The sequence below is a fragment of the Gobio gobio genome (assembly GCF_949357685.1).
Source record: "Gobio gobio genome assembly, chromosome: 17".
NCBI lineage: Eukaryota > Metazoa > Chordata > Actinopteri > Cypriniformes > Gobionidae > Gobio > Gobio gobio.
In genome coordinates, this window is record NC_137110.1 from 25,230,225 (window position 1) to 25,518,582 (window position 288,358).

The following is a 288,358-nucleotide window of genomic DNA, read 5'->3' on the forward strand; positions in this document are numbered from 1 at the left end:
AGCGCAGCGGAACGCAGGGGCCCCAGGACGACATGGGAGTGGTCCGTGCAGGGGTCTGGGTCTGACACACGACCTGCATCCGCTGAGGGGACGGGCGAGCGTGGGGAGGCACTTTGTGTGCGTCCGCACAACCGACGCCCCCTGTTGGCGAGGAGAGAGGTGTCTGAGGGGTACGAGGCATGGTAGCGTCGCATACCGTCAGACGCGCTCTCTTGGCACCCAGAGATGTTAGAAACTGCTCTTTTATTGAAAATTTGGGTGCCACTGGCACTGGGGCCAGTGGCGGAACAGAAAATAAAATGGGGTTCCCCCGGCCCTCCACCGGGGGAAGGAGTGGTGCTGCAGCCATCTCCCGAAGAGCAGTTTCCTCCATCTCTGGGCGGCCCGTCTCAGGGTCTCTTCCGACGGCGCTTGCCACCTGGCTTGGCAGCGGCCTGAGCGGGCTGGACGTTCTTCCCGCGACCGGCTCCACGCCCACGACCGGTGGAAGGCTGCTGCTGGGCTGGGGCGGGAGCGGGGGCGGCCGCAGGAGGACGTCCTCGGCGACGGGCAGGCGGAGGCGCTGCAGCCGGCGGCTGGGTGGAGGCAGCAGCGGGCCGCCGGTGCAGGATATGCTTGATGGCCTCCGTCTGCTTCTGGGCGGCCGAGAATTGCTGGGCGAAATTCTCGACCGCGTCGCCGAACAACCCGGCCGACGATATGGGGGAGTCCAGGAACCGGTTCTTGTCAGTCTCCCTCATGTCGGCCAGGTTGAGCCAGAGATGCCGTTCCTGGACCACTAAGGTGGACATCGCCTGACCCACGGAACGGGCGGTAACTTTCGTCGCCCGGAGGGCGAGGTCCGTCGCCGCCCGGAGCTCCCGGAGGAGCTCTGGGTCAGACCTACCCTCGTGCATGTCCATGAGTGCTTGGGCTTGGTGCACCTGAAGCAACGCCATGGCATGCAAGGCAGACGCGGCCTGTCCGCAGGACCTGTAGGCCTTCGCAGTTAGACTGGACGAAAACCCACAGGCTTTGGACGGGAGACGAGGATCACCACGCCACTCGGAGGCGGTCGCCGGACGCAGCTGCATCGCGACGGCGCGTTCGACTGGCGGGATCCTCTCGTAACCCTTGGCCTGTCCACCGTCAAGGGTAGTGAGGAGGGAGGAGCCTCCAGGTCTGTTTCTGGCACTGAAGGGTGTCGTCCACGACCTGGAAAGCTCCTCATGCACCTCCGGGAAGAATGGCACTGGGGCGGGACGCTGAGAACCAGCGCGACCCCCCCCCAGGAACCAATCATCCAACCTAGAAGGTTCGGGACGTGGTGGAGGGTTCCACACAAGCCCGACCTTTTCGGCGGCCCGGGAAAGCATAGCCGTCAACTCAGGGTCCGACTCAGCCGTTGCCACTCTCCCAGAGGGAGGCAGTACAGCTGAATCTTCATCCTCTGAGGACTGGAACTCCCCCTCCGATGCTGCGATCGACATCTGCTCGTCCGCGGGCGCTCCGAAAGAGATGACTGGGCGCCCGTGGGCGGGACCAGCGATCTCTTCCGGTGGCGCCACCGTCAGCGGTGCTTGAGAGGGTTCAGGGACCTGCGTAGCTTGGACACTAGGCGGGTTTGGCCTGAACGTAATCCTCAGATCACCCCGGCCATCCGTCGAAGTAGGTCTATCCTGGTTAGGGATAGCTCTAGATCGAGGTATGGGGAGGGGGACTCCGCCTTCCCGGAGGTAGGTGAGTCTCGACCTAAGCACCGCAATAGTCATGTTCCCGCAGTGAGAACACGAGCTATTCACAAACGCTGCCTCAGCGTGCTGTAAGCCCAGGCACGTGATGCAGTGAGTGTGGCCGTCAGCGGGCGAGAGGGAACGACCGCATCCAGAAACGCACGGGTGGAATGACATCTTGAAAAAGACGCAGTGTCACACCCGTGTTGCTCTTTTTGTGAGGAAATCGCTCTTTTAAGAGAGTGCTGAAGCACCCAGGGAAACCGCGGCAACACACAGGAGATAGTGCAGCCTGGGTTTGCACTCAAAAGGAACGCCCACCGATACCAACAAGCTGTTTTTGCTGTGATAACAGCAGTTGTTCCTCGCAGCTTTGAGTTCGCGGTCCCGCTGGAAAGCGCCGTCACACCAACACACACGATCCTCTTCTCTGTTCTTTGTAGTAATCTTCGCTGAAATAGTCAGGAAGCAGTCTGCAAACTTCAAACGCCGGTTAGGCTCCGAAGTGAATGACGTCAGTGCGATGCTCTCGCTTCCTGTTTATACCCGCGGCGCGGGGCGGAGCGCGAGATGCAAATCTCGCACGCCAATTGTTCATTGGCCTGTTCTTAAGTTCTCGAAGCTGATAGGGGCTCTCTGAAGTGATCCCAATTCGTCGGTTATTACCGACGTACGTCGTAGTGACCGACTGAAAGGGAACCAAATCAGCATATTATAATGATTTCTGAAGGATCATGTGAAGACTGAAGTAATGGCTGCTGAAAATCACAGAAATAAATCACATTTAATATATATTAAATAGAAAACGGTTCTTTTGAATTGCAAAAAACATTTCACAATATTACTGTTTTATTGTATTTTTGTTCAAATAAATGCAGCCTTGGTGAGCATGAGACTTCTTTCTAAAAACCGTCCTCAAACTTATATTTTAACTTATATTTCAAATAAAAAGCCAGACACTCACAACATCACTGTTTAAACAGAAATGCTTTATTTGTATAAAAGTTGGCAATTAGAGACACTTGTGAAGATTACCGAAGTGGAAAAAAATTGTGGTTTTTGACGTATGGGATGTTTGGTCAGGTGCCGAGGCTGATGTGTAAATGTGTCAGGATGGGTGTAAACTATGTGCACTTAGCTCTGTCATTATGTAAGTCAACATTTCAGCACTATCAGTGCACTCATCAGGAAGGAATGTGGCACATTTCAAGCCCATTTCAATGAGGAACATGCAGAGGGTTTTTTTCTTTCGATGTCTTGAACTGACAGCAACCGCAAGATTGTGCCCTCTCGATTTTAAAATACACATAAGAGCAAACACATCTAAAATTGTAACATAATAATTGAGAACGTTCCAGTAATAAGAGTGAAAAAAAAGTAATCTAATAGCAAAAGTAAGCAATAGTTCTGACGGCTGGGATCCAAGTTTCTCATTAGGCATAGAACATCACGGTACTTGAGTGGAGCTGTGTTAAAACAGCCCATATTGCTCTAAAAGGCCTCTTTTTTTTCCGCCCCAGTCACTCTCCAGGCCGGAGCTCTTTGCGAATCGTACATGCATTTACCATTATGGCCAGCCTCATACAACTGAACTCTCTGGCTGCAATACTCCGGTATGTCCTTTTAAAAGACGTTCTCTGGAAAATATTATCTCTCCCACTCCAGCCACATACTCATATTATGGACATGAATAATTAACCCATAGGTTCAATAATTAAACACGTGTGAACATTGTCTTCTCCTCCGACCATGTTTAAACACGTAACCCTCTGCAAGGTATCGATGTCCGGTCTGTCAAAAGGTCAACACTAATCAAGGATGCCACCTTGTGAAATATTGTATCAGGTAGATGCACGGGCCAATGAGATGGCCCGCAGGTGAAACCGAGATGTGTGAAGACGTGTGAAATCTGGTTAGTAATTGTACTGTTTCAACTGCCTTTCCATGGCATCTGCAAACAACTTAAAATAGAGCAGGGGCGGAGGTGCTCAGTTACTTAGCGGGGTGTTCGATAACACGAAGAGGGACATGCAAATATTGGTAAGGCAATTAAGGCTAGTCTTGTTTGCCCTAAAGTAAAGGGGTAACCCAATCCTGGCCATTATGGGTGTGCTGCTAACGCACTTGTGAACGGCTCCAGAAGGGCATGGTTTCTCTCAGCTAAAAGGGTTAGCTCCTGACGACGAGAGGGCTCACTTTTCGTAAACGGCCTTCCTGTCCGTCATGTAAATGCTTGTGAAATGCGATGAGATTGAAAGCACCACCCTTTCGCTCTGTCCTCCTATTCCCCAGGGGCGGACAATGGACTCTCGGAAAAGCGCATTTAAAGGATACTTCATTTTTCCGTCACACAAAAAGAAGAGACTCACCTCCATTAGTAACTCTGCTCCCTTTTACTCTCAGAAAGTCTCGACTCACCTTGACGAGAGCTGCACTACACACACGGAGCTGCGCACAAACAAGCACTTGAGACACACACATACACACTATTAGGTTTTATCTTCCAAAGTGCAAAAGCATTTAACCAAAAGGTTAATGGTGTCATTTGAAAATGATTCAACCATATATTGATGGATTGAATTTCACATCTGCTGCAGTGTTATGCTGTTTCTTGATGTTTTAAAGTAATATAGTTCATTAAAATTCTCTCATTATTGCTAACACTTTACTTAAAAGTATAATGCAGTAAAACACAAACAACCAATTTCACTATCTGCAAATATTATAATGCATATTAACTTTGGTTACAATAATGGAAATAATTGAAATATATGATGAATTAGAACATACATTATTAATACCTTTATAATGCATTATACATAAGGACTTTAGGTAAAGTGTTACCTTTACTTTTTCGGTAACACTTTATTCTACTACCCCTACCCTACAGTCTACTAATACTCAACTAATACTCTAATAAAGGTGCACTGTATATACAAATATACAAAACATAGGCTAAACAAAGCAGTGCTTGCTTATCATTTTGAATATCAGTTGTTGAAAACTTCCTTCATTTTAAGTGAAATTTAAGTGAAGTCATTGTGAAAATGTTCATGTTTTTGAATGCTCAGGTAGGATAAAATAACATTAGATCATCATTCTGTCTGTGCCGTCTTGACTTGTTCTCTTTTATCACTTTCGCTTTAATTCTCGTGCACTGAATCGTTCACTAAACTGAATATATAATCAGAGTTCCCACTTCTACCGACGGCCCGACACCGATTGAACATGCTGAATCGTGCAAACTGCCCGAAGACCTGACATTAGTGTATCCTGGCCCCTCAATATTGACGTCACAGTTACTGTAGATATAATACTGTAGATATAATACTGTTTACAGCTGCTCATAGAGTTTCCGGAAATTAAACTTGATTATAGTAAGGGGTGTTACATTTCAGACACATGCTCCAATCACAACAGACTGGGCTGGCTGACCAATCATAGCAGACTGTGCTTTTCAGAACTAAAACAGAATGTATAGTATGAGAAAAAAAAAAAAAAAAAAAAGGATTAGTTTTGGTGTAGGGTTAATTATGCATCATTTATAGGGGTGTAGCGATACCCTCACGATTCGATACATATCACGATACGTTATTATTGCGATACATCAAGATCGTATGGTAAAAGGTTAACAAAAAATGTACTGTTGATTAAAATGCTAAATTTGGTATTACATTGAGGTTGGAAATGAATAGGCTTGGACCTGGTGTTGGTAACCTAAAGCACAGGACAATGGTGACACCAGAATAAAAATATTCATGATTCTGAAGCTGAAAATACTTGCTTGCACTCTGTCACTGACTAAATATTTTTAAAATAATGTAGGCCACTTTTTACTGGTAACATAAGACATTTGGCATTATCAGGACCCACAAATATTCCCTCATTGCATTATAATACTATATAGGGGAGAGCAGGGCACTGTCACAGTTCCTGTCTGTCTCTGTTGTGTTTTGTACTTCCTGGTTTCAGTTATCACATGTTTCTTTGTCTGAGTTTCCCGCCACTTGTCTGTTTCCTTAGTTACCCTCATCTGTATCACCTGTGCCCCTCGTTAGTTAGTCATCTGTGTTTGTATTTAAGTTCCTCCCATTCCTTCAGTCTCTGTCCGATCTCGTTTGTGTATACGTGTATGTATGGTGTGCTACTTTGATTTGAGTCTTCTGAAGTATTAAATGTTGTTGGAGTATTCTACTACCTGTCTTTGCCTGTTCCTGCCTGCAGACCCGTAAAAGAAGATCGAACCCAAAACTGCAAGAGGACCTCTCTGGGATGGGTATTCTCCTGGTCCCACTCTCTCCAGAATCCCCATTGGAAGGCGGTTCAGCGGAGGATCGCCATTGGGGGATTCGGCAGAACGGTCGCTCACTGGAGAGGTATGTAGAGGAATTCTCTGAGCTGGCTTATCTGGTGAACTGGCCAGATGCGCCGCTTAATGCGTTTTTTCTGATGGGCCTGGACGAGGACACTATTCGGTTCCTGGAACCTGCCTGTTACTTTTCCCTAGTCGAGACAATCAACCTGGTTTTGTCCCTAAATTGTTCCGAGTTCGAGATAACAGAAGAGGTTCCTATGATTATGTGTCTTCCTCGTCCAGTCCCCTCAGAAAAGCTCGCTGCCTGGTCAGTTCACCCGCAGCCAGTTTCCTCTGCATATCCCTCCAGTGGGCATGCCGGGAAGGTCCTGCCTGTCCCCAAGCCCAGGAGGAAGAGGAGAGCTGCCGCTAAGCGCTCGTCTCGGGGCGTGACGGCCGCTGCCACAGCAGATTCACTGGAGCGGTGGTTGATAGACTTTGGGAGCGATCCTACCGCTCCGTGTTTCCTTGACTCCCCTCCAGCAATCCTGGACTCCGCTCCAGCTCTCCTGGACTCCGCTCCAGCCCTCCTGGACTCCGCTCCAGCCCTCCTGGACTCCGCTCCAGCCCTCCTGGACTCCGCTCCAGCACTCCTGGATTCCGCTCCAGCACTCCTGGACTCCTGGACTCCGCTCCAGCACTCCTGGACTCCGCTCCAGCACTCCTGGACTCCGCTCCAGCACTCCTGGACTCCGCTCCAGCACTCCTGGACTCTGCTCCAGCCCTCCTGGACTCCGCTCCAGCCCTCCTGGACTCCGCTCCAGCCCTCCTGGACTTCGCTCCAGCACTCCTGGACTCCGCTCCAGCATTCCTGGACTCCGCTCCAGCACTCCTGGACTCTGCTCCAGCCCTCCTGGACTCCGCTCCAGCCCTCCTGGACTTCGCTCCAGCACTCCTGGACTTCGCTCCAGCACTCCTGGACTCCGCTCCAGCATTCCTGGATTCCGCTCCAGCACCCCTGAACCTCCTGGACTCCGCTCCAGCTCTCCTGGACTCCGCTCCAGCCCTCCTGGACTCCGCTCCAGCCCTCCTGGACTCCGCTCCAGCCCTCCTGGACTCCGCTCCAGCACTCCTGGATTCCGCTCCAGCACTCCTGGACTCCTGGACTCCGCTCCTGGACTCCTGGACTCCGCTCCAGCACTCCTGGACTCCGCTCCAGCACTCCTGGACTCCGCTCCAGCCCTCCTGGACTCTGCTCCAGCCCTCCTGGACTCCGCTCCAGCCCTCCTGGACTTCGCTCCAGCACTCCTGGACTTCGCTCCAGCACTCCTGGACTCCGCTCCAGCATTCCTGGACTCCGCTCCAGCACTCCTGGACTCCGCTCCAGCCCTCCTGGACTTCGCTCCAGCACTCCTGGACTTCGCTCCAGCACTCCTGGACTCCGCTCCAGCATTCCTGGATTCCGCTCCAGCACCCCTGAACCTCCTGGACTCCGCTCCAGCACTCCTGGACTCCGCTCCAACATTCCTGGATTCCGCTCCAGCACCCCTGGACTCCGCTCCAACATTCCTGGATTCCGCTCCAGCACCCTTGAACTTCCTGGACTCCGCTCCAGCACTCCTGGACTCCGCTCCAACATTCCTGGATTCCGCTCCAGCATCCCTGAACTTCCTGGACTCCGCTCCAGCACCTCTGGACTTCCTGGACTCCGTGCCAGGCTTCCACGAGCCCGCTCCAGGCTTCCACGAGGCCGCTCCGGCCTTCCACGAGGCCGGCCGCTCCGGCCTTCCACGAGGCCGCTCCACATCGCAGGACTGTCCCTTTCCACAGGCCCTCCATTCCAGCCCTTAATTCCCCAAAGAAAGTTTATACCTGTGGGTGGGGCTCTGGTCCCGCCAAGGCGCCCTAAGACTCCTGACCCGCCATGGCCGCCCACGGCTCCTGACCCGCCATGGCCGCTTGGGGTTCGAGTATTTATTTTTTCTGTCAATTGCACACATATAGTACAATTATGTGGTTTTGTTTCATTAATACAGTGTATACTTTTTTTTTTCTTGATTTAACCTGAAAGAATGGAAGTGAAATGTGACAACATGCCCCATAGGTGGGATACAATGCAACATGTGAAGGGCACATTGTAACATAACCAAATGACAGCTTAAAATGTTATCTGATATAATAAAAAAATATATAAGACAAACTAAAATATTTTGTCAATAAAATACAATTATTACCCTTTTCAATTAAAATAATGGCATTTTTTAAATCATTAAAAATAAACACATTTTTTGAGTTTGACAACAGAACTTTTGTTTGACTCTGCAAAACGCTGTACATCATAGTTAAAAACATAATAATAATTAATAACTTCTGAATGTCGATTTGTCATTATTCACCTTTTCTCATGGTTTCCCAATAGAATTCATAAAAGTATAGAATAGAAAAGCATAATTATAATAGGGGCACATTGTAATGCAGTGTGACAACATGCCCCACCTGTTCCACTGGGATTTAAACCTGGCTTCTGCTGGTTAGATCAGTATTAAGAACACTGTAAAATCCAACAGTGATTCTAACTAACTCTTTTTAGTTAACTTTACTTAATGTCTTAACTTAATTGTAAAAATTTAGTAATCTGTACTACTCAAATACTATGCCTTGTTTACTAAAAAAAAAACAAGTTAAGATTAATTGATTGGTTTGAGTGCCATTTTGTCAAGCAAAAAACAAACAAACAAACACAACTTGGAACATTCATATTTGTATAACTCTGTTCCTATTGATGCAGTGATGCAACAATAAATCAGTTATTTGGTTTCAAAGGAAGAGAAGTAATAAGTTTGTTTTTAAAAGTTGACCTAGCTTCTGACTGAATTATCTATAGTAAATGATTTAGTAAATTAAGGTCACCTTTTAAAATTAACCTATGTAATATTTCCCTTTACGTCGTATAATGATCGTTTACAATTGTATTGCTAACACTTACGTCATAAACACCTGTGAAACTTTTAATTGTGTTGATATAATCCCTCCATATTTGTAACAATATCTTGCAGTTGACCATGCTTGAGTCACACACAGACTTCAACATTCAGCATGCAAAACACAATGGTAACAACAATGGTACTAAGTCAAGAGTAAATTTAAAGTAATAGATCAAGTACTCCATTTTTCTATCCTGATTTTAGCCCTCTGGCTTGAATGCTCTATTTGAAGGGGTGTATCTGCTGTGAGACTTCAGTGTAAACGCCCACTGTTGTGATTGGCTGACATCGTTGCATTTGAATTGCGTATTACATGTGGAGTGGAACCCCTCTCAAATACTTTTACTACCTTTGCTGTCGAGATTAACGAATTGTGAAAGTGTTGATTTTAGCATTATTTTTAGATCTTTTCCCATCACACGAAAGGCTGCAGTGATGAGCATTGAGTAGACAGACAGTCTGTTTATCGCGTGAATGATCTCGTCAGTGTGATGTTATTTCTCTCCCAAAATGCTTTCACCACAACTAACAGCAAACACAATATCAATGAATACAGTAAGAGCTTCGTTGTGCAGCATAACATCGTCATTCATTATAACGGCAGTTTGGGCAAGTGTACTCGCGATGTGATTGACAGCTCCGAACATTATAAAGAGAGTGTTCTTTGATCGCTCTCTGTAGTTTAATCACAATTTAAATAACAGATTTGTTTCATGCTACTAAGAGAAACAATGTGAAGTAGATAGTTTAGTCACTGGCTTGATTCACTGATGCATAAACAGTATTAAACAATTTAGAAAGAAAGTCTGTGTGAACTTGAATAATTAGCTACACATCAAAAATCACTGATCACAGATCAGGCATTAATGAACACTGTTACTTATGGTTTGTGGCTGTGCTGTCGAATCCATATCGTAAAAGTCTGTTTGTAAAGCCTGTGCTGACATTGCGACTGAATTAATTGTTAAATATAAACGGAATCCATTTTCTCTAAATTCTCTGGGCGGGCAAAGCAGAGAAAGGGGAGGTAACCTTTCACCATATGACGACATATAGGGAAGTTCCAGATTGGCCCATCTGAGCTTTCATTTTCTCAAAGGCAGAGCAGGATACCCAGGGCTTGGGTTACACCTATCACAATTTCTAGCCACTGGGGGACCATAGGCAGGCTAGGGGAACTCATATTAATGTTAAAAAACCTCATAAAGTGAAATTTTCATGTCATGGGACCTTTAAGTAAGTCTAAATAATTAGATTTTACAATGTATCTCAACTTTTAAATAACAGATATGAGATTAAAGTAATATCAGATTTGTCTTATTTTAAATAAAAACAAAAAACAGAAATTAAAAATTAACTTAAAGGGGTGGTAAACCACGATTTCACTTTCTAACTTTAGCTAGTTTGTAATGTTGCTGTTTGAGCATAAACAACATCTGCAAAGTTACAACGTTCAAAGTTTAAAGCAAAGGGAGATATTTGCTTTTAAAGAAATCAATTTCTAAGGACTACAGCAAACGGCCGGTTGGCGACTACAGACATTCCTCCAGGGTTGCTGACATCACCAGCCCCAATATTTACATAAACCCCTCCTACGAGAATATTAAATAAGGGGGGGGCGAGACCATTTTGTTTCGCCGCGGGGAAGCTTTGTTGCGGTATAGTTAAGCTGGAGTGTTGTTGCCGCAATGCCAACGACTCGCTGTTATTTTCATCCGGATTGCTGGTCCACTTTGTTCAGCCTTCCTAGGGACGGGGGTGCGTTGCAGTGCGTTTAACATACAACATGTTATATGCATGTGTGTGTATGAGACAGCGGGGAACAGGTCGCATTTGCAGCAGATATAGGTATGCTGCCCATCATAAATCAAAGCACGAGAAAGACAGGGGTCGGAGGAGAAGACCGGAAAATGTGACATAATGGACAATATTCGTCTGTATTTGCAATACAGGAGCCGCGGTTCAGCTGCACGAGACAAACGCTGCCAGTGTGAATCCACAACGGGTACGCGGCTCCCTCTGCACATTTCACAGAGGAAAGCTTCCACAATCTTCGCGAGTTCAATGCAGGATTCACACAACGGCTTGTCCTGAAAGATGGATTTAAAAACAGAAGCTGTTTACGGGCCACAACCTGTAAGTATGATTTATTTTTCGTCGATGTGTTTTCCTGTAATAGTTCGTATTGTTAATTGTACGTTGTAGCAAGGAAGTAAACAGATGACAACGCTGTTCTGCAAACCAGTTTGTTAAATGCTCATTCATACTTAACGTTATCTGACAAACACCTAGGGCCCTATCTTGCACCCAGCGCAATTGACTTTGTACACCGACGCATGTGTCATTCCTATTTTGCACCCGCGCAAAGCGCGCTTTTCCCTCCACAGAAGCACGTCGCTAAACTAGTGAATGAACTTGCGCTACCTGGGCGGTTCAGCGCAAAAAAGGAGGCGTGTTCCGGCGCAAACAATCCCTGGTGCAAACAATCCCTGGTGCTATTTTGCTGTTCCATTAAACAATTGCGCCACTGACCAGAAAAAACCTAGTCTAAAGTCAGTGGCGCGTTGCGCGTTGTTCATTATGCTATTTTAAGGGCGCTTGACCATAATGTATAGCGTATTGTATTATGTACAATTATGGCATTATGTATAGCCATAATGTATAGCGTGCACAACGCGCATACACTTTGCTCATGTAACCTACACAGATGCAACAGTTATTTTTGCAAATCATAAATTGTTACACTAAAAAAATATTAACACATGAGATGACGGAAATCATTGTGGTGTGCCACGAAGATGTGAAAAAATAGGCATAAATCTAGCTTACAAATGATTCAGGCTAATTGTAATAATTAAGGATAAGACCTGTTTGCCCAATAGTGGCAAGACATATATGTATATAAGGACATCTGACAAATTGGTTTGTCCATCAAGAACCAGGAAAAAAAATCGACTGAAAAACTGAAAACACTGAAAGACTGAAAAAAAAAGACTGTGAAATCACCTTTACCATAATGTACAACATTACAACTTCACTTCTCTGTCTTTCACTGCTCTTACAGCACATCAGTCTCCTCGGCTGTGAACCGCTCCTGGCGTGCGCCTGGTAAATACGCCATAATAATAGCAATCCATAATGGAACTTGCGCACCTGCTTTTAAAGGGAATGTTGGATGACGCTCTGATTGGTTTATTCACGTTACGCCCAAACCACACCTATGAATAATGAAGCTACTTCAGACCAACCCATTTTAGATTTGCGCCGGGCGCAAGAGCCATTTATCCCGCCGGGAAAATAGCAACAGCGCCGAGACCCGCCCACAAAGTTACTTGCGCTTCGCGCTTTGAAACTTGCGTTTCAGATCGTTAAAATAGGGCCCCTAATGTTACAAACTTTTTTTAAATCTCAACAGCGAACTTGGCATTAGTGTAAAATATTCTTTGATTAGAGCTTTTATGTATTGTTTATCTACAGGCATGCTAAACATGGTTCTGTGTTTGATTTGGCTACTTGTAAAGCCAATGTTTACTGTTTGTTTTGGGTTAATAGTTCTTGCGACAGATCTTTGGCTATAATCATTCTAAAAATACAAAAGTAACAGTGCCATTCAGTAGTGATCACTATAGATCCGCAGTCTTTACTCTTGAGGACTGAACAGGTTGAACAGGTTCTGCTCGATCATCTTCACTAAAATTGTCTGGGTCTGATTCAGGCTCAGATTGGTATGGTTTTATTGACGCCATTGTTTCTAATACTACCCAAAGCACAGTCTACCGGTAAAGGTAAGGGGCGTGACGTTTCCGACAAACGTGCACTAGGCGGTTAGCGAATCACAACATGCACTGGGCCAGCTAACCAATCTGAGCCCATTGCGTATTTTTGAGGGACTGGCTTCATACAATCCGGAAACCATCAGACCGTTTTTACAAGGAGGGACAGAGCAGTTTAAAATAAAGGTAAAATATATGAAAAATAATGCATTTTTTTTTTTTAAACGAAGCATTAAAGGGTTAGTTCACCCAAAAATGAAAATTCTGTCATTAATTACTCACCCTCATGTCGTTCGACACCCGTAAGACCTCCGTTCATATTCGGAACACAAATGAAGATATTTTTGTTAAAAGCTGATGGCTGAGAAAGGCTTCAGATAGGCCTCCATTGGCATTCAGTACATTTACACTCCCAAGACCCATAAAAGGCACTTAAAATGTTGTTACAAAGTCCATCTCACCCCAGTGACTCTACAATAATTTTACGATGCGACGACAATAGTTTTTGTGTGCAAAAAAAATCTAAATAACACCTTTATCCAACTTGTTCTTGTCTTCCGTGTGTGCCTCCACGACGCATGTGCGAGAATATGACGCAGATCCGGCGTTCGGACACATGACCCAGAAGCGATTTATTTACAAGCAGAGGAAGACGTGCGTATCTAAGCTGTTGAATTCTACATTGATCGTGCTTTAGGTCTCGGCGTAGTGCTCAAAATCGGGCTAAAGTGTGCATTTCATGGATTCCCGAACCCCGGCGCTACGTCATATTCTCGCGCATGCGTCGTGGAGGCACACACGAAAGACAAGAACAAGTTGGATAAAGGTGTTATTTTGATTTTTTTTTGCGCACAAAAACTATTGTCGTCGCATCGTAAAATTATTGTAGAGCCACTGTGGTGAGATGGACTTTGTAACGACGTTTTAAGTGCCTTTTATGGGTCTTGGGAGTGTAAATGTACTGAATGCCAATGGAGGCCTATCTGAAGCCTTTCTCAGCCATCAGCTTTCAACAAAAATATCTTCATTTGTGTTCCGAATATGAACAGAGGTCTTACGGGTCTCAAACAACATGAGGGTGAGTAATTAATGACCGAATTTTCATTTTTGGGTGAACTAACCCTTTAACACATGTAACATTGCACCCCAAAAACACAATCAAGCCTTCGAAAGAACGTGTTTTACCACCCCTTTAAGTAAGAAATTTACTTTTGTTATGGTTCAATTAATATTCAGTGATATCTTCCAAAGATTTTTTTGTTTACATTTTGGAGTCTTTTTTTCTCTAAATAGTGTTGAAATGGCAACTAGTAAATACACTAAAGCTGTGTCCGAAAACGAATTCTTCTCTACTATATAGTATGTGAAAAACAGTACGCCAACAGAATAGTATGTCCAAATTCATAGTATTCGAATAACAGTAGGCGAAAAGACTTTTCGGAAAAGTACCCGGATGACCTACTACTTCCGGCAAGAATCGGAAGTGTGCATACGATGGACACTTTACTATCCCATTACTATCCCATAGGCCACGGGAGACGATTTATGAATGGAGGTGATGGGACGCAACTGACGCTGGTAGGTCACATGATCATGACAACATGGCGGATGTAGTACGTCCGGATTACATTCATACTACATTCATTCATACTATAGAAGGTACTTTTTTAATGGTCGTGAAGTTCGTTCAAATTCAAATGTAGTACCTACTTACATAGTACGCGATTTCGGATGCAGCCTAAGTTTCATCATCCTGGCATGTGTGGAAGGTTTTAAACCATGTGTGTTACAACTAACCCCCTGTTAGGTTGTGCCCCGCTCACCCCTACACATTCATCATTATATATAGTAGTTTAATGTAGTACTGACACTACATTTTTCCCCACATAGTAATTTTCATTTTGGGTGAACTATTCACAATACACATTGTCGCTATCCATGATACATATTGTTGAATTTTTGTATTGTGATATGTTACACAATATATTGTTACACCCCTAATCATTTATAGTTATTACTACAGTCATTATATACATGTAACAAGGACACTGTAAAATAAAGTGTTATACGAGACTTGCTTAAACAAAAAAAAAACTTTAAGACCTCAGTCTCTTTCCCAATTCAGGGGGGAATGAGCAAAAAAAAAAAAAAACTACTAGAAAAAAATTGCCATGACCAATCCATACTGAGGCCCAATTCAGCTATTTATGGCAGTGTGTTTTCTCAGACTGGGCTTCTGAAAAGCCTTTCTGAGCCTTCACTCCCTTTGGAGCATTCAGTGAGGGAATGTGGTAACAATAATAATGCATTAAGCCAGTCGTGGCTCGCGATAACACTCAGTGCGCCATCTCTTAAGTGCTGGGCTGGTCGGTCAGCCCCTGAAAGCATGGCCGACTGCAGACAGACTCCTACAGCGAGACCAAAGACACACTCACAATACGTTCACAATGAAAAGGTTTCATAACCGCCATCGCTATACAGGGACTAAACCGAAAATGCCAGTGTAAAGTGGGATCATTTGAAGTTTAAACTTCCTCTGGGTGTTTTTTCCTGTGTACGTGTTTTTGTGTGTACATGTGGGTGTGTGCATCAATCAGATCCCCACTGAGGGAAATAAATACACTGGTGTTTCTGATAGATTTTTCACTGTGCTTCGGTGGGTAACTGCATGTGTACGCCTCCCCGATGAAGTGCTAGAAAGGCCCAGGCTGAGAAGCCCTATCTAGAAACCTCAGCAGCAGGGCTGACATGCAACACATTTACCCAGGATCTCTTCATCTGCTGCTACCCACTAATTTCACAAATTAGCAAACACCACCCAGAAGCCAGAACATTTAAATATGAAGCAGCTGCGGTATCAAGTAACAGTTGTAGTAGTATTAGAGGATTACTAATTTACGTAGTGCAACAAAAGAAGGACGTAAACAAGTTGTTAAACAAATTTTATTGTTTTAAGTAGTTACTCATTAGTAACAGATATTGCAAATAACATTTAATTAATAATCTTTTTTAAATAAAAAAAGAATGTTTAGAGGAAGAAAGGTAAAAAATAAAATGACACTGAGGCTCAGTGTGCCTGACCAGGATGGAGGTCTTTCTTCTGAGAGAAGGAACGGGGCCAGAGCCCCCGAACAGAGGGCTGAACCTTCCATAAGAACAGCAAAAGGTCACCAAATGCTTTCATTAATCAGCCAGAGTCAGCTTATATGTCGAAAAGACTCCTCGTTAGAAATTCTGCAAGTCTTCTTGTCTCTCTAAGGGCACTAGAGGATTTTCTAACAGCAATTCAACTCCCAGTTCAGGACTAATGCCACAGGCTCCACATTAAGAGCAGAAGGCCCCATAAATTTATGGTTCATAGTTTTTTTTTTTTTTTTCTTGCAAATGTTTTATTTGTTACCCCTATATCTGAATCTAGTACATGCTAAATTGGTAGGAAATGCGCTATGTCTGTATAGCTCATTTCTTTTTATGAGTACACAGGTACTGTATGTAGGAATACACAATCCTTTTAAAACTGAATGGATTCCTGCAACCCAAACGTTTTACATAATCGGGCAAACATTGTTGAGAGCGAACGATTAACTCAATCTCATAAGAAAATATAACTTTTTTACATTCTTAAAAATAACGTTTCCAAAAGGGGATTTTCTCAGCTTTTTAGAGAACAGTTCTTGAAAGAATAATTGTACTTAGTGTGAAGAACATTCTTAAAATCTAAAGAACCTTCTGTTTCTATAAAGAAACGTTTGTGCAATGAAAAGGTTTCATGGATGTTAAAGGTTCTTCGTGGGACCATCAATGCCAATAAAGAACCTTTATTTTTAAGAGTGATGAGGTGGCGATTTTGTATGAAATTTGTATGATGTGATTTGAATGGAAATTATGATTTTTAGGTGGTTATTTAGGTGGTTATCAACATAACCATCGGTGGACCGTAAGCAGACTGTACAAAAATGAATGAATGAGATTGTACGAATTCATATGAATTAGCCACCAATTTGCCAAAACGCTAAATAGTTACTCATTGCCATGAGATCATGTTGGAACAGGACATGTTTGGGGAGAAAAAGAGAGAAAATGGGCTCAAGAAATGTTGCGGGCCAGACCTATATAACCCATATGAGTGTCACATCTCAACATGCTAGGAGAACAGATGCTAACTGCTACACAATGGGCTGGCTTCAATTGAGGCAAAAAGTGAAAGAAAGACCTAAAGTGAGTGAAAAGTGAGTGGAGAGAGAATGGAAGATCATATTGCAAATTAATGCTCTGCTTTAACAAGCAAATTAATGCTGTGCCTTAACAAGGCATTAATTTAGCCAGCTTTTTCAATCTTACATAAAAAGGAGGAAAGGAGAGATAAAAGGCAGGGGAAAAAAGAATAATTATCTCTTTACCTATTAATAAAGCATTTGAAATCAGTTCTTTGGGTTTCTTTCTAAAATAATGCAGCTGAGAGAATGTGTTAGCAATGACTAATGTTTCACATTGTTAAATATATCTATTAATGATTTTTCTAGGAGGCTTTGAAGTTGAGACCATTAAAGAGCTGTAAATCACCAAACTGTCTGCCCAAGAGGCTGCATGAGTTTCCTTATCTCTGCAATTACATGAAGGGGAGTGGGATCTGCTTAGGATCTATCTGTCCATTCCCATCTCATCCCACACACACACCTCTTAGTCTCCGACCTGTAACTTATATTCATTTCTCTTTGGATGCCAGAACTTGACCCTGCCTGAATTCTTTGACCCTTAATGATTTTTTCCCAGCGATTAGTGATAACATAGTGACGCAAATGATGCCCTGCAAACTACCATCTCATTCGGTTCAGTCAAGACATTACTAACGTCAAACATAGTATATTGTTTCATGCAACATTGGCAATATCAGTCAAACGTTTTGACACATCTACACGTTTTTTTGATTATTATTACTAATTTCCATTTTTATTCTTCACAAAACGTCTCGGTTACGTATGGTAACCCTCATTCCCTGAAGGAGGGAACGGAGACGTACGTCGGACGTACCGACGAATTGGGATCACTTCCGGGAGCCCCTATCAGCTTTGAGCTATATAGCACCGGCCAATGAACAATTGGCGTGCGAGATTTGCATCTCGCGCTCCGCCCCACACTGCGGGTATAAACAGGAAGCGAGAACGAATGCACGCTGTTTTTCACTGAGGAGCCTAACTTAGTGGCTCGACCTGCAGTGATGGTACAGCAACTGTGGCAACGGGATGTACGTCTCCGTTCCCTCCTTCAGGGAACGAGGGTTACCATACGTAACCGAGACGTTCCCTTTCAGTCGGTCACGTTCGACGTACGTCGGACATACCGACGAATTGGGATCCCTTTGGAAAACGCCATAGTTACTACCACTTCCAGCGCCCAGCGATGAGCCCCTCAGACCCCGATCTGATGCGGGCGGGGAAATTCACGCAGGGAGAGTCAAAGCTGCTGTTCCGCAAGACCCACTCAGCTGACTGTATTAGATAACGCTGGGAAAGCGTGCCTGTGAAGGCAGCTGCGGAAGCCACATCATGCCCAGAGGGAGTTACCATGTGGAGAATACACGTATGGGCTGGCCGTGGGCAGCACAACATATGGAAGTCCCAGGGGTGGCCTCAGCCAATTAGAGGAGGGGGACAACACCTTCCTGAGACGGCAGAGGAAACTATGCCGAGGGAAAGACACAGGCTCGCCGTAGGGAGCAGTACCGTGGAAGAATACACATATGGGACCGCCGTGAGGGTCACAACATATGGAACCCAGCCTAACACAAGTTCCACCAATGCATACGAGTGTTAGACCTGGCGTCGAACGCTCCGCCACGTCCGACTGCCGTGGGCTGCGGAGGACTCAACAGGGTTCGCCGTACTGGGGAACTCGACTGGAGCAGATAAGCGCACATATCCATCTACCATAGGGGAGGGAATGGCGCAGCAAGCTGACACTGGAACAGGCACTTCAGTGTTACTGACTATGGGAAGTGAGCACACAGGAAGATACCGGCTCTACACGGAGGCTATAGAATCTAGCGAACGTATTAGGTGTCGCCCAGCCCGCAGCTCTACAAATATCTGTCAGGGAGGCGCGTATCCAGGCCGGAGTCTCATGATCACATGAGAGTTACCGGGCCCGAATTCCAGGCATGATTCGTCGACTGTAAATGCCTGCAGGTCCCCTACCCTCTTGATGGAGGCCAACGCAGTCAGGAGGATTTTCAACTCAGCTGACTGCAAAGGCTCAAAGGGCGCTCTCTGTAGTGCAGTTAGCACCAGAGTTAAGTCCCAAGAGGGTATGGAGGGAGGGCGAGGCGGATTTAGTCTCCTCGCCCCCCTCAGGAACCTGACAATCAGATCGTGCTTACCTAGTGATTTTCCATCTACTAGCTCATGATTAGCGGCGATAGCGGCAACATAGACTTTGAGGGTGGAGGGAGACAGCCTTCGCTCCAACCCATCTTGTAGAAAGGAAAGCACAGACCTGATCGAACATCTCCGGGGGTCTTCTCGGCGAGAAGAGCACCAATCGACGAACAGGTTCCACTTCAACGCATAGAGGCGCCTCGTAGAGGGGGCTCTAGCGGAAGTGATGGTGTCAACTACCGCTTGCGGTAGGTCACCTAGAACCCCCGGAGTTTCCAGAGGTCTGGACGCGGGTGCCATAGGGTGCCCCGTCTCTGAGTCAGGAGGTCCTTCCTCAGAGGAATGGGCCAAGGAGGTGCTGTCGCGAGGGTGTCTGTACAAGAAGGCTCACTGGGGGAAACGCATACTTGCGTTCTTCTCGGGGCCAGCTGTGGGCCAGGGCATCCGACCCGAGGGTTCCCTCGGTCAAGGAATAAAACCACTTTTTATTGGCTGTAGAACCCGGACCTCATATCGGCTGGAGGGACCGGCTCTATCGCGTCCTTCGCCAGTAGGACTGCGATCTCCGCCCTGAGCATGGGGGCATGTGCCTCCACTACAGTCGTGAAGTGAACGCCCCTGAACTTGGGGGGACGCCGGGCGAACTGAATCGCATAGCCGAGTCTGATGGTATGGAGGAGCCACAGAGATGGGCTGGGAAGCGCTAGCCAGGCTCCCAGACTCCAAGCTAGGGGGATCAACGGCACCACAGACGTACCCGCAGCGGGGCAGCGAGGCGGAACGCAGGGATCCGGCTCAGACAGCATGGGAGCGGCCGGAAGCGGGATCTGAGTGTGCTGTGCAACACTTACCTGCAGCGGGCTGCAGGGGCAGGATGTGCTTGATGGCCTCCGTCTGCTTCTGGGCGACCGAGAACTGCTGGGCAAAGCTTTCGACCGCGTCGCCGAACAACCCAGCCGACGAAATGGGGGAGTCCAGGAACCGATATTTATCGGTCTCCCTCATGTCGGCCAGGTTGAGCCAGAGATGACGCTCCTGGACCACAAGCGTGGACATCGCCTGACCAATGGAACGGGCGGTGACTTTCGTCGCCAGGAGGGCGAGGTACGGCGCCGTTCGGAGCTCCCGGAGGAGCTCTGGGTCAGGCCTACACTCGTGCATGTCAAGGAGTGCTTGGGCCTGGTGAACCTGAAGCAACGCCATGCCATGCAAGGCGGACGCAGCCTGTCCGCAAGCCTTGTAAGCCTTCCCAGTCAGACTGGAGGAGAACTTACAGGCTCGGGACGGGAGACGTGGGTCACCGCGCCAGTTGGAGGCGGTCGCTGGACACAGTTGCATCGCGACGGCGCGCTCCACTGGCGGGATCCCCACATTTTTTTTTTTTTTTTAAACAGCCTATTAAGAGCCTGGGGAAAGAGTGGACCTAGTCTGGCCTAAAGTTCAGCTGATGCCTGCAGTATGGGAACACAGCCGAAAACAGAGACCAGTGCCTTACTGAGGAGAAACCTTAGATTAAAAGGACCAAAAGGGTGGACGTCCAAATTTTTTTTTCCATATCTAAATGTTTCCTCCCAATTTTATCTAAAGGTAAAGTGTGTAATTGGAAAAATTCCCTAGAATACTACCCCCCATTTTATTGGTCGACAAATAAAAAGTCCCACACCAGTCATGCCATTAGTTGAGTCAATGTTGTTGGAGGCTGCTGGAGATGTTGTACAGTAACAAGCAAGCCACATTATTCACACTTTTCAGGGAAATGAATGGCTTACTTAGAGGTGACTCTGGATATTAAAGATGTATAAGAGAAAGTTATTAAAAATAATAATAAAAAAAAATAATCACACAGGACTTTCAGGTTCTTTGAACGCTATCTCAGGCTGATTGTCTATCTGAGATACCAAGTGCTTTTAATTCTGTAGGATGCAGCAGTGGGGTGATGGATGTTAGCTGAGTGTGCACTAAAGGAAGAGACCGTCATTAGGCAGAAAACAGAGCCTTAACCACAGCCCCTCTGTCTGGCATTTCTTCCCTTTCACAACTCCTGACCTTTACATATAATTAAACATGTAGTTCAAGCAGCCTCAAATGGACCCCAAAGAGGTTTCTCTTTTGCCTGCGGCTTCTCCCCTTAGAGCTCACGCTTATATATCTATTTTCTTCTGTGAGAGTTTGCAAGCTGGCTCCTGGTAAACTAGCGGAACTGTTTCACAGAGGAGTCAGAACGACGGCGCGTGAGCTGGAAGCTGGAAAGCAGGTTTGTTTAGGTGCACAAAGGCAGACTGCAACCTCTCTTGTAATGAACGCAGTCATAAATATATGCATGCCTCTAATTAGCCACTATGTCATGGAGGGTCTGGCGATGCCGCCGGTGGTGGGAGGAGAGGAGGGGGAGGCAGAATTAGCAAGAGGCCCAGGATGGAGCTTCCATGCCGGGGTTTGAGAGGCGGCGCTGGCCCTGGGTGGAGGGAGATGGCCTTTGAGCAGATGCTACTCCTGGTGTCAACTGGCTGGGCCCTGATCGGCAGCCGTCTGTTAGTTAATCTATTAAGCTCTGTCTCGCTGGGGCCTGCTGGGCACAGGATCTACAGGGTCTATCTAAAAAATAATAATTAGCAAATTTCACAAAGAGACATGATATTATTATCTATTATCTGTTTTTGATCTGAACATGACTGACACAAACATTGATTCATTTGTTTATCTCTTATAAAGCACATTTTCAGTTCTGGTAAGTCAAATTGAGGTCAAAAGATCAATTTAAAGGCAATAGTTCAGTTTAATGGATTATGTGGGCGTTTCTTCAACTATGGGTATTTTGTATCCTTATGTAATTTTAGAACTTTCTTAAAATCATTTTTACATTCTCACAAAGGAATACTATAATATATGTCATTTTCTTTCCATCACATTTATGTATTGTGTTTGATAACATCCTGTGGTTTTTGTTTTGTTTTTATAAATGGCAGACTCTTTCATGCTGTCATACAGTCTTTACCATTATTTTGCTCATTTTTGCAGGCAAAATCAACAATTTTATTACTTGAAATAAAATAAACATTAACTGAAATAAAATAAAATGTAAACATTTCAAAGCTAACATTTTATGTAGGCCTATCCTATAAATGCACACAATTGCATAAACTATTTAGCATTATTGCATTATTTGACAAACAGCTTTTCATCATCAAATTTACTTCATCTCAAGCACTGACTAAATTATTAGTCATAGTGGACTGTATATAAATCATTTTCACACAGTAAATGGTGAAATGGTTTATTATTGTATTCTTTGTTTAGATTATCATAGCTTTGTAATGCATTTTCAGGTTTTATATGTAATATCCAGCTATTTGAAAATGAGTAGAAATGGTTTCCAGGACAGTGTTAGTGTGACCTTCATATAACAAGAAGAAAAAGTTGAACTCTGGTAGCTTTATTAAAAATCAACCCCTGGGATATAAAGTGCCTGTAGATGAAAAAACACCCATGTACTATATTAAAGAAACACCTACTTTGATATTTATATGTAAAAGGATGCTATTTAATTAATGCAGTGTTCAGTTGCACCTTGATCGTGTAACAGCTAAAATGTGACTTTGATAAAACCCAGGATAAGCGTTCGAGCATACCACCAAGCATACTGTGGTGTGGACACATATGTAGTCCCCCAGGTGTTAATTCAGCATAAATTGCCTAATACTTCCATCACAGTGAGTTCTGAGAGAGAGAGGCAGCAGAGCTGCTGGGCCTGCTTCTTCTCTCTGGCTTCATGCCAGATCACAACTCAATCTCATCCTGCCCAACTCACACCAAACTACACAGCCAACACTTACAAAGATGAGAGGCAATTACAATGATTACCAAGCATCTCATATAGGAATAACATTTCCAAATTTATGATTCAATCTGAAAATGTGCCTGATTGTGATTTTCTAGTATTGGAGGAAAAATCCCTGGTTATGGATAGGATTGAGACCATGTCTACATTAGCAACAGTCATTATCTACTTTAGCCATTAGTTGGGATCATCTGATATTGGCCGACCCAGTGAGGTCACATTTTTTTCAGATGAAATTATAAAGTGCTTCCCCTTTAATCAAATGAGACACAACACATACTGCCCATGCCTCGTGGCAACAGGGTTTATTTATAGTCCCCGAAACCCAAATGACCAGTTGGTTTAATTTAATAGCAGCCAACAGGATTATACACAGAAACAAATTACCTAAGTGGTGCTATCGGGCAACCAAAATCTTTAACAATAATGGAAACCATGGACATGATGTCTAGCTGTATTATTTCATTAGCGCACTTGGCCTCTGAATCTGTTAGGCGGTTACCAAGGGGACATGATGGGTAGCACAACATGCAGTTGTTGGCCCAGAGGGACAAATGGCTCTTCCCAGAAGCAAGCAGGCCCTCTGCCCTCCGCTTTCGCGTGAAGTTCCTCAATTAGTCAGGCAGATCCGGGACCTGATGGAGGGTGGGTGTGAGGATGGACATTCAGACCCCCCTGAGGGACTCCAGACGTCTGTCCGTTGGCAGCTTCTGCCTCACATGTTGAGGAATTTGCAGCCTCTTGGTTCTCCAGCACCAAAAGTGTCAAAGTGTCAAAGTGTCCAAATCCACACAGAGCGATTGAGGCTACATCTACACTAATCCAGATAGATTTGAAAAGGCATTTTTTTTTTATACATTTTGGCCTTCCGTCCACACTGAGGAGGCATTTTTGTCCTGCGGAAATATTGTTTTTTGAAGATGCTCTCCCAAGTGGATTACTTTAAAAACAGCATTTTCACTTTATAGTGTGAACTGTGAAAATATTTTAGATATTTGAAAACTATGATGCATGTTTTGTCATGAGACGCATATTGTACAGATAGATATCTTTATATCGGTATGTAGTATTCACTTTCAAATGTTACTTTGTACAATCTTCATATTACATTCATGCAAAGATGACAGAAAATGTACTCGCAGTTGCAGTTCTGTGGCAAAATATGAGTGCAATTGATTTAGATCATACATGCAATGGCGATTGAGTGCGACTTGGACGTGAGATATTTTGCTAACAATGTTATTGTGCCAGAAGAATAGTATGATACCTGTATTATGGCTGTTTTTTGTTTGTTTCACGCATGCGCAGTAAGATGATTTTAGTGCTTTCTTTTTTTCTTTTCTTTTCTTTTCTTTTTTCTCATTTTATTTTTATTTTCTCCACATCAACAGAATACATCAAACAATTACAGATACCATTGAAATATCCCATATATGTATTATAGTCCCTCTCTCTTGTTAATAAAAAGGACCATGGAAAAAGAAAAAGGATAGACAATTATGAATCATGAGTCATATGATGCGAATTGCGTTCAAACAGCATTCATATATGAACTACAAATAAAGGGAGAGAGAAAATAAAATAACAGCAGAAGTACATACAATATACAGAAGAACAGCAACTATAACATTTTAGTGCTTTCTGACGTTTCAGTGTGGACAAGAAACTTTAGGAAAATGCTAAAAAACGCTAATGTGGATGGAGAGTGTTTTGAAATGAAATGTATTCAGATGAATGTAGATGCAACCTGAGTCTTGAACTTCTCTTCTGTTGATATATATGACATTAATGAATGAAAAATGATGATCTACTGCATTAATCAATGAGATTGGACCACGCATGATACTTTATGAGTAAAAGCACAGAGGCGCTTTTCACATAGCTTTTTCGAGAATGCCGCCCAGACATACATGACTGAATTTAATCACGTTTAATCTTGAAACTGCGTGTGTGTCATTACCGGAGCGACCGATCGCAGGTTTGAGAGTGTGGTCAGCAGGCCGGGGGAGAGAAAGGTGCTCCTCTCACTTGAGCGATTCTGCAGCATTTAATCAGATATCGGCGAGAGGGCCTTCAACCGACACGGAATGCTAATAGACGTAGCTCTAAATTATTTTCCTCTTTAAAAGAGTTGTGCTTGTGACATGTTGTTTTTATCAAGGAATGCAATTATACTTCAGCCTTAATATCTCAGCGCTTGTCACAGCCCGGCAATGCTTGCCAACTGCAATCAGAAATAACTCTGTCCCTTCAACTTAATGAATAACAAGTACTAGGCCATAAACTTGTAGTCATCCTCTATCCAATCACATTGTCTTGAGTAATTAAAATGATTAGCTTAATTAGCTTAATTAACTAAATTTGACTACAGGACATGGCCATATGGTGGAGCAAAACAAAGATGGGAGCTAATTAAAGTTAAAATAATGCAGGTTTTAATTAACTCAACCCTTAGGCATCAACATTTTCAAATTTATCCAAGCTGATAATTAAAAAGTCCTCTTGCCCAAGCAACATTTCTTCTCTGAGCTAATTAAATCTGGAAATGAATTAGCAACATGACGCTCCAAATATTAATTCCTGCTAGAAGATGACTTCACTTTCTAATGAAATTAATTAGGTGCACTGGACTTTGAGTCCGACTCAGGCTGTGTCCATGAGCGCAGACCCCATGTAATCAAGTACTGGGCTACGGGCCCCAGGGCGGAAATTTACAATTGTAATGAACACTCTTTAACTGTGTGCCTCTCTTAATATACCAAATGAACATGTAGATCTATTTATGCCAAGGGCATCCTTGAGTTGTGCCAGAGCGGTGGTAGCAGTTAGTTAAAATAGCTTTTTAAACCCCTTTTCTTTTTCCTTTCGCATTGTGAATGTGCGTGCTGTCGAAATGGCACCAGATGTACCAGTGAGTTTGGTTCACGTATAGTCGGAATGCTAAAACACGCGACGAGGCAATAAAAACACATTTTATAAAATCTCCTTTATCTGCCTGTCGTTTCAATTTATAAACTCTGGCATATTTGTAAAACAAACTTCATTAGCTCACCAATAAAGCAGCTAATTAAACACAATGCATTGTTCTCTTGGCTCTTCCTATCCTGGAAAAAAAAAAAAAGCAGCATAGGAAGAAGCCATCAAGCTCGAGATGTCTCCTTTGGAAGGGCATCATCAAATGCAAATGCTCCTGTTTGGAAAGGGGTGACTTTTACAAGCACGGGCATGAATAAACTATTTGATGGCGCCATATTCCAGCGCAAGACATCAGCTGCTCTGTTTCTTGCCTCTTTCACAGCTTCAGACCACAGATTTACATAGATACAATCTCCAGATTCAAATTACAATTTAGACTCATTCCGGAAAGCCGTCACTGTATCTGGCATTGCTTATCTCTGCGCAGAGGCTCCGAGAGGACAAAGTGGATGTCTCTCAAGGATTCCTTTGAATTTATCACCCTTTTTTGAGTGTTGTTTTATTACATTTGCCATCAGTTGAACCGTGAATCAATTTAGCGACACAATGCGCACACCCAGCTGCTAAGCAAATAGCTAGATGACAAGACAATATTTACTTGAGATTGTTCATGATTTATGGAAGGCCTTTGTGTTTTTCACCTAAGCTTATGTCTAATAATTGTCTGCATTCTCAGCCAATTGTGAGGCACCTCATCTAGGTGTTATCCATCACTGTGGCAGACACACAATTGCGGTGTCCAACACAAAGAGCGTGACCCCCTTAATGTGCTTTGTCAAAGCAATCAGCCTCGAAATAATGGAGACCTGCTTATCCATTCTTTGAAATGTTATCTAGGGACAACCCACGGGGAGACCTTATTTTGTAGTCCCACTGACCACAGGAACTGTATGACTTTGGAACTTGCTTTGGTGTTTGTGTTTAAAAAAAGGACTACATATCTCAGAAAGAGAACACGTTTTTCCCCATCTTTTCACAACTTGCTTTTGGACCATTTGCCTCTGGTATTAATACGCGTTTTGGTCGATAGAAGTAGACAAGGGAGACACATTCCTATTTAAACCTGGTGTTTTAACCCGTAAATGCATAAATGTTTCACCAATCATTATTACATATTATTGCTGTCACGATAATATAAAACTCACCTGATATTAGAGTTACAATTACAGAAGAATAAAATAAAGCATATTTTGTTACCTTTTGGAGCTTGGAAGGGTTCAGTTTGAGCAGATGTTGTATACTATCATCACTGTCCTCGTCAGAGCTCATTTCCCAGTACATTCAGCATCTGGTTCATATTCGCAATCTCAAATATTTTCTCAAAACTTTCATTTAGTAACATATTCAAAATCAATATTTGACCATATCCACCATCAATTGACAGTGACATTAATATTTGATTGTGTTCAGTACTTTCTCCACAATAAATCGCTGAGCCATTTCAAGTTTTGCTGATGATACTTCCTACTCTTTTGTTTTCTGCTGTGGTAACTATGAGTGAAATGTAACAATAAATCTGCATTGTTTATCCTTTTGATCTTTTATTAAAAATAATTCACAAAAATCTAACCTTTCATTAAAGTAAAAAAATTGAAAGTAGGGGTAAATCACATTATGAAATAAATGCTTTTCTCCAAAACACATTGGCCATAATTATTGGCACCCTTTTATTAAATACTTTTTGCAATCTCTTTTTGCCAAGATAACAGCTCTGAGTCGTCTTCTATAATACTGATGAGTTCGGAGAACAACTGAAAAGAGACCATTCCTCCATACAGAATCTCTCCAGATCCTTCAGATTCCCAGCTCCATGTTGGTGTTTCTTCTCGTCAGTTCACCCACTCATTTTCTATAGGGTTCTATAGATCGTTGTTCTGATGGAAGATCCAACAACGGCCCATTATAATATTTAGATTTTTTATCTGTTGGTATTTGCTAGAATCCATGATACCATGTATCTGAACAAGATGCCCAGGACCTCCAGCAAAAAAACAGGCCCACAACATTAAAGATCCAGCTGTTTTTTAACCGTGGGCATGGGGTACTTTTTATCCCTGTTTGCACCAAACCCATCTGGTGGATTTGCTGCCAAAAAGCTCTTTTTATAGTTTAATGTTACCATAGAACCAGGTCCCTTTTGAATTTCAGTCGTGACTGACAACTGACTATGCTGGAGTTGGTTTCTGCATAAGAAAGAAGGATTTCTCTTGTATCCCTCCCAAACAACATGTGGTGTAGTAGAGATTGTTTGGTTTGATTATTTTTTTTTTTTTTGGCTTTCTGACCCAAAGACTCAACTAATCTCAGCAATTCTCCATCTGTGATCCTTGGAGAGTCTTTGGCCACTCAAACTCTCCTCCTCGCCGTGCATTAAGACAATATAGACACATGTCCTGTTCCAGGCAGATTTTCAATGTTTTAGCCATTTTCCTACAGCCATTTTCTATTTTGTGAAGCTCAACAATCTTTTGCTGCACATCAGCTATATTCTTTTGGTTTTACTCATTGTGATGAATGATTAAGGGAATTTGGCCTTTGTGTTTCCTCATATTTATACTCATGTGGAATAAGACGTCATAGCTAATTTCATGTTCCTAGTCACCCTGGTGTGCTAAAAAATGTAAATATTAATGGGAATATACTTCAGAAAAATTCTAGGGATGCCAATAATTTTCGCCAACGTTTTTTGGAGAAAAACATTTATTTCATTACAATTTCCCGCGACTTTCCATTATTTTACTTCAATGAAAGGTTAGGTTTTTGCAAATTGTTTGAATGATAGATCAAAATGATAAACAATGCAGATTTATTTTTACAGCCATCTTTGATCATATTTACCAGGGGTGCCAATAATTTTGACCTCAACTGTACGTCCTCCACTTTTGTTTATTGTGTCGCTTTCTTCTTCATGCGGGAATAACGTTGATCGTATACCACGCCTATCAAGTAAGAGTGCTGTTGGTTGTGGAAACGCAAGCCGGATCAGGGTTTAGCGCCCCAAATCATACTGAACTGTGCTGTACTGAACCTTACCGCTCGGTGGAAACAAGGCATTATTGTTGTGCATAAAAAAATACTTACACTGTTACACACCTCGGGTCGTTAGTGACCTTATACAATTTTTACAAAAAATTAATGGGGAAACAGGCATTCTTTTATAATTTTAAATATTTTTTCTTGTTATATTATTTATAATGAATTGATTAAGGAATACAAAGAAGGTTCATGACTAAAGGCCAAATTATACTTTGTTTGTAACAAAGCAGATAGAGCAACTATTGACTACCATAGTATTTTTTTTCCTACTATGGTATTCAATAGTTGCTTTATCTGCTTGGTTACAAACATTCTTCAAAATATCTTCTTTTGTGTTCAGCAGAACAAAGAAACTCATACAGGTTTGGAACAAATGGAGTAAATGATGACATAATTTTCATTTTTGGGTGAACTATCCCTTTAATGCATGGGATCCAGGCTTTAAAGCTGTTTTGTTGAATTATAATTTAATTACCCTACACTCTAAAAAAAAAAAAAGGTTATAGGCTATATGGCACCAAAAATGGTTCTTGACTCGTAATGATAGGGGAACCTTTTTTAGTGCTATATAGCACCAATTTTGGTGCTTCAGTGGTTCTTCAGAGGTGCTATAAAGCACCTTAGTCAAAGAACCGGTGAAGAACCGGTGAAGAACCTCTGAAGAACCACTGAAGCACCAAAATTGGTGCTATATAGCACTAAAAAAGTTCCCCTATGATTACGAGCCAAGAACCATTTTTGGTGCCATATAGAACCTTTTTTTTTTTAGAGTGTAATGACATTTTAACTGAGTTTAATGTAGGTCAGTTTCATTTAACTGTATGGGCATGGTAGTCACAGGTAAAATCATGCTCCTCATTACCATAGGTTTATGGTTTCGAAAATAAATAAATAAATAATAATAAACTATTGAATTTGGCTGTGCTAGAGTGACAAGTTTGTAGTTGTGTGTATTGCTGTTCCCATTCAGTCGGTCACGTTCAACGTACGTCGGACGTACCGACGAATTGGGATCCCTTCTGGGAGCCCCTATCAGCTTCGAGCTATCTAGAACCGGCCAATGAACAATTGGCGTGCGAGATTTGCATCTCGCGCTCCGCCCCGCACTGCGGGTATAAACAGGAAGCGAGAGCGAATGCACGCTGTCATTCACTTCGGAGCCAAACGGCAGAACGAAGACCACTCAAATTGAGTTCGCTGCTATCAGCAAGACACTACAAAAAAAAAAAGAGTTTGAAGAACCGGAGAAGAGCAGAAATGCGTGTTGGAGAGACGGCACATTCCAGCGGGACCGCGGAAAGCTCATCAGCTGCCTCTGTGCTACAGAGAAAACTGCTGTTTTCACAGCAACAAATTTCTGTTGGTCTGGTTTGGGCGTTTTCCTGTATTGAGTACAGGCACGGGCTGCACTACAATCCCGTGCGCTGTCGCGTTTCCCCCTGAGTGCTTCAGCACAGAGCGTTTCCTCACAAAAGAGTACACGGGTGACGCTGCGTCTTTTTCAAGATGGCATTCCACTCGTGCGTTTCTGGATGCGGTCGTTCCCTGGCGCCTACTGACAGTCACAATCGCTGTCTCACGTGTTTGGGCAAACAGCACGCTGAGGCGGCGTTTGTGGATGACTCATGTTCCCACTGCGGGAACATGACCATCGCGGAACTAAGATCGAGACTCTCCTACCTCCGGGCTGGGAGAGTCCCCTTACCCATCCCACGAACCAGGTCTACCCCTAACCCGGGTGGACCTGCTTCTTTGGATGGCCAGGGTGATCTGAGGATCACGTTTAGGGCAAACCCGCCGAGTGAAACTCCGCAGGCCCCTATTCCCTCGGTTCCGCAGCCGGTAGAGCTCCCGAGAGAGACCGCTGGACCCTCCCACGGGAGACCAGTGGTGTCTTTCGGAGCTCCGGTAGACGAGCAGATGTCGATCGCTGCATCGGAGGGGGAGTTTCAGTCCTCGGAGGATGAAGGGTCAGCTGTACTGCCTCCCTCTGGGAGAGTGGCAACGGCTGCCCCGGACCCCGAGATGACTGCTATGCTTGCCCGGGCCGCTGAAAGGGTTGGGCTCGTGTGGAACCCTCCACCGAGTTGAAAAACCTGTCGTTAAAGGCTATACTCCTGATTGCGTTGGCCTCCATCAAGAGGGTAGGGGACCTGCAGGCATTTTCGGTCGACGAATCGTGCCTGGAATTCGGGCCCGGTAACTCTCATGTGATCATGAGACCCCGGCCTGGATACGTGCCCAAGGTTCCCACTACTCCCTTCCGGGACCAAGTGGTGAGCCTGCAAGTGCTGCCTTCAGAGGAGGCAGACCCAGCCCTAGCTTTTCTCTGTCCCGTCCGTGCTCTCCGGACTTACGTGGACAGAACGCAAAGCTTCAGGACCTCAGAGCAGCTCTTCGTCTGTTACGGAGGACAGCAGAAGAGAAGGGAAAGGCTGTCTCCAAGCAGAGGATGGCCCACTGGATAGTGGATGCCATCGTCTTGGCTTATCAGTCCCAAGACGTGCCCTGCCCGCTCGGGTTAAGAGCCCACTCCACTAGGGGTGTTGCCTCTTCCTGGGCGCTGGCTCGTGGCGCCTCGCTGACAGATATTTGTAGAGCTGCGGGCTGGGCGACACCTAACACGTTCGCTAGATTCTATAGCCTCCGTGTAGAGCCGGTATCTTCCTGTGTGCTCACTTCCCATAGTCAGTAACACCGAAATGCCTGTTCTAGTGTTGGCTTGCTGCGCCATTCCCTCCACTATGGTAGACGGATGAGTGCGCTTATTCTGCTCCAGTCGAGTTCCCCGGAACGGCGAACCCTGTTGAGTCCTCCGCAACCCGCGGCAGTCGGACGTGGCGGAGCGTTCGACGCCAGGTCTAACACTCGTATGCATTGGTGGAACTTGTGTTAGGCTGGGTTCCATATGGTGTGACCCCCACGGCGGTCCCATATGTGTATTCTTCCACGGTACGGCTCCCTACGGCGAGCCCGTGTCTTTCCCTCGGCAGAGTGTCCTCTGCCGTTCCAGGTACGTGTTGTTCCCCCTCCACTAATTGGCCGGGGCCACCCCTGGGACTTCCGTATGTTATGCTGCCCACGGTCAGCCCATACGTGTATTCTCCACATGTTAACTCCCTCTGGGCATGATGTGGCTTCCGCAGCTGCCTTCACAGGCACACTTTCCCAGCGTTATCCAATACAGTCAGCTGAATGGGTCTTGCGGAACAGCAGCTTTGACTCTCCCTGCGTGAATTCCCGCCCGCATCAGATCAGGGTCTGAAGGGCTCATCGCTGGGCGCTGGAAGTGGTAGTAACTATGCCGTTTTCCATTAGGGATCCCAATTCGTCGGGAACGTCTCGGTTACGTATGGTAACCCTCGTTCCCTGAAGGAGGGAACGGAGACGTACGTTCCGTCGCCACAGTTGCTGTACCATCACTGCAGGTTGAGCCACTACGTTTGGCTCCTCAGTGAAAAACAGCGTGCATTCGCTCTCGCTTCCTGTTTATACCCGCAGTGCGGGGCGGAGCGCGAGATGCAAATCTCGCACGCCAATTGTTCATTGGCCGGTTCTAGATAGCTCGAAGCTGATAGGGGCTCCCAGAAGTGATCCCAATTCGTCGGTACGTCCGACGTACGTCTCCGTTCCCTCCTTCAGGGAACGAGGGTTACCATACGTAACCGAGACGTTTTCCAATTTACCTCGTGATGTATTTACATGGTCGCGGCTGTTTTCAGCTGATTCACCACAGAACCTTTAATGTTCCCATATCACATGATTGTATAAAACAACATTCGGAGTCAAAGTGCCGGTTCATCACTTCATAGAGCAGCAGAAACGCAGCGCACGTTCGTCGGCGGCAGCGCTGTTGCGCGGATATTCGCCTTTTGCAGTTTCATGCGCCCAAATTTTTAAACAGCGCCTAATATGGACACAGTCTATGGAGGAGGGAAGGTCTCTCTCGCTTTGGCCTGTCAATTAAGAAGACAAACCAATGGGCCGCTGTCCCTTCATGATGGGCCAGTCCGTGGCAAAAAAAATAAAATAAATAAATAACCTTGTATCGGCCCCAAAGTGCGTCGGCCCACCGGGAAAATGCCCGGTATGCAAGATTACCAGTCCAGCCCTGCTTCAAACCAAACTTGAGTCTTCTTTCGACAAAATTGAAGTTCTATCTAGCTAGCGCGCTTTCCATAATGTTTACACATTAGGTCTTTTGTGGCTGTTCGAACGCATTCGACCGAGCGTCTACACTAACGCCCGTTTCACACTTTACTCCGTCTGCAGTGCGTATGCGGTGCGTGTTGCGGTGTGTATGCGGTGCAGGAGCAGCACGTGCTGTTGTGCTTTCATATATGCTGCGTTTGCAGCACGCAACTGATCCGCGGTTGTATACCACAAACACAGCATTTATTCTTTATTTTTTATTTCAAATCCAAAAGTTGTTACTGAACATGGCTTGTCAGAATTGCAATTCTCTTTGTTTACACTTTCATAGATGTCACGTTTTAACGTAGTAGTAGGCTACATTTAAACAACGTTTTATTCAATTAATTATTTATATTTATAGCCTATAGATTTAGCTCACACAAGTGTCAAAACATTTAAATATAACTTATAGCCTATAAACATTTTAAATTAGAAACGTACAATAGGCTATACAAAAACAGCCGACTTTCGTCTTTTCTTTCGTTTTTAAACCCTTTTAAAAGCAGGTCATAAAGACCTTTGTTTTTCCCCCTCCAGGAACGTGTGTTCTCCATTATTTCAATTTTTTTAACCTAAATGCCAGGTAAGGTGTCGTTTCCTTGCTTTACCCGAGAAAAAAAAGCCATGTGTTGACTTTGAAACAGAGTATATTTTAAATTATATGCATCTGTGGTAAAATTACTAGATTTTCGCGTCAGTACATGTTTATTTTAAAGCGAACAATGTTCTGTCACTTTAATTCCGCAGTGCAGCACAGCAAAAAATAGACTCGGTAGGGAAACGATCGCCGGACTGCTGCAGACGCACCGCACCTGGAACGGACTGGCGGACAGCATCCGCGCGCAGTGTGAAAGCTGTAATCCGTTAACATGGGTACGGAAAAAAATACGCACCGCATACGCACTGCAAACGGAGTATGTGTGAAACGGGCGAAAGAAAGCAATCCGGTCTAATGCGTTTTCGACTACCTCTGGAAGTGGTTAAAAGTGGACGAGCTCAAAATGTTTTTAGGCTACCTGTATTTAGATTTCTCCACTTGTGATCCGATCGACCAAAACACATCTTAATACCAGGTGTAAACAGGGCCTGTTTTTATTTTATTCAAAAATAACAACTACACTCCACACTTACAATGACTTGAATAAACCTCTTTGAAGATGAGAATGTGTTTCATTTCTGTATGAAAATTAATTTTGATAAGTCATATTAAAATTAATAATATTACAAAAATATAGAAAAATAAATATTAGTATTTTAAAATTCTTTGTCCTAAAAATCATGTGGTGCAACCAAAATACAAATTATATCATAAAGTGGACTCCTGGAGATTCTCATAACAATGTCAATAAGTAAAATATCAGAAATTGTTGATATTGTTGGTGTGGCTTCTCAAAAACTTTATGAAATAACATATTATAATAATAAAAATTATATATATATATATATATATAAACCTTTTTACATTAAAATATGTAAAATGTTTTTCACTTTTTGGAACAATGATTATGATGTGTACACGTACATCCATTTAAGATAAGGGCAAATATGTTATTATTTTTAAATGATGGTTACACCACAGTCTTTACAGTTTTTTAAGATAGTGTAAAAAGATAGTGTTAACTGTTATGGTACCCACATGAATATAAAGAGTACATGGCACATGTGTTTTAGATGTAAAAAACAAACAAAAAAAAAACGAATTCCTTTTCTTTATCGTGGACACTCTTGTACGTCATTGACACTAAGACATTTACGAAATTGAAATAATTGTGTTTAGAGGATCTTCCACCACTGCTCAGTCAAGACAAACATCAAACATTTCTGCTGTTTGATTTACTGATATTTAATTTTTAATGCATTCTAGTGGTGAATTTGATCCGCTATGCAAATAATTTCAATTAGCATTATGCTGCGTGTTGACAAGCAAAGCAATAATCCTAGAACTTGTGCTCATGCTGAACACTGTGAAGCCAAAAACATGTGAGAGCAACACATCGGATGGGACTTACAACAAGCTAATAAGATCATCCTTAATGTTATCTAGTTCGAGACATTAGTGAATTTCAAATTAAAGGTACAGCTGGCTCAAACTTGCTATGTGCCCCATACAAATAGAATACTTACATCAATCAGGCTGCATGTGAAGTGCCATTGGAAGCGAGCTTGATGCTTGTTAGGCCCTGCATCAAAGACACATTGCATGCCCAAAAGCCATTTAGGTCCCAGGGAGCCAGTCCCTCTCACATCTCCTCGGCTCACTCTCATGTAGTTTCCCCTGCTTAAAAACCATTAAAATGGAAAATATCGTCTAGATTCCCTCTCTGTTCAGTTTTTTCATTATTTAAGAGACTCACACACTAAAACCAGAGAGGGGTGGTTTGCAGGTCTCAGAACTTGGTAAAGAAGAGCCCCTTTACTTGAGAAAACAAGAGTATCCAACATAATTATTGGGGCCAAATGGGGTCTGAATGTCAGCTAGGTGTTTTCAGACCTCTAGACAAAAGCCTTGGAAAAGCAAAAGGGCTTTTGATTATGTTTCTGTTTACTATGTGACATTTCCAGTGATCTTTGGTCATCACTCAGGGTATGTTTAGGCCGCTGCGGATCTGCGTCAACTCCACAAAGGCACAAAGGATTAATCAGAATGAATGAAAGTGTATGCAGGCTCCTGCTGGGAGTGAACGGCGGCTACTTGTGCATTAATGCAATGTTAGAGAAAGAAAAATAGATTAGAGGCATCACAGTCCAGCTCGTTCAATCAAATATTTAGCTTGGCTCAAGTTAAAGCGGGGTGGGGGCGAGAAACAACTCATGAAATTATGGAGTCCAAATTAAAAGCCTGATTCATATGCACTGTTTGTGTGACCGTCGGTTGTGTTGATGTTCAGATCTGAGGGTTGATCTAGCCGTTCCTTTGTGATGTTCTCTGCCCTAACACATTTAAGTATGACTAAGATCAGGTGGAATGGACCACGGCAGTGCATTTCTCCAGCGATTCCTTTTAAGACAGTTCAATAGAGCATGTGCTTGCGCTGAACTTTAAAAGGGCATTAAAAATGGCTTGGGGCTCTCCTGTGGTGAAGCCTTGTTGAATATTTCTAAGTGATGCTTTTGGAAATAGAAGAGCCATATCAGCTCTCGCTCGCTAGGCCCATGAATCCATCCTGTGCTTTAATAAGATTGGATCGCACAAGGCGCTCATGAACCGTCGTCGCATATATCTGACGGGAGAGAGGTTTCTGACGCAGCTCTTCGGAGGGTAGGCTAAATGAATATTGGCATTAGTCTTTTGGTGAAACCTTCCCACCCTCAGGCAGCAAAGGTCATTACATGACATGGTTAAATCCGCTCTCTTCCCAATCCAACCTCACACCACTATAATTACCAACGGAATGACTGCGAGAGAGTGATTCGAGGAAATATACAGCATATAAAAGTCTGTCTCAAAGCAGAAGATAAGTTCTTATCTTAATCTACTGACTCCACTTGTTTAATTTATCAGACTGAACTTGCTGAGAAAAAAACCCACAAAAAAAACAGCTCACTGATTGCCAGTGTTAATAGGGACATCTTTTAAGTCTTGGAGATGGTTCACAAGGTTTATTGTGGGGAGGAGGCCGGGTACATTGGTCCTTCGAACGATTGGCGACAACGGCAATGTGAGTTGCGTTCCTCGCAAGTGGTATTCCTGCTAAGAGCCACTAATTAGCGCCTTATCACCCGCCAAATAGCTGCGCGCCACAGACAGAACCGGCCAGTTAGAGTATTTATAGTGTGGCTCCTGTGACTGAACATTACGAGTGTTCACAAAGTGTTCAGCCTGTGCCATGTTTTGTGGGGTAATGAGAATTGTGGCACACATTGTGGTGTTTCACACCCCTGACAAATCTTAGCCCCCCTCAAAGGAATATTCCAGGTTCAATGTCTCAATCAAAAGCATTTGTGGAATAATGTTGATTATCATAAAAAACGTTGTCCTTCGTTAACTAAAATAAATGAGGATTGGCATTACATTGAAGTTAAATTGGGCTGAGTTTTGAAGAATTGAAATGCAGAAATGTGAAGCATATTATTTTTTTTAAAAAGCTAAATTATTTTATAATTTAATGACATTAAAACCTGTGTATTATTTGAGCTGTAAACATTTATTTTTCAAAGTTGTTTTAGAGTTTTAGGCATATGAACAAACAATAGAAAGAACTTAACACGTGTTGGTTAGCAATTATTTTTAAGAAGGAAAAAGTCAAAATTATTTTTTTGTGGTAATCAGATCTTGTTGCATTACTGCTTCAGGCAAGATGAGTGTCATAGTCAAACATACAAAAAACAACAAAGAAAATATCTTCACAGGAAGACAACATAATTAAAAGAAGATTTCGGTCAAGTACTAAACAAATTCAAGAATCATACTCTTCTCAATCTCTAATGAGAATCGCTGCTTTAGGAGAGAGCAGATTTGCTTTGACCTCCCTCACCTCTCAGCATTTGCTCTAAAACAGAGCCAATTAAAATCACACCAAAGACACACTTTCTCATAGCACCTTCCCCCTTAGCAACAATTACTTCCTGAAAGTAAATAATACAACTCCATTCACACCCCGAAGGATGGCCAAACAAATGTTCCACTGTCTGTCCAACTCTTGTTGTTTTTTTTTCTGAACGCGCTGACTAACTCAGCTTAAGATCGCGCACACAGTCTGTCTAATTTGCAGCACTATGAAATACATTGGTGACATAATGAGACCAGCTGCATCTCGGTCAGTTCAGAACATCTACAAACACACAGTCCGAAGCCATTGCTGGACCAGTACTGAAGAGGTAAAACATTAAATGACAAAGAACTGCGAAAGAAGAAAAAGAACTGAGAAATGTTCTGCTTCAGATAGAGGATAAAAAAAAGTGTGAGGGCAAATCTCTTAAGATTAATTTGAAGCTCACTGGATTGTGATTCAGTTTCTATAATTAATTTTAGAATTATTTTAACTGCTTTGTTAATGCATTCCTAAAGGGGTTGAGCTGCTAGCGATTTTTTTTCTTTTTTCTTCCCTTTTTTCAAGCAGTGAACAAAAGCTCTACACATCTCTCTTGACATTCACACAACTCTAAATTTGCCGGTGTCGGCGTGCAATCGTTCATGTCGGGTGAAATTTGTCTCGCTAGAACACCGTGTTACTTGGAGATGATTTCTGTGTTCGGGTGAGACAACTTGACAGAAAATCTTTGAGATTTCGGGAATAATAATGATGGAAGCAGAATTAAGTGAGGGGTGTTGGAGACTGCATCCCAGCACTTTGAGATACTTTTAACATATAAATTGCTCTTCATCCATCCACCCGCTCTGTTAAATCCATCAAAGCCGCCTGCAAAATGACACTGAGTTTGTGAAGACATAAAAAAAGAGAGAAAAAAATATATCAAAGAAACCACAATTTTACAATCACCTCCACTTTTTAAAGGATTCATCCAGAAAGTGCAGCACCCCTGCAGTGGTCCAAGTCATTGTTGTTTCAGATGTGATATTATAGCAGATGAGAAATATCGCCACTCAAAGTCAGTGTAAAAGCATTTTTCAGGGTTTAAGCCCATCATGTGTCTGTGTTAGTGACGATATAGGGGTAGAAGCCTTAGGACCAATATACGCTGATCCTCTTTCCCTCTAATGTGTTTTGAAAGGGCAGTTGAGCTCCATGCTGGAATGAGAGTGACATTTAGTTTCAGTCCCTCAGACACATGTTTTTGTCAGATGGCCCAGACAGCGAAGCTTCTGAAAAACTAGACCATGCTGCTAAAGGTACAGAAATCCAAATAAAACAGGCTGGATACTTTTAAGGTGCTTCCCTCTGGATTTACGGGGCTTGAAAATTTTAATAAAAATGCAATAATCATGAAAATGGACTAGTTGTCAGGGAATGCAGAACAGAAACAGAACGTGACTGTGAGAGACTAGTATAAAAATGTTTACATAATATGACAAATAAGACCACAACCGTGATGAGCTTTTTGAGAGAAATCACTAAACAAATAAGCAACAATATGAACCCTTATATTAATTCATTTTAATGCATGGGTTTTCATGTTTTATGGGGAAACCCCCAAAATCAGTCAGGTGGTGCATCTGTCTGAACAAATGAACAGACTATGAAAACTATTTAAAATGGTGTCTTAATAAAAAAATAAAAATAAAAAAATAAATGATATGTTTGTAGATCTCTCTCAAATACTGGTAAAAACGGCTAATTTCAAGTATGGTTAGGTTGGTAGACTCTCCACGACTTTCGGTGTTTGTACCGCCTGAATTAAAAACAGAAAAAAGTATATTATATTGTTTTTATACGTTTTCCCAAGTTTTTCCCATATATATGAATTGTAGGACACAGCTTTTACTATATTTACAAAAAAGTTTTGATGTCCTGGTCGATACATTTTGAAGAATGTCCTGATCGTTCTTTCCATTCCAGTGACAATGAATAGTGACTGAAGATGCCTTCTAAAGACTTCTAAAGACAAATGATAGCTTTGTGTCACGATATCCCTGTGTCTCTTTGTTCAAGGACTGCTATTTTGATTTTCTTTTGTCTTGTTGTTCTTATGTTCAGTTCCTGTGTATTTAAGTTCCTGTTTACTTTGTTTCCATAGTTACCCTTGTTTGCCAACTAATCACCTGCACCTGTTTCTCATTAGTCCCTTGTTATCCCTTGTGTATTAAACCCTCAGTCATCTTCTGTTCATTGTCTTGTTAACATTTTGTGCTAGTGTATATCCGCATTATTCCTAGTGTGTATAAAATAGGATTACATAGTTCATCTGTGTCAAGCATCTTGTTTTGGATTTATCAAGTCAAGCCAGTACGTGACAATTTGTGTGAGGAATAGACCTATTTTTTTGCCATGTTTTTTCACACATTACATATCTTTGCAATACGTTCTCGCTCCCAACTCTTGGCATAATTTTGGACACACAGGATTTCAGTGAGAAACCTTTGCCGTCAAACACATACGCATTGGGCATGTTATCGTCATGATTAAATAATACATTGGGCTATAATTTTGCCATTATGACATGTTGGAGTGTGATTCTCAATTTAATCAGCCAGCATAATGTTATGTAATTTTTTTTTATGTACGTTTGAACTAGTGTTGTAGTCAAGACCACCTAATCCGAGACCAATGTCGTAAACAATGAGACATAAACAAGACCAAGACGTTGAGGGGTTGAGACCAAGGCAGGGTGAGACCAGACCAGCACTCCTTAAATTTATAAAGATCCACATTACCGCCTGAGAAAAGACTTATTTTTTAATCAATAAATATAATTAGAATAAGACACTATAGAGCTGTTACCAATCAAATTAAATCATTAACAACACAATTCATCTTTGCACTGCAGCGGGGCAGAAGATGCATCTGAATTGGTAAATTATAAATGCATAAAAAAACTTTTTTTTTTATGTTTGTGTAAAATCAATCATGTTTGAAGTCATGCTCATATTTGCTACTACAACACTAGCTTGAACACGCACCCCAACCGTTGTACAATAAATCAAATCACGACATGGTCTGTAAAAATAACGTACCCATTTGCGTATTATATGATATAAAACACAGGATTTTACAGGCAGATATGACTACAAGCACAATTTATTTAAAAAGTACAAATATCCCAAGTGTTCCAAGGCCAAACCATTGATTTGTATTAAAGATCTCCATCTGCCGTACATTATATGCACACATTCAAAAATTGCCGCCCGAAAAAACGTTACGTCACCTTTGATATTGAAATTGCTTTGGCTCTCGTCTGTCTTGTGAACGATTGTGTCATTAAGTCAGCTTTGATTGTGAAATGGCATTGGTTCTTGTGTGTCTTGTGACCGATCGCGTCATGCTAAAGAGTCGGGTGTATCTTGTGAATGAGACCTGATAACTGTGCGGAGCGGCGGGATCATTTCAGCGATTAAAACATTAAGATCCACTCTGTTCTTCACATAATGATATTTTATAGCTTAAGAAGACTTGGAATGCAACATTAGTTAATACTTTATACAGTTTATGGTCAGTTTTTGCAATAAATACCTGTGACTGTACTTTTATTTGACTGTTGTGTGTTTTATATTGTTTAGAAGTTGGTAGGTTTAGGGTAGGAGTGGGGTTAGTTGCTCCAAAATGTAAAATTTGCCTATAATGCAAATAATTATGAGTCTTGATCTGATGCATAAGACAAACAATTGAAAGCAATGGGGTACCCTGCGCAATGAAAAATTAGGCTAAAGGGGTACCCTGTACGTTAAAAAATAATGCAGAGGGGTCCTGACCAAGCGTCCATATGTGAGGAGCTGGGTGTGAGAACATGTTAATCGAATTGGATTTTTTCTTTATTCGGCAGAACTTAAAAAGATGCAGTAACACTTTATTTTACAGTGTCCTTGTTACAAATCTTGCTTACTATAACAGTAATAGTAAAGCATGCATAATTAATTGCTACTAACCCTAACCCTAAACCAAACCCAAATCCTAACCCTACAATGTTGTTAATAAATGTTGCACAGTACTTAAATGTATAATTACACTGTAACAAGGACACCTTAAAATCTGGGCGTTGGCCTGCTTTGGCTATGAGTAAAAGACAAGATGTCACCTTCCATGGAGGGTAAACCAAAGAAAAAAACACGCACATGGTTTTAAAAATGGGAAAAAAAGAGCGATCTTAGAGCATCATATTACCAGCACATAGCGATTCCCCATCCAGGCCTGTCCTGCATGATGTACGTAACACGGCCGTATCTTCCCCCAGCAGAGCTCTGATTGTTTTGATACTTTTATTAACGTCTCCTCAATCATAAATCACCAGCAGGGGCTGCAGCCAAGTGCAGCTCTCTGCATCAGATTACAGGTGAAAGACAAAGTTCTCTTCACTGGCTCATGCAGCCATGCCTAACCCACAACACCCAAGAGATGACTTGGTCATATTTAATGTACAAATATACAGTGAAAAACTGTATTGAAATGTAATCCATCAAGCTTTTTATTTAGATACAAATATATAAAAATACGCTGAGCTGAGGAGGATTTTTGCGTCTGCAATGATTCAATGACATGGTTGCCCTTCCGAGCTTCATCTGTTTTTATCAAACTCGGAGACAAAACCAAGGGGACAGGCTGCAAGGACTTTCTGCTACGTCAGGCCTCAGTGTCACATTGCTTTATATGACCTCTACGGACATCAGCCCCTGTTACTGTGGATCTCCTGATGGTATCTGGGCAAGCCACACATCATTTTAGTTCTGTTTAAATCACGATGCCGCAACTATTTGCATCACAATAGAACCACATTGTGAGCTTGAGTTCATCTGGTAACCAATGGCCTTGCTCATGAGAGGTCAGGTTATTAAATGTATGATTTTTAAGCTGGGGGACCATAAAATCTGGCTACTAGTTATTGTGATAAAAGCAAGTTGAAACCCTGGTAAGAATAAAAACTAAGCTAATATATTTTATACGGAATCCTTTGATAATTAGTAATATTCATATTTAAAAATAATATAATACATTAAATATTAATAATAATTAATAAATAACTCTTTGGTAATCAGGCAATATTTGGCAATATACATTTAAAAATAAAATATATTAAAATAAAATAAAATAAAATAAAATAAATAAAATAAATAAAATAAATAAAATAAATAAAATAAAATAAAATAAAATAAAATAAAATAAAATAAAATAAAATAAAATAAAATAAATAAAATAAAATAAAATAAAATAAAATAAAATAAAATAAAATAAAATAAAATAAAATAAAATAAAATAAAATAAAATAAATAAAATAAAATAAAATAAAATAAAATAAAATAAAATAAAATAAAAAGTAAAATAAATAAAATAAAATAAATAAAATAAAATAAAATAAAATAAAATAAAATAAAATAAAATAAAATAAAATAAAATAAAATAAAATAAAATAAAATAAAATAAAATAAAATAAAATAAAATAAAATAAAATAAAATAAAATAAAATAAAATAAAATAAATAAAAAGTTTGCATACATCTAGGTATACAAGGTATATCTAACAAAAATGACAGAACTTTGATCATAAAACTAAGCATTTTAATAACCTTATTAAGATACATTATTAGGAGATATAGAGTGACAACTGATATTCATGTGCATTTTATTGCTATTTCTTAATGATTTACATCACAAGCTATCAGAATTGCAACTTACTTTTAATATAAATATCAGCAACTGGACCTAATTGCATATATTTTTGCAGTTTGGGCCTCTGAATAAAATAGATCGATTTTTTTATATCAAAATTGATTTTATTTTAAATATATTGTTAAATAATATATTTTTATATTATATTTAAATACAATATAATTTAAAAATACATTAAATTAGTTTAATATGAATAAAACATTTTACCTTTTATATTTTATTTATTTCATTTTTTTATTTTTTATTATTTATTTATTATAATTTTTATTTATTATTATTATTATTATTACAGCCATACGCAATTTCATTTTACAGCAAGTCAATCCAGGACACTAAACTGTCCACATGCCTCATAGTGCTCAGATACAATCTGTAATTCCTTTAACTCTGGGCTGTGCAGACATGCTATCATTGTAGTAATAGCATGGCCACGCAACCTCATATGCCTCTGTACTCAAACAGACCCCGGGTAATTTGTTTAATTTACTCATACTGGATAGTGGGCCGAGAACAGACTGCTGGAAATATCACATTGTCTTCCATTTGCATATATCACATAACAATATGCCATGCACGTCACAGTAAAAGGTCAATAATGATGATTTTGCAGCCACACATGCACACATTAACAGAGATAATGTTGCACATTTAACTCCATTACAGTAGTTTTCGATGGCGAGCCCAGTTATTGCAGTGATCCTTTTCAACTTTTGTAGTACTGAGCCACAAGTGGCCAAAAATGATGTGCTTGAAGTAAATTGTTTTATTTATGATAACACAATGATATATGCCAAATTGTACAGACCAAATTTTTGTCCAGGCTGTTCTACAGAGAAATTATGAACACATGCAAAAACAAGAGATATATTCACATTCTTTACACACCTATTGTGACAATGAACTCCATATAATGTGACAACATGATCCACTTTAACAAAAGGTCACTGTAAAAAAATATAGATTTGTGTATGGTCAAGGCTTTAAAATATTACAGAAATGCTTTTATAAATAAATCTACCCTGAGTAAAAAGTGTGACAACTAGCCCCAATTCTTCCCTGTAAAGATTGCATTCAAAAGATGTACATTTTTCATTTGTCAAAATACCCTTTCATCCACCATCCTGTGAAACCTAATTATCCAAACCTTTTTGGTGTGAAATGACATTGTAAACATTGAGAGCATAAACAGGCTTTCTTTATTTAACTATAAACCATTGTGTGGGTTTTATGGATACCTTAGCAGATCTTTCATCCTTTCTACTTTGTTTTTTGGGGATCTGGAGAGCTTGTCTGAGAGGATCTTCAAACATGTCAAACAGAATGATGGGATGCTCTTTAGAAAATCACTCACTTTATTTTAGTGCTGTGAGGAGGTTTTTGCTGTCAAGCCAAGCGGCAGGTCATCTGACTAAGATAGCCACAGGGTTTTACACATCAAATGCAAATGCTATCTGGCTTTTGTTTAATCCGCCTCATCAGGTAGCCGAGCACAGTGCAGATCAAAAATCCCCCACTGCCCTGGACATTTGGCACCGAGGACCCCTCTGCCAAATCTGCACTGGAGCTTCAAAGCGACCTGCTATGTCACCTGTGGCTTAAACACAGTGTGTTTGTCCACCTGGACCTCACAGGCTGTGCCGAGGTTGCCCTATCTGTTTATCACTGATAAACCCGGCTAATTAGTCTTAAAAGACTAGAATTTGCCCACTGCTAAGAGGTAAGTTACTATGAAAATTTTAGCTTTTTCTATATCATTGATCTTTTTTAAAGTAACAGATTTGGCTTCAGTTATTGTTGATGTTGTTTTATGACGCATAGCTACTGCCATGTTCCATTTGCAGATATTAAAAAGATAACATCATGAGTGACTTGTTTGAATCCTTAAAGTCATCATAAAATTGTGATCACAACTTGTTTTACATAAGATGACACATCAGTGTGAAAGATGATGGCGTGCAAGAAAAAATGTAGGCTAGGATTGACTGAACAATAAAAATGGCTGGATATTTAACACATCAAGCTCACCAAGGCTTACGGTATCTAATCAAAAATAAAATAAAAAATACAATGTAAAATTACTGTTTTCTATTCTTAATTCATTTTATTCTAATTTATTCACACATATATTTACACTCACCTAAAGGATTATTAGGAACACCATACTGATACTGTGTTTGACCCCCTTTCGCCTTCAGAACTGCCTTAATTCTACGTGGCATTGATTCAACAAGGTGCTGAAAGCATTCTTTAGAAATGTTGGCCCATATTGATAGGATAGCATCTTGCAGTTGATGGAGATTTGTGGGATGCACATCCAGGGCACGAAGCTCCCATTCCACCACATCCCAAAGATGCTCTATTGGGTTGAGATCTGGTGACTGTGGGGGCCATTTTAGTACAGTGAACTCATTGTCATGTTCAAGAAACCAATTTGAAATTATTCAAGCTTTGTGACATGGTGCATTATCCTGCTGGAAATAGCCATCAGAGGATGGGTCATAAAGGGATGGACATGACATGGTCAGAAACAATGCTCAGGTAGGCCGTGGCATTTAAACGATGCCCAATTGGCACAATGGGGCCTAAAGTGTGCCAAGAAAACATCACCCACACCATTACACCACCACCACCAGCCTGCACAGTGGTAACAAGGCATGATGGATACATGTTCTCATTCTGTTTACGCCAAATTCTGACTCTACCATCTGAATGTCTCAACAGAAATCGAGACTCATCAGACCAGGCAACATTTTTCCAGTCTTCAACTGTCCAATTTTGGTGAGCTTGTGCAAATTGTAGCCTCTTTTTCCTATTTGTAGTGGAGATGAGTGGTACCCGAAGGGGTCTTCTGCTGTTGTAGCCCATCCGCCTCAAGCTTGTTGATCGCTTAAAAAACTGCTTAAATCACCTTTCTTTCCCATTCTGACATTCAGTTTGGAGTTCAGGAGATTGTCTTGACCAGGACCACACCCCTAAATGCATTGAAGCAACTGCCATGTGATTGGTTGATTAGATAATTGCATTAATGAGAAATTGAACAGGTGTTCCTAATAATCCTTTAGGTGAGTGTATATATATATATATATATATATACTGTATATATACACCGATCAGGCATAACATTATGACCACCTTCCTAATATTGTGTTAGTCCCTCTTTTGCTGCCAAAACAGCCCTTTTTATCAGAACCAGCATTAGCTTCTTTAGCAATTTGAGCTACAGTAGCTTGTCTGTTTGATTGGACCACACAGGCCAGCCTCTGCTCCCCACGTGTATCAATGAGCCTTGGCCGCCCATTACCCTGTCGCCGGTTCACCACTGTTCCTTCCTTGGATCACTTTTGATAAATACTGACCCCTGCAGACCGGTAACACCCCACAAGAGCTGCAATTTTGGAGATGCTCTGACCCAGTCGTCTAGCCATCACAATTTGGCCCCTGTCAAAATCGCTCAAATCCTCGCTTGCCCATTGTTCCTGCTTCTAACACATTAACATAAATGTTCACTTGCTGCCTAATATATCCTACCCACTAACATGTGCCGTGATGAAGAGATATTCAGTGTTATTCATAATGTTATGCCTGATCGGTGTACATAGACCAAAATATTATTTAAATAATTATTAATTAGAACTATTGTCCTTTAAATCATTTTCAGTTTTGTATAGCTATTCATACATTGTAAACCAATATATGATCAGTATGTCATGGCAACCTATATTTTTACATTACTTTAAATCAAAAATAATTTAATCAACTCGATTTTGAAAGTCAGTTTTAATATAATTTAAGTTTAAATAATTTGTATAACCAAGTGTATTATACTTAAAAATTTAAGGCAGCAACCGAACATTAAGTGGAATTATGTGTAACATACACAGTTTTTAATGTAGTGGAATTGTTCCATGAAACAACTTAAAAGATCCAGCCCCCATTTATTGTAATTGCACGGAAAAGAGTGACTATGTCTTCAAATATTTTTATTTTGGGTTTTTACAAAAGAATGACATTCATGTTTGAGATGAAATGTGGGGGACTAAATAATGTCCTTTATAATCAGACCCTTTTAAACTCTTAATTGGAGTTGGGGAGTTGTGAAATACAAGAAAATAAAGAAGAGAGACGGAAAAACAAACGGTTCTCTGCTCATCGTGCAAGAGATTGTCATCTGTGGGTTAACAGCTAGTTATGATGTCTGAGCCCATCCAAGACCCAAGCTGATTACATATTTGACCTGCAGTTTAATGGTGAGAGCATTTTTGTTACATTTCCAAGAGGAGACTCTGCACTCCATGGAAATTGAAAAGCACTTGAGCCACATGACCAGTTTATCTCACCAGTAATGGAGGGGAATGACAATGCAGGTCATCCCACAGAATTGGCCAAGAGACAATACATATCAAGCATGCTCCATCCTGGACACAAACAAGCTGTATAGTGCATGTTCTATTTAATTATGATTCCTGCAAATCACATTATCTGTAGTAGTACACACGTCACCAGAGACAGTTTTGGCTTATTAAATTGATTGCACAAAATGTAATCATAGGGTGTATTAAAGGGAATGTACTGCATTGTTTTAGAAGACACATTGTAAGTTTTGTAATAATTTTAGAACTTTAGTGATCTTAAAGTTCTTAACTAATGGACTCCCCACAGTCTTGTCAGTAAGGCACCAAATGATAGAGCATTATATATTAAAAAGTTGGTCAGTGTTTGCCGTAGAAGTTTGCAGCACTCTTTCAGAGTTCCTCTCAAACCCTCCACCTTCCCCAGCTCCACCTTTGAATGTCCTGTCTGTGTGACACGTACACTTTTGTGTGCAGAGAAAGACGCATGCCAGTATCAAGTTTTCTTTCCCGCTTGAACAAACAATAACACAAAGAATTATGCCAAAATATTGTGAGTATCCTCATAAGAGCAGTCTTAAATGAGTTGAATAACGTCTAAATTAAATTAAAGAGTTTGGCAGTGGCAGGTCTTAAAGTCACAGCAGCCTAATTTTCTGTGATGTCTGTCATTAATGTTAATCAAAGAACAAAGTAAAAAGAGGAAATTGTAGCATTAATAAGGGTTAATATGTATTTCATTTCTAATTTATGTAGAGAGGACTGTAAAGTGTTTGATAACCTTATTCAATTTATGTATAAGCTATATTCCCACCTGTTAGACATAAACTGTAATGCTGATTGTCTATAATTAATGTTTAATTTGGAGAGTAACTGTGAAATTGTTACAATATAAAAATATTAAATACTCCAATGTTAATTACAGAATTGACAGCACTAATGTACATTACGTATATATGCAACATATATGTCAAGTTATATGGATTTAATATATTATTTCATTAATGAATAATAGTTTACTATAATAATTTAAATTATAATAATAAATATAGTACTTTGGCATCCGCTTTCTTTTCCCCCCTACCACAACTCATTTCTCTTTACGTTAAGGACTCACTGCAATGACACATCAATAAAGAAACATGTCCATAATCTCAAATGTTAACATATTACATCACAGAATCATGAAAATACTGTTCATATATCTGAGAACATCCAAGAGGTTGAAGGCTTAGTTGTTTTACTCAAAAATAGTTAGGTTAACTCTATATAAATGGCAGAGTGCTGTGGTTGTAGCGGGGACATGTGACCTTTTCATTTGGCATTTGTGCCAGTGCCCTGCTGGAGAACACGGCTGTCATATAGGCATCCTTGAAGAGGGGGTGGCAGTGCCCGCCCGCCTGCCTCTCACTCCTCCCGTAGTCTGCTGTGCCATGTGGAGACCCAGATGTAGCAGGCAGAGTAATCCACACTCACACACTCATGAAAGTGCCCATCTGGCCCTGTACGTGCACACTAAGTCCTGGGCGTACACACACGCAAAGCATGGGCGGACTGGAGACCACGATGATGTTAGTAGGGATTCTATGGCATTTACTGACCTCTGTAAGATGTAAAATGACTTTCTGATTTCTACATACAGCACACAACAACGCAGAATCACAATAGTATCTAGACAGTATGTAGACACCTCAGTAACAGACTCTTGATTTTGGAACATGGATGTGTAGATATGCTCCCATTCAGACATGAGGATCAGTGCGGTCAGGCGATGGGGTCTGACTCGCACTCAGCATTTCAATTCATCCCAAAGGTGTTTAGGTCTGGGCTTTATCTACAGCAGATGAAGTCCCATACCAGACTCTGAGGTCATGCTGGAGCAGAAAATGTTACTACAAAGCTAAAAGCACAAAATGCTCTAGAAGGTCACTACATGCAGTAGCATCAAAGTTTCTCTTTACTGGAATTAAGGGGTCTAGTCAAACCTGTTCATTGGGATGGAATGTCAGTCTTTTAAAGTATATAATTAATTAATTTGTAAATTTATATAGTGCTTTTCTAGGCACTCTCAAAGTGCTTTACATAGAATGAGGGAATCTCCTAAACCACCACCAATATGTAGAAAAGAAGTGTTATTACAGTGATTATTTGATCACTGCTTTTGTTGTGTGTATAGGTGCTTTGGCAATTCTATGTACGCTACAGTTCAAAATACTTAAGTGCCCCTATTATGCTCCCCCTTCTTTCAGACGAATACAATCGGAGTTAAAAAAAATAAAAAAAAGTGAGTGTAAAATAAAAAAAAATGTCCTGGCTAATCCAAGCATTATAATGGCAGTGAACGGCAGCCCAAAAAAGTGCATCCATCCATTATAAAAGTAATCCACACGGCTCCAGGGGTTAATAAATGCCTTCTGGAGCAAAGCGATGCGTTTCTGTAAGAAAAAAATATCCATATTTAACACGTTATAAATTTAAATATATAGCTTCCGGTGGCTTACTGGCGTGACAATGACATCAGATGTAGCATAAACGAAGAGGCGTTACACTTGAGCTGTGACAGCCGTTACACTTTCTTCATAAGGAAGGCGGAAACTAGATATTTTACTTTATAAAGTTTTAAATATGGATATTTTTCTTACACAAACCCATCGATTCGCTTCAGAAGGAATATATGAACCCTCCGGAGCCATGTGGATTACTTTTAAAATGGATGGATGAACTTTTTGGGCTTCAAATTTTGGGCATTATAATGCTTGGATTAGCCAGGACATTTTCTTATATAACTCCGATTGTATTCGTCTGAAAGAAGAATGTCATATACACCTAGGATGACTTGATGGTGAGTAAATCATGGGCTAATTTTCATTTTTGGGTGAACTTTCCCTTTAAGCTCCAGAGGCTTCCTCAGTCCTCAGTCTGGTTAGCAATATAAAACACAAAATATAAAACATAAAATATAAAACAAAAAAACGACCTATTTTGAACACCCGGTAGAAAATATATACATCCATAATTATTCATGCAGGTTGTTATTCTGAGGAGCAAGCTGGTCCAAATAAATAGAGTACAGACCCATCTTTCAAGAGTTTTGCGAATCCCGCGTTGAACTCCGAGATTTGAGAAGCAGTCATCAGTAAAATGATGTTTGACGGCGGGTCAAGTTGTTTGCAGGCAGACAACGTACAACATACATAGGTGGGCATTAAGCAAATGTCTTTTCAAGTGACTCGAATTACAGACGACTCGTTTAGGCTGTTCAGAATCGATTCTTTATTTTGGGAGAAAATAGATTTATTTATTGTGCACTCGCAACTTTATAACTTTGCAGAATGTTTACATTCACAAACAGCTATATTACACACTGCATGAAAGGGAATATTCAAAAAAACATTATAGGGGCACTTTAGCTAAATTCAGCTTTAACATCAAAGGAATAAATTACATTTTAAAATATATTAAAACAGTTATTTTAAATTGTAATAATATATATATATATATATATATATATATATATATATATATATATATATATATATATATATATATATATATATATATATATATATATATATATATATATATATATATATATATATATATTATATATATATATATATATATATATATATGTATCGAAAACATGCAGCCTTGGTAAACAGAAAGAGACTACAATTTTTTTTTTTTTTTAAATCTTACCAACCCCAAACTTTTGAATTGTAGTGCATCTTTTCAGTCATGGCATTAAAACACTTTGAAATTGAGTGAAACTGAGTACAAAAACACACACTGGAACTTTCGTGAGTCACATTATAGTGGTCTTCAGGAGCAAAGCACAGGAAGAAGCCCTGTGAGACAGGAAGTACTGAAAGATATCAAATAAAGAGTATCCATTTAGATTACGCACACTCTGTGATAAATGTACACACTCTACAGAAAAAGATAAGATATCACTGACTGCTCGCACTCAGCTCTCTGCACTTTTATTAACATGAGGGAGTACAGTAACTAAAGTACAGCACTTCACCTTTCCTTTTATTAACATGCTTAATACCGGTTACCATGGTCTCAATCCTCATTAGTCATGTCATTATAATATTGATACATTATTCAGCACTGCAAGGGTTGAGAATGCTACACTTGTTCTCAGTGCAATGACGAAGAACAGGCAAGAGAGATATACATCCTCATACATCTTTATACATTTCGTTAACATGATAGATAAATTAATATTTCATATGAGGACATAAGCACTACTCACATAGCTAATTGTTATAAGTGATCCGATTGTTTCTGGAAAGATCAAACACAGTCAAACCAAAAATTATTCAGACACCAGATATATTTTTTTACTAGTAGGTGCAGGACACTATAGTTAATTTATGTAAGTGAGGATAGCAAAATAAAGTAAACTGACATATTATACCCAAAAAATGTTTATACAGTGGACCAATTTGGGACCATTTGGTACCAAAATTATTCAGACATTTTGACCTGACCATGTTTTGCTTAAGTGCTTTTTCTTTAATTGCTAATGCGACCTTTTACACCACAGACTGAACAAAATTAAGCATTGCTTGGTCATTGGTTGACCTAAATTGGTATGATCTGATTGTGTACTTAAATCTACAGCTGACAGCTGATTTGTTTGATTGTAATCCATTACAAGATGAATTTGTTCTGACACAGTTTAACTCTAATTTCTTGTCATATTTCATTACCATTTTCTAAACTATAGCCACATTTTCTAAACTATAGCCAAATAAACTGTGATAATGTGAGAAATGTTTGAAGGTGTCTGAATACATTTTGGTTTGACTGTATATTTTTACACCTATACACTGATGGTGGAAATTAAAAAGAAATCCAAAAGAAAAGCAAGCAATGTATTTTTTTTTTTAATATACTTTTTATATTTGGATTATATCACACTGTTTCTGAAAGTCCTTGAAAAATGGTCTCAGAAGTTCTGAAAATCAGCCATTAAAAAGTGACATGTGCAATGAATGATATAAAACTATTATATGGCAAAAGTGCTTTGGGATATTGATAAAGTAAATTGAAAAAGCTTTGTACCGACTCCATTTTCAACCCAGGAAAACAGTGGCATCATTCATTTACATTTTTCTTCTGCTTACGCTTGGTTTCGTCTGCTGAAACTCTGCCATTGTCGGTCGGCAGCAGGACCTCTCCAGACATTTAAATAAGTCACTGTTCTTTTTTTTTTTTTTTGCTTCCTGCACCACAGGTCTTATTCCCTCTGGTCATATTTAATGGTGGCAGCCCTGATCCTCTCCTCTCAGAGATTACAACCAAGAGGTTCTTCTCTCCCGCCACTGCCGGTGAGTCCTAACCTTTGACCCCTGCCGTGGCGCACTGCCTCAGATTGTTGTGGACATCATGCTCTTCAGATCTGCGAGGCTGGAGGCTAAAGGAGCTTTGTGCTGCTCGCAGGAGTCGGTGGCTGAAGTAACTGCACAAGCACCTTTGGGGAAAAAAAAGAGAAACAAGAGTGTCAGCAAGTAGACGATTGTAGGATATCACTTAGTATCAGGTTAAATAGATGTCCACAAGTCTCTTATTCTCACCAAGGCTGCATTTGATCAATAATTCAGTTAAACGGTAATATTGTAAAATATTATTGCAATTAAAAAAATAAATAAATAAACGTTTCTAGTTTAATATATTTTAAAATGTCACTTCCTGTGATGGTAAAGCTGAACTTTCAGCAGCCATTACTCTAATCTTGATCTTTCAGAAATAATTCTAATATGCTGATTTGCTGCTCAAGAAACATTTCTTATTATTATCAATGCTGAAAACATTTGTGCTGCCAAATATTTTTTGAACACCACAATACATTTTTTTTTACATTTCTTTGTTGAATAAAAAGTTCAAAAGCATTTATTTAAAATGTAAGTATTTGCAACATTATAAATGTATTTACCATCACTTTTTTATCAAATTAACGTGTCCTTAATTAATAAAAGTAAGATTTCTTACTGAAAATCTTACTGAACTATCTGTGAAATCGTTTATTATGATGTTTTTCAGACTCAGAGACTCCTGCACCATTTCGTTTTAAAATTAATATTTTAAAAAATAAAATGTATTTTTATATTATTGTGGTATTTTCAGAAAAAACACAAACTGTGGTTGGTTCCTTTACATGTTGGTCCGATGATCACTTCTTGTCTAAGCAAGTTCTAGGTCAGAATAAGCTGTAATGTTGAATAGAACTTGGTCAGCTTAGTTAAAAGTCTGAATCCACAAGACTAGGGTCTTTATAACTCAACAGAGTTTACATGGGTGGATACTGAGAAGATGTAGAGATGAATATTAGTGATTATACAACACATTCTGACTCGTCACATATTTACGCTTGGTCAGGACATTTTTCGTTGTGCAGGGTAGGCTACTCCATTGATTTCTACTACCAGTAATGGTAAGGGGCGTGACGTTTCCGGAAAACGTGCACTAGGTGGTTAGCGAATCACAACTCACTGGGCCAGCTATAACCAATCTGAGCCCATTGCATATTTCTGAGGGAGGGGCTTCATAGGACCAGGAACTCAATAGACTGTTTTTACGAGAAGAGACACAGCGGTGTAGAATAAAAGTAAAATATGTGAAAAATAATGCTTTTTTTAAAAATTTTTTTTAAACAAAGCATGAACCCATGTTAGTGCACCCCATAAACACAATCAAGCCTTCGAAAAACCACCCCTTTAAAAACAGTGGTAATGAAGAGTGGTTATATCCATACATACCATAATTGGTCTTGCATGTTTAAGCAACCTTAATCTCATTATTACCCAATTTGCCTTCCCTCTCTCTTACAGTTCCCATGGGAGCCCTGAAAAATCCTCTTGAGATCCATAAATGACCAGATATGCCTTTCTACAACATTCTTTTCTCTGCTTCCTTACCTCAGGCAGATCGTAACATATTGGATTTAGGCAAGCAATCATCTTCGAAAGACATTTTGTGGACCTCTAAGTGAAATATCACCCAAACTGTCACTCTGCCACATTTATGTAGCTGTATAATTACAGAAACAGTTTAGAAAGTGTTGAATAGAGATAATAAGAAAGGTAGCAAACCTGAAAGAATCTGCTCAGAACACCCTCAAAGTGAGACACGTTTATGAGGTGATATCAAAGTGCCAATTACTATGCTTGGATGACTTCAGTTACCCTGCAAACTCAAATATTTGAAAGTGTGATTAGTGAATGGTACGTGCAAGGCTGTTTCTATCACATTATACCTATCAGATTATTATGTGATCTGATCAAGATGTTTTTTTTTTATTTAAGAAGCATATGATAATGCAATTACATCGGTTAAAAGAAGAATTTAAAGTTAGTGACTCGCCATGTCACAAATTATCTTGAAACAAGTCCCCTTGTAACCTCTGAGACTTCAAGGGTGGTGACAACTAAAAACATTGAGAGAAGCATTCTGAGATTCATTTCAACAGTCACTCAGCTCAACAATCAAGAGCCTCTTCATCTGAAGAGTAGGGCCACTCACAAGTTGCCAGGCAACCTTAAAGAAGGAGTGGAAGTGTCACAATCGAGAAGAGTCATTTAGTCATGATCACTCCCAGGTTACAGGGCACTTCAAAAGCTTTGATAAAGTGTTTACTTCATCTGACATTGTAATTAATGGAGTGTCAATTTGTTATTCGATCACTCTTGACCCTGAAAAACATCATCATTGCATCAAAAAATGTCTCTTTTTCCATACCCAGCCCCTGATTAATGAAATTCACAAGGAGATTCACAAATGGCTAACCACATTTGAATAGAATCTGCAGATGTCAGATCATAATTAGCACACATTAATTCACCCTGACAAAATGAGATAAAAAAAAACCCTGAAGCAATATGTTGACGCATTTGAACGTCCATCTGTGTATGTGGATATTTGTCCTTTAAAAGGCGACATTGAAGCTCAGGAACGGAACTTTAATTGTTTTGCACATTTCTGTTGAAAAGTACTCAGCAAACTTTGTGGCCAATAAATAATCCGAATCACAGACCAAATCAAGCGTTCTTCCAAACTCATTTTCAAGGCCAGTTATTTGAGAGTTATCAGGTCCGATCGCACAATCCCGTAATGCAGGTCTATGGGGACAAAGGAGAGCTCCATTCTCACTGAATTGAAAAACACATTTCTTGTTCTTAACGGTAACTAAGCTGTCAACAGATAAGGAAGTTCACAGTATCGCCTCCCTGGTAATCCATCTCGTGATCGCTCCCCTTGTATTTTCTTTCTAAACAGCTTGGAAATATGGTTTGAGGCCTTTGCCAAATGTCACTCCAAAATGCTTCCTCCAAATGCTCCCACAATGAAAGATTTAAAATTGTGGAATGAAAACTGGAGCACACAGAAGGAGCAAGGGAACACAGTGTTACTATATGCTAATGGCCTCCATGTCCATTTTGTCACTTTTATCCCAGTATGAAGCCAAATTTTTGTTCCTAATTGCTGAAAATAGCAAATCTCAACTGCTCCCATATAGTAAATTTGCCCCTATGTAGCACATCTCAGTTACACATTATTTTGATGGTCCCCTTTTGACGTTCTGTTGACTATAAGTAACATTGCACCTACATGTGAACTAACTCTCATTAATTGAGTATTAGTAGACTGTTAGGGGTAGGGGTCGTAGAATAAGGGATTAGGGTTAGTAGAATAAGTTGACATGCACTTGCAAAATTACTTATGGTCAGTAGAATGTCTATTGGGACCATCAAAATAAATTGCAGATATTAAGCAGACATTCTACTAATACTCTAATGAGAGTTAGTTGAGAGTTACATGTAGGTGCAATGTCATTTATAGTCAGAATGTCTAAAGGGGGCCATCAAAATAAAGTGTAACCCAAATCTAAACGTCTTGATTGTTAATATCATTGCAAAAAATACCAATTATTTTCCAGGGATATATTTAAAGTTGGATATATAGTACTGTCTAAGTTGATCTCTATACATACAGTAATGCAATATATACTATATGGCATGTCATGGCTATGTAATTGTTTTTATCATTGAAAAATGTAAACAATATTATATAAGTTTGGAACTTGATCTTCAAAATATGGTATACTCACGTATATCATCACAAAATGTAAACTTTATCGTACAGCTCTCTATGTAAAGTTGAATACATAGTACATCCACTTTTATCCACATACATACAGCACATTTGTGTAAATCAATATGTACTAATATAGCAAATCTCGGCTGCATGATTATATCGTCACAAAATGTAAACTATTTTTTCACAAAACTTTAATCTGCTAAATGCAACAAGCCATGAAGATATTACGATATTATAAACATTAACCATTATTTTTCAGTACAGCTGCATTGCTTGACTTAAAAATCTAACTTTTACTACCATAATGAAGAAAAAACTACACTTTAGGCGTATTGCTGTCCGCATGGCTTGTATGATCCATAGTTGTATACCTGGACATTCTGTATACTGTATATCAGACACCATCCTGTCAAATATAATACCTTAAAGGTCCCGTTTTTCGTGTTTTTTTGAAGCTTTGATTGTGTTTACAGTGTGCAATATAACATGTGTTCATGTTTCATGTGTAAAAAAACACAGTATTTTTCACACAATTTACTTATCTGTATACTGCTGTTTTCACTGTCCTCAAAACGGCCTGAGAATTTCCTCGTTCTATGAAGTCCCTCCTTCAGAAATACGTAACGAGTTCTGATTGTGCCAGCGATTCCCGTGTTGTGATTCGACAGCAGCTTAGCTCACGTTGCCCGGAAAGGTCACGCCTCTTACCATAACGGGGAGATGAACGCGCTCAAACTACAGCCCCTGAAGGCAAAACAAAGGTGATTTGACTCCGGGATGAAAATAACAGCGTCTGAACGACATGGCGACAAACGCAACCGAACCGAACCGAACCGAACGCAACACTTCCTCTTCTCCACGAGGGAGCAACAAGACCAAACCCCCTTTTTCGCGTATTCTTGTGGGCGGAGGTTAGTCGACAAACTGTTCTACTGACGTAATTAAAGCAGGATATACAGGGATGTAGTCCAGACCGGCCATTTTCTGTAGGCTTTGAAAGGGAACTTCTGTCAAATAAAATATCTCGCTTGGCATTGAACTTTGAGCTTTATAATTTTACAGGTATTATTTATGCTCTAACAGCAACATTACACACTAACTAAAGTTTGAAAAATGGGATCACGAAGAGCAGGACCTTTAAGAGTATTTCGTGTAATCACATAAGCAACGTCAATACCCCCATTCCCACCCCCCAAGCGCACCATTCGTGCACACACACAGATCCGACACCAACCCTCCCCCAAGTTTGTCAGCTCCCCCTTCCAAACCACAAATGCTCACCGCATTATCTGTCAATGCTGATTAAATAATGTAATTAATGACTTAATTAACATTTCTGTAATCTATTTTAATAAATCTCAGGCGGCGTAATGAGCGATTTTAACCTCCGGGCTCCGAGTATGAAAATGTGCAACGCCGTGTTGGAGCGGTCGGGGGAGTTTTCCTGCGTGACAGTGAGACGGTGGGACTGAGAGGGGGGCACATGAGCAGAGCTCAAGGCCAGTGTCATCAGACTTGCTGTCTGTGCAAGATGAGAAACCTGTGGCAGAACCCTTGTCCTCACTCATCACGGCTGACACAGAGGCCTCATGTGAAGTAAAACCTGCATCATCACATCTCAAATATCATCATTACTGTTTTGGTGTAATAGTATTTGAGCTCATCTAAACAGTTTGTGCTGAATTATCTATATTTTTCACTGCGGAGGACTGACAGCTGTCAAAAACACACCCATACATGCACAAATGCATTTGAAACTGATTTGGAGTGACTTTACTTTGAAATTAATGTAGTATGCAAACACACACACACATTTAATTATACAGTGCCCTCCACTTTCATTCAAAATATTTACAAAATAACATTTAATTCATGAAAAATTATAGAAATAATGGCAGAATAAGTCAAATAAATATTACAATTTCCCATTTATATTGTACATTTTTCAGTAAAATAATTAGAAATATGGTCACACTTTATATTAGGGTCCATTACCTAACTATTAACTACGACTTTTGCCTCAATAAACTCCTAATTACTGCTTATTAATAGTTAGTAAGGTAGTTGTTAAGTTTAAGTACTGGGTAGGTTTAAGGGATGATATGGTCATGCAGAATAGGGCAATATTGCATGCTTTATATACATGCTAAGACACTAGTTAATAGTGAGAATTGGACCCTGAAGTGAACTAAAATGTTACCAGAAATACTTACAATGTACATGCAAGTAGTAAGCCATGACTTCCTGTGAGTGCTAAGCAATGATTTTCTATACTATATCCGATGCTAAATAAAAGGTATAATGTTGCTATAAGTAATTTGCAGGATGACTTCCTGAAAAGTAGAAGTGTGTTTCTGTGGGATCACTAAATCATCTTAATGTTTTGACCGATAGCTGAGGGAGTGATTAGGGAAACCTGTTCGGAAACAGTTATGAAATGAAGAGTTGCGTTAAGTCATCATAGGCCAAATTTCACAATTCAGCTGAAGTTTTTGCAAAGTTAACTAATAATTTTTTGCTAGCATTGTTTTTTTCTTGATGGATGGAGGTTCAGAGAATGGAGAGAGGTTTGGAAAAAGCCCAGCCCCTTCAACCGGACCCTGACCATAACCCTGAGTAATTGGTTGTGATAAAGATCTGACTTTACTTGTTCACAGCCTCGGGACTCCATTGTTTATCACTGAGTGCTGCCTGAACCTAACAGACCATCAGCAAATGCATTACAATTACAGGTCCTACTCAAACAACATGTAGATACAGTGCAATGCAGTCTGTGTTTGTTCAGTTTTATGAGGTGGAATTTAATCATCCAGATCACGCTGCATTTTCTTCTGTCATACATAATGGCCTTTATTACTTGTTGGTAGATTTGAAGATCAAACAGACAGAGTGGCCTCAACCCTGGGGTGAATCTGTATCAGTTAGGACAAAAGCATCAAACAACCTTTGTTATTCGGATCCTAGACAAGAGACTACAGTAGATCATTCGGTATCTCCAAGTACCTGAACAGAAGTGCGAGGGTCAAACAATCCTGACTGTCACGTCTCCACATAACGTTTCCAAAAATGCCCTCAATTTCCAGATGTCTTTAATGTCACTGCAATTTTATTCTGCCTTAGGACAAAACGTGCATATTACCACAACAGCCCCCTATACATTAATAAGCTATTGTGATAAATAAATAAGTAGTTTCCTAAAACGAGATGAACAGTGAAAGGTCAGGAGACATGCAGAGAACAGGGTGTTTTTTCTTTCTTTTGTTTTCCTAAACGGTTGTCTCAGAGCGCTTTTCCAAAGGTTAAGATGACAGAAGCTCATATGAGACACTGAGGGTGGGTAGGAGGGGCTGGTCCCTAAGCGGGGCCTCCAGTCCCCCAAGGGTCCTCACTGACTGAGACGCACCCTGACAGTAGGCAGCAGGACACTGGCACACCACGGGCAGCATGGGCACCATGGGGCAAATCCCCTTCTCTGTGCCTCATACACACACACACACACACACACACATGCACACACCTCCCAACTGTAGACATGGTACGGAAAAAAACTAAGACTGGAAATGAGAGGATATTTGTATTGAAATGGCAAAAAGATCCGAAATGACCGAGACGGGAAGAGTGCCAATGAGTGAAAGTTAAGGAGAGAAACAGATTGTGACAGTGCATCATAACCCAATAAAAGAGTGCCATTACACAGCCATCGGGAACATTATGAGTCCTGTTCCAGTCTCTTCCTATTCCAGTGCCCATTCTGATGTCTAATTCTACTCTATTGTTTGATGATGGATTAGCTGACTGGATTTTCATTTGCATACCACTTTTGTCGTTCTTTTTAAAAGAGCAAAAAGTCACGGTGGAGTTTCTTGTAAATGGCACTGCACTAGAGCAGTGGGTTGTAATCCAAAAATGAGTCGCAGGACAGCAGAGAAAAAAAAAGCGACGATAAATGCAAATAATAAAATGCAACTAACCATATAATTGTGTATAATTAGGACCAGCTTATGAGCTTTTAAAGGATGAGACAATGCGCCCAGTATCTGTTGTTGGTGACATTGAAGGCTGTAACTCTACTGTGCAAATTGACCTGCCACTTCAACAATTTAGGTAGATGGGTCACTTATGTGATGCTCATTTTTTTGTCCTATTGAATACACCTCTTCTATGATAACGTGTTATACAACAGTCAAGGTTATATAGCTATATAGTTATACTCTGATATTATAATGATGAAAAAAGCCTCATTAAAATAATGAAACACTTGAACAGAATTAAGTAGTAAATATTAGTTATATCAACCCCCATTATTATTTGAAAAAGTTTTAACGTGATAATTTGACTATAAAATACCATGTGCTGTGAATATTTATGAATTAATAATTCACAATATTACAAAAAGTACTTTTTTACCTTGAAAAGTACATTTTAAAACTTAAAAATAAATTATGATAATAACAGGGTAGACAAGTTTTTTTCAAATTCAAACGAAGCCAATACACAGAGCACACAGAGCACATGACTAAGAATTTGGCACTAGACTTTTAAGAGATGTTTCCTAGACACTCTTATAGAGTGTGTCAATATGCCAACATGTACAAGTTGCTTGAGTTGCCCTCATTATAAAAACCATCATCAAAACTATGCAAGGTAAAAGGAAATACTGTACGACCCAGATTACATTAAATACGGGTTACATTTTTCTTAGGTGTTGGGCTGGTTCCACTTTACTAGAGCACCAACAACAGTAAACGTGAGAATAATATGTATCCGAAAAACATTGCATGCTCAGCCAGTAGAAAGATCTGTGGACATTTCAAGTTCCCAAAATAGGGGGTTCTTGCTCCACACACACCATCCTTTATGCAAGCTACACTTAATGAGATGGGATGTCAACTTGTTACACAAGGCTGATCTTACACAAGATATCAGATAGCTTTTTGGTAATAAATAACTCCCATGCAATTATTAAGAGGTGGAATTCGTTATACGAACATGGTACAATTGTCTGCTCATTTGCATAGATTGCACCTGGGGTACAATGCATCAAAATGGCACTCCCTCTGCCCTGCTGGTAATCACATACAGTATGCACATGCAGATTGGTGCACACACATACTGTATATAAATGATTGTAAGACAAACCTTTTACACTTACACATGTTGTTTCTCAAACAGAAACAAAGGTAAAAAAAAACACATTTCCTTTTGAAATGTGTCAAAGCTGACATATCAGGAAGATGAGGGAAAGCATTGGTTACACTTTATTTCAATACATTTTAAATTTCTGCAAAGTTCCTTATAGTTAGTAGAATGTCTAAAGGGGACCAGAAATAAAGTGTTTTTTTATCACTGAGAGGAGAAAAATACAGTAATGTTTAAGGTGCTGTATGACAAAATTGTCCTAGCAGTTGAGACTGCAACGCGGAGGAACATTGTTTTATACCCGTCTACCTGTAATTACAATCCTTTTATCACAGCAAATGTCACTGATTACATCAAAACTCACCCCTCCTAAAAGAAAATACATAAAAAATAAAGAGATGAATGTTCGTGAAATAATGTCTTTTAAACAGGGGGGGATTTTGTACAAAAGTTTGACATAATGACATAGACATAGTTTTGAACGATGATTTTTGACGTACTTTCCCAATAATTATTTTTCTTTTTTTTTTACATTTTGGAAAGAAGTCTCAACAAGGCTGCATTTGTAAAATTTAATATTGTCAAATATTAAAATATAATATTACAGTTATTAAAATAACGGTTCCGATTGATGAATCTGAATTTTATGTTTAACCCTTATGCATCCCTGGGGATGTTTTCATCCACTTTGGGGTGTTTTTGAGTCTTAATTTGGCCATAACTTTCTCTGTGTTTCAGCAAATGGAATGTTTTTTGGTGACAATCTTATTTCTACACACATTTTGGGAAAGTGCTTTGAAAATTTTCACAAACTCAACGATACACTGTGGGCAAATTCACTACCCTTTCGTTACCCTCGTGACTGAAAACAGCCACTAAATTAAACTGCTGTAAAAATGTATAAATATTTTTTGGGCATAAATCTATTAATCAACCTCAGTCCTGATCAAAACTACTAAATTGTTTAAAAAAAAATCTGGATTTTAACTCTTGCAGATTTCATAAAGGATGTCACTGATTTTTTTTTGGGGGGGGGGGGGGGGATGACTTATTTTCATTATTGACTTATTTCACAATGACTTATTTTCAATATAAAATGTAATTGTGGACTGGATTTTTTTACCTTAAATCCCAGTCTTGCACATGTCAAAGATCAGAAACAACATTGGCTTTGATGCATTATTATTTTTTGTGCAGCATCAGATTTTAATTTTTTCTCCCTCTTTTACTCTTCGTGGCTGTTTTTGCCCCATTGACTTCCATTACAACCACATTTTTTGATTGCAAAGCCATGACACCATATACTCATGCATTTTTGATTGTTGATGGTTTTCCCTGTTGGGAAGAGGTAAAATTTGTAATTTTTACAGTTGATAACCAGGTGGCACCATTAACCCTTTAGATAGGACATATTGACGCTTGGTCAGTTTCCTTCAACGTCACATTTTAATGCACTTTAGTGTCGTTTTCTGACACGCAGGGACCTCAATGCCCAATGCGTCAGATCAAGATAATTTTTTTGTATTTGTAAAAGTAGACATGATTTTATAAATGTTTATATGCTAATTTTATATTTTGGAGAAACTAACCCAACTCCTACCCTAAATCTACCCATCTCAATAATAGAAAACACGTAAGAGGCAAATGCAAGTACAGTCACAGGTATTTATTGCAAAAACTGACCAAAAACAGTATAAAAGTATTAACTCATGTTGCATTCCAAACCTTCTGAAGTCATACGATATCTTAATGTGAAGAACAGAGTTGATCTTAATGTTTTAATCACTGAAATGATGATCCCACCGCTCCGTGAACGCACACATTCCACTAAGTCATATCTCATTCAAATTATACACCCAACTCTTTAGCATGACGCGATCAGTCACGAGACACACGAGAGCCAATGTCATTTTACAATCAAAGCTGACGTGATGACGCAAATGGTCATTGGAGACATACGACAGCCAATGCAATTTCACTATCAAAGCTGAAGTAATGCTTCTTCGGGTGGCAATTTTTTAAATGTGTTTATGATCTTCGGCGGATGGAGACACTGATCGCTTTTGGGGATTTTCTTCACAAAAATCAATCGTTTGGCCTCAGAACATTTGGAATATTTGTACTTTTTGAATAAATTGTGCCTGCAGTCGTATCTGCCTGTTATATCCTGTTTTTTATAATACACAAATGGGTAGGTTTAGGGATGGGGTTGGGTTACGTGTTCAAACGTGTATGAATAGCGTAAATAAAAAAATAAAAAAAATTTAAATAAAATTATGCTGGCTGATTAAATTGAGAATCACACTCCATGTCATAATGGCAAAATCCTAACCCAATATATAATTTCATCATGATGATAAAATGCCCAACACGTCTGTATATGACGCCAAAGGTTTCTCATTGAAATCAATGGAGTACCCTGCGTGTCGAAAAATTACGCTAAAGGGGTACCCTGTGCGTTAAAAAGGGACGCCGAAGGGAACTGACCAAGCGTCAATATGTGACGAGTTGGCTGTGAGACAGTGTTGGTTAATATAATATTTTTCGAACTGTGATGCATTTTTAAGGACTTGATGAACAGAAAGTTCAAAACAACAGCATTTGAAATTTCTTTACTGTCACTTTTGAGCAATTTAATGGAACCTAACTGAATCAAAATCTTGCAGATCCCACACATTTGAATGGTAGTGTATGTTAAACCTTTAGTTAAAAACAATATAGATGAGTTTGACGGAGCACTGGACTCTAAATCTAAACTCTAAATCTAAAAAGAATCCAAGCCATCTGATTGGCTACTTTCACAGAACCATTATATTATATTCCACAGCTCCTTCATGCTCTTTAATTCTTCATATTTTTTCTCTGGGTTTGATTTTGCGGTCAATAATTTGCAGGCAGGATGCTGATGATCCCATTGTCGAGACGAGAAAGACACTCTACATCTCTCAGGTGTGGATTTGATTGTGTCTGGTTTCTTTTTTATAGTTATGCGTTTAACATGGGAAATAGTGTATAGAGGCACTTTAAAATCATGCAAATGGGATATTTGACAAAACAGTCTGTAGAACAGATTAGCAGTAATGTGAGCAAATGTTTTTTATTGGCCTCGCTCTTTATAGAACTAGTGGTAACTACATTCGTGATGGACTAGACAAGTGTACTTATCCAGGAAAAATGTTTGATAGGACCAACATATTTTAATACAACATTTTGTCCCTCATGGTAAACCTGGACTTAAAACAACATTGTATTATTTAAATATTTAAAAAGCCTTTTCCTGGCCAAAAATATAAGTTGAGATATGTAAAGCAATGCAGTACTTTAGCCTGATGCTTCACTCTAACAATTTAATGTGTTGTTTAAACATAAACCAATTTCCCGTTGTAAAATTACAGCTCATTACTAGTGTGGATAACGGCTGGAACAACAGTATAATGGCGTGAGAGCAAATTACCAGCCCAGCCACAATATTAATTACCAGTTCACAAGGCACATTCCTCGCTGAAAAAAAGTGTTTAATAAGAAAACCTATGAGCCCTATTTCCTTGATTACTAACAGCCCTGAACTTTCTTTCTTTTTTCCCAAACAAAGAAATGAAGATGTGTTGGAACAATTACTGTACATATCACAACATTTAATTTCCCTCATTATTCTGAAAAGACACCCGTTGTGAATTTGTATTTGCATCACCATTTTCACAAATATCATAAATGTACACCTTTCGCTCAATGACTTGACTCAATTGTGGAAGTCAAACAATGTCATTTTTTCCATTATGGATACAGAGCTGAGTTGATCATGTTTATTTCTAGAGTTTAATGCATTATTTACAAGTCGGATGCTAATAAAAGCGGACTGCTCATTTACTAATGACTTGAAGCACCCGGAGCATTTTTCCAATTACTTATATTAAAACTGAAAAACACTCTTATAAAACCTAGCAGGATAAAGAGAGAGAGAGAGAGAGAGAGAGAGAGAGAGAGAGAGAGAGAGAGAGAGAGAGAGAGAGAGAGAGAGAGAGAGAGAGAGAGAGAGAGAGAGAGCATAGATGGAGAGAAAGCATGTGTATCCTGTTTTTTTGCTTTAATTGAAACAGTTCAAAGATTATTTCTCTGTATTATATAGACAAACCTGAAGAAATAAAATACAAAAGTGATAAATGAAGGCTTGTCTTCAAATAAAGGCAAAATGAACAGTGACGCTCAGGAGAAACAGGATAAAGCTGTTTCTTTTCACAAACACCCGGCCTCTCTTTATGACCTGTTCATTTCAGATCTTTATAAAGCGATTCAGAAACAGGCAAGAGAGCAGTTGTCATAAGTTAGAAATGAATGTATTTCATGAACCTGTTCTCTGAGGAAAATAACACTTCAGATTAAATTTGTTTTCTTGTCAGTTGTTGACAGGACGAGCCCAGCAACTTATTACTGTTCGATCAGAAAATGGGCTTTGATATAAATTATAGTAATTTTTTTTTTCAGTGAAAATGAAAGACATTACAGAAATACAAATAGTGGATAGTCAGATAATCAGACATAAAAAAGCTATTCTCTATTATTGGATTATGGATTTGTCACATGTTTTTTGAATCCGAGGGGAAGCATGTGAACGGTTTTGCAACCATACTGCTCAACTGGATGAAAAAAAATGGGCATTTTTATTATTGTTACAGCTTTTACAGTAATGGATGCTGCTCTCATAGGTTTTATTGATTGTATGGATTTTTATTTTTTCTCTTTTTATTCTTCAAAAGTATAAAACATAATTTTCATATCTCTCTAGCTCTGAAGTTTTCAACAAAGAGCAACACAAAACACTCATCATTCATTCAAAGATCTCTAAGACTTTATGCAGAAGAGTGAGAACGTTAATTTCCCATCATTATTTTTAATTCAGAGTTTTTTTTAAATATGATCAGTTTACTCTCACTAGTTATGATAAATCTAAATTTTTCATTATTATTATTATTATTATTCCTTTTCTCAACATTCAAGCATAGGTATGAAAAACAATACTGTAAAGCATTATTATCAAATTGTTTGGTAATTATTCCTATTTATCATTGTATTTTTTATTTAAAAAATAAAAGCGCAATATCCACCGGGCTCAGATTTCATGAGCTGCATGTATTTCATCTAATGACTTGTCATTACTGATAATATCTAAATGAGTTACCTATTAACTTCAAATGCTCCACTCCACTTGTAAAATACAGGGAAATTAGTTAAGCTTGGCTATTGAGTTGCCATATATATATGTATAACAAATGAACGAAGGCGAAATGCGATCAATATAGCTTTTAATTTTACACCTCATTGATCATGTCAATATCTCACACACCTTCAACAATCTGTAGGAAAACTGACTTTTTCTAGACTAGATTTCCAAGCTGAGTCTATATGACTGAGTATAGGCTACTAAAAAACGCATATCTCCTTTAAAAGAAAAAAAAGATTGCATGCACTCAATGCTCACTGCTCATGCAATATGATAATTATGCTCTATAACCACTATTACATAACTTACTTACATAGGCAACATACACAAACATAGACGAAAGGAACCTCATGTGATCTCATTTCCCTACAGTTGGCTTATTGCTCTAATGATACATACAAAAGTAAATTAGAAGATGGTAAAGGGCTGATTGAAATCTACTCAAATTGATTTCAACTTTAATCAAGCATTAGTAATTACTTGAGGCAACAGCGGCGTGTACAAATATTGTACACACACATGCACACATACAGTACATGCACACATACAGTCTGAGAAGCTATCTGGTCATAATGAAATATAAAAGGCTTGTTTAATCCAACACACATGCACTTTAAACACACATACAGATAGACATGCATTGTTTGAGAAGAGCTGGAACAAATAAAACAGCGGTGATCTCGATGCCCCCTTCACCCTTAAAAATAAAGGTTTTTGGAACCTTTTTTGGAATTTTTTTGGAAGAACCAAAAAGGGGTTTTCACAGTGATACCATAGAAGAACCATTTTTGGTTCCCTGAAGAACCATTTTGTGAAAGGTTCTTAAAAGAACCATTTTTTTTCTAACCATTCTATAGTCTAAATAACCTTTCTGCACTACAAAGAACCTTTTGTGCAATGGAAAGGTTCTTTGGATATTAAAGGTTCTTCATGGAACCATACACCCTGCCAAATAACTATTTAAGAATCTTAAGAGTGTTCTCGTTCTCTGATGTCATAAGGTAGTTGGAGTTTGCAAATGGTGTCACATGGTTTATTGTCATTTCTATAATTAGACAGCCACAGATGTGCACATCTCATGCCAACCCTGAGCCTCAGTTCCTAAATTAATTTCCCTATCCATCTCTAAAACAGGTTGAACCGGAATAGGGAGGTTTTGTTATTTTATTTTATTGGGAATGTTCTCACTCAGGTGTTTAGCCACAAGACAGGTATCAACAAAGCTTAGGCGGTACTCACTTGATCAACAGGGCTTCACTAAGCAGGCCGAAGCAGATTGCAGCCGACTTGAAGAGCGAGTGTGGAGGGGGATTTTCAAAAGCAGTCATCATCCGATACACCACGTATGGCACAAGAGCCAGCAGGAGAACAGTGATGGCTAGAATGGACCAGGTCTGCCACTGAGAGGCCACGGTCCGCCAGGGTGCACATCTCTTCAGCTGATACTGAGGGAGACATGGACAGGAAATCTCATTAGTGAAGGACAAACTGAGAGGAGGCAATCAAAGGAGGAGATTATTTATTATATATATTTATTTGAAATTGGCTTTGTCATATACAGGTGAAATGTGTATTTTTTTATATTAAAATACTTTTTACTATCCCAGCTTAATATGTAGATACAGTATATAGGCTGAAAAGTGTCAATATTGTGACTTTTTCAAAACATTTCCCTCCTTGTTTGAACATCTTAGTACTTTGTTCGACACCTTCTGTGTGAATTGGATGCAGATGGGAGAATTCCTCTGTCACTGGGAACGCATGAGTGACAAACTTTCAAACATCTGGATCCAAAAAGCCTTTATCTTCATTGTTGGCAATTAAAAAAGATAGAGATAAATATTACCAACCTCCTTGGGTTACAACAATGTACTAATGTAAAATAAAACTAATGTTTTAAAGGTCAGATCAGGTCCTGATCCTTAAAGGATTAGTTCACGCAAAAATGAAAATTCTGTCAGTAATTAGGGTGCTGTTTTCCCCCAACATAACCACTAGATAAAATCAAGATATGTTTTTGTTGTTGCTATGGACTACGTTGACCAGAGTGATGTAGAAGTTTTCACCGCGAAGCTTACACTGGTGAAGTACCTGAGAGAAAATGGATTTCACATTAAGTGATATCATTTTTAACAGTAAGAAAAAAAGTGTTTTAAAGCTTGTTGTTTTGCAGAACATCACAGTTGTATATGATATGAGAAGAGCAAGGCCTGTATAGGGAGTACATGCTATTTAAGGAAAATATAATTATGCTTTCAGAATGACTATTTTTTTCTCCAAACCTACTCTGCCACTTGGGGTAAAGCGCCCCCAATATCCCACTATTCTCACTCATGTTTGTTTTTGCACACAAAAAGTATTCTTTTCACTTCATGAAATTAAGGTTGAACCACTGGAGTCACATGGACTGTTTTTACTAGCTTTCTGGGCCTTGAAAGTGTTAATTAAATTGCTGTCTATGGAGAGGTCAGAGAGCTTTTGGATTTCATCAAAAATATCTTCATTTGTTAGCCTGGATGCCAGCCGAACTTAGCCCCGCCCACAACATTTTTACTCGGGCAGTTCGGTCTGGACTTGATCGGTAGAGAAGTAATTATGCCCGAACAGAAACTTTTCTGACCAATGAAATTGTCAGGGCGGGCTTTAGACGATGATGGACAGATGATAAACAGTAACGTAAGCATCCACGTCAAAGGCGCTTGGGTTGAATTTGTTCTAATCCTAAACGGAGAACTTGTTCGTATTTACATTCACCTTTACTATTTCTCTCAGAAATGATGATCGTTGTTGGTAAGTACTCGGCAAAGATCGTTTATACTCATCTTTTTCTTCTAACGTTAGGCTACTTATTCCAGCGCGCGTGCAGACAGGGTTGCCAAGTTTTTACAACAAAACCCGCCCGATTGCTAACGTTCCTCAAAACTAGCCAAAAACAAGCCCAATAGCTTTCCGGGGGGGGGGGGGGGGGGGGGGAATTAAATATCAAAATATCAGTTATTTTGGCAGGGCTGGCAGCTAAAAATCGCATTCCTGGGTCTGTATATCACATAATTGGGGTCGCTTTAACCCGCGGACTTGGCAACACAGTGCAGTTGAGTTCTGTTGACATTTGACAACTAACGTTATGCGTCGCTCCGTTGCTCTGATTGGTTGTAGGTCTATCCAATTGAGGTCTTTCCTGGTTCGATTGAAACACGCCCCATAACCACAGCCCAACGGAGCAGTATCAGACTCATTTTCTGACTAGAATTGAGTATGACGACGTCAGGCTATTAATTTGTGGTCTTATGGGTTTGGAATGACATGAGGGTGAGTAATTAATGACAGAATATTCATTGTGGGTGAACTATCACTTTAAGAAAACAAGTGCACACATTTGCTGTTTACAGTGGGAACCTTCACTTTTTTTCAGGAAAATAAGTAGGAAAAAAACCTTCAATAGCTATTAAACAATAATAACATGCAATTTTAACTCATGAAACTTAAATCATATCAGCAATTCAAAATATTTCTAATAGAATATCAGAAAAGCTTGTATGCTGTTTTGTTTTCGTTCCGTATCCTGAGGCCTAGTCATTAGGGCTCCACAGAAAACAAACAAGTCGCCTTTGTGAGGCTAAACATCCCTCCTGACTACAGCTTGTGGCTTCACACCTGTTCTCTCTCTCTCTCTCTCTCTCTCTCTCTCTCTCTCTCGCCTTGGCTTCAGGCATGGAGAACTCTGTCATGGCCACACATTGCGTGTGTGCGTGCACTTCTGCGCCCTCAGGCACTTTGTCGCTGACATTTTGTTTTATAGCCTGTTTTATTAATATTCTTGCCACTTACCAAATTAATACCCGAGTTGGTGAGAAATTTAATAACCACAAAATATTTTACAGGAAAGTATTTACTCTGAGGAAGTAGATGAATAGATCGCCACATCCTCAATTCATCTCATAAATATATAAACCAAACAGAGGATTTTTTTGTAGGCCACACGGAATGCTCACCTACACCACATTAGAACGGGTCTTTCTTCCTTCTACAACTCCAAATATCAGTCCTCATGTGTGTTTTTGTGGATGAGGAATAACAAATTCCCCTAGAAAAAAAGAGAACTTGAGAAAAAAAAGCCTGACAAGCTAACCACTCCTGGTGTGATATCTGGAACAGCATTTAATTAGTGTCCCTGCCTCATCTGCAAATGCATACCGCCGCCTCACTTGTGTTAGAACAGCTATTCATTAATTAGATTCTTTGTGGCAAGTGCCACTGAACTATCTGCACTGTTTAAGGTTGCATCAAGCTGCAGTAAGTGCTTTCCTGATAGTGGGACGCATCCATCTTCATTTCTCAGCCTCTATGTTTGACTCTGCCCTTCAGCCAGATGGAGAAAAACAGAGAGAGAGAGAGAGAGAGAGAGAAAGCGAGAAGGAAAGAGAGCTTCAGAGGGACCTGATACGATTCATCCCAGGCAGACCCTGAACCTTCACCTGCTTTTATTTCCGCACCGAAGCTAATTAATTTACAGAGGTAAAGTGGGTGCCCACTTGTGGAGGCATACAAGAGCTGCCATGATCTGAGGCACATACGGCAACAGCTACAAACCAACATGTGGAGCTTTTCAGGATCTCTCTGGAAAAAAAAATCAACATCAAAGTCGGACAAATATAAACAGGCCAGATTCTTACAGCAAACAGATATGGGCCGTGAAAGAAGAAGCTGTACCACTAGGACACAGACACATCCTGAATGGCCTTTTCTCCCTCCCTGTGGTTCAAAACTACACAGTGTACCTACACAACCCCCATGCCAGCCTAATCTTCATTCAAACAACCCTCCTTCATCTGAATGTAAACACTAGATAGTCTTTACATCACGAGCTTTGCTCGACCTTTGCTCCTCTGGGTGTTTTGCATTGCTGTGCTCCAGGTGTAATATTAGAGTTTATTTAGTCAGGGAGGGTACATGGCATTAGTAGCACAGTTAGACTAGTTTCTATATATGGATGCATGATTGCCTGTAGTCCCACAAGAGCACTGATGGATAAATGGATTTAGGTTTGACTCGATGACAGTTTGAGCTGCTGTTTTTAATGGGGGCTGCGTGTTTTGAGTACATTTAAGGGGGTATTTACATAACCCAAGAATAGGGGGCATTGGAAAGTACGGGGCCTGTGTGGACCGTCATGCTTGCTAATACGCTCTGGAGTTTTAATTTAGCTGATTTCCTTTACCCTCATGTACCTCTTTCCCTAAGCCAAACCCAAATTCAGTTCCTACATGTCATACGCAAACGTTTAGTTTTCTTTTTAGTTAAAAAAAGCTGTATACCAGCATACTACCCAACCTAACTTGAAGTAGCTGAGATAAAACAGCTAAGACGACATTCTTACTGGGACTTATCAAGGAATTTAAAAGAAAACGCTGCCATTCGAAAGTATTAAAATAGTCCTGTTTTTTTTTTACACTTCAACTTATTGAGGTAAATTCACCTCAGTTTGAAATTGAACTTTCCAGTGATGCATAGTCTTAGGCTGCATCCGAAATTGCATACTTCCCTACTATATCTAGAAGGTGAAAAACAGTATGTGACAAAAGAAGTACTCATAAAAGAATAAGAAAAAAGTACCTTGATGACCTACTTCTTCCGGCATAATTACGAAGTGTGCATACGATGGACACTTTACCATCCCATGAGGCCACAGCATAGGATTTATGAATGGCAGTAAAGCAAAGCAAGGGGTTGTGGATAGAAGGGATACAGCAATGGCCGGAAGTGACGCAAAATCTCAATATACAATAACAATAAATATCATATTGTGTTTTATTAACATCTTCATCTACCCCAACCCTAATAATGCAAATACAGTAACTGTATGACACAATATTGATGTACGCATGCCCAGTGGCTGTAGCTGTATCCCTTCTAGTCTTCACAGCCCTACTTTGGTCTAGAATCGGTTCTTTCGAACAGTTCGAGCTTACTCAGTGATTCCAATACGTCATTGCGTTGTTCCTGCATGGCAATATGGCCACTGTTCGGTCAATATAGAGATCTGTAGGTGTAACATATGTCGGCCTACATACATTCTCTAAAATATTCCAATAAAGACATACACTCACCTAAAGGATTATTAGGAACACCATACTAATACTGTGTTTGACCACCTTTCGCCTTCAGAACTGCCTTAATTCTACGTGGCATTGATTCAACAAGGTGCTGAAAACATTCTTTAGAAATGTTGGCCCATATTGATAGGATAGCATCTTGCAGTTGATGGAGATTTGTGGAATGCACATCCAGGGCACGAAGCTCCTGTTCCACCACATCCCAAAGATGCTCTATTGGGTTGAGATCTGGTGACTGAGGGGGATATTTTAGTACAGTGAACTCATTGTCATGTTCAAGAAACCAATTTGAAATGATTCGAGCTTTGTGACATGGTGCATTATCCTGCTGTAGCCATCAGAGGATGGGTCATAAAGGGATGGACATGGTCAGAAACAATGCTCAGGTAGGCCGTGGCATTTAAACGAGGCCCAATTGGCATAATGGGGCCTAAAGTGTGCCAAGAAAACATCACCCACACCATTACACCACCACCAGCAGCCTGCACAGTGGTAACAAGGTAATCATTCTGTTTACGCCAAATTCTGACTCTACCATCTGAATGTCTCAACAGAAATCGAGACTCATCAGACCAGGCAACATTTTTCCAGTCTTCAACTGTCCAATTTTGGTGAGCTCATGCAAATTGTAGCCTCTTTTTCCTATTTGTAGTGGAGATGAGTGGTACCCGGTGGGGTCTTCTGCTGTTGTAGCCCATCCGCCTCAAGGTTGTGTGTGTTGTGGCTTCACAAATGTTTTGCTGCATACCTCGGTTGTAACGAGTGGTTATTTCAGTCAAAGTTGCTCTTCTATCAGCTTGAATCAGTCGGCCCACTCTCCTCTGACCTCTAGCATCAACAAGGCATTTTTGCCCACAGGACTGCCGCATACTGGATGTTTTTCCCTTTTCACACCATTCTTTGTAAACCCTAGAAATGGTTGTGCGTGAAAATCCCAGTAACTGAGCAGATTGTGAAATACTCAGACCGGCCTGTCTGGCACCAACAACCATGCCACGCTCAAAACTGCTTAAATCACCTTTCTTTCCCATTCTGACATTCAGTTTGGAGTTCAGGAGATTGTCTTGACCAGGACCACACCCCTAAATGCATTGAAGCAACTGCCATGTGATTGGTTGATTAGATAATTGCATTAATGAGAAATTGAACAGGTGTTCCTATAATCCTTTAGGTGAGTGTATGTAGTAAAGATGCCTTTGTGCTTGAGCTGAATAGATACAAAGAGCTGAGATGCTATTTGTTAAAAAAATAAACCGTTTTCCATCTTCTAAAGATAATGGACACAATTCCCAAGGTAACGCTTCTGAGAGCTAATATGTTGTTGAACAATGTGAGACTTCTAATGGAGGGACAGTAAAGGAAAAGGAACGCACAGGGGAAGATAAGGGTGGAGAGTATGGGTCAGTCTCTTTGTCTTAAATAATCAGAAGCAAGATGGCAGAGCCCGTTAAAAGTTTTTTTTTTTTTTAATGGGCGAGCAGTGAAATGGAGCACTACTGTGCAGCTGTTAGCCTTGCATCTCTATCCTCTCAGTATGCCCCTGGGCCCCTGTCATATTTGTATTTAAACAATGACTCTATCAAGGCTAAGAAGACTCAGTTTGGGTTAAAAGCACTGCAAAAGGGTCACAAAATACAGCAGGACAATTTGATTTCCCTGGAAGACCCAAAGATAAGAAGCAGCATTATTGAGACAAGCAGTGGAAAAGATGGGCTTGTGGGTTTCCATGTTTTTCTGTTCCTTCTGGAATAGAACTATTGGATGTAAACTGTAAAATCAAGTTGCATTAGTGGATGTTGTGTGAGTGGATGGGTGGATGGATAATGTAGTTATTAATTCATTAGTTATGAAAAATAAATAAATGATACATGCATACATTGCAAATATGTATTTATAATACAATAATATAATACAATTTACCACACAACAAAGAAAAAAATATTTAGAAAACTGAAAAAAACTTGACTGTGAGTGGAAAACCCTCACATTTACAGTCACCACACTCTCTTATATTGTTACATTAAGATTTTTAACCTTAAAGGGTTAGTTCACCCAAAAATGAAAATTCTGTCATTAATTACTCACCCTCATGTCGTTCGACACCCGTAAGACCTCCGTTCATATTCGGAACACAAATGAAGATATTTTAGTTGAAAGCTGATGGCTGAGAAAGGCTTCAGACAGGCCTCCATTGGCATTCAGTACATTGACACTTCCAAGATCCATGAAAGGCACTTAAAACGTCGTTACAAAGTCTATCTCACCACAGTGGCTCTACAATAAGTTTACGATCCGACAACAATAGTTTTTGTGCGCAAAAAAAAATCAAAATAACACCTTTAACCAACTTGTTCTCGACTTCCGTGTGTGCCTCCACGACGCATGCGCGAGAATATGACGTAGCGCCGGCGTTCGGGAATCCATGAAATACACACTTTAACCCCATTTTGAGAACTACGCCGAGACCTAAAGCACGATCAATGTAGAATCCAACAGCTTAGACACGCGCGTCTTCCTCTGCTCGTAAACAAATCGCTTCTGGGTCATATGTCCGAACGCCGGATCTGCGTCATATTCTCGCGCATGCGTCGTGGAGGCATACACGGAAGTCGAGAACAAGTTGGTTAAAGGTGTTATTTTGATTTTTTTTTGTGCACAAAAACTATTGTCGTCGCATCGTAAACTTATTGTAGAGCCACTGTGGTGAGAGACTAGATTTTCATTTTTGGGTGAACTAACCCTTTAATAAAACAATTACTTTAGATGTGCATCTCATATTAAAGTGGGATAAATTCAAGCCAGCTATAAGATGATACAGATTAGCTCTCTAATGGGTAATAAATGTGAAAATTGTTCCTGCAGCTTTTGATACATGACCTCTTTACATGTTATGAATACATATGTGCAATAAAGTGGAAGTAAAGGAAAAATGAACTGGGTCAGGCATCTGATTTGATAAAAGAGATGCTTTATATGTAATTAGGTATTCAAAATAGTGGAATATAATTAAACATCATATTATCCCAAATGGTGCAAATTTGTAACATCTTTAGAAGGTAATCCAGTATAACTACATAGTTAGTATGCTTGTTGTAATAAATTAACTCTTGCTTAACAATCACAGACAGCATTGTGTTCATCACCTCCTAATGTTTTATGAAAATGACCTTTAAGAGCCATCCCAATCAATCAATTAGGCGACACAAGGCCTATTGGGATTATTTAAAAGCCAACATCTTGGAAGTAGGACACTACACATTCTTCTATGATCCATATTAATAAGGCAACCCAAATACATTTTCTACATTTGTGCATTACGTATACATGACATCATTTTTAGAAATGCATTTCACCTGAGGGCTTAACTGCACATATATTATAAATTTGTTTCTATATTTGCAAGATGTCCTCTTTGCACTAGTGCAACAAAATAAAGCATGCACACAAAAAAGTCTTGTTTTTTTAAACTAGCTTTGCCGGCGATGTGGTACAACCAGCACAGATCAATTGTCAATCTAGGTACGCTGGGATACAGAGTCTAAGGAAAAAGTCACAATAACATTTCTCTCAGGGGAACTCATAATGACTGATCAAATCTACAAGAGGGGCACAGTTCAACTTTAACATGCTGTAAATGATGTCGGCTGAAGAAAGGAAACAAAAAGAACAAATGGTCAAGTGAAAAGAAAGATAAAAAACACCCCGGAGAGAAAGGACAGAGTTGGAAAAGAAGGGTGGAGGAAAAAAGGCATGAATATATTTTGTCCTCTCCCTCCGGCTGCTGTTTTGCATAGACATTGCTGTGTTGGCGTGGGAGTGGAGGGCTCTGTTAGACCAGCATTAGCATAAGTTGATCAGAGGGCCTGTCTGAATCTGACAGGAAAGAGGATGGGCCCTGAAGTGAACACTTTGTGACCACTATGAGATACAGAGAGACAACTTTACTACAGCATCAAAGACTCATTTCCTGTAGCTTAGTGAATACTGATGGTTTGCTGAGAGGTTCCGTTTGCTTTAGTAGTGGGCAGTATACAGAAAGCACAATAAAATGATCATAACAATATAATATAAAGTCTTCTTAAGACAAATGATGGCTTTGTGTAACAAACAGACCAAAATGTCAATGAAATACTTATTGGCTCGTTGGTTTAGGGGTATGATTCTCGCTTTGGGTGCGAGATGTCCTGGTTTCAAATCCCGGACGAGCCTGTGCTTAGGCTTTGGTTTTAATCTCTTCAGCCTCATAAGGTTCATGTGCAATCAGGATATTTCTGTGAAATTGGTCAACAAACCATTTTGGAACAAGGCCAGTTAGCTCAGTTGGTTAGAGTGTGGTGCTAATAACGCCTAGGTAGCGGGTTCGATCCCCATACGAGCCACTGTTTTGCTCTCTGGGACCTTCAGCACTGCTCGTCTCACAAGTGTCTCACAGAAATCCCTGCTGGCTAGACCGGTTAATGGTTAGCACTCTGGACTTGTACCTCTACCTGGTTCCACCCACACTGTAAAAAGGGTTGAAAATGGACTAACCCAGCGATTGGGTTGTTTTAACCCAGAAATTGGCTTGTTTTAAGCAAACATTTAACCCACCCGCTGGTTTAAAACAACCCACTTGCTGGGTTAAAACAACTCAATTGCTGGGTTAGTCCATTTTCAACCCAACTTGGGTTATTTTTAACCCAGCATTTTTTAGAGTGTAGCCTCATTGCTATCTGCATCTCAGATGGCCAGCGGTCAGGGTGTGGTGATCCCATGGTGTAATGGTTAGCCGTCTGGACTTTGAATCAAGTGATCCGAGTTCAAATCTCAGTGGAACCTTAGTAGACGTAGTAGAGGGGAAACAGACGTTTTATATATATATATATAATTATTATTTTTTTTACAAATATACAATTGACATCTGATACAGCAGTGCGGTAAAAAAATGCCACATGACAGCTTAAATAAAAATTATGCTACAATAATACAGCATAACATTTGAATGGAGCTTAATGAGGGAAAGAAGTACGTTTTTTAAGAGTCTTTCCTTTTAAGCACTAAAGTGTTACAATCATTTGTGTTTTTATTTTCCACATTTTTGGTTAAAAAAAAAGCAATTGCTTTCCATAATGATTTCACGGTTCGTTAGTCAATTTAATTTATAATTGAATCGGATGGATGTGGCTCTGCCTAACTCCCTGTCTCCCAAGGACGAGAGCATGTTTAAACTGTTTCATTAACACCAGGGGCCTATAGAAAAACGACCCCAGAGCGCACTGTGATGTTCTGAGCAAAGTTGTTCTGCAAAACATACAGCACTAATGGAACATATCCGAGCGCTGTAAAATACTACTGGGAACCAGATATGACAAGTTTCATGACAGCTTTGCCTCTTTGGCTCACTCACAAGCAGTCTCTCATAAAAAATAAAAATAAACCTTTAGTCAAATTAATTCAACAACTGGCAACGCCTTGCTAAGCCACCCAAAAGCACCCAAAATCTCCACCCTTTGCCGAAAACTTACCACAAATTACCCATAAAAGCTAATTAATACAAAAATATCCCCCAAAATGTACCACTCGCCTACAAAGGAAGCTTTATAGTAACCTTACTAATTTAAGGTTGCACATTTTCCAACAGCATTTAGAAGTTTTGCTCAGGAACAGGAGCTCGGACAGAGCCTCTGAAATGAGCTTGTGCGTTGTTTGCAGACCGACAGTCTAACGTTCTTGAAGCATGAGAGTAGAGTCCATTAACTAATAGAGATTAAAAGCCTGATGCCTCTCCCCCTCCCTCGGATTACACTTCCAAAGCACACGGCTGATTGATGAGAACCAGCAGGCTGCCTGGAATCTCCGCTTTCATTAAGGTTTCCCTCCCTCCTTCCCTCTTTCCATCCACCCATCCCACCATCCGCTTCGCTATACCTCCGTCCATCTCAGTGGGGGAAGAGGGAGGTAAACAGATGGAGAGGTCTGGAGGAGATAAGTGGCAGCACTTTAGCATGAGCACTAGAAGGGTTCCATACACCGAAGGGTCATTTCTGCCACCTGATGTGATCTATTCTGACATGAAAGAAGTCCACCTATATGTCATCATCTGCTTTGTGCAGGTTCTCTCATGAGCAAGACTGGAGTAGTCAGAGTTCCTGGATTTTGACTTTTACACTGTAAAACCGAACAGTGAAATGAAATGAAATGCGTTAATTTCACTCAAATATCATGGAAAGTTCATTGCTCTTAATAGAAAAAAAGTTGTATGAACTCAATAACTGATTTAATTAGGATGAACTTAAACGGAATGAATTTGAAGATCAATGTAAATTATACTTAATTTGTGTTCCAGGAAAAATTAGGACATCTTCATCCTGTTCAAAAGTTTTCACAAAGTATTAAGAATCAAGGGTACATAATCTTTTGAACGTGGTCATTTTTATATTTTTTTGTCTTGTGGACTATATGTAAACATCTTTATATGTAAACACACAGACACACACATATATATATTTTTTTGAGCTATGCCAACTTTAATAGGGTTAACGGTGTAGGTCTTATAAAGTGCTCAAAGAGTCCGCAAGATGGAGATTTTAGGAAATATCAGTCCGAGATGGAGATGGAGGCACCTGGGTAAGAGTGTGTTCGAGAGGGGCGGTTATGTCATTCTCAGGAGGATAAGGTGCCCTGACAAGGCAATCAGGAGTGAAGTGATTCTGTAGCCACGCGGCCTCAGTGCTCTCGTCCCTCACTCTGATGAGCTTTTGACAAATGGAGAGCAGCCGAAATTGGTTTTGTATGACTGCTTTCAGATCTGTCTCTTAGCAGGATTATTGCCACCTGTCTTCATTGGCTACGAGTCCGTCTATTCAGCTCACTCCAGGGTTTAGCGGCTGGTCGTTCTGGATAAAATGGCGAAATGGCTAAAAAAAAACTAAAAAAAACCCAACAACACTAACCTTCTGTCTCAGCCTTATAACTATTAATATTCAATCCAGCCCTCCCCTCTCCTGTATGTGCCCAGGTGACCAAATTGCAGAGGTCAACAGCGCCACTCCAAACAAATCTGTTCATGGCATATCGTCCAAATGTCAACCAGAAGCTGAAACAGGAGGCTTGTGGAAGTGCAGGACCTATTACCAAAGCCCCTGTCTCAAACCTTACAATCTGCTCATGCTCCCTATTAAATTAATGACAGATAGTGCATCGCAATCAAGTGAACCTCCATAATCGGATAAGTTAGTCAATTCAGATAATGAAAGCTGGGGGAAACTTTGTCTTGGGGACAGTGATATCTCCAGTGATCAATCAAGGAGCAGCTGCAGCACTTTAGAGATTCTGTTCTGTCTAATCATTAATACGGCAACAAAAGAGAAACTATTATTTTAAGCCTGGGAAACAGAATCAATAGTCATGATCGATAGGCAGATTCACAGACTGTGTCACATTTACAGGATGAGAGTGTTGGATTGCGGTGACTCAGCTCTGTTTTTTGTTATGTGACTATTTCCACATCAGGGACTGGAGGGAAATAGGGAGAGAGAGAAAAAAAAAACTGAGGATACAAAGGGAGGTTTGTAATGTACAACCAGGAATGGTGTCGTGACAAGTGGGCTCAACAAGTTCTGTGAAAAATGTTGTATGTAATAACAAACATTATTAAAGTGATAGTTATCTAGTTAGATCTCACGGGAAAATTTAACTGTTACGAGGTGACTATTTCATATGAATTCATACAATATGAATCATACCAAAACATATGATTATTAGAAAAAAAGTAAGCATGAAGTTCCACTCCTAACCCCGCCCCTAAACATTGGCTAAACAACACTGGGCTGTAAGCAGTGAAAATTTATTAATATTTCACATGATTTTTTTTTGCCACCAATTCACCAAAATGTAGAATAGTTACAAATGATCATGAGATTGTGTTGATTAAACTTTAACTTTGTCTGTCTTTTACGCAGCTCTACCATCTTGACACAATTTAAATTTGCAGGTAACACAAGGGAGAGGGGCACACCCATGGGCCCCGAGCGACAACCACCCAAAAACAACCGTAAGCTTCTCCCTTTGGCAAAAACGTACCAAAAATTACTCACAAAGTCTAATTTAATAATAAAAAAATGTCCTTGGAAATTTACTTTTTGCATACATAGGATGCTTTGTAGACCTTATTCAGAGCAGCGCCATGGGGTATAAAAGCGAGGCTGTGGATAGACTTACCGTGTTTTCAATGGTATCTGCTTAAAAAAACTGCATAAATCTCATAGATCACTACTTTTCCACAGCTTGTGTTGTCTGAAGTTTTTTTGTTAACTGGATTTTCTTGAAATCATATTTTTGGCAGTATTGCGTCAACAGAACGATCCAGAAAATATATTAAATAACAACACAACAGATGTGTGTCTATCTTTCATAGCCTCGCTTTCCTTCCCGTTAAAAATCAAATGGTGCTGCTGTGAATAAGGTCTACAGCTTACTCTATGCAAAATCCAGTTGACCTCAGTTGAAGTGATATGTATAAACATGTGAAGATGAAAAGGACTAGTATTCACTCAAGGTTAGTCTGACACCTGTGTCAGATTGTAAGCACGGGGATTTTTTTAATTAAAAAGGAATGCCCTCATAACAAATGGGACAGGACAGATACATCAGAGATCCATTAATTAATATGCGTCAGTATGGTATGTTTGGCACAGACTGAGCTTATCAACTGTGGTGAAATGAGAGCTATTACACAACCTTAAGCTGTGGTAAAAACATCAGTTAGTGAAATGAAAGGTGCAGAGTGAAAGAGCGATACACTGTGTGTGTGTGTGTGTGTGTGTGTGTGTGTTCACACAAAGATGAAAATTCTGCCATAATTTACTTGTGTTGTTCCACACCTGTATGACTAAACTCTGTGGAACATAAAAACATACTTTAAACTTGGATACTTTATTTCAATGAAAAAAACAAACAAAAAAAAAACATGTCCCACAGAAGAAAGAACAACATGAGGGTGAGAAAATTATGACTGAATTTTCATTTTTGGGTGAACTATTCCTTTAAATATGGGTCCGGTTGCATAAGACTGCTTAGACTAGTCTTAAAAGTTAAAGACTGGTCATAACTTTTTGAAGTAATGCTGCGTTCTAGGCAGGTTTTTGAGCCCGTAAGTTACAACTTCAAACCACGACTCACGACTTTGTAGCGTTCCAGGCAAAGTCACGCCAAACTGCCTGAGCGCAAGGAATCGTGTGGTAGCTCGATGTAAACAAAGCATGGTGGACCGTATGAGGCTTATGCTAAATTTACAATAATTTCTATCGCCAAAAGGTGCTTACTTGCTTATTTGAGGGAAACGGAGGGGAAAGAACGGCACATATGGCAAGAGAAGCTGTTATACCTTTTATTTAACGTTAATTGTATATTTGTTTCATAAACACACATCCGTATGGGGTAGTCATTATTGTTTCGTGAGCTATGTGTTTCAGATCTCGTAACTGGGAGTACATCGATCTAGTACGAGTTCACGGGTGGGAAGTTTGACTGCCCAGTTCCAGTGCACTTTCACGGGTAGAAGATTTGAAAAACACGGGTTAATGCCTGGAACGCGGCATTAGTTACATAAAAAGGTAGATTGGTCTAATTTGAACAGGAAAAGTAAGACTGATTACCTCTTAACTAACTGCTAGTTGGTCTTAACATAGAGGCTAAGTTAATGCAACTGGCCCCTGGTTTAACATATGTGACCCTGGACCACAAAACCATCATAATGGTAATGTTTTATAAGCTTTCCATAGATGTATGGTTTGTTAGGATAAGACAATATTTGGCCGAGATACAACTATTTGAAAATCTGGAATAGGGTGCAAAAAACTTAATAAATTTGTCCAAATGAAGTCCTTAGCAATGCATATCACTACTACTACTAAAAGTTTTTTTTTAATTATTTACGGTAGGAAATTTGCAAAATGTCTTCATGGAACATGATCTTTACGTAATATCCTAATGATTTTTGTTTTGGGCATAAAAGAAAAATCTATAATCTTGACCCATACAATGTATTGTTGGCTATTGCCACAAATATACCAACATAGCCATGCAACTTATGACTGATTTTGTGGTCCAGGGTCACATATACTGTTTTTAAACAACTCATGAAGCTACACATTCATGGATTTGAACTACACCTAACAACAAGGAAACTCTAAATGGGTATTATATAAATGTTGTGTTGTGGAAGGGTTTTATATGCCAATTTCAAACCAGACGGAAAGGCCTTTGTGGAGTGATCTATTGTAGGACGTTTATTGCACAATGTCATTGAATGAGATATAAACTTCTATATCCGTCACTACACAAGAGCCTACACTTTTGGCCCAAAACCTTCTCAAAAACATAAAGTCTGCAAGATTTGAATTAATTCACGTTCATAAAATAGAAGTCACATCTGACATTTACACAAGTAAGTGGGACATCAGTTATGTAAAATTAAACCAATCCCTTGTGTTTGACTTTGGATGAGTGCCTTTAAATACCTTATGGCAGTAATTTTGCAAATGATTAGGCAGATAACTCATGATGGAATGGTAATTTCAGTGATTAATACAAATAAGGAGGGATTGGGTAGAGCCATGATCTAGAAAGTCATTCTTGCATTTCTTAAAGGGGTCATATCATATCATTTTAACATTTTATTTTTACTTGTAATGTTAATCATGGTTTCTTGCCTCACAAACTGTAACAATTTACCTGACCACTGCCATTATTAGGTAAATATAAATTGGTCTCTCTTACCTTTAATATTAACGGAGTGTCTATTTACACCAAGTGCAAATAGCGTGCCTTGTTGGCAAGTGCTATTCACACTAGCTCTACTTAACAATGCCTGGTTGGGCCTAACAAGAGTAAAAAATGATATGCATTTTTAAATGACTTCAGTGGTGTAGTCAGTAGAGCATAAGGCTCATGGCACATGATTGACCCAGGTTCGAATCCACCTTTTGTCAAGCTCGCTCTTCTTCCTTTTCCCATCACATATCACATCGGAAAGGCATTTACTTTCAATAAAAAAATAAGAAAATGTTCTAAATAAATTGCCTAACAAAATGTTTAATAATAATAAAAGTATTTATTTGGTAGGGTTAGGGGTAGGTGTAGGGAGGGCTTTTAGTGACCCATTAAGGCTACATCCATTTAATAATTTTAATAAATATAATCATTTACACTATGTTATTATTGCATCCTGTTAATGTACAACAATAATGAGGTGCAAATAGTATGAATCTCTCCAAATAAAGTCTAAATAGCATCTAATTACTATTTGCACATAATTGCAAAGAACTGCTACTTTTACATGGCGAAAATAGAATATATCATTATTTTCCCTTAGTATGCTATTTCACTTAGAAAATAGCATCTACAGCTATTTACATTTATTTTAAATATCTTATACCGCTTAGAAAATGGTGTTTTTACTTAGTGTAAAATCTAGTTGCTATTTATACTGTACCTAGCACCTCATTTTAAACAGGCCCTTTTTGCTGCTGTATCTTAAAGACCTGTAAACACTATTTGTTCTGATTGGCCAACTGCTCTGCATATGTTTTCAGCCAATCACTTGAACCCATCTCCATGTGACAACTCTTGAGTGGCTGATGTTAGCATGAGTTATTAAAACGGGCGATTTCAGATCACAAAGTTCAACTGGACCAGCCAGTCATATACAGGATGCCTACATAAAATTGCAGTGCAGACAAAAATCTGAAAATTAGAATGTTTGGTAACACTTTATAATAAGTATACAGTAGTAATAAAGTACTTACAAATCATTAACAAACTATTAGTTTATAGTTTGTTCATTGTTAATGTGTAAGTCTACTGAAGTCGAGTTTTGTTTCTTTTTTTTTTTTACATAACACGAACACAATAATCAAATACCTGACTTGACTAGAAACATGACTAGAAACATGACTTGAAATATTAAATGAACATGAACTAAACAAACTCACCAACAGAGGTTACACAATCAAAGCTAGACAAGAGACCGTGGTTACATGAGGGCTATATATACACAAAGGATAATGACTTAACAAGACACACCTGAACAATGAACCAATTAACCAACAAGAATGTGACACAAGAGACTAGAGAAGCACATGACATGATCACATGATGGCAAGGAATCACATGACGGCAAGGAAGCACATGACAGACATGAACTATGACTGTGACTAAACTTCATTGGGACAGGAGCCATGGTTTCTTCCATATGACAATAGGCTTGTTCGACTTCACCCAGTGATGCGCAGACCGATCGGCGGCTGACTTGAAGCAGTGCATGCCGGTTAGAAATTTTGTCCGACTTGAGGCAGCGCCGACGCCACGTGACAGTGACGTATGTCAACAAAGTGCCGCAAGAGCGATTCGAGAGCTGCAGGGGCTCTGATGACGAAACAGCCGTTCCACGATTGGCCAGATTCACCGCATGACAGCAATCACGTGTGTGACAATACACTGTTCTACTGAAGAAGAAAAAATCCAACCTGCATCTTGGATGGCCTGAAGGTTAGTAAATTAACAGCAATTTTAAATTTTTGGGTGAACTATCCCTATTTCCATTAATAATGGAACCTGATAAGTTTCTGTCCTTCCATTGAAAGCCCATTTAACCAGAATTGAAAGACCCAAAAAGGTCATAAATGTGATGTAAAATGAATCCATATGAATCAAGCTGTTTAATCCAAGTCTTGTGAAAATATAAGATCGTTTTAAATGATGAACAGATTTAATGTATACTTATATCTAAACAATAATTAACACACATACATAGAGCACATCACATATGGTAAACACGTAAGCTAAAAAAAGTGTGCGTGAGGTACGAGAACCAATGGAGTTTGTTCTAGTGTGTGATGAATGCACAAGCTTCTGTGTTTACCATATGTGATGTGCTTTGTCATCGTTGTGATAACATATTTTTTGGGGTACACTATTCCTTTAATATACTTTGCACATTCCATCATTTGTTTGACTTTCTCATGACTAGACTATATTGCTTAACATTATTGATGGTCATTTAATGAGAAATGTCACGATTTTGCTCTTATGTTATCAGGACTCTAATGATGATGACTCATTCTGCCAGCTGGACAATCCTCCTCACTGAACATGAAGGTGCTGTGCTCTCATCTTCTCTCCATCTCAATCAAGCATAATTGAAGATCATCATTGGAGGAAGAAGTTGAAATGGACAATGTTGAAGACATGCCAAAAAGCTATGTGCATTCCGTTTGGACTTGCAAGCAGTTTCAAAGCTTATTTTTACTTGTATTTTGCTTGACAAGTTTATTACGTTGAAGTGTTGTTTGTCATCAACAATGAATAAAAAAATAAACATTGGAAGCAGAGTGAGAATCCAAATGCAGCATGAATTATTTAATAACAAACAACACAAAGTCCAAGAACAAGGGTATCAAAAAGAGCACGACAACAAGAACACATACAGGGGCCCGTTTCAGTAAGGAGGTTCAACCAACTCTGAGTTTAAACCTGAAATCTGAGTTGACTTACTCTGAGATGGGAAACTCTGAGTTTTGGGTTTCAGAAAAGCTGAATTGAGGTAGTTCAATCAACTCTGAGTAGACTGACTCTGAGTTAAGCTCATGCACTCCAGCTATGAAAAGCCACGAACAATGGAGCTATGACGACTTCAGCTTCGGAAACCCAGAAATGTGAAAAGGGACTATGCTCTTTTCACATAATGAAATGTTCTCTGATCCCACCGGTTACATTTATTAATCAGGGTAATGACATTAACATTTTACTTCTACTCAGGCCAGCCAAACTCCAGCACCACTGACAGATGAAGAGGAGATGGAGGAAGAATATTAACACCCAACAGGAAAAAGAATAAAGTATTTGTAGGAAATAAAGATGACTATAAAAAAAATGTAAATAAATGTATTTAACTGCTGTTGTGGTGGTTATGCCATATATCTCTTACTACCATCTGGCAGCATCCTTCCATTCCATACAATAATCCGTTTTCAGAAAGTGTGATGATGGGTATATGAGTGTCATCAATGCGTCCAACCACTGGAAATCCTAAAGGAAATTCAAATTATTAGGATACTTCTAGAGCAGTGGTCACCAACCTTTTCAAGCCAAAGATCCCTGACCTCAGCCTTGATGAAAGGCAAGATCTACTTATAGATTTTTCATGGCCGATTCAGAGGTTTTTTTTCTTTTTCTTTGCTTAAGCAAATTATTTTGTTGTTTATTTGCTCTATAACAGCCCAAACTAGCCTTAAGAAAATAAGCCATTTGATATGTGAGACAACCACTGCATTTTAATCACTACCCAAACAAAGGTACACACATGTAGCATGAGCAGTGTTTTTTTATTTAAATTAGATTGCATAATTTCAAGACTTTATTCAGCTTTAGCTTTGTGAAATTGATACATAAGACACACCAGCAAAAAAACAAATAAGATGGACTGAAGAAAAATGCTAATTCACTTTTTGACAGTAGATGGTGCTTATGGAAAAGAAGCGTTTCTTTGGGTACCGCTGTAAAATGTCATCAAAACTATTCTGGAGACAGTTTCGTTCAGAGATACATTCATTTAACCCCCTCTCCCCTCCCCAATTCAATATTTATATTTTTCTTCCTATATTCCTATATTTCAAGCATCCCGAACAGTTATCTTGTTGGGCCTATTTATACCTGGTCCACTTCGTGTTTTTACAGATCAGATATCTGATTTAGCAGAACGATTCCATTTACACTTGGTCACATAAATGTGGTGTCTTCAATTCCCACGTTATATGCATTTTTAATGGAGTTCACGTCACCGAAATCAACAAATATGAGCTGCAACAGCTAATTTCAAATCAAGGATTGCAATAGGAGAGAGAGAGAGTGGCATAAGCACTGATCATTTAGTTACTTTACTTTTAATGATAATGAGCGTCTGCAACTTTTACTTTCCTTGGCAGTTTGCTGAAGAGATATTCCGCTGCAGTAGCGCCGTCATAACTAAAGCATCGGTCGATTTGTGCTGTGTGAATTGAGGTTGCAGATAATACATTTTGGGAGCATAAGGAGCGATTTCGTGCCTTGATAATGTGTTTGTCCGGCTTTACACAGAGAGGCCGGATAGCTGGCCTGAATGGTTGTAACGTTAGTCAAGTGAAAGCAAAACTCACGTATCTGATATTTCACAGGGGTTTATTATCAGCGTCGTCGATCCCACACGCACACGGGGCAGTTTGCAAAACACTTCACTAACAACAGCATTACTGAACAGAAAATAAACAGTGAGAGCAACGGAAATATTACACGCATACATGCGACGTTCACAGCACGCGCTCCGTCCACGGCACGGCCTGCCTTCTGCATTAAAGGAGCGGTACATAATTCTACTTGTTACATGTTGTTAATTATTTTTCGGTTATTTATCGGGAGCTACCGGGACAGTGATAAAGATCGACCAGTCGATCGCGATCGACGGGTTGGCGACCACTGTTCTAGAGGATTATCAAGTGAACATCAGGATCCTGTATAAAAGGACATGTCATTTGTCACTTTAACAGTGTCCTCATGATGAAAATGAGCAATTAATGTTCCTACAAAGAATGCTTTTCTTACTTTGTATTTTTGTCAAGTGATAATTTTATTTGTTTTAAGTAAACTTCGCTTACTTTAGATTTAGATTACATTTATAATTTTTTGATATTTATACTTGAAATACGACCAAAATACGCAGTAAGAAAAGAATTTGTGCAGTTTGAATGAATGAATAAAGTATTTAAACACCGCTGGTGCTTTAAAAAGGGGGAGGAGAATGAAAGAAACTCTGGGTTTACCAAAGAAAACCTGCTCCACACCAGGTTAGGTTCACAGAGTAAGTTACCCTGGTAACTGACTCTGAGTATAAGTTACCTCTCTTTCAGAAACGGGCTTGACTTACCCTGCTTTCTCGGGTTTGACATACCTCCCATTCTGAAACAGAAAACCCAGAGTTTCCCTTATTTCAGGGTTAACCTACTCAGAGTTTTCACTTAACCTCCTTTCTGAAACGGGCCCCAGGAGTACATCAACCGACCAACAACAACTGAAGCACAGAGGTATAAATACACAAAGGGAAAAAAGGATAACAAGTTAACAAGGGGGAGAGGCTAATAGGCAACACCTGGGGAAAACTAATCATGATGAAAAACTACAAAGGACTACAACACATGGCACAAGGCAGGAAATAACAAAAGACTCCACAAACACACCGGGAATTTATGACAGGAAGATTGGAACATTGAAATGTATTGTTTAATGTCTTCCCTTCCAATTTATATGAAATAGTGCATTTAATACAATAAATCTAAATAGTATAATTAAATAATACATTACATATATATAACGTTTGTTTGTGTAACTTAAAATCGTTATTTTCTGCAAATTATACTATAAAAATAAAATACAATAAAGTAAACTAATGATTTGGTCCCACTTTATTTTAGGTGGCCTTAATTACTCTGTACTTATATAAAAAAATACTAATTGTACTGATTGTGCTCATATTGTAGTGCAAAACACTTCAGCCCCACTTTACAATTAATAAAGAACACTTATACTTACCTGCTTGTCTGTGCCATTCTGTTCTGTGACAGAAGACCAGACCACCAATGCAGAGTCCGGTTGAATCCAGCGAGGAACATCATCCCGCTCCCATTATGGAACCCAACAACCCTGGACGTACCGCTTCTTCTCCACCTGCCTCTGCCTGTCCCATGGCCTGACCAGCGACATTCACCGGTGAGGATTGCCGCGCATTTCTTCTCCAGTGTTCACTGTACTTCGAGATGCAACCACAGCTTTTCCCTACCGAAGGGGCTCGTATTGCTTTCATGATTTCCCTGTTATCTGGGCGAGCTCTCCATTGGGCCCAATCCATCTGGCAAGTCCGGTGGCCTGGTTACGAGCTCAATAACAACCTTCACCAGCCAGTTTTCGGCCGAACTGCATCCATCTTGTCTGTTCATGATCAATTATTCAACCTTCATCAAGGTAATTCATCTATCCACACCTATTCTCTACAGTTCCGATACGACCACCAAACCCAGGGGTGAGTACTCATCAATGTCTACCTCAAATTCAAAAACTCGGATTCCTGTCCAAATTATAACCCCTAAACATCTCCTTCCAACGCAAGCATTTATCGACTCCGGCTCCTCTGGGAATTTCATCTCACATTAACTTCTCCAAAGACTCAATCTCCAGAGGAAACGCTGTCCACAAGAGTTAACCATCCACACCATTCTTGGCAAACCGCTGGATCGTGGTCGTGTTCGTCACTTCTCAAGATTCAAGATTCAAGATTCAAGATTCAAGAGTTTTATTTGTCACATACACAGTTATATACACAATATACAACTGGCAGTGAAATGTAAACAGGTCCGCTCCATGGACAGTGCAAATAACAGTTACAAGAAATTAAAATAGAAATAGAATAAAATTAGAATAAAAAGTATTAACATAAGTAGAATTATAAATAAATCAAGTAAAAGATAAAAATAGGAAATAAGATAAAATAAAAATATAAAAAATATGTGGATATGATAAGTGAGATAAACTGTAGACTTAAAAATAAGTGGTTAACATAAAATATATATATATGTATATATAAAGAAGTATAATGTGCAAGGTTTATTACAGGTTGTTACGCAGTAACAATAGGAAAGTAAAGTGCAGTGCAATTGCAGTATGTGGATGTTAATGTTTAAACTGTATGTTTATGCGTGTGCGGGGGTGAAGTGAAGTCACGTGACTGAGTTCAGGAGTCTGATGGCCTGGGGGAAGAAACTCCTCCTGAGTCTTTCAGTCTTTGCCATCAGGCTACGGAAGCGCTTACCAGATGGCAGCAGGGTGAAGTGAGCGTTTGCAGGGTGATTAATGTCTCTGATGATTTTAGTAGCTCTACCTCTGCAGCGTTTGGTGTAGATGTCCTGCAGAGACGGGAGAGCTGAGCCTGAGATGCGCTCGGATAAGCGCACCACTCTTTGCAGGGCTTTGGAATCGTGACTGGTGCTGTTCCCGTACCACGCTGTGATGCACTGAGTCAGGACACTTTCTATCGCCCCTCGATAGAAAGTTTTCAGGATGGCTGGTGAAACCCTGAATTTCCTCAGCTGGCGCAGGTGGTACAGTCTTTGCCTGGCTTTTTTCACCTGTGTCTGGATGTGTGTAGTCCAGGTCAGATCCTCGGAGATGTTCACACCCAGGTATTTGAAGCTGCTCACTCCCCCATCGTCATGCTCCGGGTTGGCTGCCTGCATGAGGAGAAAATCTTGTTCATGGTACTGGAAGGTTCAACCGCCGACATAAACCTGGGACGCCCCTGGATGACTCAACACGAACCCACCATCAATTGGAACTTTGGAGAGATTCTACAATGTTGTGATGCCTGCTTTCGGAACTGTTTGTACCCTGTTTCCGAACCTCCTGTTCGAAAGAACTACCATCATCTCGCCAGTTCCTACTGTCTGCCGTTGAACTCCACCTCCGTTGAGATCCCTGAAACCAAAGTTAACACTGAAATCCCTTCAGAGTACCGGCGGTCCAGGATGTCTTCAGTAAGCGGTTGGCAACCGGTCTTCCACCTCATCAGCCATGGGACTGTGCTATTGATCTGCTGCCTGGGAACCGGCCCAAGTGTCTGTCCTGGAAACCTCTGGCCATCGAAGCCTTCCAACATCTCAAAGAGGCCTTCACAACTGCTCCAATCCTGGTCCATCCGAATCCTGAAATCACATTTGTGGTAGAAGTCGATGCATCCAGCGGTGTTGTCCCAGCGGCAGGGTGAGCCTTCTCGACTCCATCCATCCGCCTTCTACTCCAAGAAGCTGTCCCCAGCGGAGAAGAAAAACGACGTCGGAAATCGTGAGTTGCCTTGGAGGAATGGAAACATTTGCTGGAGGGAGCTCAGAATCACTTTGAAGTGATTACGGATCACTGGAACCTGGAGTACCTCCGAGATGCCAAGAGATTCAATCCTAGATTAGCCCGTTGGGCTCTCTTCTTCACACGGTTTGACTTCACTGTTACTTACCGACCTGGTACAAAGAACTGCAAAGCTGATGCCTTATCCCATCTGTATCATCCTGGACCTGACTCCAATCCTCCTGAACCTGTTCTCCCTCCAGCCATGGTGGTTAGTCCTATTCAGTGGTCTCTCGATGAATAAATCCTCCAGGCAACCCTCACCGAACCTGCTCAGCCGGGAGGTCCTGAGCGATGGTTATACGTACCATCCACCTGCCGTCTGTCCCTCATGGACTCAGTGCATACATCTCCGGGCTCTGAACACCCAGGCAGCCAGCAAACCCTCTCGCTCCTACAAGATCGCTACTGGTGGCCCAACATGACCCAGGAGATCTCCCGATAAGTTAAGGGGTGCTCAGTCTGTGCCATTTCCAACACTCCACGGAAAGTCCCAGAGGGTAAGCTGGTACCACTACCGATACCACCTGGGAGTTGATTTCATGACCAACCTCCCTCCATCTAACCATCATACCTGCATCTTTGTCATCGTTGACCGATTCTCGAAAGCCTGCAAGCTGATCCCTATCAAGGGCTTGCCCACCGCATTCGAAGCTGCAGAACTTCTATTCAACCAAGTATTTCACCATTACGGCTTACCAGAAGACATTGTCTCCAATAGAGGTCCCCAGTTCATATCCTGTGTCGGAGAGCCTTCTTCCAGCTTCTGGGCGTATCAGTGAGCTTATCATCCGGGTACCATCCACAAACCAATGGCCAGACTGAGTGCAAGATCCAGGAGATCAGGAGATACCTCCAGTCATACTGCCACCAGCACCAGGACGGCTGGAGCCGGTACCTTCCCTGGGCGGAGTATGTCCAGAACTCTGTATGGCAGACCACCACTGGCCTTACTCCATTCCAATGTATCCTCGGCTACCAACCTCATCTTTTCCCCTGGTCCAGAAAGCCATCAGAGGTTCCAGCCGTCAATCACCGGTTCAAGGAGAGCGAGATGATATGGGACTCAGCACACCAACGCCAGGCAGATGTCCGACGAGCTGAAGCCACCCAATATCAACCAGGACAAAAGGTGTGGCTCTCCACCCGTGACATCCGTCTTAGCCTGCCCTGTCGTAAGCTGAGTCCCCGCTACATAGGTCCTTTCACTTTGCAGAGGCAGGTCAATGAAGTCACCTACCAACTGTTCTCCATTACCTGCAAGATACCACACTCTGAGTCTGCACCAGCTAAGTCACCATTACCCTTCACCATCACTTCCATTGCCTGGTTCACTCAACTTCAACCACACTCTACAATTAATAAAGAACACTTATTCTTACCTGCTTGTCTGTGCCATTCTGTTCCGTGACAATTTTCATGCATTTCTGCTTACTATTTTGGTTTAGACCTGTTTACATAAAAGTAACTTTCAATTATGCCTGAATTGATCAGTATAATAGGTAACACTTTACAGTAAGGTTCCATTAATAAGGTCAGTTAATGCATTGATTTAAAAATGGGCAAACAATTGTAATAGTATTTATTCATCTTTATTAACATTAATTAATGGGGATATAACTGTCCAGCTCAGGTCCATTAAATAATATTAATGGATACAACGTTTGATTTTAGTAAAATATTAGTAAATGTTGAAATTAATATTAATTAATGCTTTAGTGGTATTTTGTTTTGTTAGTTCATGCTAACTAATATTAACAAATGAAACCATAATGGTATACGTGTTGCTGTATAATAATCATAGTGTACTATATTTCAGAGTGAAAGTTCCAACCAACTGTATTTACAATACATTAATATTTTCAGCAATGCTCAAGAACCACTAACAATAATAATAGTTATCGCCCTAAACACAGCATCTTCACCACAAACTACACAGATCAGTGATCACATTAATAAATAACAAAGCAAATAATGTTTAGCACAAATTTCCCTAAAGACTGTCAGCGAGCGTAATCAACTCTTTTAAGTATGTGTTGATTAAAGTAAAAATTAACTGTTTTGTCCTCAGGGATACAAGGATACGAGGCTGCCTCTTCTGTTCTCGCTCTCTTTTAACACATTCTCTTCAAACCAGAGCCCTGCATTTAGTCTAAGTATAATCATCCAGAAAATTAATAATCATTTTCGAACACCACAATGAATCATTACGCTTTGGACAATTAATAATGGAGGAATGAACCAAGATCTATAATTACAATGCTTATGATGCATATCATCAAAATTTTAATCCAACATTCCCCTGTTTAATTTAGCCCAGGTTGTTGGTCATTAGTGGCTTTTCCGGTTGACTTGAAGGTGTTTCAATCAGCAAAATCATTGCTCACCTCAAAAGCTGTATGCAGGTTGATTAATTCTGTCAAAAGAAGCCATAGGGAGTGTTTCTCTCTCTCTCTCTCTCTCTCTCTCTCTCTCTCTCTCTCTCTCTCTCTCTCTCTCTCTCTCTCTCTCTCTCTCTCTCTCTCTCTCTCTCTCTCTCTCTCTCTCTCTCTCTCTCTCTCTCTCTCTCTCTCTCTCTCTCTCTCTCTCTCTCTCTCTCTCTCTCCCAATATGAAAACTTCAACTAAAGCACTAGTTCTCATCTCAAAAACGCAAAATTATAAAATTTAGGTAGGCTACTTTTGTGTGTACACTGTGCAGCAATATTGATTATAAGATAAAAAGCAGAATATTGACTTGGATTATTGATTACAAAAAATCAGCCTTTGAATTTCTTCAAACCAGTTAAACTGTCAACCCCCACATGAAAAATGTAAATACTGAGTGAACCTTTTAACGGTTCTCTTGTTGGGTGTGTCTTAAATGTTCAGGCAAGCTTTAGGGCAGAACAGGCATCCGTCCCCCACGGCCTTGGAAGTACCACTCAGCAAATTAATTACCATTTTTTTGATGAAATATAGTTCAAGCTTGTCCTTATTTCACACAGTGAAGGGCCTTTTGCTCTTCACACAGGCAAATGGCAAGTTTCTTCATTCATGCACAAGAATGACAGGATGAAAAGTAGCGGTTGGGGTGGCACTTCTCAAGCCAACAGGTCAATGAGAAAAGGGGCCTGAGATGTTGTGTCATTTCCATAAACTCGAGAGCAAGCCCTCACATTGAGGGGATATCTGTTCACCACAACATTTCAGCACAATTGTAAGCTTAATAAACTCATTTACTCAACTAATCATAAAGAAGAAAAGCAGTTCTTCAGCCTGGTTCAGAGGAATCCAGAAGCGCTCCCTCTCAATGGACTCATTACAAATTGTTGCGCACTCTTCTACAACTCTTCATTGTTGCTCTATGGTCAATGACAAATGAGAATGGCCATGATAAAGAAAAGGAGAAATCCTTAGTTTAAAGAAGTATTTAAGTTATTGTATTGCATTTTAATTTACTTTTGAACAAGTTAATTGATATACATAGCTCAAAAATCTTAAGCAAACGTAAAGGCTTTGTGTTCGTTTTACTAATTAGATAAACTTCAGGAAAGAAGCCATACGCAGTTAGCCGGTCTAGCCATAACATATGACGTCTTTTTAAACACAGACACTCATGATCATTACACACAACCACACACACACACACACACACAAATGTTTTAATCAGTATCTGAAGATGCCGTCTGAAAACATCTCTGCATTGAAGTGGATGAGGAACGTCCTTGAGATTTTGCGGATTTAAAAAGCCTATTCTTGCAATGAGAGGAGCTTCGTTAAATGAGCTAGAAAAATGTCTTTTAACATTCTGAAAAGAGAAATTCTTTTCTCCTCAGTAAAATGGTGTGCTTTCAGAGGTCCACATATTCATTAGCACACAACGTTATCGTACCTTCTGACAAAATAGCAAGGTAATTTGGTCGCTTCTAGTGTAACAGAAAACTGATCCCCGGATTCCAACTAATGACCCCGTCTACTTTTTTTCCAGTATGGCAGCAGCAATTGGCACTCAAAAGTGCATGCTAAAACTTACTGGACCTCGATGAATGACCAATTGTAGTTACAATATCAATGATATCATTGTTAGGTTTTGAAATGTTCAGATGAAATGGACACAAGCAAAGCATTTACCAGTCCCACGAACCAGATGTTGTTTAAGAACAGGCAAACGGGACGTATATCTCCACAACCAAAGACGGTATACATGTACCTACAGAAGTGATTTTGCAGTAAGCTTTCTCATGCATTCAAGCCCATCTGTTTGGGAGGAGTGAGCAGCACAGTCTTTAGCCTGTGATAACATACTGCTTTGTAAAGGCTGACTTGTTTTACCATCGCTGAAATATCCTGACAAGGAGAAACGAATATGACAACTATCAGAACAACACTTCATTAGATCTGCCTTTGCTAAAATTAATCAACGGCAGGCGGAGGGCTGGGAACGCGCGTGAAAGGCAGGAACATCAAATAGAGCGCCGTCCCAAAGCCTGTGCCTTTGTAGAACTTGTTTACTCTCCCCAAGCCATTCAAAATGTCAAACTTATTTATTCTAACTTGAAGAGGCACTGCGGCCTTCTTTTTATATTTGTCAACACTGCAAGCCACCAAAGCGTTATTTGAGGAGAGAGGGAGAGAGAGAGAGAGGGGGGGGGCAGAAAGAAAGAAAGCATTCCAGATAAAATCCCTTTATTTCTCCATTTCTCTTTAGGGAAAAACCACCCTGACCACTTCATAGTTCTCGCTCTGCCATGTCAGGGCAGAGTGTTGTGCTGAAAGCACAAAAATACCAGCGCAAATCATGACCACACACAATGGGCATCTGATTTATTTAAACGCCCTGTGACTCACTCAAAACCACTTTTTCCCCCTGTAAGCAACTCCTCCATGCTCTTCATCAGCGCTTAAGAACCAACAATCTAATGAACGAACACACATTTAATGAGCTGACAAAATGATGACACTGTTCTCTTCTGTAGAGCCGCTTCATAACTGAATCAAATTTGTTTTATAGCTGACGAATTTTGCAACATCGACACTGTTGTTGAACTGAATTGAATCAACATTGACGCCAGCTGACTAACTACTGTCTTATGTAGAGCTGCTTTACAGTTGAAATGGATTTTTTTTTTCATAATTACTGAACTTTACACAGTTGATTGAACTGAACTGAACCAACACTAAACTGACTTGAGCCAAACAACGGCAGTATAATTTTTTTAGAGCTGCTTTACAGCAGAATTTGAAGTCGTCTAATATTTGATTAAGTTTGCATCATTGGTTCTTTTTATTACTATGAAGCTCCTTCAAAAAACATTTGAGAAATACTTTAAAGGTCCCACTTTGCGAATCAATCGTTCCAATCTTTTTTGGTTTCATTTCGCTGCATTTATTCTTTTCTGTCTTACTTTGTGTCCGTGTTGAGATTTATAGTGCTCGCATTCGCTATCTGCACTGGCCACACCTTGGCAGAGACAGCGAATGGTGAGTGTTGGAGAGAGCAGGCGGAACCAATACAACAGGCCATATGCCTCAACATATGTATGCTGAGCAGCAGGATGGATGAAGGAGAAAAGGAGAGGGAGGTGGGGAGGAGAGCTAGAGAGACTTGAGGAATTGAAGAGAATAAAAAGATAAATGTGAAATATGGGTGAATGAGAAAAGGAGAGAGAAAGAGATGGAGGGAGGGGGGCAGGTATGTCCTGACAGGTCTTAGCTTGTCACGCTTTGAGAGCTCCTCGGCCATTAGCAGCGGCAGCTTGACAAACTCCGGCTCATGATTTATTCTGCTAAGGCATGTTGCGAGGCTGTCGGAATTCGTCACGTTAAAATCCTAATTAAAACTGTTAATCACAGATTCCTGTTTGTTCAGCACACCGTGTGAAATGAAAAATGCATTCAAATTATTCACTAATGCTCTTTTTAGACAGGTAAGCCTGCATACCCTCAAGCGTCAATATGCACAGGAACTCTGCAAAGTTTTCACCGAAGCTTATGAACACCTTGGGGCTTGGCTTTTATAGTTTTTTTTTTCTCTTCCTCATCACTTTCATGTGCACATCTGCAGTTTTAAAATTACTTCAAACAAAATACCTTGTTTTTAGGTAAAACAAAAATCTATGTCAAAAATGACTAAAAGCTCACTAAACAACTTTTATTGGCATGGACGTAGCTAAACATATCATTTATTTTCAGGGTCCCTAAATTAAAATACATACAAATTACTGTAACAATTAATAGCTAGACATTAACATTTTCCTTTAATTTTTTTATGCATGAGGGCACTCGTTTTAGCTTGCCTCAGTTAGGGGCTTGCTATATTAGCAAATACGCATATTTTGGCTATATTTAAACTCTGGTTTTGGTTATATTAAACCATCTGAAGAAAATATTCTATTATTATTATTTCTTCTATCTTCTATTATTCTCCTCTCAAAAAGAAAGGGAATTTGGGAGTCATTATGATTTTTTAATGATACTTTTATTCAGAAAGGACACATTAAATGTATCAAAATTGACAGTTAAGACATTTATCATATTGTATATTATATTATATTATATTGTATTGTATTGTATTGTATTGTATTGTATTGTATTGTATTGTATTGTATTGTATTGTATTGTATTGTATTGTATTATATTATATTATAGATTAATTAAATGTTCTTTTAAACTTTCTATCATGGCATTAACAAAAATATTAAGCATCACTGTTTAAATCATTTATAATAATAAGACTATACCATAACTAAGCACAAAATGAGCATATTCTAAGCATTTCTGAAGAACAGACTAAAGAGTGAAGACAAGTAATGGCTGCTCAAAATTCAGCTTTGCGATCACAAGAATATACAACATTTTAAAATACAACCCCAAATCAGAAAATGTTGGGACAGTATGGAAAACGCAAATAAAAAAATAGTGATTTCTAAATTTACTTTGACTTGTATTTCATTGCAGACAATATGAATACAAACTATTTCATGTTTTGTCTGGTCAACTTCATGTCATTTGTAAATATGCATCCTTTCCTGTCATTCAGACCTGCAACACATTTAAAAAAAAGTTGGGACAGTAAAGAATTTACCACTTTGTAATGTTGCCATTCCTTTTCACAACTCTTAAAAGACGTTTAGGGACTGTAGACACCAAGTGATGAAGTGTTTCAGGTGTAATTTTGTCCCATTCTTAAGGTGGGCAACAGTACGGGGTCTTCGTTGTCGCATTTTGCGCTTCAAAATGCGCCACACATTCTCTATTGGAGACAGGTCGGGACTGCAGGCAGGCCAGTCAAGTACCCGTACCCTCTTCCTCCGCAGCCAGGACTTTGTAATGTGTGCAGAATGTGGTTTTGCATTGTCTTGTTGAAATATGCATGGATGTCCCTGGAAAAGATGTCTTCTTGAAGGCAGCATATTATGCTCCAAAATCTCTATGTACTTTTCAGCATTAATGGTGCCTTCACAGAAGTGCAAGTTACCTTTGTCAAGGGCACTGACACAACCCCATACCATGACAGACCCTGGCTTTTGGACTTGTTGCTGGTAACAGTCTGGATGACCCTTTTCTTCTTTGGTCCGGAGCACACAGCGTCCATTCCTCCCAAAAAATACCTGAAATACTGATTCATCTGACCACAGTACACGTTTCCACTGTGTGATGGTCCATCCCAGATGCCGCCGAGCCCAGAGAAGGTGGATGTGGATGTAACTACGTATTGTGGTACTTGACAAAGGTTTGCCAAAGTAGTCCTGAGCCCATGTGGTGATATCGCTTATAGATGAATGACGATTCTTGATCCCGCCTGAGGGATCGGAGATCACGGTTGTTCAGCTTAGGCTTGCGCCCTTGTCCTTTACGCACTGAAATTCCTCCAGATTCCTTGAATCTTTAAATTATGTTATGCACTGTTGAATGTGAAATATCCAAATCTCTTCCTATCTTTCTTTGAGGAACATTGTTTTTAAACATTTCAATAATTTTCTCACGTATTTGTTGGCAAACTGGCGATCCTCGGCCCATCTTTGCTCCTAAAGGATTAGACCTTTCTTGGATCCTGATTTTGTACCAAATCATAATTACAATCACCTGTTGACATCACCTGTTTCAAATCACATCATTATTTAACCATTTGACCTCATTACTAGCCCTAAATTGCTCCTGTCCCAACTTTTTTTGAAATGTGTTGCAGGTCTGAATGACAGGAAAGGATGCATATTTACAAATGACATGAAGTTGACCAGACAAAACATGAAATATTTTGTGTTCATATTGTCTGCAATGAAATACAATTCAAAGTAAATTTTCCATACTGTCCCAACTTTTTCTGATTTGGGGTTGTACATTAAAATATAAAACAGTTATGTTAAATTATAATAATATTTCACAAAACAATCTGTTTTTACTGTATTTAAATATATGCAGCCTTGGGGAGCATATGAGAGACTTCTTCCAAACCTTTGAAAGCTAGTGTATGTTTTTTCAGTTTCTTAAAATGTCAATGTAACCGTGATTTTGTATAGTAAAGAACTGATAATAGAAAAGCTTGTAGAAATATAATTATTGCAATCCATTTCTAAGAGCTATTTGTAAAGTCAAATTAAACTGTAAAACTGTCAACCCTGTCATCGTCAACTCAGGCATAGTAACATGTTAAAAACATTTTAATTGAACTTTACTTCTGTGGATGTTCTTTAAAAATCACCATAAAACAGAAAAAAAACAGTTTGTTTCTTCTTTTTGAAAAGGAATTATTTCCTTTGTATGTCTATTCATTCAGTTAGAATTGGTCAATGTCTTATGATAAATTCAAAACAAGTTTGTTTCTTGGTTGTTAAGGCAGCAGAATTCCTTCTCAAAATCTGATCTGACCACACAAAATTTGTAAACGAGGAAACATCTCTAGATGTTTGAGTAAGGTGTGAGGTTACCATCTTCATGAGTAACATTTTCCACCACATAAACGTAGAAGCTTTTCCACACACCAGCATCCAGAACATTCCAGACTTCTACCGAAGCATGTTCAAATAAAACAGACGAATAGAAAGAAGGACAGAAGGAAAGTTCAGGCAGGTGTTGGGGTTAGTGAGGGCCTCAAGCTGAGACAATAACATGTTAATGGCAGAATAAGAAAGAAAGTCTTTTTGTTTGTTTTTCTTTAGCTTTTTAAAGGATAAAAAAAACCATAAATGCTGAGTGAGGAGCGTAGTTTTCTTTTATATGTAAAAAAAAAAATCATAATTTGGCCTAGACATATACAAGTTATCATGTATTTATTTAGGATATATGTCTTAAAATGTAAAAAATTTGTGTGCACTTCCAAATTCTGCTTAAAGAAAAAAAAAAATATATATATATATATTTGATGTCTGCACACTGAACTTAATAAAGTTTCTTCATAAACCAGCTCAACGTCTCAACCAGTCAGGTCTTTATCAAGCATTGTTAGGGTTTACATCATAGCCATGAACCATGAATAGCTACATGCTAGTCAAATGCAGGTAATGTTTTGGTAGGGACATTGTAGAGACCATTTGTTTGGACAAAAAACAAGAAAAGTCAATGTACCATGTTAATATTAAGGACTTTTCTGTAATTATTTATTGTAGGTGTTTTACCCGTATTTTGAAATATTATGTTTAGAATTGAATGTTTTAACTTAAGTAAAGTTTAGTAAAGTCCGTTTTTATTCAGATTTTTGTTCTTACAGTGTGGAACATGCATTGTCAATATATATGAGAAACTCTGCAAATTTAGAATACATCCACTGAGAGTTAATTTAGCCAGCATTTATGAGAATGTTAGCATAAAGATTAGCCTCAAAGCTAACACACAAAGACTTAAAGCCATAAAATGTAGATTTTGTAATGTCTTTAAAGGAATGTGTTTGATATCACATTGTACCATTGAGGAAGCATTCAAAAATGCCAGTCTGAAAAACCAGACCGTGAACTGAAGTGCCAAGTAAAGATAGAGGCAGAGAATGGGAGCGCCAAAGAGGATTCTTGAGGGAGAGAGGGGGTGGGATAAAGGGAAGTAACGGGGACTGGTGAAGCACAAATGGTTCTGTGGCCGCCTGCTGTGAAGACCCCATTAAAAACAACAAGGGAAGCAGCAGGCAGTCGGTCCACACACCTCTGTGCAGCTCTATGATGTATCTGTCAGATAACCCAGCGCTACCCAATGAAGGAACATCAGAAGGAAGTTTGACTGGACAAGGAGCAAGGCAGAGGAGATTTGGAGGTGGAATTTTGGCATTTTGAGCATTCGTATCTTGCCGTCAGCCCTCTCTTTTGTTGTGAGATGTCATTTTGTGCCACCCACAGGAGAGTGTTTTTCCTTTCCTACTTCAAATGCTAATAAAGTGTTCAGGCCAGTGACTTTGCTCATATGATCAAGTCTGATTCAAAGTTCTAATAGAAATCCTAACCTTATCTCAATCCCCATATCATCTCTGCCCAAATTTATTTCCCCAAATCATTCAGGCCAAATGTCAAAGCGGCTGCACCATGACTCCTATCAAAATAGTGCCTCCATCTTCCCTCCTTCAGTCACTGTAATCCTCTCTCAGAGCAGCCCACCAATTTTATCAAGCCTTCTATGATGAGCGCATAACAGCTGAAGCTTACAACTTAAACCAGACCAGCGGGACAGAGTTAAATCTTTCAGTTCCCATCTGAATTACACAATAGGTTACGAGCCTGGTGGATTTGCATCACACAAGGAGTGTGTACAACGCTCGCTTTTAAAGTGCCCTGTAAAAATCAAGTTTTGTAGCTAAATGTTTTGTAGCTACCCTCTTAGCAGACATACGCATTTTAAATGTTGGTTACATTTTACAATATAGTTTCATTTGTCAACATTAGTTAATGTGTAAAGATACCATGAACAATGAAAATATTTACAAATTGTATATAGGTTAATGTCATTTTCTACATAAACTAATATATTTTAACATTTCAAGATGTATAAGTTAACATTAGTTCATGTATTTTGAATAACATTAACCTAGATTATTAAATGCTTACAAAGTGTTGTGCAGGCCTATTGTTAGTTCATGATAATGCATTAACTGTTGTTATTTTAACATGTTTATTTTTCTTCTCTTTTTGAGGGATGTAGAATATGGTCATGCAGACTAAGGCATTCATATGTGCTTTATAAGTACTAATAAATAGTCTATATCCTAGTAATATACATGCTAATAAGCAACCAGTTATTAGTGAAAATTTGACCGTAAACTAAAGTGCAACGATATATATGTATATCATAATCAGCAAGAAAAGTGTGCTCGGCAAGCAGTTTCATGAGATCTTGAAATGCTAACAAATAATACAGATCACCAGAGAGCAAAATGGTGGCTGATAAGTTTAAACGAGGAAGCATTTAAAAAAATTAAGCAGTTCTTATTAAAATATGAAACAATTCTGGAAAGAAGAAATTAAAATAAAAGAGACTACGGGCGGTGTTGATTTAGGCCTGTGACAGGCTTTTGCTGCACTTAATGTTGCAGAATGAAAGGAAAACACTGCTTTACAGTCAGAGCAGGTGTGAAAAAGCCTTAGCATAATTCATTTGTCTGCCTAATTACTCCAAGGACAGGCCTAGTGTTTCACCTACAGCCAACACTAATGAGCAAATGTTACCTTCCACCAAACTAATACATTCTCATTAATGCGAGGGGAACCAGCCCCTACCACAATGAACTGCCTCTCAGATGAGCCCCCTCTTTTCAGTCATTGGTGGTCACCATCCCTCTGTAATGGTCACCCTGACCCTGTGCAGTGCATTAGCCGCATCGTCCTGGCTGTGAAGCCCTTTGTTTAGCTAGATCAAGAGAACATTAATGGGGAAAGATGAAACGGAGCATGCTGCATTCAAAAAGACAGCCCTCCAGCAGGAAGTAAGAAGTCAAGACAGATACTAACTACACTGGCTTTTAGACATGAGCAAAACCCAGAAAACCACTGTAGACTGGATTCACATTAATAATTTGATACAATGCACTTATTGTGTACATACATACATGTTTATACCTAACCCTACCCTTAAACCCATCCATACCACCACACCTGTCCCTAACTTTTCCCTTATCCCACCTCAATATCAGCTCCAAAACAATATGAACACAATTAGTACACTGTACTTGCATTTTGATGTGAGTACATAGTAGTTAAGGCCACCTATAATGTGGGACCACGATAGAACATGAATTAATGAAACAAAGGCAATTAAAACTTACATCATCTCTTGAGGTGGTCAGGTGTTTCGCTTTAGATCTGCGGTGCAATAGAGTAACAGACAGTACAATGACACCAGGATGAGGAAAATTGAGGAAAATAAGAAGCAATAAAATATTACATTACAAAATATTATAAGTTAACACTGCCATTATTGCAAAAATAAACACAAAGTGTTTATTAATTTCATGACAATTGACTGCTGACAGTACACTTATCACATGGACATGAAATATTGAATATTGTGTTTATTATGTGAAGAGAAAGAGACCACATAGAGACTTGCAGAGGGTAGGAAAATTGGTTACCATTGGTTGCACAACAGTTAAATCTACAATTTCGGGATCATTAACCACCTTATCTTGCAACGTGGAAGTAAGCTATTTTCCATTAATGTGGGCGATTTCCAATTCATTAGCCGCAAGGTAAAGGACTAGAATAATTATAAAGTGAAGTAAACTGTAAACTATCTACGCTACAAAACGAAGCGTTTCTGATCATGATAATCAATGAAAACAATATGATAACAAATGCAACTTTGCAATATCAGGCAGCATAATGGACTGCTTTTGTACAGCTAAAACAACTGGATCAACAACGGAAGTCTCGCACATTCAAGTTACAAATGGCCGCACCTGCTCTTACTTTAAAAATAAAGCAGATCAGAATCAAGTTTTGGTCATTAAATGTTACCATACAAAGCTAATGTATGCTTAATAATGTAAAATCTAATTAAGTTTCTTTAGTTTCCTGTGCAAATGACTGACAATCTGGGCTGCAAAAACTCTGGTCCATGCCATCTTTTATCCCTAAAGTGTCTGTGAACAATTACAGCTGAACTTCTCATTCACATTTTTTCAATTAACAAAGACTCATGGGAAATCAACTGTTGCCCCACAACGGTTTAGAAAGTTTGTATATTCATCCTCATACTCAAAAGCTCACACATGCTGTGACAGCCCTTATAATATGAGTAATGGACTAACTGACAGAGCGAGTAATTGATTTGAAATATCAACAGGGCTGAATAACCTCTACATGTAATTCGAGCCCATGTAACTTTAAGTGGATGGCACTCGAGTTAAATGCTCTGTGCGATAGAAGAGCCATGCACTTGAATCATCTGTTGAGATGTGTAATGTTTACTGCTGAGAAGCAGGTTATATTTCATATTTACTGTAAACATACAGCCAGATCTTGATGATAGAATTTGTTTTGTATAACTGAATTAGGTCTGAAGTGAAGTATACAAGTCAGAAAATATTTCTCAGCTGAATGTTGTGTAGGATGCATAGTTATATTTTTATTTAAAAACACACACACACACACACACACACACACACACACACACACACACACACACACACACACACACACACACACACACACACACACACACACACACACACACACACACACACACACACACACACACACACACACACACACACACACACACACACACACACACACACACACACACACACACACACACACACACAATACTGTGTGTGAAGTTAATTAGTTTAAACTCTACAAATTAAAATGAACACAGTGCGATCAAATAGCCAGTTTCTGATGTGCTTGTGAAGTTGCCATGACAAGATACACTCCATGATGATTTTTCTCCAGGACTGCCCTGAAAAGGTAACTAGACGTATAGAAATATGTAACTAGAAGCATCATTCATTAAGGTGTTCATATCAGGACTTCCTCATCAGTTATCTCACACACACACACACACACACACACACACACACACACACACACACACACACACACACACACACACACACACACACACACACACACACACACACACACACACACACACACACACACACACACACACACACACACACACACACACACACACACACACACACACACACACACACACACACACACACACACACACCTGTGTACGCCAGCAGTTGCACAGTATCATCAAAACGGTTTAAACTGGCTGGATAAACTGGATGAACTAGTCGCAAATGTATTTCATGTTACATGTATGAAATAATGAGGACATGTAATAAAGAATGAGGGATTGGAGATGTTTTTCTCTGTGTGGTGATTTGACAAAAAGCGGTTTGAACGTCTCATAAGCATAAAGAACTTTTTCAATTTAAATTTAGTATTATCACAATTGTATTCACAGAAATGTTGTAATTAAATATAATGTCATTAATTATATAAGGGATATTTGATATGTTAACAATGAAAATAAACATTTTGGACACACCTCTGGTTTAAGCCCCACCCACATTCAGTTTTATATTTTATGAATTTTGAAGTATAAATTCAGTTGCCAGAAGATAAAAGCTAGACAAGGCACATCCGAATCCAAAAAGCCAGGGCTGTAACCACCATAGACATTGAGGGGGACAAGTCCACCCAAATAATTAGAACTGGCCAAATTGCCCCCCTTACTGTTACTGTACTTTAGTTATAGCAGTGAAAGAGTGCGTCGTAAGATGTAAGTAGCTAAACATTTAACAGTTTTACGATAAAAACGTTCAGCGACCAACATTAATATTGAGTCATGCAAACTACTTGCCATTCTTTAAATGAAATTTCAATTGAATTTTAATTGAAAATATGACATAATTTATGTTAATCATAACTAAATTTGACGTGACAAGAAATCTTTTGCATTTTTACATATTAGGCAGATGAAAATAAGAGTGAATGTGTGCATATTTAAAAATATATATATATATATTATTTGCAAATATTTTACTTTTAACTTATTTATTTTCTTTATTTCCTTTAAATCCCTTTGTATACTTTAATAATTGCATTCCTTTAAATAAAACAATAAGACAAATACTCTTTTTAAAGTTTTGATGTCACTTCAAGCAAGAAATTTGTGTTAATAATTAAATTGTTGCTTAGTTATCACTAAAGCGCTGTCTATTTTGTTGTGGATCATTAAACCGTTAAGCTGCCTCAGAAGTCCGAAATCGCTTTCGTGAGGTACTTTTGTGCACAAACACTGCCTGGAAAGACATTGCCTCATAGGGCATCCTTTCGGAGGCAGCCATTAGACTATAAACTAACTACACCAACCAGGGTCACATGACTGTAACATCACCACAAGTACTTATGTTGTTTGTATGATTTTTACATCATAAAATGTCATAATTTAGAAATAAAAGGCATTTTATATCCCGATGTTAGCCCTCTAGCTTGAATGCATTGTTTGAAGGGGTGTGTCTGCTGTGAGAATTCGGTGTAAACGCCCACTGTTGTGATTGGCTGACATCTTTGCATTTGAAATGTGTATTACATGTGGAACCCCTCTCGAATACTTTTACTAAGCTGTTTTACTATTACAGCTTTGGAGATTAACGGATTGTGAAAGTGTTGATTATAGCATTGTTTTTAGATATTTTCCCATCACATGAAAGGCTGCAGTGATGAGCATTGAGTAGACAGACAGTCTATTTATCGCGTGAATGCAGTGATCTCATCATTGCAGCGCAATTTCTCTCACAAAATGCTTTCACCATAACTTTTTAATACAAGTAAAAGCTTTAAAAAAGGTGTTACTGATATATTTGATGTCAATAAAGCATTGAGGCAAATAGGCAAAAACCCATTTAAAAAAAACAATAATTTCTAGGTTTTGTCCTGCAAAAATACGTCATACGTGCAGAACTCTAGTCTGTAGTTAAGTTTAGCGCTGGTGTAGTTCTGCTAGCTACACTTCTCCTTCTCAAGAAGTGCTGAAATTTCTTCAGGTAAGCATCCCGCGCTAACAGGCCCCACCAGTGCTTAGCTCTGCTCACTGACCTTTAATTCCACTCAGACCGTATACAAATGACTTCAGTCAAGCCCACTCAGAACATGCACGCACAAGCGAAGATACTCGTCGATTGTTGCCACTCCACTTTCGCCCGCTCGCTCTCTCCCTCTCTCTCCCTTTCCGCGGCATTATCTCCTCGCCTCCGCTCTAATGACTTCCCGCCGAGAGAGGCCCTGGCGAGCAGCTCCAGCTCTCGGCCCCTAAGAATAGCATTAGACACAAGGTTATCTGGGCATTACACTCACTGTAACATGCAATTAGCTCGCCTCCTCCATTTTCATTACACAATTATTCATTAATGTCAATTTAATTTTATGCATTGTTCTACATGACCGAAGGCTGATTACTGGGCCCTTGCTCTCCAATATCCCAAGTTAACCGGTGGCAGACTCACTCGCCGGACCGCTAATTGCAATTTAGCCCCAGACAGCACCTCCCCTCTTTAGTCCGGCTTTAATGGAGGAACTGATTCCGAGACAGGTAACGATTGGAAAGACAAAGTGCCTCTAGCTGAATGGAAAACAAATGCCCCGCTGCTAAGCTGTTTTCTTTGCGATAGCACATGAGGTAAAGCCTTTGTATTCAGAGGCTGAGGGATAAGAGAGTAATATGCTCGGTGTTTCTAGCTTGATACCCTATTCGTCTCTTCCCTCCTTCCGACTGTAATATGACTCAAACTGGGAAAGTGTGGCTGGAGTTAATATGATAGTCAGGTGAGGCCACACTGTGGTGTGTTGTCTACTATGGCCATAAATTAAATAGCCTAGTGCTTGGTATAACGCAAAACTGTCCACAGATTTCACAATGCAGCCAGACAAAATGAGTGAATCCACAATGTAATATGACCAAAACAAATTCTTGGTAGATTATAGAAGCAGCATGTGCTCGCAGCATGCTGACTGCCTAGTGTTGCTCAATATGTTTTAGGAGCATTAGCACACCTTCAACTTGCTGTTGTATAATGTAGAGAGATTTTTTTTTCAGGAGGTTGTAATAAATATGGTCAGCAGGAGCATTCGGTTTGTTTTGTGAGTCTTTAGGTCATTCTTGACAATATTTATGTAAAGAATGCTCTATGAAATGTAATTTTTAAGATTGGAACCAGGCTTTGTGACATTGTCAAGCATATCTGAACACAATAAAAACCTGTCAAATCATCATTGTATTTAAAAACAGCTATGGCCGTTCCCCTTTGACCTTTCTCCATGTTATGTAGATAATCATCTAAATGTATATAATGATGTAATGCCAAAAGTCAAATTCATGGTCCATCGAAAGGGCTTAGTGGAAGTTGTGCTTGAAATATATAAATTATATATGATCAATTTGATAAAACATTCAAAATTTTGTGGTTGGTAAGATTTTGTAAATATTTGTAAAAGTCTTGTATGATCATCAAAGTTGCCTGAAAACAGTTGTGATGCTTTATTTTTTTTGTGGAAATTATGAGACTTTTTTGATGAAGAGAAAGAACGTCTCGGTTACGACTGTAACCTTAGTTCCCTGATGGGAACGAGACGCTGCGTCACCGCTTTGGGAACGCCCCTGCGTGATTGCGTCGTGAAGCACGTATGTCATCAGTCCAATAGAGAGACGGAACGTCATAGGCGGGTGACGTCATAGACCCGGAAGCTATAAAGCACACCGACAAACACACGCCGTTAGCTTCTGAAGAAGGCCTGAAACAAGGCGCTTGCGGGCATGCGAGGAGTATGGCCGGGTGACGCAGCGTCTCGTTCCCATCAGGGAACTAAGGTTACAGTCGTAACCGAGACGTTCCCCTTCAAGGGAACTCGAGCTGCGTCACCGCTTTGGGAACGAGAATACCCACGTCCCCATGCGAGTCTGGATGCCCGCCTGTAACAGCTACGAGGCGAGCACCCGAGACCCCGGAGTAGCAGAAACATCTAGTTCATAGAACCTGACAAATGTATGCCGAGGACCACCCCGCCGCATCACACACTTCCTGCAGGGAGGCCCCTGCCAAGAGAGCTTGAGAAGCAGCCATACTCCTAGTGGAATGGGACCGAACAGCCAAAGGAGAGGGCTGTCCGGCCGCCACATAAGCCAGTGAGATAGCCTCGACTACCCACTTGCTCATCCTCTGCTTTGACACCGGACCCCCACGGGATGGAGGTCCGTAGCAAACAAACAACTGATCAGTTTTTCTCCACAGGGCAGCTCTGTGGATATAGGCGTCTAAGGCGCGAACTGGACAAAGCAGATTTAACTTTTCCTGGTCTGACGTCACAAAGGGAGGAGGACAGAAGGCCTGGAGCACAATAGGTCTCACAGGATTAGTGAGGACCTTAGGAATATACCCGGGCCTCGGAGAGAGAAAGGCCTTAGCCATACCCGGGGCAAACTCCAAGCACGAGGGTGCGACAGAGAGGGCTTGCAAGTCCCCAATTCTTTTAAGAGAAGAAATAGCAAGAAGAAAAATAGTTTTGAAAGTGAGAAATTTCTCAGGAACTTCCTCGAGCGGCTCGAAGGGAGCCTCGGAAAGACCTCGAAGGACGATGGATAAGTCCCAGGCCGGCACCCTGGTGCGTGTCACAGGTCTCAGCCTCAAGGTTCCACGGAGGAAACGAGTTACTAGAGGGTGTCGCCCTAATGAAACACCACTCAAAGGAGTGTGGTAAGCAGCTATGGCCGCCACGTACACCTTTAGTGTGGAGGGGGCTAACCCAGCAGAGAATCTCTCCTGCAGGAACTCCAGCACCACGCTCGCAGGGCAGTTAACTGGATCCCGTAGGCGATCTCGACACCATAAGGTGAAGAGTCTCCACTTCAGGTAGTAAAGTTTCCTCGTAGAAGGAGCTCTGGAGTGTAGAATGGTCTCAACAACCTCAGTTGAGAGACCGGAACTTATGAGCTGGGCCCCCTCAGAGGCCAAGCCCACAGTTTCCACAACTCCGGGCGGGGGTGAACAAAAACTCCGCCCGCCTGAGAGAGAAGGTCCCTCCGGAACGGAATCTCCAGGGGAGAGCCGTCGAGGAGAGACACCAGATCCGAGAACCATACCCGGCCCGGCCAGAACGGGGCTACTAGAAGGAGACGGGCCCCGTCCCGGCGCACTCTCTCTAGAACTCCCGGAAGCAGAGCGATCGGGGGGAAAGCGTACAGGGGCAGCCTCGGCCACTCCTGTACCATCGCATCCAGTCCGAGAGGAGCTGGAGGCGACAGGGAGAACCACAGATGACAATGAGAGTTCTCGTGAGTGGCGAACAGGTCCACTTGGGCCCTGCCAAACTTCTCCCAAAGGAGCTCCACCACATCGGTGTGGAGTCTCCACTCCCCGGGCCTTGGCCCCTGCCTCGACAGGATGTCTGCTTCCACGTTCAACCGCCCAGGAATGTACATAGCCCTGACTGACAGCAATTTTCCCTGAGCCCAGAGGAGGATAAGGCGCGCCAGCTTGTATAAGCGACGAGACCTCAAGCCCCCCTGATGGTTGATGTAGGAGACCACCGATGTGCTGTCCGTGCGTACAAGCACATGATGGCCCCTGAGATGCGGCAGGAAGTGCTTCAGAGCCTGAAACACCGCCAACATTTCCAGGCAATTTATATGCCATGAACGCTGGTGCTCCTGCCACAGACCCTGGGCCGAGCGACCACTCATGGTCGCCCCCCAGCCCGTCAGGGAGGCATCCGTGGTCAGAGAAGTACGCTGACACGGTGCCCCCAGCGACGGGCCCTGGGTCAGGAACCTGGGGTCCTTCCACATAACCAAGGTGCGGAGACACCGCCGCGTTGCCTTGATTACGCGAAAGGGGTTCCCCCTCGGGGAAAAACCCCTGGTCTTGAGCCACCACTGTAGCGGCCTCATGAACAGCAGGCCCGAAGGAATAACATTGGACGCGGCTGCCATCAGACCCAACAGTCTCTGAAACTGCTTTACAGTGAGCGGCTGGTCTAGCTTCACCCCTTTCACGGCTGAGAGGATTGACCCCACGCGAGGCTCCGACAGACGAGCCTGCATAGCGACCGAATCCCAACTCACCCCGAGATAAGTGATCTTCTGCACAGGAGAGAGAACACTCTTCTTGGAGTTGAGCCTCAGCCCCAACCTCCTCATATGCGCGAGAACAACATCTCGATGCTGAACCGCGAGACGCGCTGACTGTGCTAGTATCAGCCAGTCGTCGATGTAATTGAGGATGCGGATCCCCTGCAAACGCAAGGGGACCAGAGCAGCGTCCACACACTTCGTGAACGTGCGGGGTGAAAGGGCTAAACCGAAAGGAAGCACCCGATATTGGTACGCTTCTCCCCTGAAAGCGAACCTCAGGAACTTCCTGTGCTGCGGAAGGATGGAGACATGGAAATACGCATCTTTGAGATCTATCGTGACAAACCAGTCCTCGGACCTGATCTGAGACACGATCTGTTTGAGTGTCAGCATCCTGAACTTGAGCTTTGCCACGGCTCGGTTCAGGACGCGAAGATCCAAGATGGGGCGCAGCCCACCATCCTTCTTTGGCACTATGAAGTACCGGCTGTAAAAGCCTGACTCCCTGTCCGGGGGGGGAACCCTCTCTATAGCCCCCTTTTGCAGCAGAGTCTGTACTTCTTGAGTCATCACCAGAGCCTGCACCGGGTCCACCACAGTGGAGAGGACCCCGTTGAAGTTGGGGGGACGGCATCTGAACTGAATCGCGTACCCCAACTTTACACATCGCAGGACCCAACGAGATATGTGAGGCAGATTTTCCCACTCTGACACAAAATCTACTAAGGGAACCAGCCCCTCGAGGCTGGTCTCTGATGTACTCTGCACCGCGAGTGCAGCGCCCTGAAGCGGCGAACCGGCAGGGAACGACTGACTCGACGGCATAATTTCCCTCCGAAGAGGGTGCGGGCCATCCTTGAATGACCCGCGGGGCCCCTCCGCGCCCCGGCACTCGGGCGGGGTTGGCGGACTGACCCCGTGAGGGTACCGCGGACGCACGGGTACCGTGTACAGCGGTAAGCACCGTGCGCCCGCGGAGGGGACCACCCTCACTGTCCTGGGCCCAGAGGCGTCAGGACTTCTTTGACGCAGCCTTCCTCGCCACAATGACTGTCCTCAGATCAGCCCTGGGGTTAGAAGGCTGCGCCTGTGAGCGCCGCGCACCCGACGACCCTTTCTGCGGGGGTGTACGAGTGGCGACACTCACTTTTTGCTGCGCCCTGTGCGAGGAGCTTGTACTCGGCATCTGCTGCTCCCGCCCAGCAGCAGACGAGACCTGGGGCTTACGGGGAAGGAACTGCTTGAGCGCCGCTGCCTGTTTTTTCGCCTCCAGGAACCTGTCGGTAACCGTGGTGACAGCGTCACCGAACAGGCCCTCCGGAGACAACGGCGCATCAAGCAAAAAGCTCTTGTCCCTTTCCTTAATATCTGTAAGGTTTAGCCATAAATGCCTCTCCGTGGCCACTAGGGCTGCCATAGAACGGCCGACGCATCGAGCCGTCTCCTTGGTGGCACGGAGAGCGAGATCGGCAGTCGATCGAAGTTCATTAATAGTATCGACTCCGATCTCGTGGCTTTCCCCCAGGTCCCTTAGCAGATCAGCCTGATATGCCTGCACAATAGACATCGTGTGCAGACACGCGGCGGCTTGACCTGCTGCCGAGTATGCTTTGCCCACAAAAGATGATGTCACTTTAAGAGGCTTTGTGGGCAAAGACGGAGCCTTTACGGTCGACGCAGACTCGGGTGACAGATGGCTCGCAAGCGTCTGTTCAACCCGAGGCAGCTGACCATAACCGTGTCTCTTACACCCCGCGATATTACTATACACGGACGTTTGCGGGGTGAAAATGCGTGCAGACACGGGCCGCTTCCAAGACCTCGACACCTCGGTGTGGAGGTCCGGGAAAAACGGCAGACTCCTTCGGGGAGGCTGAACAGAGCGCGCGGGGAGAAAGCGCTCGTCGAGTCTGCTTTTTACAGCAGCTCGCTCATGATGTTCATGTGGCCAGTCAATGTGAAGTCTGGCCACCGCTCTGCTCAGCACCTCCATGAGCTCCTCACTTGCAGGGGAATGAAGTGACGAGTCTCCACCCCCTGCATCGATGCTACAGACATCAACCTCCTCGGAGGAAGATAGCTGCAGTATCGCGGCCGCTCCCCGGGCGGGAGAAGCCGCAGAGCGGGCTCCCGAACCCAGAGAGGCAGCGCTGGATCTGGCGGGTGAAGGAAGAGATAGGGCGGGGCCCGTCTCCATCCCCTCCGTCAGATCCTTTTGCGAACCCCACGACATGAGTCGCCGCTGAGCCTCAGCCGCAGCGGGACCCGTGCCGTGGGGAGCGTTAACCGGGACGCCCTCCTCGAAGAGCGCCCGGCGGGATCGCAGCACGCGAAGAGGCAGAGCCTCACAATGCTCGCAGCCGGCACCCTTGAGTGCCGACTGCGCGTGCTGCTCTCCCAAACAAACAACGCACATCAAGTGTGTATCCCCGCTCGGGATGTAGCGTGAGCAGGGAGGAACACACTGTCTGTAACGCTGTTCGCTCGTCATACTTTTTTTCTCTTGTATCAATGTGGTGAATAGTGCAAACGTAACAAAACAGTCTGAACTCAGACACAACACAAAGACACTTGGACAGAATAACACAGAGCGCTTGTTGAAGGCAACAGAAGCTAACGGCGTGTGTTTGTCGGTGTGCTTTATAGCTTCCGGGTCTATGACGTCACCCGCCTATGACGTTCCGTCTCTCTATTGGACTGATGACATACGTACTTCACGACGCAATCACACAGGGGCGTTCCCAAAGCGGTGACGCAGCTCGAGTTCCCTTGAAGGGGAACAGCATTTATATATATATATAAAAAAAAAAAGGTCTTTACTGTCATTTTTGATCAGTTTAATAAATCATTTCTTAATAAACATTAAGTTCCAAAAAAATAAAAAAAAATAAATATATATATATGAACACATTTTTGTTCATTTACGTTTATTTATTTTTAGCATATTTATTTTTAGCATTTAGTAATTTCTTTGTAATAAACACTTTAAGTAGGAAGTGTTATTTATATGGTAAATTATATTTTTTTAAAACATATGCGCAGAGTGTGACGTCATACTGTGACCGTTGCATTGTGCGTAGAAATAATTCGTCTGCTCTACTCCTGAGTGCAATTCCACCTTCGGTGTTGTGTAAGGTAGTCAGGTTTTTTCTGTTCAGTTTTATTTCTTGTCACTGTGCAGGTGTATATGACAGTATAAACATCTCAATAACCCTTTTATTTAAAGGCTTAATTCATGTCCCATAGACTGTTCTGTTGCATTACGATTGCAAGCAGTATCAATAATGTCAAAAATGTGATGTGCAGTGAAATGAATGTCCCGGTGTGTATGCTGTTTAAACAAGTGTTCTCACCTATAGGCTTGTTGCGCTTTGTGGAGTTTTGATGTGTTCTACAGACTATTTTGTTTCTTATTCAAATGTGTTAACTCCCTCCCAAAAAACAAACAAACAAAAACAGCACCCCTACCCTAAGGCCCAATCCCAATTCTATTTTATACCCCTTCGCCTTCCCCTACCCCTACACCTACCTGTTCCCCTTGCCCCTTGAAAGAGAGTGCCAAGGAGTAGGGGTGAAAATATTCCCCTAAGAAATGGGACACCACTACCATACCATTACACGTCATCATACCCTGTTTCTTTTATTATAAAATCCTGTGACATTTAACCAGTATGAACAGCAATGAAGTGCGTAGGCTATATCTAACAGAAATCAGGCACGAGCACGTTTAACAAATTACTCACTCCCAACATAGTTTTGCGCTGTATTTGGACTTAATAAAATGGCGCTCGTTTTCAGTTCAAAAACACATGAGCCAGAGCTTCCTAAGATGATACAGAATGATACAGAACATACAAGACTAGTGAAGCCGCTTTTCCATTGGACCAAACTGTTCTCTTTGTTTATTAATCGTTCCATTCCGTGCTGATCCGAGCCGGCCGGTACGGATATGGTTTCGTTATCCACTGTGGTGCTGCGATAATGTTCATACATTATACGTCAAGTCAGTCGTTGCCTTGGTAACGCAAGAGTTTACAGACGTTATGTATTGTAAATATCGACTGCGTTATGAAGGATGACCAGATATATGTATTTTAACTATTATTAATATGTGTTCAAATCACCCAAATAGTGAGTTTAGCAAGCTACGGAGAAACGGCAGCCAGGCGACACGCAAGTGATCGATCCCGAGTGGCAACACACACACATTCTAGCAGCATGGTAGCCGGTGGAGGGAAACTTCTCATACCCCTTCGTTCGAAGTGTGGTCCTGAAAAATCTTCGTTTGAAGGGCTATCTGGCCCTTCCCCTTACCCCTACCACTCCAGCCAAAAAAGAATCGAGACACCCCTACCCATTCACGTGAACGCGCAAAACGAAGGGGTAGGGGAAAGAGAAGGGCTAAGGGGTAGAAATGGGATTGGGCCTAAAACCTCTTCCCACACCCCTGGTCAGTAACCAAACAGTTGATGGGCCCCCACTGACTTCCATATAGTATTTTTTTCCCTATACTATGGAAGTCAATGGGGCCCATCAACTGTTTGGTTACCAATATTCTTCATAATATCTTCTTTTGTGTTCAGCAGAAGAAAGAAATTCATACAGGTTTGGACCAACTTGAGGGTGACAGCGTTTTTATATTTTGGTGAACAACCTCTTTAAATTCATGGATTTTAAAGGGTTTCATTTGACCCAAGGCCCACATGTGGCTTCTCACAAGTTTCTTAGAATTGTGGGGGAATTTCAAGAACATTAAATCAAAATTGACATTACAATAATATTCATGGATTCAAGTTGGATTGATCTTAGAGGAGGAAAAGCCTTAACAGAGTTTCATTCAAAGATCAACTAACAGACACCTTAGTGAGCTCATTTTCCTGTGGCTTTGAGACTATTTCATAATCCTCTGTTGTCTGTTATCAGAGTAATTCAGAGAAGGAGCCAGTTTCAACTGACATAAACAAGTGTCCAAAGTAGCCCCTCACCTACAAACCACTTCAGGTTGCTTTGGGTGTGGTACGAGGCGAGCAACAATCTTATCAGCAGCAAATAGATGCTCTCTACCTCTCCTTCCTGTTCCACCTCACTCTCACTATATCAGAAAAAGGGCATCATTAACCTTTTTCTTCTCTAAAGCTGATGGTAATCAGGTTCTGCCATCTTTGCCTTTAATAAAGCATTAAAACAACAAACCGTTTCGGATTTCCCCCCCACAAAGCCCCTTCAGCTCGTCTCTCTGCCTTGCGCTCGCACAAACCCACACCGGAGGGGGAGAAGGGTGTGTCGCGGCGATAATGAAATCTCCTTTCTAGAGCAAGAAATCGTTTCACACCGTTCTGTCGCAGCGAGTTAGGAGACTCCTCATCCTGGAAATGATAAACTAAACAGGGCGGTTTGCGCTTGACACACACCTGGCGGAGCAGGCGAGTGTGCGATTAAAATGTGTAAATATCAGCAAGTACCTGCGGGCCAGAGTGGACCCGTCTTTCATGAGCTAAGATCCACATCAAAGTGACTCCGGCAACAGAGCTCCAGGCCAACCTGTTCAAAGCACGAGGCCTCCTCTGAATTCTGTTTTATGCTTGTTGTGCGTATTATGTCTCTGAATAGAGCATGTATGATTCACTGCGTAAGGGAAAGGGTAAAAGGGTTTAATCCAGAGGAGAGATGTGTTATGGGAGCACAGAAACGAGATGCAGTAGAAAGAGATTCATTTGCCTGCTTTGTTGTTCCTTGAATAAGAATGATTTCGGCCTCTTTCTGCCGCAGACCTTTTGTAAGCAGTGGGGCAGTAATTACTGTCCATTTTCAGATGAAGTGTAATCAAGGCCTCAAAAAGAAAATTAGATAATAAGCATCAAATGTGAAAAGGAGGGAACAGCGAGAAAACTAGAATCTTAATTTGGAATAAAAGAAGATTTGATTAGCATGACCAAAGGTTTACAACATCTTGTTTGAATATAATAGATAGTAATTACTTTCATATTGAATCAAGTTCACTTCAGAGCAAATTATTTAAATGAGAAGATAAAATGTATCTGGATTAAAATGAGTATGACAGCTTTCAAGTCTTTCCTTTTTTCAGGGCTTGACCAAATTAGGCTAATTTACAGACTACGCACATTAGAGTGCATCGGCTTTATGTAGTTTATCTCAAAGCGCTGTGCTGAAAAGGAACGCTGGCTAAAGCAACATCCATTCTCTTATTATTATATCTAGGAGAAAGCTTTGTTTTCGCTGTAGCCGGGCAAATAGTGTCGCTTTAACGTCAGAAACTCCCCGATATGCAGTTCATGATCTTTTTTAGAAGTACAGAAAAAAGTGTGCTATCTGTTGAAAAGTTTTATTTTTATTTTTAAATAAATAAATACTTTTATTCAGCAATTTGCAATGTTGGTCAAAAGTAACAGTAAAGACACTTTTAATGTTACAAAAGATTTATAAATAAATAAATGTAGCTTTTTTAAACTTTCTATACATACAAATATAAATGTATTTAAATAGAAAACATTTATTTTAAAAGTAATAATATTTCACAATATTACTTTTTTTTCCTTCAAATAAAGCTTAAGAGCATAAGAGCTATTTAAAAAATCACAGACTTTTGAACGATAATGCACACCCCCCTCCCAACATTCATATAGCTATAAATCAAAGAGGACAAAGCAGTTTTACCTGTTTTATATTGAAGTTTAAATGAGTTGTGACTCACTTTTTAAAGGCTTTGTAAAGTGAACTCAGGTTAAACGGATTAGTCGAGCGAAAAAGATCATCATAATCCCTGACCCACCTTACCTTTCATATTTCCATAAATTATCCAATAAAAGCGCTATTATCAATGTCATAATCAGCAGTACCTAATTGACTTGCATTTAGGTCTCATGAATTATTAAGCAAGATGATATTGAAATAATGAATATTCAGGGAAAACTCACGTTGGATAAAGACATGGAGCATTAAGATGATTAGAAGGTATGAGAGAATCTTCATTATATTGTCTATGTAACCTCAAAGTCTTGTGTCATCCGAATAATTTTTGTGTGTAAGATTGAAAATAATCAAAGATATTTGAAATTGAACAAAGATATTTGCTTTACTGTTTTCAACCCCCATCTTTCTTACCAGAAGGGCCATTTGGAATTCCTAAGACAAAAAGATTTTGAAGGCCTGTAGGCCAAAATGTGTCACACCTTTAGTACAGTGAGATAAGTTGAAATTATCTAATTGGTCAGTTTGAATGTCTCACATTTGGGTTTAGTCACATGGTCAAGAAAAGGATAAAAGAAGATTGTAACGGTTGCTCTGTCTCTTGATTCTCTGGCTCTCTCTCTTCTTGGGGCCTGCTCTCTGGCTCTTCCTTTCGCTGGGGCTTCTTTGCTCTGCTTTTTCTCTCTTCTCTTTTCTAAAGCCTCTCTAACCCTCTCTCTCACTTTCTATCCCTCAGGTAACATTCTATTTACGCTGGGTACGATTAATGGTATACGTTTTCATCATCTCATACATCTATTTTGTAACTATTTTAAGTGTAACCATATATTTTATAATTCAATTCTTTCAATTACAAATTATGTGCTAACTAGTTTTGATTCAGTATTGACTTTTAAGTGCTACCTATTGCAATACAATATAGTCACATTATAGAAACGCTCTCCCACATATTTTGCTATTGTAACTGCGCTTATTTCCATCGTTGGTATAAGTTGCAGAGGGTGGTAATAGACAAGAAATGTTTTCATTTCTTTAGTCGTTCGGCAACCCTGCATCCTAAACCACTGTAGGCGACCCACCCTTACAAGTGTGTTCTGCTATGCAACTGACCAGTACGTATGTGCACCCTTACTTCACAGATTCATCAATAAATTGACAGTTAAAACTTCCAAACCTTTGCTTAAAACACGGTTCCATAAATAAGCGTCACCAGGCAAACAAGGGCTTGTGAAATTAGCAGTTTGACAGGCATAGCAGTTTGGGGAGGTTAATGTCATTAATTCATTATGTCATTATTTGCGTGCCCTGTTTACAAAACAGCGAGAAAAACACCAGAATCTTTTAAATGACTATTGTAATTGCACCTGTTGCCAATTACGGAGTGCAGAATGCATCAATCACTGCATATCATTGCCCAGCGAAGCAGCAAGTGTGTCATTCCTGTTTGCTCAAGCAGATACCTGCATGCTTATCAAAATCTCTTTTAATCAATCAAACTCCAACATGAAGAAACTTGATGGAACTTCTTGAAAATAAACTGGTATTAAGCAGCAGGTTATATTAAACTGTAGTGATGTGCATGGCTGCTACAATCCCCTAATTCAATGGAAGATGACCATAGAGAACATGTACATGAATATCAGGAGACAGACATAACTTACTTTCAGAACCTTGATAAATTCATTAGTCGATGGCCTTGTTCCGAATAATTAAATTTCCATCTCACAGAATGTTCTTAGGCTATAAAGCTGAAACAATCTTCACTGTCAGAGCTTGCCCGATGAAAGATTGAGGGGACAAGAAGAGAGCATTAAAATACTAAAGCACACAAAGTTAAAATTCTTTCACTCTCTGTTAATTTTATTATTTCTCTTTAATCAAACCTGTTAATTTAAAAAAAATAAAAAAAATACTGGAACGTTTCTGTTAACAGTTCTCACACTGTCCGTTATTGCAGACAGAACAACATAAAATATTTGTGATAGACTTTCCTGCAGTACTTATATAGCACAGCAACAACACCAATGGCTTTACAGCGCCAACCTTGTAGTCCGATTCCTGAGCCAGTTATATTTGTGAATCAAAATCATACAGTGAAAACAGTAGTTTCCATTACTTATTTGCAAACAAAACTTTTGATAGGCTATACACTATTGCCAGAAGTATTGGGACAACCCTCCAAATAATTGAATTCAGGTGTTCCAATCACTTCCATGGCCACAGGTGTATAAAATCAAGCACCTCGGCATGCAGACTGCTTCTACAAACATTTGTGAAAGAATGGGTCTCTCTCAGGAGCTCAGTGAATTCAAGCGTGGTACCAGGATAGGTTGCCACCTGTGCAATAAGTCCATTTGTAACATTTCCCCACGACTAAGTATTCCACGATCAACTGTTATTGGTATTATAACAATGTGGAAGCAATTGGGAACAACAGCAACTTAGCCACAAAGTGGTAGGCCACGTAAAATCACAGAGTGGGGTCAGTGCATGCTGAGAACTTTCTGCAAAGTCAGTAGATACAGACCTCCAAACTTTGTGTGGCCTTCAGATTAGCTCAAGAACAGTGCGTAGAGAGCTTCATGGAATGGGTTTCCATGGCCTAGCAGCTGCATCTGAGCTTTACATCACCTAGTGCAATGCAAAGCGTTGGATACAGTGGTGTGAAGCACGCCGCCACTGGACTCTTGAGCAGTGGAGACGTGTTTTCTGGAGAGACGAATTACGCTTCTCTGTCTGGCAATCTGATGGACGAGTCTGGGTTTGGTGGTTGCCAGAAGAACGGTACTTGCCTGACAGCATTGTTCCACGTGTAAAGTTTGGTGGAGGAGAGATTATGGTGTGGGGTTGTTTTCCAGGGGTCGGGCTAGGCCCCTTAGTGTTAGGAACTCTTAATGCTTCAGCATACCAAGACATTTTGGACAATTTCATGCTCCCGACTTTGTGGGAACAGTTTGGGGATGGCCTCTTCCAGTTCCAACATGACTGCGCACCAGTGCACAAACCAAGGTCCATAAAGACATGGATGAGCGAGTTTGGTGTGGAGGAAATTGACTGGCCTGCACAGAGTCCTGACCTCAACCTGATAGAACAACTTTGGGATGAATTAGAATGGAGACTGCAAGCCAGGCCTTCTCGTCCAACATCAGTGCCTGACCTCACAAATGTGCTTCTAGAAAAAAAATAATTCCCATAAACACACTCCTAAACCTTGTGGAAAGCCTTCCCAGAAGAGTTGAAGCTGTTATAGCTGCAACGTGTGGGCCAACTCCATATTAAACCCTACGGATTAAGAATGGGATGTCATTAAAGTTCATATGCATGTAAAGGCAGGCATCCCAAAAACTTTTGGCAATATAGTGTATTTTTTAAATGTCGATAAAAAACTATTGCGAAATGGCAGGGTTTACATTATCCGATGTTATGCGACTAATACGAAATTTTTTCCTCTTGCGATAAGTCATTCCAAAAAGCATGGCGGCGGATGTTGGTTTATGTATACTGTATCGCAGCCCCAGCACTAGCTATTATTTTTAATAGAAGGAGACGTAGAAGTGTTCTCCAAGCATTAATGGCAAGGAAAGTCCCCTATATACTTGGGAGCGGCCACGTAGTGTTTCTGAAAGTATATAGTACGCGATTTCACAGAGGAACTGTGGATTCAGAATTTCCGGATGAACAGGTTAACCTTTCTTGAGTTGTGCAATGCAATAGGGACTCTAATGAGTTGATTATTTTAAGTGAATCAAACAAGTGCAGCTTCAAAACAAATGAGAGGGTTAAATAAGTTGTAGTTAAGGACTTGTTGTTAAAGAAGCATGCTATATAGTTTTGTCAGTAATAAAATAAAATGCATATATATTAAACAACAATATTAAACATAAATAGTGGAAATTTATTTAATTATCCAATAATTGAATGGCATGTTTGAATAAGAAAATGAATATGAAAAGGCATGCACAAGCATGTAAAGTCAGAGTGAAAAAAACAATAGGGTTCTATCAACTTACATCTATAAACTTGGTTCTATCATTTGGTTGTTGGCAGATCTGAATGCAGGCTTGAGGTTGGAATCGAAATTGTTAATAGGAATCAGACACTGAATTACCCAGTTACAAGATGACACAAAGCATATCAAGCTTTTTTTCAGTCCTGATTGATATAAAAATAGAAATAACCAGGACATGCTCAGTGACATGGTAGGGATGACGCCTTCAGTTGGTTTTTTGTTTGTGTGAGATGATCTTCAAATCATCATTAGCTCAACTTCCTCTCCAGGCTGTTGCCGCACATGCAGTTAGCGAGCTGGACCGTGCTGGATTGTTGAGCAAAACAGCCATCCGTTTCCTTCACCGTGACCCCTATCATTGCTGCAAGGGTCAATTTAGAGAGCAAAATAAAAACAAAACATGTGGTTCATTTTCCTGACGAGGCCCAGCATTTGTGACGAGTCTAATCATTGTCATCCAAGAGATTTGAATTAATCTACCTCATCCTAGTTTAATTTCTTTCTTTTTTAATTAAAAGCTTGTTATATTTACCCCTGACTGCACAGCTTTGAGTGTAGCAGAATGAATATAGAGAAGCCCAGGGGTAAAAATCCTCAGAAGAAACTTAATAAAAAGGAATAAAAGGACAAGGTTTTTCCACATGCCTATGAAATGTAGATTCAGTCTTCATTGAACACTGCTATGCCCTCCTGCTAACAGTCTTGACATCTGAGGACAAAGTGAAATCTAATGTGCATGTCACAGATACATGTATGAAGACACCACAGGCAAAAGCAACCTAGATACTCAAAAAGCATTCAAAGTGACTTCAAATACAATGTAGCAAACAAATGACAACATTTCCACCAAGTAAAATGGTTTGACAGGACAAAAGACATACATAGGCTCCAAAGATCCTTTCATCAGCAGCCTGACACAACCAAACGGAACTTCTCCCATCTGCTGAGGGCTGGACGCAATGATCGTCCACTGAGGGTTGTTTACATTTCTTCAAAAGCCCCATTTAGTTTCCCCTGACAAGGTAGAGTAAGAGAGTGAGGCGAAGATGGATGTAGGCACCTGCCCTAATGGAGGCTCAAACTGTGCCCACTAGTGCACGTTACATTGATAAATTGACAACAGTTGGGACATGCTCTACTAGTAGGGAGAATGAGGCTACTAGGACACTGGCTTGTTCTTTCCCTTGATCCTTCTCTCTCTCTCTTCCTCTGCACCTGAGAATAATCCTTACAATGTTACTTGCGGTCTTGGCTGTACCACAACGCACCAAACCGGAACCTCCTGACCAACTGTATACCAGGAAATTGGATTCTGTTGTGGGCATGGTATAATTCATTTTTTTGAGCCCAGGCAGAAATGGCAGCAGACATATGAAGGAAAATCATTTTTGTGCGTCCTGCTGAAAAGGTTTATGCCAGCATGAATTTCCATTCCATTCCATTTATTCTGGTTTGATGCTGATATTTATGGAAGCTTGTTTCCACTTCTGAGTAAAAATATAAGAAAGGTAATTGTGTTACATTTCACATTTGCAAGTTAATTATGCAAAATAAAATATCAATTATGAGAAAGGAACTTGCAACTTAGTATTCATTTCTCATTATTGTGATTTTATTTCTTTTAATTGCAATTTATCATTTTACAATTGTGAATGACCTCCTTTAAATTCTGACTCATTTCTCACAACAGAAACTTTGTGTCTCAAAATGTGACTTCAAATATCAGAATATGATTCACAACTATTTACTGTAATTCCACCTTTATTTCTCATAATTTTTGGTAATTTGCTCAAAATATTCTCACAATTGCCACTTTACTACTTCTGATTCTGACTTTTTATCTCATAATTGTGTATTTATGTCTTACAAAGGCAACTTTGTGTGGCAAAGTTAATTCATATCTAACAATGTAACTACTCCATCATTTTGACTGTACTTGTCATAATTGGGATAATTCACAATGCAAGTTTATTTCTCATAATATCAACTTATCATAATTTCATGACATGACTAATATCTGACAATAACTTTATTTCTTGTAATTTTGACTCACAATGTGACTATAAAACATACAATATGACTTTACATTACAATAAAAAATAATTTCATATTAAAATATTTCTTTTTTGTTTTTTTACCTTTTTTGTTTTATTTGTTTCTCTGAGGCAGAAACAGATTTCCATAGGAATGACTGGAAGAATGACAAAATTAAAAACAATAAAAAAAAGAAAGAAAAGAAAAGAAAATGCTGCCCAACAGGTTTTAAGGCTCAAGATGTAAGATGAGCATATTTCAAAATTAATCAACGTTCTGAGCGCTGCCTACGGCATCTGTGAGAAATTAGTGAGGGGAAATACATTTAGTTAAAATTACATGGGACAATTTCCTCGCTCAATGCAGCAGGCTGTGAATAATAAGTGTGGTAATTTCAGAATTTAAATGGAAACCGAGTCAAGTGGCATTTCTCGATACCAAGTATGTAAAGTTCGGACAGGGGGATATCCTCACTGTATATTAAAAAAAAATATATATATATATAAGTTTATGACTAATATATATATATGGTATAAAACACCACACTGCCTCTCTTCATTTTCATTTTTAAAATATATTTAAAAAATTAAAAATATCAATGTGGTTCAGGCATTATGTGCATACTCTGATTATCTTCACTGTATGTATACACTATATTGCCAAAAGTTTGGGACCTGGTGCCATGGAAGTGTTTGGAACACCTGAATTCAATGATTTGGAGGGGTGTCCCAATACTTTTGACAATATAGTGTATATATAATCTAATTAAATACGACATAAAACACAACCCTGTCTCTTCTTGTTAAATGTCAGTTTTAATGAACAATAATAGCCATTATAAATTATAAAAAAGTATGAAGTATAAGAAGCTTATATAATAGGAAAAAAAAGGCAAGAAAACAATTCGGAAAAATGTACAAAGTCAGCGCGAGGGAAGGCTGTTCTTGGCGTGGTACATGAGCACTGAGCACCCGGTGATTGACTGGATCTCACGACTCTGAAAACATAGGTGCAACTTTTTAAATAGGCACTATCTTTTTAAATAAACCGAAGATTTGAGCTTTGAAAAACGACATTTTCGACTGACTTTTCGTGACACAAAGCGGTAGAATTTTTTTAATGATGTGGGTTTTCTCCTGCACCATTGACACTTGCTGGTTGGAGCGAGATGCATTCTGGGACACCTGGCTGTTTTAAGTTTGCACAAGTCACCTCCTGATGCATCCTTGATAAAAGGGGCGGAGCAAGAACACATCTAGTGAATTGAACTTGGGAAGCGACTGATGACGTCCACAAGAACACAAGTACAGACAAGAACGCATATTGAGAAATGGCTATTGTCAATTCCTGAAAATGTATGTATATAGGCTACATAGACACACAGCTTAAAACACTTCTCATCACTGTTCTTCAGTTAGGCTACATTTACTCAGACTGGATCTAAAGCAAGAAAATGAGACGAGAGGAGGGAGAAATAAAGGCTACGCAGGGCACATACGCACGCATTAAAGAGTTATGTGTTTGGTTTTAAGTCTTGCCCAGCACATGTTGTAACAGCTCTTTGGGCCTTGCTGTGAATCCTTTTCTAAGTTTGTACCTAATAAGCAACATTTTGCTTCCCTCCCCAGCTGAGTTGTGGTAAGTCAGCTCCTGGCTCCACTCCTCTCTCTGACGTCTGGTTTGCCTTAGTGTGCTCTGGGTTTCTAAACAATCAGCAATGGTCTAATTAGTTTTGGCACTCAAACTGCTCTCTGAAGGGAAGAGGACCAATTTAAGGACCTTAAAAATGCCTAGCCTGTTTTAAAGAGCCAATTAGTTAGAATATCCAACTATGTAGCCTGGTATTACTTGGCATCGGTGTCACTTCTCTGCAAAGCAACCAATTATTTACAATTATAGAAAATATTCTCTAACGCACATGGGTTGAATTCAACTGTCTTGGTTTCTCCTACTGGTTTTCTCACTGATCATATTGAATCTTCATCCCCTGCTGTCACATGCTGTCTGCTTTAACATGATCATAGAAAATGCTCTAAACCCCTCTCACGCTGATAGGAAGAATTCTAGGGAGAATTTGAAAAAAAAAAAGATTGATGGTGAGGCGGTAATTGTTGTATTGCAACAAATTTCATCAAAATGGCTTTTATTTTTAAAGCACCTGCTTAGATCGGTTCTGGTCTTTCTCCAGCTTCTTCCTGTCTAATTGCTTTGTGGAAGCTATCCGGGTCAAATACAAACATATAAATATATAATATTATAGTGCCCTGTACGCAATACTACGATATTCACAAGATGATTTTGCCCTTGTATTCATAACAAACAATTTAAAAACACAATACTGTATTAGTGTTGCAGACGCAGCAAGGTGTGACTGCATGCTTTACCTGGCCTGACCTATATTTCATCAGAGCCGGAATGTTCTCGAGCTGGTTGTTCTCACAACTCAATGAGCTCACGATTCAGACCTGGCACTGACAGTTGGGACAAATTATACTTGAAATCCTAGAAATTTACACTTCAGATGTCTTAGATTTTATGCACTTTGCTTTAGATTTTAATGTAAGGTTTGGCTCATGTATCCAGTATTTATACACGCGAAATAAAAAAATAAATAAAGTATTTTCCTTTTCAGGAAGTATTTCTATAACAGTGTATAGCAAACTCACAAATATAGGCACTTAAACTTTTTACTTGGTTACATAAGAAAAAGAAAAACAACAGGATGCCTGACAGGGGGGAAATACATAAAGCCCTGGTTTCACAGACAGGGCTTAGATTAAAGGGTTAGTTCACCCAAAAATGAAAATTAGCCCATGATTTACTCACCCTCAAGTAATCCTAGGAGTATATGACATTCTTCTTTCAGACGAAAACAATCGGAGTTATATTAAAAAAGTTGACGCATGCGTATTGACGAAAGCAGAAGCGCAGAGGAGAGAGCAAAACAAAAGTCGAATTTCGTACAGATTTCTGCCGGAAGTTAGTTATTTTAATCTATAAAGTTTTAAATATGGATATTTTTCTTACACAATCATGCCACTTCGCTTCAGAAGGCCTTTATTAACCCCCCGGAGTTGTGTGGAGCAGTTATATGATGAACAGATGCACTTTTATGGACTTCATCATAAACAAGGCAACAATTCACTGCCATTATAAAGCTTGGAAGAGCCAGGACTTTTTTAATATAACTCCGATTTTATTCGTCTGAACGAAGAATGTCATATACACCTAGGATGACTTGAGGGAGAGTAAATCATGGGCTAATTTTCATTTCTGGGTGAACTATCCCTTTAAGCATGCAGGATTAGGCCTTAGTTCAATTAGGACATTTAATTATATTTTTATAAATGTGCCTTAGATTATCATTACTGGTGTGCATCTTGAGACAAAACAATGGCACTGACATATTTTAAGATATGTTGGGGGGGACTGGAAAATTTACAAAAATATGGAATTTTTATATATTTTTAACATGCTAGAAGTGAAGAACTAAAGAACATGGCATATTCCAAAGTAGTGAAATTATTTAAAATTCACCCCTATGTTCACTTAATTGTGATATACTGTGATAAATTAAAACAAACTAATATGATTTTTTTTTCATGTCTAAACATGATAAGTGTATTAATGAGTGACAACATATTAATGATGGAAGCATAAAAATATATGCGAATTGTTCACTTATTTTAAAAATGGTAAAACTTTATTGGGTTCAATTCTCAATATTAAGTTACTTATTAGCATGCACATACTAGGATATTGGCTGTTTATTACTACTTATAAAGCATATATTAATGCCTTATTCTGCATGACCTTATTCTACATACCTTAACCCAAAAACGACATTACTAACTGTTAATAAGCGGTGAATTAGGAGTTTATTGAGGCAAAGTCGTAGTTAATAGTGAATATGTGTTCCACAAAATATATAGGTGTAATGTTTTTCATATTCTATAACATTGCTTAAAAATAAGTCTTGAAAAATCTTATAAATTATATGATTATATAAAGTGCTATAATCATAAAATAACACCCTGTAGACCAGCTCAGTCTTGTTTTAAGATGTCTTTTCAGCAAGGTTTTAAGACCTGAGCACATTTTAATTTCCTTCAAAGCCTCTGAAAGTTTCAACCAAAAAAAAAAGTGCAAGAAAATGAGCTCCTAAGAAAATGTTTTCCACTCTCACTTCCCTATAAGCTTCAATGTTGCAGGGGCTCGAAGGTTTGAGACTCCCCCAAATGATGTTGTTTTGAAAGGCCGCTCCTTGCAATTATCTCACATCTGTGATAGTTTACCTGAGTTACTCTAGCGATTACTGAGAGTCCTGTAGCCTTATCCAGATCAGATCCAGATGGCCTGACTCGCTCGCAGCTGAGGAAGCACAACCCTGTTTCAGCACCCGAGTCTCAGCTATCATCAGCACCTTTATTAGGTGTAATCCACTCCCTTTCCTGTGATAGATGAGCAAAACAATCCAAATACATGGGCGTGTTGCTGACTGCGTGATGAAATGAGCTTTTCAGAATGCGCCACAATCTCCTTGGGAAGTTACAAAAGACCCTCAATCATATTTTTGACGCTGTGCATGACTATATTAGTACAGAACAGATGTTGTTGCGAGGAAGATAAAATAATTAGATCAATTAAATGGCAGACCTGATCAATCTTCAGCGTCTTCGGCAGGGGGTGCTGATGAGACCCTGTCTAGAAGTGGAGCAGCGCATGTCGTCTAAGTCGAGGCTAAAGTGCTACTGATTAATCTGCTATTTAGAACAGTACAAGATGCCCAAGAACACCCTTGTAGTTTAAATTAAGGTCATTATCAAAAACTGAGGGGTCATCAAAATTAGGACATCCGTCCTCTGGGAGCACCTGCTCCCTCACTAGAAGTACGCAGCTTGTACAGAACTAACAGAAAGGCTGTTAATGGCCCCCACCTCATTTTCCATTTCCTCATCTCACAGTTCTGCACTTCTATATGACCCGCTGAAGAAATCTAAGAGCACTTTTGTCCTCCTCATTCTCTGTCTCTGCTGCCATGCAAATCTGCACCTTTTTAACCAAACAGATTAATCATGGCATGTTTGAGATTTAGACAGCTCAATTTGTGGCCAGCTTGTTCCAATTGCAGGGGCCATTTTTATCTTGGCTCAACACCTCTGGTATCTTGAAATGCTCTTGCATTGGAAATAAATCATGGGCATTATCTAGGTATTTGAAATGTAATCTAGGTCAGAATAATGGTAGCAAACTTAAATATGAAACAATTAAATACACCACATTTTGAGTTTTCAAATTGAGTAATATGTTCATCTTCAAAACCAAAACATTATAGAAGGAAAAGCGTTTACATAGATGTCTTTGTATGATATAATGTCCTTAAACAGTATGAAAAAAGTTATATATAATATATAACTTAAATAAATATGATTTCAAAGTAATCCAGTACCTCATGCTATGTTCTGTAAAACAGACAGAATTTGTGCTCAAAAGTTTACAGACCCCTTGCAGAATCTGTGAAAATGTGAATAATTTTAACAAAATAAGTGGGATCATACAAAATGTTATTTTTTAGTACTGTCCTGAATACGTTTTTTTACGTAAAAGACGTTTACATATAGTCCACAAGACAAAAAAATAGCTGAAATTATAAAAATACCCCGTTCAAAAGTTGACATACCCTTGATTCTTAATACTGTGTGTTGTTACCTGGATGATACATGTTTTTTTAGTTTTTTTTTGTGATGGTTGTTCTTGAGTTCCTTGTTTGTCCTGAGAATTTAAACTGTGCAATGTTCTTCAGAAAAATCCTTTAGGTCCTGCACATTTTTCAGGTTTCCAGAATCTTTTGCATATTTGAACTCCCTCTCCAGCAGGGACTGGATGATTTTGAGATCAATCTTTTCACACTAAGGGCAATTGAGGGACTCAAACACAACTATTAAAAAGGTTCAAACATTTACTGACAGGAAACACAATGCATTAGAGCCGGGGGTGTAAACTTTTGAACAGGAAGAAGATGTCAAAATTTGTCTTATTTTGTAATAAGAAAACTCTCTACATTTAGTACTGCCCCTTGGAAGCAACAGAAGATACTTACATGTTTCCAGATATACATTTACCTTGATATTCAAATTCAAAAAATGTTCAACCCCCGGTTCTTAGCGAAAAAGTTATCTATCTATCTATCTATCTATCTATCTATCTATCTATCTATCTATCTATCTATCTATCTATCTATCTATCTATCTATCTATCTATCTATCTATCTATCTATCTATCTATCTATCTATCTATCTATCTATCTATCTATCTATCTATCTATCTATCTATCTATCTATCTATCTATCTATCTATCTATCTATCTATCCTATCCTGTCTGTCTGTCTGTCTGTCTGTCTGTCTGTCTGTCTGTCTGTCTGTCTGTCTGTCTGTCTGTCTGTCTGTCTGTCTGTCTGTCTGTCTGTCTGTCTGTCTGTCTGTCTGTCTGTCTGTCTGTCTGTCTGTCTGTCTATCTATCTATCTATCTATCTATCTATCTATCTATCTATCTATCTATCTATCTTTTTATATATAACGAGAGCCATAATCTGGATGAAACAAGGATCCAGAGCTCTCCAAAAGTGAACAATTGTGCTTAATATGTCTTCTGGAAAAATGTAAGTATCTTCTGTTGCTTCCGAGGGGCAGTACTAAACGGAGTGTTTTCTTTTTCGCTAAGAGCCGGGGGGTGAAAACTTTTTTTGAAAACTTATAGTTTACTTTATGTCCATCTGCTAACAGAATTATTCTCAGGATGGGATAGAGATAATAAGACCTGACTTTATTACAAACCATTCGCCATCCACTATTAAACAAAAAATAATAATAAATTAAAGGCATCGAAATACAGGCCTTCATTAATGTATGCATCTATAATCTATTGTCTCCCGAAGAGAACATGAACTCAACCTGCTTGAAACAACAGCCCGTTTCCACCCCTCGCCCCTTCCACTCCCCTGCAGGGTCAGAGAGCTTGAGAGAAACATGTTGTCGAACTGTTCCTTTGCCAAGCAGTGAGCATGTTATTGGACAACAGAGACTAATCTATAGTTGACAAGCCTGACCCAACTTCATTTAAATAAACGGTGTGAGAATGCTTGCAGGCATCGTCTCAGATAATTCACTGCATTATTTAAAGAGAGTCTGCAGGCATCTCAATCACCCAGCATTCACACAAATGTGATTGAGCTGAACTTTCTCTACAGCTTGTCTTGTTGGATTGCCCACTTATCAGCTCACACTTACATGTTGCCTTTTTTTTCTTCTTTCACTCGCAAGTGAAATTACTTTTGGTCTGTTTTTCAGACTTCCAAATTCACACATGGCGCACTTGCCCTTCTTGAGCTTATTTTCCGTGCTGAACTTTGAGTGGTGCCTGCCAATCATCTCCATCAGTCAGCCTGTTTAAAACAACAGATAGCCGAGAGCCATAATCTGGATGAAACAAGGATCCAGAGCTCTCCAAGAGTGCAGGTTGTTAAGTGAAAGAAAAATATACCAAAGAATAACATTCTTGATTATTACTGTCCTTTCTTTCTGCTGAAAAAAATGGCTGATATATTTTTGAAGTGCCTTAAATTTGAGACTTAGGGCCAGATTTATTAACAGCTTTGCACCAGTGCAAACCCTCTTTTGGCATTAAAAAAACTACTGTTAGGATTTACTAAAGACATGCAGTGAAAGATTAGTGCTGAAAAGGCGTGGACACTGGCTGACCTTATTGCATATGCATTTGTAGGAGTTTCCCTTTCAGGTGCAATATTTATGGGAGGAGAGTATTTAAATGAATCATACAAGTTGATTTACTAAGTTTTTGCCATTAAAAAAATATGTCTTAAACCAGAATGCAATATAATATACATAACTATGATTTCAGTGGTGTATAAAGACCTTACATAATGAATCTTTATGTTTTTATTAGCTTAGAATGAGCCATTTCTATCTATATACACCATGGGTCTCCTTACAATGAAGTCATCATTTTGCGCCGGGATGTTTCTACAGTAGCCCTAAACGGACAAACTGCTCTATAAAGTGCTAGATACTCCCTGCTGTCTCAGACAATGACATCTTTGTCCTGTGTCAGCCACCGTAGCTTCTCTATGTGCTTTGAAAGGGAGGGGTGAGCGGTGGGTGTTTGCAATTCGCAACCTCGCAAACAAATTTACAAAAGTGGAAACTTTGAAGTCCTTATAGGAAAGGGTTGGGAGGTACAAATCAAAATGCATTAAAAATATTTTACAGTCGTTAACAGCATCCTTAACAAAAAAATCTGAAGGTGACGATGAGAAACTCATTTTTATTTGTTGATTAGTTGCCCAGAAATGTAGTTAACTAATTTGCCCCAATTACTCGACGATTTTGAAGAAATAATTCACCCAACAATTACAATAATAACAAGTTCAATTTCTGTCTGTTCATCACTGTAACATCCAGGAAAAGAAGGAAGACGAGGTGAGGTGAAGCGGATCTAATTGCAGCATAATTTTATATACAAAACAAAAGAGAACAACCCATTAACAGAATAAAAGCACCGAAACAGTTGTCAAAGCACAGACAACACCATTCATTCATGTTTATAAATAAAACACTTTACAACTGCCAATGGTGACCAAAGTGCTGTACATTCAACATAAAATACCACAAAACATACAAGCTGACCCAAAAAGGGTATCAACTAAAACACAAACACACTAGCCCAACTCCTTAAAAGCTAATGACAAGAAATATTTTTTAACACCCGTTTTAAAAGTGTTTATATATGTGATTGCTCTAATTTCATGTGGCAGACTATTCCAAAGCCTAAGATCCATGACGGCAAAGACTTGATCGCCTTTGAGCTTTAAATTGGTTTGTGGGATAGTAAAAATCAACTTGTTAGTTGATCTTAAAGGGTTAGTTCACCCAAAAACTTTAATTTTGTCATTAATTACTCACCCTCATGTTGTTTCAAACCCGTAAGACCTTTGTTCATCTTCGGAACACAAATGAAGATATTTTAGTTGAAAGCTGAGGCTGAGAAAGGCTTCAGACAGGCCTCCATTGGCTTTCAGTACATTGACACTTCCAAGATCCATGAAAGGCACTTAAAACGTCGTTACAAAGTCTATCTCACCACAGTGGCTCTACAATAAGTTTACGATGCGACGACAATAGTTTTTGTGCGCAAAAAAAAATCAAAATAACACCTTTATCCAACTTGTTCTCGACTTCCGTGTATGCCTCCACGACGCATGCGCGAGAATATGACGCAGATCCGGCATTCGGACATATGACCCAGAAGCGATTTGTTTACGAGCAGAGGAAGACGCGCGTGTCTAAGCTGTTGGATTCTACATTGATCGTGCTTTAGGTCTCGGCGTAGTTCTCAAAATGGGGTTAAAGTGTGTATTTCATGGATTCCTGAACGCCGGCGCTACGTCATATTCTCGCGCATGCGTCGTGGAGGCACACACGGAAGTCGAGAACAAGTTGGTTAAAAGTGTTATTTTGATTTTTTTTTGCGCACAAAAACTATTGTCGTCGCATCGTAAACTTATTGTAGAGCCACTGTGGTGAGATAGACTTTGTAACGACGTTTTAAGTGCCTTTCATGGATCTTGGAAGTGTCAATGTACTGAATGCCAATGGAGGCCTGTCTGAAGCATTTCTCAGCCATGCAGCTTTCAACTAAAATATCTTCATTTGTGTTCCGAATATGAACGGAGGTCTTGAGGGTGAGTAATTAATGACAGAATTTTCATTTTTGGGTGAACTAACCCTTTAAACTCCACAAAACATGACATTCATAATTGCTGTCATATGAATTCAGCAGTTCTTCAGAGGTTCTTCACTGGTTCATTGACTAAGGTGCTATATAGCACCTCTGAAGAACCGCTGAAGAACCACTGAAGCACTAAAAAAGGTTCCCCTATGATTACGAGCCAAGAACCATTTTTGGTGCCATATAGAACCTTTTTTTTTAGAGTGCTCATGAGTCATGTAGACCACTTTTGTTGTACTTTAATGGTGGTTTTTTTTGTCATTTTGGAAGAATATATTTTTCAGATATTTACCTTTCTGATTTACCTTAAACTATCACTTCTGTAAAAGAAGTCCAATCTGCCTCAAACTTCACATGTTTGATAAGTTGACATATTGCCCACCGTGCTCTGTTTTCCTAAAGCATGGGTGCGAGTGCCCTTTCATCGCTGCTTGCAGCTTTAATTATAACTAATATATTTTAAATATACTAAATTGCAACTTTATCATTCCAAATGTGTAATAACAAATAATATAATAGCAATGACATTTTAGTGTGACATTTTAGTTATGTGAAATTACACAAAGAAAAGAAAAAAACCTTTAAAGTTTAGCTTACTGTGTTTATTATAACACATTTTAATGTACATAATTGCAATTAACATACAATTAAGTGCCTGAAAACATTACAAGCAGTTCAGGGATAGTTAATCATTTACTGACCCTCAAGTTGTTCCACACCTGTATGAGTTTCTTTCTTCTGTTGAACACAAAAGAAGATATTTAGAAGAATGTTGGTAACCAAAGAGTTGACAGTAGCCATTGACAAAAAAATAAATAAAATAAAAAACTATGGAAGTCAATGGCTACTGTCAACTGTCTAGTTACCAAAATTCTTTAAAATCTTCTTTAGGGAACAACTTGAGGGTGAGTAAATGATGAAAGAATTAAAATTTTTGGGTGAACTATCCCTTTAAATATATTATTTCTGTAATGAGTATTCTTTTTTAAACTATGCTAAACTTTACTACTTCACAAGGCATTCCTTGAAGAACTACTACTAAATGGAGTTATGGTCTTTCCGTAAAAAAAAAAAAAAAAAGCTTGAAATATGGGTTATTTTTTGTCATTATTGGAATGGGAAAGCACCCTGTAAGCACCATTAGCTTGCTTAAACTACATCTTATATTATAGTGTTAAACAGTTCAGCTCGTAAATTTACTTATCTCTAACGGAGAGATTCACCTCTTACAACACAGATGGGATCATCAGGGATCAACTAATGCTTCCATGTATTTTGATCCCCCCCCCCCCCCCCTTTTTTTTTCTCCACATAAAATAGAATTTAATAAAGACTTAATTTTCTTTAGTAGATCATTATTATCTTTTGATATGGATGTGCCATCTGGCAAATGTTCAAGTGAAAGGAGATAAGAATGCATAATGAGGATGTGGATGACAGATTTGCAGAATCACAGGTGTATTGTGGTTAGTGGGATGAGGACACAGCCAAAAGAGATCGGCATATACTCAATAACAATAAAACCTGCACTTTGCTTGCAAACGTAAAACTTAGTAACATTACACACAACCATATGCTATTGTGTTGGATTAAAAAATGTGATTAACCTGCAACCTATTTTGTTTTGATGGCTGCTTCAACTGAATATGATACTTGAGTATATGAGACAAGCGTTTGGTTCTAACACCAAGCAGATGATGGCATTCTATGTTTATAAATTATTTCAAGAATGAAATAAAGTTCAAGTAGGAATCAAGTTGAAAAATATTCAAATTCTTGAAGGAATAAAAAAACGGATAGTTCGCCCAAAAATTACAAAGAAATGAAAATCTGCATGGCTTTCTGGTTGGTAACCAAACAGTTTTGGTCAACTGCATTGAAAAAATAAATAAAATAAATCCACAGAAGAATGAGTAAATAATGACAGAATTTTCATTTTTGGTGAAGCATCCATTTAAAAGGAACTGTTAAATCCTGTCACTTTAAGTCGTCCCAAACCTGAATGACTTTCTATCTGTTGTTTTGGAGAATGCTGATTGCTGCTCACTTCCATACAATGCAAGGGGATGGACCACAAGTCATCACGCTCGAAATGGGAAAAAAAATAAAAAATACAAAATGAATGAATGAATAAAAAAATTATTAATTAAAAAACAATAAATAATAAATAAAAAATATATATAAAATAATACAATAAAATAAAACAATACAAGTAGTCTGTAAAATACACCATATTCCAATTCTTTTGAAACTTTGCTTTGGGTGGGTAACAGGCTGAAACCTCAAAAATCTTGCTTGATGGTTGTGGTCACCATTCACTTGCATTGCATTGAAAAGAACAGCTTGGACATTTTGCTAGATAACTCCTTTTGTGTTTGTACAGGTTCCGAAAGACATGCGTAAATTATGACAGAAAAGGTGAACTCTTCCTTAAATGTTATATAAACAACATCATCTTCCAAAAATAATGTGTTTTACTTAAGAAAAAAAACAACAGACTGTGTGATTCCACGGTAAAAATATTTACCCAAATGTATAGCGGAAAGAAAATTAATCTTATCTTTGTGTCTCTGTGACAGTTGCTACCCTGCTAGGCCTGTCTTTGGCAGGATATTCATAGTTTTATCAGAGGAAACGCTTGCAAGACGGTGAGGGCTTTGTTCTTTCATCAACCTCCTTTAATTAAATCTACCCATCTTCAGGCATTTCCGTGATCTTAGCAAATAAAACCGAAAGTGAGCACACCTAATTAAAGAAAGTCACTGTTAAAACAACCCGTCAAGACTGTGCAAGCGTTTGCAGACAAACCGTGCTGAAAGGATGGCGGCTCCATTCCTGTCAAGCTACAGAATTTTCCCTACAAAGAATCTTTCTCTCTCTGGCAGTCAGTTCATGCTAAAATTATGTGTCATTAGCGAATTACACAGGTGCCAGAATGAGTTTATCATCTTCAGTATGTAAATCTTGCCTGTAACCGGAGGTGCTGCTTATAAAAACGTCCTATCTCTTAAGCCAAATGAGAACGCCACACTGATAGGAGATTACGCAGTTCTGGTGCAGGCTGCTGCTGCCCCCCCCGGGCTAGGAACTGAGTTATGATGTGCTCGTTTCCTTAATCTTTATGCAACCATAACGAGGATACACACAGGGCCAAACAAAGGGAGGTGGAGGGGGGTAAACAGTGCATCTGTAAGTGATGTTGCTGTTGTTGTTAAACAGACAAACTCGGCTTATTGTGCTGCATTCATGTCAGTAATGTAGCAATGATTTTCCTGAGATTGTCCTATGATGAGTTTGACAGGCTGAAAGTTTATATCTATAGGCCGAGCATGTATAAATCACGTCAGAATCCAGAGCTACTGGCAAAGCATGGAAACCATTTGGGGATGTATAGTGCTGTCCATGTGTTCTGAGTGACTATTTCATTGCATAATTGTAATCGTCAACTGGGCATTCATAGTTCAAGAAGGCCGGTTCATGGATCTGATCTTAGACTTATCTGCCATCTAATGGAGGTTGATGCTCATGGAGAAATGTTGAATGAATTTTTCCACACATGCACACATATCTGAAATTTCAAATTTTTGATGATAATTAAATCCTGCTATACAAAAACTGCTAATGACATTACTTTTGTTAAATGTCTAAATTTGCTATTAGACCTTACACAGGAAGTTTCTCTATGATTTTTTCCTAGTACTGTCAAAACTTTTAAAAACTGCGAAGGACAAACAAGCTCAGGTGCCTCATTTAGAGAGAGAGAGAGAGAGAGAGAGAGAGAGAGAGAGAGAGAGAGAGAGAGAGAGAGAGAGAGAGAGAGAGAGAGAGAGAGAGAGAGAGAGAGAGAGAGAGAGAGAGAGAGAGAAGGAAGCTAGATTTTTTTTCCCTCCCACATACATTTTAACAATTGGTAATAATATTTTTTTTTTATGACTTACAAATAACACATTTTTGGTTTGGTGTTGAAGAATCAGTATTTGAATCTTACAGTGGGGGTACATAAGATGAAACAAAAAAAGCTTTGATTTATGATCGATATGGATGATAGATAACAGTTTGGAATACTACCTTATAATAGATTATATTATAATACATACATACATACATACATAACCCGGCTCTCATGCTTGATTCTGATTGGTTAGTAGCGACTGTCTGTGGTCTGTTATTCCCAGATAATGACTGTTATCAATATCAATACTGTATAACAGACTGATCATCTGGGTATCTGAGGCTTCGTCTAGGTCACTTCACGCAAAAATTTTAATTCTGTCATTAATTATAACCCTTTAAGACCTAAACCCGTAAGACCTTCGTTCATCTTTGGAACACAAATTAAGATATTTTTGATGAAATCCGAGAGCTTTCTGAACCACCCATAGGCAGCAACGTCACTGCAACTTTCAAGGCCCAGAAAGGTAAAGACATCATTAAAAAAGTCCATGTGACTACAGTGGTTCAACCTTAATTTGATGAAGTGACAAAAATACTTTTTGTGCGCACCCCCCCCCCCAAAAAAATAACACTTCAACAATTTCTTCTCATCTGTGTCATTCGTCTGCACTGTTGACGTAGTAATAACACTTCCAAGTTCTAAGGCAGAATGACGGCTTTCCATTGACCGACCCTGTTCATGTGACACAGGAGCTAGCCAATGGTGAGCCACCGTTCTGCCTTAGAACTTGGAAGCACTGCACTGTATTTTGGGGTGAAATAACCCTTTAAATTTCTTGCATCACATTGCAGACTCGTTCTTTGTTGTTTCATACAAACACAGGTCCTTGATTGTATTGAAAAGGAAATTAGTATTAATAGTACTGTAAAATTGTTAGAGAGTTCATGTTCTTGGATGATTGTTTTGTACACTGTACTGGTATATATGATAAAAAAAAAAATTTGGATAAAAAAATATAAGATTTTAATCTCAAATTAGTATTTCATGTGTCCTCATAATTATTTGTGTTGTTGAAAACGTCCGGTTACGTATGTAACCCTCGTTCCCTGAGGAGGGAACGGAGACGTACGTTAGTGACTAACAAATGGGGGTTTCGCTTAGAAGCCAATCATCTTCATCGTATTCAACAGCGCCCAATGGCAGTGCCAATGCCATGGGCATGCGGAATTTGCATGCGTAACTCCGCCCCACCTCGTGGGTATATAAGGAAGTACGCTGCGAACATCGCATTATGTTACTGCTGCAGGAGCCAAGACTGAACTCCTCGCGTTCCAGGCAGCACAGCTGACGTGGCTAAGGAAACGTACGTCTCCGTTCCCTCCTCAGGGAACGAGGGTTACATACGTAACCGGACGTTCCCTTTCGTTCAGTCACTACGACGTACGTTAGTGACTAACGAATGGGGGAACCTGTAAAACAGCGCCACTCAGCTGTCATCCAGTGCCCTGCGTAAGTGTGAGATCCCGCCACTTAAGGCCCTAGGACTCCCACTTATCACAGGATTACCAAGGTACACTGGGAAGCATATCCCAGTGAGGGAATGCCAAGGTGCCTACCGTAGGGAGGACTTAGAGAATACACATATGACCCGCTGAGGGTTGCATATGGAAGATCTCTAGGGTACCAGCCGAAGGTGGATTTTTAACCCTAGGGGTGGCAGGGACTTGCCAAGGGAAAGACACCTGCTCACTGAGGAGGCTTACGGTGGGAATACTCGTGTGGGGGTCGCCAGAGGGGAACCATGCACACGGAGCACCTGGCCGGACATGAGGGTCTGGGCTCGAAAGGGCAGACTGAACTGATGTCGGCGTCGACAGTGCTGGAGGAGCTCAGGGCTCTCGGGGAGCTCACCTGAGGAAAATATCGCACGTATCCAGTCATGGGAGTGGAATGGCGAGCAAGCGAAGACACCTGAGCGTGGTCCATTACCGGCCCCTCGGGGGGGCGAGTACAAAGTCGGACACTGGCTCCACTCGGAGATTGTAGAATCTGGCGAATGTGTTGGGTGTCGCCCAGCCTGCAGCTCTGCAGATGTCTGTTAGCGAGGCGCCATGCGCTAGAGCCCAAGAGGAGGCCACACTCCGGGTGGAGTGTGCCCTCACACCAAGGGGACATGGTCGACCTTGCTGCTGGTAAGCCAAAACAATGGTGTCCACCACCCAGTGAGACAACCTCTGCTTTGAGAGAGCACTTCCCTTCCGCTCTCCACCATAACAGACAAAGAGCTGGTCTGAGGTCCTGAAACACTGCGTCATGTCTACGTAGGCGCGGAGAGCGCGTACTGGACAGAGCAATGCCAAGGCTGGGTCTGCCTCCTCCAAAGGCAGCGCTTGCAGGTTCACCACCTGATCTCGGAACGGAGTGGTAGGAACCTTGGGCACATATCCGGGCCGGGGTCTCAGGATCACGTGAGAGTTAGCCGGCCCGAACTCAAGGCACGCTTCGTCAACCGAAAATGCTTGCAGGTCCCCGACCCTCTTAAGCGAGGCCAATGCGGTCAGCAGAGCCGTCTTCATAGACAAGAACTTAATCTCGGCCGACCGCAAAGGCTCAAAGGGAGGCCTCTGCAGAGCACTTAAGACTACTGAGAGGTCCCAAGAGGGAACGAGAGGAGAGCGAGGAGGATTCAGTCTCCTCGCTCCCCTCAGGAACCTGATGACCAGGTCGTGCTGACTTACCTTTTTGTCTCCCAGGAGATCGTGGTAGGCAGATATTGCGGCCACGTACACTTTCAGGGTGGAGGGAGACAGCCTTCGCTCCACCCCCTCCTGGAGAAACGATAGCACGGACCCGATCGGGCATTTCCAGGGGTCTTCTTGGCGGGAAGAGCACCATGTGACGAAGAGGTTCCACTTCAACGCGTAGAGACGTCGTGTAGACTCAGCTCTAGCGGAAGTGATGGTAGCGACCACCGCAGGTGGAAGGCTACTCAAACCTGCCGTGTCCCGTCCAGAAGCCACACGTGGAGCTTCCAGAACGCTGGACGCGGGTGCCAAAAGGTGCCCCGTCTCTGAGTCAGAAGGTCTGGTCTCAGAGGGATAGGCCAGGGAGGGGCTGTCGCAAGGAGTAAGAGTTCTGGGAACCAGGTCTGGCCGTGCCAAAGCGGGGCGACCAAGACGACCTGCTCCTTGTCCTCCCTGATCTTGCACAGTACCCGTGCAAGAAGGCTCACTGGGGGAAACGCATACTTGCGTAGCCCGGACGGCCAGCTGTGCGCCAGTGCATCCGTGCCGAGGGTGCCCTCGGTCAGGGAATAATACAGGGAGCAATGGGAAGAGTCCTGGGAGGCAAACAGATCTACCTGTGCGTCGCCGAACCGTTCCCATATCAGCTGGATCGTCTGGGGGTGGAGTCTCCACTCTCCGGGGAGAGGCTGAAACCGTGACAGCTCGTCGGCTGCACAGTTCAGGTCTCCAGGGATGTGGACAGCACGAAGGGACCTCAGGCGCTTCTGACTCCACAAAACGAGATGGCGGGCGAGTTGAGACATACGGTGGGAGCGTAGACCGCCCTGGTGGTTGATGTACGCTACTACGGCCGTGTTGTCTGTCCTGACTAGCACATGTTGACCCTTCAGCAACGCTCGGAAGCGGTGCAGGGCGAACCGTACAGCCAGTAACTCGAGGCAATTGACATGCAGAAGGCGCTGGGGTCCTGTCCAGGAGCCCGCGGCTGCTTGTCCATTGCACATGGCACCCCAGCCCGTGGATGATGCATCTGTTGTCACAACAACATGCCTGGAAGCTCGTTCTAAGGACACTCCGGTCCGTAGAAACTTGAGGTTCGACCACGGGGTGAGTGTCTGTAAGCAGGCCCGGGTCACTAGTACCCGGAGCGTGCCAGACCGCCATGCCCATCTCGGGACTCGATCGCGTAGCCAGTGCTGAAGCGGTCTCATATGAAGCAATCCGAGCGGCGTTACCGCGGCTGCAGATGCCATATGCCCCAGGAGCCTCTGAAAATGTTTCAGTGGAACCGCACTCTGGCCCTCGACTTGTCGAAGGGCAGTCAGCAGAGACTGCGCGCGCTCGCTCGAAAGCTGCGCGCACATGGCGACCGAGTCGATATCCATACCGAGAAAAGAGATCCTCTGCGCGGGGCAAAGTTTGCTCTTCTCCCAGTTGACCCGAAGGCCCAGACGGGCTAGGTGATGGAGCACCAGATCTCTGTGTCCGCAAACCTGCTCTCGAGAGGGACCCAGTATGAGCCAGTCGTCGAGGTAGTTCAGGATGCGGACCCCGTGCTGCCGAAGGGGCGCAAGGGCTGCCTCGGCAATCTTCGTAAAGACGCGAGGGGACAGAGATAGCCCGAATGGTAGAACTGCGTACTGATATGCCCGCCCCTCGAAAGCAAACCGTAGGAGCGGTCTGTGTCGAGGCAAAATGGAGACATGGAAGTAGGCGTCCTTCAGGTCGATCGCTGCAAACCAATCGTGTGGACGAACGCATTCGAAAAGGCGTTTCGCTGTCAACATCTTGAACGGAAACCGGTGAAGGTAACGGTTCAGGATGCGCAGGTCCAGGATTGGCCGTAGCCCACCGGTCTTTTTGGGTACAATGAAGTACGGGCTGTAAAACCCGCAATTCATCTCGGCTGGAGGGACAGGTTCGATCGCACCCTTCGCCAGTAGGGTGGCAATCTCCGCTCGCATGACGGGGGCGTTGGCCCCGATCATGGTGGAACGGACTCCCTGGAAGCAGGGAGGAACCCGTGCGAACTGAATCGCATAGCCGCGCCTGACGGTCCGCTCGACCCAGCGGGACAGCCCTGGAAGCTGAAGCCAGACATCCAGAAACTGCACCAGCGGGGTCATACGGTGTACAGACGTACCCGGTGTGGGCTTGCAGCGATGCAGCGTCACCGGCCCGGACATGGGAGGCTGTGGGGCGTCCCGGTGCGGGGGCACGGTTGACAGCTGCGTCCTGACAGAGGAGACCAGGGAAGGACCAGCGTTCCACTGGGGTCTGCTCTGCCAGGAGGCTGGCGACAGAGTGGGATGCGAGTGGCGGGACCCGTGGGTGGCGCGCACCGTCATCACCGGACTCTGTGGGCTCAGGGATGGGAGTGTTAATTCTTTCTTTGACCAACATAGGGTGCTGCTGACCCGGGGGCCAGCAGCTGAACAAAGGATTCTCCCCCGGCCCTCCACCGGGGGAAGGAGTGGTCCTGCTACCATCTCCTCGAAAGAATTTCCCATCCCTGAGCCGTCCGTCTCAGGAGCGCCGCTTGGCCTGGCGTTTAGCGGGGCGCGGGGCGGCCTGAGGGGACTTGGACGCCTTCCTACGGCTTCCTCCGCGACCCGGCCCGGGTGAAGGCTGCTGCTTGGACCGGGTGGGAGGGGCGGGAGCCTTAGGAGGGCGTCCTCGGCGTGGAGCAGACTGAGTTGACTGCGCCGGCGGCGGGGTGGAGGCAGCAGCTGGCCGCCGGGGCAGTACGTGCTTAATAGCCTCAGTCTGCTTCTGGGCGATTGAGAACTGTTGGGCGAAGTCCTCAACCGCCCCGCCGAAGAGGCCGGCCTGGGATATGGGGGCATCGAGGAACCGGGTTCGCTCGGTGTCCCGCATATCGGCCAGGTTCAGCCACAGGTGACGCTCCTGGACCACATTTGTGGACATCACTTGACCCAGGGAGCGTGCGGTCACCTTCGTCGCCCGGAGAGCGAGGTCGGTGGCGGCACGCAGCTCATTTAAGAGCCCCGGATCAACTCCACCCTCGTGCATGTCCTTGAGGATCCTGGCCTGGTAGACCTGGAGGATCGCCATGGCATGCAGCGAAGCGGCTGCCTGCCCCGCGGCTCTGTGCGATTTCGACACCAAGGTTGATGTGAATCGACAGGCTTTGGAGGGGTGCTTAGGATCACCACGCCAGGTTGAAGCGCTCTGAGGACACAGTTGCATCGCAACAGAACGTTCAACTGGAGGGACCCCAGTGTACCCTTTAGCTGCCGCCCCATCGAGGATGGAGAAGGCGGAGGAAGTCACCGAACGGTCACGGGAAGACAACGGGGACTTCCAGGACCGCGTGAGTTCCTCATGCAGCTCGGGAAAGAAAGGTATTGAGGGCAAGGACTGACGGGTGTCAGCGCGAGCCCCCAAAAACCAATCGTCGAGCCTTGAGCGTTCGGGACAGGGTGGAGGGTTCCACTCGATCCCTAAACTCGCGGCTGCCCGAGACAACATGGCTGTCAGCTCTGGATCTGACTCGGGCAATGCTGGCACGCCCGAGGGCGGCAGCACAGCCGAGTCATCATCTCCAGAGGACTCGAGCCCACCTTGTGATGCGGTGATCGACATCGCATCCTCCTCTGGAGCGCCAAATGAGATGCGCGGGGGGGCCGGAGCCGGCCCCGCGATCTGCATCTGAACACTCGCGGGTTGCAATGTGCAAGACGGGGGTGTGGCCCGAGGCATGAGCGTCGGGGCTTTGTTCCACACCGTAACCGTCAAGTCACCCTGACCACCAGCCGAAGTACTGGGCCTCTGGGACTCAGTAGATCGGGGTGTGGTAGAGGGGACTCTCACTTCAGTACGAAGGTCATGGAGTCTTGACCGCAACATTGCGATGGTCATGTTCCCGCAGTGAGAACATGACTCATCCGCGAACGCTGTCTGAGCATGCTGAAAGCCCAAACATATCAGACAGTGTTCGTGCCCATCAGAAGAGGAAAGCAACCGACCACACCCAGAAGTACACGGACGAGACATCCTGAAAAGGACGCGTCACGTGTAAGCTCTTTTATGAGAGGAAGCCTCGCAGAGAACGCCGAAGCGCCCAGGGACCACACACCAGCTGTCTAGCGGACCACTGCGCAGATCAGCAGGCAGGCAGTATGATGATCACTGGAACGCGCCGTAACACCAACGCCTCTGGAAAGCTGCTCGTCTCGAAAGCTGTCGATGACTCAGATCAGGCTTGTAGGAGTGAAGAGATCCTCTTGGCTCCAAAGCAGAAACATAATGCGATGTTCGCAGCGTACTTCCTTATATACCCACGAGGTGGGGCGGAGTTACGCATGCAAATTCCGCATGCCCATGGCATTGGCACTGCCATTGGGCGCTGTTGAATACGATGAAGATGATTGGCTTCTAAGCGAAACCCCCATTCGTTAGTCACTAACGTACGTCGTAGTGACTGAACGAAAGGGAAGCACTTATTTTCATTAGCTTCGCAAATTTGCTAGGCAAGGATAAAGTGGAATAATGATTGGAGAAGTTTGGCATATGTCACCATAGGGAAGTTTGTTGTTTAACTGAATATTACATTATTTTTTTGAATGAAAGGAAGAATCATACAAAAATGTATCAATAAGATGGATTTAAAAAATAGATGTGATAGGGTAAATATGTTGAATTTTCATTTCATGCCGTCTTTAAAGCTGGCTGAAGGGGTCTTTAATTCTAAGGGGCCTTTATGGTCAATAGAGGAATTTAAATTGCCCCACAATTATTTAACTGAATTATGATTATGATTTAATGGTGAATTATGATTTAATGAATTAATTTGCTTACACACTGCAACTAAATAATCAAATTTGTAACCACATATACTGTCCTCAGAAATATTACTTTTTTCACTGCATTGCTCTACAGTTAAGAGGTCAGAAAACTTCTTGACACTTCATACGTATTGTAGTTTTCGCTCTAAGAGCGCATTCGCTCTATACTGTCACTCAGTTTTCAACAATAAAAAACAACATGAAGCTTCTGCCCTAAACGAGAGACCATCAGCATCGACCTTGAAAGGGGACAGCAGTCGTAGCGATACTGTGCAGGCCTGCTGTCACGTTCACATGCTAATGGAGTAGTGAGTGTCTGCTGCTCCCCTTCCTCTTGCTCCTGTAAATGCGAAGATTGTCATTACCCGTGTTTATATGCAGAGATAACACACCCAGAGCTAGATACCAATATAGAGAGTGAAAGGAGATTATGAGCAGCATTTAAAAGGGCGTCACTCACAAAAGAATACATTAGGTAAAGGTCCAGATATAATGGATGTCTGCAGAGTGCCCTTGGTAGGGTGCGCTGAATAAAAGCATGCAGATCGCCGCAACTGGTGTGCCGGACCGATCCGTGAGCCACTCTGTGATGCACAGACAGTAGCTATGAATTTTAAAACTAGATTTATACAAAATAATACAAGGGATGGACAAGCTGTGGTGAAATTAAAATTTGCATCCCGCAGATATTTGAGGTGACGATCAGAATCATTTTTCAACTTGACAGCGGCATGACCTCCTCTTTTAAGTCGCAAATGTAATATTTTCCAGTGTTTTCTACATATATACTATAAAGGACATACATTTTTTTTCACATACAAGTTTTCTGTTTTGTTATGGTTTAATCAAACTGTAATAATCAAAAAAGATGTAGAATCAAATGTTATACTTTATAAAACATTTAACAATAATAATAGTGTCCTGTGTTTTCCATTTTGTCTGTTTAAATTTTTTTTTAATGATATTTGATTTTATACAATATATTTTCAAAAACAGTGGTAATCAAATGTATGCATACAACTTTAAAAATCTAATAAATCTTTTAAAATGTAATTCATTTTAACAATTTCTTTTATTTTTTGCAAACAAAGTACTTCGCAGCAGGTTTAATGTTTGAATTAAAACATGGATGAACAATTATGATATAGTGTCATATCTTTAAAATATCTTTAATATTTTTTTCAATACATTTTATTACAATTAATTTAAGAAGTACATCTTGCTGTACAACAGCAATATATTTCTGAATATCTAATTTTTCAAATTAAACAGAATTTTTATTTTGGCTGGTTGTAGTGAAGAACATGCAGACTTCATATTTAAATAGCAGTATTTTTAAAGTTTAAAATTCATAGACACTTGTCCGTGTTGCAATTTGATTATGTGTACAGACTTACCTTTGATTTATTCATCCAATTTTTTTCAAATCTTGAAACAATCCACGTTATACAGTAAATTTAAAAATAAAAAAATGACCACTGGATTCCGCAAAATCATAGGGCCCTACATATATGTGTGTGTAAAGATGAATGTGGTGATATTGAGATTATTTGATGGTGATTGAACGCTGTTGGCTTTGGGCATATAAGCAAGAGCAGAACTCATCATTAATGATGAGGGGACGCAAATGCCGAGCTGTTCAGAGCCCCAGGGCCTGCTGGGAATTGGGTGGCCTATTAGCTAAAGCCCTAAGGCTAACAACACCAGACCAAAAGTGCTCTCCATAACCTACATGCTCTACACACTCCTCACACTCACACTCTCACACATACTCTTCACTTCCACTTTCAGACCTCCGTCGGCTAAGCGGACGAGACCGAGGGGTTAAATATTGACCAGAGTTGGACTCACTTAGTGTCAAGGTGTATTGTACTCTATATGTCAAACTCATTTGGATGATTGTGTCCTGTCCACACTACTCTTCCTAACACGGCCCGTTCCGTGTTGGGGAGAGAGCCTGAAACCCGAGCAGTGATGGAAAAAATACTTCAACCTTCCTTCCTTCTGACACATTCACAGTAAGAAAAAGTTGAGCATTAAAGCATAGTAATCCCATAATTGATGTCAGATATGTGCTGGCCCTTTGAGAGGAGCACTGCATCTCCTCGAGGGTTGAGAGACGATACTGAATGAAAGGTGGAAATGAAAGGAAAGGGGGTTGAGAAGAATCTGAGCTGTAACTGTATCCATTTGAAAGAGCATTGTGTCAGAAATTCACTATCCAACCTAGCTGACACAGACATCCTTAAGGCTATAAATGCTACAAGCCTGTGGCCTGAGTAAGAAAGCAGTACAAAACTGCTGCCCTGATAGAAATTCAGACAGGACTTTGTCCAGCTTGGCCACAAGTCAACAGCAAAAATAGCTATTTTTGGATCAACAGGCCCTACACACCATACAGCTAGTGGTTTATCAATATAGTTTTTTTTTTTTTTTTGGCCAATGCAGATATTTGGCCCATGCCACCATTGTAGACAACAGGGTGGCCAATATAAAGTCGATATATACAATATCACACTATTATGGGGGGATGAACTTGATTTAAAAGAAAAAGTAAAATAAACTTCTTGATTCTGAAAATAAAAAACATGAATAAAAATGAAGTAAACACTGTAAACAACAGTGCAATCTAGTATATCTCATATTTTCAAATAAAGACCAGGGGCCATATTCACAAAACATTTTATCTTACTAGAGTTCTCCTAAATGGCAGTAAAAGTTCTTAGTTACAAGTTTCTCTTAAAACCTATTCACAAAGCTGCTGAGACCAACGTTTACTAAGGAATAGAGAAGTCTTAAGCTAAGAGTAAGGGCGGGGTTGACCTTGTTGCTATGGATGATGTCAACACGCTTACTAACTATTACCCACAGTGATTGGCTGATAGGGGAGGAGTCTCTGTCAGTGATTTAATTATAGAAATATTTTGTTGAACAAGGTTTCATGTTGCTATATTCAAATAAAAATGTTAAAAATAAGAATATTGCCATATTCAAATAAAGATTTTAAAATAAACTTGTTGCCATATTCAAATAAAGATTTTAAAAAGTAGGCCAAGTGTCACTAATTAAACTAGTATATGTACAGCTAATTGTCAGCCTCTTACATGTCTGCATTTCAAGAGATTGTTTATAAAACATAATTTTCACTTGAGTTCTGCAAAGTTCGTGAGGAGCACGTTCAAACTGTCTATCTTATCAGCATGGGAGGAGGTATATCAGTCGAGAGCCTACCCATCTAGTTACCTCGACAGTTTTCTGTATCCCTCCGCCACCCCGTTCCTCACTCGTTGTCTGCAATGCGGGGCAGAACTCTGGGTTTGAAGTTATGCTGCGTCCCAATTTGCATACTATCCGTACTAAATAGTATTCGAAAAAAGAATTAGTATGTCCCAAATCGTAGTATGTTGAAAAGAGTATTCCAAAGATTCCCGGATGGTCTACTATTTCCGGAAGTGCAGATCGATGCGCACTCTAACGGCTGATATTGCCCACAACCCATTGCGAAATGGACGAGGATTAGAACTACAAACACTGATAAAAAGTGTTAAAAAACTACAAACATGACGGTTATGCGAGTCTGACATTTAACCTGACGAAAAGATATTTATTCAATATTATCCACATTATATTTCACCTGCAGCATTGAGAACTTTTTTAATGATACGTTTGGACAATAACTTTTAAATGCATCATTATATTTAAACTGCAAACACACGAGGAGAGTCTCTGCATTAAAGACCCACGAATGGCAGATCAACGTGCTACTACAATTCTCTCCGATACGGTAGGAAATTAAATTGAATGTGGAGGATTTTAACTGTGACGATGATTGACAGGGCAGTTTAAACGGTGACGGGATGCATGTAACTAATCGATGACAGAGTCCGTTAAAGATGACGAAGAAGTATGTCCCAAAGCTTGCATACTCTTCTGCTACACTACACACTCAAAAGTATGTACTTTTTCTTCACAAAAAGAGTACATACTTTTAGGTCGTAGTATAAGTAGGCGAATTGGGACGCAGCATTAGTTTTAAGTTTTTCGCCAGGTGTCTTTTTTAATTATATGATGTCATTATGTTGCTGTTTTGCCGCCAGCCGTGGTTTCAAGTATTGATGCATCTTCCCTCTTCTGGGAACACAGGAACGCACAGTAATCTCAGACAATTTAATCCAGATATTTTAATCCAATCGACAAATTCATTTGAAGAACCAAATTAGCCAGAGATCAGTTATCATGATTAGAAGATCTGGGATCTGTCAAATCATCTCAGATGTATTAAGTGCGGTACAAAGAACGGACCCCATGTAACACTAATTTTACAATACACAGTGAATGCTTGTACGTGTCCAGTGACAGCCGAACTGAACTCTCCACATCCAATTCACACAGACTGGATATTTCGCACAGACAGACCATTAGGAAAGAGTAGATGCGTTTTTATATAGGATACAATGTGCTCTTCATCTGGATTTTTGTCTCAAAGTTTGCAAGGTTTGTGGAATTAAACCTTTAATTGAGAATGAGGAGTTACGTCACAATGTTTTCACTCCGCGTTGCATTTCGGGAAGGCGCCGCCATATTGGGAGGGTACGCTATCAGTTGCCATGGTTATTTTGACAGTGAGACCGAGAGAGCAGCTTGAGATTTTTTGCATTTTTGCAATGCGGTGCAGTTTCTTGGGGAGAAATGGAGAAGGAGGAAGTGAAAGGAAAGGGGCTGTATCGGGAGAGACTAAATAACACCGCCAAACAGCGTTATTTAGAGAAACTGCTTGACATCAACAACATCGACTCGTATGATCTGCCAGCTACAGAATGACGCTACCACCTCTCACACACCCTGACATCGTCAAGTATCTGGTTTATAGTATCAGCGCGTATTTTTTCCGGCGCCCATGTTAACAGATTAGAGCATTCACACACCGCACGCAGAGGCGAGTCTATTTTTGCCGCGCTGCTCACGCTGAATACTAGCCACAGTGGATTGTTCTTGATCAAAACCGACCTGATTAACATGGAAAATTACAAATTTCACCATCAAATCAAATCAAATCAAATCAAATCAAATCAAATCAAATCAAATCAAATCAAATCAAATCAAATTTCACCATGAAATCATGTAGTGAAATGTCCCGTGTGGTTCACGATCACCATATGACATCCAGTGCTGTGAAAAAATAAAACACACGAAAACACAACACTGCCAGAAGTTTTTGCCCAAACTTCAAAAGCCTGTTTAAATGAACTAGAAGCATAGCTTCACTTTAATGTTACATTGATCATGTGAACTACTAATATACAACATGTTATATGCATGTGTGTATGAGACAGAGGGGAACACGGTGGGATTTGCAGCAGATATATGCTGCCCATCATAAATCAAAGCACGAGACAGACAGGGGTCGGAGGAGAACACCGGAAAATGTCACATAATGGACAATATTCATCTGTATTTGCAATACATGAGCCGCGGTTCAGCTGCGCGAGACAAACACTGCCTACGCACCGCTCCTGCCCTGCCAACTGCTTGCGCGTGCGGTGTGAAGCCGGCGTTAAAGCTTACGAACACTTGCATTGTGTAGGCACTGATACTATAAACCAGATACTTGACGATGTCAGGGTGTGTGAGAGGTGGTAGCGTCATTCTGTAACTGGGTGATCATACGAGTCGATGTTGTTGATGTCAAGCAGTTTCTCTAAATAACGCTGTTTGGCGGTGTTATTTAGTCTCTCCCGATAGAGCCCCTTTCCTTTCACTTCCTCCTTCTCCATTTCTCCTCAAGAAACTGCACCACATTGCAAAAATGCAAACAAATCTCATGCTGCTCTCTCGTCTCACTGTCGAAATAACCATGGCAACTGATAGTGTACCCTCCCAATATGGCAGTGCCTTCCCGAAATGCAATGCGGAGTTAACATCGTTACGTCACCTTCTCATTCTCAATAGGTAGGCTATTCAAAGGTGATATATAAATATTTTCAGAATGCAACAGTATATTAAAAATGTATTTTAGAGTCTGCCTTTCTATTACTATAAATAACTTTACAACAGAAGACAGTAAACTAATTAAGATGGAGAATGGGAGCTCCGGTGCCTCTATTTATGCACTTGGCTCTCATCGCTGTCAAAAGAAAAGTCCTGCTCATGACAGAAAAGCTTATTAAAAAAGTGAAACAAAAACAAATTAAATGTGCCAAATACTGGCTGATATATCGGCTTAGACAAAATATATCGGTCGACCACTACATACAACACATTAAAATATCACAGAAATGCAAACTCCAAGAAATATTAGAAGGTCAAAAGGTCAAATTTGACATAACTCAAGTTTTATTTCATCTGTTCTGTCAGGCCCCATTATATTTATGACTAAACAACACAGTATTTTTGAGGCCCTAGTAATATTACAAAGCTATAAAACCATGTAAAACATTTCAAATATTAAGGTAATTCATTGCTTTAATGGATAACTGTGACAGGAAAGTACAAGGGGAGATTGTCAGAAGATTATAGAGATGAAATGGCCTAATTCATTATCCTGACAGCTGGAGATTCAAGTTCCTTTTTAACACGGCACATGTAAATTTTCCAGAATGCAAACACATTTTAAAGAGGTTCTTGAAATCCAATTAAATCAGATACAAGATTACCAAATTACCATTTTTATTAACCTGCAGGTTAGCAGTTTTGTGATTTAAAATTCCTATTAGGAAGACTATTAAAACAGCCTCACCATGAATGTGGAGACAAGGGTCATTTAAAGAGCAGGGGAAAAAAAACATATGTAACTTCACATTTTCTTTTCAATTCATTATCCACCTCCCTCTTTTAGTTCCATGTCTCCTGGAAGCATAGCAAATGAGACGGATTAGGGTTTAATGAAAGCACTGAGACCAAGCAAAGAGCAGAAGTGAAGGAAATCAATGTGGGCCATCTTAGGGGCCAGGCTTAGAAATGGAACCTGAAATATACCCCACCGCTGAAACCCACCGACGTTACTCCTTTTCTGAATTTGAATTTAAACTGATTTTGAACATTTCAGACTTGTAAACCCCTAGGAATCCCTTTTCTCTCTGTCTGTCTGAGGAGACGGAAAGAAAATATATATCAAAAGAACATTAACCTTTACCACCCATTCAAAGATGGGACCTCAATTAGCAGAAGTAAATAATCCTTGTAATTACTCCATCGCCATACTCAGCTGGCATAAAACCTACTAAATGGACCGTTGCAACATAAAATGGGTATCTAATTGAAAAAAAAAATTAAGAGGGCATTTGAGACTGTGATGAAGAGCAATCCACACAGCTTACTGTGACCAAAGAAACATCCATTGATATTTAGGCCACACAGGGAGGCTGCTAATGATCAGATTAGGGCAAGCCATCAAATGTGTAATAACCTTTACATTTTGAATTCATTAATTCAAATCTTTAAAAAAAATCTTAACAAAATGATTGTTTTACTGTTTAGCTGTTCTATTTCATTTATAGGAACAGCTGTTCTTATAAACGAAAAGCCTGTAAACGGCAGGTTCCATTGTAACAACTTACCCCATAGAGTGTGACAGCATTCAAAAGTGTTTTGTAGCCAAAACTTTGAGGTATGTGGCCATCCGCTTGTTAAGTTTGACATTGCGTGTCACCCTTTCCAGTTCCAATCGCTCTATCAGATGCCAAGAGAAAAAAACAAACAAAAAAACTGTACTAATATACACTTACGGGTGCTGTACAACTATAGAAAAATCCTAATTCTATTCTATATTGGAGATTATATCTCCATGCTGAAATCCCAGATGGCCAGACAGTGATTTATCGTTTAGGAATCGTTAAATAATTGGTGTCTAGGATGTTGTTAGCCCAGAGACTGTAGTGTATTTAGTTTATGAACGCTTACGGTCACCTATGTTCTGTTTTGGTTTAGTTCTAGTTTCTGTACCTGTTTGTGTTGTTCCCATTTTCCTGCCACTAGTTTCCTTTGTTACTGATTGTAGCCTCCCTTGAGCATTTAAGCTTTTATTTCTCACAGTTCTTTGTTTGGTGTTGATTGTCATTTGAGTTCACGAGATTGTTTGATTTGTTTGATTGTTTGAGTGTTCTAAAATGTTGTTATTAAAGACTGCCCTTGCTGGATTCTGGAGTCATGTGATTTACTACAACCACCTGCCAGAATGTGATAGAACGTTTGGAACATGAACCGAACCAAAAGAAAAGAAAAAGTGGACATTCCTGCAGTCCGCCTTCTCCTCCTGGAACAGGAGGAGAGTTCCCTCGAGGACCACACAAGGGCTTTCATAGATCTGGCGTGCCTCACACACTTCCCTGACCACTCACTCTCCGTCTTTTATTACACCAGCCTCAACAAGCGGTCCAAAGCATGCTTGCCCTAGGAAGGTATTAGAGGGAGCTTTGCAGAATATCTTGAGTGGGTGCGGGAGAGATGAGGATACCTCTACAACAACGTCTGGGCTGCAGAGGAAGACGTTGCCAGCCCCACTCCTAACCCAGAGCCCAGCCAGCTGTCCAACATACCCATCACATCCTGCCAGAGCCTACCGGAGACACAGAGCCTGAGACTGCCTCAATGCCAGTGCCAGAGCTGACGCCTGAGAACAACATCGCCTGGGAGCCAGAGTCTAACAATGTGTCTGACCATGTGCGTGAGCCGGCAACATTGTCCATGCCATAGGGTGTCCTCTGTAATGTTGTTTCAGAATTTAAAATAAATAATTTTCCAAAGTCTCCCGTCACCACTGTTCCTGCCCAGCTCCAAGTCTTCTGTGTCTCTGCTGGTCCCTCTTAGCTCCAAGTCTCCTGTGTCTCCACTGATCCTGCCCAGCTCCAAGTCTCCTTCATCGGTGATGGTCCCACCCAGCCTCCCTCTCCCGCCTCTACTAGCTCCCTTCAGTCCCTTGTCTTCTCTTCTGTTAACTCCACTCTGCTGCACGGATCTGCCAGTCCAGTCTCCAGCTGCACCTAGTCATGTGGATCCAGCGGCTCCACCTTGGCTCCTCTCTCCCTCGGCTCCACCTGGGAACGTCACCTTTACGGATTCACTGGACTCCGCCTTCGCCTTGATCAATCATCGCTCTGCCTGCATCACAGACTTCCAGGTATTCAGTATCTCCTTGGTTCCACCTGGGTCTCCAACTCTCCTGGCTTCACCACTGGAGGGTGGACAACTGACTTCACCCTTAAAGACTGTTCTTGATAGATTCTCCTTCATGGTGCAATTTCACTACAACCACCTGCCAGAACGTGACAATTTAAATGTGTAATGTGAATAAATAATGCTTAATACCAGCTTTTGAAATAGTATTCTAATTTTTAACAAGTGGAGGCTTGGACCCTAAAATAGCAGGCCTATTCCTTACATCACGACTTAACAAGAGGAGATAAATTCATTCTCCAAAAACAAAAAAACAAAACCTACCCTGAAAAAATAGTCATTAGAGAAAAAAGTGTGGCAACTACCACTGGTCTTCCATACACTGTAAAATATTTTGTCACATAACCTAAACAATGCATGTTGTATGATAACATCTACCATAATGTGTGTCATTCAAGTCAAATATAGTATATAATATGACTATATTCACCTGCAACCAACTTTTTATATGTCAGGTCAGACAGAAAAAGCTTTGTTAACAACTTAACAATAGCACATCCACTTTTACACACACACACGCACGCACGCACGCACGCACACACACACACACACACACACACACACACACACACACACACACACACACACACACACACACACACACACACACACACACACACACACACACACACACACACACATATATATATATATATATTTATTTATTTATATACCAAAGAATACATTTTAAACTAAGTTGTATTTCTGTTATCGAAGTACAGTGAGCCCTTAAAATCACTGACTTGCAAGACAGAATAGAGTGCAATAACAGAAAAAAGGGGTGTGCCTGTTCACAATTTCTGTTCAGTTGTTGGTCTTAGTTAAGATAATCATATAATCAGCAGTACCACTTCACCACGATCAAACGATGACAATAGAGAGAGAGGCTTTGACAATTCTGTGAGCCTGAGGAGGACTCTAAATTCAAAGCTTATGCAAATATGTTTGCAGTATTCAATCGAAGACTATTTGAGCTAGGGCAATTCACATGGAGATTGAGGATAAATATGTTTTCATTGTGCTCAGACAGTAATACATCCATTTCCCTTCATTATTTGTAAGAATCACTGGCAATATCCTTCTGAAATAAGCATGACATTAAAGGCCCAGTGGAAAATCAGGATGGAACAAAAAGTCTTTAATTTAGTTGGTGCCAGAAGGCAGAGTAAGGATGAACCAAATGGAGGGATCCTAAAGTTAAAACTTGCCTCCCAAAGCTGTGCCTCTTTCCCCTGGAACGTGAACTTAATGAAGTAGATCATACCCTGCACATTCATAATATAAAAATGTAAACACAATTTTAATTTGACACAAATGCTAAAGCCTGTTGCCATACATTGAAAATTCACCAATAATTCACCAACCAATGAATGTGTCAAATTTCTGTCCAACAACCAGGAAAGACCTTCAGCCAGCTTCAAAGTTGCCGGTAACATTGGAAGTATTTCATGGACACCAAACTTCCTTTTCTTTCTGATGTTTCTCTGTTCAATCTCTCTCTATCTCCCTCTCACACTTATTTTCTGCTCTGATATTAACATTTTGCTTGTGGCAAGTGGAGCTAATGTGGATTGGTATTTTCATTATAAGTCACCCCAAAGCCATGCTCAGCTGTATCTGTGGTTTCCAAATTGAGCTGTAAATTTTGAGAGCATCTGACACCCGTGCCTCAGGCTTACATCAGAATACTAACAAGATGACGACGACATTTCCGTCTCCGTAATTCGAGTCGCACCGTATATCAGGTCAAGCCAGAACACCGTCCGCTAGAACATAGCAGAGCGTGGGACAATCCAGACATAACACTCTTTAAGTATCCCGGCCACACCGGAGAGAATAATGAATGAACCTATTTAGACTGGATTTACTGCCACTTTAAAACCTGATTGCTGCGAATTCAGAATAATTCATAAGACTTTTAGTGCCGTTTATCATGTAGCCTAGGCTGTTTCGATGTGAATGGATGCTTTCTTTGTAGTTTATCAAATAAACTCCTCCTTATCTGCCAGTGTAATATGCAATCTCAATGCATATGTATCAGTTCTGCCTTTAATTAAGGGGCATGTTACCACAGTAGCATAATGTAATCTTCACTTCGCCACAATAAGGCCTGGAACCATGTGAGAGCAACAAGAAGAAAGGAATGTTGCAAAACTCAAATTTCAAATGTACAAATTTCCTGTAGCTCAACTGCTAACACACAGTGTTAGAAATGTCAAGATTATGGCTTTGACTTCCAAGAAACACAACTGAATGTAAATTGCTTTGGATAATAATATCAGACATAATTAGACCGAGTAGGCTGATTTAAAAATAGTTTCATTTAGCAAGGACAAATTGAATTGAAAAAAGTGAGTCAAAAATTATTTCTAAGGTTATATAATAGTAAAAAATAAATACAAAAATAGAAATGTTTTTCAAGCACCAAATCAGCATAATGATTTCTGTAGGATTATGTGATACCGAGGACTGGAGTAATGGCTGCTGCAAATGTAACTTTGCCATTACAGGAATACATTACATTTTAAAACAGTTCAAACTTGATCAAAGCCTGTTTCAAGGCTCTCAGAAACACAGATGGGCAGAGCAGAAAGCAACAGTAATGGGCCCATGGACTAGCAGTCTCCACCCAAACACCACAGCCGTGGCTTCTAGGCATGGTTTAGTCAATGTCCTCTCTTAGCACATGTGAATGCCTACCAATTACACATGGTCTACATTTCAACAAGCAGAGCGTTTATTTGCAGAGCCCCACACAGCTGTGACCATGAAGGACATTAAACCCCTGTTTTTATGACTGAACTAATTTTGTGGTTTGTGCCGTTTTGTATTTTTAGAAGACGTTGGTTTGTTCAAAACAAGCAGAGAAGGACGAGTACCAAAAGACAAAAAAAGCACACAGGCCATCAACTGAATTTCGTATTGTAATGATGATGTGAAAACAATGTTAGTTAGATGAAGGATGGATACTTCTCTAAAGGCAGTCTGTATAAAAGTTTTGGACCTGTGCTGTGTGTGTAATGAGGAGTGAGAGTGCCACAATGCACCAACAACACTGTAGTGACAGACACTGGCTGGACACATAAATTCACACAACTTGCATGAAAATACCCAGCCACCCACACACACACACCTGCCTCTGATCTGTCAGGTATGGTTAGGGCTATAAAGGGCATAGACTCCTGCTGAGAGAGAATTAAGAAGAGAGGTATTAAACTTGAACTTGTGCACACTCTTTGTGTGGGAGAGGCAGGATAAAATCAGACAACATTATTGTTGTTTTGTTGTTTTTGTTTGCCAAATGCACAGATAACCCTTTAAAATATAAAAGCACACAACAAGACAGCTTAAATCAGGTTTATGTTATATTAATAATGTGAACTTACAGTATCATTGTATTACTATTGCTTTGGATAACCATGTACATACAGTAATTTTATTTTCTTTAAGTCATGAACATTTCTGCCACATCTCAAATTGCATGTTATATGACAGCAATTCCTGGTAAAAACAAAAAACAAAAAAAAAACTACAAATTATTACTAAAACAAATTAAAATGTACTTAATTCAAGGTTAATTTGACATCATTACAAAGCACCTTTTCAAAAGTGTACTTAAGTGTGTTAAACGCTGTGAAAGTTTATTCTCTTTAATTAAGTAGCCTTTTATTTCGTATTATATTATCTGCAAGCACTGTTTTTTTTAGTAACGCTTTTTAGTAAGATTTCATTTGTTAACATTATTGTATTAACTAGCATTAACAATATATGAAAATATATTGTCCAACAAAACAATATATATGAAAAATAATGAAAATATACAGCAATTATTGTTCTTTGTTAGTGTTAATACAAATACAGTTGTTTGTGTTATTTCACAATGCATTATAATGCTAATAATACATACAACTTATGAATTTAAAAATGCATTAGTAAATGTTGAAATTAACATTATTAAATGTTGTAGAAGTAATGCTCATTTTTAGTTCATGTTATGTTAACAAATAAAAACTTATTGTAAAGTGTTACTGTTTATATTTATATATACAGTATATATATATATATATATATATATATATATATATATATATATATATATATATATATATATATATATATATATATATATATATATATATATATATATATATATATATATATATATATACTTAAGTCTTTTAAATTTACTTTCAATATATGTACGCTACAAGTCCACATTCAATATGATTAAACACACTTCTTTTTCCCAATGGATACCATGGTCTGCGCATGAATATAGTAATATTGTAGTACCACCATTGTATTAACATTGATACCATCAGTGTTACATAGTACTGCATCTTTGTAAAGTATGTGTAATTATTTTGTGTATTATTTTTTGTTATTGGTATTGGGATTAATGACATGATACAGTAAAATATATACTGTAATTTTGTGTCATTTGAGAAATAAATGTTACATTGTAAATAATAATTTCAGTACTATCTGTACAAACTTAAATGTTGGCTTGAGAAGCATTCTGTGAGTTTTACCATCTGCTAGTGCAGCTTTCTAGACAGATCAAGAGGTCACCACCAGCATTTAGTAAGATTGCTTTGCTTGTAAAGGCCTCGTCTTCCTCTTACCATCATGCCTACACCACTCTTTCATCCGCAGTTGTCAAAACACGCAGTGCAATAATGGCCGCGATGAACTCAGGGCTTTTCGATGAACTGCTTTTCAGTAAACATTAGCAGCAGCTCAAAGTGCGGGACATGCCTGAACTGTCTGTTAAAACTGAGAGAAGGCCCCCCGAACACCTGTGTGTGTTCATGAGTGTGTGTTTTCATTTGTCTACATGACTGAAAGGTGGAAGGTGATGACATGGTGGAATGGACCGGAGGGCAGCATGCATACACAGACGCACACGCACGCACGCACACACACACACACACACACACACACATGCACACACAAACTCATATGGCCACTAGAAATTCCAGTCACAGTCATGTTAAAAAATCACTCTGAGGTCGCGGAAACAAAGAAGAGCCCTCGGGGTGTGTGCATGTGCGTGTGTGTTTGTGTGTTTCATGATTCTCTCAACCAAACCCACCAAAACCTGCCTGCAATTAAAAAGTGCAATGCTCTGGCACCACAACTAATTTTCCCTCGGTTTCTACAGCTACAAACCAGTAGGACAATTGTTATTAGTTCTCCATCGGTTTCAATTTGAATGCCTGAGAGCCAATTAGGGCTGCGGCTGATTGAATCCGCCCCAGGACCTTCCCATGCAGGAAACCAAATGAGTTCAGCCTGAGGTGGGGAGGAGTGGAGAGATGGAGGAAGAGGGGCACAGGGGTTAAATAAGAAGAGTTAAACTAGCAAATCCCAAGCACACTGCAATCGGGAACAATGGTTGGCTGCAGTGCTGATGCAAAGTAAATCAACTATCCCAACTTATTCATTCAGTCCAGTAGCTTCATTAGGCTCAAATTCCACCAGCAACCTCATGACCTTCTCCAGTCAGACTGCATCATACCGACAGAAGGTCTTAGCGATACAAATTGCATCAGACTGCTTAATTAGCCAGTGCAATACATTTAAATGGAAAAAAAAATACATTATTTTGCTTTCTTCTTGCACTTTAGTTCTCTTTTGATTTCTCAACCATCCAAAACTGTATCTAAAATGGTATGATTCAAACCAAATTGAACCCCCCCCCCCCCCCCCTGATTTTTCTTTGTTGACAGCTCTGTAATATAGCCTACTGGTAGCACTGTAGTTTTGCTGTAGCCTACATTATATTAAAAATATGAAAAGTAAAATAACATTTTAAGTTATTTCTGTTTTAGTGAACAAATAAAGCAGTAATGGATGTCATAAATACACAAGCCTGATTTTTTGTTTTGTTTTAATTGTACAAGACAAAAAGAAAAGAAAATCATAAACATGATGCTTAGGCTACCTAATAATGTAGGCTATAATTTAATGAATAAATCATTCAGTAATACAATAATTGTATATATGCAGTTTATTAATATGTTTTTTTTTTCTCAAACAAATTGGGAAATGAAAGGGAGTTGAATCCAAGGAGCTCTAAAATAATTTTAGAATCATTATCTGAGGCTAAAGGCGTGATCCGCAACTGAAGGCATGCCGCCCGCACTCCTGCGTTGACGGTTACCATTTAAAAATGTAAAAAAAAACAGCTTACAACTGCATCTGTCTCTGACTCACTGCAATTTGTATTGTTATTTTCAAAGATTAGCCTATTAGCACAAACTCTCATTAGGCCTATAAAGCGATATTCTGTTATTTTATTTAGCTCTGGAACCTGGCTGAACAAAAAAAAAAAAATTGTTTTTGCAAAGAATGAACTGAAATGAAAACAATTCGTTTTCATGTATTTGACAGCCTACACCCATCCACTTGCCATCTCGTAACCTATACTTCTAAGTGGGAAATTTTCCCAGGGCAGTAGCCTGCCTAGCTCAGGGCTGAGTGGGGTGGTCGACCAGAGGTGAGAGGGCACAGTGACCGAGGTGGCCGGGCCGGACCCCCTGGGGCCCCCTCGTGGCGCCGCCGCTGCATATGAGGTACCATGATGGCTGGAATGCTAAAGGCAGTTCACTAAATATTAGAACACAGCTAATTAACAAAAACAGACAGAAGTAGAAGTCCTCCTATAATGTCTGAAGTTCAGTGCATGAAATATCCTCTCGTAAGACAGTCCTTCCAGAAAAATGTGGCTTTTTTTGTGATTGTTGCGGGCAAAAATCCTTGATTATGCGGCAGGTTTTCTTAAAAAATGCGATGGGAAATGTGGGATATTTATGCAATTTTATGCAATTATATTGCAGGAAATTGCAAAAACTGCGGTTTGATGAAAAAGAGAAAAAAAGCACTACATCACAGAAAGTGCTGGGAATATTTAAGTTCTCATCTGGTTTTATTGAAATTTACAAAACATTGAGTCAAACAAGTTCTGTAGCTTTACAAAAGGAACATGCTACAACTTATGAGACATTTGAGTGCTTCCAATGCACAAAGTGCAATCTCTTAAAGGGTTAGTTCACCCAAAAATGATAATTCTGTCATTAATGACTTCCCCTCATGTCGTTGGACACCCGTAAGACCTCTGTTCATCTTTGGAACACAATGTACTGTACACTCTCAAGACCCATAAAAGGTACTAAAGACATCGTTACAAAGTCCATCTCACTACAGTGGTTCTACAATAACTTTATGAATCAACAATAATAGTTTTTGTGTGCAAAATAACCCCTAAATAACGACTTATATAGTGATGACCGATTTCAAAACATGGCATCATGAAGCTTCGAATCAGCGAGTCGATTCATCAGTCGGATCGCGTGTCAAATTGATGAAATACGTGACTTTGGCGATCCAAACCACTGAATCGACTCACTGATTCATAGCGCTTCGAAGCTTCATGATGCCGTGTTTTGAAATCGATCAACACAGTTATTTTTGTTGGCAAATGGGAATTTGTGTGCTTCATCATGGTTTCACCGATATCTATGGTTTCACCACGGTATTTGCAGCTTTTCAATGACATTCGCATCGGGTAATTACGTCACTTCAAAACGTTCCCATGGCAATATGGGGAAATGTTGGCTCTTGTGTGAAGTAAACGAACAACTTTCTTTTTTTGCAACGAAAATGCGGGGATTATGAAATCATGCTAGCCCCACATATTTTGCACACGGAAATAGGCAATTTATGCGGCGAAAGTGCGCCGTATTTGAAAAAATGCGGCCTCCGCATAAATATGCGGACTTTGGCTGGTTATTTGGCATTAAATCGTGCGATCCCATAATCACGTTTTTCTGGAGGGACTGGTAAGACATCATATTGGTCTATAAAGAGTAGCAAAGTAAGAGAAGTGTGCGGATGTATTGGACAGAATCATTGTACAAACATCACATACTGCTTTTAGCTAAATGACGAGGAAAGCAGCTACTGGTCTCCACCATCTCAGGGGATAAGCTCCTTTTCATCTGAATTCAAGTAATGATTAACATTTTTTCCCCCAAAAGTGGTGGATAGACGAGAGAAAAGCGTGCTCACTTTTAAGGAGACACTTGAGAGACAGAGGGAGGGAAAAGTTTTAAAGGGTGTCAGTGGATAAGAACTAGTGGAATTAACCCTAAAGAGAGTTTTAGAGGAAGACCTGGAGATTTATGCCTTGAGTGGAAGAGGATGAGTGTAGGTGCCAACCTTGTATTCAAAGACAGCCGCCAAGATGATAAAGACACAGTCCTGAGGAACATCAAAAGCGTGAGATCAAGCTGACAGTGAATATTATAAAGTTATAAAACGATAATCAAACAGCTGTTACTTGATAAGTGACTTCATTGTCTTTTGATGTATAAAATAATACAAGAACACTAGAAAATGCTTTCTTTATGAGAATTTGTCAGTAACCAGCAATCAATTAAACCTACACTTCATTAAAACTAGAAAAATGGCTGCTTATAAAATTAAAGGCCCGGGTATACTTCGGCCGTCCGCGTTCGTGCACCGCCCGCATGACGTAATTTTCGTCATTCAAGGGCTCGCGGCCGGCCGCACACCCCGTCCGCGCGCAGCCCAAATTTTGAGACCGCGCGGATGGTCCGCGTGCAACAGCGCATGCGCCAGCAGTACAGAAGAGTCCACTAGGTGGCAATACGCACATACGCACTGTGCGTATATATATATATATATATATGCTCATCAAGCCTGCATTTATTTAATCAAAAATACAGAAAAAACAGTAGCCTAATATTGTGAAATATTATTACATTATGTTCTTTTTAACTTTTTATTAATCCAACAATCTTGAAAAGAGTATCACAGTTTCCATCAATGACATTAAATCCTCATATTAGAATGATTTCTGAATGATCATGTGACACTGAAGAGTGGAGCAATGATGCTGAAAATCCAGCTGTGATCACAGGAATATATTATATTTTAAATTATTTTAAAATAGAAAACCATTATTTTAATAATATTTCACAATATTGCTGTTTTTTATCAAATAAATGCAGGCTTGATGAACTTAAGAGACTTCTTTCATAATGCTGCATAATATTCAAAAATGGTAACGTTAATATAATAAAGTCCTTTCACGTCACCATTTCGCCAGCCTGCACTTCACATAATAGTCCTGTAGGTGCCGGTGGCACTTGGGTTTTGTTAACTTTGATAGTTTCATGAAGTAGTAAACGGTGTATCAATATACATAAATACAAGTGAATTTAACACTACTTACCATTAACGCGACTTTTGCTGCTGAATGGTTTTGTACAGTGATTTATTTGTTGTCAGTTAAAATCCATTTTGTCAGTGATGCAATTTATAAAATGAGACAAACCGCAGGAAATCGTCCATGTAATTTTCAACCGATTTATGAATAAGAACAGAAAATTACCGCTCCACTTCACATCGCCCAATGGAATTTGAACTTGCTTTGCCAGATCACGATTGGTTGGTGTATATACATGACAAACGGGCATTGGTGAATTGTGTAATAATTTAAAATATATAATATATTGATTTGTAATTAAATCAACACATTAGCTCTGATTATGGATGAAAAAAAAAAATATTGGTTTACTTTTTTCCCGTGAGGCCACACACTCTCTGAAAGGACCATATCTGGCTCGAGAGCCGTTTCCGAGCAGTGGAAAATCAGCTGTCAATCAAAACGCACGCAACGCAACCCATAGCAACGCGTTATAGCAACGCCTCAACAGAAATTATCCGACTTTTGAGCCGTCCGTTACTATTGTATACATTGTCATGTTATAATAATCACATTTATGTAGTTTTATTGACCACAATATTATCATTGATATTTGTCAGAGAGGGGCACTTTTGATTCATTTTGAAAAAGGGCAGGGGCTCGAGCACCCAAAGCCCCCCCCCCCCCCCCCCCCCCCCCTCTCTGCACGTGCCTGATCTTCAATATATCAAATTATGAAGCTTTCCCTCATAAATCTAAGGGAGACCATTTCTGTATATAAAAAATAATACAAAGGTGACTATTTCTCAAGGTTCTATCTTGCAACTATTTCTCACAATTGTGACTTTATATCTCAAACTATGACTTTTTTCTTATTTAGACTTTATATCCACACTTATTATTACTACTGAATTATTAATATTATTTTTATTATTATTATTATTATTATTGCAAACTAATGGATCCAATTTTAAGACTTTTTTTTCTTCATATTTTTACTGCAAAACGAGACAAAAACGAATTCTACTTTTTTCCTGCTGTAAATGCATGCAGATAAACATGACAACCAACTGCTGCTGTTTATCTAGGAACTCCAAAAATGTGAATATTTTCCTCAGTCTCCATTGGCCAAAGTGCAAGGCTATGACAGTTAAGGAGAAGCGTTTCCCCTCCTCCTCGAGTGGACTCCAATCAATGGGAGCAGAGACCGTTTCAGTAGCCCCTGCCCTCCTTTCTCTTATAATTATACCCCTCTGGATTCACTGAGTACCAGCTAGCCCAGTGCTATTTGCGGTAATTAGTCCAGAATGTAAGCTGTCAACATGCAAACCAACCCAAGCCCACCACTCTTCCTCCTGCCAACTCCCTTCTCCCTTCAACACAACAACACACACCTTACCTTTAGCTGCTGGAGAACATTAACTTTCTTTCCTCCTTCTTTTTCTCTCTCTCTCTCTGTCTCTCCTTCGGCTACTCATGTCAAATCTAGGTCTCCCCGAACAAAATCTTAATAATTAACTGGCAAAATTTAACATGATTGCTTGTGACACACCTACTCTGGTAATTATTGCTTTGAGGCCATTTGCTAATGAAATTAATGCATTCGTTGCCCTAACAAATTAGCATAACTCATGCAAATGGCCCACATTTTAGACCCACTTGCTAAGATGGAAAAAGACAAGGGGGGAAATATATATATATAAGAAAAAGCAGTGTCAACAAAAGCAGTGAAATTAAATTGCACATGCTTGGAATGAAGAAATGACATTAGCAGAATTGCAAGCGGTTATTTTTTTCTGTAGCCATAATGGCTAAAAGCTCTTCATTTTAACCACCGGTGAGCACAGTAATGCAATGCTTTAAGATAGTGGCTTATGAGCATATGATTATCATTATCATCATTACAGTCATTGCTGATCTACATGCGCATCTTTCCGAGAGCAAATATTAAATGACCGCCATAATACAGACATTAAAAGGTTATTAGACTGATGTATTAAGTGATCTGAGAGCAGGCGCCGCTGAAACTCCATCAGTGAGTGAGAAGGAAGCTGTCTCCTCTGCACAGACACTGTCACAGAGATACTGTATGTCACCCCACCATGATTTTTAGCACACTGACTGGTGTTATTAATATTTGATGACATTACCCCAAACTGGACACAAAACGAGGGATGTATTTTTGAGTGTATTTTTTGTGTTTTGGTGTCTGGGTTAGGTTTTTCCTGCATTGTAGCAACCTGATGTCCTCAAAAGTATAGTACAACAATGAAATATCACGTGGGGTCCAACCTGTCATCACCTTTATACTTTATACAATACAGCAAAGCCGCTTTACAGTGATAACTTGTTCAGCTGAAGTCCGTATTAATTCAGCTCCGTTATAAAGATCATCAATTATTAAATTAGTTAATTTCATCTATGAAGCAGTTCTGCAAAAAAACAATGTCATCATCCAGTTCAGTTCTCATATACCTGGTCCTACTCGACCCACTCTAAACAGGATTTGAACCTGGGTCTACAGTGTGGGAGGTGGGAGCGCTAACAAGGGCGCTAAAGACCGCAGCGGCTAGAGTTAGTTGCTAGCGCGCCTCTTGAGGCCAGGGGAGTGAGGTTTACACACACAGCTCTTGCACTCACCCCCCTAAACCTCACTCCCATCTGGGTCACAGCACCAAATGTAACCGGTCCCACTCAACCCACTCCGAGCAAGATTCGAACCATGGTCTCCGGTGTGGGAGGTGGGCGTGCTAACAAGGGCGTGCTAACCGCTAGCGTCAGTAACTAGTGCGCCTCTTGAGGCCAGGAGAGTGAGGTTTAAACACACAGCTCTTACAAGCCTACATCCGTTACACTCAAACAACAGCGTCGGTACAATCAGATCAAGAATATTTTTTAATTTTAAGTGTCTTAAACATCTTTAATAACTAAGCAATCCAGAGGCGACAGTGACAAGGAACCCAAACTCCATCAGGTGACAGACTGGAGGGAAAAAATTGGGAGAAACCAGGCTTAGTCAGGGAGCCAGTTCTCCTCTGGCCGGCCAACGAACAAACAAGGTGTGATAAAAGTGTTAACATATATAAGCTTTATATCCGTTATCATATTGTTCCAAACTCATATCACTTTCTTTCGGTGGAACAGAAAATAAGTGTTTTTGTCCATATTATGAAGGGCATTGAGGTATGCATACCATAAAATGAATGCACACATGAACAGACTACATCACATATGGTCACACAAACCTCAAACATCATGACGTTTGGTCATATGACATTTTATGTTTTATGCAATATCTGGTGTAGTCTTTGTATGCGTGCATTTATGAATGTTTTGATTTGATTTTAAAGTGAATAAAGGATTCCATTTTGATCTGTTTATCATTAATTTCATGCATCATTTTTATGTATTTTTGAAATTTGAAAGTTTTGGGTCCCATTGACTCTTTTTTAGGATGGAGAAAAACAGCTAAACTTTCTTCAAAACAAATTGTTTTGTGTTCTGCATAAAATCGAACATCAAATTAGTTTGGGACAACACAAGGGAGTATAAATGGTGACAGAATTTTTTTGGGGGGCTGAACCATTCCTTTAGAGAAAATCTAAAGATGCAGAAAGGTTTCTGTGAGTATTTAGTTCAAACTAAAGTCTCCGCTATAGTACGTTTTGCAGTATGTTCATGTATACAGTTTTCACACACCATAAAACAAGAGCAACTGTGTACACGAGTACACAGGGCGACATATTCATAAGAGCATGTTGGTAAGGTGTGTTGTTGCATGGTAGGTAAGGAATCGTAGGGATAAGTTGCAGTTTAACAGGATTTTAAATGGGCTGGCATGGATTGGCGGGCTGGAGCTGTGCTCACTCAAGAGAGACAGAAGCACTGCTATACTTCCCTCTAAATTGTTTTGCTCAGCGTCCTCAGCTTCCCTTGGTTGCCCCGAGGCTCACTGTGGTAACAAAAGCTGAAAATGACTCCCATTTAAACGGTATTGGGTTGCATTACCATGGTCAGGTGGGAGAGTCTGGAAGCCATTATGAAGGTTTGCAGAGGCCACTTGGTGCTGCAAGGCGCAAAACTAGACAAAAATAAGGAAAGACCAGGGAGAGAGCTTGAGTCTATATGATCACTCAGCCTACATGTACTGGCCAGGAATCTACATTTACATCTGTTCTGGGAAATGGGATAGAATAGAATACTTGGATGGATCATGTTGTCCTGGGTCCGATATAAAAAGCACAAAAAAGTAACCTTTTAATGCACTCATCCTTTAATGCTGCAAAATCACAAACCGATAAAGAGGTTTAACAGTAAAATCTTGATAATCAGATGATGCCCTCAATACTAAAACATGGCAGCTGATATATCCTGCCAGGGAATATGGGAATAATCAATTTCAAAATATGCTATACTACAGTTTAGTCAGATTAGACACAGGGACTTTTAAATGCTATTGACTCAAACAGAATACCACTGATTCTTGAGACAGTTTTACCTGCCATTATTCATTATCCACATTGAAATGAATCAAAGATGTTGTTAACGGAAACATAATATTCTATTTTATTTTTTCCTTATGGTTTTTCTCACAATTATGACATACCATTATCCTTCTCTCTCCCTAAAACCACATGCTTTTTGATCGCACTACCAGAAGAAAACGTAAAAAATCACCATCATTTGGAATTTACTTTTATATATCATTCATTCATCATTCATTCTGGCGGCAGGTATTTTGGAAACTGTTTGGGATTTTTAAATAATTCTGCTTATCTTAAATATCTGTCATCTAAATGTGATTTCCTCATAGCGGAATAAAAGTCTAAAAGACAGAAAAGAGATTGGAGATGGAGGAATATGAAATGATACAGGCCTGAAAAGGCGAAGGGATTGGTGTTGCCAGTTAGCCTTGAGAGTGGGTTGCTTAGAAGTGAAAAAACTGCCCACTCCCCACTCCCCACTAAAAACTGCCTACAAAACACTTAAAAAGGAGAGGATTTCATATAAAGACCATGTTTCAAATACTAGCCTTTTAAAGGCCGATAAATCCAAGAGATTGGAGTGAAAATTATTTTTTTTAAAAAGAAGAAGATTGTTCCACAAAAGAAAAGACAAATCAGACTGTTTATTCTCTGCACGGCCATATGTAAAGTTGAGATGTATCGTTTGTATGAATACACAGCAAACACCTAAACGCAGGAGGGCGGTTGAACCGCACGTCTAAGCGGAGAACTGACCCTCTGTGTGATGCCACATCAACATCCACCATTTCACACAAATGAGCTCCCGCCGCGCCGGGCAAGATGGCCACACAGAATTAGCATTGGGAACACATCGGGGAGAAAGCGTGCTAAATTTGAGCTTGCAGACTGAATATGGATTTGGATATTATGTTGTCCGTCTCCCATGCCAAATATTATGACCGTTTATTTTTCCCACAGTGGGTGTCTTGGCATATTATTAATGTAATGAAAACAGACTTTTATATTCATCGACCAAACCAATGACATGGGGAGAGAGAGAGTGAGAGAGAGAGCGAGAGAGAGAGAGAGTGAGAGGGAGATGATTGCTCATTAGTAGTATTTGTGTTCTGGATCCTTTGGGCTTCTATCTGTTCCAGGAGCTGATGTTCTTCTAATGAGTTAAATACTATCTGCTGCAAGAGGGCATCAACCTATTACACATGCACACACACTTACACAATCATAGACATACACTAGAGGTTTAGGAGTTTATAGTGTAGAGTTTGTTCTCTGTCAGAACTGTTTTTCAGTAATGAGGTATGAAACCCGGCACTGAGAAGGAACAGTGCAGCTGCTGTCCTTTCACTATCAATATCGCCATATACTAGGTAAACAAATAGCAAACAAATCTGCATTTTAGGCTTGCCATAACAGTGAGTACTATGGAGCATAACAAAGACCACCGTAAACCAAGGGTGAGCTGCAAAAAAAAAACGATGTTTCCTTCATTTTAAACATGGTGTACACTTACAAAGTTGGATATGGTAGAGAAACAGACTGCAAACAGCTAATACTAAAACTTTTAAAATTGTTTTCATTTAAATAAAGCTGCAACATAAACATTGGACGAAAAAGTTAAAGTGGTGGTAAACCACGATTTCACTATTCTAACTTTAGCTAGCGTGTAATGTTGCTGCTTTAGCATAAACAACATCTGCAAAATTACAAAGTTCAAAGTTTAAAGCAAAGGGAGATATTTGCTTTTAAAGAAATCCATTTCTAAGAACTACAGCAAACGGCCAGTAGGCGACTAAACACATTCCTCCAGGGTTGGTGACATCACCAGGCTCAATATTTACATAAACCCCTCCTCCGAGAATATTAAATAGGGGGGGGGGGGTATAGTTATGTTGTGGTATAGTTAGGCTGGAGTGTTGTTGCCGCGATGCCGAGGAAACGCTGTTATATTCATCCGGATTGCAGGTCTGGGGTACTTGCTTTGTTCAGCCTTCATATGGACAGGGGTGCGTTGCAGAGAGTTTAACATACAACATGTTATATGCACTTGTGTATGAGACAGAAGGGAACAGGCACGTGCGGGGCTCCCGCAGCACATCTCACGGAGGGAAACTTTCACAATGTTCGCGAGTTCAACACCGGATTTGCACAACGTCAGCTGCGTGAGACAAACAAGGCCAGTGTGTGAATGCACGACGCGCGCGGGGCTCCCTCCCGCAGCACATTTCACGGAGGAAAACTTTCACAATGTTCGCGAGTTCAATACAGGATATGCACAACGGCTTGACCTGAAAGCTGGATTTACAAACAGAAGCTGTTTACGGGCCACAACCTGTAAGTCTGATTTATTTTTCATCGATGTGTTTTCCTGTAGGTTGTAGCAAGGAAGTAAACAGATGACAACGCGGTTCTGCAAACCAGTCTGTTAAATGCTTATTCATACTTAACGTTATCCGACGAACACCTATCGTTACAAACACTAACGTTAAAATCTCAACAGCGAACTTGGCATTAGTGATTAGAGCTTTTATGTATTGTTTATCTACAGGCATTCTAAACATGGTTCTGTGTGTGATTTGGCTAACTATAGTAAAGCCAGTGTTTAGTGTTTTGGGTTAATAGTTCTTGCGACAGATATTTGGCTATAATCGTTCTAAAAATACAAAAGTAACAGTGCCATTCAGTAGCGATCACTATAGATCCGCAGTCTTTACTCTTGAGGAATGAACAGGTTCTGCTCGATCATCTTCACTAAAATGTTCTGGGTCTGATTCGGGCTCAGATTGGTGTGGTTTTATTGACGCCATCGTTTCTAATACTGACCAAAGCACAGTCTACCGGTAAGGTAAGGGGCGTGACGTTTCCGACAAACGTACACTGCGGTTAGCGAATCACAACACAATGGGCCATCGAACTAATCAGAGCCCATCGCGTATTTTTGAGGGACTGGCTTCATACAACCCGGAAAGCATCAGACAGTTTTACAAGGAGGGACAGAGCAGTGTAGAATAAATGTCAAATATATGAAAAATAATGATTTTTTTTTTAAAACGAAGCATGAACACATGTTACAGTGCACCCCACAAACACAATCAAGCCTTCAAAACAATGTGTTTTACCACCCCTTTAAAAAGTTAAATGAAAATTAGAAATATTTCCAACTAACTGAAGTTGAAGTTTTACAATTAGAAATAAATATAAATATATAAAACAATAAAATGACTAAAGCACAAAACATAATAACTAAAACTAAAATTCTAATGAAACCTATATTCATAAATAGCTATTATGAATTAGAAGTTAATTCAAAATATTAATAAATACTATAATAGTGTATAAATAATACTAAAATAACAAACAAACACACACACACACACACACACATACATACACTTACCTCAGCATTGCAAATGCTACACCTCAGTCTCTCCTCTCGTCCCAGACCCTACACAAAAATGCAAAATAATTAGCTACAACTAGTGCATTACATTACATTGCAGTACTCATTTACATTAAATCATTAAACAGATGTTTTAATCCAAAGCTGATCGCCAAATAGTATTTTACCATAATATATTTACGATTACACTTGCTAACTGGATGCCAAGTGTATTTCATTGGCTTTGCACTGTAACACAAATACAATAAAGCTGAATCTAATCTATAAAGTTTTAGAAATGTTCAGAAAATAATCAAGTAGGAGCTTGTGCAGAGATGCTATTTCTACCTGATCAAATGCTTAAAACATACTTATGTTCAAACTTATGTAGTCAGGTCGATTCAGTCATATTAAAGCTGCAGTCTGTAAGTTTTGTCTATTTGTCACCATCTCTGTTTGAAACCTACAATTGCAGTTATTTGCGGAATTATCATCCTAACGTGGGTTGTGCATCAGCACGGCTCCTCAGCGCGAATGAATCTAATGTTTTGAGGAGTATGTGTGGCTGACATTCAGTCACCGCACCGGTGTTGATACTGTACTTCGGAATCACAGATTTTACGTCTTGGAAGTATGAACAAAATAAGAATTTTCAACAGAAAATACAAGTAAGTAACATGTCTACCACTTTTGTTCTGACCAACTGGCAAAAAAACCCCCCAAAAAATTACAATAAATCGTGCTACAAACTGTGATTGAATCTAACGATCGCTTAGCTCATATCGCATCAAACCATGCAAATGATTATTACTGTTATACTTTTTTCTTAAATTGGTAATGTTAACAACATCAGAATTGTGTACACTATTTAGTGTGTATTAGAGTTACCTGTAGATTTCAAATTCTTTAAAATTTAATCTTTTGCTTTCGACTACGAGTGAATCTTTAGATGACTGTCGTTTGGACCTTTCTGGATTACAATCCGCTATCAAAATTATAAATTTAATTATTCCTGCTGCTGCTAGAAAAGGGAATAAATTATCCGCCACCTGCAGCATCCTCACATGCTAAAACATACTAGCCGGGACTCCTTCTTTATGTATACAGATGTGACTTAATGACACAAAGAGGAATGGCGCCATGCTCGAATTTCCCACGGAAAGCTACCAGTGCCACTCAAAATATAACACATTATTGCAATCTTGTGAATCGGGCTAAGGTAAGGAAATAGTTTTGAACACTGGCTGGTTATGTACTTGCTCAAAAATTTATTTTGGATCATTGTTAACCGAACAAAGTTACGGACTGCAGCTTTAAATACTATTTCTGACTTAAAGGGATAGTTCATCCAAAAATGAAAATTCTGTCATCATTTACTCATCTTCATGTCATTCCACTTTCTTTTTAATGCAGAACACAGAAGAGGAAGATATTTTGAAGAAGTTTTGGTTATCATTGACTTCCATTGTATAGACATAAATAAAAGCATGGAGACAAAACAACTTTTTTATGTTAGATGATGACAGGATGTACAATTTGGGGAGATCTATCCCTTTTCTGGAAAAAAGAAATGAATACAATTGTGTTTTGTAGATTACCAAAGAATATATATATATATTTTTTTACTGTGTGTAAAATAGAATTAGTAATCATTTACTGGCTGTTAAAGATGTTTATTTAAAAAAGATGAGCACTAATGGAACAACAGATGTTCTCTACGGTGAACGGCCACTTTTCATAATCAACATGTCATGTATCACGCATCTGATATAGCTCAGCTATTCCATATATGATAATTAAGAGTGCTTGGTTGATAAAATGGGGTACAACTAGAATTAATTATCTAAATAATTAAGGAGCCCATCGTACAAATATTACACATTAGCAATTAGCCTATTTTATCCCAATGGATGCTGGTCTCCGTAATGGAAATACATAGTGGGGGAACACAGTTGCTAAATCCAGAGCTTATATGCATGACATGTGGGAGCTCATTTTGATAGATGTTAATGGCATATAATTATAGAACAGTGCTATTAAGCGATGTGATTTTACAAGAGGCCTGGTGCCCCTGGCGCTATGGCCTGATTGCTAAGAGTGTTTGGCTAATGAATGGAAATGCATGTCTGTTTGCAATGATGGGAATTATCAAACCATGAGAGAGAGGGAGAGAAATGGTATCTAAATTCAACCACTTAAAATTACTTTCACACACACAGAACCCACTTAACTGCACTCATATGTCACAAACACGCACCAAGAAACAACCAAGGCCTTAAATAGCGATGTTACACATCAACCTTATTGAATTAGACAATAAATCAGACAAAAATCTGCAACGTCCATTTATAAAATAACTTACCTAAAAATGCCGCATTTATCTCAAAATAATTTATTTCATGCTTTTAGAACAATAATAGTACATGTATTACTTAATTTTCATATTTAAATATTTCATTCTGACATTGCCTTTAAAGACTCTCTGCACACCATAATCATATCTACTTTCTCTTGTCATTTGCTCCACAACTCTGAGGGTTATTTCATATGGATTAGATTACATATTTGGAAAGCGTATTATTTTTTTTCACGTAAGATCCTTCCCATTAACTGCAATAGACTGAAACCAGATGGCAGACTTTCATAAAAAAAATGGAAAACATATTTATGTGGGTATATGGAGCGAGTAATTGCGGTGGTTTTGACATGAGCTCTGTGCGGAGCAGTAATTGATGACATTGTCCTTGATCTGTGGTATCTCAATAGCCACTTTCTTTCTCTCTCTTTCTCGTGGGGTAAGCACTGCGAGTAACGACGGGTCGTGTTCTGGTGCGGGGCAGGTCTGACGCGGTCGTTCCGATTCCTCTTACGCCCTTGTACACCACTGAGGGCCTCATCCTACCAGGAATGCCCTCTGCCTAATGAGGGTCAAAGGTCAGCGAGTGGTGTGCCTTGAGGGGGCAGGATCTCCCAGGCACACTCAGTCACTGACTCTGGCCCTATATTTAAATCAAGCCTCGGGCTCCCAGCTTCCACTCTCAAAGGCCATTCTCTTAACTAGTTCCTGCTCGCTAATTAGTTTTTGTGCCATGTTATTTGTCTCTGTGAGCTTGAACAGAGGAAGAGGGCAGTGTTAAAGATTGCTGTCCTGAAAAGCCTCTTCTCTGCCTTGTCACGGACAATAAGTGCAGCTACATTGTTATGAGCCAGACCGTATTTGAAGTATATATTAGCCAGGAAGAGAAAATGAATTATGAGCATTTTGTTTTCTTCGGCTGGTTCTTGGCCACTGCAGTTGCACTGTAACTGCTCTTCCTGAAATTAGATAAGGACCTGGAATTTGCCTTTGTTCTCTTTTCTTTCTCTTTTTTACCTAAGCTGCTTTTAAGAGTAGTATCGTTCCCAGCCGCCGAGCGTAAAGCAATCACGAGTCAAACGGTTATTGGATTACATTTTCTGGCTTCATAAAATGTGGTTAAGAGGCACTTTAGGCGTATATGCCTGACCTTCTTTCAGGGAGATGGCAATCAGACAAGAAGTGACAGGTCGATCACTGATTTCAGCTCCACTGTCAGAGGCACACCGTCTCGCCACGTCTCCTCTTTCCTTTCCTTCCATTTAAAAGAAGCGTGAGTCATTGTGTGTGTGTGTATTTTGAGAACAGGGTCTACTGTCCCACCAATCTTGGTCAGACAAAAGGCTTGTGCAACAGGATAATTGCTCTTTTTAAAAATATGATCAAACAAGAATGCAGTATTCATCATCAAATCCATCTACCAATTATATTAAAGCAAAAACACTGTCTATACAGTGGGGTCCAAAAGTCTGAGACTACATTTAAAATCTAAAATTTAAGCCTGACAATAAATTGATTTGTTTAGGATTTTGTTAAGATGTGAAATGAATAAGAAAGACCCTTTTTGGGTCACTATTCAATTAAGCAAATTTGTGGAATTGACTAAATAAACTCATTCAGACAGTCAGATGTTCTTGCTTGCATCAAAGCGAAAGATGATCTTTGTATCTTTCTCAAATCATGCTAGATAACATGATTATCAGTTTTTGCATAAATTTGTAAAGTTCATTCAGCTTGAGTGCATGTCCTGAGTGAGCTGAGTGAGCTGTCCTTAAAGCAAAAGGAAAACCAAATAGAAATGATAAATTAATGTTAATTTCAATGAAATACATTTAATACTGAATGTTAATGATAATAAATAGTTTGTTAACAAATAAAGTCCATTTATATATATTAGTGCTGTCAAAATTAAGAGCATTGACACATGCGATTGTGCCGACACACACAACACACAGAAAGACACGCCAGAATCCAGTTCTATTTCACGCTTCAACAAACAAAAACACACACAATTCGTTTTCTGATAAGAGCAATCTTAAATGAGTTCAATAACGTCTTAAATGAACTTAAAGAGTTGTGAGAAAATGAGATGCATGTGAAAGCGCATCAGATCCGCGTCATTTTCGGCAGTGGCCAGTCGTAAAGCAGCCTAATAAACCAGTTTCTGTGATGTTTGTCATTAATGTTTATCAAAGAACAAAAGGTAACAGAGAAAAAGTGTAGCTATAATTAGGATGAATCTATATTTAATTTATAATTTATGCAGTGCAGACTTTATTAAATTTCTGTATATTTCCTGTTAGACAGAAGGCCATCGGTAAATATGACATTTATAATGGGTTTATGTGAGGATTGTTTTAAGTTCACTTAAATTAAAAGTTGTTATTTTTTTAAGCCTATTAAATGTTGAAATTGATATCTTTCAATTATACTCTAATGTTGTGTCAGGGTTCTGTCACTTCCGTCTAGTTTATCCTTGGTTTTGTGACAGAGCCCTGACACTCCTGTATTTGTCTTGTCTTTGTGTAAGCACATGGTTTGTAATTTGTCTTTAGGTGTGTTCGACATCGGCTGCGGCTGGATGCAACCGATCGGCGAGAGTAGCCGCGTGCAGGTGGGGAGGAGCTGCAAATGGAGACGTGAAGTCGGACACTTTCTGCTTCCCGCTGTGACGCTCGCGCTGTTTGCATACTTTATCAGCTGAAGTGAAATTAATGCAATATTTGGCAATACACAGATGTTTCAGAGACATTATTGTCATGTATACTTTATGCACTGCTTAATACAGCGTGTATTTGTACAAGAATAAAGTTCAATATAAGCCTACACTATCAATGAAGTGGGGTCTACGTTTTTAATCAGTTTTATTTTGATAAACATGACAATATAACATCGCGACTACATGAAAAGAAAATGTTACTGTTATAAAATACAGATTTGTGCGCCTTAGTGGTGCTGAAGGTTTTAGAATAAACACGAAACACACGTGATCGCTGTCATGCGGTGAATCTGGCCAATCGTGGAACAGCTGTGTCGTCATCAGAGTCCGTGCAGCCGCTCTAGAGAAACTGCACCGGCTGTATTAGCCGTATAAGCCGACTGCTCTCGGATCGTTCTCGAGGCACTTTGTTGACATACGTCACTGTCGTGTGGCGTCGGCGCTGCCTCAAGTTGGACAAAATTTCTAACCGGCATGCACAGCTTCAAGTGAGCTGCCGATCGATCTGTGCATCGCTGGGTGAGGTCGAACAAGCCTCTCATTGGCCCTGTGCTTGTGTTTGTCATGTTTGGTGTGAGCGCATGGCTTGTCACGTGTTTCCTTGTGCCATGTGCTCTCCTTTCCATTGTCTAACCCCGCCCATCTTGTTATCTGATTATTGGTTAATTTGCCCCACATGTCTTCCCTCGTTACCCTCTTTTGTTTGCTTCCCTATTCATTCTCCTTGTGTTTTCAGTACTGTGCAGGATCGTCATCATCTGTTCCTGTTGTACGTGTCTCGTTTTTCCCTGCTCCTTGTGCCAAGCCAAGTTAAGTCAAGTCAAGTCTTGTTTTTCCCCCTCTGGGTTGTTTCTGTTTGTTTTTGTTTTATTTTAATATTAAATAAAAAGCCCATTCCTCATGCGATTGAGTCCTCGTCTCATCCCAACCTCAAAACCTGACAGAACGATCTAGCCTAAAGAGGACTCTGGAGAAAAATGGGCATCTTCCTTTTCCCATCTCCCTGCCCTTCCGCTCATCAGATAGCAGACCAACGTAGCAAACTCCTTTCTCTACGGCAAGGGGGAGCCAGCTTGAAGGAGTTTGCTTACCAGTTCGTGTTTGCAGCAGAAGGGCTCAACATCGGTGATGCAGTGCTCAAGGACATTTTTAACAGCAGCCTTAATGAGCCTGTCAGAGCCTGAGAGATGGGAATGCTGGGGATACTGTCTTTCTGGCAGTTTGTGGGATATATATACCACCGTCGAGAGGAGGGTGGCCCTCCACCTCTTGGTCCTTCCCCACTTCTTACAAATTGTCATGTCCCCAGTCCTCTGATGACCCCTTCTGAGAGGGAGGAGGAAGAGCGGGTCCACCTCATCTGCCACCTACCCAAAGGTGGTTGAGCACACTGCAGCCTTTCCCGTGGCAGTTGGGACTGCTGCACTTTTTCCTGAGGTGCCTGTGATTGCTGCAGCTCCCCCAGAGGTGGCTAAAGATGCTGCAGCTTCCCCAGAGGCAGTTGTCTCCACATCGCCTCATCCTCGTAAGTGCAGGAGAAGGAGGGCTCCTGTCGTTCACCCAATTCCGATGGGTCTCAAAGACCCGACTCCTAAGCTCCCAAGTCCGGTGGTCCAGGTAAATCCGACTTCGGTGGCCCCAAGTCTGGTGGTCCAGGAGGACCCGACTTCAGTGGTCCCAAGTCCGGTGGTCCAGGAGGACCCGACTTTGGTGGTCTCAAGTCTGGTGGTCCAGGAGAACCCGACTGCAGAGCTCCCAAGCCCAGGGGTCCCAGAGCTGCCCGCTTCCCCTGTCAAAGCCACAGAGGCTGTACCAGAGACTGCTGTCCCAGAGAACACTCTGTCCTGTGCCCACTACATTGGCCATGCTTCCCTTGGAGCATTTGTCTTTCTGAGCTTTCCCTTCCTCACCCTGATTCCAGTCTTGTCTGATCTGCCTGTCCTGCCAACCCCACTTAAATCTCCTGATCTGCTGATCCCGCTCAAGTTTACTGTGCTGCCGGTCCTGCTCAAACCTCCTGCTCAGCTGGCCCCAGTCAAGCATCCAGACCCACCCTGGCCCTCTGCTAGGACTTCTGAACCACTGGTGCCCACCTGGTCCATCCCTCCGGTCCTGCCCTGACCCTCTGCCAGGACTACAGATCTGCTGGAGCCACCCTGGTGTGTCCCTCTGGCTCCACCCTGGCCTTCTGCTGGGACTCCAGACCCGCCTGAGCCTCCCTGGCTCAACCCTTCTGTCCCTCCCTATTCCCTTCTAGAGACTTTCTGGGCTGTCCAGCTGGTTTCGGTCTCTGTATCTGTCTTGTGTTGTCATGTTCCTGTCTTGTTTTTGGTGTTCCTCGTTAGGGATGTTATGTCACTTCGGTCTAGTTTATCCTTGGTTTTGTGACAGAGCCCTGACACTCCAGTATTTTTCATGTTTGATGTGAGCACATGGTTCCTTGTGCCATGTGCTCTCCTTTCCATTGTCTAACCCCGCCCATCTTGTTACCTGATTATTGGTTCATTTGCCCCACCTATCTTCCCTCGTTATCCCCTTTTTTGTTTGCTTCCCTATTTATTCTCCTTGTGTTTGCAGTCCTGTGGTGGATCGTCTGTTCCTGTTGTACGTGTCTCGTGTTTCCCTGCTCCTTGTGTTTTTCTTGTTTTATTATTAAATAAAAAGTCAATTTCTCCTGCAATTGAGTCCTCGTCTCATCCCTACCTCAACCTGACATGTTGAATGTCTATCATAATTTTTTTTTTTTAAGTTGCAGAGAATTTTTTTATTATTATTTATTTTTTAAATTAATTATATATTGCCAAAAGTATTGGGACACCCCTCAAAATAATTGAATTCAGGTGTTCCAATCACTTCCATGTTGTCTGGCTATCACCAGACCAAGCTCAATCTTTTAAGATTACAACATTAGTCTGGGGAGTCTGCTCTGTATTTTCTACTGCACAAGAGGCGTGATCAATGGGCATAGTTCAAATGACTCTGCAATTGGATAGTCCTTCAACCAATCAGACCAGTCAATAGCTACATACCTACAAACTTTGTGTGGCTTTCAGATTAGCTCAAGAACAGTGTGTAGAGAGCTTCATAGAATGGGTTTTCATGGCCGAGCAGCTGCATCCAAGCCTTACATCACCAAGTGCAATGCAAATCGTCAGATGCAGTGGTGTAAAGCACACCACCACTGGACTCTAGAGCAGTGGAGACATGTTCTCTGACAAATAACGCTTCTCTGTCAGGCAATCCGATGTCTGGCTTTGGCGGTTGCCAGGAGGACGGAACTTGCCTGGATGCATTGTGTCAAGTGTAAAGTTTGGTGGAGGGGGGGTAATGGTGTTGTTGTTTTGTTTGTTTTTCAGGGGATGGGCTTCGCCCTTAGCTCCAGTGAAAGGACATTTTGGACAATTTCATGCTCCCAACTTTGTGGGAACAGTTTGGGGATGGCCCCTTCCTGTTCCAACATGACTGTGCACCAGTGCACAAAGCAAGGTCCATAAAGATATGGATGAGCGAGTTTGGTGTGGAGGAACTTGACTGGCCTGCACAGAGTCCTGACCTCAACCCGATACACAATTTGGCCCTTGTCAAACTCGCTCCAATCCTTACGCATGCCCAGTTTTCCTGCTTCTAACTCATCAGCTTTGAGGACAAAATGTTCACTTGCTGCCTAATCCCACCCACTAACAGGTTCCGTGATGAAGAGATAATCAGTGTTATTCACTGCTATACATGAATATGTACAAACAAACTGGCTTCTGGTGACGGATATTCGTAGTACCCTGCATAAAAAAATTATCTACTGCACCTATTGCATATTGAGTCCTGACCTCAAACCAATAGAACACCTTTGGGATGAATTAGAGCGGAGACTGTGAGCCAGTCCTTCTCATCCAACATCAGTGTCTGACCTCACAAATACGCTTCTAGAAGAATGGTAAAAAATTCCCATAAACACACTCCTAAACCTTGTGGAAAGCCTTCCCAGAAGAATTGACGCTGTTATAACTGCAAAGGGTGGGCCAACTCCATATTAAACCCTACAGATTAAGAATGTGATGTCATTGAAGTTAATGTGCATGTAAAGGCAGGCGTTCCAAAACGTTTGGCAATTTAGTGTATATCGATCAGGCATAACATTATGACCTTAATATGACCCTAATATTGTGTTGGTGCCCTTTTTGCTGCCAAAACAGACCTGACCTGTCGAGGCATGGACACTAGACCCCTGAAGGTGTGCTGTGGTATCTGGCACCAAGATGTTAGCAGCAGATCCTTTAAGTCCTGTAAGTTGCGAGGTGGGGCCTCCATGGATCGGACTTGTTTGTTCAGCTCATTCCACAGATGCTTGATTGGATTGAGATCCGGGGAATTTGGAGGCCAAGTCAACACCTCAGACACGTAGTTGTGCTCCTCAAACCATTCCTGAAACATTTTTGCTTTGTGGCAGGGCGCATTATCCTGCTGAAAACAGCCACCAGGGAATACCGTTTCCATGAAAGGGTGTACATGGTCTGCAACAATACTTAGGTAGGTGGTACGTGTCAAAGTAACATTCACATTGATGGCAGGACCCAAGGTTTCCCAGAAGAACATTGCCCAAAGCATCACTCTGCCTCCGTTGGCTTGCTTTCTTCCCACAGTGCATCCTGGTGCCATTTGTTCCCCAGGAAAGTGACGCACACGCACCCGGCCATCCACGTGGTCCAGTTCTGACGCTCACATGCCCACTGTTGGCGATTTTGGCGGTGGACAGGGGTCAGCATGGGCACCCTGACTGGTCTGCGGCTATGCAACCCCACAGACAACAGACTGCGATGCACTGTGTATTCTGACACCTTTCTATCAGAACCAGCATTAACTTCTTGAGCAGTAGCTTGTCTGTTTGATTGGACCACACGGGCCAGCCTTCACTCCCCACGTGCATCAATGAGCCCATGACCCTGTCGCTGGTTCACCACTGTTCCTTCCATGGACCACCTTTAATAGATACTGACCACTGCAGACCGGGAACACCCCACAAGAACTGCCTCTGACTCGTCTAGCCATCACAATTTGGCCCTTGTCAAACTCGCTCCAATCTTTACGCTTGCCAATTTTTCCTGCTTCTAACGCATCAACTTTGAGCACAAAATGTTCACTTGCTGCCTACTATATCCCACCCACTAACAGGTACCGTGATGATTAGATAATCAGAGTTATTCAATATATTATCCCTGAAGGATGCATTGATGTAAGATATTAACTATTTTATTTAAAATGTTTTCTCTAAATCTCTAAATACTGAATATTGTAGTACCCTGCATAAAAAAATAATCTACTGCACCTATTGCATATTTCATTAAAATACAAAATCTGTCACATAAAAAGCAATTTCTCTCATTCATGGAATTCTATTTATTCTTCATCAACTTATTCAAACGTACATGCTCTTTTAGATGTATAGGAAAATGGAGAACTAAAACAAGACACGATCAGACTTCCAACGTGGAATAAGTGAACTGTAAAATAAAGACAAATCCTTCAGCAGTCTTTGTCACATTTGAAAAATGCGTCTTTTGATCACTATAATCTCACTGTGGATTTGGACTCTATATTTTGGAATACTTTAGGCATGACGGCAGGGGAAATCTGCTGGTTTCAATTTCGTTCTGGAAAACAATAAGCTTGGCTTCTGTGAGTTTGTATGTGTGTATGTGTTTTCATGTGTATGTGCATATGTCTGTGGGCGTCTTGGTACAGAGTGCTGTTTTGGAAAAGTGTGGTGGGGTCTGTGGTGGACTCAGAGATCCAGTGTTTATGGAAAGGCCACTGAATAAACAGGGTTTAGTGGGACTTTCAGTGCATCATGCATGAGAAGACAAAAACAGCATTAACTGTCATTAACTGTTGGGGCAAGTGATCACACTGCTGGCAGATCATAGTTATAGTCTAAACAGCGCAAAACAGAGACAGGCACAGTCAGAATGAGTTTTGCTGTTGAGTTGCTTTGCCAGTGCGCTTTCATGCTGGGAGGTCTGGCTAATTACGACCATTGCTTTGAAATACAGTTAGATTTGATAGTATTTATTTGCCTAGTCATTCTTTTTTGTAAGTTTTGGCTTTTGCCACAGAAATCATAACGAGGTGACCCGGAAATTATTAGAGACACTTTACAATTTACAGACAATTTATAGACCCTCATGTTGTTCCAAAGATTTTAGGAGAGTGGTGTCCAATCCTGTTTCTGGAGGGCCACTGTCCCGCAAAGTTTAGCTCCAACCCCAATTTAACAAACCTGAACCAGCTAATTAAAGTCTCACTAAACATACTAGAAACTTCCAAGCAGGTGTATTTATTGGGTAGGGTTAGGAGTAGGGGTAGGGAGGGCTTTTATTGTCCCATTAAAGCCTTGTTTATACTTTCGCCTGGCTCCGCAGCGCGAGCCTCCGCTGACTGCGCGCGCTCCTCCCCAAACGGACGAGGCGTTTATACTTGATGCGTTTGCTGTTGTGCTATTCTTTGAAATGACAGAGGGCTACTTGGAGTAATTGTTTTATAAACCATCAGGAAAAAACGTAGAGAAGATGTGGGCTAATGAACCCAGGTGATGATATTTATTTTAGTACACTTCCCCAAAAACCACACTACAAAAGGATTGTATAAAACTCAGTAAACCTTGATATTACTTGTGACAAAATATATGCACACATGTATACAACAAAATTAACGATCTCTTAAATATTTCCTAATTTCACTAAACATTTTCATTTAGTTTTGTGATTATTTTTTTTATTAAACATGGATCGTTATTTAAAAGGCCTTATTTCTGCTTTTGTAGACTCATTTTGTAAATATAAGTACCTAATTTGTATGTGCAAACTGGGTGCCGGTGTGATGAGACGTCATGCTCGGCTAGATTCGCCTAGAACTCGTTCATCTTCGGATGCGGAGTCGTGCGCGCTGTTACAAAAAATGCGCTGCACACCGCCAGGCGAAATGGGGTCTTGCGCACCCAACGCGCACGAACGCGCACTCCGCGTTGACGTCATTTTTGCCTCGTATATATAAATATATATATTATAATATATATATTATATATATATAAACAAGGCTAAAAGCTAAAAGCAAATGAGCCTAAAAAGCAGAAATAAGCCCATTTAAATAAAGGTCCATGTTTAATAAAAATAAAAATAAATCACGAAACGTAATTAAAATGTTTAATGAAATTAGGAAACATTTAAGAGATCGTTAATTTAGTTGTATACGTGTGTGCATATATTTTGTTCTCATGACACAAGTAATATCAAGGTTTACTGAGTTTTACACAATCCTTTTGTAGTGTGGTTTTTGGTGAAGTGTACTAAAATAAATATAATCAGCACAGAGTACATTCGCCTATGAAATTAGCCCACTTCTTCTCGACGCTTTTTCCTGATGGTTTATAAAACAATTACTCTGAGTAGCCCTCTGTCGTTTCAAAGAATAGCACAGTGGCGAGCGCGTCGAGTATAAACGCCTCGTCCGTTTGGTGAGGAGCGCGCGCAGTCAGCGGAGGCTCGCGCTGCGGAGCCAGGCGAAAGTATAAACAAGGCTTAAGGCTGCATCCATTTAATAATTTTAATAAATATAATCATTTACACTCTATGTTATTATTGCATCATGTTAATGTACAACAATACTGAGGTGCAAATAGTATGTATCTGTCAAAATAAAGTATAAATAGCATGTAATTACTATTTACACATATTGTAAATAACTGCTACTTTTACATGGTGTAAATAGAATATATCACAATTTTCACTTAGTATGCTATTTCACTTAGTAAATAGCATCTACAACTATTTGTACTTAGTGTAAAATCATCTATCGCTAAGAAAATATGTTATTTTCACTTAGTGTAAATAGAATCTAGTAGGTATTTATAATGGGTGTAAATAGCATCTATAAATAGCATAATGTCTTTATGGTGTTTCATTATTTTGGAGATTCACTGTAAAAGTATTGGGGGGATTATTCCTATTATGGTGGATAACACAATCTTTAAGAATATTTCCTTTCCTCTGCTCTAGAATCCATTTGTGCTTGCACAAAGCATGGTTTAATTAAAAAGAACTAACTACAGGAAGTATCAGCTGTTATTAATCATTCCAGTGGGCTATTGATATCTGGAGTGCAGTGATGATGTACGACGAGCCGTGTGTATTTATCACTTTGCCCACTCACACTGTGCCTGCCCTGGGAGGCTGGGGTTAGGGAGGCCCCCTACCACCTCCACCTCCAGGACTTAATGTAGCGCAGAGCCAGAGGAGGGCACATACACGGTTCGGGCTACAAGACAAAAGACATCCAGCTACACCCCAACAAAAGACGGAATGCTCCCCCAACCAGGCTATCTGAAGTCTTAATTAACAAGAAAAATTGTTAGGATTCAACAAAACAACTATGTTTTCTGCAAAGTGTTACATGGCATCCACAACAGCCTGGGTGGTGATGAATATACAAGAGGAATTTTGTTTATTGATTTAAACACATCTAGGCAGGCACATGGTTTATGTTAGCTACAGGCTTTATGTCCCGATTAGTCCCAGAATGACACCTTGAAAGGGTGGCCAGTCACAGTAGTGTATGGTCGTCTAAAATGCTGATTGTACCTTTTTGATCCAGGTGAGCAGGCAGCTGTGGTGAGCCACAAGGTTCTTACAATCACAGAAGGTTCTCAGTGGATCCTCACCCACCAGGCCCACATCTCTGCAAATGAAGCACTCAGACTCATCTGCCAAAAGAAAAAAGAGAGAGTTTTAACCCTGAGTATAAGATCAGAGAGTTGATCAAGCAGGAAGAGCTACCAAAGCTTTAGAATAGACAAATATGTTCACATAGTACTTGAGTGATTAATAATGCACTCAGTATTTATTTTTTCTCTAATTAAAACATTTTACACGTTTAGCACTCCGTGCGCAGTCAAGTGGCTGGCTGACAGTGCGGGTTGTCAAGGCAACCCAGCGCGTCGCTCAGCGCTCTAGATGCACGGTCGAGACTATGAAACCTCAAATGGGGTGGAGTCCCATTGCCTATTCCCCGATCTAGCTCCAAAAAGGGCTACTTTGGCTAATAAGCTTTGTTGACCTGAGGATCACAGTGCTTCCCCGACGAGACCACCTCCTTGGGTCCCTCGCTCCTCTTTCGCATTGCAGCATTCTGAGACTGAATCATTTGTAAAATTCTGTTCTGCCACTGTTACAGCCAGTGGTACCCAAATTCTTATTAAGAGCAGTTCCAATACCTCTGGGTCTCGGGAGCTCAGGAATGGCAGCGTGTGACGCTACGAAGCCTCGCCGCTCTCGTTCCCCTCCCCACAAGAGGGCGAGAATGACAGTGCGACGCCAGGGAGCCTCGCCACTCTTGTTCCCCTCTTCTCAGCGGTGCGAGGACGACAGTGCGCAACGCTATGCCTTGCCGCGCTTGTTCCCCGCTGAGGAAGGAGGTGAGGAAGACAGTGTGCAACGCATGAAGCCTCGCCACTCTCAGCCTCTCCTTCAGTCGCCAGCGTAGAGCAGCGTACGGCTCGAGAACGCCACCATGCCTTCTCTCGTACCCTCTGTCCAACCGTGGGGGCAGGTAGATGCTGCTTTACGCACTCAGACCCCACTTCAGGACGCTATGCCTTTTGGGTTGGGTCCCTGCCCTCCACTTCGCTGCCCTACCGCCGGTTCATTTGTGGTGCGGGTGGGTTCGTTGGTACTGTATCAAGAAGCTAGATAGTGATTTCCAAGACTGTCACGCTGGCTCACCTGCACCATCAGGCTCGCCCACGCAATTCAGTTCGCACGGCATCCTCCCAAATTCAGGGAGGTCTACTTCACTTCTGTGCGGAGCTGCATTGCCCCTGTCTTGCGGAAAGAGATCAGAGTTCTACTGGCGAAAAATGCGATTGAGCCAGTCCCTCCAGCTGATATGAAAATGGGGTTCTACAGCCCCTACTTCATTGTGCCCAAGAAAGGTGGTGGGTTAGGACCAATCTTGGACCTGCGAGCCCTTCACAAGCCCCCGTTCAAGATATTGACGCAGAACCACATTTTCGTATTCATCCATCCCCAAGATTGGTTTGCAGCGATCGACCTGAAGGTCCTTCCCTTCGGCCTGTCCCTGTCGCCTCGCGTCTTTACGAAGGTCACAGAGGCAGCATTTTTCTGCTCAGAAAATGCGGCGTTCACATTCTCAACTATCTTGACGACTGGGGCTCAGTCTCGGGATCAGTTGTGGGAACACAGGGACATGGTGCTGAGGAAATCGCATTTTTGTCAAAGACTAGCCTGCGTCCAGATCGGATCCAGAATGATGATCAAAACACAGATGGAGTAAAGCTTCAGTGATTTCCTCTTCATGGGTTTGACATTGAGGCAGTTTTGATTTATATGCTGTTTAATGTTTTATGGTCGCGTTGTTTTACATTTTCGTAAACAATCTTCTAGTTTCTGCTTCTGCTTGTTTCTTCACCTGTGTTTTGATTCAGAGATTCTGTACACTCTAAAAAAAAAGGCTCGTAATCATAGGGGAACCTTTTTTAGTGCTACATAGCACCAATTTTGGTGCTTCAGTGGTTCTTCAGCGGTTCTTCAGAGGTGCTATATAGCACCTTAGTCAAAGAACCGGTGAAGAGCCTCTGAAGAACCGGTGAAGAACCTCTGAAGAACCACTGAAGCACCAAAATTGGTGCTATATAGCACTAAAAAAGGTTCCCCTATGATTACGAGCCAAGAACCATTTTTGGTGCCATATAGAACCTTTTTTTTTTTAGAGTGTACTAAGAACGCACGAGAATACCTCCTACAGTAAAACAGAGAAATTCAGTCAGTGGAGGGGAAAGAGTAAAGTAAATTTGAAGAAAATTCCTATGTACACTATCAGTGGACTAGCCTACACAAAATCATATTCTCACAATATGGAACATACCTGTTCTCTTTATAAATCCACATTTTCAAACAATGTAAGTTTATAAGACTTTGTATATGTATGTAAAACTGTAACAAAAAATATATAATAGGCTGGCTACTCACTCAAATGATTAAACACAACTAAAAGCCAAGTATAGGCTACTTAGAATATCTAATTATACTTTTAAGTATATCTCAAATCAACCTATTGAGCAGGCCTACATGGCTAGTCCAAATATATTTAGACCTTTCTGTCAGTATAAGTTAAGTATCCTTTTTTTCAGAATTTTGAAAAGTACATCAAAAGTAGACTGGAAGAGTACTTACTTATTTTTAGTTTACAAGAAGCATACTAATAGCACACTTGAATAAACTTATTTTTCATAAGGGAACCTCTACTGCACAAATTAATAAATACTTTTAATTTAAACTCAAACATACTGAAATGGTTCATTCTGACATTCATAATAAGGATACTTCGTTGTTTTTGTAGCTTTTTTTTAACTTTGGGATACACTTGAGGACTAATAAACAATCCTACGTCCAGCTACACTTTCACATACTACAATATTTGCTTTTGCATGATACTTCATCCACACCCCTAGGTGTCAGCATATGTCCAAGACGACCATCATATTGACCAGCACAACATAAAACAAATATCCAAAGTGCACCTTGACATTTGACTGGAACATAAATAGAGTCACCAACTTGAAAAAAATTAACATGAAAACATCTAGCGCTTAATGGCGTACTGCAAAACAATTTAGATATCGAGTGTATGCCCATTACTGAATTTCTGTGGGCGTAATAACAAATTTACATAACATTAGGCATGCACTGGATAATTATTTGATGGTGACAAGAGAGAAATCAAGGTGTTTGTCTTTAATGCCTCACCTAATGCTAACTGCTTATTTACTTGTCACTTTGACATTTTGTCACACCTAACAGTGATTGATGGAATTAGTTTTTGTCAAGTCATTAATGCGCTCATTCTCTCAAAGTGCTGCCGCAGGTACAATCTGAACAGAAAATGACTCACAACTTCCATAAACAACGAACAAAATGGAGACAAAACAAGCAATCATGTCAAGCAATAGTTAACCTGTAATGAAGACTTAATCAACCATTAACACCTAAGTGCTAGCAGGGAAAATAATTATCTCAGCTTAATTTGTTGTGCAAAGTATTTATTAATAAATTAATTACGAACCATAGGAAGAATAAGTCTCGGTACTTCTAAAGAAATCATCTATTCCAGACTGCCCATGAGCCATTATCTGAAGGCTAACCCCAGATATCATCAGGCTTAATTTTACTAAATATATATGTATCTCATAATGTTGTCCTCCATTATTTTTATTTTTTTGCTTTGTCTGCAGGGTGTCTGTGGGTGAAGAGAAAAGTTCCTCCAGTATCTGCCATGGAGGAGTGTGTGCCTGGATGTCTGCTTTTTGTCACGCTAACAGACACTTCTTCATCCAGTCCCCAGACTGCTTGGCTGCCCAGTATTCGCCGACATATACATCAAAGTTCTGCAAGATGCTGGAGGTTAACGTCGAAGAAAAATGCAATTAGAAGATATGTCTATAAGATCCAGCCATACTATCGAACATAGCGCAAGGTTATAGTACAGAAAGCAAATGTTTCGTTATAAAAACAACATTATTTCATTTGTTAAAATGTATTCCCCAGCCATCTGTCAAATAGGATTTAAATAGGGAAACGAAACATCCTATGGCATTCAGAGTCATTCATGAAGGGGAAAGTCATCCTGTCTCTTTTATCAGCATATCAGTAATAACCTTATCTTTACAGGGCTTGTACAGGACAGGGGAACATATGGTTGTAATCATCCGCCATTAGAAGCCAAATCTATGAGAAGGAGGAAAGTCAGATTACTGAGGCTTTAATCTTGGGTGAAGACATCGACAATTAAAGAGGAAGTTTGTTAAGTTGAGAAGTCAAAGCTATCTATGACTCCACAATGGACAATCCCAACGTACACTCGGTGTGTCTGTGTCACTCTAGTGTACAATCAAAGGTCCCTTGGAGCATAAACAATAACTTATTTTTGAGATGTTGTTAATGTATAATAGCAGCCTTTATGACATGCAATTTGTTTTTTGTTTTGTTTTTGTTAAGATATATATCAATTTATCTTAGTCAAGCCATTACGTTGATTATGGAGCAAAGTTAAATTAAAATGGTAGCTACATTTTATCTAGGCTAATTCAGATAATGCAATTCAAAGTAGGAAATCAGAATAATGCAACCAATGAGCAACATAAATGATTAGCTCACCACTTCAGCAGAAGAACAGATGCCGGAGGTGAATGAATCATTTCCGTTTCGCAGCCAACAAATGAAATGTTGCACATTTAAAGACAAAATAAACAAATCACTAAGACAACTCCTTACGGCTTAAAATGAAATCTTCATTCAACTATGTAAACAAAGTTTACGGTGCGGGGCTACATAAGGACTATACCACTGGAAAGTTTGGTAAACTGGTTCAAACAGTTCATGAACAGCATTTTAGGTCATATTTTAAAAGCTAAATGCTGCTTTTCATTGTTAGACTTTTTAAGAAAATAGCAAACATAGACATTTTAGTAGCTATTATAGTTTTCATTCATAATACACACATTCATTAACAATCTGAGGGGCGGGATAAATAGTTGTCTTTCAAATTCCCTCTGCACGCAATTGGATAGCGCCATGAGAGCCACAACCAACCAGAGCAAAGAAGAAGGTGAAGCGGAGCTAATGCTAATTGATAGACTTTCGGCGTTGACTTTAGTGCTGTTCTTTGTTCTTTTCTCAAAGAAAAGCTTAACTCAAAGTCTTCCAGAGTTGCGGACAAAGCCGATTTGAAAGATCGCTGTTTGTCATCTTCTTTGTTTACGAGTAGCATGCAGAACCTCCGCAACTCTGCCGTGACATGCCGTCATTTTGTTAAGCCCGCCCACCGACTCTATACACGATGTGATTGGCCTGACCAGAGTTTGGGTTTTCAAGCTCGCAGGTCTACCGAGAGTTGCTAGACTACACTCGCGGCAAATTAGATTTGCTGCCGCCAGGGTGCGTCTAGATTTCTAGGCTACACATTCATACTAAATAAAACATAAGGTTCATCCCAAATTGCACTACTTTTTATGCCATTTTGTAGTATGTGCAAATTCCAATCGGAATTGAGTATCCCTAGTCACTCCGAAGGGCAGAACATGACCATAAATGATGAAATTACTTTCTTGAAGTGACCATTGCATGTTCCCTTTGCTAACGGACCTGTGGAAGTGTCCTTCGTGAAGGGCTTCAGTTGTTCACTTTTGTTTAGAACGCACCTAGAAATGGTGTGCCCTTCCCAAAGTGCCCTTCAAGGGTGCAAAAACGCTGTTTGGAATTTGCCCAGTGTGAGTAGTTTATTCATGCTGAAAATTCCAAAAAGAAAAAGCACTTCGTGCACTCAACTGTCACAGCTTTAATCATGTACTGGAGATGGATGACAAAATAACCGTAGCCTATAAAATTCATACACTAGGTGGTTAAATACCTATGAGTGCACATAGTACATCATTTGGGACACAATTAAAGTAACTTTTTAAATTTTAATGGAATATTGCTATATTTACTATAAATTATTTATCTGTGCACATTATTATACAATTTTTTTTAATTCATGTGCCCTTGTAATCTTTAATCAAAATATCGTCCCCTCCTTTTTGCAATGACATCTCTTCTCTGATAATGTGTTTACTGACACGAGGACGGGACAACCTGAGACAATAGCAAACCACAATAATCCAACGATCCAATCAATTCCAGATGGAAAAAATCAAGTCCCGCCCTAAATTTTTTCTGGTTTGAGGGGCAGTTTCACTCGGATATACGTCACAATAGGGAAGGAAAGACTATCACACATTCTGTTTCATGCTGACAGTTGCAAAATAAGTTCTTATTCAAATGCAATGCCTACTCTATGCGGTTTTGGATGCATCTTCTGCATCCATCTTAGATAGCTTCATCATGTAGCTTTTTGTTAGCAGCTTGTAGTGTACTAATGATATCCCCTTTGCTTGCCAATGGTGGCACATGTATTTACGGTCGCCTATGTGTACCTGTATATTGTACTATGATTTTCATCATTCTAGGGCATGACCACTTAAAACGGTGTCCTTTGTTCAATTGGCCCAGTGTTGTTTGCCAAGCAGCAAAAATTAAGTCATGTCAAAAAAAAGTTAATGCTCCACCTTGACAGTGCAAGTGTGTGTGAGTTTGTGTGTGTAGGCGTGTGCTCACATTGCAGCGAGAGAGAGGAAGTGTGTGCCACTCAAGCTGTGCAGTAATGAGAAGACTAACACGCACGTCTCATCCCATGACTGAGAAATGACCCTTCCCTCCCTCTCTCTTCCTCTTTCTCTCTCATCAGATCCTCCCTCGCTCAGTGAGGTGTTTATTTAATGCCACTGTGACTGAAGCTTTTCTTAATTATGTTAAATACTGTCAGCCTTGATCAGACTCCACACTTAGCAATCACAGGTCCTCCCCTTACCCCCATCAGAGAGGGGCCGCGCACACACACGCTAATGAATACAGACACAGAAGTGCTAATGAAGGCACTCGTATGTTAATTGTGGAGACACACAAGCGCTGACATATTCGCTTAGTCTAACTAACCCAAAAACATTATGAACGTATAACAAAATATTTTTTTTTTTAAATAAACCTTATTATTATATGATAAAAAAAAGAGATAAGAAAATAAATACGGTCACTCACAGTATAAAGGACAGTGGATGACCTTTATACTGGCAACCGCTGCCCCTCCGACTAGAACGTCCAACAAAATATCTGAATAATCAAGAACCGGAAAAAGGTTGTCTTTTTGTGTGTTGCCTTATGTTCAGTGGTCTCTGGTAAAACTGATAAGAAAAGAATGACTACAGAACAAACAAACAAAAACAGCAAAATAATTGGAGAGCTCCACACATTCACCTTCGAAATGATTGATCAATTTCAACACAACATACTACACACATTCAGCTGGAAGGAGGTGCTTCATAGAGTCAGGAACTGAACGTTACTGACAGACTGGGAATGTTGCCATAATTTAATATGTAGAATAGTGTTGCCAAAATGTACTATGTGAAAAAAAAAGTTTTTTGAACATTCCAGCACCCTATAAACAAAATCAAGACTAAAAGGGTCCTCTATAAGTGGCTTTTATAAAATGGTGGCAAAATAACTATATTACAATGCGTAATAATGAATATACTATGTGGTCGCAGGTGTGTATTTGGTCAATTTGCAATTGCTTTGAACACAGCAAATCTGTGTTTCTTTACATATTAAATATTAGATATTTCATAAATTTTACAGGGGAAATTTTAAATATAAGTTAATTAGTAACTCTTTAAAAGCCCAAAAATCTGGGAGGATCAGAGGCCCCCAACTGTTGCTATTAGCCAATCAGCTGTGTTAAGAATGTAAAATGAAATCATCCCACCTGCTTCTGTCAGCCTTGGCTTGACATAAATGAAAATGTAAATGCAAAGAAATCTCAATTCAAGACTTATCTTTCCTCTGTATATCAGCCAAGAAACACAGTTTGTTAAAAAAAAATTACAATATCTACAACTCTGACAGACATGTGGAATGATAAAATCTCAGAATTCACCCTGGCACCCTGCATACACACCCATCTGTTACAACCCTGACTTTTTAATCAACAAATTACAGATAAAAGAAAATAAATGGAAAGTAAAAGGTAGGCTCTCACTCACTTGCACCACTATATATTTGAGCCACAAGTTCACTGTTCAATACAAAAGCCAAAAACAAGTGGAAACAGTAAATGGGACAGTATCTCAACCAATATGCCAATTTTTTGACACAAATATAAAAAAAGTATTCACATATTGTTACAGGTATTCTGGGTTTAATGTCTGTTTTGGCTGGGTTTTTCTCTTGATTTAGTTCAGTTTCCTTTGTTTTTGGTTTATTTGGTTTTACATTGATTTATTATTATCTGCACCGGTTCTATTTTGTTGATTAGTTTGACTTGTGTTATTTAAAACCAGAGTTTGTTCAGTTCATTGTCAGTTATTGTCATGATATTATTGGTTGTTCTGTTTCTAGTTCTGAGTGGTCTGAGTTTTTGCTAATAAATATTTACATGGCCATTTTTAAACAGTTTCCTAACCTGGGGTGCGTTTCCCGAAAGCATCGTTGGCCAACTATGGTCGCAAGTTCCGTCGTTATCAGCATAGTTCAACGATTTGGTGTTTCCCGAAACCATCGTTCCAACGAACGTTCACAAACTGCATCGCAAACTTGTGTGGTTGGAACGACAGCTCTTGACCTGTGGTTAGAAGTATAGTTCCTTGTTAGTTTGTCGTGTCGACGTCATTGATTTCGCAGCAGCTGGGATGTGTTCTATTCAGAGCTATCGACCCTATAGCCTATTTCTTTCGAAGGTTTCACCATCCACTTTAAGTAATTTGGATGACTTAAAGTCGAGGTGCCTAGGTTTTACACAATTTGCTTTCTTCATTACAAATTATTTGAAACGATATAATACGCGTGACGATCGCAATTATTCTCCCTTCGAAGTGCCCTCCGAAAGGATTATTTATGCTGGTTGGGACGCAGTCTTGGTTTCGTTTGTGCGAAGAAACGAGTGTGCAAGTGAGTAGCTTTGTTAAATTCCCAAAGACAAATGGTCATATAACAATATTTTACAAAAAGGGGTTTACCCTTAAATATTAAATTGTATCTGTACTGTAGCATTACACATACGCAACACATGCAGTGCTTAGCGCTAAGGAAACGTTGGCAGATTCAGATTTATTTTATTCTGACATTTAAACATTTAACAAATGATGACATGAATCAACATAAAGTCTGAAAAGGAATAGGCAGAAGCATTTATTTTTTGGGTGATTTCTGCCCAGGATTTTTTTTTTATCAGCATTTGTTACATAATTTTTCAGCTTTGAAAATAGCTGTTTTTTTTACCTCCTCCAAAAAAACTGTAACTTCATTTTTTGAAAATTGTGGTTTTCGCGTCATTTTCATATAGGTCATATGAACACATAGCTGTATGGCAAGGGGATTTAAATAGGTAGGCTAATGATCTTAAGCAAAATATGCAACAGGTGTACACAATAGTATAACAATCACAGTGATCATTGATCAACAGTAAAACCCATCATTTATTTTGCTGATCTATCAATATTCAATAAGAAATTAATAAATATGAAATTAATAGTTATAGATTTTTGGGATCAGAGAAGACAACATTGTGTTTATATATGTTTATATTTTATTGTTCAAAGAATGAATGTTGAGTTGTTAACGTAATTACTCCACATCGTCACTAAGAAAGCGCAGTCGAAAAGAGAAAAGAAACAAATTTACAGCAGGTGGCGATATGTGCTCATAGCACCAGTCCGCCATTAGATCGAAGAAGAAGAAGAAGAACGTTATAACGACAGCTCCAACCAATGTGGTTCAAACCATGGTTTTGCGACACAGGTACCATGGTTTCGGGAAACAGTAGTGACTAGCTAGTTGATTTCTTTAAAGATGCATCGTACTATGGTAGTTAAACCAGCGAGTTGCATCGTTGTACTGGAAACGCACCCCTGATTGTAACCGGTGCTGACAGAAGAACTGACCTAAACAGATGGATCTAGCAGCAGTATAAAAATGATCCTCCTCTTGCAGGGGAACAGTGCCTCGAAAGACACCCATAGGCCTTCCTGGATTTGTACAATCTAGGGCTGTCACGATAGATTTTTCACGCCACGGTTATTGTGGCCAAAATAATTCACGATATCGATATATCGCTATATCTATAGAAGCCTTCGGGGAAAAAAGTTATCAAATAAATTGTTTACTTTGTTTATTTAGACACAGGGTAATACCGTCAGACTGGCTCCGACTGGTGTTCAGAGTCCCCGCCAGCAGCAGTAGTGAGTGGAAGCTCAGCTGCAAGAGTTACAGCCTTTTTACACCTGCCCACATCATTCGTTTTCTCTGATCAGATATCTATAGTATTGTGAAGAGATCAGGAGTAAATGTCTTCCGAAATTCTTTCAAGGCGGATTTAAATCCGATCACTCAAACCAGAGCCGCCACTCCCACCACACGCATCACACGCTGCATGTAGGGCACCACACGAAAATGCAAGAAAAACACGCAAACGGCCACCAGTGAAACTGAAAGTAGCCTTAGTCTCAGATGCTCAAAAACAGAATCATCTTCATTAAAACTAATGAGACTAAATGCTATTACCAGTGCTTCGGTCGCTCTTTCTCATATTGCGGCCTTTGATCTTGAAATGAGCTGATGATAAATAAAATGCAGCTCGAATCTTTTGCTTTCGTTGACGTAAACTGAATTTGCATGGCCTATAGCGCGGGAATTGAAAATCGGATTTATATAAATTTAGCGTCGAGGTGTAATGTAAGACAACCTGCATGTTTTTTGTTTTTTATTTAATTTATTAGTTTCGATTGTATAGCCCGTTTCATTTGCCAGCGCCGATGCGAGCTGCGAGCAGCATCAGCCTGCCTCAGCTTGTCAAAAATGTGTTTTTACTGTGGTGGTAATAGTAAACATTTAAACTTACATTGGGATATGCTTGAAGTTTTTTATATCTATGGAGTTTTATTATAGGCAAGACAAGTCAAGTGTTGATTTGAGAGGCTAAATTGACCAAACATGTGGTTAACTCCCTTTCGGCCACGTGGTCGTTACTTAAAAAAAAAAAAACTTTAATTTAACAAACAAAAATTGCTCCAAACTTTTTTTTATAAATTAACTTAATAAATAAACGAAACTACTTTGACATTACAAACAAAGCTGAACTTTTTTAAGGCTGCAACAATGTGTAATAGGCAGGGAGCAAAAAAAAAAAACACGGGCTCCAGTTGGACTCGGGACAATGGAGCATTTATGTTTCATGCTATTTAAGAGTCCTATTCATTTGAAATATTGTGGTTATCGCCAATACTGGTGTATTGTCACACCCTAAATTAAGGCGAGACACGGCAGGTGAAAACATCGTTTTTTCATGCAGTGGTCAATTTTGAGATTTTGGGCCAGTTTGCTCCCTTAACATGTAAGCTTTCATGTCAAAATAAAAAAATGTCAACATTACACATTAAGGTGGTTATTTCATTATATTTTGTCACCGTGCGCCTTTAGATTTCTACCCGAAATCATCAAACGTTATTCTAGCGCGATCTCTCGTGCCGTCTCCATTCACAGAAACATGTCGTGCTTGGTATCATTATAAAGCTCTCAGTCTCACACACAGCACTGTCTAATCCAAATATGGACATTTCTAAAACTTCTTTGTAAAACTAACCAACCGCGAAAGTTTGCAGCCAAAAACCACATCTGATTGGTCGATGTAAATTTCTCACGCGCTGCAGATTGCTTGTGTATTCTCCACCTGAGAGAAAGTGCAGACAACGCTGAAATCGGCTCATAAACGCTCACAGAAAAGACCAAGTAGCAACAGCTAGTAAAAAGAAAGTAAACAACAACAGATTAGACTACGAAACCCCGTCAGAATTAGATTCAAATAGTTATAGATGGACCAATACAACAAACAGGGACAGTTCATCTGCAGTTTTTGTGACTGGCGTTTGTTAAGGTAGTTCTCTTAAGGTAGTTCTCTAATAGCTATTGCTATTAATAATTTATTCATTTATCAATTTCCACGTGTTTTAAATATTATACTCTACTGATATTAATTAACTGAATATATATTTTGTTTGTAGGTTGGGGGTTTTATAGAAATGTATGCAGTTGTAGAGTGTAAAACTTTAAAGGCTGTTTTCTCAAAATGAGTTTTTTCTCACACTCAGAGTCAGATATATCCACTTCAGTAGCACCTACAAGCACCAACTTTTCCAGTCTTATACGGAACTATATTCTGAAGGCTTTTACAGAGGGATTTGTTGATATATCATTCCTATCCTGAGTTATAGGTCCTTTAACTCCAAAAAACATGGCGAAAATTGATTTTTTAAGGCTATTGTCAGTATTCTCTAATTTACTAAAGCACAAAATAAGATATCCAGAATCCCCTCTGTAAAAGCCCTCTCATCTAACATGTCAACAAATAGAACCAAGAATTTTAAACATGGTCCTTTCCATTTTCCAGATTTTGTTTTTGGAAAAGTATGTAAATGAGCGTATATTTAAGTATATAAGGCCTCATTTGCATATTAAAACATTAATTTACACAAAACGTGTAATACATTTTTTTCTTATGTTTATGCCAGTAATAAACTGGAGAAGTTTCACAGTAATATCTTGTAATTAAAAAAAATTCCCTATTCACCTGTAGTGTCTCGCCTTAACACGATGTTGATATTCCGTGCTTTGAATATCACAGTTATCGCCAATACCAGTATTTTGCGACACCCCTAGTAAAATCTCGTCCACTATGACAATGACGGCCTGTGGGCTTTTCCGGGCAGGTCTCAAAGCGTAGACGAACCTTGAGGGACGTTCAAGGAGTATGCATACTGGGTGCTATTGCATAATGGATGATTGGTTTCTGGGTTCAGCTGTAAGTCACGCACCGCCCCAGTGTCTTCCTTTCCAGAAGTGCATGAAGAGCTGATGAAGTTGTAGAGGACACATTTCACTGCTCGGTCTCGCTTCATAAGCTCTTCCACCCTCACCATCCTTGACGGTGGGACGGCCAGTGGCTATATGGATGTATCACATTTGGAGCATGCGGTTTCAGTGCGTTCGGTGCGATTGATGCAAGAACTGTGGTCGGCAACTGACTCCGCTCAACGAGCAACAAAGATCACGGCAGGGGCTCTCTGCCAGGCGATGTCCACAATGGTGGTCCAGGAGCACCATCTCTGGCTCAACCTTGCTGAGATGAGGCGCTTTCTTGATTCCCCCATCTCGCAAGGTGGCCTCATCGGCGACATTGTCAAAAACGATTATTCCTCTAGAGCCGCTTGTGTGGAGTTTGGAGGCCTGGTTAGCACTTCCCAAACTGTTGCGCTGGCTCATCAGGACAGTCAGACTCGGCTACACAGAGTCTCGGCTAATCGGCTACACCGGGTTACATCGGCTACACTCGGCTACTTGGCTACAAAGACTCTGCTAATCGGCCCTGCAAAAGCTCCTGTTTAGGATCCTGTTTACCAACAGGATTGGTTCTCAGCGATAGACCTGAAGGATGTGTACTTCCATGTCTCGATTTTGCCTCTGCACCAACCGCTCCTTTGGTTCACTTTCGAGGGATACCAGGCATACCATGACAAGGTCCTCCCTTTTGGGTTGTCCCTGTCACCTCTCATCTTCAAGGGACCTGGTGCTCAGACACCTCAGCCATTTTGGGCTTCAGGTCAACTGTAAAAAGTGCAAATTATCCCCAGTGCAGAGCATTTATTTTCTCGAGATGGAGTTGGACTCAGTTAATATGACCGCGTCTTATGAATGACCACACTCAGTCGATGCTGAACTCCCTGAAGATATTCAGGTGAAAAGCAGCAGTTCCACTTAAACAATTTCAGAGGCTCCTGGCACAAATGACGTCTTCTGTGGAGGTTGGCAGCATTGGCTACACACTAGAGTCCCGAGATGGGCATTGCGTGCTGGCACACATCGCGTAGCTATTTCTTTGTCACTTATTCAGCCCTTGGACAGACCTTGCATTTCTACGGGCAGGGGTTTTCCTAGAACAAGTGTCCAGACGTGTTGTGAATTGAATCGAAATAGTCTCCTGGCTATTGGACCCACAGTCCGCCCGTGCCTATTGATTCCCAACCCGTACCACAAATGACAATGTATACATTATTCCACCCGTTAAATCAAATATTAGCGGTTCACCTGTCAGGAACAAGCTCGCGTGCAGGACTGAGCAGCTGAGAAGCTCTGGGGCAAAACAGAAGAGGTAGGCTGTCTCTGCTGCTGCAGAGCAAGTACGGGACTTGCTGCTACAAATGCATACACAGCATGCTGCTGTGAGCAAGTAAGACATGCAACTGCTGTACATTATAGCGTACATGAATTACCAGTAGCAGATCTATCTACAGCAAATGATAACCAAGTATTTGAAGTTTGAGTACGGGGCTGTTGAATGCTTGAATCTGATTTACAAACGTTCTAAAGTGTGCAATTATTTCAAGGACTGTGAATGCCGTACCGAACGGTTCAATATTATATTGAGAATTGTGGCATCCCTAATATATATATATATATATATCCGAATATACTGTATATACTGTATATATATATACTGTATATATATATATATATATATATATATATATATATATATATATATATATATATATATATATATATATATATATATATATATATATATATATATATATATATATATATATATATATATATATATATATATATATATATATATATAGCACACCCAAGGTGGTAATGCTAAATTGTAATAATTCAATGGACTGCAGTCAATTGTTCCACTTATTCCTGTGGTTACCACACCTCAAAACATTGTGTCCTTAAACCTATCTTGTTTGTAGGACTAATTTCTTACGCATCTCATCCCAAGCCTCTGTTGCTACTTCCAAAATGTAATTTTAGAGCTAGTAACGGAAGCTTCAGCCTCTGATAGCAGACTATTGCAGTTATTAAATCAGTTATTACAGAGAGCGAGAGAGAGCGATCAAGCATGAATTACCTCTTGTCTCTTAACAGTTTTTGGCAGCATCGTCTCTACCAATAGCGAAACTAAGTTTATCTGCTCCAAAAACACAGCCGTTCTTACGTAAAACATTTTTTTATCCTATTGTTTACCATACACTGAAAGGTGAAGTGAATAACACTGATTATCTCTACATCACGGCACCTGTTAGTGCGTGGGATATATTAGGCAGCAAGTGAACATTTTGTCCTCAAAGTTGATGTGTTAGAAGCAGGAAAAATGGGCAAGCGTACACTGTAAAAAAAAATCCAAATTTTACGGAAAATAACTCTAAATTGTTTACAGTATTTTCCTGTAATTTTGAAGTATGTTTAAAACTATGTAAAATTACAAACAATATCTGTAAATAAACAACTTGACTGTTATTTTAAGGATTATATCATTAATGACAAATTACAGTAATTCTCATTTTTATAAAGGAAAATTACTGTATTATTTATACAGTATTTTTCTGTTTTCTTAAATTACATACAAATGTATGTAAAATTACAGAACTAATCTGTAATAAAATATTTAGCTCATTATATTAAAGGTTTATGTCCATACTAACAATTTAACCTGCTCTCCAGGTTGAAACTTCCAGGCCTCTGCCCACACCACAAAACACCTCTTGACCAATTAATTAAATATAACAGCAAATAAAAATAAATATACACATTTGCTAACTGTAGTTTAAAACAAACATTATTGTTTGTAAGGTTATTTGCTGTCTTTACGTGTTCACTTGAGCGTGATTGGTCAATCTGAACGTCATCTAGAAATCTGGCCAATGACAACTGTGCGCGCCTTCTACCGATCAAATTTGAAAATACACCCGTTGTCGTTGGAGTGCTCTGCTCACGCGTGCGGCAATTCTAATCTGCAACAGGACTGCTTCGTCGGTCCATTAATGGCATCACATCATTTTACATCTGTTAAAATCTTATTTTGGACGAATTTTGATTGTGGGATGTCGACTGAGAATGAAAAACATGGATATGAACAGACATTTAAGTTAGCAATGGCGGACAACAGACGGCAGAAGGTAAATAAATCCCTTTATATTTTTTCTACTGTCACATCAACATATATAGTGTATTAAAGTCATATGCTAATCGCGAATAACTTGCATATTCTGTTTCTGTGTTTTGTAATGTTGTAATACTGTTAAGCTAGGACTGGGCACTATGACGATGATAGTGACTATCCAATATTGCACACAATTATCTCAAAATCGCTGTCATGTGAGGTATTCGCTTGATTTAAACAGTCAGTTATGTTTGAAGTAACGTTAGAGTTAAACGGTTCAAGTTAACGTGGGGAATCCCGGATGCGTGGCATTGTGCTTTTGTTCTTAAAGGGGCAGCAGCTCAATAAACTGCCGTCCATTAATTTGAATCAAACAACAAAAGACTAGAGAAGACCTACGTTTTTAAGAATCAAGTGATATTAATGCAAAGAATATCATGCAGTGAAGACTAAGCAGTATTATTCTGCAGTATTTCTTAATAAAATATCTATAAAATAACTATACTGTGATATTGTTATTGTGAAATAAATTTCTCATGTATGAAGTATAATATGGTCATAATGCCCATCCCTACTGTCAGCTATTTTTAAGATCAAGCTTGTCATAAAAGTAAAGGAGTTTTGGAATGAGTAATCGGAGATCATGTACACTCATTCTGCAGAGAGGACAGGAAAACACCATCCTTGGACTCTGAAGAATTATAGGCAAACCAGGAGTTTGGATCTACTGTCAAGTTTTTGTATGGACCTGGTGAGTACATTTTGCAAGTCCATGTCTCTGTCAGTAAGTTGATAATTAATAGTAATGTTTTATCAAATAAATTAATATTCATTTGTGTGTGTGTGTGTGTGTGTGTGTGTGTGTGTGTGTGTGTGTGTGTGTGTGTGTGTGTGTGTGTGGGCATGTTTTCGTGAAATATCAGGACACAAATCTGTATAATGACATGGGTATGACATAGGTATTACAAAAAGAGGGTGAAATATGAGGACGTTCCCCATGTCCTCACTTTTCAAAATGCTTATAAATCACACAGAATGAGGTTTTTTTCACAGAAAGTGAACTGCACTGTCTCCTGTGAGGGTTAGGTTTAGGGGCAGGGGCAGTGTAAGGGGATAGAAAATACGGTTTGTACGGTATAAAAACCATTACGCCTATGGAATGTCCTCACATTTCACAAAAACAAACGTGTGTGTGTGTGTGTGTGCGTGTGTGTGTGCGTGTGCGTGTGCGTGTGCGTGTGCGTGTGCGTGTGCGTGTGCGTGTGCGTGTGCGTGTGCGTGTGCGTGTGCGTGTGTGTGTGTGTGTGTGTGTGTGTTTCTTCCCCCCTCATAATCTTGAAGTTTTGGGAATGAAAATCTGCCACATGATCTTCAGAGGAAGTGAGTATTCATGTCATATCCAACATTAATACTGTTACGGTCCCCTTATGTGTGTGGAAATGCAACTCAGCACCAAGGCACTTGAGCTCAGGTTCAAACGTACCTTCTTGAGTTTAAAAGCATAGCTCACTCAAAATGAAAACTCCCTCATTGTTTTCTCACTCTCATATCTTATCAAACTTGTATGACTTTCTTCTGTGAAACACAATATTTTGAATATATATATATATAATGTTGGTAACCAAGCTACATTGGACCAAATTTTATGCATAATAATTACCAATAACCATCTCAAAGCTGAGCGGACTCTGTGTTCATATAGCCAGAATGTCTCAATGTCAAATGTTGTTTAAAGGAAAGGTACAAAAACAAAATCCTCCCTTTTTAAGGACTTTTCAGTGAATCAATGTCTTTTTCTTTCTTTCTTTTACAGATCCAGCTGATTATTGGAGATTCGGAAAAGGATTGCTCATTATCTGCTGTGTCTGTCCCTTCTGGTGCAGAATCATGGACCTGTTGTATGTTTTGATTTATATTTCTTATTACACTATATAGCTTGGATTCTGAATTAAAAGGTAAATGTTTGTCCACATATATCAGATCTATATGGAGCCCTCGGGGGTCAGTTGAATATAGAGGAAAAGAACATTAAACTTATTTGGAAAATACAAAGTAAATACAAAACAGTAAATGGCACAATTTGTTATTTTGTTATAAGGTGAAATCATGACCTCATCATGATATTAGTAACGCTAACTTACAAGATAAATGCAATTTTTTGTTTTTCAATTACTCCTGGGGGCTCTGAAGAATTTGTTTACATAAATTTACATCTGAATAATACAAGTTTTAGAATCAATAGTGAATCCGTGACAATCTTGTAAATGTATCAGTTTTGTACTTTTTTTTTTTCAGTTTGAAATTTTATTCAACTTCAAATTCAATTTGATGAAACTGTTCCACTGTTATCTGTATTCGAAATGTATTATGTATTGTATTGTTTACAGACTGTATTTTGTCTTCCAAAATAAAACTGTAAATTTAACACTTTATTGAATGTTTTTTTATTGTAATAATCTGTAAAATAACAGTGTTTTTCTGCAGAATTTTTAGTACTGTCACTTTATTTAAGGTGTTTGATCATAATAATCTAGGAAAAATTAGTAAAATAACAGTTTTACACTGTTAAAAAATGGTAAATGACTGGCAGCTACGGCTGCCAAACAAAAAACTTAAAATTAAAGTAAAATATCTGTAACGAATCCACAGAGTCATAGAGAGGGAGCCAGAGTATGTTCAGTTAGCCAGGAAACAGTCCAAGGTCGAGGTAGCCAGAGAGTGGTCGAAGAGTTCCAAAAACAGTCCAAGATCTAAACCAGAATAAACAGAATCAGTAGACAATGGCTCAGTATGTATGCCAGGGCAAGACAAGACTTTCCTTTGGAGCCATTCGGTGACAGCGGGAAGTTCTGTGGGTTCCCCGGACCAAGGAAATAGTGGAGGTTGGAAACCTAGTATGCACCGCAACGGAGTTAGACCAGTAGCGGGTTTGACCAGAGAGTTCTGGGCGTATTCAGCCCAGAACAGGTAACGACTCCACTCTGTTTGCTGCTGCTGACAGTATGTGCGCAGGAAGCGAATGATGTCTTGGTTTAAACGTTCGGTCTGCCCGTTGGATTGGGGGTGATATCCGGAGGTCAAACTGATGTTCACATTGAGGTGTTTGAAGAAAGCCCTCCAGACTCTGGAAGTGAACTGTGGCCCTCGGTCTGACACGATGTCATCAGGAAGGCCGCAGAATCGGAACACCTGATTGCAGAGGATTTCAGCCGTGGCGAGTGCTGTGGGCAGTTTGGGTAAGGCCACCAGTCTACATGCCTTGGAGAAGCGATCAACTATTGTCAATATGGTGGTATTTCCCTGGGATTCTGGGAGATCTGTAATGAAATCTATAGCGATGTGGGACCATGGACGCTGCGGAATGGGCAACGGAGTTAGAAGTCCGGCAGATAATTGACGAGGCGTCTTGGAAGTGTTGCAACTGGCGCAATTCTGGATGTGGTGGGTGGTGTCGGCGAGTAGAGTGGGCCACCAGAACCGGTTGCGGAGAAGGTGAACAGTGGCGGTGATACCGGGATGACCGGAACTGGGCGTTGCATGTACCTGATCAATGAGGCGGGTGCGTAAGGGAGCAGGTACATACATGCGATTAGGTGGACCATTCAAGGTAGGTGGCTCCTGGCGATTGAACTGTTCAATCTCAGTAATGATGTCCCATTGCACAGGAGCGACGAGTAGGTTCTCAGGAAGAATATTCTCGGTGATCGTGGGTTGGGGTGTCTCATCGGTCTGGCGGGAGAGAGCGTCAGCCTTAATGTTCTTGGAACCAGGACGATACATGATAGTGAACTGGAATCTTGTAAAGAATAGAGCCCACCGGGCCTGACGGGGATTCAAGCATTTGGCCGTCCGGAGAAACTCGAGGTTCTTGTGGTCGGTGAGGATGATGAAGGGTTCCTGTGCTCCTTCTAGCCAGTGCCACTAGCACTTCTAGCCCCTCCTCTAAAGCCAGTAATTCACGTTGCCCACGTCATAGTTGTGCTCAGCGGAGGTTAATTTACGAGAAAAGAAGGCACAAGGATACATTTTTTCAGGCATGCCTTGACGCTGGGACAGAACTGCACCTACTCCAGTGTTTGAAGCATCCACCTCGATGATAAACTGACGTGTGGGGTCTGGATGCCGCAGGATGGGAGCAGAGGTGAAGCGTGTTCGGAGCTCAAAGGCTTTGGTGGACTCAGGTGTCCAGCTCAAGCGATGGTGGTGACGTTTGGTCATGGTGGTCAACGGGGCAGCTACTGTACTGTAGTTTCTGATGAACCGACGATGGAAATTCGCAAACCCCAGGAACCGTTGCAACTGTTTGACTGTGTGGGGAACCGGCCAATTTAGGACCTTCTGAACCTTCTTCTCATCCATCGCCACACCCTCTGGACTGATGACGTATCCCAGGAAAGACGTTCTTGTGAGATGGAATTCACATTTCTCGAATTTGGCATAGAGCTGATATTGAATGAGTCGTCTGAGAAACGATCTGACATGTTTGACGTGTTCCTCCATGGTTGAAGAGTAAATCAGTATATCGTCGATGTAGACGATTACCCACCTCTCCAGCATGTCCCGAAAGACATCATTCATGAACCTTCTGTCTTCCAGAAGGAAGACAGAAGGACTATTGGACAACCCGAATGGCATAACGAGATACTCATAGTGCCCATTAGTGGTAGAGAAGGCCGTCTTCCACTCGTCTCCTCTGCGTATACGAATCAAGTTGTAGGCATTACGGAGATCCAACTTGGTATAATACTTGGCTTGACGGAGCTGTTCGAGAGCGGCTGGCACCAGGGGCAGTGGGTACCTGAACTTGACTGTATTCTTGTTAAGACCACGATAGTTGATGCAGGGGCGCAGTGTGCCATCCTTTTTCTTAACGAAGAAGAAGCCCGCAGCGGCGGGTGAGGTAGAGGGCCGGATGAACCCCTTGGCTAGTTCTTCCTCTATGTACTTCTTCATCGCTTCGGACTCTGGTTGAGACAGGGGAAAAATTCTGCCCTTAGGCGGTGTGGTGCCGGGTAATAGTTCGATGGCACAATCACTGGAACGGTGTTCTGGAAGTTGGGCAGCCTTGACTTTGCTGAAAACGTCAGAGAGATCAGAATACACAGCAGGCAGTCCTGAATCACTGAACTCAGACGTGGATAACTGGAGAATGTTGCGGGGAGTACGATTGATTTTAGCCAGGCATCTTCTATGGCACGAAGAATCCCACTGGATGATTTGGTTCTCCCGCCAGGAGATTTGTGGGTTGTGAGTACGCAGCCATGGAAGACCCAGGATTATGAAGTGTTTGGGGGCGTGAATAACATATACAACCTGATTGATTCAGAATGAAGTGTTCCAACGTGCAGAATTACCTCTTCGGTGAGGTGTTGAATCCTTCCCTCTCCCAAGGGCCGACCATCTAGCGCCTCGACTGTCAGAGAGAAGTCACAGGGATTAGTTTGGAGTTTATGCTGTACAGTGAATTCATGAGACATAAAATTTCCCGCGGCTCCTGAGTCTAGCAAAGCGGATGTGTCAATCATTCTGCCGGGTAGAGAGAGACGAACAGGTAGCGTGAACCCGGACCACCGATTGTTGGAGTCCGCCAGGGTACTCACCGGTTGAGCCTGAAGAGACGGACGAACTGGGCAGGAGAGTCTGCGATGACCAGACTGTCCGCAGTAGAGACAGAGATGCTGCTGCAGGCGACGCTCGCGTTCCTCAGGAGTGAGAGGAGTAAAACCCAGCTGCTTGGGCTCTGGTGCATCCGTGTCGTCGGGACGAGCACGATAGGGAGCTCGAGGTGTGCGCCGAGAACGAATAAGGTTGTCGATCTGAATGGCCAGGTTGATGTATTCGTTCAGCGTTCTCCCCTCATCACGGCAAGCTAACTCAGACTGAAGTTCATTGGTGAGACCTTTTCTGAACAGGGTTTTCAGGGTTTCCTCAACCCAATTGGTCTGTGCAGCAAGGGTGCGAAACGTGAGGGCATAATCGGCAGCGGTTCTTCTCCCCTGAGTATGACTGAGAAGGCGTTCACCGGCATCACCGAGCTCAGTGGAGTGTTCGAAAACGCTGCGGAACTGCTGGGTAAATGATGCAAATGTGGAGAAAGGAGATCCATCCCTGAATCTGTGGGATGGAGTGCTGGCTGTTGATCAAAGTAGAGGTGGCATTGGAGCAGGAAGCCTTTGCATTTAGCTGAAGCGCCATCATACTTCTCTGGAAGAGCGAGACGAGGATTGACTGAGGTGCTCGCCGAGGGTGGTGATACCCCTGAGGCCTGATCGACGGGGGCGCTGATCGCTGAGGCTTGAAGCCCTTGCAGGGCTGTTACGAGCTCCTCGGTGAGTGACGTGAGGCGATTCAACTGTAGCTGGTGTTGAGCTAGCTGGGCAGCCTGTGCAGAGATCTCAGTGGTGAGCTGTGAGACGGCTGCTGGACCTTGAGGTGGCGAAGTCTTCTGTAACGAATCCACAGAGTCATAGAGATCCATTTGCAGCTTTAATTAGTGACAAAGTCAGACAGACAGGGTATTGATAGGTAGACAGGAATGGTATGGGCAAGGCAAAGAATACTCAGGTAAGCTAGTGCTGATGATCGGGGCAGGCAGCAAGGTTTCAAACACGGGTAACAGTGCAGGGTCGTGGGAGCCAGAGTATGTTCAGTTAGCCAGGAAACAGTCCAAGGTCGAGGTAGCCAGAGAGTGGTCAAAGAGTTCCAAAAACAGTCCAAGATCTAAACCAGAATAAACAGAATCAGTAGACAATCGCTCAGTATGTATGCCAGGGCAAGACAAGACTTTGCACTGAATGGGTGTGAGAGAGGGATTCTTATACATGTGGAAATGAAGTGCAGGTGTGAGTGTAATCAATGAAGAGCAGGTGTGTGATCAGTCCAGGAGAGCAGCATTATGGGAAATGTAGTTTGCATGGCCATAGTCAATACTCTGGAGATGGATCCCTCTGTGAATGTGGAGGTGACACAGGAAACTCCTGTGTAACAATATCTTAATTTAAACAAGGAAAAATCAGTAAAATAACAGTTTAAAACTGTATAAAAAATGGTAAATGACTGGCAGCTACGGCTGCCAAACAAAAACCGTAAAATTAAAGTAAAATATCTTAATTTAAACAAGGAAAAATCAGTAAAATAACAGTTTAACACTGTATAAAAAAACAGTAAATGACTGGCAGCTACGGCTGCCAAACAAAAACCGTAAAATTAAAGTAAAATATCTTAATTTAAACAAGGAAAAAATCTGTAAAATAACAGTGTTTTTCACTAAAACTTTTAATGTAAATTTCTGTAAAATTAATGTTTTTGCACTTTATTTGAATTAAGATATTTTACCTTAATTTTATGGTTTTTGTTTGGCAGCCGTAGCTGCCAGTCATTTACCTTCTTTTTACGATTTTTTTTTTTACAGTGTAAGGATTTGAGCAAGGGCCAAATTGTGATGGCTAGACCACTTGGTCAGAGCATCTCCAAAACTGCAGCTTTTGTGCAGGGTCCTGCTATCCATGTGGATGTTACTTTGACACTTACTAGGCATTGTTGCAGACCATGTACACCCTTTCATGGAAACGGTATTTCCTGGAGGCTGTGGCCTCTTTCAACAGGATAGTGTGCCCTGCCACAAAGCAAAAATGTTTCAGGAATGGTTTGAGGAGCACAACGAGTTTGAGGTGTTTACTTGGCCTCCAAATTCCCCAGATCTCAATCCAATCGAGCATGCTGAACAAACAAGTCCGATCCATGGAGGCCTCACCTCGCAACTTACAGGACTTAAAGGATCTGCTGCAAACATCTTGATGACAGATACCACATCAGATACCTTGATGGGTCAGGGCTGTTTTGGCAGCAAATGCGGACCAACACAATATTAGAAAGGTGATCTGTGTATTTATTTACTTGGTTAGTGTCGTTGTGGTTCTTTAGCTGTTGTAGGCTTTAAGGACCTTCGAAAATAACTGAAATTATTTGGCAAAGTTGTAATGCTGTAACTGTAATGCAGTCAAGACACCTGGAACTACTATTAGCTGTGCCTTTCCCTTAAAGGGACAGTTCACCTCTAAAATGATGTCATTATTTACTCACTCTAATATTGTTCTAAACCTGTATTCATTTCTCGATGACAGAATTTTCATTTTTGAATGAACTAAGCCTTTAATGTTAATACAACAACAAAAGACAAAGAGAAAATCACTCATTGCTCTTGACTGAAAAAAAAATATATATATACAAATATACAGTATGTGTGGGTGTGGGAAAGTGAGTATACTGTTTATATTTACATACTTCACAGAGAGAAGCATCATCTAATCGGCCATGAGCAATTCATGTCCTTCCCTAAAACATCAATTAAAAATGGATCGTTGAGTGATGATCCCTTTATTAATGTTAACATGTGTCATAACCTGCTCTCTTTGCGTCATTTGGACACATTAAAGTTAGCTGTTGTAAAAAAATTTAAATAAAAATTACCTCATGTGCTAAATGAGTATGTAGTTGAAAAAATATCAATGGCTATGTGCAAAAAAGATTATACTTATAATTTGTTCAGATATTTCACCTGCTAATATTAAAGTGGTGTTTGAGGGAAGCAGCAGGGTTCAATTCACCACAGGCAGTTCCAGCCTGGGGATTGCTTGATTGTGAAATATCCCTTCAATTCCCCCTCCCTACTGCCTTAAACTGATCTCATCATTGTCTCTGAAGGAAGTTCCTACACATGGAATGACACAAGCAGGGCAGAACTGCTGCTTTTTAGCATTCTGTTTTTCCCCCCAGTAATCTCTTCTCATTTCCTGTCCTCAAATGAGTGTGCAGAAGAAAAAAAAAATCCTTTATTGGTTCTCAGTACCAATTCAGTTCAACTAAAATGTGTCTACACAGCAACAAGTACGGCCAGGGAAGAGCTATAGGTTTCACAAGAATTTCATCAGCTTTTCAAGCAAACAAACATACAAAGACTCACAGCAAAAGAGGGGCCCTTGCAAAGCTCTGTCCATGTCTCACAAATTCCATGTGATTAAGTAACATAGAGATTGAGTGTGTGTGTGTGTGAGATAGAGAGAAAATAACACAGTGAGTCCAGAGATGTAATAAAGGCAAAGATTGTCCCTCAGGGAATCATGCTTGTATGCGACCAATATTCTCTATATTTCTTCTTCGCTGTCTTCTATCATCACTTTAATCCCCAAAATTACCAACAAAGCCTTTCTTGAAATTTGACCGTATTTTCCATGGTATAATCATATAATATACAGCAAGGACAGACATGAACATGGCTGAGCTCAGAGTAAATATTTGAGGTTTGTTTTTCAGCTGTTTCATAACACTGAGTGTGACTGGAGATGGAACAGAATTTGGGTCGAATTGGAGGCCTTGTGGGTCCCTATAGTAAATCCGAGGAGATAAAATTTGTCAAATTAAATTTCCCCACACAATGTTGTGGTGCTTTATGGGACAACTTTAGTGATATTAGTGAAATTAAATGCCTTGGAAATGGAGTATTTTATATATCTATGTGTATTAAACTAATTTGTTTACATTATATATATATAACCCCAAATCAGAAAAAGTTGGGACAGTATGGAAAACGTAAAAAAAAAAGAAAAAAAGAAGTGATTTCTTAATTTACTTTGACTTGTATTTCATTGCAGACAATATGAACACAAAATATTTCATGTTTTGTCTGGTCAACTTCATGTCATTTGTAAATATGCATCCTTTCCTGTCATTCAGACCTGCAACACATTTCAAAAAAAGTTGGGACAGGAGCAATTTAGGGCTAGTAATGAGGTAAAATGGTTAAATAATGATGTGATTTGAAACAGGTGATGTCAACAGGTGATTGTAATTATGATTTGGTACAAAAGCAGCATCCAAGAAAGGTCTAATCCTTTAGGAGCAAAGATGGGCCGAGGATCGCCAGTTTGCCAACAAATACGTGAGAAAATTATTGAAATGTTTAAAAACAATGTTCCTCAAAGAAAGATAGGAAGAGATTTGGATATTTCAAATTCAACAGTGCATAACATAATTAAAAGATTCAAGGAATCTGGAGGAATTTCAGTGCGTAAAGAACAAGGGCGCAAGCCTAAGCTGAACAACCGTGATCTCCGATCCCTCAGGCGGCACTGCATCAAGAATCGTCATTCATCTATAAGCGATATCACCACATGGGCTCAGGACTACTTTGGCAAACCTTTGTCAAGTACCACAATACGTAGTTACATCCACAAATGCCAGTTAAAACTGTACTGTGCCAAAAGGAAGCCCTATGTTAACAGTGTCCAGAAGCGCCGTCGACTTCTCTGGGCTTGGAGGCATCTGGGATGGACCATCACACAGTGGAAACGTGTACTGTGGTCAGATGAATCAGTATTTGAGGTATTTTTTGGGAGGAATGGACGCCGTGTGCTCCGGACCAAAGAAGAAAAGGATCATCCAGACTGTTACCAGCAACTAGTCCAAAAGCCAGGATCTGTCATGGTATGGGGTTGTGTCAGTGCCCTTGGAAAAGGTAACTTGCACTTCTGTGAAGGCACCATTAATGCTGAAAAGTACATAAAGATTTTGGAGCATAATATGCTGCCTTCAAGAAGACATATTTTCCAGGGACGTCCATGCATATTTCAACAAGACAATGCAAAGACAACATTCTGCACACATTACAAAGTCCTGGCTGCGGAGGAAGAGGGTACGGGTACTTGACTGGCCTACCTGTCTCCAATAGAGAATGTGTGGCGCATTTTGAAGCGCAAAATGCGACGACGAAGACCCCGTACTGTTGCCCACCTTAAGACTTGTTTGCAGGAAGAATGGGACAAAATTACACCTGAAACACTTCATCACTTGGTGTCTTCAGTCCCTAAACCTCTTTTAAGTGTTGTGAAAAGGAATGGCAACATTACAAAGTGGTAAATGCTTTACTGTCCCAACTTTTTTTGAAATGTGTTGCAGGTCTGAATGACAGGAAAGGATGCATATTTACAAATGACATAAAGTTGACCAGACAAAACATGAAATATTTTGTGTTCATATTGTCTGCAATGAAATACAAGTCAAAGTAAATTTAGAAATCACTTCTTTTTTTCTTTTTTTTTTGCGTTTTCCATACTGTCCCAACTTTTTCTGATTTGGGGTTGTATATATATATATATATATATATATATATATAGTGAACTCCAGAATTATTGGCACCCTTGCTAAAATTATCAAAGGGGGCTTTTTGAAAATTAATCTAGATTGTTTATCGTTTGATCTTTCATTCAACCTATCACTGAAATAAAACAATGGAAATATACATATATATAACATTATGACCAGGTGAAGTGAATAATGGTTATCTCTTCATCATGGCATTTGTTAATGGGTGGGATATATTGGACAGCAAATGAACATGTTGTCCTCAAAGTTGATGTGTTAGAAGCAGGAAAAATGGGCAAAAAAAGTTTGACAAGGGCCAAATTGTGATGGCTAGACGACTGGATCAGAGCATCTTCAAAACTGCAGCTCTTGTGGGGTGTTCCTGGTCTGCAGTGGTCAGTTTCTACCAAAAGTGGTCCAAGGAAGGAACAGTGGTGAACCGGCGACAGGGTCATGGGCGGCCAAGGCTCATTGATGCACGTGAGGAGCAAAGGCTGGCCCGTGTGGTCCGATCAAACAGACGAGCTACTGTAGCTAAAATTGCTCAAAAAGTTAATGTTGGTTCTGATAGAAAGGTGTCAGAATACACAGTGCATCGCAGTTTGTTGCGTATGGGGCTGCATAGTCTCAGACCAGTCAGGGTGCCCATGCTGACCCCTGTCCACTGCCGAAAGCTCCAACAGTGGGCATGTGAACATCAGAGCTTAACAAGGGAGCAATGGAAGAAGGTGGCCTGGTTGGATGAATCATGTTTTCTTTTACATCACGTGATTGATCGTGTGTGTGTGTGTCGCTTACCTGGGGAACACATGGCACCAGGATGCACTATGGGAAGAAGGCAAGCCGGCAGAGGCAGTGCGGGCAGGCCCTACCTCGCAACTTACAGGACTTAAAGGATCTGCAGCTAACATCTTGGTGCCAGATACCACAGCACACATTCAGGGGTCTAATGTAGTCCATGCCTCAACAGGTCAAGGCTGTTTTGGCAGCAAAAGGGGGACAAAAACAATATAAGGAATATGTGCCATGTTATGCCTGATCGGTGTATAACCATTGAAGGTTTGGTGTCAGTTTTTGCAAGTCTCACCAAGGCTGCATTTATTACAGTATTATATTTTTTGTATTTTATTGTAAAATATTTATTTAAAAATATATTTTATTTGTGTTATGGCAAAGCTTAATTTTCAGTAGCCACTGCTGTCTTCATATCTTTATGATCCTTCAGAAATCATTCTAATATCAGATTTTGGTGCTCAAGAAAAATTTCCTGTCATTACTGTCAAGTATTAAATTCTTTTTTTTAAATACATTACTTTTAAATATGTCACCATTGGTTGCAGCAGGAATGAAAAAAAAAAGCAGTAGCACATATTTGTAATAACAAAAATCTAAATAACCAAACAGAACTTCTCAAAAACTCAAACGGAACAACCAGTCTACATTGATGATCAACGACAAAGAACAACTGAGAACAAATGAGGGGGACCCACTTTATATTAGGTGGCCTTAACTACTATGTACTACCATTTAAATTAATCATTTGATACAATGCACATATTGTACTTACATTTTAAAAATTACCTGTATGTAATTACATCTGTAATTAATTTCTGTAGTTACATTTATAATTACACCGTTGACAGTTCCCTTACACCTAACCCTACCCTTACACCTATCTATACCACCACACCTGTCCCTAAAGGCCGTTACATACTCCGCAAGAACAGAGAAAAAAGTTATCGCAGCTTGTTCTCGACACATTGTCTGAGCAGAACTTTTTTCTTGTGGGTGTCCGAGAACTATTGTGTGATTGGTCAGAATTTTAAAGTGACGGGGTTAATGCGGAGGAACAGAGATGTTCGGCACCTGCTTTTTTCGTGAAGTATGGAATGTACTGGCCAGAACAAACTTTGTTCTTGTTCTTGCCACCTCAAGAAAAAGAACAAATTTCTTTGTTCTTGCAGAGTATGTACCAAGCTTAACTTTTCCCGTATCCCACCTCAATATCAGCAAAAGTGTTTTGCAATACAATATAAACACAATAACTACATTGTACTTATTGATGTAAGTACATAGTAGTTAAGGCCACCTTATATAAAGTGGGACCAATGAGGGGTTTGATTCACGGAGAAACACTAGAGGCCAAAGGAGATAATTAACTAGACACAGGTGTAACACATGAGGGCAAATCAAACCACAGGAACAACGGAAACACATGAAACTAATCTGGAACTAAACAAGATCCCTGAACAAAACTCAAACCAAGAGCAGACATGACAGAACGATAGTGTATATTATGGTTCAAATTATTGCTTATTAAAAAAAAAAAAAAAAAACATATATATATATATATAAAGGATTCATGTATTTTCATACGCATTAATGTAAATAAATACATTACTGGTCTTTTTAAAAGCATTATGTAATGAATATAAATTAGTTTATTCATATTTAATGAGTTCCTATAAAGCTTTCCTCTTTTTCTTTTTCATTTTTCCACACACTCCCTTCATAAGCACATCCAACACTTGAAACAACATAGATACAGACACACAATATGGGCCCCAGGGGTGTTCACCAAATGATTGCCGGCAACCATGCCTCTGATGTAACTGAACATCTAATGGGCATAAAAGGTGTCAGAAAGCAAGCTGCCATCATCTTCACCTCAGCCTGAGGGTCCACTGCTATAATAGTAATCAAGTCTTTGATTCAGCCGTTCATTTTCCAGCTCACATGCCTTTCGATTATCTGCTTAAACCAGGAGCTTTGAAGCCCAAACCTGAACCCATGGCTCCGTTTCCTCTGTGGGAGACAACCTGTCATCAGAGCACTCGTCTCAAGCTCTCATAAAGCGCTGTCTCAGGGCCTGCTGTCTCTCTCAGCTCAGCTCTCGATGAACACTGTTGCCTCAGGTCCTGCAGATAGACCCTCGCTGGGCACCAAATCCTTTTAATTACATGTACAGGCTTTGATTGGGATCTTCTTGTTCCTTTGTAAGCAGTTATTGTTACTGACCAGGCAAACTTGGCTATCTGTGCTTCTTTAGATGTCTACAGTCATAAGACATATTACCGGTTCCTCACAATGCTTCCTTTCATCCTAATTCTGTCAAACTGAGGGTTGAACCAGACTTATAATGCGGCAAGAGTGCTCTGTCGCTACCGGCCAGAGACTGTGAAATGTAAGCTGTTCAAGAAGATTTTAGACAGTTATTTCCCTTACAGGCATGGTGGTCATTTGTGGTTGATTTTGTGTATATGTGCATGTGTTAAACATGAGATTCCACAATAGCCTTTATAAAAGGATAAAGGGAGTGTGTAACAGTCTGAGGATGACATTGACAATAAAAGGAAATGTACTGTTAGCATTGTTTATTTGAATGTATTTGCATTTTATTGTGCATTTGCATTAGTGTTGTTTTAGCGCCTCATTGACTAAAGAAACCATTCCATATCAGCCATCAAAAACATGCCCATAAAATCTTACATTTTTTATTGAAATATTAAAACTTAATTGTTATATATTTTCTCCATTATTGTATCATCATTTGATTAATTACTGCTGCTATGTAAAATAAAATGTACACAAACAGGCAATAATTTAAAATAATAAATAAAACATAAAATATCAATATACACAGAGGATTCAGAAAGTATTCAGACCCTTTTTTTCATATTTTGTTATGTTGCAGCCTTGTGCTAAAATGCTTTTAAATGCAAAGCAAAAAAAAAACTAAACAAAAAAACACATATTATAACTTTTAAAATATACTTAAACACACACACATTGCATATGCATTCAGATCCTTAACTCATTACTTACTTGAAGCTCATTTGGCAGCAATTACCGCCTTAAGTCTCACTGTATATATATTTTTATACTATAATTATAAATAAGCAAAAATGTTATAAATGTATTTTTTTTGTATTAATATATTGTTGGTATTAATAAATATTTTTCATTTAAAACAGTTGTCATGTTGAATGTCCAGATATGATGATATAGTAGATGAAAATAGTAGTGTGAAAACAGGTAACTAAGGAAATACAAACTAAAAGTAAATGAAAACGTAAGCAAACAAGCAGACTGTAGCAATTATATTACAATGATTCTTATAAAATAATGTACTGGGATATTCATTAAAGCACAAGTAATACCAATTCTAATTGGGTTTGTCACTCCCCACAACTTTAGTTCATTCAAATATGAGAGTTTTGAGAGTAAGAACAGAATTGTTCTTCAACAGCTGCAAACTCCTAGAAGTTTGAGTATGTATAGGTGTTTAAGAAAGTCTCCCTGTCTCCATCACAGCAGAGTTGACTGACACTCCTCCATCTTTTGCTGTCTGTCTCAGCAGTTCCAACAATCACACTCTGTCTCTTCCATTACCTCGATCTGCCTCTCAGTTTGTCTCCGTCACTCTGTTTGAATTAAACACATTCTTTTCTCACTCTCCGTCTTTCACAAATTGCAGTGATGCTTGTATACGGATTAGTTAGAATAATTAAAATTGATTTTAAGGGGCTTAGTATTGAATTCCGAATGAAAACTACATTTTCACATGTGATGAGAGTTTAAAGGCCGCTTCGGATTGTTCGCTTTTCACTGCCCTATGCATCTGCACTAAAAATGAATGGAGCATTTATGTTTTAAAATACACGACACATTTTCTATATAGTGAATTCTCAGGTCATGCATGTCACAGTAAAACTGCAGAATGAAGTGAAGAGGTGGTACAGTACAACAGCACAGGTTAAATGAGAGGATTTCTGTAGGTAATTCACTCATGAACATATCAGGTCACCTTCAACATTTCCTCTCCCCGAACAATGCAGTTATCCCCTCTCTCTCTCTCTCTCTCTCTCTCTCTCTCTCTCTCTCTCTCTCTCTCTCTCTCTCTCTCTCTCTCTCTCTCTCTCTCTCTCTGTTCAGGATGCATTCTCTTATTACCATCATTATGGCAAGCCCCGGGGCACTTCTCACACGTTGCAAAATAGACTCATCTAAGTAGCTCCAGAAAACAATGGAGCAGCATTGAAAAATAAACAGGTCGCAAGTCAATCGGCATACAGCTGACAAACATGTCTACAGCGATCCATGGCTCCTATAATTAACTGTCAACTGTCTCAGTCTCTGTATGTGTAGCCTCATAATACAAGGTTAGCAATGAACTAACTGGATGAAGTCAGTCTCCAAACACCTTGTGACAGGGAACAAAACTTCCCGATGGATGTCAATGCTGTTACTCTGTTTGTATTACACGAGTTGAGAGGGAGAAAGAGATATGCTACCACGTTGAACACTCATTTTGATGTTCCTTTCCATACTTTATGTGCCCAGCTGAAGGAAAATGCGATAAGTTGTGTCAGAAGTGTAGAATATTCATGACTGCAAAGAGACTTAAAATAGCACCTCTTTTAAGCATTTTGGTGTTTCTTTCTAGGCAAGTGACAAGTTCTTACACGTGGAAAGGAAAAACAAACAGAGTAAGCTTTCTGGGTAGATACAGCTACAGCTTCCTGTGGTAGGAAGGTTTTGGATAATCAGACTAGCCAAGCAAACTGTCAAGGGATGTCACCCCCCTCTTCAAGCTTACACATAAACATATTTTCCACTTTCAGGGTTTTTTAAATGTTTAGCTACTATATATACTTTTTACAGTATTATATACTATTTACTGTTTAAAAAAATTCAGTGAAATTTATGGTAAAAAAAACTGGCAGGCATGGTTAACAGAATTGTAGCGTAAAAAATACGGAGGATTTACAGATTTAACTTAAATTGACAGTAAAATGTTTCTATACCAGCCACTAATATCTGTTTTGTAGCTTTCTGACCCCTCGGCTTATTTACACTGCACACGTTTGTGGCGCATTACGGCTGCGGTGAGGTTTTGTTCCATCTTCTATGCGTGCCAACTCACACAGGAGCATTTCAGAAGCGAAGCGACAGGATTCGTGAGACCACGTGATTATTACACAGTCCTACGTTGTTTTTCTCGATTTTTTTGTGTTCTAACATTAAGTGTTTGTTTTGTCCAGTTTAATTCTGTTTATTGTTGTTTTTTGCTATCCCACATGAAAATATACTACAGTATTTGTTGTGTTAGACTAGTAAATTCTAGTATGCAGAATATATTATAGTATTTACAACATTTTGAATGCTAAAGTACTGTTGTATTAATTACAGTGAACTGATAAAACTGTAATAAATACTGTAGCAAGGATAGTTGTGTGAAATACGGAGTCTGCACAGGGTGTTTATTTTGAAATTGACAGGATTTTTTTTACTTTTATTTAGTATTTACTGCGCGACGTACATAAAAAATAAGCGCCTATCTTTAGAGAAGCGGTGCGGGGAGCCGCTTCTGGGACACTTCTGAAATGCGCCGCTGTTCTAAACACAAGCATTGACTAGAGTGGCCCCGATCAGCTCCGGTAGCCGCGTTGTAGCCGTAATGCGCCGCAGACACGTGCAGTGTAAATAAGGGGTAATACATAGCCTGGATGCCAGCCGAACTTAGCCCCACCCACAATATTTGAGGTCAGGAAGTTCAGTCTGGACTTGATCTGTTGTGGAGCAACTATGCACGAAACAGAGCTGTTTGGACCAATCAAATTGTCCCTTTATACAATGATGGACAGATGATCACCTGAAATGTAATCCACGTCACCAAAGAGCGCTTGGGTTGAATTTGTTTACTAAACGGAGAACTTGTTCATATATGCATTCACCTTTACTATTTCTCTCAAAAATGATGATCCTTAAATTATTTTTACAACACCGGCAAAAATAGTTTATACTCATCTTCTTCTACTTCTTCCAGCGTGCGTGCAGTTGAGTTCTGTTGACAACTATGCATCACTCAACATACATCACTTACTCCATTGCTCTGATTGGTTGTAGGTCTATCCAATTGAGTGCAGAGGCATTTTCTTTCCTGGTTCGGTTGAAACGCCCCATAATCAAAGCACAATGGAGCATTAATCAGACTCATATTCTGACTAGACTCTGAGTATAACGACGTCAGGCTAAGTAATACACTGAAAACCACCAAAAACAGGTGGTGATGAGAGTCACATGATGAATCAAAAATAATCACAAGCGGCTTTTCCACAAGATGAGAAGGAAAATACTAATATATAAGAGGTGGAGTTCCATTGTGATTTGTTTCTGTTTTCCCTGTGCCTGTTTGCCTGTGTTCTCTGTCATTGTAAGTTGACTGTGGCTGCATCCTAAAACTTAAGGTTTTCAGGGCAACTTTTTGAGTAATGTTGCTGTCAACGGGCAATCAGACACAAGGCCCATGACCAAGCTAAAGTATTCAGATAGAAATTTGTTGCCTGTTCAAAATGGGAAAGTGCACAAGCAACATCGTCATTAGGCAGCATTATACTCTGCAGGCAGCGTTTGCACAGGAAGATACAGTACCTCATGAAACCTACCTCATGATAGATTTCTGAGGCAGCGTAACAGTTCATTGATCTATAGCAAAATAGAGCAAGCTTTGATGAGAACTAAATACACATTTAATTACTAAGGTACATCAGAAGTGGAAAATGTTGGTCAAAAACGTACATTTAGACACAAACTGACCAGCAACCGCAACTTTCAGGCACCATCTTTCTTTTTCTCAACTGTCACCAAATGGAATGCACAGGATTGTGGGATATCAAAGGCAGTGAAGGAAACATCTATGCTGCCTTCAAAAATCGATCAGATGAAGGTATCTCAGGAGACAGGAAGTCAAACTAACATTGGATTCGGATGTGCCTTGATGCCTTCCTACCTTGGAATGCATCCTCCGAAGGCAGCATTTTTAAGATTTCGGCTGCAGCTCTAGTTTCCTTGTGTGTGCCAGTTTGTTCGCTTAGTTACTAATTATGTTAACCTGTTGTTCATTTAGTTTCCTCATTACATCTCCTTGTGTATTTAAACGCTTAGTTCTCAGTGTATTGTGTTTACATGGAGTATGTTTGGTTATTGTTTCTCATTCCTGTTTCTGTATCTCCTGATTGTCAATTAATTAAATATTATATATTGTATTCTCAATCGTCGTGTTTACTAAACAGTAGATTGTTACACAGTAGCATTCACACAAATACTAAACACTATCATGGTAACGCACATTACACTAAATGTCACACAATGATTAGAAAAAAACTAAGCAGCAACAGTTATTTCAACAAAAATACATCAAATGTGAAGTGTCACGCAGGGAATTTTGGGAATGTCAATGTACAGTTTTTTCACTGTAAATTATACAATGACTTTTCAATTCCAAAAACTGTAAATGTAACAGTATTTTACTGTAAAATTACATTAAATGTAAGGTTAGCTATTACAGTTACACTATATTACCAAACGTATTGGGACACCCCTCCAAATAATTGAATTCAGGTGTGCCAATCACTTCCATGGCCAAAGGTGTATAAAATCAAGCACCTAGGCATGCAGACGCTTCTACAAACATTTGTGAGAGAATGGGTCTCTCTCAGGAGCTCAGTAAATTCAAGCCTGGTACTGTGATAGGTTGCCACCTGTGCAATAAGTCCATTCATGAAATTTCACTATTAATTATTCCACGGTCAACAGTGGTATTATAACAAAGTGGAAGCAACTGGGAACAACAGAAACTCAGCAATGAAGTGGCAGGCCACCTAAAATCACAGTGCGCAGAAGTCGCCAACTTATAGTCTTCAATAGCTACAGACCTTCAAACTTTGTGTGGCCTTCAGATTAGCTCAAGAACAGTGCGTAAGGAGCTTCATGGAATGGGTTTCCATGGCCGAGCAGCTGCAGCCAAGCCTTACAACACCAAGTGCAATGTAAAGAGTTGGATGCAGTGGTGTAAAGTACGCCACCAGTGTACTCTAGAGCAGTGGAGACGTGTTCTCTGAAGTGGCGAATCACACTTCTCCATCTGGCAATCCAATGGACGAGTCTGGGTTTGGCGGTTGCCAGGAGAACGGTACTTGCCTGACTGCATTGGGCCAAGTGTAAAGTTTGGTTGAGGGGGGATTATGGTGTGGAGTTATTTATCATGGGTTGGGCTTGGCCCCTTAGTTCCAGTGAAAGGAACTCTTAATGCTTCAGCATACTAAGACATTTTGGACAATTTCCTGCTCCCAACTTTGTGGGAACAGTTTGGGATTGCCCCCTCCCCGTTCCAACATGACTACGCACCAGTGCACAAAGCAAGGTCCATGAAGACATGGATGAATTAGAGTGGCGACTGTAAGCCAGGCCTTCTCGTGCAACATCAGTGCCTGACCTCACAAATGCGCTTCTGGAAGAATGGTCAAAAATTCCCATAAACACACTCCTAAACCTTTTGGATAGCCTTCCCAAAAGAGTTGAAGCTTTTATAGCTGCAAAGTGTGGGCCAACTCCATATTAAACCTTACAGAGTAAGAACGGGATGTCATTAAAGTTCATGTGTGTCCCAAAACGTTTGGCAATATAGTATAAAGTATCAATTTAACCTGTTAATATTCTGTGACTAACTATAAAAAAATATAAATGAATTATAAAATTAACAACAACAAAAAAATGTAGCTCGCCACATTGCCCCATTTGGGTACTTTTATCTGCAAATATTGATAATTACTTTGAATTGCATGTCGTTCATTTAAAATTGTAATTTGCATATGGTAATTAATTTGATTTTGAAGTTTTTAAATGATTAACAGGTCCAGAATAATGCCATATTGATATCACATTAGGGGTTAAGTTGACATACAAAAGAACAATTCCATTTTCATAATTACATATTCCGTTTTATAGGCAATTTCATTGTCTGATGTTATACAGTATTTTAAATTATATAAACTGACTGAATACCAGCAGCCCAACAATCCGCAATCGTTTGCGTTATTGATTCGGACAAATCGAACAGAAGCAGCTTGATACTGGAACTTGCAGGAATGGTCTCGGATGTGCCCTATTCACCATTAAAACCCCAAAATGGCACAATCGAGGAAAACTTTCGATTCAATTATCAGTGATGTTGTTAATGGCCCCATTAGAAAAAGAATAATGGCAAATTAGGCGACTACGGGTGAGGAATGGCTTGTGTGACAGCCATCTGGCGAGAACAGGAGGCAAAAAAGCACAAAAGGAAAAAAACACCATGGCCAGCAGAACCACCCAAACATGGGTCCGGACCTCCACCATATGGCTACATTCATCTTGTGTCTAAAAATGTGGCATCTCCGTTAAAATTCCCTCTTTGTACTGACAAGAAATGCCCTTTTTTATACACCATAAAAGTGAAATGTACCCTTTTCAAAGGCCTACTATTCTTGATTCTCGGTAGTGACACCAGACAGTGACACATTGGGTCAGACAGCATATTCATACCACAGTAACTGACTTTAGAGGACACTCTAGTAGAAAATATTTGGCCTTTCAATTTACAAGGCAAATATTCTTCCCCTCCGCATGACTCCATGCAACACCGATTGTGCAATCCTGTTAAATTGTTGCAAATCATGGAGATTAAGTGATGGATCAAGAACAATGTGAGTTTAAAAATGTTGACAACACATTGCTAAAGAGTGCAATTTATGCTAGTACAACAAAAATGGTGGACCATCCAGAGATAGTCTCAAGGTATTAGTTCAGGAAGCTCTGAGTCAGAGCACAAGAGATTTGCAAACAAAAAATATTTGACTCCAGTGCAAAGAGAAGTTAAAGCTCAAAAAGGGATGTTGTTGCTCAAAAAGACCGTTTTGTATGAATAATATATAATAAAACATTGTTTTGCATCACAGTCCGGTCAAATGTGAGGTGTGGAAAACGAAAAGAAAAAGAAAAGAAAAACAAGTTATTACAGTATTTAAATGAGGGGAATTAAATACAGGCTCTCAAATACAGAAAATGATAACATGAATAAAATGATAGAGAATCTATTAATGAATGCATCTGTAAGTTCGCCTCTTTAGATGTTTCTTTTAATTAAGGCTTTCATTTCTATGTTTAGCAGTCAAGCTAATAATTAGAGAATTGATTTGATTTGCGATTGATATGGTTTTCACTAGCTATGGATTAGCAGGTTGAGATAAGCTAGTGCAATCAGTCTGAGCATTAATATTAATGATATTCATGATTTTCGAAATTTCATCATATTTCACACCCCAAAGCTGTGATTTTTGAGCATGTGAGGATATAGCCTATTACACATAATAATTTGGTTTTTAGTTATAGAACCTTTCTTCTGGTGCCAATACCACCTTTTCTACTTCCCCTAGATTTTTGTTTAATAAAATGCTTTCACCGTTTGTAAATATTACACTTTTAAAAAAAAAATACAGTTTACTACCAATAACATTAGCAGATGGAAAAGCAAAATATTTAATTTTGTCACCAGATGTAAGGATTTGTAGGGGTATACTATATATATATATATATATATTAGGGCTGTCAAAAGATTCATCGCGATTGATCGCATCCAAAATAAAAGTTTGTGTTTACATAATATATGTGTGTGTACTCTGTTAATTATTATTTATATATAAATACACACACAAGCATGTATATATTTAAGAAAAAAAAATATTATTTTTATATATAAAACATTTATATTTATATATATATATATTATAGATTATATAAATGTATATACAGTATATACATGCAAATATTTCTTAAATATATACATGAATGTGTGTGTATTTATATATAAATAATAATTAACAGAGTACACACACCTATATTATGTAAACACAAACTTTTATTTTGGATGCGATTAATCGCGATTAATCTTTTGACAGCCCTAATATATATATATATATATATATATATATATATATATATATATATATATATATATATATATATATAGTTTTATTTTGCTTTAATATATAAAAATCTGCAATTTTAGTACTTCAGTGTAGACGATTTATTTCAGTTAGTTTTTTATGTTTAAGTTTTTACTCTTGTATATAGTATTTTATATTTTAGTTAACACTAACAACACTGGCGTGGTGGTCTCATCACACCCTTGAAAATGAGAGGACATGCATCACAAAGCACAAGAATGTGCTGAGTTTGCTGAATGACACTCAGTGCTTATTCACACTATGTACATTTGCACATTTGTTTACCAGTGAGGTCATTGCATTTCCTGCTGGTACCATCCTCTCTTTGTTTTGACTGCACATATTTATATTCATTGATGCTATTTAAACTGAAAGTTGAATTAACAGGATGTTCTGCCTGAATCTGAAGCCAATGCACAAGTTTCAAATGCACTCAGTAACAGTGAAACATTAGAACAGAGCAGAAAAAAAAGAACCACGAAGACGACATACCTGTGATAGTAACACTGACAGTATTTGTATATGTGTTATTTGAGAGAATCTCATATCCTTTTTCCATTCTTTCTCAGTGAAGGTTTTGTTGCCTGTGTGACTCCTCCCAATAACTTTTAAGTCTGCAAACAGTTTCACTTTCTTCCTTTCTGAGATACCCCCTCCTCTCTCACACGGCAGATTACATCCAGAAGTTCTGTCCCAGACACACAGACAGTGAATGATGGTGGAATCCCCCGAAGTATCTTTTAACAGCTTCTTCTACAGTTCAGCTCTGGGCCAAAACCTATCCAGCTGTGCTTCTCTGTTTTTGTTTATTCAGGAAGTAGCCCAAACAGGAGCCAATCACAGCACTTCTCTTTCTTTAAATGACCCCACCTACTTTTACTTCTCTCTCTCTGCATTTGTTTTGAAATCCCACCACATCTGAATTTATCTTATTTGACGTTCTCTATCATTTGAGTGTTAAAAAGATGCATGTTGTGGTTTGGATGGAAGGATGGTGGTATTTTTGTACTTTCTCAGAATGCATGTGATTTTCAGGTGAATGAAAATTTCTGAAAAACTACTTGAATGACTCATGACCTGTATGGCAGATCTAGTTGTCTGCTTAATTTGTTCAAAGGTCCCATGGCATGACATTTTCATTTTATGAGGTATTTCAACATTAATATGAGTTCCCCTAGCTTGAATATTGTCCCCAAGTGGATAGAAATGTTGATCGGTGTAAAACCGAGTTCTGGCTGTCTTTCTCTGCCTTTGAGAAAATGACAGGCCAGACTAGCCAATCCTGAAGTCTCCTGTTTTGACGTCCACACAGGAACGGTTACCTCCCTTTCCTCCGCCCAGAGAATCTGGCACGCCCATGCAAACGCTCGAGAGATCATGGCTTGTGAACGAGTGAATGCTGGCAGTTTCTCAGTGTTTGGATGTACAAATGAAAACAGAAGTCTTTTTTCAGTTCCTTCTGATCTGTGATCAGTGATTTCTTATGTGTAGCTAATTATTTATTATTCGTGCAAACACTGCGGCTTCTCTCTCTCCCGACAGAACGGTGTTTTCGTGTTTTCTATCTTGTGAGTCAGTGTTTTTGTACGTCCTCGTCGCGTCTATCTGTTCTACAATGTGCATACAGTCACGAGTTTCTGCTCAACATCGGCAGACTCACATCTCTTTAGAGATAAACCTCACGCACGCCGAGGCTCGGGCTGCACTGGCCTTCAACATCCCCGACCCCCAGTACTGCATCTGGCCCACAGCGGAGGCACCAAACGCGGCGCGAAATTAAGCAGATGGGGGGTAAACGTGAGGGTATCCGGCTAGGCTAGCCAGCTATCCCCACAATAAACTGGATTACATTCGATTACTGCTGTTGTGTCTTTGTTTGCGCTGTGTTCTCAATGCGCGTCACTGACGCTTTTCATATGATTGGAACATATCTAAAAATAATGCTATAATCAACACTTACTAACTCGTTCATCTCGCTGTAATGGTACATTGCATGTGTTACAAAGTTGGTAGAATAATGATGAAGACGGACTCGGCGTGACTGGGACTCGTGTTTATTCAGAACTCTCAGATACAAACACAATAAACTTGCGTTGACAGACAGCGCTCTCACAACTCAGTAGTTACTATAAATAACTTTGTTAGCAATCGCTCCGTCTCCGTGATGTCCGGTTCGCGAACGAATCATTCTTTTGAATCGGTTCTTTTTAGTGAACCGAACCAGTTCACCAAATTGGACTGAATCGTTCTAAACGGTTCGCGTCTCGAGTCAGCGCTGATCCATAATTTACTATAGTTACTAACTTTCTGACATGAGTGACAGCCCCTCCGACTAGAAATAAACTAATAACCTGAAGTATATTCTAGTAACTACAACAGTTCACTGAACTGAGAAATGCTGAGAACTGATGTGAAATGAACTCAGTTCCATCCGTCTCTCTGGCAGCAGCTCGTGCGCCGTAGACCTCGTTAAACCACGCCCCCTCCGCTCATTTCAAATGCAAAGATGTCAGCCAAGCACAACAGTGGGCGTTTTTACTGAAGTCTCACAGCAGACATGCCTCTTGAAACAGGGTATTCAGCCACAGGGCAAACAGCAGTATAGAAAAAATGCCTTTTATTTCTAAATTATGACATTTTATGATGTAAACATCATACTAATAATATAAGTACACCTCAGGAAACATAATAAAATATTAGAAAAATGCCATGCCATGGGACCTTTAAATGCATTGCAATGCAAATTGTCTTTGTTATCTGAGAAAATTTATTTTACATTTATTTGTATTATTTTACTTATATTACAGCTATTAATACTTTGAAATTACATTTATTTGTTATTTTTGTAATGCATAGTCCACTGAATGTGAGCAGAGTTAAAGTGAACCCAAGTGCAGTTATATTTAGCAGTGGTGACCATAATCAAACGATGACTTGAACTTAACCCTCAGTTTCACAGACAAGGCTTAAGCTAGTCCCAGACTAAAATGCATGTTTGAGCTGTTTTAACTGAAATAAACTTGACATATCTTAAAACATGTCAGTGCCACTATTTTGTCTCAAGATGCACACCAGGCAGGGCAACACACACTGGCTGCATCCGAAAACCTAGGCAGCTGACTTGTTGCCTCGCTGCCTTATCAGACAATGACTTGTAAGGCAGAATTTGTGCATGAAGGCACCTAACAAAACTGATTTTCGGACAGACTTCCAAGGTAGCGTTACAGTTTAATAATGTACAGCAAATTAGAGAGAGCTTTGGGAACGCCTCTGCGTGATTGCGTCGTGAAGCACGTATGTCATCAGTCCAATAGAGAGACGGAACGTCATAGACGGGTGACGTCATCGACCGGAAAGTATAAAGCATCCCTGGAAACACACACCCACAGCTTCTGTAAAAGGATGAAGCAAGGCACTCGCGGGCATGCAGAGAGTATGGCAGGGTGACGCAGCGTCTCATTCCCTACTCAGGAAACTAAGGTTACAGACGTAACCGAGACGTTCCCCTTCATGGGAACTCGAGCTGCGTCACCGTTTTGGGAACGAGACTAACCACGCCCCCATAGGAGCTGGATGCCCGCCTGTGTACTCAGGAAGCGAGCACCCGAGCCCCCGGAGTAGTGTTAATATCTAGTTCGTAGAACCTGACGAAAGTGAGCGGCGAGGACCAACCCAAAGATCCTGCAGGGAAGCCCCTGCCAAAAGAGCCTGAGAGGCCGCCATACTCCTAGTAGAGTGGGCCCGGACAGCCAAAGGAGAAGGCTGCCCGGCCGCCACATAAGCAAGTGAAATGGCCTCAACCACCTACTTGCTCATTCTCTGCTTAGCTACGGGTCACCCTCGAGAGTAACACACAAACAGCTGTTCAGATATCCTCCACAGGGCAGCTCTGTGGACATAAGTATCTAAAGCACGAACAGGGCAAAGCAGATTAAGTCTTTCCTGGTCTGACGTCACGAAGGGCGGAGGACAGAAAGCCTGAAGTACAATAGGTCTCACAGGATTAGTGAGAACCTTCGGAACATAACCCGGCCTAGGAGACAGGAAGGACCTGGCCATACCGGGAGCAAATTCCAAGCACGAGGGTGCCACCGAAAGGGCTTATAAATCTTCAATTCTTTTCAAAGAAGAAATAGCAAGCAGAAAGATAGTCTTAAGGGTAAGAAACTTCTCTGAAACATCCTCAAGCGGCTCAAAGGGAGCCTCGGAAAGGCCTTGAAGCACAATGGCCAAGTCGCAGGCTGGCACCCTGGTGCGCACAACAGGTCTTAACCTCAAGCTCCACGGAGGAAACGAGTCACTAACGGGTGTCGCCCCAAAGAAACACCACCCAAAGGAGTGTGGTAAGCAGCTAAGGCCGCCACATACACCTTCAGTGTGGAGGGAGCTAACCCAGCGGAGAATCTCTCCTGCAAGAACTCCAGCACCGCACTCGCAGGGCAGTTAACTGGATCCCCCAAGTGCTCTCTACACCAAATGGTGAAGAGTCTCCACTTAAGAGCGTACAGTTTCCTCGTGGAGGGAGCTCTAGAGTGTAGAATGGTCTCCACAACCTCAGCTGAGAGACCAGAGCTTATGAGCTGGGCCCCCTCAGAGGCCAAGCCCACAGCTTCCACAACTCTGGGCGAGGGTGTACGAAGACACCGCCCGCCTGAGAGAGAAGGTCCTCCCTGAGCGGAATCTCCAGGGGAGAGCCGTCGAGGAGAGACACAATGTCCGAGAACCATACTCGGCCCGGCCAGTACGGGGCTACTAGTAGAAGACGGGCCGCGACCCGGCACACTCTCTCTAGAACTCCCGGAAGCAGAGCGATCGGGGGAAATGCGTACAGGGGCAGCCTCAGCCACTCCTGCACCCTAGCGTCCAGTCCGAGAGGAGCTGGAGGCGTTAGGGAGAACCACAGTTGACAATGGGTGTTTTTGTGTGTTGCAAACAGGTCCACTTGGGCCCTGCCGAACTTCTCCCAAAGGAGCTCCACCTTCTCGGTGTGAAGTCTCCATTCCCCGGGCCTCGGCCCCTGTCTCGACAGGATGTCTGCTTCCACATTCAACTGCCCAGGGATGTACATAGCTCTCACTGAGAGTAGTTTCCCCTGGGACCAAAGGAGAATAAGGCGCGCCAGTTTGTACAACTGACGAGACCTCAGACCCCCTTGATGGTTGATATAGGAGACCACCGATGTGCTGTCTGTGCGAACAAGCACATGATGGCCCCTGAGATACGGCAGGAAGTGCTTCAGAGCCTGAAACACTGCCAACATTGCCAACATTTCTAGACAATTTATGTGCCACGAATGCTGGTGCTCCTGCCATAAGCCCTGGGCCGAGCGACCACTCATGGTCGCCCCCCAGCCCGTAAGGGAGGATTCCGTGCTCAGAGATTCCCGCTGGCACGGTGCCCGCAGTAACAGGCCAGAAACCGAGGATCCTTCCACATGACCAAGGAGCGGAGACATGGGGAAAGGGATTTCCCCTCGGGGAAAAACCTCTGGTTTTGAGCCACCACTGTAACGGTCTCATGTACAACAGGCCGCACAGAATGATATTGGACGCTGATGCCATGAGACCCAGCAGTCTCTGAAACTGCTTTACAGTAAGCGACTGGTCTAGCTTCACCCCTCTCACGGCAGAGCGGATCGACTCCATGCGAGGCTCTGATAAGCGGGCCCGCATAGAGACCGAATCCCAACTCACGCCTAGATACATTATTCTCTGTACTGGAGAAAGAACGCTCTTCTTGGAGTTGAGCCTCAGCCCCAGCCTCCTCATGTGCGCTAGCACAACATCTCGATGTTGAACTGCGAGACGAGCTGACTGTGCTAGGATCAGCCAGTCGTTGATGTAATTGAGAATGCGAATCCCCTGCATACGCAAGGGGACTAACGCAGCGTCCACACACTTCGTTAACATGCGGGGTGAAAGAGCTAGAACGAAGGGAAGCACCCGATACTGATACGCTTCTCCCTTGAAAGCGAATCTCAGGAACTTCCTGTGCTGCGGAAGGATGGAGAAGTGGAAATACGCATCTTTGAGATCTATCGTGACAAACCAGTCCTCGGACCTGATCTGAGACACGATCTGTTTGAGAGTGAGCATCTTGAACTTGAGCTTCGCTACGGCCCGGTTCAAGACGCACAGATCTAAGGTAGGGCGCAGCCCTCCATCCTTCTGTGGCACTATGAAGTACCGGTTGTAAAAGCCTGACTCCCTGTCTGGGGGGGAACCCTCTCTATCACCTCTCGAGGCTGGCCTCTGATGTACTCTGCACCGCGAGCGCAGCGCCCTGAAACGGCGAACCGGCAGGGAACAACTGGCCCGACAGCGCCACCTCCCTCCTCGGAGGGGGCAGGCCATCCTCGGATGACTCGCGAGGGCCCTCCACGCCCCGGCACTCGGGCGGGGTTGGTGGAATGACCCTGTGAGGGTGCTGAAGGCTGACGGGTACCGTGAGATGAGGTAAGCACCGTCCGCCTCCAGAAGGGATCACCCTCACAGCCCTGAGCCCACAGGTGCCAGGGCTTCTTCGACGCAGCCTTCCGCGAAACAATGACTGTCCTCAGATCAGTCTTGCCCTTGGAAGGCTGCGCCTGAGAGCACCGCCCACCGGCCCACCCTTTCTGAGGGGGTGCGCGGGTGGCGACGCTCTGCTTTTGCTGTGCTCGGTGGGAGGAGCTTGCACTCAGCACCTGCTGCTCTCTCACAGCAGCAGACTGTGCCCACTAACGCTGATGTCACTCTGAGCGGTTTAGTGGGCAGCGACGGAGCCTTAATAGTTCATGCCGATTCGGGAGAGAGATGGCTCACAAGCGATGTTACTGTACACTGATGTATGGGGACTGAAAACTCTTGCTGACACTCGGTGTGGAGATCCGTGAAGAATGGGAGGCTCCGCCGCGGAGGCTGAGCAGGGCGGGCAGGCAGGAAGCGCTCATCGAGCCGACTTTTTACAGCGGCGCGCTCCTGATTAACATCCTGCGCTGGCCAAACTATGTGTAATTTGGCCAACACTCTGCTCAAAACCTCTGCAAGCTCCTCACTCGGGGGCGATTGAAGTGGCGAATCTTCAATCCCCGGCTCGATACTGCAGACATCAACCTCCTCGGAGGATGACAGCTGCAGCACCGCAGAAACCACAGCACGGGCTCCCGAACCCAGAGAAGCAGCCGCGGATCTGACGGGAGAAGGCTGAGATAGTGCGGGGCCCGTCTCAAACCCACCCGACAGATCCATTTGCGAACCCCACGTCTCAAGCCGCCGCTGAGCCTCAGCCACAGCGGGACCCGAGCCGCGGGGAGTGCGAACCGGGACGCCCTCCTCAAAGAGCGCCCGGCGAGATCGCAGCACACGCAAAGGCAAAGCCTCACAATGCTCGCAGCCGGCACCCTCGAGTGGCGACTGCGCGTGCTGCTCACCCAAGCAAACAACACACATTAGATGTGTATCCCCGCTCGTGATGTAACGTGAGCAGGGAGGAACACATCTAACGAAATGCTGTTCACTCGCCATTCTCTCTTGATAAGTCAGTGTGTATGCTTTTTGTGAAAAACAAGAAAGTCTGAACTCAGACACAAAACACAGAGCTGACAATTTGACAAAATGACACAGAGCGCTTGCTGAAGACAACAGAAGCTGTGGGCGTGTGTTTCCGGGAATGCTTTATACTTTCCGGTCGATGACGTCACCCGTCTATGACGTTCCGTCTCTCTATTGGACTGATGACATACGTGCTTCACGACGCAATCACGCAGAGGCGTTCCCAAAGCAGTGACGCAGCTCGAATTCCCATGACGGGGAACACATATTTAATGACTACAGTAGGAATTTCCCAATAGAAATGACATAAGAAGTGGAAAATGTTGGTCAAAAGTGTACATTTGCACACTAAAAATGTAAAATAATTCCTCATTGAAGTTAATCACTCAGTCCTCATTCTCTGTAGTCACGACTCCCTCACACGCTGATGTCATGGGCTCACACACCTTATACTCACGATGAAGCTCCACTTCTGGGGCGAGGGTCAGCTCTGCCCTCTTCTCTCCATCTGTGGGGGGCTAACACAAACTCTCCGTGGTCGATGGTGGTGATTCGGGCTCTGGGTCTGGCTATGTTCTGGATTGGGGAAGGATGCTCTCCAGACACCGGATGATTGTTTTCTGGGAGGTCAACAGGGTGATGGTAATTTGCCCAGATCCAGAACAGTGACTTCACGGTCTTATCGTTGAAGGGGCAGGTGATGGCACAACCAAAAAACTTCTCTGAAAAAAAACTCTTCTGAGCCACAGCCACAAACTTTGCAGCATAATCCATTTCATTGGTTCGGTCTTCTGTCATGGGTGGTTGATGATGAAGATGAAGGATGAGGTTCCAATAATAACAAAATACAAAAATACAACATACACTAACTGTAACATAACATAGAACGAATATATTGGCTCCATGTTGGATTCCAAGAGCTAGATTTACTAAACAGATCAAATTAGCGTGAGAGCGCAATTTCAAAAAAAGCGCAGATGGGAGTGGAAAGTTCTGTGCATGATCTACTGACGACTCGCAAATTAAAGAACACAGATGCAGCTAGATAATTTCCATAATGACCAATGCAATCTACCAAGAGCAGCACAAATTAGCATCTGGTTTAAGACATGCTTTTTTTGGGAGGTAAATAATGGCGCAAATACCAGCAAATTGACTAGTAAATCACCTTGCATGATTCATTTAAATACTTTCCTCCCATAAATTTCACATCTGAAAGGGAAACTCAAATGCATATGCAATAAGGTCAGCTAATTTTTCACTGTGTGTCTTTATTACTTTATTAAATTAATGATGTTTGGTACTTGAATGAATCATTCTTTTGAGCCGGTTCTCAGCAAGTAACCAGTTGAGCCGGTTCATTAATCGAACTGAATTGAACTTTAGTTCCAGGTTGATGACGCAAGACGCAAAAGCCGAAGTAGCACGTCCTACTAAAAAAGATCCGAAAGAGCCGGTTCCAACATCTGTCGAAGTTTGCAGAGGATTATTCTTTCTATATATAGGCTACTTTAGACATGCAACATATCCGTGTTTGTTGATCAGTACCTGTAATGTGTACTGTAGTTGTGCAATTTTCAGTCGAATCTGACGTGAAGGATAAATTAACTGTGAACACAAACACCATTAACTTCAGTGAACGAAAGGCAATAATCAGCAAATACACTCACGCAAATAACTTTATTTGATTGTTTCAATATGCATTGACACAGATTACTTTATTTGAATGTTTCCATGATATAACATGACGTTGAGAAATGCATAGTGACATCATTGCATGATGACGTCAGGAACCTATGAATCGGCTTTTTGAACCGGTTCGTTGAGCCGAACTATCCAAAAAGAACCAGTTTGCAGAAATGAATCAGACTTTGCATCACTATATTAAATCCTGACTATTTTTTTTTAGCGCCAAAAGAGGGTTTGCCCTGGCAAAATTAGCGAGGGAAGGGTATAAAAAATTGGTCTGGACCCACTTTATATTAGGTGGCCTTAACTACTATGTACTAACATTTTAATTAATCATTTGATACAATGCACTTATTGTGTACATACATTTTTTACATTGTACTTACATTTAAAAAAATACCTGCATGTAATTACATCTGTAATTAATTTCTGTAGTTACATTTGTAATTACACTGTTGACACTTCCCTTACACCTAACCCTACCCTTAAACTTACCCATACCACCACACCTGTCCCTAACCCTACCCGTATCCCACCTCAATATCAGCAAAAGTGTTTTGCTATACAATTTGAACACAGTAAGTACATTGTACTTATTTTTTGATGTAAGTACAAAGTACTTAAGGTCACCTAATATAAAGTGGGGCCATTGGTCTTAAACGCAGCCAAGGACTAATGACACAAGACACACCTGAAAGCAATGGACACAATGAACCAATCAAATCATGACGCATGAGACAAATGAACCACTTGACAAGGTTTGCAAGATCGCATGAGGAACAGGGGAATCGCATGACATAGCTATGTTCATGTTCCTGGTTATGACAATAACAAAATAAAAGACATGAAGACCTAAACGTGATTCAAAATCCAAAACTAAGCGTGACAATTTATATCTCCTCCATAAAATAAATCATTATTTTGTGTCCGTAGAAATATTATTAACTGATATCTCAGCTTTAATTTCTAAGCAGTTCGAAACATAAATTGATATTTTACTTGTCAGGCAAATAGAACAATCAGAGTGAATCAAATGAACAAATATAATACAAAATACAATGCAATAATAAATAGAACCCCTTGACAATTCCACCACACGAGGTCCAAAAATACTTTAATGTTGAGACATACTGAAGAGCCTCTTGATAAACATTAGGTTTTGACTGATGGTGCCTCTCTTCCAATTTCAAGGTTATGTGACAGATTACATCTCCCAAAACATGAGCTGAAATTTGATTTAGGTGGACAGGTGCAGGATGTGTGGACATCCGAAAAGGCGGCACACATGGACACTGAGTTTAATATACAATATAAATAGCAAACAGGTATCTACTTGAAACATTAAAAATATTTGTTTTTAATTTAACACTGGGAAGGCATTTTAAATTATCTGACAAAAAAACTATGATGAAACAAGATCTTTACATGCCTTATTTACGCATAGTCATTTGCATTCAGAAAAAAGTACATTCATCATAGTAAATGATGACTATAGTAAATGAATAATACATTATGTTATATTTATGGATATGTTTGCTTCATATTGCTTTACTGTAATAAAAAAGTAATGATGTCTGATAGGGCCTGCAGGATATCATCTCGATGTACACACAGAAAGTTCAGTACGCCTGCAGTCTGAGATTATGTATGTAAATAAATCCAAAGATGCCCCAAAGTGTTGAATGACCACTCTGCAGAATTTGTACAGTAAATAAAGGTTCCAGCTAACACCACAAAGGGTTTTAGGGCCTAATGCCTCAGGAGAATTTTTTTCAGCTCCACAAAGAACATTCTGTACTCTTGTTCTTTGGACAGCCATTAATTCTCTGGTAATTTAAAGAAAATGGATACCGATTTACCTATGATGAACTCATAAAAGAACCCATAATGCAACATAAAGAGCTGTTTTAATCTCCAAAGATTTATCTTTTTTAAAGTGACTTCAAATAAACATTAGAGATTATTTAAAGGAATATTATGGGGTCAATACATGTTATGCTCATTCAACACCATTGTTAATATTTTACTGATTAATGAACGTTTACTGATTGACTTAAGTACTGTACCTCACTGTAATCAACCGTATGCCACAAATGCTGTCAATTTAGCTTAAAGGGATAGTTCACCCAAAAATGAAAATTCTCTCATCATTTAGTCACACTCAAGTTGTTCCAAACCTGTATACATTTCTTTGTTCTGCTGAACACAGAGGACTATATTTGGTAGAATGTTTACATAGTGGGGGGGGGGGGTGTACTATGGTAGTCAATGGCTGCCGAGATCGGCTTGGTTACAAACATTCTTCCAAATATCTTCCTTTGTGTTCAGCAGAACAAAGAAATTCATACAGGTTTGGAACAACTTAAGGGTGAGTACTATCCCTTTAAAGTGCTGAAGCCTGAATTCTGTGTTTGTTGTAGAAGGTTGTTGGGGCACCACAATGGAAGTGCTAGCATTGCTATCTATTGTAACTGTATACAACTTGACATGTCAAGACATAAAAGAGACATAAAAATGTGTAGGCCACTATCCATGTCAGTCACTTTTCCCTGTCCTGTCCTGACCTGCCTCAAGTGATAGGGGTCTTTAAATTAGTCCTGCAATGCTGATTTTGCCAAGTTAACATTCCTGTCTGAAAATTAAATCCTATATCCCTACCCCTAAACCTAACCCAACTGATAAGTTATCTATTAAATCAGAGGGAAATTATAGGGGAATAACAGGTAGAAGCCCCTAACTTTGGTTGTAAGCCTAAACTTGACATATACTGTAAATGTATCCCTCAAATTTGATTGGTTGATTGGAATATTGTTCCAGAAACAGCAGAATATGTTGATCCAGGAACATGTTGCACTTGGGGGAAATCAGGTTCTGTCTTCAACTTTAGTTAAAAAAATATGCTCTAAAAACAAGGAATTTCATGCAATGGTTAGCTAATGCAATGGTTCAGCCAATAAAATCCACTGTGTTTATTTTAAGTGAATTTCAGTACAAAGAAATTATGTTCAAAACTTTCTTCTTAAGTTTAAAGTCAAGTCTGTGGAAGCATTTTTCCTGCAAGTGTGAGAGAAGATTACTCTGTCATGAGATAATTTGTAATTTTTATGTTTAAACACGCTGATTCCTGTTCCCTAAATGTAACTTTCGTGCTTGGAGAAATAAGTTTGATCAAACAACAGACAGAGAGAGAAAAATGGAGGCAGTGTTTCTGTGCCCATTAGTTTTCTTTACCATCTGTGGAATGTCTACAGGCTTGTAACACAAAGCCACTGCCAACGCCTAAACTGCTTCCCTTACATAATCATTCTCCAGTGATGTAAGAATAAATAATCCAGCCTGTTGTGAAGCTTTCAAAATGAGGGACTGAAGCTGTAGGGGGTGGACTTCATCCAAGATGAGATGGCACACCAGTTTTTCCAAAGGAGGTGAGGGAAGAGTGAGTTTGAGGGAAATTCTTCATTATCTGCAGCAATTTGCTTGAACGAGAGTTGAGAACGACCTACCCTTTGGATAATTAAATTACGAGGCTCCTTGGTTTTCATGAAGAGCACTCTTATTAAAACAAGCATCTCCAGTCATTCCTTTAGATAAATGACTTAATGCCAAGTGCCATGAAGCCCATTAAATTGCTTCTTTAGAGATGGATCACATCCAAACTCACAATCAAAGGATTTGACCAGGATTATCTCTGATTAGAAACACTCAGAGACAAATGAGGAGATGACAGGATATCATACATTGAGAGGATAAATTAGCAGCTACATACCAGCACCAGTTTTGTAACGGCAGTTAGGGAGGAAAATTGAAAGAGAGCAGGAGAAAAATATTGAGCAAAGTTGTACGCAAAATGAAATTCAGCATGTTTATACCTCTCTGAAAGCTTTTAGCCTCTTTCTCTTTGTACATTAAGACCCCATCTCTTACACAGCCGAAATGGACCGAGAAAGGCTACAAAACAAGACCCCTCCCCCTTGAAGAGGTCAGCTAGCATTAGCCCTACTCCTTCTAGAGTGATGTATGTATTAAACATAGTTTCTCAAGTCAACAAAGGTGTCAATGTGAACCTAAAATAAAGAAAATGGTCAATAAGCAAATTGTCTGGAACCTTTTAACAAATATATAAACAATAAAGATTCATAATGTATCTCTTCTTTGAAGTTCCATACGAGGTGATAAGTACAAAGGTAAGAGGATCTTCAGTCAGTGCAGACCATGGTAAAATTGCCTAATGTATAGTACTGTTATTCTAGTCTGGAGGATGTATTTACTGTTGCTCTAGATGTTACATCTCTCCTGATATTAGAGTAAAAATTACAGGAGAATAAAATAAAGCCTATTTTGTTACCTTTTGTAGCTTGGAAGGGTTCGGTTTGAGATTATGTTTTATACCATCATCACTGTCCTCGTCAGAGCTCATTTCCCAGTAAATTCACCATCTGGCTCATACTCGCAACCTCAAACATATCCTCAAAACTATCATTTTCAACATCTTCAAAATCAATATTTTGATTGCAGACAGCTTCTTCACCAGAACCACTATCAAGTGACAGTGACACTAATATTTGATTGTGTTCAGTACTTGCACTGCAGTAAATCGCTGAACCATTTCAAGTTTTGCTGATGATACTTCCTACTATTTTGTTTTCTGCCTGCTGTAACTAGGAGCGAAATGTCACTTCATCATTGTGTATCAGACAATAAAGGTGAATTGCACTTATTCAGTCATCAAAGATTCAATTGGTGTTGTGCAGAAAAAATATACTTACACTGTTACTCACCTCGGGTCGTTAGCGACCCTATACAATTTTTACAACAAAAATAAAAAGAATGGGAAAACAGGCATTCTTTTATAATTGTATTTTTTTCATGTTATATTATAATGAGTTGATTATGGAATACTAAGAAGGTTGATGTCTAACTTTAAAACATAAATGAGGAGGAGGGTAGTGAATAATGTCCCGGGTCACTAAAGACCCGAGGGATGCATTTAAGGGTTAAATGGAAGTCAAGTCAAGTCAACTTTATTTATATAGCGCTTTTAACAATGCAGATTGTTTCAAAGCAGCTTTACAGTGTTAAACAGGAAAATAATGCAGCATAATTTTTTTCAGCTGTGTAGCCATTCTGGAGAAAACGGTTATGTCATCAGTTCATTTCAATTATCATACAGTGGCAGTGTGGGCTTTAGATCAGTAATTAGATCAGTAATTTTGTTTATATGGTTAATTTAGTTTAATAATTAGATTTATTTTTATTTATTTATTTTCTTCTGGTCTCCTGGTTTTCTATATATATATATATATATATATATATATATATATATATATATATATATATATATATATATATATATATACCAACATCATTTGTGTACAATATCGAATGATAAAATGAATTTGTTTTAAATAAAAAATCATGTCAACATAAAGGCACATTGTAACATAAAGTCCACTGGAGGCAAGTTGATGTGAACCCAAGTGCAGTTTTAATTACAAATGTGAACAGATACAAAACAAACCAAGACTTGACTTGACTTGACTTGACTTAAGAACAGACTTGACTTGACTTGACTTGAAATAGACTTGAAACATGACAGACACTCACCAACAGTGGTTACAGGTAACAATACTTGACAATGGAAGAAGGCAAACATAAGGGCTTAAATACACAATGACTAATCACTAACAAGACACACCTGTGAACAATAAAGACAATGAACCGATGACAAAACTAAACTGAGAACACATGACTAAAATAACCAATGAGTTACATCTTACATGTACTTACTTTAGTAACGGAAAGGTATGCATAATTACATGCAACTAACCCTAAACCAAACCCTAACCCTAATTATGTAACAAGTATATGTAGTTAATTCATATTACTCAGTACTTACATGTTTAATTTCACCGTTACAAGGACACTTAAAATAAAATGTTTTTAAAAAAAAAATATTTTTCTAGTAAACACAGTACTTATTCAAAATAACAACTTCAATAATGCTGCACCAATTTAAGCAGTTTACTAGTATTTTATATGTGATGCCATTGTGCATGACGAGTTAAAATGCTATGTATTTATTTGGAAACAAATCATTCTTAATACATGGACACAATCAGCATAGATGTGATCTCTGACAGTATTTTAATGTAATTACTCTGACTCTTAATAATGTTTCTGTGCTATCCAAAAGTATGTGTTACAATGGAAAATTATTGTAGATTATTCATACTAAGAAGATGTTGGACTCCACATTAACTCTAAAAAGCAGCAGAGGCTCATTCTATTCTAAATGAAGTGTGTCAAGAATGGAGGAGGGACTAAATAAAAAGCCTCTGAGAGGCATAAATATCCCAGGCCTCTTTTGGCTTTCACGGATTGATACTAGCTCGCATTAAGTATGCACGTAATCATGTGCTTCTTTACATATTTTAAAAAGTATTATAGCTCTCTTTCCAGCATGCTAAAGCCAGGCTTTGAATTTCTACCCTACAGGGACAAAGGGACGGCCTGCTTGTCCTGAGGTTTTGTGTGCTTAACAATTGACCCATGTACTTGACAGAGTTTCTAGCTTAGTCGTCACCTCTGATTCCCACTCGAGAGACTTTACTCTCTCATTCAGTCTTAAGACATTATGTTGCATTTATGGTTTAATATATGCTTTACCATCAAAGAATGGTAATGGAAGATTTCATTGTTATTCTGCCATCTTTCTTTTTTTTTATGACAGCTTCCTTCATGTGGGATTAATATTTTAAAGGAATAAACCATGCAGACAGGGATAAGTATTATAGATCTACTCTGATTCATTTATCTTCTTAGGCAAAGACTTCAAAAGGAAATATGTGCAGTAGATAAAAGGTGAGAATAGACGTTCAGGTGTTAAATCGTAGTTTGCGGTTGTGCACATTAATTCAGAAGTCAAATACAGAGGGGCTGTCAAAATTTTTTTTTTTTTTTTTTTTGTATAAATTAAAAGATCAAGTCTATTTTGTTCAAACACTGTCAGCAGTCAGGTCCTCCTTGTGAAAAAAACAAAACAAAGGGTAAGTAAATGTCCTTAGGCATTTCTCAATACCAAGTACGCAAAGTCTGGAAAGTCGCTTGAGAGCGTTAGGCCTACTCAGCTCACTCTGGCTACTCCCAACCCAGGGTTGCTACTCCAGGTATCTCTGTAGGCTATGTTTATTTAGGCTACAATCAAACGAAATATGTCATAAAACACAACCCTGCCTCTTTTAATTTAAAAAAAATCCCAGCCTCAGCCCATTCAGAAGTACCGGTAGAAACCTATACATAGAAGTCTGACAAAAATGCTTATTTTAAAGAAAAACGTCAGACGGACTTTTGCATCTCAAGTTTTCATGTTAATATATGGTTCAGGCATAAGCTAATTCACTGATTATCTTCACTGGATGTACATGTATAATAAAATGAAATATGACAAAACAAAACCCTGCCTCTTTTTGTTAAATATTGTGATGTACATTTCATATTATTCTTTAAATTATGCAAGTTTTCTCCTCCACTATTGATGCTTGCTGGTTGGTGCAAGATAAATTCTGGGATACCTGGCTCAAGATTGCACAAGTCACCTCTCAATGCATCCTCGATAAAAGGGGCGGAGCAAGAACACATCCGTGGATTTGAATTGTTGGCTACTTGGCTAGATATAAACTTTGAATTGGAACAGTCCTTGGGCAGTGACTGAAGAGTACAGACAAGAACGCATATTGAGAAATGGCTCTATACAGAGAGATCAAATGTGCAAATAAAGTGACTAGCCCAGCTATATAATAACCCTGTACATTAGCTTCTTTACTACCACACTTTCTTACATTGTAACACACTGTGATATCTCTCTATTTGTGACCTTGTCATAATCTATGTTGGTTTTAGTTTATGTACTCTCATTTGCATGTTCTTATTTCCTGTGTTTAGTTTCTGTTCCTCTTGAGTCTGCTGGTTCAAGAGCTCCCAAATCCAGTGGTCGCAGAGCTAGCACCCATTAACCTACACACCCTGGAATGGACTCCCACTCATAGGGTCTCTCCTTCTTCACTGCTCCCCCCTGCTGGACTCTCTGGTTCTGAATGGTTCACTGGCCCTTACTCCTCGACGATACTCTTACAAACGGTTTGACGGTTTGACGAGTATCGTCTTACGGTTGACGATACTCTCTAAAAGGATACTCCCTTACTCGCCCCCCTGGCTCCACCACAGATGTCCAGATATGCACCAATGGGTAGAGAGTTAAATGAGGATTATTTTTATATTGTAATGTGGATGCTCTCTTTTGGTTTAGTTTTCACTCAGTTTACTCGGTTCCCATTTAGCTGTTCTTAGGGTATTACACAACCCTGTTTTCAACTGAAAACGGAAATCTTTTTATGCATTTTGGCCATTCAATTACACGACAATGGCATTTTGGGGGCCTGAAAACTCAAGCATTTGAAAACGGGTTACAAACTCGTGAATTTGTGAAAACGGTGACATCATGTGCATGCGTATATTACATGTTCATGCATGCATATTATGTGTTCACGGGGTGTTTTCTTGACCTAGTGACATCGCTACTGGCCTGGCATGAATAATACAGCCTTTTTAGTCATTTTCACAGATCCATGTGAACAGGGTTCGTTTTGACAATGTTGTTGTCTGTTTTTAGTAAATCATTGTCATGTAAACATACCCATAATTAGTTATCTTAATTACTCATTCTTGCTCTAGTTTGTTATGGTTACTCATTAATTCCCTTGTCTAGTTCACCTGTGTTTATCTAATTACCTTTGTTTGCTCCTTGTATTGAAGTGTCTGTGTTTCAGTTCTAGATTGTCAGTTCTCGTTAACGTTAGTGTCAAGTTTCCTGAGTATTCCTGTGTTTTGTGTATTCTGAATAAAGACTATTTGAGTATATCTCCTTCGTAGTGCTATGACCAGTGTAAAAGTGACAGATAATGAGCAAATCTTCTATCATAAGGCGTGCATAAAACAGTAAACAATACAAAATACATTATACAAAATGGTAATAATACACAAAACAATCCTGGAGATATTGTTCATTCATAGAAAGGTTTGTCTATGAATTAATGGAACAAACCCTTTTGGTAACACTTTCTTTTAAGGGTCCAGAATAATGCATTAGTTAAGTATTAAATAAGGGTTAACTTGTCCACAACTAAGCATAAGTTAACCACGAACACACTAGTAATTAATGATTAACTTTACATTTTAAGGGTCCGTAATTATGCATTAGTTAAACTAGTAATTAATGATTTGCTTGTTCACAATTATGCATTAGTTAAGCATGGACACAATAGTTATTAATGATTAACTTAACATTACAGTAAGGGCATATTAGACATTGTTTACAACTTAATAAGCCATATATTATTTTTCTGTAGCTGTGTAATTATATGTCTGTATTTTCTGTTAAGTTAACTGAACAATAAGCTAGTAATTATGTTTAATTACTGCTGATTTTGCCTTTATAAATTGCTAAAATAGTGTAATAAAGACAATTTGAGCCCCTATTATGAAGTGAAAGTTTTATTCTCATTAATTATGGCACTTATTGAATGATATTTAAGTTTATTAACCAGAATAAGCCAATAATTAAGCCTAACTACCATTAATACACTAATAAAGGCAATTTGACCCCCTATTCTAAAGTGAAAGTTTAATCCTCATTAATTATGGCACTTATTCAGTGATATTTAAGTTTATTAACCAGAATAAGCCAATAATTAAGCCTAACTACCATTAATACAGTACTAATAAAGGCAATTTGACCCCCTATTCTAAAGTGAAAGTTTAATCCTCATTAATTATGGCACTTATTCAGTGATATTTAAGTTTATTAACCAGAATAAGTCAATAATTAAGCCTAACTACCATTAATACAGTACTAATACAGGCAATTTGACCCCCTATTCTAAAGTGAAAGTTGTATCCTCATTAATTATGGCACTTATTGAGTTATCACTAAACATTTCGCTGTTTGTGACTTCTGCTGCAAACTCGGTTCAAAGGATTACGTTAAACAAAACTTCACTTTAAAACTCTAAAATGAATAACATTTCTGTAATCATTTAACCATTATTTATCATGTAATACTTATTGTATACCGTGGACACAATGACTAGAAAGTACACCAAAACGCAACATAAATTCACAAAATACACCAATTTAATTTGTTCCCTGTAATCCACATCTTTAGAATCCATATGATGATCTTTATCCAGCGATCTTCGTCTTCATGTTCAACAGCGATCGTAAACAAAGCCCGCGCACGTTATGAATTCAAAAAACTGCTGCTTCGTCACAGATTGCGACATGCCGTGTTTTAATGTTTGAATGAGAAACGCGCGCGCCTTCAAATAGTGGAGTGAAGCTTAAATTAAATAACTTAAATTATCTATATCGCCAGAGAGGACTCGGATGCAACACATCATCATTTGGACTACTACTGGTACCGCTTTTGACATTTTCACAATAAAGAAATTATTGTGATTACACTTTTGTTATGTTTTTTCTTCATAAGTTCACCCTAACGTTACATACTTTTAAGAAATGTTTATATGTAGGTTTAGAGGTTTGAGTGAGATTAGTGGCTCAACATATAATTGTAATGCTATATTGTTACTAAAATTTAATAAAATATACTTTTTGTTTTTTTTTCTGTAATACATAATACGTTTGTTTCAATTTTAACCTTTTATTAACCTTTTTTAACCATTTATCCAAATATACAACAAAAGTATGTTTTGTGTCCGTAAAAGCTGCTTATTCTAGTCAATAAACTTAAATATCACTGAACAAGTGCCATAATTAATGAGGATTAAACTTTCACTTTAGAATAGGGGGTCAAATTGCCTTTATTAGTACTGTATTAATGGTAGTTAGGCTTAATTATTGGCTTATTCTGGTTAATAAACTTAAATATCACTGAATAAGTGCCATAATTAATGAGGATTAAACTTTCACTTTAGAATAGGGGGTCAAATTGCCTTCTGTATTAATGGTAGTTAGGCTTAATTATTGGCTTATTCTGGTTAATAAACTTAAATATCACTGAATAAGTGCCTTATTAAATGAGGATTAAACTTTCACTTTAGAATAGGGGGTCAAATTGCCTTTATTAGTACTGTATTAATGGTAGTTAGGCTTAATTATTGGCTTATTCTGGTTAATAAACTTAAATATCATTCAATAAGTGCAATAATTAATGAGAATAAAACTTTCACTTCAGAATAGGGGCTCAAATTGTCTTTATTACACTATTTTAGCAATTTATAACGGCAAAATCAGCAGTAATTAAACATAATTACTAGCTTATTGTTCAGTTAACTTAACAGAAAATACAGACATATAATTACATAGCTACAGAAAAATTATATATGGCTTATTAAGTTGTAAATAATGTCTAATATGCCCTTACTGTAATGTTAAGTTAATCATTAATAACTGTTGTGTCCATGCTTAACTAATGCATAATTGTGAACAAGCAAATCATTAATTACTAGTTTAACTAATGCATAATTACGGACCCTTTAAATGTAAAGTTAATCATTAATTACTAGTGTGTTCGTGCTTAACTAATGCTTAGTTGTGCACAAGTTAACCCTTAATTAATGCTTAACTAATGCATTATTCTGGACCCTTAAAATAAAGTGTTACCAGTCTGGTTTTGTGGACCTTTATGTGTCTGTTTCAATAGGAAATGCAGTTCGGTGCGAACTCCCAACATTCCTTTGGGTTGTAAAAACGGCCTTAACTCAGTCTCGGTTACGACTAGGACTACCATAGCACCTGATGATCATCTTACCTGAGATACTTACCTCTGTGTGTTTCTCCTTGTCTCCAATCTTGCCTGACTTCTCCTTCTTTCTCCCTATCTCCAAGTGTGTTCTCCAGTACCCTGTAAGAAAGAAACATATCCTTAATTCATCCTTAAAGTTACTCAGCGATTTATCTGCATTGGACTGCTTCATCTTCATCTTCCAGGTTGTTGTTTACCTGAAAATACTCACCTTGACTATCACCTGTTTCAAAATAAACTATTCCTGTGAGTCTGTGTTTCCTGACAGTAATTTTATATCTCACAATTCCCACTGTATTTTTTTTAATTGTCACATTGTGACAGATGCATCAGACGCACTTTTCTCATAATTGCTCGTAACTTTGTATCTCCCTGTTGTTACATCATATACTATATTGTGATATTATCTCACAGTTGTGACTTTATTTCTTTGAATTGTATCTTTTAAATCTCACATTTAAACGTTTGCATTATTTCACTTAATTGTGACTATATATCTCTCTGTAGTGACTTCATAAAAGTTTAACATTTATATCTTAGAAAACTATAACTCAAAATAAGGAATTCATGTCTTATAAATATATCCCATCGGGTATGGTGGCATCTTTTTACAATTTTATCTTTCTAGATCTTATTAAACACCATTTTTTTTTCTCATCAAGTGGATATGAGAAATGAGGTAAAGGTGTTGTGCCATATTAAGAATCAAATCCCACTCACACCATCTGAGGTGATGTTTTCCTGGTTATTTGCCCAAGAATCACATAGAGTGGCTTATGCCACCAAGATGAGTGTCAATAGCAAGCAGCATTGAATGCATTCAAAATTTTTAAGTTTAATTTTTTTGAGCCCATGTTGTAATTCACTCTCTACACTAACAGGAACGCATGATGTTTATTAATTTGTGCATGGCATATGTGACAAAATATTACTGAAGAGTGAAAGTAATTATAATCAGTGGTTTAAGCAGTGTGAAAATTCTACATATACGTAATCTAAGATTATATGGTTATAAGGTGGGGAAGACAATGACAGGGATGTCTTTTCCCGACTAATTTCTGAAAAGGGTAAAAGTGCAAGAAGATAAAGAAAAAAAGTGCCTCACCCTCTTTTATCAAATGAATGTCACAAGGCATGCCACTCTGTGTTAGCCTCATTAATGTCCACACTGTTCCTTCAAAATTAATGTTGGCTGCAATGTCCTCTATTAAGAAATTAAATATTTAGACTTCAAGGGAAGACATTTAAATCCTCCTTCCTAGTTCAGAGTGGGTCGGAGTGGCGGCCATGCACTCTCAGCTGTCTCTTGTGCTTACTGAACGTGAACACTGATCGTTATAAATCAAAAGAACTTTAGCACAGATCGCTCTCTCCTTACCTCTCTCTAAATAGTTTACAGTTCTCTCGACATATATTAGAAAGCACCTAATTAATTGGCACATAAAAATCAAACATAAAGCTGCCTTAACGGTAAAACAAGTCTGTTGGCAGAGTCACCGGATTCATGAGAGGATCTGCAGAGGGAGGCCTGCTGGAGGCCTTTGATCAGGCGGTCTAATGCAGTCCTGACATCTTCACTGCTCCTAAATTTCACCGCCTCGGTTAGCAAGCAGGCTTTCAAGAAATTAGTCCTTGCAGCGGCCTTGCGTATCCCAATCACAGACCTGGAGAGCTCAGCTCGAGCATCTTGGATTATTGAGAATTCAGCGCATGATGAGCATTTGGCGAGCTTTTGTCCTGTTTTTCATCTAACGCCTTCTCACATCTAATAGAGTGTGAAAGTCCTGTTAGGATCTCTACTCTACATGTTGGGATATTTCATCAGCGGTTGCCAACAGCCTGTCGGAGAATGACTAGTACACATAAGATATAAACAGAGCGATAAAACAGCATAATGGCTGGTTAAATAACTCTCTGTTCTAGTGTAATACTTTTTCCTTTTCAAATTTATAACACAATTTGCTTTATCAAAATGTACTGTTATAGTGAATATCAGTCCCGCAACAAACCCAAACTCCCATAAATCATGCATTAACAGACACAACGGGATAAGAGACTCATTGGTCAAGGCGTATTTGCAAGAAAAGCACTTCATCTCACTAAATCAGAGGGGATGCATCATTTTATTCCTGCAAAATCCAATCTGATCGATGCAATGAAGTATGTGAAACCAATATTCAATATCCAAAATGCTGAACTTCAGCAGAGAGGGCAATGGGCTGTGCTCTTTGCGAGTGTGAGGACAACAGCAATTATGAAAATTGAAAAGAGAATAAATGAAAAAGCTCTAGTGGGGAACAAGGGGAGAGGAGCTCTGCAGCAGAACAGACCCATCGCGTGATTGATTCTGAGCATGGACGGCCACAGCCTCGGGTTCATGTGGTAATGATAGCTTTATAATTAAGATTAAAGACCACCGAACATGGGGAAGACACAGCAGAAGGGCAGGGGGCTTCTGCTGTGACATTCTGAATAATTAGAGAAAAGAGGCTAAAATATAAATGTATTTAAATCATTATGTTGCAATGATAGGCACAACATAAAATAGATTTTAATTGCATATTGTTCATAAATAACAATAATAATAATAAATTACATATTAAATGTTTTAAAATATTAAAATCAAATACATTAATATTCATAACAATGCACTTTATACATATTTATAGCATCATAAACAACATTTTGTAATAATAATACTAATAATAATAGCTACTCTTATTGTTGTTTTTGTTGTTGTTATTTCTGCCATTGTTGTTGTACTGCTTGCATCATGTGTGATTATTAACTTAAGTCATTTATTACTAAATTAAAATTATGAAATTTGTCACAATTGACATTACACTTATGTATAATTAAGTATAATTAAAATGCAATAACACTCTACAAACAGAGTCACACTAATACATTATACATACAGATAATTAATAATTAATTGACTGTTCCTAATAACAACACCAATATCTATAACTTAATTATACATAGATATTTGTGTAAAAATAAACAGCCTCCATCATTATAATGGCAATGTTGTGATGAAGAACCCCAATACACCCCCACCCCCGCCACAAAACAAACAAAAAAAAACAGCATGTCAGTTTCAGAAAGTGATGTTGAAAACTGTGAATATCTCACATTCCTTTGGCATCTGCCTGTCCTGCTGCTGGTGAACTCCAGTCATTCAGATGACTAATAATCATATCAAAGGTGCCATGTCACTCAGCAGATTTAAATAAGAGGGTTTTAGAGGGGCATTTGCATGCGTCTAGCTGCCTAGGCTAAGAGGCTAATGCCATAAAGTACTGCAACGATGTGATTTAATGTAATCTGTCATGTCATATGCTAATCTCCATCCTCTTCAGGCCGACCATAAGAAAGGGAGAGGGAGGGTTTGAAAAGGAGAGAAAGAACTGTCCTTTACTTCCGCTGTGATCACGTCACTGTGTTTAGTTCACTCAAACCGGTCCTGGGCAATAAGTACAAGACTCAAGTTGCTTTGATAAGGTCACATCTGTGCATGTCTCTCTTTCTCCGTCTTTCATTTTCCTACCCCCACCTCTCTCATTCATTTCCCATCTGTATGTTGGAACAGCTGTTTCTTTCAGGATATTGCATTTCAGGCTGAAGCGGCCTCTCTGGAACTCAAACATACTTCTATAAAAGACAAGGGCGGTTTGATTGGCTGCAATTTATGGTTATAAATAGCTCTTACAAATTGCTAATCTACCTCTCAGCCTCTTAAGTGCCTTTTCCTTTCAGAATTGCGTTATTGCACAACACTTTCTCATGAAGAAGTCAAACAGAGGAGCAGGAGATTTATTTCTATGGCTTACTAAGGGAAGAGGAAGCTGTCACCCTCCACCTATGTACTTTTTTTTCCCACTGTCTCGCTGAGTGGCAACAGTAAGTAGGCCGCACTTGGGCTTGGCTTCATTTGAAAGGACCAGACATTAAATAAAAGCTGTATCAAAGAAGCTTTAAAGGTGGGGAATTCGTGATATGATTTTAGGCACTCCGCATATGCGCAGACTACTTATTGTTAATGTTTAGTCACCACTTTCTGTTTTTCTATTGTAATGTTTTTGTATGGTGGGACAGCCCTGGTCAACATCCACTTGCAATAAATGGAAAAGAGCAGCTTGGACATTCTGCTGAATCTCTTCATTTGTGTTCCATTAATAAAAGAACTTCATTCCAATTTGAAACGACATGAGGTGTGTATGAAAGAATGATGACAGAATTCTTAATTTTAGGTGAGCTATTCTTTTAACAAAAACGTGAGACAAAGGTCATTACTTGAACAAGAACGTCAAAGTGACAAGTGCTTAGCTAAAAAATTCTGTAAAGAAACGTAAAGTTTGTTTATGCATTGTAAAGGCCTGTACACACCGGGACGAATATCGCGCCAGCGTTTTTCGTGACGTTTTTCGGCGCGTCTTGAGTGTTCACACCCAAGCGATTTCCACGGGCAATGCGCCGAGTGAACGTGTACATTCAGTAAATAGCGCTCCCGGTACACAAGATGGTGCTGCGGCACTTTACGCTTCTGCGCGCGAAAATCGTCCCGGCGTGAACAGGCCTTAATAATACAAATTAAACACGCAGAAAGTATCTGCAGAAGCCATAGTGCAGCGCATATAACAGATCTTGAAATGACATACAGATTATAAATGACGAAATATACAGAACTGAATGTATCTTTAAATTTTATTTTAAAGTGTCAATAATTTTGTATGACATGCTAATTAACAAAATCACATAATATACTAAATGATTAAACTTATTGCAATTAAATGCATATATAAAAAATATAATTTGCATCTGCTAAGCTACCACCCCTTTACATATTTTAATCACGTCACATTTTATTCACAAAATACAAAATATTCCCAATCACTATTTTTTTGATATTTCTGTTGTTATCAGATGGCTTACAAAATACCCAATCATGCAATCAGTGTTAGACCTTCCCCCTTTTGTCTCTTTAAACAAATGTATGATATTATTTTAACAGACATGTTACATCTTTGTAGGCCTATCAGATCAACGGTGCAATATACTGAAATCTGAGATTACTTTTTAAGATATTTTCCTGGTATGATGTGAAGCCAGATTTTTGAAAACTGAAGAACTGATGTGAATTTGAGCAGTCAGACTTGGATTTTTTTTAAGCCTAACCACTAAACCATTGCAGTATTAGTTAATAAAAGCTGACATATAGCATTTCATCTGAGGAGCAATGGCTTCTCTTCGATGTCTCCACCACACTCTTTCTAATCAATATGACTCCCCTAATTGTGAAATATGTTTCTGCATTTGAGACTTCCAAATTTCCCTTTAAATAAAAAATAAATAAAAGAAAACAAAATAAGTGAATGAAATGGACTGCACTCAAGATCCAATTGACAGAGCATGTATTTTATGCCCGAATAACAGAAACATGCTTTAGATAAAGAAAGAAAAAAAGTGACAACACCAGCTGTTTTGCCAGACATTCAGCGTTCAAGAAAAAAATAAATAAATACACTGACATTTCAGACAATATGGGATGGTATTTTGTCCCATATTATATTTTACAGTTCACAATCGTATATGTCATTAACTGATATAATGCTAATGTAAGAAGGTACTTATGAACTACCAAAATCTGCCCTGTTCCTTGAATTATAATGTTAATGGCTCAGGTTATGGATGTAACCACTGATACCAGAGAAGGGGATAAGACGTTGTGTCAAATGACAACATTTTAGGGAACACCTCCAGCGCGACAGCAACTGAAGCACGTGCAAAACTATTCCAATCCTGAATCCTGACATTGCATCGTGCTGTATCATGTGGGAGTGCACCACGGAAGCTACAATAGCAAGCCGGCACTCAACAGCATCAGCTTCTGGTAGGCTGATGCCATCCGCTCTCTGGCATTCAGGAGATGTGGCAAAGGGATGCAGCATCTCATTCCTTTATCAGGGAACAATGGTTACATTTGTAACCTGAGATGTTCCCTTTCGAGGGAACTCACACTGCGTTGAATGATGACACTTTAGTGAACAAAATGCCCTAGAGTCCCAAATGCCCATGGTGTGAAACCTGTCTGGGCACAACTCAGGGCGAGAGTACTTGAGAACCCGGAGTGGAAGGAAGGTCCAGACTGTATAATCTCATAAATGTGCGGGGAGGCCTAACCTGCAACATCACAGACCTCTTGGAGGGAAACCCCCGACAATAGAGCCTTCGAGGATGCAACACTCATTGTAGAGTGTGCCCTGATCTGCAGAGGCAAAGACATACCATGCGTCTCATCTGCTGTAGAGATTGCCTCGACAATCCATTTGCTGATGGTCTGCTTTGACACTGGGGATCCCTTCTTGGGTGACCCAAAGCACACTTACAGCTGGTCAGACTTCCTCCATGGGGAGGTCCTATGCACATAGGCCTCCAGAGCCCTAACCAGGCACACAAGGTGTAGCTTCTCCTAATCCACTGACACAAGCGGAGGATGGAAAGCCTGGAGAACAATAGACTGTGCCACATTAGTTGGCCACCTTGGGCACATAACCTGGTCTGCAGTAGAGAATGACTTTAGCTCTTCCAAGAGCAGCCGATGGCTTGGGTCATCTCCTTGGTGGCATGCAGAGATGATGGTGACCCGATGCAGCTCTTTAAGGTCGTCGGGCCCGACCTCCTCGCCCTCATCAATGTCCCTTAGCAAGCCTGGTAAACGCTAGGAACTGGTCCCACTCAAAGGTCAGACCTGTAGCTTCCACAGCTCTGGCCTGGGGTGACGTATTAAAGGTCCCATGGCATGGATTTTTTATTTTATTTTATAATGTATTCTGAGGTGTACTTATATTGTTAGTATGATTTTTACGTCATAAAATGTCATAATTTAGAAATAAAAGGTATTTTTTCTATACTGATGTTTGCACTCTGGCCGAATGCCCTGTTTCAAGGGGCGTGTCTGCTGTGAGACTTCAGTAAAAACGCCCACTGTTGTGATTGGCTGACATCTTTGCATTTGAAATGAGTGGAGGGGGCGTTGTTTAACGAGGTCTACGAGGCACAAGCCTGCTGCCAGAAAGACGGATGTTACTTCTCATCAGTTCTCTCAGCACGTCTCAGTTCAGTGAACTGTTGTAGTTACTAGCATATACTTCAGGTTATTCGTTTATTTCTAGTCGGAGGGACTGTCACTCAAGTCAGAAAGTTAGTAACTTTAGTAAATGATGGATCAGCGCTGACTCGAGACGCAAACAGTTTAGAACGATTCAGTCCGATTTGGTGAACTGGTTCGGTTCACTAAAAAGAACCGGTTCAAAAGAACGATTCGTTCGCGAACCGGACATCAATGGACCAGAGATGGAGAGATTGCTAACAAACAGAGCCGGCTCTCCCTATAAGCGAACTAAGCGGCTGCTTAGGGCCCCGCCGCCACTAGGGGGCCCCCTAACTACAGATTGCACTCGGCAGCGTCGCCGCAGTTTCGCGTCATTCGCACCGCGCGAAAAGCGCCTTCCGCGCCGCGGGACCTCTAGACGCGCGTCAACGCGCCTTTCCATTGACTTAACATTGAAATCAAATCACTTGCGCCAGACACTCTATTTGCATTTGGTGTGAACGCAGCATAACGTTAGCTGTCCGTCGATTATGCTGAATCAACATTGCTTGCGCTATGGTCCAGCCGTTGGCCCCAGCTCTGGGCTACAGCCCGCTTAGAGACAGACCCACCTCCTATGAATGTATTTTCTTTTTAACAGTTAACGTTACATGACCTACACTAGTTCTGGGAAAGAAAAAACCGAAAAATCTTTGTCTCAATAGACGCTTATTACAATAAAAAAATAGTTTAAGAACATTCGAGAGAAAGAAAGTAATAGGAAGAGAAAGAGCAATCATTTGACAGTCAAAATCAAAATGAAGTTTAAAATAAAGCGGTTAAATACAAGCTTTTTCTTATGGTCTTAATTGAATAGGCAATTAAAGATTATTAATAAATATTAATCTATATACTATTATGAAATATTTTATATATTGTTAAGCTAAATCGCCCAGACCATTTAAACCTAAAGAAAACACAGTGTCCTCTCTGAAACATTTTTGAATGATGATCGATACAAGACACCTAAAAGTAAAATGGATTTGTGGTAAATTTTAGTAAAGAACACTGTAAAAAAAATCAGGTCCCCAACTGAAAATTTTCTAGTCACATCTACATTTTTCAGTTGGCCAAATTGAATTAATGTGAATTGATGCATTTTAATTCAATTAAAATTCAAGAAATTAAATTTGGCCAACTGAAAATTTTAGATGTGATCGCTCACTAGAAAATGTTCAATTGGGCACCTGATTTTTTTTTTACAGTGAATGTATTACTGTATGTAATCATAAAAGGTAAAAAATATCTCACTCCATGCTGTGAAGGTTTAAAATATGAACAGCATGTAAGAGTTAATCAACCAATAATTAAATAATATAATTTAACATTGGATTTCTTTTAATTTACCCTTAACATAATTGTAAAAAACTAAATGTCACTTTCTCAGGAGGAGCCATTCTTAAATATTTTGGTGGTCGTGGAGAAACATTTCATGAGGCTGACACCAGAGATGACACAAGTAAATATTTCCCACTGCCTTTCTTTTGAATAGTTTTGTGCGCAACTTCAACATAGCTAATTTTCCTCTTGCCAATAAAATTTTTTGTTTTATAATCATAATTCACTATGTTGTCTAATTGTACTTTAATATTAATTTAAAATTAATGTGTTTTATCTACTCTGCATACTGTATTTATTATTAATTATATTGTAATCTCAACAGCTGGAGGAGGTGACTCTACTGCTGCTTCAGTAGAGCATAGCGAGCCGCATACCACTATGGCTAATGTTGTAAGTTAGCTATATATTGTTAATGCTAAATTATTAATATTTATTTGTTTACAACAAATTGACCTTAAATTTGCAAATCTATAATCTTTACTTTTACTGTTTCAGTGAGTGTACTTTAATAAGCAGTAAAATAATTGTAGGCAATCATGTTAAAAGATATACAGATGAAATATGTAAGTGTTAGATTGTATACAGTTGCTGGTTTGCAGTGCAATACTCCATTATTCACTGCAAGGCAGGGCCCCAAAATTATCCTGCTTAGGGCCCCCAGATTTACAGAGCCGGCCCTGCTAACAAAGTGATATTGTACTGAGCTATGAGAGCGCTGTCAGCGTGAGTTTATTTTGTTTGTATCTGAGAGTTCTGAATAAACACGAGCATTGAGTACACAGCGCAAAAATAGACACAACAGGGCAGTAATCGAATGTCATCCAGTTTATTGTGGGGCTAGGCTGGCTAGCCCGGAAAAGCTCACGCTTACCCCCCTTCTGCCTAATCTCACGCCGCGTTTGGTGCCTCCTCTGTGGGCGAGATGCAGTACTGTGGGTCGGTGATGTTGAAGGCTGACCGGTCAGTGCAGCCCGTGCTTCGGCGTGCGTGAGGTGTATCTCTAAAGATGTGACTCTGCCGATGTTGAGCAGAAACTCACTACTGTATGCACATTTTAGAACAGATAGACACGACAAGGACAGACAAAAACACTGACTCACAAGATAGAAAACACCGTTCTGTTGGGAGAGAGAGAAGCCGCAGCACGAATAATATAGTTCTGCATGAACTTGAATAATTAGCTACACATCAGAAATCACTGATCACAGATCAGAAGGAACTGAAAAAAGACTTCTGTTTTTATTTGTACATCCAAACACTGAGAAACTGCCAGCATTCACTCGTTCACAAGCCATGATCTCTCGAGGACAAACAAATATGGCGCTCGCATGGGCGTGCCAAATTCTCTGGGCGGAGGAAAGGGAGGTAACCGTTCCTGTTATGACGTCATAACAGGAGAATTCAAATTCAGCTCGTCTGAGCTGTCATTTTCTCAAAGGCAGAAAAAAACAGCTAGAACTAGGTTTACACCTATAAAAATTTCTAGCCACTTGGGGACAATATTCAGGCTAGGGGAATTCATTAATGTTGAAAAACCTCATAAAATGAAAATTTCATGCCATGGGACCTTTAAGCCAAAACCATACTCCGGCTGGCCAGAATAGGGCTACCAAGAGTAGACTGACCCCATCCAGGCGGACGCTCTCTAGAACTCCCGGGAGCAGAGCAATTATGGGAATTGGAGCTGGAATGCGTGAGGGAGAACCACAGCGGACAGGTGGTTGTCTCTCAAGATGCAAACAGATCCACTTCTGCTTTGCCAAACTTTCTCCAGGTTAACTCCACCGAGCTTTTGGACAGGAATACTCGTTTCTGTATGACAAAAAATGACCTAGTATTTTAAGTCAATTTTGCTGCTATGTGGAAAAAGTCCACCAAAACATGCCAGGGATTAACTGTTGCACTCGCTTCTTGTGTCTTTTGCAGCGTCTCGTGCATGACACAGCATTGTAAAAACATTGCATTTAAGTTAAAATCGCGTCTCGAGACCATGCGTTTTTTCAACCCCCAGCACCCCCGTGGTAAAGTATGTTCCTGCGGCTATGGTCATCAGGATAGACTTGATATGAGTGGGACACAAATGTGCCTGCATCATAGTTGAATTCAAAATTACTCCAGCCTCTCTGGGGGGGGAATGAGCAGCAGCCCCACGGGACCGAGACCGGGGAGGGATGAATCTATTAAATGCTGCAGATTGACGTTTTGCCCCCTGAAACCTCTCGACGACCAAACTTACAGCATTGCTTAAGAGGCCAGAAGGTGACAGTGAGGTATCAAGGTGGAATGTTCTATCCCTCTCCTTGATGCAGAGAGGTTCAACCACAAATGCCTCTCTGTTGCCACCAATGCTGCCATGGAGCGGCCGATGGCTTGGGTCATCTCCTTGGTGGCACGTAGAGACAGGTCGGTGTATCTACGAGCCCGATGCAGCTCTTTAATGTCGTCGGGCCCAACCCCCTTGCCCTCATCAATGTCCCTTAGCAAGCCTGGTATGCCTGCATGATGGCCATATGGCCTGGTATGCCTGCATGATGGCCAGAATAGAAGCGGACGATGTTGTGTGCCAGCTTACCTTTGAAGCTTCAGTGTTGCGTCGTCACACACTACGTCACGGCGCAATGCCAATCAGGATTGGACTAGTTTAACACATGCTTCAGATGCAGTCACGCTGGAGGCGTTCCCCATAGTGACATCATTCGACAGCGCAAGTTCCCTCGAAAGGGAACCACCATAACAACACAGGTAGCACAACAGTTGATCAAAACTGGCCTTTCCATGTAGCACGACAAATACAAATATAGAGAGAGTACATTTTTGTTACCACACAAAAACACAAAACACCACCAGGGTAACACACATGACTCAAATGTTATTGATCATAGAAGAACTTTATACCATTATTTAAAATTATGTAATTTACAAAATAATAATAATGTTATTATATTCTTGTTGAATTGTATTTAAATATTTTATATGAGAATTAATTAAATTAAATTAATAAAAAATAATTAAAATAATCAGTATTTATGTACAGTGTCATATACTTTACATACAGTACTATATAACATTTTATATATCAGTGCAGCTGTAGAGGAGGAGAGAACGGGCAGAGCAGTATCACTGAGACAAGGCAATGCACTGTGGTCTATTATGCTATTGTCTGGTGGTCTGACTCACCAAAGAGCGTTCTGATGCTTGAGCTCACACTGGCGTGGGAAAAATGGATAGATGAGGCCTTCAAATGGAAAAGAGCAAAGTATGAGGAATTGAGGAACAACTGTCAATGAGAGGCTGGCGAGCCAAGTGTTGGCACGTGGAGATTGGGTGTCAGGGCTTTGCAGGGCATACACCCCACTTGGAATCTTGGGAGAGAGATGAAGGAGAGCCATTCACACCACAACAGATGCAGCTGCGAGAGCATATCCCCAGGTAAAATCAGGATATGCCCCAGTGTAGCATCACAAAGATGTTTCTGAAAGTACAGTAATTTGACTAAATTAATGTTTAATCTGTAAGGGATAATTAGGTATTTAGCTGAATTATTGCTTACTCTTTCCCCGCCAAACAAAGAATTTTCCATTATTTGTGAGAAAATGCTGCCCCGCCAAACACAGAATTGTCTGTGTTTCCGTGTTTTCACTGTTAAACACTAGGGGGCTCTATTACGCATCTTCTGAATGAGAACAGAATCTCCTGATCAAAACACAGGCGAAAAAGAAGCAAAAAAAACAAGCGATCGTATGTAAGCAGATGCATATTTAAAATAACATGATTCATTAACATTAAACATCATCAAAACTGCCTAATGTTACTGAATTAAATGTCGACCCAGCTATAGGACTGTGCAAACAGTAGGGGTGTTGATGGACTCGATCTACTCCATTGTGTTTGATCATCGTTCTGAATCTGATCTGGATGTAGTCTTTGACAAAAACTTGTGTGGCGAGGTTGGCGAACAAGAGACGAGGGAGGAGTCAGTGAGTACTCTCATGAGAGAGCCCGGAGGCATATAAGGATTGAGCGACACCAGTGAAGGACGAGAGAGGACCGGCCCTGGATTTTACGTTGTTTTGTTCCAGCTGATCATCCAGGCCCAGCAGGAGGACTCAAGACCGGTGTGCCTCGCAGGTGACACTCATTCTCAATCACGCACCGGTCTCGCTAGCTCCTCCCACGTCTCTCGCTCGCCAACCTCACCACAACGTGATTTTCTCAGCTCAGTTTTTTTTTATGAAAAAAAACTTTTATTTTTTATATTTTTACCCATATTTAAGTGTTGGTAAAAAAGGAATGCATGAAGCTTTTTGTTGTTGTTTAAAAGCAGAGGGTATGTTCTTTATTTTGATATATTGCATGCTCAGATATTCATACAACAAAATATTCTATGGGCCATTACATTTTTGTGAAAATGATCAAAAACCCTGGTGGTGGCTGGCAACTTTATTTTTTAAACGCTGGCGGGGAAAGGTTAAGCTTTAATTAATATAATATTGTATTTAAAATATTATGGTGAGATCAAACAATATATCATGATGTATATTGCTATGCTGTGCCCCCCTGTTGAAGACCTCTGCTATGTGATATAGTATTCTTATGGGAACTACTACAAAAAAGTGAATAAAGACACACAAAACCCCTATAAGAAACACAAGACTGAAAGTTTACTTTGCTTTCACAATCTGCCCCTTTAGCTAAACACAGTGGCTGTTTCGCTGCTAGAGGTTTTTCTTGGACTTTCATCAAAGTCATGCTGTACAAATGGTTAGAGAGATGAGGTAAAATCTATCTTGAGTGGCCTTGTCGCCCAAATACCAGCAAATGAAAAATCCATTGAGAGAAGCAGGGCCAAAGCTGTGCCATGCACTTTCAGGGTATGAAAAGGCACAATTACATTCCACCTCCTGTCGTGCTATGGAAGTGGCATTTCATATTGGTAGCCTCCACTGCAAACCCATACTACCCGGCCCCCCTTTAGCTTCCTGCTGGAGATGTTTTCAAATTGTCATTGGTAGAGACAGCCAGGTATGTTATGTCACAGGTAACTGTTTGTTTGCATGTGTTTGTTAAAAAGATGATACTGAAGAAAATATTTTCGAGCTATGTAAGTGATGCAGTCTCTCGGACGGCACACTCACGGACCACCCTCGGTGAATTCACTGATGGAATGCAATGCTCAGAAAACTGGAAAGTAGCCTACTTTCTTGATCTGGCAAGATCAAGTCTGTATGGACCACCGAACTTCTGGGATTAAAGGTGCACAGGGAAATTTTTTTAATCAGTTTTTGATACAAAGAGCACTTTTAATGATAAAATAATCACTATAATCACCAATGTTTTCCAGATTAGTGACATCAAATCAAACATTATTTTAGTATTTTTTACATACTTTTATTGTACTAAGTAATACTTTTAATGTTTTGTTTTTTGTTTCAGTTTTAGTAATTTTGTTTTGCGCATTTGCCATTTTTATTATATATTTTATATATATGTTTGGCTTTCTTTTTTATTTCAATTTTAGTTTTAGTAATTTGTACTTAAATTTAAACATATTTTATTTTAGTAAGTTGCAATGACTTTTCATTTAAATTATTTTTCATTAGATTATCATCTAATATTTATATTTTATTGTATTAAACTTTATTTCAATTGAGGAAAATATTATTATTATTATTATTATTATTATTATTATTAATAATAATATTATTATTAAGATTGGATTTATTTTTGTTTTAGTTACCAATAAAATCACTGATCAAATCTTGGAAAGATATCAAAAAATTTGTTTGGCATTTTGAAACACCCTCTCCTTGAACTGTCACCTTATCGTAGTGGAGGGGTTTGAGTACCCGAAGTTACCAAGTTGTTGTCTGGGGCTGTATGCCCCTGGTAGGGTCTCCCAAGGCAAACAGGTCCTTGGTGACGGGCCAGACTAAGAGCAGTTCACAAACCCCTTATGACTACAATTCTAACAAGGACCGAGACGTCGCCCGGCATGGCGCAGCTGGGGCCCCACCATGGAGGCAGGCCCGGGGTTGGGGCTCGTATGTGAGCACCTGGTGGCCGGGCCTCCCCCCATGGGGCCCGGCCGGGCTCAGCCCGAAGGAGTGACGTGGGGCCGCCCTCCTGTGGGCTCACCACCTGCAGGAGGGATCGTAAGGGGCCGGTGCATAGTGGATCGGGCGACAGTCGAAGGCGAGGCCCCCGACAACCCGATCTCTGGACACGGAATCTGGCTTTAGGGATGTGGAATGTCACCTCGTTGGCAGGGGAAGGAGCCTGAGCTTGTGCGGTAGGTCGAGAGGTACCGACTAGAGATAGTCGGGCTCACCTCCACGCACAGCTTGGGCTCTGGAACCACACTTCTTGAGAGAGGCTGGACTCTCTACCACTCTGGAGTTGCCCATGGTGAGAGGCGGAGAGCTGTAGTGGATCTGCTTATAGCCCCCAAGCTCAGCCGGCATGTGTTGGAGTTCACCCCGGTGAACGAGAGGGTCGCTTCCCTGCAACTTCGGGTCGGGGATAGGTCTCTCACTGTCGTGTGTGCCTACGGGCCGAACGGCAGTGCAGAGTTCCCGGCCCTCTTGGAGTCTCTGGGAGGAACGGCCCCCCTGATCTGAACCCGAGCGGTGTTCTGTTATTGGATTTCTGTGCTAGTCACAGCTTGTCCATAATGAACACCATGTTCAAGCATAAGGGTGTCCATCAGTGCACGTGGCACCAGGACACCCTAGACCGGAGGTCGATGATCGACTTTGTGGTCGTCTCATCTGACCTTCGGCCGTATGTCTTGGACACTCGGGTGAAGAGAGGGGCGGAGCTGTCAACTGATCACCACCTGGTGGTGTGATGGATCCGATTGCGGGGGAGGAAGCTGGACAGACTCGGCAGACCCAAACGTACTGTGAGGGTCTGTTGGGAACGTTTGGCCGAGCCCCCTGTCAGAGAGATCTTCAACTCCCACCTCCGGCGGAGCTTCGACCGGATCCCGAGGGAGTCTGGAGATATTGAGTCCGAGTGGACCATGTTCTTCACCTCCATTGTAGATGCGGCCGCTCGGAGCTGTGGCCGTAAGGTCTCCGGTGCCTGTCAAGGCGGCAATCCCCGAACCCGGTGGTGGACACCGGAAGTAAGGGATGCCGTCAAGCTGAAGAAGGAGTCCTATCGGGCCTGGCTGGCTTGTGGGACTCTGGAGGCAGCTGACAGGTACCGGCAGGCCAAGCGGACTGCAGCCCGGGTAGTCGTGGAGGCAAAAAATCGGGCCTGGGAGGAGTTCGGTGAGGCCATGGAGAAAGACTATCGGTTGGCCTCGAAGAGATTCTGGCAAACCGTTCGACGCCTCAGTAGGGGGAAGTAGTGGCCTACCAACACTGTTTACAGTGGAGATGGGCAGCTGTTGACCTCAACTGGGGATATAGTCGGGCGGTGGAAGGAATACTTCGAGGATCTCCTCAATCCCACTGACATGTCTTCCATTGAGAGAAGCAGTGGCTGGGGACTCGGAGGTGGACTCGTCCATCACCCGGGCTGAAGTCATCAAGGTGGTTAAAAAGCTCCTCGGTGGCAAGGCACCGGGGGTGGACGAGATCCGCCCTGAGTACCTCAAGTCTCTGGATGTTGTGGGACTGTCTTGGCTGACACGTCTCTGCAACATCGCATGGCAGTTGGGGACAGTACCTCTGGACTGGCAGACCGGGGTGGTGGTCCCTCTTTTCAAGAAGGGGGACCGGAGAGTGTGTTCCAACTATAGGGGGTTCACACTTCTCAGCCTCCCCGGGAAAGTCTATGCCAGGGTACTGGAGAAGAGAATTCGGCCGATAGTGGAAACTCGGATTCAGGAGGAACAGTGTGGTTTTCGTCCCGGTCGTGGAACACTGGACCAGCTCTATACCCTTTCCAGGGTGCTGGAGGGTTCATGGGTGTTTGCCTAACCAGTCCACATGTGTTTTGTGGATTTGGAGAAGGCATTTGACTGTGTTCCTCGTGGCATCCTGTGGAGGGTGCTCTGGGAGTATGGGGTCGGCGGCCCCCTGCTCAGGGCTGTTCGGTCCCTGTATGACCGGAGCAAGAGCTTGGTTCGCATTGCCAGCAGTAAGTCAGACCTGTTCCCGGTGCATGTTGGACTCCGGCTGGGCTGCCCTTTGTCACCGGTTCTGTTCATAATTTTTATGGACAGAATTTCTAGGCGCAGCCAAGGGCCGGAGAGTGTCCGGTTTGGGGACCATACGATTTCGTCGCTGCTTTTTGCAGATGATGTTGTCGTGTTGGCCTCCTCAGACCAGGACCTTCAGCGTGCACTGGGGTGGTTTGCAGCCGAGTGTGAAGCGGCTGGGATGAGAATCAGCACCTCCAAGTCCGAGGCCATGGTTCTCAGTCGGAAAAAGGTGGATTGCCCACTTCAGGTTGGTGGAGAGTTCCTGCCTCAGGTGGAGGAGTTCAGGTATCTTGGGGTCTTGTTCACGAGTGAGGGAAGGATGGAACAGGAGATTGACAGACGGATCGGTGCAGCTTCTGCAGTAATGCGGTCGCTGTACCGGTCTGTCGTGGTAAAGAAGGAGCTGAGCTGTAAGGCAAAGCCCTCGATTTACCGGTCGACCTACGTTCCTACTCTCACCTATGGTCATGAGCTGTGGGTCATGACCGAAAGGACAAGATCCGGGATACAGGCGGCCGAAATGAGCTTTCTCCGTAGGGTGGCTGGGCGCTCCCTTAGAGATAGGGTGAGAAGCTTGGTCACTCGGGAGGAGCTCAGAGTAGAGCCGTTGCTACTCCACATCGAGAGGAGCTGAGGTGGCTCGGGCATCTATTTCTGATGCCTCCCAGACGCCTTCCCAGGGAGGTGTTCCAGGCACGTCCCACCGGGAGGAGGCCCCGGGGAAGACCTAGGACACGCTGGAGGGATTATGTCACCCGGCTGGCCTGGGAACGCCTCTGGGTTCCCCGGAAGAGCTGGAGGAAGTGGCTAGAGAGAGGGAAGTCTGGGCGTCTCTGCTCAGACTGTTGCCCCCGCGACCCGGGCCCGGATAAGCGGAAGATGATGCATGGATGGATGGATGGATGGATGGATGTTGAAACACTTTAAAGAACTGTAAACAGTTTACAATAAGGTTCCATTTGTTAGCATTAGTTAACTAATTTTAACAAAGGTTAATAAATATTGTAATAAATCCATTACTTACTGTTTGTTAATTTTTGATAATGCATATAAATGTTGGGACCTTATTGTAAAGTATTACCAAGGAACTAGATGTCTTCTACAGAAGAAAGTTATACAGGTTTAAAACAACATGAAGGTAAGAACATTTTCAGTTCTGAGTATCACTTTAAGCTGAAAAAGCTTTAAAAACGAAACAAAACGCCATTCACTTTCAGTTGAATCATACTAAAGTGAAGCATAATAGAAATTGGATGGTTCAATGTCAAGATTCAGCATCTGTGCATCACACAACGCAAATTACTATCTGGCTATTCAGTGCCTTTGTGTGGTATTATTTTGTCTTGCATTTGCAATATGTCATAGATAAAACATGAAAGCAGGTCACTTAACCCTCTTTGTTCCGTTGCTTCATTAGTTCTTAATGTACTACGGGTATAAGCACTTATCATCTCGCACACTTGAAGTTGAAGTGGACACCCTAGAAGTACACTAGACAGGGCCTACATACGTACCACTTGATGTTCTTAAATCCATGCCTGATATAAAGCAAACAAGCTCGAAGACTAAAGAGCGATGACACCTCAACTCTTCCCCTTTCAAATCACTCTTAGCGTGGCTGTCAAGACCAGCCCTGGCCTCAGCTGCTTTGCCTTTCCATTGGATTTATTCTTTATTTCATTCTAATGCACAAATTTAAAGTCATTATAGCACAAATACGAGGGGATAGGGATTGGGTTCCATTAGCATATGTTTCCACCACATGAGCATTAGAGATATGATGCTTTGGCATGGAAAGGAGATCTGTCTCCTATTAGTAGCACAAGAGAATTGTATTACGCTTCTCTCAGCCTGAATCATCCAGGATTGCCCTGCTCTTCAATCCCTGTGCATTAAATGCCAAGTCTGGCACCTGTCAGATAAAACTGCCCTCAGCAACAGCCATTCTTTATTTAGGGCCTTGTTTTTATATATTTACACACCTCTGTGAGCTAAATTATTCATATAAATGTGATTAAATCACAATTCTCTTACCTCATGTTCTCAAATGAGCAATTACACGTTGACAGCCACCACATTAAAGCAAGTATTTCCTCTCGTGTGATATTTTTATTTCACATCAATAGCTGTAAGCACAATAATAAGACATTTGAAAATGCTAAAAAGATTTTGGCACCTGAGCCCAACACGTCCAAGCATAAACCTTTCATTGCCACAAAAAAAACACAAGCTGTTTGCGTTTTTAATATATCGTTAACACTTCACAATGAGGCCCCATTAGTTAACATTTAATGCATTAATTAACATTAGCTAACAATGAGTGAAACATTTGTTACAGTATTGATTAGTCTTTGATGACCCTTAAACGAATACCCTGGGTCTTTAGTGACCCGGGACGTCATTTACTACCCTCCTCCTCATTCATTTTTTAAAGTTAGACATCAACCTTCTTAGTATTCCTCAATAAATTCGTTATAAACAATATAACAAGAAAAAATATATAAAAGAATGCCTGTTTTCCTATTAACTTTTTGTAAAAATTGTATAGGGTCGCTTATGTCCCGAGGTGTGTAATAGTGTAAGAATTTTTTTTTTTTTCTGCACAACAATAAATGAATCTTTGATGACTGAATAAGTGCAATTCACCTTTATTGTCTGATACACAATGATGAAGTGACGTTTCACTCATAGTTACCGCAGGCAGAAAACAAAATAATAGGAAGTATCATCCTATTGACTCATCCAACAAATGGCTCAGCGATTTACTGCAGAGCAAGTACTGAACACAATCAAATATTAGTGTCACTGTCACTTGATGGTGGATCTGGTGAAGAAGCTGTCAGCGATTAAAATATTGATTTTGAAGATGTTGAAAATTATATTTTGAGAATATGTTTGAGATGGCGAATATGAGCCAGATGCTAAATGTACTGGGAAATGAGCTCTGACGAGGACAGTGATGATGATATAAAACATCTGCTCATACTAAACCCTTTCAAGATCCAAAAGGTAACAACATATGCTTTGTTTTATTCTTCTGTAATTGTTACTCTAATATCAGGAGAATTTTATATTATCGCGACACGTATAGATCCATCCATGTTAGATATAGATCCAGGTCGCTAAAGACCTGAATATGTATTAATGCTTGGCGAAACATTCATACATTTAAGGGTTAATATTAGTTAACTGTTCATTGTTAGTTCTCGTTAGATCAGGTCCATTGCATAATTTTAACAGATATAGCTTTTGATTTGTATAACTAAATTATGAAATTAACATTGTGCTCATTGCTTTTTTCATTGTTAGTTGATGTTAACTAATGTCGTTAACTAATGCTAACAAATTGAACCTTATTGTAAAGTATATTACCAATATTTAAAATATACTTAGACATGCAGTAACTTCTTTGTGCTAAATCTTCAAATGTGTAACTCGTTGAGCCTTCTATCCTGCCTGCCAAGTCCATTTGTAATCAATCAGAGCAGTGTGGTAATGAAAACGCTCTGTCCCACTCTCCCCTCATCCTCTCCTCCTGCCCCGTCCCGTGTTTGACATGCCATCCGTACCTCAAACAGCCAAGATGTCACTGGCAATCGGCAGACCTTGTAGAAAGTCAAACCTAATGTTTCCTAACATGCCCGATGTGTGCGCAAGCCACTCAAATGTTCAATCGCATTCAACGAGATGCTACACTTATCTCATATTGAGCGTATCTCATCCAAATGTGATTTGAGATGATTGAAAGCTTTTTGATTTGGAAGTGTATTCTCTTAAGCTAAGTGCTCCCTGAGACCATCAAGGAAATTCAATTGCTTCATTTAGAGAAGGGTAAAAAAAAAGCGGGTTTTCAGCCCAAAATCATATCAGATCTTAATGTCTCAAAAGAAACACATGGGATTGGATGGGCCGGCTGGGCGCCTAATTTCATTGGGAAATGCAATTTCTTGATGGCATTTCCTTACTGTGCTGCGCAGAGAAACATAAGATTGATCAAAATCTTAATGAGTCATTTTCAGAAGTGGACTCTGGCTTTCACAGCGGATAATGGAGCCATTGGGGTCCTTCTTCCTCAGGACCCTAAGATAGCCAGATGCCTTCGGAGGCAGAGAGGGCTTTCAGAGTTCGTGGACCAAGGATGCTCAGTCCTGCTCATGGAAATCTGATTTTCACTTTCCTGAACCTTAACATTTACTGTTCCTCAATGATGTAATACAGTTCATAATTTTATCAGAGTTCCTCTCTCTACCTTCTTGAGGTGTGATCACATTAGCAAAAGTTTGACGAAATTTTGAGGAGAAAAAAGGTCCATTGTCTATTATCAGTGTAGGAATGTATGAAGGACAGCTCTCAAAGAAGTCACCAAACCAAGCAGCTTTCTTTTGGTAAATGCAGCAAAACTGCATTACCAACTAGAACCCAGTGTAAAATCAGTGCTGTGAAATATTTCTCCCTCACATGAAATTTTAGATTGTGCAGATTCCTAATGAAATGAATTTTGAATTTTGATTGTTTATAATTCTTATTAAATTGTACTCTGTTTCACAGTGTTTCACCTTCATCATTTGCACTTTTCTGAGCAATTCTGGAACTTTTCAATGTGGCACTTCTCATGTTTCTGTCATTTTGTTGTAGTATTCTTCAGTTGTAACTCGCTTTGAATAATAGCATCTGCTAAATTAATACATGTAAATCTCCAGGACAGGACTTAGCACTTCTTCCATCTGTGAATTTGTCAGAAACTATAAATCAATGAGCAAGACGATTCTCTATTTTGTCTGTGACGTCCTCCTCAATGCCTATAGTTGCACACCCCCTAAACAAGTTTTTTACGCATGTTAAGAGGTCAAAGGGGAAAGCAGGTGGGGGCTTGATAAGACCCTTGCTGTTGATTAGGTCACATTTGGTCTGATGTCAATCACAGTAAAAAAAAAAAAAAGAAAGAAAAAAAAGGTGCTCACATAGCAACAGTCTGAATTAAAATAATGATTTGTACATTAATTTAAAGGTCCTGTTTTTCCTGTTTTTTTGAAGCTTTGATTGTGTTTACAGTGTGCAATATAACATGTGTTCATGTTTCGCGTGTAAAAAAACACAGTATTTTTCACAAAATTTACTTATCTGTATACCGCTGATTTCACTGTCCTAAAAACGGCTTGAGGATTTCCTTATTCTACGAAGTCCCTCCTTCAGAAATACGTAACGAGTTCTGATTGTGCCAGCGGTTCCCATGTTGTGATTCGACAGCAGCTTAGCGCACGTTGCCCGGAAAGGTCACGCCTCTTACCATAACGGGGAGATGCATGTGCTCAAAGTACAGTGTCCCTGAAGGCCAAAGAAAGGTGATTTGACTCCGGGATGAAAATAACTGCGTCTCGACGACATGGCGACAAACACACTCTACGAATGCAACCGAATGCAACACTTCCTCTTCTCCAAGTGGGAGAGCAACAAGACCACGGCCCCTTTTTTGCGTATTCTTGTGGGCAGAGGTTAGTTGACAAACTGTTCTACTGACGTCATTAAAGCAGGATGTACAGGGATGTAGTCCAAACCGGCCGTTCGCTGTAGGCTTTGAAAGGGAACTTCTGTTAAATAAAATATCTCGCTTGGCATTGAACTTTGAGCTTTATAATTTTACAGGTATTATTTATGCTCTAACAGCAACATTACACACTAACTAAAGTTTGAAAAATGGGATCACGAAGAACAGGACCTTTAAGGAAAGTCTTGAGAGAACTTAAAAATAAATAAAAAATATTTAAGTATTGTTTTGATTTCTACAACAATTATTTGAAGAAACACCCTTTCACTGACAATTATTTTTCCTTAGGATGCTTTTTTTCCCTCGTTCCCAATATTAGCAAATATGCATTTTCTGATGACAACAAAATATATGGTGAAATGAATGGTACTTTTTTTAACCCTACTATATATTTGTAGATTTTAGTTTAGATGTATTAGTTAATTTAATTAATGCATTATTAAAAAGTCTTGAATTTGTGTCCACAGTTTATGCGTCATTCCTGTCATCATCATATTTCCCCCCTTTTAAAGTAATGAATACTCCACAAATCAAATTCTAATAAAGCATTTCATAATGTATCAATGACATCACCATCCTTTTAAGAAGTGAACTTGTCAAGGACAAGTTAAAGTCTCCTCTTTATCACTTTTTCGTTTGTTTTGTGTGTCATCTTAAAATGTTAGCCCTGTTTACCTGATTGGTTTCATTTTATTTTAATAGTCCCCTTTAGACATTCTAAAAACATCTTGTTCCCTGAGAAGGGAAAAAGACGCTGCGTCAAAGACGACACTTTGGGGAACGCCTTCAGCGTAATAGCGTCTGAAGTATGTTTTTCGCTCCATCATGGGGTACCACCTTCAGAGGCCTGCTCACTTTCCCGAAGTCTTCCTTGCCTGAATGACAGTCCTCAGATATGCCTTCAGCTTGGAAGATTTCTCAACCCCCAGGCTTTTTGAGGGGGAGAGGCAAGGGTTGAGAGGGGGAGAGGCTCGAGAAGCAACATACTCCTTCTGCTGCTGCAGGTGTGATGAGCTGGTGGCTGATGGGTGGGGCTACTCCCTGGCAGCAGCCCCTCGAGATCAGCGGGGGACAAAAACTGTTTAAATACGGCTGATAATTGTTTCACCTCCTGAAACCTTTCGACGGCAGTATTTATGGGCCGTCTCCTTAGTGGCCTGGACAAACATGTCTGCAGCTCAGACTTGTCATCTTGTTCTTTGTCATCGAGCACAGCCTCCCCGCTATCATCCATGTCTTTTAATAGGTCGACCAGGTGTACCTGCATAATGCCCATCATATGCAGGCATGCACCAGCCCAACCAGCTGCCATATATGACTTGCCCACCAACTCAGATGTTGCGTGACTGGGTTTGGTGAGCAGCGTCGGAGTCTTGAGGGATAATGCAACGTCGGTGAGAGATATGATGCTAAAGTTCCCTCATTCCGCGGCATCACCCCATACCCATCCGACATGAAGGCTGTGACCAGGACTGCAGGAAGAGCTCATTGAGTTTGCTTTTCTTTAACGCTTCCTGCTTTTCTGTTGGCCATTCAAAATTTAATTTAGCCACCACTCTGGTTACAACATCCAGCAGCTCCTCAAAAGCAGGGTAATGAGGTGGCGAGACCTCTGATTCTCCTGCCTCGTCACTTAAAACATCTAACTCCTCAGAGTCAGATAGTTCAAACATCGGGTTCTCATCCTGGGTGGAAGAAGCTGCAGTGTTGGCTTCCGACACCTGAATGGGAACAGTGGAACTAGCTGCTGAGAGCTGAGAAAGAGCAGAGTCCGTCTGCAATCCCCATGATTGTAAACGATTGTAGGATAGGGAGACGCACACTGCCTATAATGCTGTGTATATTTCTTTTCTTTTTATAAAAGGGAATCCTTTTTACTGGGACAAACAACACCATATAAGAAAGACAAGAGCAACACAAATCGCTTGCTGAAGAGCAGAAGCTAACAATATTTTGTGCCGGCTCCCCTTTGTAGCTTTCGTATATGCCGCCACATGTGATGTCATGGCACAATACCAATCGAGATTAGACTAGTTCCACTCGTGCTTCAGATGCTATCAAGCTGGAGGCATGCTCCAAAATGCCATCTTCCACATAGCGTGACTTCCCTTGAAAGGGAACTATAGGTAACTTTGCAACTACATGTCAAGTCAAGTCACCTTTATTTATATAGCGCTTTTTACAATGCCGATCGTTTCAAAGTAGCTTCACAGTGTTAGACAGGAAAATAATGCAACAGAATTTGATTCAGCTGTACAGCCGCTCTGGAGAAAACGGTGATGTTATCCAGCTCATTTCAATTATCATATAGTGACAATGCGGGCAGATCAGTAATTTAGTTGAAAATGTATTTGAATATTTAGTTGAAAATGTAGTGTCCCCAACTGAGCAAGCCAAGCCAAAGGCGACAGTGGCAAGGAACCAAAACTCCATCAGGTGGCATAATGGAGAAAAATAAACCTTGGGAGAAACCAGGCTCGGTTGGGGTGCCAGTTCTCCTCTGGCCATAAACTATTAGATAGGAATGCGTTGGTCATGTATGGGAGCAGGTCCCCCATTTGATCTGGATACGGCCCCGATCTAGCTGACTGCAGTAAACCTCAGGATAGAAAGACATGACAACTAACTCTCAGAATTTGCAACTACATGTCAACTAACTCTCAGAATTTGTAACTATATGTGAACTAACTCTCATTAGAGTATTAGTTGATTGTTAGGCTAGGGTTGACATGTACATGCAAATTTGCTTGTAATCAGAAGAATGTCTGTTGAGGACCATAAAAAACGGACTTAACGGTGAAAGAGTATCCCCTGACATGATGTATAGGAGCAATGCAAGCTTTGAAGCCTCTTGCGGATAGTGCTGGGCAACAAACTCAAGCCCCTCTTCTCTTATATTGAAATCCTCCGCCATTTCTAATTCTTGATGATTTGTTTTGCTCTATCCTCTGCGCTTCTGCGTTCGTCAATACGCATACGTCAAGGGTTCAAGGGTCAGGGGTTACTCTTTAACCGTAACTTTTTACTCTTTCACTTACGAGCCGCTGACCGCCGGAAGCTAGTTATAAAAATTAGTTATAAAGTTTTAAATAAGGATATTTTTCTTACACAAACGCAACAGATGGTGTTGCTCACACCATGATGAGAAAAGATGCCATTTAAGAGCATACAGCTTTCTAATAGAGGGATCCCTGGCATTTAGTATGGTATCAATAACATCAGTTGAGAGACCAGTTTCCAGATCTCCAGGTGGGGGTGAAAGAAAGACCTTGAGCTGGGCGTCAGTCCAAGACAGCACCCCAGCCTGTGAGGGAGTCTCCGTTGTGATAATCTTGCAATGGTAACATGCCCCTAGAGAAGGACCCAAGGTGAGAAACCGGGGACTCCTCCACATAGAAAGGGCAAGAAGTGCTCGGCACGTTACCCGTACCATAAACATGGGTTTAAGTAAGGGATGAAACCCTCTGTTTTTGTTTTGAGCCACCATTGAAAATCCTCATGTACCTAATGGTATTACATTGGCAGCTGCAGCCATAAGACCCAGCAGTACCTGGCATTGATGGACAGAAATATCTTGGCAAGAATGGAATTCACCCGAGCCGGGGTCAGCTGTGCCCGCATTGTGGTGGAATCCCAGACTACCTTGAGAAATGTAGTTCTCTATCATGGCGACAGAACAGTCTTTTATAGATTTAACCTCAAATCTAAGTTCATGATGTGAGTGAGGACAACATCTTGATGTTAAACTGCCATCTCCTGCAACTTGACTAAAATGAGCCAGTCGTCAATGTAATTTAGTACATGGATGCCCAGGAGTCCAGAGGAGCCAGGGTTGCATCCATGTATTGGTAAATGTTTGAGGAGACAAATCCAGGCTGAACCTTAGGAACATCCTGTGAATTGGTAAAATTTCTACATCATAGTATGTGTCTTTCAGATCTATCATGGCAAACCAATCCTTGAAATAGATTTGAGACATGATAAGACTTAATGTCAACCTCTTAAACCTGTAAATCCGCAGAGTATGGTTCAAGAGACAAAGGTCTAGAATTGGACGCAATTGAATGCTGGTCAACTGTTCGAAGTACCTATTGGGAGACATTGGGCAGAAGTTTCAATGCTGCCAACTTGTCGGAAATAGGAATTAATTTTACACTTGCTCGTTTAAAGTGAGGGAGGGAACTACCTCATTGAAACAGCTCGCTGGCAGGAAGCAACCAAGATTAATTAATGTTTTTTTTATGAACAGAGACGGGGCACCAGAGACCCCGGCAGGAACCACTGCTCTCCAAAACACCAGAGGTGGAGGGAGTGGAAGAACGATTCCTGGAAGGAAATGAGGAAGAAAGGTGGCTAGATGTAGAGGGGCCGCTTAGTGGTGCAGATAGACAAGTCTGTGGAGCTCTTTAGCCGCATCAGGACTAAGGCTCTCGCCGATGTCAAGTTCTCTGAGCAGGTTAGCCTAGTAAGCATGCAACATCACCATGGTGTGTAGGCACCCACCAGTCTGATCTGCTGCCTCATAAGCCTTGCCCACTAAAGATGATGTAACTCAGCATGGCATTAATAATTAGGCCGATGTGGGAGAGAGATAGCCCGTAAGCGTCTCTTCTACCCAATGAATCGACTTATAGCCATGTGAACCCAACAATGGTTGAATAATCCAACGTCATTGGGTTATGAACACGGGAGGAATATGGGGCTTTCCATGACTTTGAGATCTCATTGTGAAGATTGGAAAAGAAGGGAAGGTTACTTTTGGGTGGCTGGGCCTGAACGCTAGTAAGGAAGCACTCCTCCAGTTTACAGTTCCTCGTAGGTTTTAGAGGAAGATGACAGTTGTCCGCTGGTAGCACTCGGCTCATAACCTCCTTATTTGTCTAGTTCCTCAAACTTAGACCCCCCTGAGAGCAGGTCCATGTCCGGGGGTGAAAGAAATCGCAGAGCGAGATTCCAACTCCTGGGTGGGACCCTCAGATTCTGTAGATAACGCGAGAGAAAAGGCAGCGCCCATCTCACGCTTCTCTAACAGCTCCATCTGGAAGCCCCATGATCGAAGTCAACGTGCTGCCTCAGCAGACATGGGACCCAAACCACAGGGTGCAAATATAAAATTTCCTTCATCGTCAAAGAGGGCGAGGCGGGACCAGAGTGTAAAACAGAGTGAGCTCTGCTCAGAGACAGAGGACACATAAATCGTGTCCGTCATCCCCAGTAATAGAGCAGGGGCACGGTGAAACACATCTCCTAAACTTAGACATAGTTTTGTTTTTTTCCTGTTCTAAAACAGACAAACATATTTGCACACACAGTGACAGACAAAGCGGATTCTGAAGACAAGAAGCTGGTGATGCTCTCACAGTGATATTTATAGAATTGATTAAGCACATTGTTGCTTCACCTGACTTCATCCTAGGCCTACAGCTTGACGTGTAATACACGTGACTCAGACACTGACGCTGAAGGAGTTCCCATTGCATCAACACCATGATGTGATGTTGATGTTCCCTCAAAGGAAACTTTATTTGTGGCAATCCCCACTCAATTACACCTCTTACATTCCAATACAGCTAAATCTCACATTTGTTATGGCTGATGGTACTTAACAATAAACAAAACAGGTTTTAACAAATGTGAGAATATTAGACACACTCACATGCACACACATACACTTGCTCTTATGGCCTGATACTTCAGAGGAACATGTTGAACTCTCTCTGTCATTCAGAGCTGGCCCTGTGGTACACGTTTAATCTCTCAATCCATGTTGCCTGTTCCCTCTTACTTCATTACACTTCAGAGTACTCCTCACCCATTAATTTCCCCATGGACTCCTGCGCCTCACTACCAAACCTGGCAACCCGTGGCAGGAAGTGGATAAATGGAGAGACTCCCCTGCCCTTACAGCCAGAGGCGTTTAATAAAAATAGTGAAGTCTAACAAAAACTCAGTTGTGTGAGCACATAGGTGCCGTTCTGTATGCAAAGGCATTATGTATCACACATGAGATTGCTGCAAGGAAAAACTTCCTTCCTTTGAAATGCTCTCTGAAGTTATTCCCGCTGATTTATTAACCAAATGCTTTTACATGAATATATGTGATAAGTCAAGTGTTCTTCACACCCAAAGCTCAGTAAATATAAACATGGCTTTTCTCATGGAAACAGCTTTCTCGGGGTACGTCGCTGCACCATATATAATGGCCCCTGTAGTGTGTGTTTCATTGTGTTACATTCCTGCTTGCGTAATGCTATGTCTCTGAGCTGAATAACAAACTGTGACCCATTCCAAGGAGGTGACCCTAGCAAATGGGAAAAATCACAATGCTCAGGTGTATTTATATGATTGCATTTTTTCCATACCCAAGGTTATGGATGAACAAGGGATAAAGTATGCTCATATCATGATACTAAGAGGCAGACACAAGTTTGAATAGCTGTGTCTAACATAAATTCTTATGTTGGGCTTTGACAAGAAAATCAGCAGCATACATTGGATCTTAAGATTTATGTCATATTATACAGTATTTTTGAAATTATGTTCTTGCACTGCACATAAAAGCCTGAAACAGTGTTGTTTAACACTAGCAGACGCAGTTTTGTGGATTATTTACACAATTTCAATAAAATTTAATTATATAAAAATAATAATTACAATAGTAATAATAATAATAAATTATTTTAATATTATTATTAAAATGTAACCTGACTCTGCACTGTATAATAATTTTCAGTGTATTATAAAATGTATTTGCTCTCACTCTCTGAACAGTTTTTTTCTTGCTTTGGTGGAGGGGATTCATTTAGATAGAGCCCACAGTGAAAAAATCCAGCCCATAATATGGAAAAAAAGGCCTTTCAGATAATGATCCACTTAAAGCGGCCCTATTAACATAATTTGATGCATATTGCTGATTGTAATTTAATTTAGTAGATAGGAAACCCAATTATGCATAGGCAAACTTTGGAGCAGAGTGAGTAAAATGTCATGGTGGTAAATTGACAAATTTATGATGATATTCAGCAGTAGCTTTTCTAAAGCATAACACCCTCTCAACAGTGGAATGATACAATGAAGTGCTTTTATTGTGAAATGAAAGCTTAGCACTATCATTACATCATATATGAAATAAAATTGCATAAAATATATTCAAAAAGAAAACATTCCCTTTAATTTGCAATAATATTTCAGAATATTACAGTTCTTACAATTTGTTTTATGAGACATATGCAAATACGCATAAAAGACTTAAAAAAACTTAAATGAATTTAGCAATCAAATTTGTTCTTGATCTTTTGACATGTTAGAGGTCACTGTATTATAAAAACCTCCTGTAAGTTTCAGAATTCAACTTACACGTTAGTCAAAAAACAGCTTTTATTGAATCCAAACTGTAATAGTCACGTAAGAGTGCGGCGAAAGAAGAATCAAATCAACGCCTACTTCTACATCATCGCATCTTTTACCCCGCCCACTGGTGCATTTGTGGGATGAGAAGAGAAAAGAGATATAGGATCACTGGACTAAAATAACATTGTCTTCCAAAGGATCCTAATGGAAAGTGGTTATTTATTTTCAGCTTTGTTTGTTCGGTACATTTCACTGTGTATTCTGTGGACACTGTGGTAAATCAGTCGTATTTCGGTGCAGAATTTGCAAACAGACTTTTACGGCAAGATTTGGACCCAACAGTAATGCCAAGACAAGTAACCGTGTTAAATATTAATGCCTAAACTGTGATCAGTTATTTCTGATATGTATTCATGTACAGTCAGATGTTCTTTGTCTCAAATGTGTTTATTGCTGTTCATGTGTCTGTGAACAAGTGACTAAATGATAAACTTTACATTGTTTCTCTTAGTAGCATGAATATAAACTTATTTAAATTGTGATTAAATTATATACAGAAAGCAATCAAGAATGCTAATCACTGCAGCTATCAATCACACAGCACGATTTTATCAGCGACTGAGTTCTGGACTCTCGCCAAAACTCCTGTTATTATCAATGATGCTGTCTACACTGCACAACAAATCTGTAATGATTCACCAGTGAGAGTGCCCCTGATACCCACCCCGGACTGTCACTTCATCAAGGACTACATCTCCCATAATCCTTTGCCCGGACTCATCAGCACTCATTGTTTACACCTGTGTCTCATTTACCTCATTACCTCAGACTATATATATACCATGTTAACTCTGTCATTCACTGCGAAGTCTTGTATGTTATTACACTGCATTTCTGAGTGTTCTCCCTGGTTTCATGTCTCTTCGTTCTTTGGATTTCTTGCCTGTTTCCTGGTTGACCCCTTTGCCTCTGTCCCCTGCGTTGTTTGTTTGTTTGGACTGCCTGCCTGTGTTTTGACCTTGCCTGTACTGTTGACTACGATTGTTGATAACCCCAATAAATTCTGCGTTTGAATCCTCAACCTTCGCGTCTCAGAGCAGTATTTAACAGAATCTCTTATTTACATCATGTTTGAACTGTGAGAGTGCAGAAATTGAGATGCATTGACGAGATCACTGCATTCATGCACAGGTACACTCAGAGTGTGTCTGAATCCACTTTTGCAAGTTTCACGAGTTCACACTTACATATAATTTATAGAGAATAATTTTAAAAGCATGTTTTGGCATGCTGTTCGAGCTCGGAATTTGTCCCGAACCCAGAGTACATCCCCGTAAATGTAAGTGGATAGAACTAAAAGTGTGGAGAAGGGGTGGTGGAGGGATGCTGATAAACTGTCAATAAAACGGAGGTAAGACTGCTGCGTATATACCTCTTATTGTTGATTAGCTGAGTCCTCTCTTGTGTCAATTATCTGAACGTGCTCCTCCCGAACCATGTTAATAAAACATAATTTAGTGAAGTTCCTAAACATAATTTAGAGAGGAGCGAGCCCATCTAATCTTCCAATCAACAGCCAACAGCCAGAGTATTTAAACAGTTGCTTACCTCTCCTCAGACTCAGCTGTTCCAGCATCCCACCACCTCCCCAAACTCCACCTTCATCTTAGGTACCTTGCCCTACATAATCATATCCTATATTTAGTCACTGTGAGGGGTGCTCCGGCGAGCCCCTCATCAGTTGACAGCAAGCCAAATAAGTTTGACCTAAGATTATATGGGCAAACAAACTCATTCAACTATGGAAAAAAGGGTTGTACCTACTCAATGAGTCTCATCTCCCATTCCCTTTAAAAGCCAGTTGCGCTTGCACCATGGCAAATTCACTATTTACATGACGGAATTCATGAGCGGAAAGACTGACCGCTTCTCCAGAGAGGAATCCTTTTATTTTTAATATTTAAAAATGTTAGTGTGCTGCTGCGGAAGACATGAGCCGCGGTTTAAATCCCAGTTGTGCAGGTGGGGTGCGTTGTAACACTATGTTACAATGAGCCCCTATTAGAAATAGAATTCTTTTGAGAAACCATGAGAAAAGGGTGAATAATGACTGAGAGTCAATATTCAGAAATTATTAATTATTATTATGTTTTTAACTATGCTGTATAGCTGTATTTAACGATGTGTTTGTTGTCGAACTCAAAAATATGTATATTTTAAATTATTAAAAAATGCCATTATTTTATTTTAAAAAGTGAATAATTGTATTTTATTGATAAAATATTTTAGTTTGTCTTGGATATGTATTTATTCCACAACTAAGCACAATTAAATTGCTTTCAAAATCAAATAGGCTCAAAAATCTATAAGGGGGGACTTGTGTTTGAATGGTCACAACACTTCTGCTCAGAGCCCATGTCCATGAAGCAGATGGACATGAGACGCAACATGATCTGTGCACAACATCCCTCTACAAGTCTCTTATTTCAACGACTACTATGAGAAACAACACTGCAGGCTAAGTCATAAAATCCATGCCATACCATGTGACAAATAATATCTAACTTTTATTAAGAAAAGGAAGCCAAGGCCTCTCGCCCTTTATTGATTTTCTACAGACTTCGGTGTGCACCCACAGCTAAGCAATCAAGCCACCGAGGAGAGCATCTCACAGAGTGGGACAGACACTATTAGACTGCCCTCCAACCATCAATATAAGGAGCAAGACTTCCACTCTGAGGTGAGCAGGTGTCAAGACCTAGACAAGACAAATTTGAGGATACATCTGTAACAAGTTTCCGGGGGGTGGGAGGTGTGATCGCAGGAGCGAGTGTGGGAATATCACACTTTGCAAACGCTATAACACACATCTTATGTTAACACACTCACCTCCTGTACACCGCAAAAAAAAATGCTTTAAAATATGTTTCTCACATCATAAAAGGTGTTCTTCAATGACGGACTCCTTTGGCCATGTGGAGTATTAGAAATATTCCCTTAAACACATTTTTTTCACATCTTTATTTTATGTTTATTTTATGTATTTTATATAGTGTATTTATGTTTTTGTATTTCTGAACCAACAAATGTAATTTCTCAACATAAATATTAAAAATAAAAAATGAATTAAATATTAAAATGAATAATAACTTGTTATAACTCTTCTCAAATTATGTACTTGTATTTTTTTCTGAACAGTATTGTCTTTTTTGTAACCAATTACTGTATAAAAAAAGATAAATATGTAGACAGCAATCCTCGTATTTTCTTTGAAGGGATTTACAATATAAATCTGTGCATAAAATGCATTTCAAAAATAGCAAAACATAAATGATGAAGGACCACACTCTTAGAATATATTTAAATTGCATATAGTACAAAGGTTTACACATTTACTGCATTTATAAATGTACATATTTATTATAAAACACATACTGTTCAAATGTTTGTTTGCTTTTCTTTAACCCTCTGGTGTTCTTCGTTTAGGGGTTGCATTGGTTGTCTTCCTGGTCATAAGTGACCGGACACCTAAAAATTAAACTTCCTCCACCCATGCAATTTATTTTTCTTCAATAATATTTTTTATTTTTAATTTTGTATTTTGAGATGATTTGATTGTATTTTTTTAATATGTATACAATAATTATGATCTATTTTTGCCATTGAAAATTATACAAAATGTTTTTTTTGTATTTTTTATTATTGCAGTATTATTGCATATTTCAGGTTAAAATAGAGACTAGGCCTTCAAATTATATATTTTTTTGAAGGCAGATTAGTGCCCTCTTTTGGAATTATTTAAGAAATCATGCAACCATGTGTGTAATCACTAGAGGTATCTTGGAGAGGCTTGAGAATTCCCTAGTTCCCATTCAGTCGGTCACGTTCGACGTACGTCGGACGTACCGACGAATTGGGATCACTTCTGGGAGCCCCTATCAGCTTCGAGCTATCTAGAACCGGCCAATGAACAATTGGCGTGCGAGATTTGCATCTCGCGCTCCGCCCCGCGCCGCGGGTATAAACAGGAAGTGAGAGCGAATGCACGCTGTCATTCACTTCGGAGCCAAACGGCAGATGAAGACGACTCTCAACATATTGAATATATCGCTGCTATCAGCAAGAACGGAAAGAACCGGAGATTCTAGGAGACGCGTGTTGGAGAGACGGCACACTTCAGCGGGATCCGCTCTGACTCATCGGCTGCCTCTGCAAGCAGAGAAAAACTGCTGTTTTCACAGCAACAGCACTGTTGGTCTGGTTGGGCGTACAGGCAATCCCGTGCGCTGTCGCATTTCCCCCTGAGTGCTTCAGCACAGAGCGTTTCCTCACAAAAAGAGCTTCACGGGTGACGCTGCGTCTTTTTCAAGATGTCATACCACCCGTGCGTTTCTGGATGCGGTCGTTCCCTGTCCCCTGCTGACGGTCACAATCGCTGTCTCACGTGTTTGGGCACACAGCACGCTGAGGCGGCGTTTGTGGATAGTTCATGTTCCCACTGCGGGAACATGACTATCTCGGAGCTAAGATCGAGACTCTCCTACCTCTGGGCTGGGGGAGTCCCCTTACCCATCCCACAAACTAGTTCTACCCCTAACCCAGGTAGACCTACTTCTTTGGATGGCCAGGGTGATCTGAGGATTAACTTTAGGGCAAACCCGCCGAGCGAACCTCCGCAGGCCCCTAATCCCTCAGCTCCGCAGCCGGTAGAGCCTCCGAGAGAAACCGCTGGACCCTCCCACGGGAGACCAGTGGTGACTTTTGGAGCTCCAGCGGACGAACAGATGTCGATCGCTGCATCGGAGGGGGAGTTTCAGTCCTCGGAGGATGAAGGGTCAGCTGTACTGCCTCCCTCTGGGAGAGTGGCAACGGCTGCCCCGGACCCCGAGATGGCTGCTATGCTTGCCCGGGCCGCCGAAAGGGTTGGGCTCGTGTGGAACCCTCCACCGTGTCCCGAACCCTCTAGGTTGGACGTTTGGTTCCTCGGGGCGGGTCGCGCTGGTTCTCATTGCCCCGCCCCGACACCTTTCTTCCCGGAGGTGCATGAGGAGCTCACGAGGTCGTGGACGGCACCTTTTTCTGCCAGAAACCGGCCGAGTGACTCCTCCCCCCTCACTACCCTCGACCAGCCAAGGGTTGCGTGGGGATCCCGCCAGTGGAGCGCGCCGTCGCGATGCAACTGTGTCTGGCGACCGCCTCTAACTGGCGCGGTGACCCACGTCTCCCGTCCCAGGCCTGTAAGTTCTCTTCCGGTCTGACTGGCTTACAAGGCTTGCGGACAGGCTGCGTCCGCCTTGCATGGCATGGCGCTGCTTCAGGTCCACCAGGCCCAGGCACTCCTTGACATGCACGAGGGTAGGCCTGACCCAGAGCTCCTCTGGGAGCTCCGGACGGCGACGGACCTCGCCCTCCGGGCGACGAAAGTCACCGCCCATGCCATTGGTCAGGCGATGTCCACACTTGTGGCCCAGGAGCGGCATCTCTGGCTTAACCTGGCTGATATGAGGGAGACCGATAAATATCGGTTCCTGGTCTCCCCCATCTCGTCAGCTGGGTTATTCGGCGATGCGGTCGAGAGCTTCGCCCAACAGTTCTCGGCCGCCCAGAAGCAGACGGAGGCGATCAAACACATCCTGCCCCGGCGGCCCGCTGCTGCCTCCACCCCGCCGCCGGTGGCAGTGTCTACGGCTACTCGTCGCCGAGGACGTCCACCCGCCGTCGCCTCCGCCCCCGCCAAGGCACCGCAGCAGCCTAACACCAGCCGACAGCGTGGGGCCGGCCGTGGGAAGGATGTCCAGCCCGCTCAGGCCGCTGCCAAGCCAGGTGGCAAGCGTCGTCGCAAGCGACCCTGAGACGGGCCGCCCAGAGATGGAGGAAACTGCTCTACGGGAGATGGCTGCAGCACCACTCCCTCCCCCGGAGGAGGGCCGGGGGAGAATCTTTTGTTTGTCTGTTCCGCCGATGGCCCCAGTGCCAGCGGCACCCAAAACTTCAATAAAAGAGCAGTTTCAGTTTGCCCGGCGTCCCCCCAAGTTCAGGGGCGTTCACTTCACGACTGTAGTGGAGGCGAACGCCCCCGTGCTCAGGGCGGAGATCGCTGTCCTACTGGCGAAGGACACGATAGAGCCGGTCCCTCAAGCCGATATGAGGTCCAGGTTCTACAGCCCGTACTTCATTGTACCCAAGAAAGGCGGCGGGTTACGACCGATCTTGGACCTGCGATTCCTGAACCGGTCCCTTCACAGGCTGCCGTTCACGATGTTAACGCAGAAGCGTATCTTCAGGTGCATCCGTCCCCGAGATTGGTTTGCAGCGATCGACCTGAAGGACGCGTACTTTCATGTCTCGATTCCCCCTCGACACCGGCCCTTTCTGCGCTTCGCGTTCGAGGGGCGGGCATATCAGTACCGCGTCTTACCCTTCGGCCTGTCCCTGTCGCCCCGCGTCTTTACGAAGGTTGCGGAGGTGGCCATTGCTCCCATGAGAGAGCATGGCGTTCGCATCCTCAACTACCTCGACGACTGGCTGATCCTTGCCCAGTCGCGAGTGCAGTTGTGCGAACACAGGGACAAGGTGCTCAGTCACCTCAGCCAGTTGGGACTTCGGGTCAACTGGGAGAAGAGCAAACTCTGTCCCACACAGAGGATCTCTTTTCTCAGTATGGAGATAGACTCGGTCGCCATGACAGCGGCTCCTGGGGCATATGGCATCCGCAGCCACAGTAACGCTGATCGGGTTGCTTCATATGAGACCGCTTCAACGCTGGCTACACGATTGAGTCCCAAGATGGACGTGGCACAGCGGATCCCTCCGTGTCCAAGTGACTCCGAGGTGCCGCCAAACCTTCGGCCCGTGGTCGGACCCTTTGTTTCTCCGGGCGGGAGTTCCCCTAGAACAAGTGTCCAGGCACTCCGTTGTCTCCACGGATGCCTCATCCACGGGTTGGGGTGCCACGTACAACGGGCTTGCAGTTTTCGGGTCTGTGGACGGGGCCTCAACTGCAATGGCATATCAATTGCCTCGAGTTGTTAGCAGTTCGTGTTGCACTCAGCCGCTTCAAAGTGCAGTTCAGAGGCAAGCACGTTCTGGTCCGGACGGACAACACTGCGGCCGTAGCGTACATCAACAAACAGGGTGGTCTACGCTCCCGTGGCATGTCGCAATTCGCCCGCCATCTCCTCTTATGGAGTCAGAAGCATCTGAGGTCGCTTCGTGCCGTTCATACTCCGGGCCTGCTCAATCGTGCGGCCGACGAGCTGTCACGTCAGCAGGTGCATCCGGGAGAATGGCGCCTCCATCCCCAGGCGGTCCAGCTAATCTGGAGTCGTTTCGGGGCCGCACAGGTAGACCTGTTTGCCTCCCCAGAGACGACCCACTGTCAGTGGTTTTATTCCTTGACCGAGGGGACCCTCGGGTCGGATGCCCTGGCCCACAGCTGGCCCCGGGAAGAACGCAAGTATGCGTTTCCCCCAGTGAGCCTTCTTGCGCAGACACTGTGCAAAGTCAGGGAGGACGAGGAGCAGGTCCTGTTGGTCGCTCCGTATTGGCCCAACCGGACTTGGTTCCCGGAACTAGTGCTCCTTGCGACAGCACCTCCCTGGCCCATTCCTCTGAGACAGGACATCCTGACTCAGAGACGGGGCACCCTATGGCACCCGCGTCCAGACCTCTGGAAACTCCATGTCTGGTCCCTGGATGGGACGCGGAGGTTCTAGGTGTCCTACCGCAAGCGGTAGTTGACACCATTACTTCCGCTAGAGCCCCCTCTACGAGGCGCCTCTATGCGTTGAAGTGGAACCTGTTCGTCGATTGGTGCTCTTCTCGCCGAGAAGACCCCCCAAGGTGTTCGATCGAATCTGTGCTTACCTTTCTACAAGATGGGTTGGAGCGAAGGCTGTCTCCCTCCACCCTCAAAGTCTATCTTGCCGGTATCGCCGCTAATCATGAGCTCGTAGATGGAAAATCTCTAGGTAAGCACGATCTGGTCGTCAGGTTCCTTAGGGGAGCGAGGAGATTAAATCCGCCTCGTCCTCCCTCCATACCCTCTTGGGACTTAACTCTGGTGCTAACTGCACTACAGAGATAACCCTTTGAGCCTCTGCAGTCAGCTGAGTTGAAAGTTCTGTCGTTAAAGACAATACTCCTGACTGCGTTGGCCTTCATCAAGAGGTTAGGGGACCTGCAGGCATTTTCGGTCGACGAATCGTGCCTGGAATTCGGGCCCGGTAACTCTCATGTGATCATGAGACCCCGGCCTGGATATGTGCCCAAGGTTCCCACTACTCCCTTCCGGGACCAAGTGGTGAGCCTGCAAGCGCTGCCTTCGGAGGAGGCAGACCCAGCCCTAGCTTTTCTCTGTCCCGTCCGTGCTCTCCGGACTTACGTGGACAGAACGCAAAGCTTCAGGACCTCAGAGCAGCTCTTCGTCTGTTACGGAGGACAGCAGAAGGGAAAGGCTGTCTACAAGCAGAGGATGGCCCACTGGATAGTGGATGCCATCGTCTTGGCTTATCAGTCCCAAGACGTGCCCTGCCCGCTCGGGTTAAGAGCCCACTTCACTAGGGGTGTTGCCTCTTCCTGGGTGCTGGCTCGTGGCGCCTCGCTGACAGATATTTGTAGAGCTGCGGGCTGGGCGACACCTAACACGTTCGCTAGATTCTATAGCCTCTGTGTAGAGCCGGTATCTTCCTGTGTGCTCACTTCCCGTAGTCAGTAACACCGAAGTGCCTGTTCTAGTGTCGGCTTGCTGCGCCATTCCCTCCCCTATGGTAGACGGATGCGTGCGCTTATTTTGCTCCAGTCGAGTTCCCCGGAACGGCGAACCCTGTTGAGTCCTCCGCAACCCACGGCAGTCGGACGTGGCGGAGCATTCGACGCCAGGTCTAACACTTGTATGCATTGGTGGAACTTGTGTTAGGCTGGGTTCCATATGTAGTGACCCCCACGGCGGTCCCATATGTGTATTCTTCCACGGTACGGCTCCCTACGGCGAGCCCGTGTCTTTCTCTGGCCGAGTCTGTACCATCACTGCAGGTTGAGCCACTACGTTTGGCTCCTCAGTGAAAAACAGCGTGCATTCGCTCTCGCTTCCTGTTTATACCCGCGGCGCGGGGCGGAGCGGAGCGCGAGATGCAAATCTCGCACGCCAATTGTTCATTGGCCGGTTCTAGATAGCTCGAAGCTGATAGGGGCTCCCAGAAGTGATCCCAATTCGTCGGTACATCCGACGTACGTCTCCGTTCCCTCCTTCAGTGAACGAGGGTTACCATACGTAACCGAGACGTTCTCTTTTGAACACATTTAATGATTTTTTTGTTGTTGATGGATATGAATATATATTTAAAAAATCTCAAAGACTATTTATTATTTAAAAAAAAAAAAATGTTGTTATAAATTTAGATTTTTTTCTGTGAATTTGTGTTTTTGCAGATTTCCCATTCGTTTCCTATGGTGGTCATTTTTGACCAAAGAGCACAAGTGGGAGTATTTTTTTTTATGACCTTTATTACCTAATGCTAGAAAAGTCACCAAGTTTCATAACATTCTGATGAAGCTGTGATTAAAAAAAATTCTAAATGTGGTTCATAGGTTCAGTTTTTCATAGGTGTTTGTGTGTGTGTGTGTGTGTGTGTGTGTGTGTGTGTGTGTGTGTGTGTGTGTGTGTGTGTGTGTGTGTGTGTGTGTGTGTGTGTGTGTGTGTATAAGTGTGCGTGTGTGTGAGTGGATGTGTCAATATTACACTCTTGATGTTTTAGAGTGTCACCCCTTTACTGCTGTGTACTTTTTTTCAGCATTGTGGCCGATATGTAGATTGTACACACAAATATTCGGAGAATTTTTGTGTTTTTGCCGATATCCCATTCATTTCATATGGTCGGTCATTTATGACCGAAGACAATGAACGCTACTTTTTTTTTTACAACCAATTAGCATGCTCGATTTTTGTGTGTTTACATACCTAATTCTAGAAATGTCAACAAGTTTCATATCATTCCGATGAAGCAGTGATTTTTAAAATTTCAAAACAGAAAATTTTCCGGTCAAAAATGGCCGAAGAGCACCAGAGGGTTAAAGAAATTAATACTGTTATTCAGAAAAGATGCATTAAACTGATCAAAAGTGACAATAAAGTCTCGGTTACGTATGCAACTCTCGTTCCGTGAGGAGGGAATGGAGACATTACGTCAGTGGCTGACGAATGGGGGTTTCACCTAGAAGCCTATCATCTTCGAGTTCTTAGAAAACGAGCCAATAGCAATGAAATACCATGGGTCTGCGGGATTTGCATAGCGTAGCTTCGACCCACTGGGGTCCAATCTAATCAAGCCACTCGGCTGTCTTCCAGTGCCCTGCGTAAGTATGAGCTCCCTGTCGTGAGACTAACACGGACGAAGGACTCCACTTAACACAGGAATACCAAAGAACACTGGGAAGCATTTACCACGTGGAGAAATGCAAAACAATGCCTGCCCAAAGGGAGGACTTAGAATACACATATGACCTGCGAGCGGGCTGCATATGGAGAACACTGGGGTATTCAGCCGAAGGTGGAATGTTTCAAACCTAGAGGTGGCAAGGGGCTTGCCAAGGGAAAGACACCTGATCAGAGAGGCTTACAGTGGAAATAGAAATGTTGGGGTTGCCCAACGGGGGAACCATGCACATGGAGGCACCTAGCCTAACACAAGGGCTGAACGAGCTGGCATGGTTTCGGCATCAACAGTGCTGGAGGAACTCAGGGCTTCAGGGGAAACTCACCTGAGGAAATATCGCACGTATCCAGTCCATGGAGTGGAATGGCGTGCAAGCGATGACACAGAGCAGGTCCTAGTTACTGGGTACTGGAAGCAAGTACACGGTAGGACACTGGCTCCACTCTGAGATTATCAAATCTGACGAATGTGTTGGGTGTCGCCTAGCCTGCAGCTCTGCAAATGTCTGTTTGCGAGGTGCCATGCGCAAGAGCCCAGGAGGAGGCCACACTCCTGGTAGAGTATGCCCTCACCCCTAGGGGGCATGGACGACTCTGCATCTGGTAAGCCAAGACAATGGCGTTCACTATCCAGTGCAACAACTTTTGCTTCAGCTTCCCACCATAACAGACAAAGGGCTTGTCTGAGGTATTGAAATACTGCGTTCTGTCTATGTAAGCACAGAGAGCGCGTACTGTACAGAGCAGTGCCATGGCTGGGTCTGCCTCATCCAAAGGCCGCATTTGCAGGTTCACTACCTAATCTCTGAAAGGAGTGGTGGGAACCTTGGGCACGTATCCAGGCCAGGGGTCTCAGGATCACGTGAGATTTATCTGGCCCGAATTCTAGGCACGCTTCGTCAACCGAAAATGCCTGTAGGTCCCCTACCTTCTTGATGGAGGCCAAAGCTATCAGAAGCGCTGTCTTCATAGACAGAAACTTAAGCTCTACTGATCGCAAAGGCTCAAAGGGAGCCCTCTGCAGGGCAGATAAGACCACTGTGAGGTCTCAAGAGGGTATGACGGGAGAGCGAGGAGGATTTAGTCTCCTAGCCCCGCTCAGGAACTTGATGACCAAGTCGTGCTGACCGACTGTTTTCGACTCCACAAGGTCATGGTACGCAGAGATAGAGGCCAAGTAAACCTTCAGGGTGGAAGGAGACAGCCTTCTTTCCAACCCTTCTTGGAGGAAGGAGAGCACGGACCCGATCAGGCATTTTCAAGGGTTTTCTCGGTGAGAAGAACACCATGTGACGAAAAGGTTCCACTTCAACGCATAGGCTTGTCTCGCGGCCAAAGCCCTAGCGGAAGGTATAGTAACCACCACCAGAGGGTGCCCCGTCTCTTAGAAGGCAAACAGAACTACCTGTGCGTCGCCAAACTGTTCTAAAATCAGCTGAACCATCTGGGGATGGAGTCACCATTCGCCAGGAAGTGGCTGACACTGTGAGAGCTCGTCGGCTGCACGGTTCAGATCTCCCGGGATGTAAATGGCACGAAGAGACCTCAGATGCTTCTGACTCCATATGAGGAGATGGCGGGCGATTTGTGACATACGGCAATGGTAGACCACCTTGTCGGTTGATGTACGCTACTGTGGCCGCGTTGTCTGTCGGGACTAGTAAATATTGGCCCTTGAGCAACGCCCGGAAGCAGTGCAGAGCGAACCGTACTGCCAGCAACTCGAGGCAATTGACATGCAGGAGGCACTGGGGTCCTGGCATGCCCATTAAACATGGCACCCCAGCCCGTGGCAGAGGCAGAGGCATCTGTTGATACAACAACATGCCTGGAAACTCGTTCTAAGGGCATTCCGGCCCATAGAAAAGTGAGGTTGGACCGAGTCACTTGTACCCGGAGCGTGCCTGACTGCCATGCACATCTCTAAGCGGCGTGACCGCGGCTGCTGATGCCATATGCCCCAGGAGCCTCTGAAATAGTTTCAGTGGAACCGCACTCTTGTTCTCAATTTGGCGAAGGCAAGTCAGCAGTTACTGAGTACGCTCG

General features: G+C 40.8%; 1 protein-coding gene across 1 annotated transcript; it reads right to left on the reverse strand.

Annotated features, from left to right (window-relative positions):
• Nucleotides 1–51,436: 51,436 nt before the first annotated feature.
• On the reverse strand, nucleotides 51,437–226,117 carry LOC307140696 (uncharacterized protein). Its single transcript, XM_079840367.1, has 5 exons — nucleotides 225,790–226,117; nucleotides 186,304–186,425; nucleotides 172,620–172,667; nucleotides 68,451–68,656; nucleotides 51,437–53,231 (listed from the first exon to the last, which is right to left on the reverse strand). Exons 1-5 carry the CDS (start codon nucleotides 225,854–225,856, stop codon nucleotides 53,096–53,098), a joined length of 579 nt encoding a protein of 192 aa, XP_079696493.1. The 5' UTR covers nucleotides 225,857–226,117; the 3' UTR covers nucleotides 51,437–53,095.
• Between the last annotated feature and the right edge of the window lie 62,241 nt (nucleotides 226,118–288,358).

Excerpts from the sequence above, each read along its gene's own strand:
- LOC307140696 (XM_079840367.1), bottom strand. The coding sequence starts at position 225,856 with ATGGAAAAAGGATATGAGATTCTCTCAAATAACACATATACAAATACT. Across the intron at positions 68,657-172,619 it reads GTAGCATTTGCAATGCTGAG|TATCAGCTGAAGAGATGTGC; the intron begins GTAAGTGTATGT and ends TGTCTCCCTCAG. Across the intron at positions 53,232-68,450 it reads AGTGAAGCCCTGTTGATCAA|GTGCTTGTGCAGTTACTTCA; the intron begins GTGAGTACCGCC and ends TTTTCCCCAAAG.